The sequence below is a fragment of the Neovison vison genome, chromosome 10 (genome assembly GCF_020171115.1).
Source record: "Neovison vison isolate M4711 chromosome 10, ASM_NN_V1, whole genome shotgun sequence".
Lineage (NCBI taxonomy): Eukaryota > Metazoa > Chordata > Mammalia > Carnivora > Mustelidae > Neogale > Neogale vison.
The window spans coordinates 67514800-67803157 of NC_058100.1; the positions used below are offsets into that span (position 1 = coordinate 67514800).

The following is a 288358-nucleotide window of genomic DNA, read 5'->3' on the forward strand; positions in this document are numbered from 1 at the left end:
AAAAGAATTCTAAATACATAATAAAAAAAAATCATTACATTTTCCTTATTAGTAAAAGGCAGAATTTACAATGAGGAGTTGATATGGGCTAAATGTTTGTGTCTCCCCATTCATGTGTTAAAGCCCAATACCCAATGTAATAGGAGGGGTCTTTGAGGGGGATGTAAGAGGAGGGGTCTTTGAGGGGGATAATTAGATTTGGATGAGGTTGGGGGCGGTAGCCTTCATGGTGGGATTAGTACCCTTTGAAGGAGGTGAAGAGCCCAGAGTTCTCTCTTGCCAGCCATGTGAGGATATAATAGGATGTTGGCAGTCTGTCACGTGAAAAAGAGCTCTCACCAGAACCTGACCGTGCTGGCACCCTGATAGGACTTCCAGCCTCCAGAACTGGGAGAAATAAATTTCTGTTGCACCTAATCTATGGTTCTTTGTTACAGAAACTCCAACTGACTAAAACAGAAGTAAAAAGCATATATAACAATTATAATAAAAATAATGAAGTAATTTCAACATTCCTTTGGACAAAATATCTTGCTAATTTTTTATTTTTATTAAGATAAATTCTGAGCAAAGAATGAATAAATATACATGTGTCTACCTCCTAGCTTTATCAAATCCTAACATGACTCTTATTTTTAGGTTCCTGTTCTTTGATTTGCCTGATATGAGTCCCAAATACGGGTTTAGATGATTCATGAACTAAGGGGTTTGCAACTAAAATATTGACAGATAACTCTACACATTCTTAATGGTAAGGGTAATAATAGCCCACGTGATACTCTGAAAGGAATTTTATAAATTACAAGTAGAATAATGCTGCTGCATTTCGCTAGGCAAAATATAGTTCAGAAATGCATTTCTAAATATTTTTATGTAATAAGAAATATCAGTGAAACCCTAAAAACAGGTTTGTTTGTTTTTTTTTCTGGCAACTCAAAAATATGTATAGAATATATGACATATAGGGACACCTGGGTGGCTCAGTCGGTTAAGTGCCCGCCTTCAGCTCAGGTCATGATCCTGGAATGGAGTCCTGCATCGGGCTCCTTGCTCACTGGGGAGCCTGCTTCTCTCTCTGCCTGCTGCTCCCCTGCTTGTACTGTCTGTCTGACAAACAAATAAATAAAATCTTAAAAAACAAAAAAACAGGGGCGCTTGGTTGCCTCAGTGGGTTAAGCCTCTACCTTTGGCTCAGGTCATGATCCCAGGGTCCTGGGATCCAGGCCATATTGGGCTCTCTGCTCAGCAGGGAGCCTGCTTCCTCCTCTTTCTCTGCCTGCTTCTCTGCCTGCTTGTGATCTCCGTCTGTCAAATAAATAAATAAAATCTTAAAAAAAAAAACAAAAACCCCAAAAGAATATATGACATGGATGTAAATGGGAGAACAGGATCTGAAAATTACTTTATGAAGATGTTATAGACTCTTGTGCATAACTGAAACTCCATTGATGACTCTAGAAATCTGATTGCTGGGTGCCAGGTTCATCCTTTGAATAATAATAGAAGTTAATCCCAGTTGTTTCTATTGAAATTTGCAGCCCTATCTCTGATCTGTTATGTATAATGCTATCCTGATAAGAAATGTATGATAATGTTATCCCCAACACACCATATTGTTTTAAATTGCTCTTTTAATGACTCTTTAAAACATTTCTTTTACCTGGTTACAGGCTACCACTCAGTGAGGACAGTGGGCGTCAGCTGACTGACTTGGGACCGAGGAGGCCACATCACTCTTCAATCTGTCTTCTCACCAAATTAATGAGCTGTATTACCACCTGCCTCAGGGGAGAGTATGTGATCAGTTCCCCCAGTTCTGGTAAGGCTGTCATGATGACGAATGGCTGAGAGATAGATTTTGGAGAAATAAACCTAGTTTAGTTAAAAAGGAGAAAGAGCATAACCTATTTTAATAAGAGCAAAATTAGTATAAGCACCCTTAACCATTTCAACCAATGTAACCCTCAAAAATATGAAAAGAAAAATCTTACCAATGTAGCTCTTTCTACTTGTTTAGTGTCCTTCCTAATGAGCGATTCACAGACAGCCTAGGTTTTGAGCTAGCTGTCAGCTGTAGAATGTATAGGAACAGAGAAAGTAGTTACTATGCATAGTGGTCCTATGCACTGTCTAGTGAATTCTCAGCAGAAACATATTAACATAAAACCCTTGGGAATTACAATTTTTGACTCCAGATTGTACTAAACTCACATTAAGGACCAATATTTTGTTAGTGATATGAGAAAGCATTTATTTTCTTCTTGTGACACCCCCAGTTTTTCATAACCATGTTACTGTCACCTCAACATTTTTAAGAACTTGAATTACATTTTGGTTGCTTACAAAACACAAACTTTATGAATTTAATTATTTTTATTGAGACAAATGTAAGGACTTAACAGACAAAGAGCTCTAACAATGTTTTTTAAGTGTATCTCATTTTCATGGGAACACACCCCCAAAACCGATCAGATTTATATGAACTGGCACATGGTGTGCAAATAAGAATTCAGAGAAAGCTATGAAATTAAAAAGAGCTATCAGAACTTACTATAAAATTTAACTAAACATCAGTAAAATTCCAGCTAAGCTCAAATTTAGTAACTACCCTTCACTGTAAATTGGGCATACCTCAGAAAACACTATACTTGTTAAATGAGTTGAGAAAATCACATACTGGGGCGCCTGGGTGGCTCAGTGGGTTAAGCCGCTGCCTTCGGCTCGGGTCATGATCTCAGAGCCCTGGGATCGAGTCCCGCGTCGGGCTCTCTGCTCGGCAGGGAGCCTGCTTCCCTCCCTCTCTGCCTGCCTCTCTGTCTACTTGTGATTTCTCTCTGTCAAATAAATAAATAAAATCTTAAAAAAAAAAAATCACATACCACTCGAATTTGCAGAGCACTGTTTCTCTCATGGAGTTTTAAAACAAAAGCAAACCTAGAATCATTTTTATTTCTCTTCTAGAATTCTATTCAGCATTCCTATCAATGGAGAATATTGAAGAGTTTTATAATAATTATTTAAAAACCATGCTCCATTTTGGTTCCTTAAAAAAAGAAAACTGAATCTCCTCTGATTTTTGGAGCCTTCTATGACAGACTAAAACATGGTTGAGTAATAGCATAAGATTTCAAATATACTCTAGTTATTGTCTAAGATGCCGTATTTGTTTGCTAGGACTCTTACAACAAAATACCACAGACTAGATGGATTAAACAACAAATTTATTCTGATAGTTCTGGAGGCTGGAAGTTCAAGATCAAGATGTCGGCAGGGTTGTTTTCCTGTGAGGTCTCTCTCCTTGACTTGTTGATGATTGCCCTCTTGCTCCCTCTTCACATGGTCATTTCTCTGTGCACACATATCCCTCGTGTCTCCTTTGTGTCTACAAATAACCTGTTCCTTTAAGAACAGTAGTTAGAATGGATGAAGGCCCCCCACTCACATCTTCATTTTAACTTAATCACCTCTCTAGAGGCCCTAATTCCAAATACAGTTACATTCGAAGTCCTAGAGGTTAGAACTTCATCCCAAAATATGAATTTTGGGAGGGTCACAATTCAGTCCATCACAAATGCCAAGCCAGCTCAGTATTTCAGAATTTAAGTAATAGTTTTGCAAATAGCCTTCTCAGTGTCCCCCTCCCCCCCCACTGCTGAGTATGCCTACCTACTACCTACGGTTGTCACTCAAATTGAAAAGGGTACCAACTGGCCCTTAGGATGTTGTATAGGTAAAATGATTATAAACATTCTAAATGGTTAGCAGTTAGAATTGCCTATGTAAATGAATATGTTTAATTTATCCTCAGATTTACAAAATAGATAATCCACCAGCTCATGGTTAGTGAAGGAGGAATCACTTTTCCACCTAATGGATGAATATGGGAAAGAACAAAGAAACCTGGGAATGGTGAAATAACATATTTGGGACACATGTGGGGAGCAAAGGAAATGTTTGATAAAGACTGCTTATTAATTCCCCCCCTTAGGTATTAGCGATCTCAGTAGGTGGCAGCCTTCCATTCAATGTAGTGAGTGTATGTAAAATGAGATTGTTTTCTTTTTAGCCAAGAAGGATGGCACTTTTTATTGGTGGAAACCCTTTGGCATAAGAGCAAATTTTAAAATGCCAAGTTCAGCGTTCAGCTTGAATAACTATTGTAAATTTGGCTCATTTCAGTTCTTTTGTAATTATATTGATCTATTTCTCCTCCTCCTCCTTCTTCTCCTTTTTCTTTTCTTTCTTTTCTTTTTTTTTTTTTTTAAAGATTTCATTTATTTATTTGAGAAAGAGAGAGAGAACATGAGCAGGGGGGAGGGGCAGAGGGAAAAGCAGACTCGCTGCTGAGCAGGAAGGCAGACGCAGGGCTTTATCTGGGGACTCTGGGATCATGACCTGAGCTGAAGGCAGAAGCTTAACTGACTGAGCCACCCAGGTGCCCTTCTTTTGCCATTTTCTTGATAATTAAATAATTCAAAGTCTAGTTAGGGAATAGTGGAAGAAATAGGAGAGAATGTTTTAAAAATTTAAGTTTTTTTCACAATGCTTTACTCTAAATCTAAATCTGTCTCACTAAAAGAAATCATAATAAATTTGGGAACAATTCAGAACTTTAAAATATTTGAGGGCCTGAATTTTTTCTATGCCCCTTTGGCGTGCTTTGGCAATGGCTATGAAGTAAAATATAAAATAATTCTTTAACTGAACACTTAGGCATTTTCTAGTACTAAATTTTTATCACTTTACTTTGGTATTTGGAGTCTCTTTACTTAAAATATGAGTAGTATTATTTGGTTTAAATTAAGAAAAAGAAAAAAAAATAACTAGTAGAACTTTCCCAAGAGTGTTTATCCTGTGGGATCAGATTGTTCTAAAGTTAAAATTCTCCTTCCTTGTTGCCCAGCACATCTGGTGGAATCTCTCTTAAAGGTGAAGTGACTAATTTTTCACCCTTGAAGGGTAAGATCATGTTAGCGAATGTTGAGTCTGCCTTCCGGTTCCTTAGCCACAAATGTCATCTTGCTACTTTGTCTAAAGCTATTGTTCTGACAGTTTCAAATTGTCAAGTATATGGCACATGAAGTTTTCTTGAATTATTGATAAATCTGCATAATTTGGGGAAGGTAAAAATGATAATATGGTAGAATTAATAGTTGCTCTAATTCTATCTTCAGGGATATAGTATTCTTACATGTGTTGAACAGAAGGAAGATCTTATAACTAAACAGTTCATTTTGTAGAAAGAATATTTGTGGAGGAAGATATAAAGGATACGTAGAAAAGAAGTCTTGTATCATTCATTAGTACGTGCCCGTGGGTATTTCGTACCTTATAGTGAGTCTTCAATAAATACTGGTTGAATAAATAGGTAAGTTGAGATGGAAACAAAGCAAATGCGGGTATATTAAAATTCAGACCGTCAAGAGCACTAATTCTCAGCTCCAATGCTGCCATTCACTGGTATGCTGCAATCTGATATACTATAAGCAGAAATTCCAAACTTTCTCAGTTCATGTATCAGTAATTTTTTTTAAACTGAAGTCCTTGGCAAAACCAACCAACCAACTAACCTAGCAGTTTAGTTCACCAAGTAGTTAAATCTGAACAACTTGGAACTCATGCCCTAGCAACTTAGAACTTACATCCTAACAACTTAGTAGTCATTTGAAAAATAGTATGTATAATTTGAAAGAACAAATGCTATTTTTATTTCATTTTTGAATAATCATAATTGCTTACTAATAAAATATGCTTGTGTGTTGGACAGTGCCCAGCCTCTTAAATCTCAGTGCCAGATTGGACACCCCCTCATCATTTTGGTTCTGCAGTGATTTTCTCATGCTATTTGCTTTTTTAACCTCAGCAACCTTCCAAGACGTAGTTGCACAAAGATATGCTGTCCTGAAAAGGAGCGTAGCTCTATTTGATGTCCAAACAGTGAACTACCTAGAGTTAGTAGTTCATAAGATGTCTGGCAAATGTCTCCAGTATTGCTGTGATTCCCTTGAATATTTCAAATATCCCTAAAAATTCCTAGATGAGTTCACTGTGATGAACACAGTTTGAGCAAATAATGTGTTACCAACAATAGTTAGAATGCTGAGGATATCAAGCATTTTCTTAAAAATAAGAGTGTATCCAAAGTTATCTTTATAACAATAAAACTCACTCATGGACTTCTTTTCTGTAGTTAGAGGGAAGCAATAAAGATAATAGCTAGAATGTGGGGACTGTACATAGTTAACAACCCTGTTTATCTATGCCCCTGCACCTGACAATGACTGTTAAGGATGTGTCATTAAGGGTTACCTGGGTGGCTCCGTGGGTTAAGGCCTCTGCCTTCAGCTCAGGTCATGATTCCAGGGTCCTGGGATCGAGCCCCGCATCGGGCTCTCTGCTCAGCGGGGAGCCTGCTTCCTCCTCTCTCTCTGCCTGCCTCTCTGCCGACTTGTGATCTCTGTCTGTCAAATAAATAAATAAAATCTTTAAAAAAAAAAGGATGTGTCATTAATATATTTTGTAATTAAGGCTTAAGGCACTGGTTTTGATTACAGGCAAAATTTATTTCAATACCTAGATATAATGTCATTTCCTACCCCTAACCCCCAAGATCATATTCACACAGGTGAACGCTATCCCCAGAAGGAAAAAAAAAATGTGGCTTATGCTAGTGGTTTGGAACTTTTCTGTGAATTAAAATTACCAGGGAGCTTACTTTTTAGTAAGATTTCTAGAATCCTTAGGCCTAGGCTCTGGAATTCTATAGTCCTGGGGTAGGGCGATGATATTTTTAAAATCCACCTGATTTTAATGCAGACCATGTTTTGAGAAACACTGATAGAGGGGACTGTTTGTGTAGCACAATGAAACAAATAATGAGACTCTCAATTTTTAAAATATATGTCTTATTAATGTGCTGTTTGAGTATGTATGTGTGTGTGCACATGGAAGGTTCACATGCCTCCTACCAATACCTAAAGATGATAGTACTAATCTAAGTCTCAAAAGTACTTAGCATGATAGTGGTAGAGTTTATGGTGGTTCAGGATCATATTATTGTGAATTCTTTATATATCATATTCTTTATATTCCTTGGGACACTTAACTTTATGTTCCTTAACCCTTTATAACCTCCAAGGGTACTTAATATGGAGCTTTAGCCATAGTAGGAACTCAATAAATATCAATTACTTGTCATTCTTAACCAAGGCTGAACATTAAGATCACTTCAAGAGCTTCTTAAAATATGAATTATCAAAGACATCTCTCTTGAACTAACGGAAGCCGAATTTGTGCAGGTGAGGTCTGGCAGAGCCAAGGTTGAGACCACTGAGCTGTATCTTTCCTTGGGCCTCTATTTTTACTAAATGCATGCATCCATCTAATTGGGCTTATGGGTATCTGTGAGTATGTGTGTGTAAGTGTGTGTGCATATGTGTGTGCACACACATGTTTTTATGGAGCTCTTCCAAGATAATACTATAAAGGAGTACTTCTTTCTTTTTCTTTGCAAGTATTTGTTACTCCCACCTTTTTTGGGCACTTATTATTCTTTCTCTGTTCATTTATGGAAAATGTGGAGAATATCACCAGTCTACTTGCTAGCTCCTGAAAGAGGTTTTTTTTTTTTTAACATTTTAGAGTTTGCTTGGCAACTCTTTCTTTCATTCTTGCGTACTCTCGCCTGCAATTAAGCTACTCAGCCACTTGGTGGTGATAAGTGCTTTATTCATAATGGTCAATTAACGTGTTTTGAGATCCAGTCAAAGTTATTTTCCCATTATTTTCAGATTTCTAAAATTATTAAAACAATGAAAGTAGAAAATATTGAATTGTAAAGTAAATAATTCTAAGTATAACTTGCAAAGAAATACGAAAGATTTGATTCAATGACTTCCTCAATAATCCTTGCATATAATTTACTTATAATTTGTATTTCATACTCAGATTTCAATCAAAATATTTTGATTAAAAAAACAGATTCACTGTTTACATCATTGTATCCTAGGTCATTGATGATATCATTAGCTATGGGGTGCATTCCAACTCAAAGAGGTTAAATGTTGAAAAGAAAAAGTGGGAAACAATGAAAACGCTATATTTGTAGAATCCACTTAAGTCTTAATGCATGGAAGACATTTAATAGTTAAGTCTGGGGTAGGAAGAAAGGGAGGAAGGAAGCATGCAAGGAAGAAGATTATGGGGGAAGGGATGAGAAGGGAGAGAGGAAGAAAAGCAAGAAAACTGCCAGCAAAGAATAATTACATACCCTTCCCAAAGCATTAGCATAATTCTGAGATTTTCTTGGTAGAAGAATTTTCCAATTTTCCTTTTCACAGATGGAAACTTTATTTATTGTATCAATAGTGATCCGCAGTGAAGCCCCTGAGTTGATGATATCTTTGCAACTCAGGCCTGTAAGCTCCTGCATGCGTTTCTTCCATGTTGAAGGGAGGGAAAGCAGATGTGGCTGCTGCTGGACCTCAGCGCAGGTGCTCCGGCTTGCTGGCTCCTTTCTATCCTTCGGCTGCCATTTAAATGTCATTTCCTCAGAGAAAGTATTCCTGGGCTATCCAGTCTCGTTATTCCCTCATAGGGCATCTTATCTTTTGTTCTCTTCAGACTGTCTAATCATCCCCACATGGTGCCCATTAAGTAGGGCTTAAGGTGTAACTTCTTTCCAAAACATATATACTTTAGCAAAGATTATTGATGATCAAGACACATTTTAAGAACCCAGGGTATAGAAGCCTAGGACGTACTAATCACAAGATTCAGATTAAAAATAAACACAGAGGGGCGCCTGGGTGGCTTAAGCGACTGCTTTCGGCTCAGGTCACGGTCCGGAGTCCCGGAATGGAGTCCCGCATCGGGCTCCCAGCTCTGCGGGGAGTCTGCTTCTCCCTCGGACCTTCTTGCCTCTCATGCTCTCTCTCACTGTCTCTCCCATAAATAAAAAAATAAAATCTTAAAAAAAAAAAACAACACAGGGGCGCCTGGGTGGCTCAGTGGGTTAAAGCCTCTGCCTTCGGCTCAGGTCATGATCCCAGGTTCCTGGGATCGAGGCCCACATCAGGCTCTCTGCTCGGCAGGGAGCCTGCTTCTCCGTCTCTCTCTGCCTGCCTCTCTCCCTACTTGTGATCTCTGTCTGTCAAATAAATAAATAAAATCTTTAAAAAAAAAAAACACAGAGATACGCACTAATGCTTAGTACTCTTAAAACTGCAAAACTGAAAATGTATGATTAATCCATGATAGTAAATGGGAACAAAGCTCAGTACCAAGGAAAATAAGAGTGAAACAAGGACAAACTTGACTTCGTTTTCCTGGAGCTGGACTGCTAATTACCTACTATGTAAGCTTATTGTGACTTATGTCAACTAAAAGGTATGAGCATATGTGATTCTAGACCATCTTCTTGTGTCTGGGCAGTTTATATTTGAAACCAGGCCAGAGGGGTGCCTGGGTGGCTCAGTGGGTTAAAGCCTCTGCCTTCATTCGGCTCAGGTCATGATCTCAGGGTCCTGGGATAGAGCCCTACATCGGGCTCTCTGCTCAGCAGGGAGCCTGCTTCCTCCTCTCTCTCTCTCTCTCTGCCTGCCTCTCTGCCTACTTGTGATCTCTGTCTGTCAAATAAATAAATAAAAAATCTTAAAAAAGAAAAAACAAAACCAAACCAGAGAGATAAGCTAAATTCCATTTTAAAATTTTATTAGAGAAGGGTATTTGAGAACCTATTTCTGCAAGGTTAGGAATTGCTTCTTACACTTAATTCTAGGTTGTATTTTTTGTAAGTTTTTCCTATTTCGCTTTAGGACACTTTACTACTCTGGAGTTTCAATCTTCCTTTGCAATCTTGGGATGTGATAACAGGAAAACCTCCCTTTGCTTTTTATAGGGGGTACCTTTATTCCCTACCTCGGCCCTACCATCTTTTCCTTTGCATCACATCACACTCTGTCATCCCAGGTAGAACCCAGAGGTGGAATACTGATGAAATTCTATCCCAAAGCTGTGTTGGTCCCAGAGCCGGTTCATGAGCTGCTGCCTTATCATAGCATGAAAATCTCTTAATATAGCAGCTGATTATCTCTGTATGTGTTAAGAATGGAGGTATTGATTTTGATTTTTGTATAGTTTATGTACACATAACTTTAAGTAATGTGAAATAGGGAAATATATAGAATATCCATAAAATGAATTAAAATATTAGATTCTGAAAGTGATAAAAGTGGATTCTAGCTCTTAGGGCCTAAATAATAAGCAGCAAAGATTCAGATAACATTGATTGTTCTGACTTAATATAATTTCTTTACACATTTAGATTTAGGACAGTACAATAGCCTCAGATATCACTAGCTAGGTATTAGAAATAAAGGCTTGGTTATGTAGTGGCTACAGAAATGTATTTAAAACATTTACGTAGGAAATTAAAACTAATTCATGACATAAATCATTTTCATGTGTTTTTCTAATCATCTCTAATTTACATTATGCTATTTCTACAAATTTTCTGTTGTAAAGAGTAAAACATACCTGCCTACTTAGACCTGATAAGAGTTAATTACATTTAATTTAGAACATAAAGAACTAATACTTTTGTTATTCATTTGTCTTCAGAAAAAAGCTGATTATTTTTATCTTTCAATCTGAGCAAGGAAAGAGCAAAGAAAAACAACAAAATTTTAAATAGTTGCATACTTTGGCTGTGTGTGTGTGTGTGTTTATATAATTTAAAATTATTTTAAAAGTTATTTATATATATAAAAACTTTAAGTAAAATTTAAATGTATATACATCTTTAAAATAAGCTTTTAAAATAACCTTAAAAATAATTAACTTATATACAAAAATAATAATTGTATATTTATATATAAATAACTTAAAAATAATTTAAAAGTTCTGTGGATTGATGAACCTATCAGTGATATAACAATAAATAACACCGATGAGAGGCACCTGGGTGGCTCAATCGGTTAAGCCTCTGCCTCTTGATTTCAGCTCAGGTCAAGATCTTGGGGTTGTGAGACCGAGCCCCGAATAAGGGGTTCTGTGGACAGTGTGGAGTTCGCTTGGGATTCTCTTTTTCTCTTTCTCTGCCTCCCCCTGCCACCTGCTCTCTCCCTCTTTCTTGCAAATAAATAAATAGATAGGTAAATAAATAACCAACCAACCAACCAACCAACAAACCATGATGAAAAATGTAACAATATTGTTCACGTAGGATGTTTGCGGTTTCCATGGCTGACAGTCCACTGTTAGTCCTCTTACACTGTTTCAAAGAACGGGTTATCCCATAAACCCATATGTAAATATTGGCTTGCTTTCTTTAGTAGTTGAATGAATTTAAAGTTTTATGAATTTAAAGGTTCTTGCCCTGACTTTGAGAACAGGCACTTCCTCGTGTTTTTAAGCACATCTCTGCGGGGGGCTCTTTGCTCAGCGGGAGCCTGCTTTCTCCTTCTCCCTCTGCCTGCCACTCCCCCCTGCTTGTTCTCTCTCTGTCAAATAAATAAATAAAAGTTTTTAAGTACATCTCTTGATTTTTGCGCCCAAATTCTCAGCTTTGGAAATGATCCTGTTTTACTCTGCAGAGTGTTATTCTCGGGAGCCCTTCCTCTATAGAATGCTAACTTTGAGGTGGAAAAGCTGATATAACAGAGTGATTAAAGAAATAAAATGTCTCCTTAATTTGAATTTTACCCAATGGTGAATTCAGTGGCAGAATTATGGAGTGTACTGAGGCTGTTTATGATTAACTAGGTTTATTGTCATAAAGACAATAAGAGCTGGCTTTGAGTATATCTTTGAGTTTGATGTGGCCAGATTCCAAATCTGGTTTACTCACATCCTGTATTTCCAAATAGATTAAACATTAACAGTGCAGTTGAACTGCTAAAGAAATAATTACTTAAGTATTTTAAAGTACACTTAGGACATTAGATAGAAAAGTTGAAGAAAAGATGAAGACCTGTAGGTTTTGAGCATAAAAGTCTGAAGTATGAGCAAAGAGGGTTAAAAGGTGAACACAATAGTGAATGCAACTTTTCACCCTTGTGTTGACATTATTAGGATGTGCTTTTGGATCTGTAGCCCGAGAGTACTACTGTCTCAACGTAACCATGCGAACATACTAAAAGTGAGCAGGAATACTTATTATTTGCCATTTTTCCCCCTACTTAGTAAATAGAAATTGCTCCAGCTGTTCTTACCTGATGGATTTGGTGCATCCCAAGATTAAGTGAAGAGCACAAAAGAGGGCTTGATGAGTCAGAAGATGTAGAGGGAGGCAGAAATTAGGTAGACCTTTTCAAGACCTTTCCATTCAGCTTTGTGAAATCATAGGGTATTTGTAATATCCCTTTCTCAGGGTAGATGCATGCACACAAAATACTCCAGAGAAATGTGTACCTTTAAAAATTATCTTTAGAATTTGGTTACTGTATCACCACAACTCTCTTTGAACATAGAGAATTAAGAGGGGCTTGTGAATATGTGAAAATGCTATCATTGTTGAGGGGAGCGTGTCCTGTGAAATGGACTCACTGTTTGGCTCCACATCAAGGGTAGAGTGTACAAGTGTGAAAAGGGAAGCGATTTTTGAATATATTTCCTTCATTGCTTTGACTTTTGGCCCACTGCATATTGGCCTTTGGCTTTTAAAGAGACAAAAAGCATAAATTCCACTGGATTCTGTTAAACAAAGAAAATTATAATATAAACATGACCTACCAGTTGTACTCTTTCTTCTGTATTTTGCAAGCAATATAAACTGTTACATTTCCCTCCATTAAGAGTATGTATTTAAAAAATATATATATAGTGTATTGAAATGTTTCCCCAGTTTTGTAACTACTACAAAAATAGTCAGGAAAAAACCATCATCAGTATGCCCCAATTTTAAACTATGACCTGTATTTTCAAAATACCATAAGTAGATTCTAGGGACAGAGCAGAATTGCCTTCCTGTGATTTTAAATTCCAGGGATTTGGTGTGAGAATAAAATGAAGGCAGATTATTTTTTTTACATAGGAAGCTCATCTACATGATCCACTAAAAATTAATGCAAGGGGCCATTAAAGTGAAAAAGTAGCTTTCTAATATTTTTCACGAGTGTTTTCAAAGAAAGATAAAGATTTATTTTCTGACACTATATGGTGACCACAGCCAGGACTAGAGAAAAGTGATCTCCCTTGGGTTGTCTGCAGTCTGCACTTTGACTTCCTCCTCTTGGCCCAGTTCAGTCCAGACATTTCAACAGCTTGACTAAGCCTCATCACCATTTAGCTGCCAAGTTCAGTGGCTGCCAATATCACTAGTAGCTTTTTAAGTACACCTGTTGCCAGCACTATGTTTGTGAGTCAAGAAGACTAGACATTTCTGGTCTACCCCAGTGGCTAGGATCATTTTCAAAGGAAAATTATTTTTATTTTTTTTTAAAGATTTATTTTTTATTTTTTTATTTTTTTTTTATTTATCAGAGAGAGAGGGAGGGAGAGAGAGCGAGCACAGGCAGACAGAATGGCAGGCAGAGGCAGAAGCAGGCTCCCTGCTGAGCAAGGAGCCCGATGTGGGATTCGATCCCAGGACGCTGGGATCATGACCTGAGCCGAAGGCAGCTGCCCAACCAACTGAGCCACCCAGGCGTCCCTCAAAGGAAAATTATTTTTAATATTACTTCACCATCCTTCATCAGGAAAACACCGCCCTCCCCCCCCCCCGCCCCCAGCAAGCTTCTCTTCTTATAGAGAAGTTGCATTTACCATGAACATGGTATGTAACATCTGGTCTGGTTTAGCCTATGGATAAAAATGGTTTTAGTAATCAATTCTACATTTAATTTTTATTTTTAATTGTGTGGGGCCAATGAAGCTGTATGAATAATAAAATAGGAAGACTTGGTATAAGCTGATAGGCTCTCAGTGAGATAATCAAATATCATTTACAGCAAAGTTAACCTGATAGTTAATGGTATGTATTGTGTAGTAATTAGGTATAAACACAGCTCATATAAAGGACTGTGATTAATGCACTTCATGGAGTTAAACAACATTTTTGGAGCAAGTTTGTTGGGAGATGAATAGAAAAGCAGTTAAAGCCAGCCTCTGTTCTAATGATGGCTGGGGCCAGAGGAGCCTCTTTGGCCAGATCTCTCTGTTTTTCTATTAACATTTGCTCCAGGCCAAGAGCCAGTGGCTGGGGCAACCCTCCCTTATCTCCACACAGGGTGATAAAAAGTCACAATGAGAAAGTGCAGTGGATTCAGTTCTGACAGTTTTAACAATCTTGAAAACACTTTACTACGAGGATGTAGTTTTGTAGTCTTTTAAGGTGAAAGAAGAGGGCACATACAGATGATTTCAATACTTTGGGCACCATAGAGCCACTAAGAGGATATTAACTAGACAAAGTCTTTATGGCTATTGGGGCTTTGTGAGCTAATTTTGATTTACTTGCCTATTAGTTTTCATAAAGTATAAAAAAGTTTTCCTCATACCAATGATAATATCTGGTCTATAGATGAATCTGAAGTTTATTTAAACTGGGATATTTTACTATCTATCAATCTATCCACATTTTTTAAAAGGTGGTCCAAAAAGATAGTAAAATACAAACACCCCCAACAAACCTTTAATCATACTTCCTGTACCATATCGGGTTGAAATGTCTTCACCCTGGGAATATCTGGTTGTTTTTCCTGCAAGATGTGCTTTTGTATGACTCAAGTGACACTGTTCTTATTTGATGGACTGATGTTAATTTGTTGTAATGTGACAGAATGATTTAGTTCAAATACCAACTTTACTGGCTTCATCTTTGCCTCCTTTTTTACCCCACATCCAACCCATTGGCAAATTTTAGAAATATATCTGTAATCTGACCATTCTTATTACCTCCACTATATGCACGATGGGCTAAGTTATCAGTACGTTTCACCTGACCATTAGAATAGTTTCCTCTTATAGTTATTATTAACTTGCAATCTACTCTTCACAGTGCGGCTCTTGTATCCTAAATGGAGCCTGATTTGGTCACCCCTCCAATGACTCTACATTTCATTCAGAATAAATTCTAAAACTTAGCAAGTTTCTACATTTGTCCCCTTCCTGTACCCTACCCCCTTTTCTGATCCATCTGCTTATGCTCTCCCTTTGTTCCCTGGATTTTAGCTACACTTACCTCTTGGCTATTCCTCACAGATGCCAAGCCCACTCCCACGCAGGGTCTTTGCATTGCTGTTCCTTCTGTGTTGAACGCTTTACTCCTAGACCGACATATGGCTTATTTTCTCACTTCCTTCAGGTCTCTGCTCAAATGTCAGAGAGGCCTTCCCAGGTAAATGTATTTCAAACAGCATGCTCCTTGTCCCGTTTCCTTATCCTGCTTTGTTTTTGTATGAATCACCATTTGACATAGTATGCATTTACTGGCTTATGATGACGATTATTGCCTTTTCTAGTACAATGTAAGCTCCATCACAGCAAGGACTTTGTATCTTGGTAACCGTTGCACCTTCATTCCTTAGAACGGTGACTCGTACATTTATTATTACTTCTTGAACCAAAGGAATCAACATCTCCTCTTGAGATTTTGACTTTTTTTTCCTTCAAAAAATAAACTTTCCAAATCTTAATTCCATAGTTGTAACTTCTTAAGTCTTTGAGCTATAATCCACTCATTCTTGGGTTGAATCCCTTTGGGGTTGGTAAGTCAAACTAATGAGAGACCTAGGGGCAGTAACAACTACTTAATGAGTACTTGTAAGCTAGGTTCTTGTATTTAAGCACCTTGCTTATCTCATTTAAGTCTAACCTTAGTCCCAGAGATCAGTATTATTACCATTCTTGTTTTATACACAAAGAGACTGATAATTAGGAGAGGTGAAATAACTTGCTGCCAGGTCACAGAGTTAATCACTGCACAAAGATTCAGATGAAGGCGTGGTTGACTCCATACTGCCTCCTAGCTGTCATCTCCAGTAATACGTGCCCAATTATTCAAGTAATGAAGTCTTTTGCAGTTCGTGTACTAGGGATCTGGGATATCCACCCCGCCCCTCAATGATTCCCAATACCAAACAAAGTCGTTCACTTTTCAGAAATGTCCTAAAAGCCACTGTTCTTTATGCTAGGACTCATTTAATGTAAGGTGTGCTTAGCGCGGGGACGTTGGCCCAAAGAAGGGGAAATGGGGCTCAGGAGGCAGATCGACGCACCCCACCCCTCGCTGGGTCTGACAACAGCTATCCGCACGCCGGAGGGGCCCCTCAGAGCAGCTTCGGCTCCATCGGGGAGGTGACGGGGCTCCCTGCGTTCGCACAGCGCCGTGCGGTGCCCCGCGGGCAGCCCCGGCGCGCAGTCGGCGGGACCGGCTGCGCGGGGCTCCCGGCGCGGGGAGGGGCCGGCGCCCGCCCCGCCCCTCTCCTCGGGGATGCCGGGATGTTTACACTCCTGACAGCGGCGGCCGGGGGAGGAGGAGCGGGAGTCGCGGGAGGATGGGCCGCCGCTAGGCTCGCACTCGGGACGCGCCTCGCCGTGCGCAGGGTAGGGGCCCGCGCCTGCAGCGAGCGTCCGCGGGGGCGGCGCGGCGGGAGGTGGCGATCGGCTCCCGGCCTCGAAGCCACAGCCCCCGGCCCAGCGGGCCTTTCCGCAGCGCCGCCTGGCCGAGCCGCCCTCCCGCCCCGGGTCCCTCGCGGGCAGGAGATCGGAAAACTCCCAACTTCCTGGTGAGTGGCTAACGGGGTCTCTGGCGCCGGGGTTGGGCCGCCCCGGCCGGGTGGGGCAGCCTGCGGGAGCCGGGCGGGGAGAGGGAGGCCGGGAGGGCGCGGGGCGGCCTCCGGGATCCCCACGCCGGGGGAGGTGGGGCGGGGCGCGCCGCCCTCGAGCTGGGTGGGGGTTTCGGTCCGGTTCTTTGGCCGTGGCGGGAGCGGCGGCAGGAACTTGGTGCCTGGCGCTGGCTTTGGCGGCCCGAGGCCGCCGTGGGCGCCGCGGTAACTAAGAAACTCCGCGGCCACCGCGGCGGCGGCAACAGGTCTCTGGTTTCAGGACCCGAGGAACTTAGGCGAAGTCCCGCCTCCCAGCCCCCGGCTGCTGCTCATTGGCGCCGTCGGTTATTTATCCGTCGCGGATTGGTCAGGTCCAGCTGTCAGGATTCGGCTGCAGCCAGACTTAAAGGAGTGAAGTTCGCGGGGAGAGTGGGTGGTGGGAGCCGCGCAGCGAAGGGAGAAGCTGAAGTGGCTGGAGAAGTACAGGGAGGACGGCCTAACCTGTCGGAGGCTGGGCTTTCTCGGGGCCCTGTCGGGATCAGCAAATGTGAGAGAGATCGCAAGGCAATAGAGATGGTGATGGTGGCAATGGAAAGTAATTACTTTGAGAATTGAGGCCAAAGTCAGAGAGACGAAGGGGACCCCACAAAAGAAAAACGAGAAGACCACATTGTCTTAGGACAGTGTCAGGAAGCAACACAGCAACCTAGAGGATGGTACAGTAAGATCTGAAGAACTCTTGTTGCCTCTTTTCTGTGTACCGCGGGCCTTGGGAGATGAGGTGTCAAACACAGATCGTGCTCTCTCTTAGCTGTAGTCCTTATTAAGGGTAAATACTAAAAATTTACTTACTCTACAGTAGGTTCTCTCTCATCCTCGAGCAGTTCTGGTGACGGAACTGAAAGTCTGAAAACATCACAAAAACGAAGTGATTTTCCTCGACCACTGATCGTAAGGACGCTTTTGAGAAAAATCGAATGCGTGTAATTCGTAGAGCGTTGTGTGCCCATCATGACTAGAACCATTGTTTCTAATCCTTACTCCGAAGAGTTTGTAGTTTCCAGAAGTATGCACACGCCGCGTAGGCAAGAGCAGTTGTCTTGTAAGGTTGCTTTACAGGATAAAGTACAGCATGCACGTGTGATACGTCTGTCCTGGGGCTTGAGCTGCTGCGGGTGTGGTCGAAGAGTGGCATAGTATTAGGGACAACCGGACAAAACACTGAAAACGGTGGACAGTTCAACAAGGGATTCAGTTAACCCTGTCATACCTTGTGGCAAGTCTTACTGTGTGGACACCGAGTATTCTTTATAGTACTTAGCGAAGGCCAGTGCCCTTAAAACAGTGGACCGAAGACTTAAGCAATTATCTCGTTGCCAGAGGAAGGAATCCTCTGCTACCCTCGGCAGATCCAGTCCACAGCTTGCTTCACTCCTAAAACCTCAGCATCTTTCTGTTTGGTCCTAGACTGGGAGCTTGCTGGGGTGGGGAAGAGATGTTGGAGCTTTGAAAAATTGCCGCGTGGAGGAGTCAAACGGGAAGAGACAGGATGGGGACTTTAAGAAGAGGGCCCGCAAAATAAAAAGGAGAAGGAACCCCTTGTGGACGCTGGCCGCTTTTTCTGGGGGTGGGGAATCCCAGGACCCTCGGCGAGGAGCGGGCCTGAGACTCTGCTCTGAGCCGGGAGGCCCCGCCCTCTGCAGCACTGACGGCCTCCGCAGCCAATGAGCGGCGAGGACACTGCCGTTCCCTGCTCGGGAGGGCGGGTACTTCCTACCTCGGCCCTGGGCTCGGAGGAGGGAGAATAAAGTTCCTCTTCCAAGGATGTCTGCGGGTTGAGGGACTCTAGTGTGAGGGATGAGAAATAAATGCGTACAAGTAAAGGGGTGGAGGTTCCAGTTTCTTCTGACTCCTCGTGCACGTCTCGTTTCATAAATGAGCTACATCTTGAACACACTTCTGCATCTGAAGCTTTATGGTCGTTAAGAAGCGAAGGTGGCCCTCAAATTAAATGTCCAGATGGACTGATGGAGTCTTGCTCCGAAATTCCTGTAAATGAAAACCAAAGAATGTCAGAATCTAAATTGTGAAGCTTTTCCACAATACTTGGGAGTCTTGCCACGGTTAAAAATCTTGATCAATTTAAAAAGTAAAGAGCGTAACTTGAGTGCAGATTTATTCTATACTTGAAACTATTTCGGTTTATTTATGAAGATCACACCTGTAGCACCTTCCAGTCCCTTTCCCACTTACACATTTTCTTGGCCGGACAATTTCAAGAGCTCTTTTCCAGCCCAATAAAACAGCACTTACTCCAAGAATGAGGAAAGCACATCTGGTGTGATGGCAACATACTGGTGGAGGAGGGGAGATTTAAGGCCAGTATAATAACATAATCCAAATCATAAAAATCAGAATTGTCGTTTTAAATGAGCAAAAGTGCAGTTTTAGTTTGTGTAAGTATTTAACCTCATACTTCCCTCCCCTTTGTCTTCCTCGTGGTTACAATTGACAGTTATGGGCTCTGATTTATCACCAAAATTTAGGTATTCTTTTTTTCTCATCTATTGTGCCGTTACTGAAATGTAGGTTTCTTTTTTTCACTTAAAGATGTGGTCTGAGATATCATTAGAGAGTTTGCTGAGCTTCTGGAACCAAACTCTTTCATGTTTTAAAATGTATCTTTGTAGCCACATTGGGGTATCTGGACAGGAGAGAATAGTGATTACTTAATGCAATTTTGGAAAAGAAGTTGCTTAATTAGATAATAAGTTGAAAAATTCCTTTCAGGTTTTGTTTCCTTTGATCTTTTTTTTTTTTTAATGGGCTTTGGTATTTAAAAAATTTGCAATGTAGCTGCACTTTGTCCACATTCCTGGTTTCCTTCAATTAAAATATTTGTCCCTTTAGATATTTGCTCTAGTTAGTACAGTATGCATAAAACATGGCCGTATACTTAGTATAATACTTGAGGGTGTCTTGGAAGTGACACATATAGTTATTGTTTGCTCTGAATTGCTTTATCAACAATGTATTGACCGTTCCATAAATATATAGCTAGATGTTTTAAGAAGTGTTTCTTCATACTTTTGATTGTTTCAGTTTACTTCCTCCTCCCCTCATTTTTGAAGGGAATATTGGTGAGTAACATTTAGTTATATGACTGTAATGAAATATATTTATTTGCAGGATATAATGGCCACTTAGAATATTTAAATATATGTAAAATTAATGTAGAATGATTCACTCTTAGATTTATAAAACTTCTAAACTGCTGATTCCTCTTTTGGTGACTAATAGTTTGATTATCTCTGTATGATACATTATAGGTCTATATAAAATATTTTTTTCATTCTGATGAAAACACTGAACGAACCTATTTCATGGTTTTTAGTGAGCAGTGGGAATGAGAAGGACAGATGATCATGAAGTATTTCTTAATTTTCTTGTGCAGGAAGGCTTTTTTAAACTTTTGTCAAAATAACTGCTCTGCCATACTGTTTATATAATGTGCTTACAACGAGCTGTTTTGTATTAGCTATCCAAGGTGTTAATCAAAATAGTGTATAAATGAATGAAACTTACTTAATTGGTCTTTAAAAATTTAGAAATACAAGTTTTCTGTTAATTCATGGAAGTAGACTTCTTCCTGTAAACCTTGCCATTGGTCTTCTGTTGATAATCAGTGTAAGTAATTAAAGGTAACTTTTTCACTCCAGGCTGCTTTTGTACAGAACAGGAGTTTGTAAACTTTCTAAAGGGCCAGCTAGTAAATAATTCTGGCTTTGTGAGCCGTGTGGTCTCTGTCATTATAGTCATGGCCAGTACCTGAACCAGTTGGTCATGGCTGTTTTCCAATAAGGCTTTATTTGTACAAATAGGTTGGAGGCCCACCCCAGCTCTAGAATATAATACCAAAGATCTAAATATGATTTTGGGCCATTGATATTGACTTGATGTGGATTTTCCACAGCAGTATTTATAGCCTTTTTTATTTCTTGAACTTAAAACCCTGAGATCGAGACCTGAGCTGAGATCAAGAGTTGGAGGCTTGACCAGCCAAGGAACCTGGTACCTGTGGCCTTTTTTGGTTTTAGACATTTTTTACAATCTCTTGATCTTTCCCAATCCCCTCAGAATAATGCCCACTTATTCATACCCCAATTTTCATTTCAGAGGCTTTGTAAGTATATGAACCTCTTTTAGATTTATCTGCCTTTTTAGGGTTTTCTACCGTTCTTTGCTCCTTGGGGATCCCACACCCATCCTGAGACATTGAATGACGATGTAACTATCCAGCTTCTTCCTTACTAAACCAGGATGAAATCTGATGTCATATGTTTAATCTTTGCTTGATTGACAGATAACACTAATATAAATGTATTTTAGTGTGTTTCTTTAACTCATAGTTTTCATATTAAACCTATTGGAATGACCACCTTTGTTGCTTTTAGAAGGAGTTTCTGGCATGAGCGAGAGGGTAGGCAGATTTTTTTTTTTTAATGAAAAAAATTGACTTAGTCTTTTATAAAAGACTTTTCCCCCCAGTTTAAAAAAAGAAATACTGGAAAAGGCCTGTTTGTGGGAGGGCCAGCAGTCAGGGTGTGTGTAGCCTGGGGATGTGTGGGTACCTCCTCCCTTTGTTTGAAGAATTGGCTGTAGGCTGACCTGGGTGCAGCTACTGAGAAGCCTGAGAATGGAATGGAAAATGCAGCAGCTTTGACATCACTCGGTAGAGTTTCCTAGCCCTAGCCAGGAGTGGGTTCTGGGTGTGCCAGAATTTTCCTCTCTCAGCGGTCAGGTAGCGCCCAGGGCATTCAGAGCTACCAGGCTAGTTGCCATCAGCTACAGTGAGCCTCTTTATCAGAACCTGTGCACAAGTATCATTTTCTGTTTTTATTATGAAAAACACGAAGCCCAGGTTTGCCTCCTTAGTTGAGTTACTTGATTTGTTGGGACTATAGTTTTCTCAGCTCAGGTAAGATTGCTTTGAGGAATAAATGAAAACATCTTTGTAAAAATAGGATAGTAGGCTCTAAGTGTTAGTTTCATTTCACCTCTTTCTGTTTTTAGATGTTCCGCAGTAGGAAACGCATCTGCTGTTCTCAGTTTTTCTGATGGCAGGCTCCGTTGCCTAGCCTGGGCCCAGCTTCCCATTCTGCCTGGGCCCAGCTTTATCTTACCAGGCTTCCACCTAGCTTTCCTGCCATCTCTACCTTCTTTACTTGAATTCTTCTTCCTCTTTACCTTGTGATTTCCATATTCATAATTAAGTGGTTCCCATGTTTGAGTTCATGTTTTTATGTTTTTTGGAGTATGGTTCCTCATGCAGGAAAAAGCACAAGAGGCTTGGCAGGGCCTTATACTTTGGACAGTAAAAAATGGGAGTTGCAAAAAAGATCCTTAAGTACCGATTAAAAATGGCAAAACTAAGAATATTCTTTCTAGTAGTCTTATAATTTGGATTTTTAAAAAATCTTTAGAATGTTTTCCTCATATTCTCATATATACCTGGCAGATTAATGTAATTTTTGTTGTGGTTTTAATCATAATGAAGCCACATATCCTCTATTACATTATGATTGGGAAAATTGTGTAGATATGTTTAGAAAAGTTATTGTACTTCTAAAAGGTAAGGAATTGCAAATCTTTTTTAAAAGTTTTAAATTTTTTTAATTTTTTATTTTATTTTATTTTTTTTTAAAGATTTTATTTATTTATTTGACAGAGAGAGATCACAAGTAGGCAGAGAGGCAGGCAGAGAGAGGGGAAGGGAAGCAGGCCCCCTGCTGAGCAGAGAGCCTGATGTGGGATTTGATCCCAGGACCCTGAGATCATGACCTGAGCCAAAGGCAGCGGCTTAACCCACTGAGCCACCCAGGCACCCCAGGAATTGCACATCTTCCATTGCCTTTTATATCTAACAGGTGGACCATATAATAAAATAATTTGATATGCTTATATACTGTCAAAAAGACACCCAGAACTGGAAAGTAGATAATTTTTTTAGGCAAAGGGCATGACCTTATCCAAACAATTTATTTCCAGGCATGGTTTGTTATTTAACAAAGACAAGTAAATTGAAAGATAGACAGGAAGAATGCTTATTGATGGCTTAAATTTATGGGAAAAAACCTGATGTTTATTCTCAGTTTCTTATGGCGGCTTACAAGTTAACTTCTTTATAGTCTTTGGTGTTAGAACACACTAAGAATAGTGTAGTGGCAGGGAATGTATTGAATAAAAACTGGCATTTTTTAACATCTTCAACATATATCTAAAATAAAGTTTTAATATAGTTTATACATTTGATAAATATTTTCATTGTCGAATGGCATATTGTTTTCAGCTCTGCTTTATTACTTTATGACCTTGAGTGTTTAAAATATGAGCTGCTGGTAAAGAATTGTATTTTATTAAACAGTTCTTTTGTTCCATAATCATTCTCTTTGTTTTTGTAAAGGAACTTATTGCATTGTGCTTAATAGTATTTGATGGTTGTGGGGCACGGGGTACTTTGCTTCAGCAAAGTTTCCCAATACCAGGCCACCAAGGGAGTTGCTGCCTCATTCTTGATCTTAAATCTGCCAGTGTGAGAGTGCACAGTCTCTATCTTGATGAAGACACAGCCACAATAAGGAAGATGCTGCTGTTTTGGCATCTCTAAAACCATACTTTGCCTGCCGTAGTCCAGGAAATGGATGCTCTGGGCACTGGCTCTTAACACCTGTGTTAGTTCCCTAGGGCTGCCCCAACAAAGTACCACAAACTGAGTGGCGTAATGTAACATAATTTTGTTCTTTCGTAGTTCCAAAGGCCAGAAATTAGAAATCAAGGTGTCCATACAGCCATGCTGTCTTTGAAGGCTCCAGGGAGAATGTATTCCATGCTTTCTCTTAGCTTCTACTGTTGGCAGCATTCCCTGATGTTCCTTGGCTTTAGACATTTATCACTTCCGTCTCTGCTTCTGTCACATGGCATTCTTCCTATGTGTCTCTCCTCTTTTAAGATCAGCAGTCACTCTTGCACTTAAAGTTTAACAAGCTAAATCGATACTTTTTTTTTTCCAGATTCTTCAGCATACAGATTACAGATTTCTGATCTTTTTCTGATTTTTGTTCTGAACAGAGTATTTTAGGATTGTGCAGAAATTATACCCAAGAGATAAAGGTGCCCAGGTTATCCTACATATGTAATCTGCAGTTAGTACTCTTTTTTTAAAAGATTTTATTCATTTATTTTAGAGAGAGAGTGCGCATGTGCACGGGTGGGGGGAGGGGCAGAGGGCAAAGGAGAGACTCTCAAGTGGACTCCCCGCTGAATGCAGAGCCTGACGTGGGGCTGGATGCAGGGCTCCATCTCATAACCTTGAGATCATGACCTGAGTCGAAATCAAGAGTCGGAAGCTCAACCAACTGAACCCCGCAGACGCCTCTGCAGTTGGTAGCCTGTTGCTACCACAAAACAGCTGTTCCAAACTCAAGTTTTCCATTTGCCATTATCATCTTATAGTTTCCTTTAGGAGACCTAAGTGTATGATTCACTAAGTCAGTTATTTACAGAACTGAAAGGAAACTTATAAGTTATCTAAACTGACCTTCTTCATTTATTGTGGGAATAAACGAAGACCCAAGGAAGTAAACTTGCTAACCCACTCTCTGCTAGATTCCGTAACAGTCAGTATTGCCTGTGTTACCTTTGGAATGTTTCTGATAGTAGGCACAGTGATTTCTTTTTTCCCCACTTCTCCTGAATTAGCAGCATGTTGCTCTGTTCATGGTACTTGCTCGGTAGAGACTTGCTGGTAGAATGATGACAGTGTATCTCGGATTGCCTACATCAGGGCCTTGATTTAAGTTTCAAGTGTTTGAGTACCTGATCGCACAGGGATGAAGTATTTCTTTTCCCTCTAAAATGAGGAACAGTAGGGTGTGTTGCTGTAGCCTCACTATTTAATTGTATCCAAGTGGGACAAGAAATTTATCATTACAGAGGCCAGTCCCAGGAAGGAGCGTTTAGTCAGAGGCAGTTCATAGGATACTAACGGCTAGAAAGTTCTTGAGTGGTTGTGTGGTCAATATTTCATAAGTACATACTGCATTATATTAGACACCTTGACTCATAAGAGCCAGCCTTCATGTTGCTTGTCATTTTGGTATATTGAAAATAACTTATGTGCCCCCACTGCTTCTTGTATATATGCCTGAAATGTTCTGCAGTGCCACTGACCAGTTTCTCCTGTAATATCTTCTCTTCTTGCTGTGATTCAGAGATCATGATTGGCTCTATCTCCTTTACTTCTACAGCCATAACCTTCTCTTAGAAGTTGGTTGTCCATTTGTTTATATGTTCCCTGTTGCGGTGAAAATTCTGCTTTACAAAGCAGAATGATTAGAGATTAATCAAATGAATCCTAAAGGATTTATTCATGATTCCTTGGAAGAGTTGTATCTGTTTATACATTGAAGATGATTTACAAAATTTGTATAGTTGTTCAAGAATATATGGGTGACTTTTTTGCTACCACCAAGATAAGTTGTATTTTCAAAGGATTTGTCCTATTACTGCGTTGCTCAAAATACAAAATGTGATCCTCAAAATGTCTGTATCAGAGATTCTGATTTATTAAGTATGAGCATTGGCATTTAAAAACAAGTACCCTGGGGGTGCCTGGCTGGATAATCTGTAGAGCATGTGACCCTTGCTTTCAGGGTTGTCAGTTTGAGCCCCATGTTGGGTATAGAGATTGCTTAAAAAATAAAATCTTTAAAAAAATAAAATGTAAACAACTGAGATGATTTTTATAATAAATACAGATTTGGAAAGCCACTGGTCTGTGATGAGAACCCAATTGAAATAAAAACTGCAGGTGATTCTAATGTAGGTGTTCCTCAGGACACACTAAGAAATGCCACATGGTCTTTAAAAAAACTATTTTTTAATTAAAAAAAATTATTGAGGAGGGCACGTGTTGGGATGAGCACTGGGTGTTATATGCAACTAATGAATCATTGAATACTCCAGCAAAAACTTATGATGGACTATATGCTGGCTAACTGAACATAATAAAAAAATATTTATTTGTAATGAGAGCCCATTCCTACTGCTAACATTTCTGGCCTGGGGTGTGCAGCCCTTTGGAGCAGTTTATATCTAATAATTAGACTCTTCTAGCACGTGTAACCTGTGTCTCAGCCTAAACAAGGGATAGGTGTCATTGAAATGATGGTTATAAATTAATGAAAGTCACTTAAAGTATAAATATTTTATAAACAATCGAAGTAATAACAAACGAGAAAATTCTACTTCAAACAAGTAAAAGAAAATAATGCCATGTAAGTATTAGATTTTGTTCTGACCCAACAAATGGTCCCTTGTTAATGTACTGCTTATAGTGCATGCTGTTCTCACCATTTTTGGCATTTCTACAGTATTTCTCTCAGCTAGGTGTGAAAGCTTACCACTTCCTTACCTCTGAGATGGTTTGCTTTTTGCTTAAGGCTAACAGCCCTTTGCCTGCACCTAGAGAGTTTGCCTCTACTCACCATTACCTTGCTTCTACCTATTTGTTTCTGGGCTTGGCTGCACCAAGCTTTTATGTCTTGCGTATCTGGCCATGTTGGAAAGTATTCAAGAACATCATGATGAGTAACCTGTTCCTTTTTCCATGACTGCCTTATTTCCACTGATAACAAGTGTCTGGTACTTGAGTCGCCTCTAACTTCCCTCCTTGTCATTAGATACAGATCTCTGCATGCAAGTTGTGTTCTTTATTCAAGAAAACCTCCTTGGTCATTCATTCATTCATTTATTCAAGTTCATTCATTCATTCAAATGCTTGGTCATTTAAAAATTACTTTCTATTGGTGTTTTTTTTAACATGTTTTTCTTAATTTGGAGTTCATCAAATCAGTCCAAGCCCTTGTTGTTTTTGACCCCATTTCTACTCCTATCTTTTTTCACATAATAAGAAGAGGCAGCTTGATAAAGAAGGTATTGAAGTCCTGGAGTAAGTTCCGTTCATTTTTATATCTTTTCAAATGCCAAGCACAGAGTAATTTAGTGTGAACTAAATTAATATTTATAGAATTCAGTTTAGGAGTTGAGTGTCAAGCCTGGGGAGAGCATTGGTAATGCGATGAATAGTTCAGATAATAAAATGGAGCCTGGACTGTAATGCTGCCATGAGGATGTTGACGTAGTATATATTGGGACCCTTGTCCCAGTGTGGGGTCCCTGATAAGGTAGTGCTACTACCATTCCAAGGCCTTTTTGGTTCATGTGTTGTGTTGTCATCTCTTGAATGTCAGTATTTCCACAGTAAGACATGAATGCCCATTTTTCTTTCTTTCTTTCTTTCTTTTTTTTTTTTTGTGAACGTTGTGGGGTATTTGCATATGTTTTTCAGAAGATGATCCAGTGGGTTGGACAGGGTTGAATGTTAAGCTTAGTTTCACAATGAGGTGAGGTTTCTCTGAAGTTGGACGATTGACATGCCTGCAAGCCGAGGGACAGACCATTTGATCTCTGGGCATCTCCAGCATTTGGAAGATGAATGATTCTGTGATTCTCTTCACTTTATTTGTTCTTTAATATTCTCCCCATTTTCCTACTACTGGGTTGCACCAATTCTTGCGTTGAAGAAGGATAAATTTGGGGGTTGTTGGTAGGTAGCTGGGAGTGAGTAATGAAAAAAAAATCTAAAAAGATCTAGCTTTATGCTTTTAAAAATATTTCAGTTTTTATTAATCACAGAATATGGGAGACAGGAACACTGCATCCTGTTGCCTGGCTCCACGTTAGAACCTCTTTTTTCAGCCTGACCCTGACCTATCTTTCTTGATTCACTTCTTTATACTCTTCTATATTTTAGACATGTTTGACCATTTTTTTTAAGTTAAATTTTATACCCTTTATACCCATTCTGGCTTTACTACTTTATGCATTTCTCCCTCCTTTTAATGCCTATTTTCTGTGCTTTAGCTATTCAATCTTGCTATATTAATATAATCTTCATCCTTTAAGGCTTTTCCCTAGTATAGTGAATATAAAGACATCCTTCTGCTTCTTTGGGCCTTTAGTACCTATTGACTCTCCCTGTAGTTACTTGTCTTAGCTTCCTTCCTGGAAAATAAGCTTCTGGAAGGTATGAATCATGTCCTGTACATACTTGTGTTTCCTACAGGGCCTGGGACCATCTTTGTCAGAACTAGCCATTCAGGGGATGACAGGTGATTGCCTTCCAGTGATGATATGGGGCAGAAGGTCTGGGCAGATCCTAGAGTGAAAGAATGTCCAGAACAATTGAGCAGTTGGTTTCAGGGAAGTCTGTGATGATGGCCAACTGCATGTCTCTGCAGGGCCCATAGGGCAGAGTAGGAGGAACATCTTACCGTGTGATAGAGAAAGATTGATCAGTAAGTGTTGGGATATTCAGAGATCTAGTTTGAGAGTCTGGGTTTGGTATCTGAATTTTGAATTTAAGTTCTGGAAGATCTCAGAATAGGATGACATGGGAACCAGGACTAGGATAAATGGGTAGATGTGAAGTTGGTAGAAACGAGAAGAGTTATGGAGTCAAGACGGGTAAGTTTAGCATGTAGGTACAAGTTAGAGACCGGGGCAACAGGGAACAAATTGAAATTAGGACATGAGGTTAAAACAGGACCAACAGTCAGATTAATTTGATTTGAGCCTGATTTATTAAACCATATATTACATATCCTTACAGCTCTCTTCCTTAGAGGCAAGCCCATTCCTAGTTCAAGTTCAGTGGCCAGGCAACATCTCTCTGCCAAAAAAAAAAAAAAAAAAGGCTGACCATGTTGTGTTCACCAAATGAATCCCGTTTTGATGTTCTGACAGTCCCTGCATGAGGAAAACTTTGAACTGAGTAAAAGAAGTAACTAGGTTACTACTGGAAATTAGTCCCCTCTTAAGTATAACTACTAATTGGGAATTGATGAAGGTTATCCTTTGATTTGTGGCCATCAAATGCTGATCTAGAGAAAAAGGTGGATCCATTTCAAATAGATGTATTTTATTTAATATCTTTTCGTTGCTTTCATTGCTGGAAGTTTAAAAGAACAATCACAATGTCAATACTTATTTTTTTTTTTTTTAAGATTTTATTTATTTATTTATTTGACAGAGAGAGAGATCACAAGTAGGCAGAGAGGCAGGCAGAGAGAGGAGGAAGCAGGCTCCCTGCTGAGCAGAGAGCCCAATGCGGGACTCGATCCCAGGACCCTGAGATCATGACCTGAGCTGAAGGCAGTGGCTTAACCCACTGAGCCACCCAGGCGTCCTGTCAATAATTATTTTAAAAACATTTAAGGTACTTACAAAAGGCCTGTGTCAGGTGGACCAAAGATACAGTGTATTTTCATGAATTAATGGACAAGCACATAGTAAATGAGTCTAGAAAAGATACCCAGATATTACATTATGAAAGGCCCCACATACAATACTAAGAAGATTGGCCCCCTTCCTCTCCTTTAAAATGATTGTAAGGAGTTATTTGTACCTTTATGTTTTCAAATTTTGATTGTACTAGCAATGAAAGCTATAGTGCTTTGATATCTTTTTACTGGTTTTTAGGTGATCACGTATCCGGAACTAGTGTCAGAATTGAATCAAGATTATTATAAAGGCAGCCATGAGGTAGATTTGTTAAAAAATGTAGTAAGAAAATATGTTAAGGGATATATGAAAAAATTAAGTTTAGACTGGAAAGTCCAGGCTTTGGTGACAGTATAGTACGCTTTTAGTTTATCAAGGAAAAGTGTTATTTTGCTTTTTATAAACAGAGCCTACTGTAGTTTCTGCTTTCTTTTTTCCCCCTTTTGAAATTTAGTATTGGTCAGATTTATTTATGTATTTATGTCTTTATTCAATCTGTGTGTGCTTTTTTTTAAACATTTTTAAATTTTTTTGAAGAACCACCCTCCATACCTTCTACCCACTTAAGGTTTTTGTTGTTGTTGTTGTTTTGTTTTGTTTATTGTTTTTTGTTTTTTCTTTGCTTAACATCCTTCACTTACTGTCTTTGGAATAATTTCTAATCCCTTCATCTCTGAAAAATATGATTTGCACCCTTGGCTCTTGGCGTCTGTTGCGTCAGACTCTCCTGTCTTACTGCGTTACTTGTGGTTCCTTCCTTGTTCCCTGCTTTAGTCAGGAATGTCCTGCCTCTCTTCTGCCTGGTTAGCTCCCACGCATTCTTGAGAACTCAACTTCCTGTGTCTCCTTTGCAAAAGCCTTGTTGACCTAACAGCCTGCTTAGGCACCTCTCTTGCCAGTTTTTGTAGCAGTTCCCTGGGATGGTGTCTGTCAGAATACTTGCTTCCTTATGCTCTAAAAGTCCTTTCTTCTGTCTCTCCTGGGAATAACTTGAGGGATCCAAACTGCCTGAATCCTTTTTGTATTCCCAGCAGCTGTAATAGACGTGTCAGTTGTGCTCAAAAGTGGACCTACTGAATGGGTTGGAATAGGTAAGAGAGAGGAGGAGTCTAGGAAGGCCCACAGTTTGGGCAGGGGGCCTGAAGTTCTAAAGCACCTTTATCTCCCTACCCCACTCACCCCCACCTTTGAGTAACTGGCTTTAACTGAAAAAGGATGAAATAAAGCAATTAGCAATTTCACTGAGGACATTTTATTTATGCCGTGGTGTTTGTTGCCTCATTGAGGGTAGTGCTTTATATAGATGGCTCTCACTAACTGTGGAAAGGTATGGTCTTCCATTTTTATTGGCATATTTTCTAATTCTTTTGCAATTTTGACTTTCTTCATAATCTTATGTAAGCAGTAAGTAGTATGATCAAACTTTGTCCCGGTATGGTTTTAGAAGCCTTCTCATGTATTCTACCAAAGTGTGATTGCAGCTGGCCTTTGCATATCATTTTAGTGTTAAGATAACCATGTAGGTCCTCCCATGCAGAGTCCCTACAAATCAAATGGCTGTCAAATGGTATATACATTTCTTCTTGTTGGCTAGAGAAAGTGAGAGTTGAAGTACTCTAAGATACAAGGGAATACAGTTTGCTTTAGTCATAGATAAAGTGGTCATAGTGCCTAATGCTGATGAAGAACAAAAAAGAAATCTTAACTGGATCAGCTTAAAATTCAGTCCTGTTGTTTAAGCAGAGAGTAGAGAATAACGTGTTCAGTTCTCATTGACGCTACATTCATCAAAACTAGCCAAGTGTGGTGGGAGGAGGAGGCCTCTCATGTTGAGTTTGGGCTGTTTGTGGGATGTCCAAGTGACCCTATCTAGGCAATTGGTCATACGGAGCTCGAGCTCAACAGTGAAGTCTTGCCTGGTGTAGAGCTCTGGGGTCATCAGTATAGAGGGGCAGTGGGTTATTGGGGTAGCAGGGAAGTCTGTTTAGAGAAGGTGTGTCAGAAGTCCTGTTCATCCTTGCTCACTTAAAAGAAGATAAATAAGTACTCAACAAAATACTGAGAGAAACTAAAAGTTAACTCATGTGTTGCTGTCCGACTTTAAGTGTAGTACTTTAAGTACTAAAGTACTAAAGTACTTTAAGTAAAGTGTTTTGTTGTGAAAACCCAAATAATGCCATTTGCATCCTTAATAAAATAGTGCTTCTAAAGTTTCTTACTCTTTGCTCTCTTTCTAAGATTTTATGATTTTTTGGTTAGAGGATTGGATTTTCATAGATTCAGAAGGTTTCTGAAAATAAAATTTTAGATATCAATTATATATAACTATTTTAGTGTTTGTAAGTCTATAATCAATATTAACCTGATTTTTTTTTTTTTTAAGATTTTATTTATTTGACAGAGAGAAATCACAAGTAGGCAGAGAGGCAGGCAGAGAGAGAGGAGAAAGCAGGTTCCCTGCGGAGCAGAGAGCCCGACGCGGGGCTCGATCCCAGGACCCTGGGATCATGACCTGAGCCGAAGGCAGAGGCTTTAACCCACTGAGCCACCCAGGCGCCCCTATTAACCTGATTTTTAATTTTTTTGTGAGTTATTTATATTTCAAGTCTGTCATAAAATCCCAGATAGCTTCTGATGAACAAACATTATGTTTATTATTCCTGTTGCTAATTTAAAATAACAATCCTGGGGCATCTGGATGGCTCAGTAGGTTAAAGCCTCTGCCTTCGGCTCAGGTCATGGTCCCAGGGTCCTGGGATTGAGCCCCACATCAGGCTCTCTGCTCAGTGGGGATCCTGCTTCCACCTCTCTCTCTGCCTGCCTCTCTGCCTACTTGTGATCTCTGTCAAATAAATAAATGTAATATCTTAAAAAAAATAAAATAACAATCTTTATTCTTTGGATAGTATTTCCTTAAAATCATAGTTTCACATAGTAAGTGTGCCAGAGAAAGTGCATTTGTTTGTATATGTGTTTGTGTATGTTAACAGATACACGGACACAGTTTGGCCTGATTTCATGGTCTGTGAAAAAGAGCAGGAGGGGGATTGCAGGATCGTGCAGGTCAGGACTGAAATAACTTGGCAGAGTTTGGTGAGAAAGTTTGCTTAGCAGCTGTCTTGGTTAACTTTGTATAATCCACTCAAAGGCTTTTTCAGTTCTGTGTTATCAAGAATAAAATAGCAGCAGCTGCATTTAGTTTCTTAGAAGGCCGATTTTATTTTATTTATTTATTTTTAAAATATTTTATTTATTTATTTGACAGAGAGAGAGAGAGAGCGAGCACAAGCAGGGGTAGCGGCAGGCAAAGGGGAAGAAGGAGAAACAGGCTCCCCAAGGAGCATGGAGTCCAATGTCCTGTGACCCTGGGCTCATGACCTGAGCCAAAGGCTCGGTTTAACCAACTGAGCCACCCATGTGCCCCATAAGGCCAATTTTAAATTATAAAATATAATCATGATTTACCTTGTAAGTAAATACATTGAAAAATATTTTTATTAAAGTTAGGAAAGTTTTGTGTAACCTATGAGTAAATGGCTTTTACATACTTGCTTTTTCTCCTCCTTTCTTTATTTTCTCTTAACTTGCTTTGCATTGGAAGTCTCTGCACAGTAAAAAAGAGATGAAGAAAATTGAGAGATACAGTTGTTCTTCTGCTTTCTTTCTTTTTGAGTGGAGAAGTGAGCAGGCAGGAAGAGGGAAAAGGCAGTTTTCCCAGAAGTAAAGTAACACACTAGCTTTGTTTTTTAAACACTGATTATGTCCTACTAACCTAATTATCCATTAGACAGACTCTTTTTTTTTAATGACGAAGTCAGATCTCAAGAACGTTTTGAGGGTCTAGGTGAGGGTTGAGTGAAAACGTTCACTGGACCTGTTTTGGGGTCATTTTTTACTACTTAGTTCTAGGTGTCAGTTTACTTGTTTAATTTTTAGGACCATCAAAAGAAATAATTGATAAATCTTTTAAAAACTATTATGGTTACTGTAAACTGTAGTATGTAAAGAAAAGAGGATTTTGGAAATTCAGGAAAAAGTACATAGAACAGTGCCTAGTAGAGTGGGTATGTGAAAAAAGTATGAATAAACAGCAATTAATAGGCTTTTAAAAATAAGGATAAAATGTACAATCATGTGTTAATTTTGGAAAAAACTATTAAAATTTCCCTTTATTTAAATGAGAAGTGTTTTTAATTTTTTTCTGATGACTCTTTGGTTAGTGAGTACTTGTTACAGACCAAAGTCTGTTAAAACAAATGACCTTACAATAAATAATTCACAAAAATGGAAGCATTTCCAACTACTATTATGTATTCCACAGGGTCTTATCAGCTTTGTTATGATAGAATTCACTGCTATGAATTATTTAGTACAAGGAATTCAGTGGGATGTTTTTTATAATCAGGTTGGGAAATAGGTCCAACCTATTTATCATATTTGTCGGTCTTTTTAGCCTGGATGGTATCATTCAGTTGCCATGATTTTTCTAGTGTTAACAGCAGAATGGTTAGCTTAGTAATCATGTGCTTTTGCCAAGGGTTAGTTGTTGCTCTGTGAGTAACTGAATGACATGGCGGAAATATAAGGGAAAATTTATTGTATTTGTAACAGAATCTTTTGCCCACAGTAAACTAAACAAATGGAAAGTCTGTGTAAAGCTTTTGGGCCAAAGTTCTTTGAAATGGCTGGTAAGGGATCACTTGTCTTTTACATCCTCTCAGGGAGATTCTTCTGTAAAGATAAACAGAAAAGATTATACTATCATATTACATTTGTATACACATCACTTAACACTTTTGAGAAGCATTCATATTTTATTCTTCCAACTATTTGTTGGTCATAGGAAGCTCCTATATTTGTTACTCTAAGGTAAGGATTTAGACCTTGCTGTCACCACATGCTATGTGCTTATTATGAACCTTCTTCAGAGGGAACTAAACTGAGACTTAGGGAGGATAGCTGGTTTTTAATTATTCAGAAGTAGATGCTCATGTAAATTCGAATTAATTAGGACCTGAATTTTTGATAACTTCTCATTTTCTGAATTTGATTATTCAAGTACTTATTAGATCTTAATATGTACTGGATGTAAAAGGAAGAAGAAATGGATTCTGCCCTTAAGTAGTAGTTGCTATAGTGTTATTAATGATTAGGACCTTAGATGGACAGATGACTGATTCACTAGAATACGTTAAGACAAATATTTCAGAAGGTATTTACAAAGCGCCACTGATTATTATATTTTAAAAATATTTTTACAAATTATTAGAGAAGGAGTGCACACAAGGGAACGCAAGTACGTATGGGGGTGGGCGGGCAGAGGGAGAGGGAGAAGCAGATTGCCCGCTAAGCCGGGATCTGAAGCTGGGCTGTGTCCCAGGACCCCGAGATCATGACCTGGGCCAAAGGCAGGTGCCTTACCAACTGCACCACCCAGGCAGAGGGCCACTGATGATGAAGCGAGGTTGGCCGGGCAGACTGGCTTGGGAAGGGTGCTGTCAGTAAGCTAGTACAACCTCTGTCAGAGGCACATAGGTATGAAGTAGCCTAGAATTTGGAGGAAGTATCAGTGGTTATGAGGGCTGACTACAGGATTTATAAGAAGAAAAGCACTGGCAAACCAGAAGTAGGGCTAACCAAAGTGTGTTTCATTCGTTAAAGGAATATGCCATAACTAGATTTTCATTTTAGGTAGATCATTATGGTGAGTGCATAGAGTGGGAATTATATTGCCAACATCAGGCAAAACAGTTGATAAGTTAATAGTAGTAGCAAGAATTGGGAGGGTTCAGGATAAACAGAGAGATGTTTGGGAGGTAGAGTGAGTAGAGGACCTACATGGCGTTGAGGTAGTAAGAGCATCTGGTATAACCTAGGAACTATATGGGACGACTGGGTGGCAATGACATTCACTAAGAAAGGGAGTAACAGTGTACAATGGGTTGGAGATCTTCCAGATTTTAGACATTTCTGTTTTGGCAATCAGGCAGAAAGAACAAGTAGCGTTGGAAATGAGGTTCCGGAGCTCATGGTGCATAAATCACCAGTGTGCAGGAGGCAGGTTATGTGCCAGCTGCAAATGCATTATTATTGATTTAAATAATCAAAGTATGAATAATTAAAGGAAACCTGAGCAAGAGAATCAGCAGAATTGCTTATTGATCATAGAGCAAAAGATGTATTTTGTATAGAAATGAAAAAGGCAGATGAAAGAATATCCTATCATGCCCCTTAGAGTGGTGAATCACATTACTATCTTGATTTATTCTAAGCTGGTCCTAGATGCAGTAATAGCAAATACACTTTTTTTTTTTTTTTAAGATTTTATTTATTTATTTGACAGAGATCACAAGTAGGCAGAGAGGCAGGCAGAGAGAGGCTGGGAAGCAGGCTCCATGCTGAGCAGAGAGCCTGATGCAGGGCTAGATGCAGGGCTAGATGCAGGACTTGATCCCAGGCCCCTGAGACCATGTCCTGAGCTGAAGGCTTAACCAACTGAGGCTTAACCAACTGAGCCACCCAGGCAACCCCTACATACACACTTCTTAACTGTAGCTGACAAAAGTCACTGGAACTGGTATCTTTATCTGAGAAATTGGAAAGGATCAAAGTATTCTCATTGAACACTTTGAACACAGCAACACAAAATGTAAGAAGTGACAGAACAATTGCTTCAGAGGTGTGCAGAGAACAAAACAAAGGGTTGTGGCCAAAAAATTGTATGCGCAGCCAAATTATGGTTCATGTGTGAGGAAGATGGAAGGGTATTTTTAGATTTTCAAGAGTTCGAGAAAATGTATTGCATGTGTGCTCTTTAAATTTTTTTTTTTAAATGAGAAAAAATCAAATGAGAAAAGTCAAAATGGGGGAAAAGGACATTTTTGTCCAAAAGCACTAGGAAATAAGCATTGAAACAAATTAAATGTAGAAATAAGACTAAGCAGTTGTTATACAGGATTGGAAATAGTGCAGAGTACCAGACATAACTCAGAAAGATAGGCCATGGTTATATAAGATTTACAGTCTGATAACTCAGGGCTAGAGTGTGAGGGGCAAGTGTCCTGGTATGATCAGTCCTTGGCCAACCTGCATCAGATTGTGTATCATAAGATAAATTTCATTTTTTCCTTTGATAATCCACCAAAAAGTGGTGAGTGAAGAACTATAAAAAAAATCTGGGAAGTCACCGTTAGTAAAATTTAAAATAAGAGAAGACACATACTTGTTTTCTAAATAGCTAGACAAGATTAAAGATTATGGCAAGAGATGGAAAAAGAAAACCAGCAAGGAAACAACAAGGTTTAAGAAAGACAAGTATCAGCAAAACAGTTTACATATAGTTTATTATATTTTCCTTTTAAAAGACTGAATAAGGCTAAAAAAAGGATCCTCAACTATGTGCTGTTTTTGAAAGGTATACTTAGCACAAATAAACCTAGAAGAGTTAAAAGTAAAAAAAGGTAGGTCAAAGTTTATTGGGAAAACACCACAGAAAAGGTAGAAGAGTAACAGTACAAATTCCAGAGTAGAATTTAATGAAGAAAAGAACTAAATAAGGTAAAAGAACAGTTTTTTAAATCGACTGAAGATGTAATAACTTAATAGACCAGTAAGTATGGAAGAATTAAAGTTAGCATGTTACCTTCACAACAGACTTCTAGGCCTGGCTTTTAATTTATTTTTTTAAGATTTTTTTTTTTTTTATTTATTTGACAGAGATTACAAGTACGCAGAGAGGCAGGCAGAGAGAGAGGGGGAAGCAGGCTCCTTGCTGAGCAGAAAGCCCGATGTGGGGCTCCATCCCAGGACCCTGGGATCATGACCTGAACTGAAGGCAGAGGCTTAACCCACTGAGCCACCCAGGCGCCGAAGCTTTGAATTCTTAAAGTGGTTTTAAATTTGGTCTAATGGTGGGCGCCTGGGTGGCTCAGTGGGTTAAGCCGCTGCCTTCGGCTCAGGTCATGATCTCAGGGTCCTGGGATCGAGTCCCGTATCGGGCTCTCTGCTCAGCAGGGAGCCTGCTTCCCTCTCTCTCTCTCTGCCTGCCTCTCTGTCTACTTGTGATTTCTCTCTGTCAAATAAATAAATAAATAATCTTAAAAAAAAAAATAAAAAAAAATAAATTTGGTCTAATGGTTAAATGACAGGAAATTTATAAGGATTCTTAAACAGTAAAGGGATATTATGAATACTATTTTTAAAAGGATTATTCTGTTTTTTTATGGCTGAGTAATACTGTTATATATCATAATTACACAATTTATAAATTCAAATGTTGCTGTGTTCAAGGGGGTACAGATATCTTTTCAAGTTAGGGTTTTCATTTCCTTTGGATATTTTCCCAGAAGTGCAATTGCCGGATCATGTGGTAGTTCTGCTTTTAATTTTTTGAGGCTCCTCCATCCTCAATTTAATTTTTTGAGGATTTTTCCATAGTGGCTGTACCAGTTTACAATCCCACTCACAGTGCACGGGGATTCCTATTGTTACACGTCCCTGCCAGACTTTGTTATCTCATCTTTTTGATGATGGCCGTCCTAATTGACGATGGCTGTTCTAAGAGGCATGAGGTGGTATCTTACTGTGGTTTTAACTTCCATTTGCTACAATGTGGATGGACCTTGAAGTCATTACACCAAGTGAAGCAAGTCAGTGAAAGAAGTGCGGTATGACCTCACTTATATACGGAATCTAAAACCAAGACACCAAAACCAAAAATAACCAAATTCATAGAAAAAGAGATCATCAGATTTGTGGTGACCAGAGGCAGAGGAGCGTGAGGAGAGGGAGAGTTGGAGGAAGGTGGTTAAAGGTTACCAACTTCCGGTTATAAGGCAAATATTACGGATATAATGTATAACCCAACTATAGTTAGCTCTATATAGGAAAGTTATTAAAAGAGTAAATCCTAAGAGTTCTCATCACAAGGAGAACTTTTGTTTTCCTTTTTTCTTCTGTTTTTGCTCTCTATTGTGTTTATATGAGATCATGGATTCTTGCTGAACCAATGTAGTGATCATTTTAATCATTTCACAATGTATGTATATCCATCATACTGTATGCCTTACACTTCTGCTGTCAGTGACTCATTGCTCAGTAAAACTGGAAAGCCCCAAGCGTTCTCCTGGTCAGAAGTATTATCCCTGGTAAAGTAGGATGCATAAGGAGGACTCTTGTGATGGCAGAGCTGTTTGTTCATGTAGGAAACTCAAGGGATTTGGGACCTGAGCCTGGTTCAGGATGTGGTTGGATTTTGAGCTGAACAGTTTTCCTATGGCCTTAGGACTGCCTTACCGCCCATGAAACCCTAGCCTTGAAATGTGGCTTTGCAGGGCCTGGGAAAATTTCATTCATATGCAGATTTCTGCAATCTTTCAATTTCCGGGAAGAAGCTGCCATTACAGCCTGTGTCTATATATAAACACACAAAATAGCCTGGATGTGGTACTGCTTTAGAGGAGTCGGGAAATCTGAGTTCTAGTGTTTTCTTCTTATGTAATCTTGGATAAGTCCTGTAGCTTTTCTCTTTTGAGTTTCCTCATCTGTCATCTGGAAATTCTTCCCCATTCACTCCACTGTGAAGTTTTGAGAAGATATCCATGAAAATTTCTTTAAATGTACAAAACTGGTAAGTGTGTAACATGTCAGTAAAGCATATTGGTACTCATTTTGCTGGAAGAGTATGTGTAAACACAGAATTTGGAAACTAAAAATCATGGCAATAGGGAAACATGAAGATTTTTTTTCCTTTTTTTTCTTTTGGGTTTTCGGTCGCAAATTAAGAATGAACTTTTAAATAACATTTAAAAGCTTTTGCATTGTAGGGGCGCCTGGGTGTCTGAGTTCTGTTGAATATCCCACACTTGGTTTTGGCTCAGGTCATGGTCTCAGGGCTCAGATTGAGCCCAGGGGTGGGCGGGCTCAGTGCTCACCACCTTATCTCTCCTGGGGATTCTGTCTCCCTCTCCCTAGGCCCATGTGCCCCGCTTCCTCCTGCATACAGGCAGGCTTTCTCTTTCTCTCTCTCAATAAATAAAATATTTAGAAGCCTTTGCATTACAGAGAGAGAATTAATGTGCAGTGCCATTATGTAATAATTCAGAATCAGTATTTATATTGCTAACATTTTGTTACGTATTATAAAGTGTAATTTATTCAGGATATACACTGAAACCTGTTGTTTTAACTGTATTGCTAGATGATAATATGACAAAAGAGGTTTGAATGAGTTTTCTCTTTTGGTAAGAGTTTGCTTGAGGGATGGGCAGGCTTTTCCTCATGTGACAGATGGCATAGGAAGGGCACTGAGAAGGCAGATGGATTTCCTAAGCTTGCATTTGCTGGATGATGATAGAGGCAGGGCTAGAATTCATAACTTTTGTTGTTACCTAACATGTTTTTCCCTTTTGGGTACAGCATTTTCTTGTTGATAATTATGACTGTGTAGTAATTTTTGGTAATCATCATACTGCTTTAGGAAAATAGTCAAATGAAATGTAGCTTTGCTTATTGAATGAGAACCCACATGAGGTATTTTCAAGAGGACATATAATTTCCATTTTCAGAAAACAAATTCTCAGGCTTATTAAATAATTTTATATTCATATAGTCGCAGTCGTTTACTAAAAGTGTGAATAAGTAATGGCTTTGTAGCTCACATGTTTTTCAATGTTGATTTATGTTTATGTTTAAAATACTTTATGTAGTAATGCTTTAAACATACACTTATAACGTGATTGACTTTTTAAAAAATTACTATTTTTTAAAATTTTATTTATTCATTTGAGAAAGAGAGAGACAGCATACCAGCAGAGGGGAGATGGAGAGGAAGAGGGAAAGGGAGAGGGAGAGGGAAAAGCAGACTCTCCAGGGAGCAGGGAACCCAGTGTGGGGCTCAATCCTAGACCCTCCAAGATCATGACCTGAGCTGAAGGCAGACAACCATTGGAGCCACGGAGGTGCCCAAAGATTGACTTTTTTTTTTTTTTTCAGATTTTATTTATTTGACAGACAGAGATCACAAGGCAGAGAGGCAGCAGAGAGAGAGAGGGAAGCAGGCACCCTGCTGAGCAGAGAGCCAGATGTGGGGCTCGATCCCAAGACCCTGGGGTCATGATCTGAGCCGAAAGCAGAGGCCCAGCCCACTGAGCCACCCAGGTGCCCCCAAAGATTGATTTTTAATATGAGAGAAATAACTGTGTGGGAAAAGTTAAAAGTGGGTAAGTTATGAAACCGAGAATGTTTTCCATTAACTTTAAGCACATGGTAATTCCCAGGCTAATTCGAGGAGACTAATAATTAGAAATTGGAATCTTAGAGCATTGCATGCATCATCTTTAAATAATTCAGAAAACAACAAACCCAGAAGTATTAACTTAATTTTTTTGTGAGGTCAGCTATATACTTGATATGTCATTCAAAGCAATCAAACCTTTTTCCTTCTTGGTATTTTGTTTTTCAAATTAACTGACCATTTATTGACTGTTCCCCAGTAGTGCTGTCTTCCATGAAGACTTTAATAAGGGATCGCTTGGGAATTAGTTGTGCATTCCTAGGAGGCTCTGTTCTGTGATAATAACAATTTATAGCTGCTATTCCACTTGAATAAAAAAATCTCTGAATTTATCCAACATGACTTATTTGTTTATTATTTGTTTAAGAAATTAGTATTGAGTGGACTTTTGAGACTGGAAGGGATTTTGGAGGTCATGTAATCCAGTACCTTCACGTGATCTTTGAGGTAACTAAGGTTCTGAGGGATTGGTCAGATGTCACAAAGAAAGTGGCTTAAGAGTTTTCGCCTCTTTGTCATATTCTAGTGTTTTTCCCCTTGTATTATTTGTGTTTGTGAGATTCTCCTCTGTAATATTGGTAAGATTACCAAAGGAGTAAACAGTAACAAAAATAAAGTTCTAAATTAGCAGGTTGCATGATTCTTAGAGTTCATGCAGTGCCATAATGGAAGAAATGATTATTTGGAAAATTCTGCCTGGATGGTGGACTAATCCACATAATGAATTTAAACTGTATTTTAACATTTACCAGCATACGGCAAATCAGTTTCTTAAACGTAGCATGTGAAAGGGTAAGTGCTTGAATTGAAATAGAGACCTTGTTAAACTGTGTCAAATAAAATAATCGCATTTGTTAGGACACTAGTTTTTATTTTTAAATATAAAAAATGATAAAATGTACAATTTAAAAATGTCTTTGTGTTTGACATATTAGATAAGATATGGGTAGATTTTCTTTAGATTTATCTCTGTTTGATGGAAATAAAAAGTGAAATAATCAAAAGATAGGCATTAGAGAGAAGTCAGTAGAGGGTATCAGAATAATCAGCTTCTATATACTTGATTTTTGCCTACAAAACTATAAATCCCAGAAGAGTTAGATGTGTACATAATCTGTGATGGTTAGGTTTCAGTTAGGGAGGTGTTGTTGGACATGCATTAATGGTTTCACCATTCTAGATTTTTCTCTTTTGTTTAATTGTATATTAAATAGTAAGTAGATCAGTTTGACCTCTATTTCTAAGTGGGCAAGGCTGCTTTAATCTTAGGCTTTGAATTGGAAAGAAAGGAAATGGACGTGAGTAAATGTATGTGTGTGTGTGTGTATGTGTGTGTATGTATGTGTGTGTGTGTGTGTGTGTGTGTGTGAGAGAGAGAGAGAGAGAGAGAGAGAGAAAGATTTGTATATGCCTGCTCTCTTATTATGGTCCAAGATTATAATCATGAATTAAGACTTAAGGTTGGTTTTCTGGTTGGTATTCTTGCTGCTAGACCTTTTGGCTTTAATTGCTGTAAGTGTTATGAATAATTAAGCTATCTGGAAAAGAACGATGCAGGGCTTTTAGCGTTATTTTTTGGGAAATTGTGCTTCTGTTTTCGGACTTGAGGAACTGTTCTTTTTAAACTCTTTTTTCTTTGTTCTGTGCTAACCACCTACTTACGGACTTTCACACACTCTAATGTTTCAGTAGATACAATCCAACTGCTGATAATCAATAGTTATTCATTTTATCTTGTGAAGGCGTGTTGTGGAAAAAGAACTGTGGTAAATATGGTGGGAGATTCAGAGGAATCTACTACAGTCTTTGTTATCAAGGACTTTAAAATCTGGACTGATAGTGTCATTAACAATATAAGGAAGGTCCTTAGAGGCTTGGAAATGTGCCCTAGGAGAGGGCTGCTACTGGGACATCAAAGGAAGGGGAGTTGTCTTTTGATTTGAATGGACTCCATGAAGGTCCCATGGGAGCATAGGGATTTGTGCTGTGCTTTGAGGGGAAGCCATTGCGGTAGATGAAATTAGGATTTCTAAAGCTCAGAAATGGCCAGTTTGGCAAAAGTAGTGGGACATGAGGCTCTGATTCATTTCCCTTATAGATGCCAAAGTGGTATTTGTAAAATGAAAAACCAGCTCTATAACTCTCCATCTGAGAACCAATCTTGAGATTGTACCTAAGAGCCTGAAACTTGAGCATTTTTAAAAAATTTTTACTGGCTGTATCTCTGCCAGATGCTTCTGAACACTTCTTCACTAGGTTGTGAACTCTTTAATGGAAAGGTCCATTTGTTGTTTATCTTTTTATCCTTAGTACCTGCCAGCTTCAAAGAAGAAAGTCAGTACATTCCTGTTGAATAAATAGGGGCCTGCAATCCAGGCTAAGGAATTTGAACTTTATTCTAAAGATAGTGGAGAACAATTTGAGATTTTTAAACCAAGGGATGATACAGTGGAAGATATAGTGACAGGTATTCTAAGATAATTGCTTTAATTGCAGTGAATTGATTATTTTGCATGCTAGCCTTATAAACATTTTACTCTGAAGTACTTCTGACTTACAGCAAATAAACATTTACAGTTAATGATGTCCAAAACGTGTGTAATAATCAGTTTATGAAACAAATTCCAAATTCCTGATTTTTTTTTTTCTTTTTTCTCTGAATTAGCAATAAGAGTCAGTTTTTAGGGCACCTGGGTGGCTCAGTTGCTTAAGCGTTGACCTGCTTTTGGCTCAGGTCATTATCCCAGGGTCCTGGGATTGAGTCCCTCATCCGGCTCCCTGCTTAGCAGGAATCCTGCTTCTCTCTCAGCCCACCACCCCCTACACCCTCACACCCACCCCCTCGCAAAAATATATGAATAAAATCCTAAAAAAAAGTTTTTAACTACTAGCTTTTTAAGTTCACTAAGACAAAGTGGGATTAGGTAGACCTTATGTTTTTCATTCATTCAGCAAATACTTGGTGCCTACTGTGTGTCTAACATGTTCTAAGCATTGGGGACACAATGTTAACAAGATTAACATAGCAAATGACTTCAGAAGGCATTTTAAATGTCTTTTATCATCAGGAACCCTTAAGTAGTTCAAAAATCATGTGAAGAAAATAGAACAAATTTTTTTTTCCTCTCTTGTATTCTGGTTTCTTTTTTATATGTTTGTTTTTGTTTTTTTGTAAGAGGACATCACACATAGAAATCTGGGAGTTTAGAGGCCTCTCTTGGACTTATTTGGACATTGTGTGGATTGGTAGTACCTGTTCCATTTAACAGTTTGATGCTTAATTAGCAATCATTCTTTTTAAATTGATTTTTTTAATGAGATATGCATATGCCAGATTGTTGTTTTTAAAAAATGTGTTGATGTTGCTTAATATTCCTTGATTATCCATGATAGAGTAAGTTCTCTAGTAGTATGCAAGGCTTTGACATTATTCATTGGACTGTTTTCACAAATGGTAGCTACATTATAAATAAATGTGCATAATATTTTACTTAATTAGGCATCAGAATTCTTTATGATAATTAGTTTCTGACTTTATAACCAAGTGGTATTTTTTTGAATCAGTGGATAAAAGCACTGTGCAATTCTGAACTTTATTTCACCAATTGTTAGGCTTGGCTGACTTCCTGTCAGCCTGTTTGAGAGACCAATTTTACATGGTTATTTTTGGAAAATTCAGAATATATTTTCCATTTTAAATAGTTAAACTGCTTGGATATTTATAGAGCTCTTGCATTATTTTTCTAGATCGTTCAGAAATCTTGAAGATTTGGGACTAATGGTGGACTTAAGGATTCTTAATTTGGTTTGTGTTTAAAGTAGCTTTACCAACTTTAAATCATGTATGCACGTAATGCAACACAACAGTGATGGAAGCAGTGATTACAAGATTATCCTTATCTTCATTAATGCAGTGACAAAATATTCTGAGCCAAAATAGAATACTGCTGGTGGTTCTGGGAGAGTCTGGGGACAAGACACTTCAGAAAGGTACTAAGAACATTTGTATTAAAAAGAATGTCTTCACTCTTCTGTTTCCAGAATACAAACAAGCAAGACACTGGGTACATTAGTATAGATTTCCATCTTCCCCCTCTGAGGTGTTTCTTTTACCTAGCAGTTACTGTCCATGTTCTGTATTTTTCTTTTCTCAAAAGGGAAGCTTTTTTGCTTAGTCTGTGTTTCAACTTTGCTTGTTATGATTGGGAATTTGCATCCATCAGTTGAAATAAGCCAGGTTTTCTGGCAGATATTTTGTTTTAAAGAAGTGTTATCAATGATTGCCTCCTTTTGTGTGTGATTCAGATTTGTGAAACTACTTTGGACGTACATTTTTCACTTTATACCTCCCTGGGAGGGAGGGAGTGAATTTCTCTCCATTCAGAATGTGCCTCAGTAAAACTTTTTTGATAGATCTATTAAAGTCTTATTCAAGTCTTGTTCTGACTTGAACTAAGAATGTCATTTCTTGAATTATAGTGGTCTAATATAAAATGTAAGAAATTCAAGAAATATCAAGTTTTGACATATTGAAAGTTAACAGCCACCTCTGACCGTCCGTGAAATATAACCTTTCTGTATATAAATGAGTACTTGGAAGAGACAGAATACCTCCTATCCGAGACAGTGCTGCCCGCAGTGCCTTCCTGTGCCAGTCCTTCTCCTTCCCGTATCCCCTTACTGAATGCAATCCTACTTACCTACTTATACTCTGCAGTGGAAGCGTTCCTTGACAGTCCTCTACCCCACGCTCTATTATATGCTCCCTTATCACCTTGCATTTTTCACTTGTCAAACTTCTCACACTACCCCTCAAAGTCAGTCTTTTTAACTAGATCACAAGGTCCTTGGGGGCAGAGCCCATGTCAGTTTTGTGCAGGTGGTATGCCCAGAGTCTAGAATAGTCCCTGGCATATAATAGGCCCTTAAATAATGTGGTGAGGGTGTAAACATAAAAATATTCAAATGGATTAAGTTAAAGGTTTCTAACTAGATCTGTGTCATTGACGATGTCAGTGTACATGACATTGAGTAAAACACAAATTGAATGGGTCTGAAGAAAATAGAAGAAAAAGGCAGTGTGATTTGTGAATTGCCAAGAATTGGAAAAGACATACTGGATTAGGAGATTTGATCTATAATTATACTGACTTGCTTCCCATTGTGCATTTTGACCTAAAATAAATTTACCAGGGCCTTCCCCCAAATCAGCTATGATTGTTTTATTTTTGTCTCCCCTAATTTTGTGGCTATCTATGCATTAAATGTGTTAAGGTGACAGCTATATTGCCTTCCTAACGACTGAATCTGGGTTTTTAGCATGTATGATTTTCGCTTTGCCTAACTGACCAGGTTCTCCTCAGAACTTTAATATTGTGGCTCATGTTTATGTTTCCTTTCTTGGAAAACATTGATCTCCCTATTCCCCCAGGGTATGATGGATTTGGAAGCTATTTTTGTTATTGTTTATTGCCTTCTGTAGTGACCTTTTGATGTCTCCTGAGTGGTGGGAATAAGTTTGATACTACAGATATAAAAGGAGCATACATCAAAGAGTGTGCCTTTTCTTTTTCTTAATTCTTTTCTTTTTCTTAATTGTGCCCAAACCGATTTAAACATTAGATACTATTACTCTGAAATTTTTCTCGCACTAATGAGTGTTGTACTGAGTACAGAACATACCTGTGAACAACAATTATGAAGTGTAGGTTAATTTATGAGTGTGTTTTTTCTTGTATTCTTAAAAATTGAGAGCAGCGCATTCATGCTAACTCAAGTGTCACCCGGCGAAACAGCTTTAGAGAGCTGAAAATTGTTGATTTTGATAAGAAAACAGACACTTTCCTCAGATAGCCTGAACTGCAGTTTTTTTCTGCACATTGTATGGTCGGTGTTTAAGCCTCAACTACAAATTGGTGAGGGAATAACAATGGATGAAAAGGGCCAGAGAGAGGAGAAAGATAGTAACTGTTACTTGTTTCAACAGTTTGCATAAGAAAATTATATGTAGCTATATAAAGCTGGGTTTTGTTTAGAGAAGGACTTACTCAGTTCGGTGATTGGTTGCTGGTCGTCTTCCAGATGCCATTTCGATTTCAGTTTCCTGAGGATGTACCAGAGGGTGCATACTGAAATATTGAAAGTGAAAATAAAAATCTATAAAATCATTTTCTTTTTAAAAGCATATACACAGTATCTTGGCCCTGGAAGATGGCCTTGTCTCAAGGGAGCTGTGCAGTGCAGGAAAGAGATAATTTATGCCACCATTTTTTTAACTAGTTGCAAGATTTTATGGTGCTAGATCACCTTTCTAATAGTCATTTTATTTAGACTTGTGATAAACGTAAAATGATTAGTGGAGATTTTTTTGTTTGTTTGTTTGTGAAAGGATAGAATTGATATGATTTCTATAGCTGTTGACCCATTATCTTTCTGCTTACTTAATTTTCTGTTTGGAGATGCATTCAGGTGATATTAAGGCATTATCAGTTGTGATGTTTGGTGAAATCAAAAGTTAAATTCATCAAAGTAAATATCCTGATTTGTGGAACTTTCTCTTCTACAGTTTCTTTTAAAGGTTTACGTGCTGGCTTACTGTGTATGGAACAAGTTGTTACTGTGTTGTTGCTTAGTACTGTGACTTGCTGGCCATTGGTGCAGGTTGGCTAGGAGTACCAAGGCTCTAAAGTAAGTGATGAAGCAAGCAAGTAGGATGTCTTGCCACAGCTCTGTAGGTCTGAAAGTAGACAGTGAGACTCAGAGACGAGAGCAAGAACAGTTCATTGTAGCAGAGCAAGCAGCAGGAGCCTCGGCATCACCACATGAATTCTCTTGCTTGCAAGTCCCAAGGACCAGTGAGATGGGTCTGGATGGTCGCTGTGCTTTCGTTGAGCTGGGTCAGTGTCAGAGCCCAGGGCTACAGGCGTAACACTGATGGAAGCAAGCGGGCCTGCCCCCCTGGCTGGGGATCCAGCAGGGAGCAAGTAGACTCCCTCAGTCATTCTGTGGTTGCCTTGACCTACATCACTAGCTACAGCTGGTTGGCAGACAGGGGATCGGTTGGTGTACTTGCAGTTTGGTGCATTTGGTGAGGAGGATATATAGGGGCTCTTGGGACCCATGACGGGTAGCCTTTTCTAATAGTTACCTTTGGCCCTAATTGTTCCACCATCTAGTGGTATTAATTTGTACATATTCTGCTCCGCCAGGGTGTAGTTTAAGGCTAGAGCGTTATCCATTGTGGCTTGTGCAAGAGGGTTTAAACTGACCTACTGATCTTCTAGCGCTTGCATGGTCCCATGGCTAAAATAAATTAAGGATCAGGGGGCGCCTGGGTGGCTCAGTGGGTTAAGCCGCTGCCTTTGGCTCACGTCATGATCTCAGGGTCCTGGGATTGAGTCCCGCATCAGGCTCTCTGCTCAGCAGGGAGCCTGCTTCCCTCTGTCTCTCTGCCTGCCTCTCTGTCTGCTTGTGATCTCTTTCTGTCAAATAAATAAAATCTTTAAAAAAAATAAATAAAAAATAAAATAAAATTAAGGATCAGTTCCTGACCATTTGCTCTAGGGCATGAATTCTCCTGCCAGGGAATAGTACTTGAATTGCTTTATGGAACCAGGAGTCTGTGTAACCCTAGTAGGATCGCCTAGTTGGGGTGCATGTTGTCTCCAGTCCCCAAACAGTCCAACTTACTGCCCGGCCTCCTTTTTAGTAGCTGGAGGCCAGAGGATGAGTAATTTTTCCTTTACTGACTCAGGGTAGCTCACATTGCCCCAAGTATTTGCCTTGGAATTTGCAAGTCCCCGTGTCTTATCAGGATTAATGAACCACCCCTGGGCTTTCATGTGAGTCAGTTTCTGTTCCAAAGCCCTTGCTACCTGCTCTTTATTTGATTGAGCCTAACAGTCAGCAGGATATCATGAACGTATAGTGGAACCAAGTCCTTCCTGAAGGGAAAGGCCTTCTTCCACATTGCGTTTGTGGAAATGCCAGGAGAATTCTAGTGCCCCTGAGGCTATTTAGTAAAAACCTGTCTTAGAACCTGCAGGTGAAGGTAAACTGATACTGATCTTACGGTGCCAGAGGGATTAGGAAAGAGGCATTGGGGTGAGGGGGAGGAAGATGTTAGCAATGGCGGAGAAGGCGGCAAACCCAGTGTGGTCAGTTGGCGCCGTTGGTTCAGTCACTGTCACGGTACTGGGAGTAGCCAGAGCCAACAGGGGCAACAACTGAATTCAGGGGGTGGCAGTCCACTGTAGGCCTCCAGTTCCCAGTAGTCTTTTTCACAAGGCCACACAAGCTGATTTTATTGAAATATCGCATCTCTCAGTATTCTTGCTGCCTTGGGGTTTTTAACCAAAATCGTGATTTCTTTTTTTTTTCTTTTGGAATTCTGTATTGTTTTTGTTGTGTAACATAGGGAGAGAACTGCCAGACTAGGCAATCTGTTATGCACTTGTTCTGTGATCCCCTCCAACAAGCGTATCTTCCGCATTGAGAAAAGACCCCTTGGATTAAATGAGCATCTACAGTACAAGTACAGTACGTCCGACATCGATACCAAGTGTATCTTTTTTTTTTTTTTTAAAGATTTTATTTATTTATTTGACAGAGAGAGATCACAAGTAGGCAGAGAGGTAGGCAGAGAGAGAGAGGAGGAAGCAGGCTCCCCACTGAGCAGAGAGCCCGATGCGGGACCTGATCCCAGGACCCCGAGATCATGACCTGAGCCGAAGGCAGCGGCTCAACCCACTGAGCCACGATACCAAGTGTATCTTCAGCAGTGAGAGGAACTGCAGGTGGCAGCGCACAGCAGGGATCCAAATGTCCCCACCGGGAGATATGGGACTTCAGCCAGTTGAATGTGTGGCTTCCGCCTTCCCTTCAAGAGAAGCTGATGAGATAGCTACTTAGTATCAGTACTAAAAAAGCCAGAAAAGCTTCTGTCTCTCACCTGTCTTTTCTTCTCCTGCGGTCCTCCCTTGGGACTGGAGAGATCTTGGCTCCCTCTCTCCATCTTCTTTAAATGCTGGTAAGTCAGGGCGCAAGGGCACAAAATTAGGTAGTGGAGGTACTGAAGGAGTATTGTGTTTAATGCTTGCCACTCAGCTCTGTAGTTCTTCCAGTAGTTGGGGATTGATTTCCAGGGAGAAATCTGGATCTGTAGAGGCATTTTTGGTTTCAACCAGACTGCTTTGGTTTCAGCCTGTTGTATGCTTTGGGTCTCCCATAGTTCAGTACCAAATTTCTTGGACCAAATTTCTTTGGTGCTGATTCCATCCATCTCTTTTCAGGGGACTCGTATTTTAACAGGTGTCTCCACATTGTCTTCTAGCTGGGCCCTTTTGGAGGAGTTCCAAAAAAATCACTGTCTGTTTCGTATCTTAGCATACTACTTGGACCAAGATATTTCCAAACCTCATAGAAAATGCATGAAGTAACAAGATCCCAAAGGAAATCACTAAGAAAGCAAGCAGGTTGGTTTGCCACAGCTTCATAGGTGCGAAAGTAGGCAACGAGACTTAGCTATCAGAGCAAGACAGCGTTTAAAATACACCCACAGCAAGAGCATCAGTATGGGTAGCGCTGGCTCTACTGCTCACAAGTACTGTGGTGAGATGTGACATCTGGGTGGTGGCTCTGCTTGCAGGGAGATGGCTTACAGCTGAGAAACGTAGGACGAAGGGCTCAACACCTTTTGTGGCAAGTAACAAGCAAACCTGTCAACGTTCACCTAGGAAAGGAGCAATTGTGCTGAAGTTACACTGTGCTTACCTTGGTCACTAGATACAAGAAGGGCTCAAGGTCAGCGTACCTTGTAGTTCGGTGTACTCAGTGAGACCATTCGGGGCACATGGGACCCATGACAGACTGGCTTTCTTGACAGTACTTTCTAGGTAAGACGAAAAAGATGATAAGAATAGTTATTTTTCAAATAACATATGTGTCATAGTATAGTAACCTATTGCATTTGAGGTCTGCTTTCAGAGTTCATAAAACATATTCATAATTTATGTCATTAAGTCCTCTGTGAAGTGGGTCATGGAAGTGTCACCATCTCCATTTTGCACAAAGAAGAAAACTGATGCTCACTGAGATTCAGTGACATGTGGCAGGTTATATGTGTAAGAAGTGGAACCAGATCTTGGATCCATATTTGTTGACTCTCATGTTTTCTTTTTACTACCCTGAACGAACGTGAATGAGTAGAAAATAATCATTTGTAGCTTATAAATAAGATTTTTATGCCAGTGATATTTCAGTAAAATTACTACTCTCAAGTCTCTTTCAAAGTCCTCAGTTAATGATTTGCTTAGGAAATGTGTCAGGGTTAAAATTTAGTTTAAATATGGCTTATTATGTATTTTGAATTATGATTTAACTGGTTCTAGTATGGCATTGAAAAAGAAAATAAAAAATGTTACAGACACTTAAAAATTTTGTTATTTTTGTTTATTATGATGTAGTAAGTCCCTGATTATATGAACCAACTTCTTATAATTTGATTAGTTATACATAAAGCACAATTGAGAGAAAAAGTAGATTATTGGTATTTTCAAGTTGAGAGAACTAAGGATCATTCAAACTCTGAGTAGAATGAACATTCATAGGACACTGCTGAGTAGAATACCATCATAGCAGTCAGGCTGATGTTAGGTCAGACTTTCCATTATTAATTCTTCTTTTGGTTTTTATAACTTTTGGTTGAAAATTCTTTCCAGGGAACAACTTGTATACAGATTTTCAGCCTGCGAGCAAATATCTCATGACCCACTTACAGATCTCTTTAAACATTCAGATTGATGTTAAGAACTTTTAAGATGAAGGCTAATTGTATGTTTCAAAATATTTTAAAATATTTATTCTTTTAGAATCAACAACTTAAAATTATTTTATTCCTTCCTTGTGCAGCTGCATTGTATTTTTAGAACTATGCTCAAAATAGCTCCGATGATAGGCTTTTAAAAATAAATGTAACAACTCAATTGAATAGCATTTTTAAGAATTTAAGATTTTAAGATTTTAAGAAGTTGTCAGAATGAAGAAAGATTTGTATACTAATTGATTTAAAAGTTAAAACTTAACTTTAGGTTTCAGTAATTTAGAAAAAGGGGGATCATTCTTTTGTGTTTATGTAATTATTTGATTTGTATTGCTCTACAAACAAATGTTAATTTAAGAGTACAGGGGCTCCTGGGTGGCTCAGTGGATTAAGCTGCTGCCTTTGGCTCAGGTCATGATCTCAGTGTCCTGGGATCCAGCCCCGCATCGCATTGGGCTCTCTGCTCAGCAGGGAGCCTGCTTCCCCTTCTCTCTCTGCCTAACTCTCTGCCTACTTGTGATCTCTCTCTGTCAAATAAATAAATAAAATCTTAAAAAAAAAAAAAGAGTACAATATTGTTTTAGGGTTCTCCAGAGAAACAGAACCAATAGGATACACCTACCCAAACATATGTGCTGTATATGTGCTTACCTCAGCCTATGCCACATGCTATATTTCTAGCTCTGTACACACACACATGCACACACGCACACACACACACATACACACACAAAAGATTTATTGTAAGAAATTTGTTCACATGATTATGGAGACTGGGAAGTCCTGAAATCTGCCATCTGTAGGCTGGAGGCCCAGGAAAGCTGGTGGTGTAGGTCTGGTCAGAGTCCAAAGGCCCTGGAACCAGAACCTATTTTGTATGTTCTAGTATCAGTGTAAGGGTCTGAGAACCAGGAGTGCCAGTGGGATAACTTCTAGTGTAAGTCTGAAGGCTTGAGAACTAGTAGAGCCGGTGGTGTAATCCCCAGTCCAAGAGCAGGAGAAGACCAATGTTCCAGCTCAGTAGTCAGTTGGAAGGGTTGAATTCTTTCTTGCTCAGTCTTTTTGTTTTGTTCAGGTCCTCAAAGAATTGGATGAGGTCCACCCACGTTGGGGAGGACAGTCAACATAACTCAAGTCTACCAATTAAAATCTTAATCTCATCCAGAAACACCCTCACAGACACACTTTGGAAACAATGCTTAACCAATATCTGGTCACCCCATGGCCCAGTCAACTTGACACACGAAATTAACTGTTCCAAATACCATGAATAATTCTTTCCTATACTCTTAGTCATATTATTTCCAAAAGTGCTGGTATTATACTTGAAACAAATGAAACAGATGAAAATGTTCTGATGAAAATATTCCTTGAGCAGTTTTTTTTCTCTTGAAAATGTGTAAAAAATATCCAAAATCCCTAATATGATCAGAATTGCCATCAAAATCCACTGTGAAAAACTGTAATTTAGTTCATTTTAGGGCAGTCATATGGGAACATGTTAACTGTTTTCAGTTAGTTGTAACAAATGTGATGGACTTTTAGAGACTCCTCAAAATTTTAGCATGCCTCCACTTTCCTAAATCTATACCCTGATATTTTCTCATGAAACAGACAAACCAAATCAAACTGTCTGGTGGAGTTTTTATGCCATTAGTTTTCTTTAATGCTTTTAGATGGCTTAAGATTTAACAAAATTCATACTTAATTGAATATGCTGTTTTATGAAATGCTAGAATTAAAATATAGTTTTTCCAAATGAATAATCATTATCGTAATTATAAATTTAGAAATTTTTTAGTCCTTTTTTTTCCTGGACGTATTTTATTTTGTTCTTTAATTTCACCATGTATTAGGAGGTTGGCCCAAGAAGAGAAGGATGATAATTTTTATTTTATTGGCAACAGGTGGAACTTACTAGACTGATAACTTGACTAAGTCCACAGAAGGATTTTGCTACGTTTTCTATTAGATAAATAGAAAAGGGGTAGTCATAGATTTTATATAGTATTTTCTTTGGTGCATTAGCTGTTATTTTATTTGCTGTATTTCCGAATATCACTTTTACTTGTTTAAAGTGTCTTAAAACACTAACAGATCAGCATTCAAGTTTCCAAGTCACTTCTATTTTCACTTAGTGGATTAGGAGCTCTCAAACTGGAACCCTGAAGGGTGAAGCAGTCCCAGGCAGTTACTCTCCTTTGGGGTTGGGGGAGGGGGCAGGTGGGGATTGGCAAAAGCCAGTGCTCTTTCCAACAGTTGCTGTTATAAACATTGTTTCCCTAAACATTCTTGTGTATGTCTTTTGTGCACATGTGGGAATTTCTTTGGAATATATTACCCAGAAGGGGAATTGGGAGGTCATGGGGACACTGCCCTCCATTTAATAGTATATGAGAGTTCCAGTTGCTCCGTGGCTTGGTTTTATTTTGCCAGAATGTTAAGTTTTTAGCTTGATGATGGATAGAAATGGCATTCTATTGTTAATTTAATTTGCATATCCTTGATTTGTACTGAGATTGAATATTTTTTCAAATGCTCTTTTGAAAATTACCAGTCGGTGTCTTTGGCCAGTCTTGAAAAAATTGGATTATCTTTTGTTTATTGAGTTCTTTACAAATCCTAGATGCTAATATAAGTTGGTTTTATGTATTACGAATATTTTCAAGTTGGTTCTATATATTTCAAGTTTTTTTTTTTTTTTTTTTTTGGTCTGTAACTTCTTTTTGCACTTTTCAGTTGTCTTTCTTGATGAATAAACTAGATTTGTTAGTGTCTAATGGCCATACCTTTTAAAGAAACAAGTATATTTTTTTCTACTTTGATGCCATGAAGATACTTGTTTGTTTTCTTCCAAACACTTTAAAGTTTTACCTTTCACCTTTAGGTCTTTATACTTGTGTACAGTGCAAGGTGGTTATTCTTATGTATGTAGGCATGTAAGTGTATTTTTTTCTTATTTAAAATAATTGACAACCAGTTGCTTCCATACCACATACTGAATGGTCTGTACGTCTTTCTTTCTTTCTTTTTTTTTTTTAAAGATTTTACTTATTTGACAGATAGATCACAAGTAGGCAGAGAGGCAGGCAGAGAGAGGAAGGGAAGCAGGCTCCCCGCTGAGCAGAGAGCCTGATGCGGGGCTCGATCCCAGGATCTTGGGATCACGTCCTGAGCAGAAGGCAGAGGCTTTAACCCACTGAGTCACCCAGGTACCCCTGGTCTGTACTTCTTTTACTTAAAGTGTAATGACTGTTCGATCAGGCATAAAGTTTTCATACATGAGCAGTTCTGGTTCTGGGCTGTTTGGCTGTTCCGTTGGTCTTGTTTTTTCCTGCTTCAGTTGTACTTTCGATAGCTCTTGATATCTGTTTGGAAAAGGCCCTTTACCTTGGTAATGTTTTTCAAAAATCTCTTGGCTATTTTTTGATTTCTTTTAATTTCATATTTGAGAATTAGTTTTGTACACATACAACATGTTTTTTAGGAAACTGTCCATTTCATCTTAAGGTTTTTAGACGTACTGACATAAATAATTCTTACTATTACTTGTATTCTTCTCTCCTTCTCCCCACATTTCTTATTCTGCTGATTTATAGTTATGCCCCCTGAGATTCTTATTTACCCTTGCATTCTTTTCTCTTGATCAATCTTGCCATAAGTATGTTTGTCTTAACTTTTTTTTTTTTTTTAAGATTTTATTTGTTTATTTGACAGACAGATCACAAGTAGGCAGAGAGGCAGGCAGAGAGAGGGGGAAGCAGGCTCCCCACTGAGCAGAGAACCTGATGCGGGGCTCAATCCCAGGACCCTGGGATCATGACCTGCACTGAAGGCAGAGGCTTTAACCCACTGAGCCACCCAGGTGCCCCTATCTTAATTTTTTAATTATTTATTTATTTTTTTAAGAATCAGCTTTTGGTTTTGTGGCATTTTATGGTCTTTATTTTCTGTTTATTTTCACTCTTTTTTATTGTTGTAATTTGGTAATTAATAATAATAATTTGTGATTGGATGTGAGAGAGACAGGGTTGAGCGAAAGATATTCCAGTGTCTATCATAGTGACCAAGTGGATGGCAGTGTTTACCAGTTGAAATAGAAAGTGGCTGGAGGCAGTTTGTGGGGGAAAATGGTTAGTTCACTTTTGGATATTGAGTTTGTGGTATCTATAGGAAATCCAGGTGGAGCTGTATTTAGGAGAGGCTGGGCCTGAAATAGTGATTTGCTATTTGTTATTGGTAAAGATAGTGGAAAATAGTGGGAAGAAGGAAAGACACAGTGATTGGAGGTCAATGGGAAGCCTTCCTGGCTCTGGTCATAGAAATACTATTTCTATTCAACTTAAAGGCTTTTGTGCTTCCAGGAGCACTTGTGCCTACGTTTGCAATATTTGACATGTTTGGATTGTCACTAGACTGAAAAGACAGGGAACCTTGACCTCCTCATAGGACCTAGGGCAGCCAAAGCATTGGGTATGTATTTCTGGAATCAATCCTATCGACTCTCCTTGAGTTTGGTTGTGTATACATGATTTCACAGGAATGTGTTACGGATGCTCTAGAGGATTCAAGACAATTACCAACTTTAACCACTAAAAATATTGCCCCTGTTACTATAAACTGAAAGAGGGTAAGGATTGACTTTTTTAAAATCAAATTTTAATTTGATTTTTAAATTTAACCTGAATATGAGAATTTTTTGTTTGAAGAAAACATTAATCTCCCATATTTAAGGAGGAACGAGTGACTTCTTTTAATGAAAAGGTATCTGCAGATGTATCTTCTGTTACTGCTTCTGTTTCTAGAAGGCATTTATCTTCTTGGATTTAGGTCTTAATGTGAAGATTAAAAGTTGCCAACTAAAAATACTGCAGACTCTATGCACCCCTGTATTCTAGGAAAATTGGAAAAAGTTTAATGTTATTAATTCTGTAGGTTAATGCTTCTGAAACAGCAGAAGGGCATTATTGTTCACAAGGTAGCGTATAAAAAGCTATATACTTCAAGTTCAGGAAGGGGTCATACAAGTTTATTCAGTACAGCAATCAAGTTAAAAACAATGACAAGAGAACAGAATTCTTGAATGATTTATCTTCTTGATTTTTTTACAGATTACAGCTGTCTGGCTTTGAAACAAGCATTGCTATGTGGAAAATGCATGTATTTACAGTTTGGAATAAGCTTTCCTAGAAAAATTATCCTGTTTGAGGCTTTTGGAGTTTTGAGTCTCAGTTCTGTATTCACTAGCTATGTGACAGATCTGTTAGGAATGCATTTAGCTTCAAGTAACAACAATGGCATAAACAAAAAGGGGGTTTATTTTCCTTAGGTAATGAGAAATCTGGAAGTGTAGATAGTTGCTGGCTTTGGTGTAATGTTCAGTGAGGTCAGGACTGGTATCTCTGATTCTTTGTCCTTTTTCCTGGAACAACATGGCTGCTTCAGCATGAGGCATCACATCCACGTTGCAGGCAGGGAGAAAGGGAAGGACAGAAACAGCACTCCTGTCTGTCTCTATCTCTGTATCTATAGAGTAAGGCAGATACTGTATTAATTAAAACTATTCTTTTAGAAATGTCAAGAAGACAATCTTCAATTACCCATTAAGTGACAAAATATGACAAGTGTAATCAAATTATGAAAATTTCTGTTAATGTTGTTTAATACATTGATATGCTTAATCACCGCACATACTGAAAACAAAAATAGGTATCATTTATAGGTTAATAAATGTGAAGCACTGGGCTAAGTGCCTTAAATCCATGATTCATGTAATTCTCATAATCTTCATTTATGTAATTCTGAATAAATACACTTATAAGATATTGCTCTAAGATCTGAGCGATTTAATAGTACACGAAAAGTCCCAAGTCCCACCTAGTGGTGCTACTGCTATCCCCAAGAGGACATTGAGGCTTACTCAGGTCAGCACAGAGGCAGAGACTGTAGACTGACCAGCCTCACCTTTGTTGCCACCTTCTCCCTTGCATACATCTGCCACAGATGCTAAAAAGCAAATTAGTCATCTCCCCGCCTATATTTCAGTGAAGATTGATCATGTGACCTCGTTTTCCAAACATAAACAGAAAGTTTCTTCGTCCCGCCCACCCCAAATATCAGCATCGGTCTTTTGTCCCATTGAAAGCTTGGGAAGGACACAAGACTGAGCAGAAGGAGGTGAATTGCAGTGCAGTTTGCAACAAAGGCTTCAGCCAATCCCATGGGACCATTCAGGAGCTAGTATAGCCCTTCAGGATTGTCACAGATTGATGCAAGGGGTCTGGACCAGTCACTGGGTGCAGCTGCCTGGAGCGGGACTCAGCTGGGAGCCCTGAGCTGCTATTTTCCCCTGCACCATGGAGGACGAATGCCTCAGCCCTAAAAAGCTATCTGGGGGGCCCACCACAGCATCCCCTGCAGATGCTGCTGGCCTTTGATTTTCAGACTTTGTTCTTTTCCAGGGCTTGCACTTAATGCCATTCGTTAGTTATTGGGCAATTTAACTCTTTCCAGCATATACTATTTAGTTTTTTGGTCTGCTTGGTCTGTTTGTTGCTGAGAGAGGTATTTTTAAAACCTGCAACTCTCGGTTGTAGAATTGTCTTTTTTCCTTCGAGTTCTATCGGTTTCTGCTTAGGGTTTTTGGCGGTGTACTCAAATGTAGAATTGTTGTCTTATTGTCTTGTTGCGTCTTTTATTTTTATGAAATATTCTTCCTTATTTGTAATAATGCCTTTTGTCGTAACAACTACTTTGTCTAATATAAATTTAGTTATACTAGCTATTTTGGGCCAGTGTTCACATAGTATTTCTTTTACATTCTTTTAAAATATCTTCCTGCATTCCACTATGTAAGACCTATCTCACAGGCATTTAGAATTTTAAAAAATCTGATCATTTTTATCTTATAATTGGAATTCATAGTTCATTTATATTTAACGCCATTATTGATGGATTTGGACGTAAGCCTGTTATTTATTTTCTGCTGTTCCAGTTGTTCTTTGTTCCTATTTTGCCCTCCCTTTTGGCTTTCCTTTTTTAACTGTTCCGTTTATGTCGTTGTTATTCTACCCCCTGCCCTGTCACCTTGCTAGTTATACATTCTCTCACTATTCTATTAGTGCACACCCTGGGGATTGCCGCGCGTCTTTGATCTGTTTGAGCCAGCGTTCAGTTAGGACTTTTGTTTGTTTCTGTTGGGGATTAGTACATTTGTCTCTTTTTGTAAATTTCGGTTTTTGGATGAAATTCTCCTTATTTTCAACTGACTTATAGAACATATTAATCATAATTATTTTAAGGTTCATCTCTGATGGTTCTCAAATCTGGTTCACTTTGTAGACTGTTTCTGTTGTCTGCCTCCCATCCGACCCTTCTGTTAGGTTCTGTGTATGATTTCTTGGCTAGCCTGGTGATTTTTTTTTATTGCGTGGAGGTATGTCTGCAAAGTTGTAGAGACTCTGAATGGTGTCACCATCTCCAGAAAGGATTCAGTTTTTTTCCTGGTGGGCATATGACCTTTCATCTTGATTAAGGGGAGGCTGGTCTATCTTAAGGGTCTTGGCTGAATGTCTGGGGGGTTTACCCAGACCTCTGCTCCTTCGTGCTTTCTGTACCCACTTTTCTCTCCCCAGCACCAAGAGTCTGCCAGAATCTCTGCTTTGCTTTTTATCCTCTCAACTGCTTTCTCTTTGGTTTCTTGGATTATTTATAATAATAGACTTACTGGGTGCCTTCCCTTGATTTTGTACTTAATCATATTGAGTTGTTGGGATCCATAGGGTTTTTGATAGTGATACTTATGGTTGGAGGCAGTACAAACTGGTTAAAATGGAAAAATGGTTAGTTCACTTTTGGATATTGAGTTTGTGGTGTCTATAGGAAATCCTGGTGGAGCTGTATATGGGAGGGGCTGGGCCTGAGATAATGATTGGCTATTTGTTATTGGTAAAGATAGTGGAGAATAGTGGGGAAAAGAAAAGACACCATGATTGGAGGTTAGTAGGAAGCCTTCCTGGCTCCTTACTTACAGCCCACCTTGTGTTATATGATCAGGGGGTTTGTTCCATGTATAATTTTATTAGTTTGTGGACTTTTTAGTGGGAGAAGGTTATATTTGTGTGCATGGTGGTAAGGAGGGAAAAAAGAAGTGTAAATTGGGGCCTGGGTGGCTAAGTGGGTTAAAGCCTCTGCCTTCGGCTCAGGTCATGATCCCAGGGTCCTGGGATCGTGCCCCGCATCCGGCTCTCTGCTCAACGGGGAGCCTGCTTTCCCCTCTCTCTCTACCTGCCTCTCTGCCTACTTGTGATCTTTGTCTGTCAAATAAATAGATAAAATCTTTAAAAAAAAAAAAAAGTGTAAATTGATGAGCTCCACTAGGAATCTTTCCATAGGGCCTGTCTAAATTCATGAAGTATTTAGGATAACCACAAAATATTTTAGTCTTATTTCAGTATTAATTTAAGACGTCTGTTTTTTGTTTTATCTTATTGACTCATTTTATTAGTTCCATTTGAAAAACCAGGAGTTTGTGGGAGAAAAGGGCAAGGCCCAAGTTCACTACAGAGGGTGTCAGATAACAAGGGCTGACAGAGTACTTTTGAGGTTCCAGATTTTCACTGGGCCAAAGAGTAACAAATGTTACTTCAGATCAAAGGCTGGCAAACTGTGGCCCGTGGGCCAACTGTGGCCAGTACCTTTTTTTGTGAATAGAATTGTGCTGGAACACAGCCAGTCCTCGTCCTTTATATATGCTCTGTGGCTGCTTTGCTCTTCCAGAGTTGAGTGAGTTCAGTAGAGGTTGGCCTGTGGAGCCCAAGATGTTTACCATCTGGCCCTTTATAGAAAAAGTTTGTTGATCTCTGTTTTAGATGATCAAACTTAAGAGATTCAGTTCTTTTTATAGAATCCATCATTAATATTCTAAGGAATTGGCTGTAGCTTTAAAAGTGCATTTTTCTGTCTTCTCTCTTATGGTCCTCACTTGATTTTTAAAATTGCTTTTTCTGTTCCCATTTCCTCTCTCTCTGGAACCTCACTCCGTTGATAGTCTATCAGGAGAGTACAGGTTACACTGAGAGACACTTAGGAGCTGTGTGAAGTGTCCAGGAAGCAGTAAGGGTGGGAGGCGTGGCCTTTGCCACACAGTGGCCATTAACAAGAAGCACTTGAAAAGTCACATTGAAGCTTTATTTCAAAATAGGTGATATATTGCCACTGGCTTGAGACAAACTCTGGTTCAAAGCCATCAGAATTGGGAGGCCCTTTGTTCAGCGGAAGGCTTTTTATAAACTCTGCAGCAGTCACAAAGAACACTGTAGTTTGGACTTAGCACCAAGCTAAAATTTCATGTCTGAGGACAGTTTATTACAATCATTCATCTTGGGCATCCAGTCTGCTGACTCTTTTTGGCCGAACCTAAAAAGTCAGAGGTACTTCAGCCACGTCTGTTTCCAAACCAGAAATAACTCAGACGTGGCCCGAGCAGCACTGGAGTTCCACATTCGTTCCACCGGCGGAGGATTCCAGTGCTCGCAGGCATCAATCATGGTATTAGCGTTTTAGGGCCGTTGTCGCTGTTGTCAGGAATATGAAAAAAATGTGACCCAGTCTTTGTTCGCGAGGATGACTGGAGAGGGCTGGTCTGGCGCCCTCCTCTCTAGCGATCCCCTGTCAGTCATTGAGCCACTCGCCTCAGCCCTCAGTGTGGAAACTTACTACTCTGGAAGGTGTTATTTTTGGGTTGGAGGCAGATGCCCGTAGCACCTCAGTAGTGCTGTGCGCACAGCCCAGAGGCACAGCCCCAGAACCCAAAAAGTTCTTCCTTCCATTCGCACCCCACGGTCTCCCCAGGAGTCAGTGCAGGGGCAGACTTCCTGCTGTGCCCTCTGGTCTCCCCCTTCTCCAGACAGACTCTCGAGTCAGGGATGAGGAGGCTCAAGAAAAAAAAAAAAAAAGGAAACAAAACTTTGTTGGCAAAAAAGCTTTCCTGATACTTTTTTTTTTTAAAGCTAGACTTGACAATTGGAATTATAAGTGCTTTTATTTATTTTTTATTATTTTTTATTTTTTAAAGATTTTATTTATTTATTTGACAGAGAGAGATCACAAGTAGGCAGAGAGGCAGGCAGAAAGAGAGGGGGAAGCAGGCTCCCCACCAAGCAGAGAGCCTGATGCGGGGCTCGATCTGAGGACCCTGGGATCATGACCCCAGCCGAAGGCTGAGCCACCCACTGAGCCACCCAGATGCCCCTATAAGTGCTTTTAAAATAAAATACTTAATATGAAATTTTTATGAACTCTCACATGGCATTTGTAACCCTTTCCCCTTCCTGCCAGTCATTTCTGAAGTCTGTTAATTTTTGTGATTAGAATTATTATATAAAATTCAAGGGGGTTAAAGATACAGATGTAGTGAAAAGAAGGGCTATCTGTACCCCAGTGTTCATAGCAGCAATGGCCACGCTTGCCAAACTGTGGAAAGAACCAAGATGTCCTTCAATGGACAAATGGACAAGGAAGATGTGGTCCATATACACTATGGAGTATTACGCCTCCATCAGAAAGGATGAATGCCCAACTTTTGTAGCAACATGGACGGGACTGGAAGAGATTATGCTGAGTGAAATAAGTCAAGCAGAGAGAGAGTCAATTATCATATCGTTTCACTTATTTGTGGAGCATAAGAAATAACGTGGAGGACATGGGGAAAGGGAGAGGAGAAGTGAGTTGAGGGCAGTTGGAGGGGGAGTTGAACCATGAGAGACTGTGGACTCTGAAAAACAACCTGAGGGTTTTGAAGGGGCGGCGGGGGGGGGGTGTTGGGTGAACCTGGTAGTGGGTATTTGGGTATTACAGAGGGCATGTATTGCATAGAGCACAGGGTGTTGTGCATAAACAATGAATTCTGGTACACTGAAAAGAAATTTTAAAAATTAAAAATTAAAAAAAAAAAGCAAACCTGAATAATATTCCACACACACACACACACACACACACACACACAAATTCAAGGGGTTTGAAATAGATGATGTATCACATCCCTTTAGATTCCGCAACAGTGAGATTTGGGATAGAGTGTCCGATTATTACTGGTCATACTCACTTAGGGCTGCACCTTGTGAGCCTGGTGCCTGAAACCATCTTCCTGGGCCATGAGTTATACTTGCAGATTTTTGGGGGGAAAATGTTTTATATAATGAAGAGGAGAATGAAAACTTTTCCTCCTCTTTCCAAAAGAGAAAGGAGATTCTGAATGGATTTCTCCTTTACGTGGACTTCTAGCCACACTCCTTAGCTTCCATGAGTAGGCTTTCTCCTCTAGCTCATGGAAAAGTTTGAGAAGCAGTGTTTCAGACCAACACTTAAGAACTCTGTTTCTTTAACGGCCAAGAGAAGCAAGGATTTTTGTGGGGCATCCCTAACTCTACAAAAGAAGGGAGAACATGATACTATAGTGGACTCAGTTTTACTGGATTTTGCAGTGCAAAACCCATTTTGGGGGGGGGGAAGGATTGAGAGGAGTAGGTAAGTAAAATAACGTATATGAAAACTCTTCCTAGTCAGTAAAATACTACGGCAGGAATAGTGGCAGAAATAAGAAAAGAATCAACCCCACTCCCATGCCTAAAGTGGGGACTGCTAATAAAAGCCTAGAAAAATAAGTATTAGTTTAATCTGTGGGTTAGAAAGTGACAGAGGTTGAATTCCATGAGCTTACTTTGGTTTTCCTCCCTTCTTTCATTCCTTCCTGTTTTCTTTTATAATTTGTTTTTCGTAGATCCTTTTCAGAAGAGTAGTAGTCTTCGTATTTTGATGGTAAAATAGAGAACTCTAGAGATGAGAGCATGTCTCAACATTTATTTTTTGCTGTGCTGTAATGTACTTTGGCTCATGTCTTAAACTGGCAAGTATGAAGATGGTTAATTTTTTTTTAAGTTCAGTAGCTTAGGCCTGTATCTTTATTATTTTAAAAATAAACTCATTTATAGGTATTGTCTGAAATAACTATTCCAAATAGTATAATTTGGGGAGTAAATCAGTTTATCTATGAATTTGAAACTAGTAAAGGACTTCAGATGGTCTTTAAACAAGGAGATATTCACAAGAGACTTCTGTATGCGATGTTTGCATTCTGCCTCAGTTTTCCTTTTTTTAAAAAAAATACTTCATAACATAAAAGAATGACAGTATTGACAATGGCAGGAATCCATTGGGATCGTCCAGAGCTCCTGCTGCTACTACAGCCCCCCTTTCTCCTCCTTCCATGAAGTTACTAGTCAGTGTCCCTGAGTAAAAACACATTGCTTGTTTCTGTTGGGATCTAGTTTAGACTCAGAAGGAAGTGGAGCCTGAGCTGCTTCCTCCGTGTTCTTTGTCTGAGTCTAAAACAGCCTTATTAATGCGGCCAATGCACGTGGCAGTTGGGCAGTTCTTGGTCATCATTTTCAGCCATAGTGACGCTCCTGGACGCAAAGAGCTAAATTGCATATTGACTGAACTCACTACCTGTTAAATTCAAATACTGTGTAGTTCTCAAATCTAGTTGTGCATCATTATTACCTGTCTTTTTACTTATTTGTTTTTTAATGGAGAAATACAGGTTCTACTCACGGATCTGTCCAATCAGAATCAGAGGATGGGAATGGGTTGGGGTGGGGTGGTGGGGCGGTGGTGAAAGCAACCAAATAAAAACCCCGTAAACCTCCACACATAATCCTGCTGGCCAGCCAGGGTTGGCTGATTCATAGGATGTACTCAAGGTTAATTTTATTTAAAATCCTATATTAGAAAATAACTAATATTTAGATTAAAAAATTATTTACTATGAGAGAAATATATTAATGCATAATTAAGAAATGAAGGAAAAGTATTTACTCAGCTTACCCTGCACACTTTGTTTTTGGCTTGCTCCTATATTACATTACATTACATTAGGTACATTCTTGCATTGGAGTTAATCCTTTCCCCTATCTAATAGAAATATTAATTTTATAGAATTAATAGAAATTTAATGAAAGCAGTAATTTTAAATGAAATAACCATCTTAATTAGATTAATAAATATAAAATTTATATTAATAAAAATGTGGAGTCTGTTTCTTATTAGGTTTGCTGAACTAGAGAAACAGTAGTAAAAAGATAAGTAAAAAGGTGGCTTACTATTATATAGTAGTTCTTTTTCTTAAAGAGGCATTTAAATTTATTTATTTGTTTTTGTTAAGAATGTGAAACACTGAAGTTTCACAGAGGAAGAAAGTGCCACTTCTTTTCCATATTGTTTTATAATGAGTTTAGGGCAAAGGAGGGTGGTGAAGAGAGAGTAAAATTTTGAGGTCTTAGTAAGTCCCATGTATAACTGTTTTACAAGTACAGGATTTTGGATTTGCTAAAGCAAACCAAAAATTACTGGTATATTTTTAAAGACATCTACTTTTTGGCATTTTTGAGTTCTAATAATGTGATCCACTTAGCTTTTGCAGGTTAAGTAAAGAATGTAACTTTTATCTTAGAATTCTGAGACTGTAAGTCTCAGAATTAAAGAAGGCAAAATCAAACTATTAGGTAATAATTTAATTAATTAAATTAATTGGGAAGTGAGTTACAGTAAAGCCAAACACTGATTTCAATAAGTCAATGGATATGGGAGGCGATTAGTTGAATGATGTGTGCTCATTTAGCTTTTGAGTCAGTGGTCCATGGATTCATCTAAGGATTCTGTTTTTTGTGGTGCAAAGCTTCATCTCTGAGACTTTTAACATATCAATATATATTAAGGAGGAAGATAAAATTGAACCAGCAGGTGTCAGCAAGAACCATAATAAAAACATTAGTCTGGTTAACTCAACCTTTATTTTGTTCCTCAGGGATGCTTCAGTCAACCTTCAAATGATATTTCATTGGGTACTTATTTGCATTTTAATGTAGAATCCTTCTTTTAGCGAACATGCCTAAAGTTTAGCAATAGCTCCAAAAAGATTTAGTTCGAAGAAAAAGATGTTCGCCAAGTGCTATGAACTTTTCCTCATTTCAGTGTCTTGAAAAAACATTACCCACAAATTATCCCAAATCAAAAAAGCTTATATTTAACAGTTTACACATTTCTCTGGTTATCTGCATCCTATTTTTTTCAATATGCCATTCCTACAAACACGTTAACCATATACATTTTATAGGAATAGGAGTAGGAATACATAAACAATGGCCTTAATTTTGCAATGAAAATACAGCATTTTTGTTCTTTCAGCATACAATTAGCTATTTTGTTTTAGACCTATTCTAATTGAGTCAGGGGAAATAATGTCTGTTTTTTTACAAAATTGAAAGATTTATTACTCTTCTTGTTTTCCTATAATTTTTATTAGAAATCCTGTCCCTTTTTTCCTTCCTCTTCACTTGATGATTTGACAAAAATACAAATCCAGTAGGCAAACATTATATCCAGTATTTTGTGATAATCTTACTAGGGCCCTGTAGCTTTGGCGAGGAGCTGGGATTTTAGTCTAAGTGCAGTGAGAATGTTATGAGGTGATTTATGCTTTTAAAATATCACTGTGAAAATGCGGAAAAGAGAGCCTATTAGTAGGGTATTGTAGTATTTCCTGGTGGAGATATAATGATACCTTCAGGGTCTTATTGTGGTGTTAGAAGACCGTGGACAAATCTAAGATATATTTTGGAAATAGAACAAATGTCATTTACTGATGTGTTAGATACGGGGAACTGGGAAGTGAAGGGGGAAAAAAGAATAAAGAATGAATTTTGGGTTTTTGATTAGACCACCTTTTCCTGAAAGTGTGATCTGCAGACTTCTGGGGTTGATGGAGGTGGAAGGTTGGGTAGGAGCCTTGAGTCTGTTTCAAGTAGTCTGCAAGATCAGACAATTTTTGTAATACTAAGACATTATTTTTTTAAAAATTTGTTATTTATTTATTTGACAGAGAGAAGATCACAAGTACAGGGAGCAGCAGGCAGAGAGAGAGGGGGAAGCAGACTCCCCACTGAGCAGAGAGCCCGATGTAGGGCTCAATCCCAGGACCCTGGGATAATGACCTGAGCTGAAGGCAGAGGCTTAACCTGCTGAGCCACCCAGGCACCCCTAAGACATTATTTTTAAGCCATTGATGTCTTAGCTTGAGTCAGTGTACACTCTAGACTCTACTAGTCTTTGTGTTGTTTAAATGTTCTGAATTTTAATAAAAAAGTGACTTTCATTTTTAGATGTCTTTGTTGAAGCACAGAGTATTATTTTTTTTAAATGAGATCTTAACCTTTGAGTACATGTCTTTTAATATGTGTGATGAAGTGGGAAGTATACTTAATTTAGTACTACTGCACCAAGTCAAAGTTGTATCAAGGGGAAGCATTTGTGCAGTTGTTTGAAGAGCAAGCCAAGAGCTGCTATTTCCACAGAGCACTGTTTTTACTTGAAAGAATGACTGAAAGACAAAGTTTGGTTCTTCAGACTTGGGTGCTTTTTAGAGATTTTTTTTTTAAGATTTTATTTATTTATTTGACAGACAGAGATCACAAGTAGGCAGAGAGGCAGGCAGAGAGAGAGGGGGAAGCAAGCTACCTGCTGAGCAGAGAGCCTGATGCGGGCTTGATGCCAGGACTCTGAGATCGTGACCTGAGCTAAAGGCAGAGGCTATAACCCACTGAGCCACCCAGGTGCTCCCTGTAGACATTTTCTTGAAAATTAAGTGCCAGTCATTTAAAGAAAGATAACTGACACTATTCATCACTAATGACAAGATTCGAACTTTCAAAAGAAAAATTGGAATTTTGGAGAAGTTATATGCATCACTATGACCTTGACATTTTCCTGGTATATAAAGACTTTTCTGATGAGATTAATTGTAGTATTAAGGAAATTTTAAAAAATTTGTATAATGAAATGGTCAACATTTAGATGATCTGAGTAACCCAGTGAACTAAAATTTTCCAGATGACCAATGTGTGGTGTTACAAAATCACGCATGAGTAAAAGGTCTATTCAAAGGGCAAGAGAGACCATTGGATTTTAACATAACAGAGTATAAAAGTTCATTGATTTGAGCATCTACATGGCAGTTAACCTTTAAGAATTTGCCACCTGTCAAGTTTGGTGTATTATCAAAGGAGACTATCCACGGTGATATCCATATTGGTTATCAAAATACTCTTCTGTTTTCCAGCTATACATTTGTATAAGACCAGATTTTTAAAAATATATTTCTGCCAAAACAACATATTTGAACAGATTGATGTAGAAGCTACGTCTCTGAAGACAGACATTAAAGAAACTTGCAAAATATAAGATAGTGCCTCTTCTGATTTTTTTAAAATGTAGCTATTTTTCATAAAAATATGCATAAACATGTAATAGTGTTAATGCTGTTATTTGTAAATGAATTAGTATGTATTTTAATCATTTTTCAGTTTTAATTTCAATTATGCAAGATACTGATAGAGACATGACCCACATGAATAAAAGATCTTTGGGTCCTCAGATAAAGAGGTCCAGAGGCCCCCTGTAGAAGCTTGAGAATTTGGGGGCCAGACGAGCTGAGTAGATAATGATACATATAAAGAGAAAAAATATTAAAGGAAAAGCATTATTTTATTTTATTTTTTTGGAAGGATGGGAGATGGAATCCTCAATTCAAGGCGGTATCAGACAAACAGTTGGATATTGGTGTTGATAGTCCAGAGCTTAGACCATACACCTGTGGTAGAGATAGAGATTTCAGAGTAATTCTGTAGAGACCATATTCAAAGTCATGGGACTGGATGGTATGACTTCAGCAGAGATAATAGGTTTTTATAAAAAAGATTTTTTGTAGATTAATTATTTTAGGAGGGGTGGCAAGTACATGCACACGTGAGTTGGGGGAGCAGTAGAGGGAGAGAATCTTCAGGCAGACTCTGCACTGAGCACAGAGTGTGAGGCGGGGCTCACTCAGTACACTGTCCCATGAGAGCATGAGCTGAGCTGAAACCAAGAGTCAGATGCTCAACTGACTGAGCCACCCAGGTGCCCCTCAAAAAAGATTTAGGTCTTAGAGCACTCCAATATAAATGTTAGATAGAAAAAGGAACTTAGAATAGGTCTAGTGTGGGAGAAAGTGAGAACAATAAGAGATCACAGAACATTTTGGGAAAGTGAGATGGTTGTGTTGAAAGCAGGGTGAGGTCAAGAGGACCACAGGGCCAGCTGGGTGGCTCAGTCTCTCAAGCATCTGCCTTCAGATCAGGTCATGATCTCTGGGATCAAGTCCCATGTCAGGCTTCCTGCTCAGGAGGGAGTCTGCTTCTCTCTCTCTCCCCTCTGCCCCTCCCCACCGCTCATTCTCTCTTTTTCTCCCAAATAAATAAAATCTTAAAAAAAAAAAAAAAAAAAAGAAGATCTTGATATCTTGATGAGGGGCTTTTTCATCCCTTGACTGTTGTCATAGCTTCTTAACTGATCTTGTTTATGGTTGTGAATTCCTCTACTCTGTTCACATGGCAAGAAAGACTGCTTTCACAAATAGTGAAATCCTCTCTCTTAGCTGCTTGAAACTCAACATTAACTCTCTGGTACCAGCTGAATAAAGTAAATACCATAATTTTTTTCATGAACTGACACCTCTCTGTGTTGTTAAAGTAACCCACTACTAACTCCACCCCCTATCTCCTACTACCTGCCGACTTATACTTGAAGCTACTTATAAGGTGTTGTGCTCTGCTTTTGAGGATTTTGATGTGTTTTTTGTTCTTCCCAGAATTCCTCTCTTCCTTGGCTCATCTAAACTTTTTTTTAGTTAAACTTTGTTAACTTTTCCTCTTCATTATTTAAAACCCAATTTAGGCAACACCTTCTTTGGGCACCCTTTTTTGATTGAAGTTTGCCAGATTTGTTGAATGTGATCATGATTTTTCTCATCATTCACTTTAGACTTGGTAAACTGTAACAAGAATTATTTGATCTTTTTATGGCAGACATACATGCATCCGTTAATTAAATAAATGTTGATTCAGCATCTATTTTCTGCCAAACATTGACCTAAGCCCTGGGGACACAGCTATGGATGGCACATATAGGTCCCTGCAACATGGAATTTATAATCTAGAAGACTGAATACATAATTAACATATTTTATATCTTAAGATGTGTTTTTATTTTATTTAGGAGATTAGCAGAAAGATAAAATATGAATATTTTTAACCTTTGAAAATATGATAGTGGTATGAAATCAATATATAATCATTGACATATTCTTATTTTGTAATAGCATGAGAATCTAGTGACACATGGAATCATGTTAGATACTATGCAAAGAAAACGCTGTTGCTTTTTATTAATCGTACTTATTAAGCTTACATGAAATATGAGGACTTCGTACAGACGTTAATTTTCCAAGCAGAGGCCTTTTGACACTTGTCAGAAATACAGTAGAAGTGAGTTCCCTGTTATGCAGATGTTAAGTTAAATTACTCATATGGTTTCTTTGAGTTTATTGATTTGGTGTTTTTTGTTTTGTTTTGTTTTGTTTTTTACTTTGGCTTCCTTTATTATTTTATTGACTTACACATTGTCATTCAATAGTATGATAAAACCCACTTTATTATAAACTAGCACAAACTTCTTAGGTGTATTCTTGGTATTAGTCAAGCTGTGGGATATTAGAAAATATTACACAAAGAAAACATTTTATGATTAATAAGTTAAATATAAATGAGACTTTTAGTGAATTTGTTATTTATCAGTTTCAGGCCTGCTTGGATCCTTTAGTGTGCTGGCATTTTTTATGATGTTCTAAAAACAATATATATAGCAAATAGTATTTCACAGAGGTCTTTGACCTGGAAGCCCTTTTTTTCATGAATGTTTTTGAAAGTACCTATGGGACACTAGATGTGAAATGCTGATTTTAGTGGTTTATATTTCACAGTAAAAGATTCTTTAATTCATTATTAGAGTTCTCTTTCTCCTTCCCTTTCCTCCTCTCCTTGGATCGAACACTATATACAATCCAGTCCAGAAATAGAAAATATGGTTATATGTCATGACTAAATGATGTTCATCCCAGAAGTGAATACCAGCTTAACATCAAAAATGAATCACCATACTTGAACATTTTAACAAAAAAAAAACCCTGTATAATCATCTCAGATACATAAAAAGCATTTGAGAGCGGTTGCACCAGCTTGCATTCCCACCAACAGTGTAGGAGGGTTCCCCTTTCTCCGCATCCTCGCCAGCATCTGTCATTTCCTGACTTGTTGATTTTAGCCATTCTGACTGGTGTGAGGTGATATCTCATTGTGGTTTTGATTTGTATTTCCCTGATGCCGAGTGATATGGAGCACTTTTTCATGTGTCTGTTGGCCATCTGGATGTCTTCTTTGCAGAAACGTCTGTTCATGTCCTCTGCCCATTTCTTGATTGGATTATTTGTTCTTTGGGTGTTGAGTTTGTTAAGTTCTTTATAGATTTTGGTCACTAGTCCTTTATCTGATATGTCGTTTGCAAATATCTTCTCCCATTCTGTCAGTTGTCTTTTGGTTTTGTTAACTGTTTCCTTTGCTGTGCAAAAGCTTTTGATTTTGATGAAATCCCAAAAGTTCACTTTTGCCTTTGCTTCCTTTGCCTTTGGCGATGTTCCTAGGAAGATGTTGCTGCGGCTGAGGTCGAAGAGGTTGCTGCCTGTGTTCTCCTCAAGGATTTTGATGGATTCCTTTCTCACATTGAGGTCCTTAATCCATTTTGAATCTATTTTTGTGTGTGGTGTAAGGAAATGGTCCAATTTCATTTTTCTGCACGTGGCTGTCCAATTTTCCCAACACCATTTATTGAAGAGGCTGTCTTTTTTCCATTGGACATTCTTTCCTGCTTTGTCGAAGATTAGTTGACCATAGAATTGAGGGTCTATTTCTGGGCTCTCTATTCTGTTCCATTGGTCTATGTGTCTGTTTTTGTGCCAGTACCATGCTGTCTTGATGATGACAGCTTTGTAATAAAGCTTGAAGTCCGGAATTGTGATGCCACCAACTTTGGCTTTGTTTTTCAATATCCCTTTGGCTATTCGAGGTCTTTTCTGGTTCCATATAAATTTTAAAATTATTTGTTCCATTTCTTTGAAAAAGATGGATGGTACTTTGATAGGAATGAATGGATCAAGAAGATGTGGTATATATACACAATGGAATACTATGCAGCCATCAAAAGAAACAAAATCTTGCCATTTGCGACAACATGGATGGAACTAGAGCGTATCATGCTTAGCGAAATAAGTCAAGCGGAGAAAGACAAATATCATATGATCTCCCTGATATGAGGAAGTGGTGATGCAACATGGGGGCTTAAGTGGGTAGGAGAAGAATCCATGAAACAAGATGGGATAGGGAGGGAGACAAACCATAAGTGACTCTTAATCTCACGAAACAAACTGTGGGTTGCTGGGGGGAGGGGGGTTGGGAGAAGGGGGGTAGGGTTATGGACATTGGGGAGGGTATGTGCTTTTGGGTAAATTGGAAGGGGAGATGAACCATGAGAGACTATGGACTCTGAAAAACAATCTGAGGGGTTTGAAGTGGCGGGGGGGTGGGAGGTTGGGGTACCAGGTGGTGGGTATTATAGAGGGCACAGCTTGCATGGAGCACTGGGTGTGGTGAAAAAATAATGAATACTGTTTTTCTGAAAATAAATAAATTGGAAAAAAAAAAGCATTTGACAAAAATTTAACATTATTCTTTATAAAATCTCTTAGCAAAGTAAGAATAGAAAGGCGCTATCTCAGCCTGATAAATTAAGACATCTATGAAGAATGTATATCTTTCATTCATATGAAAAATGCTTTCGTAAGGGAGCATATTTTTCTAAAATACATCTTTTTGATAATTATCATTTTGATTATTTTAAGCTTGTTATTTATTTATTTTCTAAAATATTTTATTTATTTATTTGACAGAGATCACAAGTAGGCAGAGAGACAGGCAGAGAGAGGGGGAAGCAGGCTCCCCGCTGAGCAGAGAACCCAATGCAGGGGCTCGATCCCAGGACACTGGGATTATGATCTGAGCTGAAGGCAGGGACTTAACCCACTGAGCCACCCAGGTGCCCCAAGCTGGTTATTTTTAAGATGCTGCAAACATAGAAGTTCTGAAAACCGAGTATAAGTTACCTTTTTTTAATGAGACATTTATATTTATAAGAAAAATCTCCATTAGTAGGGTGTCTCCCTTGCTGTACCAGGAAGAGGGTTTGACGCAATTTCTAGAAACTATTACTGATAGAGATGGCAATGAGTTGATCTGCATAACAACCTTACTCTTGTTTATTGTACTTTTCCTGGTAACCTCCCATAACTGAGTCTCAACATCTTTCGTCTTTAGCTAAAGATGGTATTTAAGTTGATGGCTTTGACTGTTGGGGGGAGTTGCTCTATTTTCCTGAGTTGCTTCTATATATATAGAAGGTATATATTTTATCAGACTTTTCTCCTGTTACTTTGTCTCATGCCAATTGGATTCTTACAGCAGCTAGAAGAATCTTGAAAATTTTTCCTTCCCAACACTTTCTTCCTGCTAGGAGCAATGAAAGAATGTCTACTCTCTACTTAGGTTCATTGCACTGGAAGTTCTAGTCATTAACATAGGCAAGAATCCCCCCCAAATCTACTTGGACTAATAAGTGAGTTCAGCAAGTTTGCAGTATGTGTGGGGTTGCATGTGTGTTTATGTAAATCTGTGTTGTCATTTGATATATGGCAAGGATGACATAGTAGTAGTAGTGTTGTGGGGGCTGATCATTTCAATATATGATTTGAACTCAATTGGATATCCATATAGAAAAAAGCCTAATATTGACTTTACCTTGTATCATACAAAAGTTTAATTCCAGGTCAATTATAGATCTAAACTTGAAAGGTAAAACAATAAAGCTTATGTTAGAAGATAATGTATGAGAAATTGAAGTATAGGAATAATTCTTAAATAGTACACAAAGATATTATAAAGGAATGATTGATTAGACCATATTGAATTTATGAATTTCTGTTCATTAGTTAATTGAAAGATGCCATTAGGAACGTTTTAAAGAAGACAAGTTATAGAATGGAAGGAAATATTTACAAATAGTCATTTTTTTTAAAAGATTTTATTTGTTTATTTGACAGACAGAGATGACAAGTAGACAGAAAGGCAGGCAGAGAGAGAGAGAGAGAGGGAAGCAGGCTCCCTGCTGAGCAGAGAGCCCGATGCGCGACTTGATCCCAGGACCCCGAGACCACGACCAGAGCTGAAGGCAGAGGCCCAACCCACTGAGCCACCCAGGCACCCCAAATAGTCATTTTTAAAAAGAGTATAGTGAAGTGAGGATGTGTTTTAATATCTCTGTTAATCCCATTTAAATGGATCCTAGTTTTTCAATCCTTACATTATATTTTAGTTATAAAATAACACTTGTAAGGAACCTAGAAATAATTGATGTTGTGTAGAAAAAGTGTTGGGTGGAGCAGTAGCTGTGTCTTATTTGTAGTTCAGTTCTTGAACTACAGTAAGTGCAGTTGGTGACAGAATTAGTAGTAGAGGAGCACTGGGTGGTTCAGCGGATTAAGTGTCTGCTCAGGTCATGATCTCAGGGTCCTGGGATCGAGCCCCTCATCGGGCTCTCTGCTCTGGCGGGGAGTCTGCTTCCCCCTCTCTCTCTGCCTGCCTCTCTGCCTACTTGTGATCTCTCTCTCTGTCAAATAAATAAATAAAATGCTTTTTTAAACAAAGAATTAGTAGTAAACATAGAATAGTGACAAAAAATTAGTCTTCAGTTTATGTTAATTGAGTTATGGCTGAGTGTATGCATACTTTACAAAGTATGCATAAAAAAGGAAACCCCCTCATAGGAGGACTGGCCTTTTAAGTTTAAACCTAAAAATTACGGTAAGAAGTATGGTTGAAAATACATAACGAAAGTACTAACATTTTTAGAATATGAAGATGAGGTGCATTTTAGAATTGTAGAACATTTACCACATTTATGGGAAGCTTATGGTAATTATCTTTGCATATTGCATGGGGAAGGGAAGCCTGGTGTGTGAGGTTTAATGGAGAAGAGAGAATTTCATCTCATAAAATAGGATTTTTCTAAGCACATGATACTACTTTGGAGAAGTGGACTTAGCAGAGATGGTGAATACCTTTTGCTTTAGCTAAACAGAGTTTGGATTTAGCAAATGACAATTATAAGAGTATGGGATATCTTAATGGATGCTTTTTGAAACATTAGGTAAATCCAGTATTTGAATGCAAGCCTTAGGCATATGATGAGCAACATGACTTGGTAATGATTATGTCACTTAAATTACAACTTTATATTTCTGCAGAGTTCTAAAGTTCCTGTTGCTTCAGACAATGGATGAGCAATCACAAGGAATGCAAGGGCCACCTGTTCCCCAGTTCCAACCACAGGTAATTTCTTCTAATGAAGGCTGGTGTGTGTGTGTGTGTGTGTGTGTGTGTGTGTGTGTGTAAAAGTTCCTTTAAGAAATAGAATAGCCCCCAAAATGCTAATTATGAATTCCAAGTTTTAGTCAGAATTGTGTATATTTCTTTTGTTTTCTTTTTTTAAAAATTTTTTATTTATTTGACAGACAAATCACAAATAGGTAGAGAGGCAGGCAGATTGAGAGAGGAAAGGAAGCAGGCTTTCCGCCGAGCAGAGAGCCCAACACGGGGCTCGGTTCCAGGACCCTGGGATTATGACCTGAGGCGATGGCAGAGGCTTTAACCCACTGAGCCACCCAGGTGTTCCAGAATTGTGTATATTTTTAAATATTGTTTTAGAATACTTAATTCTTATGTACAAACATTAAAAAGCTGGCAGCTTTAGATTTTGACTTAATTGAATGACCTGTAGGCTTTGAGAGTTAATATTAGACTTACAGAAAAAAGAACACACATGAGGCTGTGCCCACCTTGTGGGGATGCCTGTGATTTGGTCCTGTCTTCGCTTTGGCTGGCTGATCTGCCTTATCCACAACTGCCTTCCATTATTGCTACTTTTCTCATGTTCTCTGACGTGGAGTTTGTTTCTCCTGTTAGGTGGTTGCTTGCTTTTTTGTAAAATGAAATGAAATAAAAGGAATACTTCCCATGACACAAAGCTTCCCATTAAGCTCAGGGCGTAATGATATGGTTGCAGTCACAACACCCCCATATGGGGCAAAACCTCATTTTAATTGTCGTATAAAAGCCATATTTCTCTGTTTTGTGTATGAGGCATTTGTAATATGTCTCAAGTTTACTCTGCTTATTTTATCTCAGTTTTGCTTAGATAGTAATTCTGAAATTGTTGGAAGAATTGATGGATGTTCTTTCAAATGAGTTCTGTAGTCATAGGTTGGGGGGACTTGGGCTGAGAGTCACTTTATGACTATCCTTGCTCAGAGCCTTTCTTATTCTAAGGTGCATTTTAAATTTCCAAGAGGACATAGACTGTAGTGTTTTTTACCTTTATTTGACTGTGGGACCGCAGTGAGACTTTTTTTAAAGTGTCTATTGACTTCTTCCAGGGTTGGTGTCTAAAACACAGTCCTGAAAATACTGCCTACATGTCCACCACCTTTTCTGCCTCTGTGATTTTGTTCACTTGGCACCTTCATTTGTCTCTCCAACTTCTGAACTCCTGCCCATCTTTCAGGCACTACATAAAACACCATTTCTATTGTGAAGTTTTTTCTGATTTTCTGAATGTAATATCTTTTCTTGGAAACCTGATGATGCACATTCTTTGTATGTCTTACGGTATTTCTGACACCTTTGTGTTATTTTATGTGGACATTTTCTTGTCTCTACCAGGTTAAACTCTCTTTGAGGAAGAGGACTTTCTCTTACTTTGGTACTGTACTTCCTTACATGGAGCAGGGTCTCCACAAGAATGTGTAATTGAAGCCAGCCAGGGACTCGCTCAAATGAAGATGTTTAAATTAGCCCTTTACCTAATTGAATTTTACATTGCTTTTCTTTGTGATACTCAGCTGCATTCTCTGTATTCAGAAAAGAGACTCTTCAGCTTAATGTAAGGGCAATATTTTAATTTCTTTATTTTTAAGTTTTGAATTAAATTCCAGATCGTTAATATATAGTGTCCGATTTTTTTTTTTAAGATTTTGTTTATTTATTTGACAGACAGAGATCACAAGTAGACAATGTGGCAGGCAGAGAGAGAGGAGGAAGCAGGCTCCCTGCTGAGCAGAGAGCCTGATGTGGAGCTCAATCCCAGGACCCTGGGATCATGACCTGAGCCGAAGGCAGAGGCTTAACCCACTGCGCCACCCAGGTGCCCCCTACAGTGTCCAGTATTTTAATTTCAAGATGGTTGTTTTGTGAGATCTACCCCCTGTATTTTGTGTTCTGGTCATAAATTACCGAGATTGTACTAAGCAACTTCTAACTATCAAAAAGATGTAAACACATCCTAGTGCGCATTTTACACATCTAGACAAACACTGTTGTTTCATAGTATGCTGTGTCTAGTGAAGACAGTAGAAGAAGCACTTCTGAAAATTCGATGGTTCGTGTTATGATTTTGAAATCCACAGTTTGGAACAGCCTTTAGTTTCAAAGGGGGGGAAAAAGCACTTTCATTTTTGCCTCCTACTGAGTCACCAACCAGGAAAGGTCGGAGTGGCAGTAGGAGGCAAACATGAAAGTAATTGTTTTCCTATGAGACACAAGGCTGCCACACAGCATACATTTCAAGATTATATATGCGGTTCTGCATCTCTTTTCACACTGTTCCCTTTAGTTTCTGCGTCCTGCTGTGCTCCTGTGTGGGTGGACCTCTCTCCCTGTTGGAAACAGGCAAGTGTCATCCCAGGTTCTAGCTGCCTGTGGCAAGTGGAGGAAGGGAGAAGGATTTTCCCCCCTTCTCTGCACTGATAGTGAGAGATAGTGAAAGAAAAATTACCTGACAAGAGCTTATAGGCGTTATTGCTTATTAGGTCTGTGAAAAATGTTACTGCTCTCAGTAGTGTTATTTTAAAGGGCTGGGAAAGGACAGCGTCTGCCCAGGGTTGACAACCTTCTTTTGTTTTGTTCCACACCATTGGTCTGAATAACAGGGGTGATATGGCAACATATGGTTAGCCAAGTGACTTCTTTCACTTTTGTCATGCTAATATCAGTGTGGACATAAACAGAAATCAGGGGAAGTCAGCTTTTTAAGTGTCAAATACCAATTATACCCTGTTATAATGATGAGTGATGTGTATTCTTGGCATATCTATCCTTTCCTTGTCCCAAGATGAATGCTCTAACCCCAAAATGCATAATATATGGTCTTATTTTTAGTATAGGAGTTTTTCTTTTTTTTTTTTTTTTCGTTTTTTTGAAGTTTTAGATTGTGAGATTTATGTATTTTTTCGAATGTGTTTTTCTATTATTGCCATTCTCTTGAACTTAGGGAAAATTTGTCCTCTCAGCTTCCATTTTTTTTCCCCTTCCCTTCCTTCTTTCCTTCTTTGATTCCCTCCATGAAAGCCTAGAAGGTACGGCAAGGATTTTGACTAAATTTTATTCTATATATTCTTACTGCTTTAGAACTCCTATTTGTGGAATAATGGATTTGGCTTAATTTTTTTTTTTTAAAAGACTGTGTACAATATAATGACAGATAAATAGTAAAATGTTTGCTTTCAACTATGAGATTAATTTTTAACAAGGAAGGTTTACAACTAACATTTTGTGAGAATTTTGATTTATGGGCATTGATTGAAGAGTGCTAAGGTACATTCACATTTTTATCATAAATGTAAATATGGAACAATTATTAATCAGTACAGTTCTAATGATTTCTGGAGGTGATTAGAAGGGGAATAGTTTTTTTTTTTTTTTTAAGATTTTATTCATTTATTTGACAGAGATCACAAGTAGTCAGAGAGGCAGGCAGAGAGAGAGGAGGAAGCAGGCTCCCCGAAGAGAAGAGAGCCCTATGCAGGGCTTGATCCCAGGACCCTGGGATCATAACCTGAGCCGAAGGCAGAGGCTTTAACCCACTGAGCCACCCAGGCACCCCGAAGGGGAATAAATTTTAATTGTAATAATCTTCAGGGCTTAAATTATAATTATTACTTGTAAATTTGTAGATAACTAGTATAACACTTTGGCTACATTTGAAGGAGGGAGAGTACCCCACATTTACAGGTAGAAAAATAGACAGTCTTTGTTTTACAGCTTGGAAGGTATGAAAATCTTGTCTTGCTGTTTTCCAGTCCAGGCAGTAGGGTAGACTGACCATTCCTTAAAGCTTCATGGCGGCCCAAACTACAGTCCACTTGTGCTTTTTGCATCTCTGTGAAAGGAATGTGAGGAGTTGAGACAAGGTTTACCTCATAGCATATCAAGCTAATAATCCGGGTGCACTGTGGGCCAGAGCGCCGCAGCCCCCAGTAGACTTTGTTGAGTGGATAGGATTTTTGGACATGAGAACTGTATTACCTTCCTCTGTCTTTAGCTCATCTTAGAGAATTACTTTCTTTGTGAAATAAGGTGATCATTTAGCTTCTTTTGATAAATTGATTTTGCCAAGACACCTTTCCTATAGCGTTGAGTAGAGCTTCTATTTTGGGGAGTCTTTATATGTAATGTTCTCTAACAGTTTAGTTCATTGAATAGCATTATTGATAAAGGTACAGGAGAATGAGCAGCAGCTGTTTTGAGGAAAGAAGACTCTTGCTATGGTTTAAAGTCATGACCGTGAACCTCAAGTAACCCTTAATTATATATGTCAGCAGCAATATCCTGAGTGCCTCGGCTCCCCCACTTCCTCAGTGACGACTTCATCTTTTTTCTCCTCAGCTCCCAATACTTTCTCCCCCACACCCACTCTCAGCTAATACCCTTGCTTCCTACTTCACTTAAAAAAATCTGAAAGAATCAGAAGAGATCGCCCACAGACTCCTGCCATGGATATCCTCCTCCCCGAACCTTGTATACTCCTGTGATCTGCTTTTTCTGTTATCAGGTGTACTGAGCCAACTGTTCTCAAAGGCCAGCGCTCCCATGAGCCCCAGATCCCATCTCCATCTCCTGCTTATTTCAGCTTTCTCTACTGAGTCTGTCCCTTCATATACTATCGTGCTGTTATTTCTTCCATCAAACAACAAACCGAACCAAACAAACTCAAAAAACAGCTTTTGAAGTCCTTCTTCTCTCCAGCTGTTGACCTATTTCTCTGCTGCCTTTTATTGCAAAATTCCTAGAAAGATTTATTTGTAGTTTTGTCTCATTTCTCCTTTCACTCCCTGAAATGTACTCCAATTCAGCTTTCTCCCTGACAATGCCGCTGAAACTGCTCTTGCCAGGATTGTACTTCCATGTTGTTCAGTTCAGCTGTCTGTTCTCAGGCCTCGTCTTCCTGACTTACCAGCTACATTTGATAGCGTCAATCATCCTTTCTTCTTGGAAGCCTGTTCATTGCTTAGTTTCCGAGAACTTTGTTTTTCTCTTGTCTTCGTGGTCCCTCATTTGCTGATTTCTCCTCACCTGAACCTCTAAACAATTTGGGATTCTGAATATGATCTGTATGCTGGTGACTATCAGATTTATATTTCAATGCAGACCTGTGTCCTGAATTTCAAACTCATGTGTCCACTTGGATACTTGACATCAGTTTTGCATGCCCCAAACCTAACATGCCTGAAACGGACCTCTAAATATTCCTCCTAAAACTGTTCTATCTACAGTCTTCTTTTTCTCTCTCTCAAGCTCTTTCCCTCTTTTTAAAAAAGATTTTATTTATTTGAGAGAGAGCATGAGCTGTGGGATAGGGAGAAACAGGCTCCCTGCTGATCAAGGAGCCGGACATGGGAACTCAATCCCAAGACCCTCGGAGCATGACCTGAGCTGAAGGCAGATGCTTAATCGACTGAGCCACCCAGGTACCCGGCTACAGTCTTTTCTATGACAATTAGTGAGAGGTCCATTTTCTCATTTGCTAGGCTAAAATTTTTAGAGACATTCCTGACTCCCTCACATAATCTAATCTGTTAATAGATTCCATAGGCTCTATCTTTAAGATATATTTAGAATCAGAATACTTCTTACTCTCTGCTACCACTCTGGTCAGAATTATTTTAACTTTTCACATACCTTATTGTGATAGCCTCCCACTTGGTCTCCACTTCCACCCTTGCCTCTCTTTACTCTCAACACAGAAGACATTATAAAATTATACAAAATTTAAATATAAAATATAACATTATAGTCAAGTGATGTCTGTTTAAAACCTTCTAGTAGTTTCTCATCAGCTTGCTCACTCATCTTCTTCAAGTATATATTTAAAGATCACATCCTTTGATCGTTCAGTGAAAATTGAAATTTCATTCCAACACAGTATGCCTTTGCTGCCATATTTTTTCTCCATGGAATTTATCACCGTAGCACTGTTTATTTTGTTCATTGTCATTGTTCTGCTAGAGTATAAGCTTTATCCCTAGTGCCTAGAATAGTACCTCGGCACTTAGTAGACATTCAGTAAACATTTTTGAATGAATATAAACTTGGTGTGAAATCGATCAATTCTCTAAGCACCACCTTTTTGAATATGAATATTAAAATATACAAGTATCTACAGATTTTCTCTTTCATTGTACAAGTAACTACCTACATCCCTCATTTCTTACTGAACTTTTTTTTTTTCCCACTTCTTTGTTTTTAACTGGAATGTACCTCTTTCCCCCAAGGACACTGGTTTTCCCCCTTAACTGTCTCAAGTAGATTCTTCTTGTTCTCTAATAGCCATAAACCGTAAGGATCAGGAGGAAGCAAGAGCTCTACTGAGGCTTCTGCTTCCCATCTAAAGGATTTTCACCTTTCTGACAGCTGTTATCTTCTACCCTCCTCATCACTCCTCACATTAGTTGAAAACTTGACCACACGGCTCACTATCTTACTACCTTCATCCTGCTTTTGTCTGGGGCAGTGGTATGGCCGCTACTATTGGCACCTACTGATTATTGAATTCTTAAAATACACCTACCTTGTGCTAAGCATTTTGAATACATTGCCTCATTTATTTCTAACAGATAACATACAAAGCATTATTTTTCACACTTTACAAATAAGAGACTGAGGCTCAGAGTAATTAACTAATTTGCCCATGGTAACATAGCTGGTTAGGGGTAGCGCTGGGATTTGACCCAGGGTTGTCTGACTCCAAGCCACTGTGATTCTTTAGCTTTTGCAGAGAAAGTTCCTCATATGTTTCCTGGCCAGTTTGATCTTTTTTTTTTTTTTTTAAAGATTTTATTTATTTATCAGAGAGAGAGAGGGAGAGCGAGCGAGCACAGGGAGACAGAATGGCAGGCAGAGGCAGAGGGAGAAGCAGGCTCCCCGCTGAGCAAGGAGCCCGATGCCGGACTCGATCCCAGGAAGCCGGGATCATGACCCGAGCCAAAGGCAGCTGCTCAACCAACTGAGCCACCCAGGCGTCCCCTGGCCAGTTTGATCTTAATCACCATGACCCTTAATATTTTTATAGGTACCTCAAGTTCTTAGTCTTCAAGATCAAATTCATTGTATTTTGCCCAAGATTGCATTTTTGCTTGTGATTATTACCACCATCCATCTGGTTGACCAAGCTACAAACAAGGGAATCTCATATCTTATGTTTAGGTGGTTTCCATGTTCTCTTCATTTTATTTCTTAAAAAGCTATCAATTCTGCTGATTCTCTACATCCTAACTTGACTATTCTAGTTAAGATTATTGTCACCTTTTGCCTGGGTTATTGCAGGAACTTTATGTAACTGAGCTCTTTACCTTTCATTTAACCATTTCTAGTTCATTCTTTACATTGTAGCATGTCTTATCCTTTTAAAGTGTACATTTCAGTATCATGATTCTTAAAGGGCTGCCTTTTTTTTTTTTTAAGATTTTATTTTCCAACAGAGAGACAGTGAGAGAGGGAACACAAGCAGGGGGAGTGGGAGAGGGAGAAGCAGACCTCCTGCAGAGCAGGGAGCCCGACGTGGGACTTGATCGCAGGACCCTGGGATCATGACTTGAGCTGAAAGCAGATGCTCAATAACTGAAACACCCAGGTGCCCCTAAAGGGCTGCTTTTTTATTGCTCATAGGGTGAATTCTGCATTTCCTTATATGACTTAGAAGGTCTTGCATCATTTTGTCTCCTTTTACTTCTCCAATTACATTTTGTGTCATTTCTTTTTTTTTTAAGATTTTATTTATTTATTTGACAGAGATCACAAGTAGGCAGAGAGGCAGAGAGAGAGAGAGGAGGAAGCAGGCTCCCTGCTGAGCAGAGAGCCCGATGCGGGACTCGATCCCAGGACCCCGAGATCATGACCTGAGCCGAAGACAGCGGCTTAACCCACTGAGCCACCCAGGAGCCCCTCATTTTTTATTTTGGACTCAGATTCAGTCATATCTTGCTTATACTATGCTATTTTTCATCTGCAAGTCTAAGGTAGCAATGTAGTGGTATTCAAAGATACTTAGTCACTAATGGAACATAGTGAGCATAAAAGCTCATTATAATGTTATATAAACTACATTTCATGATAGAGATACTAGGAAAAATGTTATAGTTGTGGAAGTATATAATTTAGAGACTACAAAAAGATAACTCTCAAAAAATAATGATTATTGGCTAATTCCTTATACTTATATGCTTACATTAAATAAGATTATACTTTGAAAAGATATATGCATCTGTATGTTTATTGCAGCATTATTTACAATAGCCAAGATATGAAAACAACCCAAGTGTTCATTGATAGGTGAATTGATGAAGAAGATATGGTATGATCTTACCATTGATGACAATGTGAATGTACTTATAGGATATTATATTAAATAAGTCCAATAGAGGAGGAAAAAACCCATATGATTTCACTTATATGAACAAACAACTTAAAAAAAAAAAAAAACCAGACTCTTAAAAACAAAGAACAAAATGGTGGTTGCCAGAGGGGAAGTAGGTGAGGGGATGGACAAAATAGGTGAAGGGACTAAGAGGTAGAAATTTCTAGTTATATAAAATAAGTAAGTCACAGAGATGAAGAGTACAGAATAGGGAATATAGCCAATAATATTGTAGTAATGTATGGTGACAGATGGTGACTATACTTAATTGTGATGAACATTGAATAACCTATAGAATTATTGAATTAATATGTTATAAACCTGAAACTAATATAACATTGTACATTAATTGTGCTTCAATTAAGAAAAATAATATACTGTGTCAGCAGTGCAGTATTCACTTTTGTGGATCATATTTTATGTCAGTTATAGTAGATAATGGCTATGCAGTAATGTTTGTTAAATAAATTAATCTCTAAAGTTCTGCCTCAAGAAGCAAGAAAAATCTCAAACAGACCTAACCTTATACCTAATGGAGGTAGGAAAAGAAGAACAAACAAAACCCAAATCCAACAGAAGGAGGGAAATAATAAAGAAATGATACAAAAACATAAAGAACAATAGAACACATCAGTGAAACCAGGAGCTGTTTCTTTGAAAAGATCGACAAAATTGATAAACCTCTAGCCAGACTCATTTAAAATAAATAAATAAATAAAAGAAAGCAAAAGATAGAGGACTCAAACAAAATCAGGAACAAAAGAAGATAAATAACAACAAACAGTGCAGAAATACAGAGGGTTGTTAGAGAATATTATGAAAAATATGCCAACAAACTGGACAATCTAGAAGAAATGGATAAATTCCTAGAATGTATAACTTACCAAAACTTAACAAGAAGAAATAGAAAATTTAAACAGATCGATTACCAGCAAAGAAATTGAATTAGTAATCAAAAACTCCTAACAAACAAAAGTCCAGGACCAAACAGCTTTACCAGTGAATTCTACCAAACATTTAAAGAAGAGTTAATACCTGTTCTCCTCCAATTATTCCAGAAAATTAGAGAGAAAGGAAGACTTCCAAATTCATTCTATGAGGCCAGCCTGACCCTGATTTCAAAACCACATAAAGATACAATAAAAAAGAGAGCTACAGGCCAATATTTCTGATGAACATAGATGCAGAATTCTTCAACAAAATATTAGCAAACCAAATTTAACAACACATTAATAAAATCATTCACCACGATCAAGTGGGATTTATTCCTGGGATGCATGTTCAATATTTGCAGATCAATCAATGTGATACATCACATCAATAAGAGAAAGGATAAAAACCATGTGATCATTTCAGTAGATACAGAGAAAGCATCATGCTCATTGGTGAAAAACAGCTTTCCCTTAAGGTCAGGAACAAGGCAAGTATGTCCACTCGCACTGTTTTTATTCAGAGTGGTACTGAAAGTCATAACCATAGCAATCAGACAAGAGAAAGAAAGTAAAGGCATCCAAATTGGTACGGAAGAAGTAAAACTTAGACTGTTTGCAGATGACATGATACCACATGTAGAAAACCCTTAAGACTCCACCAAAAAAACTATTAGAACTGATAAATGAATTCAGTGAGGTCACAGGATACAGAATCTATATACAGAAATCTTTTGCATTTCATACACTAATAACGAGGCAACAGAGAGAGAAATTAAGGAAACGCTATTTACAGTTGTACCAAAAATAGTAAGATACCTAGGAATAATCTTAACCAAAGAGGTGAAAGACCTGTACTCTGAAAACTATTAAACATTGTTGAAAGAAATTGAAGACAACACAAAGATATGGAAAGACATTCGATGCTCATAGATCGGAAGAACAAACATTGTTAAAATGTTTATACTACATCTGCAGATTTAATGCATCCCTATCAAAATACCAACAGCATTTTTCACAGAAGTAGAACAAATAATCCCAAAATTTGTATGAATCAAAAAAGACCTCGAATATCCAAAGGAATCTTGAAAAAGAACAAAACTGGAGGTATCACGATTCCAGACTTCAAATTACATTGCAAATCTATAATAATCAAAACAGTATGGTACTGGCACAAAAATAGACACATAGTTCAATGGAAAAGAATAGAAAACCCAGAGAAAGAACCCCCCAATTTATCGACTAATCTTTGACAAAGGAGGCAAGAATATGCAATGGGAAAAAGACTGTCTCTTCAACAGATGGTGTTGGGAAAACTGTACAGCAACATGGAAAAGAATGAAACTGGACCACTTTCCTATACCATACAAAAAAATAAACTAAAAATGGATTAAGGGCCTTAATATGAGGCCTGAAGCTTTTACAAATCCTAGAAGAGAGCACAGGCAGTAATTTCTGTGACATTAGATATAGCAACATTTTTCTAGATATGTCTTCTGAGGAAAGGGAAACAAAAGCAAAAATAAACTGTTGGGACTACATCAAAATAAAAAGCTGCACAGGGAAAGAAACGACCAACAAAACCGAAAGACAATCTACTTGAATAGAAACAGATATTTGCAAATGACATATCTGATAAAGAGTTAGTATTGAAAATAAAGAACTTACACAACTCACCCATACCTGAAAGATATGAAAAGACCCCAAAAAACTAATAATTCAATTAAAAAATGGGCAGAAGACATGAAGAGACATTTCTCCAAAGAAGATATACAGATGACTAATAGGCGCATGAAAAGATGCTCAACATCACTCATCATCAGGGAAATGTGAATCAAAACCACAATGAGATATCACCTCATACGTCTCAGAATGGTGAAAATCAACATCGTAAGAAACAACAAGAGTTGGCAAGAGTATGGAGAAATAGGAACCCTCTTGCGCTGTTGGTGGGAAAGCAAACTGGTGTCACTACTGTGGAAGTCAGTATGGAAGTTCCTCAAAAAATTAAAAATAGAATTACCCCATGGTCCAGTAATCATATGGTTTACCCAGAAGATACAAAAACACTAATTTAAAGGGTCATTCACCCCTATGTTTATTGTGGCATTATTTACAATAACCAGATAGTGGAAGCAACCTGAGTGCCCAATGATATATGAATGAATAAAGAAGAGGTAGTATATATGTACAATGGAATATTATTCAGCCAAAAAAAGGATGAAATCCTGCTGTTTGCAAGTACATGGATGGATTTAGAAAGTATAGTGCTAAGTGAAATAAGTCAGAGAAAGACACCATAGAATTTCAATCATATGTGGTTTTTAAGAAACAAAACAAAACAAAGGGGGAAAAAAGACAAACCAAGAAACAGACTATAACTATAGAGAACAAAAACAGATAGTTATCAGAGGGGAAGAGTGTGGGGGGATGGATGAAATAGATGAAGGGGGATTAAGAGTAATTTACCTTGATGAGCACTGACTAATATATGGAATTGTTGAATCACTGTTTTTTACATCTGAAATAAATACAACATTGTATGTTAAGTACACTGGAATCAGAATTTTAAAAAATTGTCAGTACATTTAGGATATCTTTATATTTTCCTTTATATCATTATGTGAATATTATGACTTTTTCATGGGACTGTGATTATGTTTCAGACAGCTTTCTCGTTAAGTATTCATAAAGCAAATATTTCTTATATTTAGAAATTTTGATAAGTACCTCTTTTATCAGCCACATTTATATAGAATAAATTTAATTATGCATCATTTCTTTTTCTTTCTTGACTGGATCTCATTAAGTATAGATCAAGGGGAGGTAGATCAAGGCAGAACAAAGAGATGGAGGAGGAGTTTTCTAGGAGAGTTGTGATAGGGTGTCCAATAGAGGGTGTGGGGGATACCTGGAATCAATTAACACTAACTTCCAGAACCAATGAATGGGTGAGATTGAACAGTGAATTAGATTGCCCAGAGTGAATGAGTAAAGTGAGAAGAGGCAGCCAAGGATAGTACCCTGTGGAACATAGAAGCATTTATCTGTAGAGTTGCTAGAAGGAAACAGGGACTGGCTATGTAGTGTGGTGGTTGAGAACATGAACTCTGAAAACAGATTGTCTAGGATGAATTCTGGGATCTCTCATTTTCTTGCTATGTGATGGAGAGCAAGTTTTTTTTAACATCTGTAAAACTTAGTTATCAATAAATGAAAAGAATAGTATTTTTCACTTCATAGAGTTGATAGGGAGCTTTTAGTGTGGTGCTTAGCACATCGCACTCATTAGTTGATGGTGATGATGACCACGTCAACTGTGACTATGATAGTGACAACTTTTTGCCATTAATTATTTGGCCCAAAGATTTCTCTACCCACTGATTGTTTGTCTATCACGTTATAATCTTACTAAATCTAAATGTAATCTAAAAATTACATTTTTATTGCCTGTGTTCTGCCCAAACTGCCTCTCCTTTTGCTGTGTTTATCCTAGTAAATGGCATCAAGATTTGTCTGCATGCTCAAGCCAAAAATCTATGACTTATTCTTGATTTCTCTCTGCCCCTCACTTCTTATATTCAATTCATCAGCTGTTCCTTTGACTCTATGTCAAGATTATATCCTGATTCCAGCTGTTGTCATATCTCACTATATTTCCCAGGTCAAGTCCGTTACCTATGTCTAGTTCCCCAGCTTCCACTCTAGCTTTACTCATCCTTCCTTTTCCACGCAGCACTGTGACTTACCTTTGTAAAAGATATAGTAGATCAGAGCACGTTGCTTCCTGTGTAAGCTTCAAACTCCTTACTCTAGCCATCAGAACGCTATGTAATTTTGTCAGTGCTTACTGACCTCTTGAGCCTCATTCCTTACCATTGTCCCCCTTTACAGCCACACTGTCCTTTTTACACCATCATTTTTGAGACATTTTCTCCAGCTGTTCTTTCTGCTGCTTCCTTTCCTTGGGGTCTTTTTTTTTTTTTTTTAATTTTTTCAATTTATTTATTTTCAGAAAAAGAGTATTCATGATTTTTTCACCACACCCAGTGCTCCATGCAATCTGTGCTCTCTATAATACCCACCACCTGGTACCCCAACCTCCCACCCTCCCGCCACTTCAAACCCCTCAGATTGTTTTTCAGAGTCCATAGTCTCTCATGGTTCACCTCCCCTTCCAATTTACCCCAACTCCCTTCTCCTCTCTAATACCTCTTGTCCTCCATGCTATTTGTTATGCTCCACAAATAAGTGAAACCCTATGATAATTGACTCTCTCTGCTTGACTTATTTCACTCAGCATAATCTCTTCCAGTCCCGTCCATGTTGCTACGAAAGTTGGGTATTCATCCTTTCTGATGGAGGCATAATACTCCATACTGTATATGGACCACATCTTCCTTATCCATTTGTCCGTTGAAGGGCATCTTGGTTCTTTCTATAGTTTGGTGACCGTGGCCATTGCTGCTATAAACATTGGGGTACAGATGGCCCTTCTTTTCACGACATCTGTATCTTTGGGGTAAATACCCAGGAGTGCAATGGCAGGGTCATAGGGAAGTTCTATTTTTAATTTCTTGAGGAATCTCCACACTGTTCTCCAAAGAGGCTGCACCAACTTGCATTCCCACCAACAGTGTAAGAGGGTTCCCCTTTCTCCACATCCTCTCCAACACATGTTGTTTCCTTGGGGTCTTTTAATTACAATGTAAATGTCACCTCCTCAGGTCATCCCTAAATTACCCAATCTAAAATAACCATCTTCTCATTTTCCGTATGTCATCCTATTATATTTCTCTGCGTAGTACTAAAGAATGTGAAATAAGTATTAGATACTATTATGTATATGTTTACTTTCTTTTTGTTGTTTTTGTATTATGTATGCATTTGTTCATATTTCCTCCCCTGTTAATACTTGTGGCATAAATGAATAAACTTCAGAAAACCCCTTCCCTCTACTTCTCCCTGTCTCTATCTCTGTTCTCTTAGAAGAGACTTTTCCTTGCCATATTTAATTTTTCCAGGTATAGCTGGTGGTGCTCATCGGCGGAGTGGGGGAAATGGGAGTAACTTTGTCATTAATTCTGCTCATGATAAGGTGGCATAGATAGTGTTTTTGGTTATATAACTTTGATACAGTAATTATTATGCTACGAACTATAACTATGATGATTAAATGATACAAATACTAGGGTCTTATACAAGTTTAGCTAGATAATTAGTTATATATGGTCACTCATTTTCTTTGGCTACAGTGAATTCCCTCCTTTGGTAAAAAGCCAGTAGTAATGATTAATGGCATACTGTTCAAACTGGTGCAAATCTCCAACACTTACTAATCTTTAGGAATTGGTTACCTTTGAAATAGTTTAAGAAATTCTAGGGAGGTAATTGTTCAAATGTGGAAAAAGCATGGATCATTAGACTTTGCTGGTGCATGTGCTGTTTTTTTGTGTTGTTGTTGTTGTTTTGGTTTCCAGTGAGCTTTATAGAAAGTTTTTAGAAAGTAATATTTGACAGACTTGTTTAAATATTGTTAAAAGGCTGTTCTAGTTTGAGTAGATTGGTGATAAGTAATACCATTTTCAAGATCAGAGCATGAATTTTATTGCTAAGTAAAATTGAAGAGCATTTTGAAGTTTGTTACTCTTAAATTTTGGAGAAATCCAGTAACATTAATACAAAATATAAAGCAGGTTATTAACTTGCATAATTGGTAATGTGAAAACCACCACTGAGGGATAAATTTGCAGTAAAAATGAAAACCTTATTAATGATGTTAAATATTATAATTAATACTGGCTTGTATATTAGATCATTGATAACAATACCACTAGGAATTATCAGGATATAATTTTCTCCCTGGGGAGTTTATTGAGTCCATGCTGTGACTCTGCTAATTTCCCGAGAGAGAATTGTCATCATAATGTTATCCTGAATTATCTTATTGCTCATTAAGTGTCCTTGTCTTCAAACTTAAAGCAAGTTAAAGAAATTAATTTAGTCCTAGGAAATCATTGTTTAAAGAGTCTGCACCTGTAAGACTAAGAACCACTGGCACAACAGAATCATTTTTATTTTAAAAAGAGAAGTTTTATATGAAGGAAGCAGGAGAAGTTAATCCCAATTAGTGAGATCTTACAGGATTAGAATGCATTCAGATCAACAAGAGGCGCATTCGTAAGAAACCGGAACGTTTAAGGTGTTAAATAAAGCTTCATTCACTCCAGGGTTTGTTTTCTTAGTTGTTACCTATAATTTTGAATATTTATTTTATGTTTCTGATATTTCAGAATACTTTTATAATCCAACCTGTTAGTGTATAGATTCAGGAATGTTGTGAGGCTAAACATAATAATTTACCATGAAAATGTAAGATAAATTCTTCCAAGAACAGTTTTAATTATGCTCTTTAAGTCAAGAGTTGTGGGTATCTTATGGTTAGTAATTATGAGATAAAGTAATACTGAGAAACAACTTATATGGGCTTATAGTTATGTTGCCCATGTTAATTAGTTGTGTTTTAAGACTTCTTCCAAAAATTAATCTGTTTGAAAATACTTCTTTGGGGTATGTAGTCTTTATCTCAGTAATTCTAGAAGATGCTGTGTACTGGATTAGCCATGTCCTTTCTCAGTTTTCTTTTGTCATGAAGCCAGACAGTTTCAGACTCGTAGGGTTTATGGGTTTTGAATGAGTTATTCTCCTCTTTCACGTGCCTGCCGTTCTAAACTTCATTTTAAGTATGTTCTAACCAGATAACCAGATTATATACATGGTGTTTTTCGGTACTAAATGCCCTTCTCTCAATAATTGTTAGAAGGACATTGGGCAGCATAACTGAGTCGGATCCACTGTACTGTCACTGAAGTAGCTTTGTACCCAAGGGGTTAGGCTAGCTTCCTTTGTGAATCAGGAAGATAATCCACATGATAAATGAGGTATCCCTGTTGGAAGGCAGAGCACAGGGTGGGGTGATACTAAGAACTCCTAGTAAGCGTGCTCTTGGCATTGGGAAATCTGGCAGCAAACGAGAAGACATTAAAGGAGGCTTTTCAACCACAAGAGCCCTGTTAGAGTGAGTTGGTCACTGCTGGTACTCTTGGGGAAAGGAAAGTCTTCTTTGATACTGAGTATATGCTCTGTGCTTGGCTCTGTCCTAGGTACTTTATAATCATAGTCTCACTTGGACACAATTCTTTGGGTAGGCTTACCCCTATTTTACAGACGTAGGAAACAAGGTTTGGGTAGCTTGCTGCACAAAAAGACACTGAGCATCAGAGCTGGGATTTGAGCCTAGGTCTTGCCGATGAACTGCAGAACCTCTGCCTTTTCTAAGGGGCTGTTTGGGAACTCCGTGGATTCTTTCGTAATGACATGTCTAGTCAGGCTTCGGAGCAAGATTGATTGGAAACACAGTGTTTAATGCTTCCCATAGTACTCTAACACGGATTGTGGATTATGACTAAGTGTCCTTTAATAGTGAGGAATAACGGAATTCTCTGTTTCACCTGTATGGAAGCTATAAGAGGCAGAGACAGTTGTCTTGCTTTGTGGGACTGAAGTTTTTTCCACTGCATCGTACTGCATTTCTACCTGCTTCTACTCAGAGCCTCTCAATAGTTACAATCATGCCGTATGTATTTAAAGCCTTTTCCATTAAGTTCTTTCAGTTGCATTCACTTATTTAGTAAATACTGATTATCTAGTTCATGTCAGACCACCTTCATGGCAGCTGGATACAAAGATAAAACGTGGTTTCTGGCTTTGAGAAAGTCAATTATGTGGAGGAAAAATACATATATGTAAACGAGTAATGAAATCCAGTGAGATCCAGAAACTTGCTCAGTGCCGGAGTTTGTACAGCTGTCGGTAGAGTTGAATGACTACTCTCAGTTGCTATGGAAGGAGCCAGTAAAGCTGCCCACAAGCCGAAGATGATTCCTTAGAAGGCTGGCAGTGGAATCTCAAAGATGAGTTGTGGTTTGCCAGGTGTGAAGAGCAAAGTAATTTAGAAGGCATGGGGATAAGCACATGCTTTGCATGGAGAGGCCAAAGCTCATGGCGCACTTCGGGAACACTTGGTATGGCTGGTAGGGGAGGCCCATGGCTCGGTATAAAAATGACTTGGCCCTGTGTCCTAGGAAAGGCCTTATTATCTTTATTTCAGCGGAAGAAACAGCAGAGGTGTTTTTGTTTTTATAAAAATTTAAGTTTCTTTAAGTGACTCATACCAAATCCAAAAACCATTTTGTACAGCTCAGAAAAATACCCTGATCATTAAGGGACTGTAGGAAACAGATGCAGTTTATACACCAATTTGAGACCAGGAAAAAAGCAATTTAAGTGATTTTATTTGGTCCATGTTTCATACTGATTTGAATCTCATTATTTTGCTGGGTTATTTATTCCCAGTATACCTCAAATGCTAAGCTATACACACACACACACACACGGAATTGGACATCATTCAAAAAGAGAATATAGCTCTTTCCTAAAAATAGTTCTTTACTTGTGTGGGCACTCGTTTGATGATATCATCTTTTTATTTAAAGCACCTAATACAGTGCTGCCTACAATAGGATGTAATTCATGAAAATGAAGTATGGCATTGAATACACTATAATAGAATCATTACTAAAGTGTATGTATTACGTGTCTGATGATCTCCTAAAGGAGAGCTCCTACTACACAGGCTTATTTTTATACAAATTGCAGTGTGGCAAAGGGACCCAGGGGTAGCTGGGGACGTGCAGCTATGCTCCTTCTCATGTCAGCTTTCCATGTCTACACTGGGTGACAGGACATGGGAGCAGATGAGACAAGCTGTCACTCACCCACACTGCCCTTTGAAGAAAGGCCATAGGGGGAGAAAGGTGCCGCAAATGGGCTGTGAAGTTTACATACACTGCCCACTGTTAAACAGATTACGTCTAATGAAGTGTCTAATGCTCAGGCCATATCAACCTAATCCTTGGTGGCAGTTCATCCCTCAACTGCCAAAAAACACGGCCCTCTGGCCCTCTCTCGCCACTCTGGCCGCCAAGCGCAGGGAGGTGCCCAGTCTTAATAAACCAAGACAGTGTGTGATCTGACATGCAAATGTAGGTCATTGCATATGTAAATGTGTGATTACAAACCTGCATGCCAAAACACATTAGTGAGACTTTGCTCTCAGCATGCGGTTGTCACACTGTCTTAGCAGTTCACGCTAATATTTGTCAGTTACTGTGCAGACAGAAGATGGAATTCCCAGTTAAATTTAATGTATATGGGTTGTATGATAGTGTTCCTAATGATGAAGTTGTATTTTCCTGTTGAGATTGACAGGTTTTCGTCAGGAGAAAAAAGGGTATGTACATATATAGCGGAAGAAGGGATTCTTTTTCTTTGAGTTTGCAGACTATCCTCGTGTGTCGATATTTAAAAAAAAATTTTCTTAGGAAAGTGTAGAAGTTAAAAAAATCTCTACTCTTTAAATGAAACTTTTATTAACAGTTAAGAAACTACAAAAAGTTGCTACTATCTATTGACTATATCTAAGAAGTGGTACTTTGTAAGTTTCCTTTCTTAAATAGGTATCTTGTTGTCACAGAGGCACTTAATCAATTAATCTCAGTGACTCCAAGAAGAAATCTTATAAATGAACAGCATGTGGTTTGATAATTTAATTTTTCTTATTATGGTGTGTATTTTTGTCTTCATTCTTAACATATGTTTTTATTTCTGCCTTTTTTTAATCAAAAGATTTGAAATTGAAAATATTTGTGAATCATCATGTAGGAGTCCCATAATATTGAGTCATATTGTAGATTTTGTTTAGTGACTGTGGTAGCATAGTAAAGGCTATACTTGGGTATCAACTAGACATAGGTTTGGTTTGATAACATGAGAACAAATTAGATGGCATATAAAGTCCTAATATATAGGAATTGTTAAGTTGTAGGTACAAAATGGAACCTTCCTTTATTATGGTAGTTGCTATTATTATTCTGTTATACCAGTTGTTCATGGCATTATATTTATGGAATGAATTTGTAAAATTTCTTGTACACTGGTTATCTTGCATGTCTTAAATGAAGAATGGTATTTTTCTTGACAATAGTTGGGACTTCCAGAAGAAAGAAAATCAGTTTCTCTTTTTGAGAGACATTGCATTTGAATTACAGTGAAACTTCAGCAGAATTTTTGAATTTTTGCTAGCATGATAGATGTAGTAAAATCAACAATGCTAAAAATATTGTAGTTAAGGTAAAGTACTACCTGTATATTAAAATAGCCTTCTGCATAAGTCTTGGGGTCATCAGGCTTAACAGAGATTTATTTGAAGGACTAAGAGTTCAAGTTCAATTAAGTGTGTTTACCAGCCAGTGCTATCTTTGATTGCATTAATAGGCATTTAATGTTCACTCTTACTAGTCAGTGCACTAGTCAGACCCCATAAGAAGGTCATGCGTACTCCATGTTGGCTCAGAGAATAGAGGAGGTCCAGAAGGATATGAAGAGAATGGTAAAGGCTTGGAAGAGTGTCCTTACAAATAATCCAGGGACCTCAGAACGCCTGTGCATATTTGGCCAAAAAAGAGAAGCTATAAGGGTATTTGACACCTAAACTAGGCTATTTTGTTATAGTTTGGTTTTTGGTAGAGAGGGGCTGAGATAGATCATGAGTGTTATGAGGAACCTAAAAGGCAGTGTGTGTTGGGTACGTGTGGTAACTTCAGCAACAGTGGCTGACTGTAGTTAAGAAGTAATGTAGTTATTCAAGTAATGTTTACTCTGTAACTGACTTAATGACTGAAAGAGTCTATGAATAAACAAATGAACAAAAGTACTAGGACAATGGATAAAATGTATAAGGAGTTGGGCATTGTCTCAAAATAGGAATGACAGTTGCGCTCCCTTCCTAATACCCTGTAACTGTTTCTCTCATAGCAGTTAGGAGCCTCTTCTGTATGTTGGGTAAGCTCTCTCAGAGCAGAAAGCGTTTCTGGTTCATCTCTATTTTCCTAGCAGCTAATACATAGGAAGTACTAAAAAGTGCTAGTTAGGAGAAGTGATTTTTTTTTTCATGAATAACAGCAAAATATTGTTTAACAGTAACGGCACCTGGGTGGCTCAGTCTGTTGTGTCTGCCTTCGGCTCTGGTCCTAATCCCAGGGTCCTGGGATCTGGCCCCTTACACATCAGGGAGCTTGCTTCTCCCTTTCCCTCTGCCTGCCACTCCCCCTACTCGTGATCTCTCTCTGTCAAAAATAAATAAAATCTTTTAAATTTTAAAAAAAAATGTACTAAGTGAAAGAAGCTTATCTGAAAAGGCCACAGACTGAGTGACTTCCACTATATGACATTCTGGGAAAAGCAAAGCTATGGAGACTGTAAAAAGGTGGGCGGGTGTGTTAATGGGGAGGATGGGGTAAATAGGAGGTGCAGAGAGGATTTTTAGGGCCCTGAAAATACACTGTGTGGTACTATAATGATGGATACTTTTATACATTTGTCCAAAGCCATGGAATGTGTGACACCAAGGGTGAACCCTAATGGGTGCTAAGAACTTTGGGTGTCAGTGTAGGTTCATGAATTATAACCAAAGTAGCCCTATGGTGGCATGAATGGGGAAAGCCATGCATGTATGGGGGCAAGGGCCTCCTCACAGTTTTGCTGTAGCCCAGCACTGCTCTAAATAAAGTCTTAAACAAACAAACAACCAGTGACGATGTGGTGGTAAATTCCCTGCCCCTGGAAACGTTCTTTGTCAAAGTTAAGTAACTCTCAAGAAGTTCAGATTTTCGGGCGCCTGGGTGGCTCAGTGGGTTAAGCCGCTGCCTTCGGCTCAGGTCATGATCTCAGGGTTCTGGGATCGAGTCCTGCATCGGGCTCTCTGCTCAGCAGGGAGCCTGCTTCCCTCTCTCTCTCTGCCTGCCTCTCCATCTACTTGTGATTTCTCTGTCAAATAAATACATAAAAAATCTTTAAAAAAAAAAGGTTCAGATTTTCACGCATTAGTTGGCAGGTTGCACTGTCTGTGTGTATGTGTGTGTGGGTGTGTGTGTACACATTCTATTTCAAGTCGAAGATTCTGTGAAAAAGAAAGCAAATATCAAAGGAGTACTAGATTGAGTGGGACAAGTTTATATACTAGGAACTGAAGATAATTTTATGGAGTTCCTATCTAAAATTTCAAAAGCCTCCTCCCCTGATATTTCATGTTCTTCTTCCTTGATTTATTTATTTTTTTAGCCCTTCCTATTTCACACACTGTATATATATTTTTCATGTTTACCCCCCCCCTTTTTTTCCCCTGCCAGAATTTTTCTTTTGAGGGTAGGGATTATCATCTGTTTACTTTGCTACTGTCTCCCCAGGATACAGAACAGTACCTAGCATGAATGGCTCAATATAATATTTGTTGAATAGAATAGATGTCAGTAGGCTTACCATAGGTATCACCTACTTGTGTCCAATAGTTAATGATTGTGTGAATATTGTATGATTGAAAACTTATTCTGACTTTTTTAATTACAGAAGGCTTTACGACCGGATATGGGCTATAATACATTGGCCAACTTTCGAATAGAAAAGAAAATTGGTCGCGGGCAATTTAGTGAAGTTTATAGAGCAGCCTGTCTCTTGGATGGAGTGCCAGTAGCTTTAAAAAAAGTGCAGGTAAGATTATTTTAATTATGTAAATCGATGTAAAATTATACTATATGAATAATAAATAGAGGAAAGTATGTCCTGAATGATTAGATAATGACAGTCTTAACTTGAGAATGCTAGAAAGGAATAAAAATTATACTTTAAAAGCTTGAATTGAGTGTAGTACACAGTGGAAATTAATTTTTAATTTTAGTATTACTATTACGCTTTAAAAATTTAGCTGGTTTTGTTCACCCAGATTTAGTACTGACTGCAATGATCCTAGAAAAGCTTTTACAATTCCAGATTTTAGGAGGCGCATTTGACTTCTCACCACTTGCTCCTAACTCAACGGGTAACTCACAAGAGGAAAATAGACTTTACAAAATGTATTGCCTAGGGTTTGTAAGTGGCAGTCCAGGGTATTATATTAATGTGGAGAACCACACTGGCAATAAATGAAAGAACAATGAAGTTAACTTTCTTTATTGGAAAATTTTAAAAAGAATGAAATGGATTGATTAAATCAGAGGATTGATGACGTGTTTGAAATTGCCCTCTTGTATCTGTATCCTTCTGGAATCAACTTCGCTCTCCAGTCCTGACTTTTCTTTTGTTTCCCTCAGATTCATTTATCTCGTTCTAGCTCCTCTTATCAAGTCCTGACCTAACCCTAGTGGGCTAGTCCCATTGAGCTACCTGCAGGTGTACTTGCCAAAGCCCTGGAATTTTCATTCACCTGAACAAGTCTAGAAAGTCTAATGTCCCTTGCCTTGTTTTTGTGTCGCTGGGTATGTTTGACATCACACGGTTTTGCTTCCCGTTTTTCAGATAAGGTAGTTATTGTTCATACCTGCCCATAGACTTCCTATTTTACTCTGCAACCCTGATACCTTTTTTCTCTAGTGACCTGTGAGACCAAAGTTTCCTGTTTGTGTGTGTGTGTGTGTGTGTGTGACTTCTTAAAGCATCAGTGTACTTGAAGTAGCCATTACAGAGATGAACAGTTTTCCCTTACCTTTTTAAGGAAATATTAAATGTTTATAAAAAACGTTATGTAGCATATATGATATGAAGAATAATAGAAATGCCCTCATATCCACCCAGTTTAAGAAATATAGCATTAAATTTTTTTTTTTTGATCTATAGCCGCCATTCCCTTCCCTTAGAGGTAACCACATCTGGAATTCCGTGTTTAACATTCCTTTGCTTTTCTTTACAGTTTTCCCACACCTGTATAAATTTCTAAATAGATCTGTTGTTTGCTTTGCATTTTTGGAGCATTACATCAGCGTCATCACATGTTGGTGCTTGTGGCTCTACATTAACCTTTTCACTGCTGTATCATATTCCGTGGTTCGTGTTACATGTTGCTTGCTGGTTGGATTGTTTCTAAGTTGTTTATTATGGTAAACATTACTGCTGTGCTAGACTTCGGTGTCTCGCAAGCATCTTGTGTGACATGCGAGCATTTCTCTATTGTCTGGGCCTAAGAATGGAAATGGTGAGCCACAGGCGATATGCATGGTAGGTTCTATAAGTTAATAGCAAGTTACTTTTCATAGTTGCACCGGTTGACTTTCTCACGAGCAGCATGTAAGAGTAGCTGTCTTCTCTTGCTTAATGTGCCACTTAGAACTTAAGAAAACATAATATAGAATGCAGATACTAATGTTTGTGAAGCAGATGACTTTTGGAAGGATGATTCCCTTATAAAAGAACTCTGATCCATTTTTTAAATGTATTTATGAAATTTCTACTGTGCATTATTAGGCACCAAGGGGAAATAAAAAGGAAGCTAGTCATATTATTCCTGCGTTCCAGAGAAAAAATAGTCTATGTGGAACAATTAAAGGTTAAGCCTTGTGGCATGGATTCCTGATTTAAACAGGAGTTCACAGAATGGAGATGTCCGTTTGAGCCATTGGTGGAATCGGAACATAGGCCAGGCTGCCAGTGCGAGACCAGCTTTTGGAGAGCACTGGAGCCGGGAGCAGGAATTTGTAGACTAGGAAAGTTAGGAATCAATATGGATCCTCATGTAGAGGAATAATCTTTAAAATTCATTCATTTAAAAGGAAAATTACAAACCAAACGCACAAAATGGACTGGAAAGAAGTCAGCTACTTATTTGCCGCAGGTAGTGAATGCCAGAGGGTAGATGGATTGAGAAATTACCTGGAAGTCTCGAGGCTTCTCAGCTTTCTTCTTCAGCTTCTAACTGACTCTGAGTGTAGAGCAAGAGACACGGCTCCATTCCACCTGTGTTGTCTTCCTTTTGATTGGAAATTTGAAAGGACATGAGTTAATTTGGGCAGTCATATTTCCATTCAGTATTAGATGCCCCTCTAACTGTTCCCATTCTGCACCGTGATAAACCTCAGATGGCGGTCTCCTGCTGGGTGAGATCCGTTTGTGCTCTTGCATTAGAACATTCTTTTCCGCTTTATACAGCGTTAATACTGGGGCATGTTCCAGTTTAAACGTAGCTTCTTCATAGAGGAGAGAGATGCTTTTGTAAAGATATTCGTAGCTTATTTAATTAGGAAATGGTGTCTTAAACCTTTGTGAGGAGAAATGTGTTTGCATTTCAGATATGGTATTGATTTTTGTGATGTATTACATCACTGAACAATGAGTCCTGTGTTTCTTCCTTTAAAAAAATCTCTGTAGCTTAAGGTGAAAATGTTTTAAAAAATAATTGTTAACTAGACTATCTTCCTTTCTGGAAAGGAAGCCCTTCTTCAAAAAATTTATGAAGAATCAAATACTGGATTTCTTCATGCATCTTGTCACTTGTCTGAAGATCTGTATTACTGTTCTCAGCTCTTCTAGAATCTTTCCTGAATACTGGGCTTGGGTTCATAGGCTGAAGTGCTGCTTTTACAGTTCATTTGTCTGCTTCCTTACCATTCAGGAGACACGTCGGAATTACCATCTAGATTCTTCAGCTTAGTTTTCAAGGCATTTCTTTACTTTGTCCCACACCATCAAGTTTTACTTTTTCAAGACTTAAAAAAAACAGTGTCCTAAGCCCTGGTGATGTTCCTGTAGGTTTGCCTGTTCCCTGTGTATGGAAGGAAGAGTGAGTGTCCTGAGTGCCTGAACTCATAATGAGATCTGAGAGCCTACAGTGCATGGCTGTGTTAACCAGTCTTTGCAAAAATGTACCCACATCTCTTCATGATTCATTTGCCAAAATTAAGATGGTGCCTTAGCTGAGGTGACATTTTTGAAATTCCATGAACCACCTTTGCTTCTGTCTCCCTGTTTCCCTTTGACATTTTCCTTCTTACCACTCATTCACTCATTCCATCTCGTGTTAGTATTTGGATCAGCTCATGTTCAGTGGTCAGCGTGGAAGGCTTTGGGAATACGAAGATAAATAATAGGGCTCATGGGATTCCAGTAGAAGTGCAACAGAGAAATGTCTGAAATCACAGGGTAGGCACTGTAGTTAAGAGTGGCCTCCAGGAATGTTGGTGAGAGGGAGATTGGGAAAGGTCTTCACAGAGGATGTGACCTGGGTCTCAGAAGCTCTGCTCTTTATGTTAGAAGATGTCAAAGAATTCTTTTGATCTGGTACATGTAATCTCTATTTTGTTATGCTTAGTTCATTGATTAGAGCTATGTAATTGGAATTGATTTTTATTTTAGCAATCTTACGACACGGTACTAATATGAATTTTGGGTCGCGCTGTGTCTCAGTCCTTTGATCTTTGTTACCCTAATTTTCGGATAGTAGGTGAAATATTTAGATCTTTAGTTCTGTTTTCCTAGTCTTAAGTTATATGTCCAGATAACACTGTTTTCCTATGGGACATTCATTGTCAGAGGTACTTTTTGGAATAGAAAGTACTGTTGTATAGTACTAACAAAGATAAGGTACTAATGTATTTTGTTCAAATTCACCCTTTTGATACACAGGTTAACTTTCTGAAGAAATGGTATTCTTTGATGTTTATTGCTTTACTTATATTTGATTATTATATTAAAACATTTATCAAGAAAATCACTCTTTAAAGTATATTGAGTTTACCTTGCTTCTTTTTACATATGTTGATTTAAGTTTCTAGCTTTTGCATGTATTCATGTGTTAGAAATTGGGATTGCATGCATGTAGGAATTTGTGAGCTATGATAGCTTCTTCCATAATGCATACAGATTAGAATACATTCCTAATCTCTACAACCGTATATCCAATCTGTATTTCAGTGATCACTGAATTCATCCTGCAGTTTTTATCAGCTTCATTATTTGATATCTGTAGATTTCCTTTGAGCCTTACAATAGTTATTTAGACAAATGAAAGGTAGGAAGCATTTGTAAGAATAATCTGTACATTATATATTTTTTTAAATTGGAGAATAATTTAATAATTGATGTTAGTTTAGTTGTTAAGGAGACACAGTCTTTTATCTTAAAAATGAAAGCTTCTTAAATTTATTTATTGTACTTGTAATTTTTTTAAGGCATTTCTTAGGCATATAAGAAATAGAGAAAATTTTTAGTTTTATTGAAGGTTTAGGGAATAGGGCGTTTTAGTTAACATTTTACGGTTATAATGAATTACACACATGGCATAAATAGATTATGAACATTAAAATATTGAAATGACTTAATGGATATCAATGAAATAATTTAGACCTATGTCCTTTTTAGATGTTCCACATTGTTTTTTTCTTTAGCATCTTATGGTGCCTTAGGGTTTTTATTATGCTAGTACAGGTTTTGATTGTACCAGTTGGTGAACTCTTCTAGTGGCCAAGCCCAGTGAATAAATATAGTTGAATAACTTTTTATTTATAACCTTTGAAGATTTTTGATATGCTCATTTAATATTTACTGAGGACCTACTATGTAGCAGACATCTACTCAACACTGAGATACAACAATTGAGTTCAACATTTTTGGTGGGAGGTATAGACAGTAAGTCAAATAATTATAGCTAAGAAGGAAGTGACTGTCACATGACAGGAGAGAAAAATTAGTTGGGGGGGGAGGAGTGCTTTTTGATAGAGTAGCTAGCAAAGCTTTCTCTGCGTATGTGAAATTTAAGCTGAAGTGGAGGATAAGGAGTCAACCATCTGAACAGCAGGAAGCAGAGGATTCCAGGTGTAGAGAACAGCCTTGAACAATAGGATTGACTTGAACAATAAGATTGACTTAGAATATATTAAAAACTCATTGTTGTGGGGTGCCTGGGTGGCTCAGTTGGTTAGGCAACTGCCTTCGGCTCAGGTCATGGTCCCAGGGTCCTGGGATCAAAACCCCATGTCGGGCTCCTTGCTTGGCAGGGTGCCTGCTTCTCCCTCTCCCTGCTGCTCTGCCTGCTTGTGCTCTCTCTCACTCTCTGTCAAATAAATAAATAAATAAATAAATAAATTCATTGTTGTGACCCCCGTAAATGGAGTGTGGAAGAGAAGTAACATGGGGTTACAGAGCATGATAGGAACTAGAATTTGAGAGTTTTGTTTGTGAGCCATGAAGAAAGGTCTTGTACATTTATGTGTTATATGTTGAATAGCTATTGGAAAAGCTTAAGTGAGTGATGATAAAATCTGGTATATTTTTTAGAGACTGCACAGACTGTTGTGTAGAACATGGATTCATCCTTTCAGTACACAGTGATAATAAGACCAAACATTATTAATTGAAAAATCTTTAGCTCTTAAATAAATAATATTATTGGCAATATAAACAGAAATAACAAAATAAGAGATTTCTAAAACTTTGTAAACATTAAAGCTAAAAGAATATATAAAAGCAAATAGAGTCATATGATAGTTTTCATGTAGGAGGCAGATTTTAAGAGGTAGTACGTTTGACCTTTTTTCCACAAATAGTTTTTTAGTTCTTGTTCTTTAAATGAGTCTTGCTTTGCCTCTGACGTTTACTCTTTCCTCACAACCGTCACCAACGTCATGTGCTTCTCTTTCTTGACTTGAGACACCGTGGAATCATCTTCATTAGGACTTGCTTTCTCTACCACTTCATACCACATTCTACACTCAACCATCTGTCATTCCTCCATCTTTGAAACTAGTGTCATCCAGTTCAATGTTTTTTTTCCCCCATCTTTGTCCCTTGTCTGCCAGTCTGAAATACTTTTTCTTTGTTTTTTTAAGAAAAAAATTTTTTTCTCCACCCATTGCTTGATACCATATTGACTCGGTTGAGCCCAGACATCATCATTTCTCAGCATGCCTCACTCCGTGACACTCCGTCAGCTTCTCAGTCCATTATCAGGGCATACCCTACACTTACTGATTCTAACTCAATCTCTCAAAATTCCTTCTCTAATTAAATTCCCAATTCTCTCCCATTCCCTCTTTCCAGTAAAACTTGTTCTTTAACCTCATCTTGATTACCATGGACACTATTCCATATTCTCCAGGTCTCTTATTTAAGGTCTGATTTCAGTTATTCGCATCTGTGGACCTTTGTCAGCGATTTGAGCAATGCCCCTCCTTTAGAATCTCTCTCTGTGTTGCTAACTCCCAGTCATGGTTAATCTCCACTGTGTGTGTCTTTATTTCTCTATTCACATGTAACATTGTTTTGTGTCCCACAGTGCAGGAGGGTTAAGGGTATGTTTTGGAGTTCTTGTTGTTTGCTTGGACATGTACTTTCTTACACCTCCCACTTGAGTATATTTTAATCACAGTATAATAAGAACCCCAAATCAGAAGACATATGATTATAATGTCCACAGTGGAAATTAAAAGCTACTACCCTGAAGCCTCAGCTTCTTCCTGGATGCATTCACGTTCAGTAGAGAACGCCCCCTTCTGTTTGACAGAAACAGTCTTTGCGTCGGTTGTGTTTTCACGATCACGTAGCTGTTTTGATTCTTCTTCTGCTAACTCTACCGGTGCTCTGGAAGGAATTTTTCTTTTCTGTTGTCCTTTGAGACATTTTCACCAGTTGCCCCATTTGTCGCACATCAGCCTCCCATCTCTGCCTGTAGCATCCTCGTCTGACTTTTCTCACTGACCCCACTCCACAACCTGTTGCTCAGCACCTGCCTGTAGCTTCTTTAAACTTGCCTCTTGTGTTTTCTGGGATTCCATACTCTTGATTCTCTTCCCTCTCTGGTATTCCTCTTCTGTCGCCTTCAATCCGTTGTTTTTTCCATCCCCTTTAATTGATTCTATTTTAGGGTCATGTCTTAGAGTTTTAATTTTGGATCTTTTGCGTCTCTTTGGGCCATACTCTCACTCACAGCTTCCAGTGTCCTCCAGAGGGTAGCTTCTTAATCTAAGAAGCTGACTAAGCTTTGGTGAACTTTAAACTATAAAATCTGAACAAAATCTTAAAATCGGAATGAATTTCTTATGATAATTTTTACAGGTTTTCTTCTCTTTTTTTTTTTTTTTTTAAATTTTAAGGAAGCCTACTGAACAGGGTGCCCTGCTGCACTTGAAGTCAGGTCACCTCTAGCCTATTGAGTTAAAAGGCATTCCCTTGGAAACAAAAGTTTTTTAAAAGTCAAAGAATAGTGAGTGCTGTACACTGATACCTAGCTCCATACCATCAGGACATTAAGGAATCCACAAGAAAGGAATCGAGGCCTGTCTTGCCATTTGCAGTTCAAACATGTTGATGTATTAAGAGAGGAAGGCAAACAGAAGCTAGATCACAGGCTCTGGTGTTATAAAGGGAGGAAGGTTTCTAGCATCTTCTGTACTCACCTTGGTTAAGTTTTACACCCCTAGCCCAATCTCTCACCCTGTAGAGTGTCTCTGGATTTAGTCAGACTAGTGCTGGTGGTAGACTTCAGTTATGTGTCCGCTAACTTGTTCGGTGATTGTGATTTGTATCTAGAAGACCTCACAGCCCTTCTGCTATAGATTTTCCACCTGCCCCTGCCCCCCATCCTCTGTCCCTTCAAATAAAAGAGAGAGGCTCTGTAAGGGAAAGTCTGCCTACCAGTCAGCACGTAGGAGAACCAGAAATTTGCAGGCTGATAGCAAAAAACATCCCTTAAAGCTCCTCTCCCCTCACTCAAGCAATGGTAGGGGATGGTCTGTACAGGCATCAGTCAGTTGGAATAAAGGGATGGAAGCATCACTTGGGCGCCAGGTCAAAAGGACCAAGAACACTGGGATGAAAAATAGCATAATCCAGGGGTGGCTGAGACTTGTCACATGGAATATAGGGACTCAATTTAGGCATAAGCTGCTCAGTTCATTCATTCAGGCTCTATAAAGCTGGGGAGGCCCAAAAGATAATTTGGTTAGGATTTTCATTTATATAAGACTTATTTAAAGTGAGATATATCAGGTTTTTCAAACTTTCTAGTATACATTTTTAAGTACTTTTCATTGCTACATTTTAAGTGTTTTTTCTTCTAACAGATTGACATGCGTCTTTGCAAGGACATTTCTATTAAACTACTTGAAGGCCTCTTTTTCCTCTTAAAGATTTCCTTTTCGGTTTCATTAGTCATGAGTAATTTTTGGGCAAAATTTAGAGATGACAAAAGAAAACTTTTAAAATGATTGAGAAAATACCAAGAACTCATTAGCAAATACTTGCCTAAACGCTGTTATTAACTTTGCTCTTACCAAGTATACAGTAAGTTTAAAAACCCACAGAAACTTCGGTAGAGCCCAGAAAGATGCCTTCTGAAGATAAGCTTGTAAATATTCTAAGAAAAGGTTTTTTGTTTTGTTCTGTTTTGTTTTACTAAATCCAGATTTTTTTCCCCCTTATGTGTTTTCTTTTCTTGCTCATGAAAGCAGACAGTCTTGAATCTGTCGGGAATGATTTAATCTAAAGATGCAGTTTTTATTTTTGTCTGGACTTACTGGCGAAGAGAAGAAAAATATACGATACTGCTGAATTCCCAATCAAGTGTATTTATAAATGTATTTGGTTCAGAATTTAGTTTTCCCTCAAATGGGCCAGCAATACTTATCTCTCAGTACTAAGGAGTCTTTGCTATTACTGAGAATTCAGTTAAAAATATAAGTTAATTTGTAATACTTAATTATTTAATTGTAAATTGAATTAAAACTTTTTTAAAGATTTTATTTATTCAACACAGAGAGAGCTTGAACAGGGAGTGCAGAGGGAGAAGCACAGGCAGACTCCCCACTTGCAGGGAGCCCAGTGCAGGGCTTGATCTCAGGACCCCTGGGATCATGACCTGAGCCAAAGGCAGACATTTAACCTACTGAGCCATCCAGGCACCCCAGAAATTCATGATTTCTATGGAATACCCTCTTTTTTGGTGTTTTGTGTCTAGCTAGGGTTTCCTAAAGCTCTCGTACATGTCTTTTTCTCATCTCATTCACTAGCTGTGCTTTTTAAATATTTTTCCCATCATAGAGATATTGATTATTGGGAGATTAAATTTATACATGTCAAGTTTGTGATTTTCTTCATTTTAGTCACTAATACCAGAATTATCCTTTCTCTTTCTCCTTAAAAAAGTTTTCAGGAATTCCTTCAAAGTCAAAGACATTTAAAATTTTATACTTCCCTGCATTTCTTTGAATTATCTGAAGTCCATTGTGACTCATAGTTCCTGAGAATGGCATCAGCATTCATGATTTGGAGGGAATCCGTTAATTCTTTTGCCACTTTGACTTTTAAACATTGTGCGTGTATGTGTGTGCATTTCATATCTCTGTAACTAATATCAACCTCAACATTTTATTTACGTTAATATTTGTTATTATTTAACAGGTTATGTTAGTCATGTCAGTTTTTTTCAGCATCACTTGGCAATTTGGGGAATGGGTGGCTTTTCTATATGAAGTTGCTAGGTATAAAGCTTATTCCTTTATAATAATGGTCTTTTGATTTTACTTAGTTCTATAAGAACTCTTTCTGGAGTGTATCATACTTTCCTGCATCTCTGAATCCTGCATGCCCCCTTGTTAAGGTTCTCCCATCACTTTGTACAAGCCGCGTTTATTAGGTTATGTGTTCGTGTTCTGTGTTCCAGTCTGCATCTGACAGCGGCAAGCTTGTTTTTTTATTTGTATCTACAACAAAATCTAGTAACAAGTTGACAGCATGGTTTTATGAGTGAAAGAAAGCAAGAACATGAACAAGTTATGTTATTTATGTTAATCATCTGCATGTAGAATAAAACTATGATGCTCTTGAAGAGGTTTGTGTTTGTATGAGGTTTTTCCTTCAATAGGTAGTGTTACACTGTTTGTGCTTTAATGCTGGTCGTTGCTTTTTTTTTTTTTTTAACCCCTGCAATTAGTATCCATTTATAGCTAATATATTCTCTTGTTTTACCAAAGTTTGATATATATGAGCGCTTGATGGTTGCAAAAAATTTCTCTTAGTAGATACTTTATGTGAACTTTGTGACAGTGATTTGCCACTTATAATCTTTTCTTTCTTTTATTCCTTCTGTTGTGTAATCATAGTAGTCAGTGCAAGTTGATGATGGTCAAATTAGTTAGAATTACTACTAATGGAGAAGAGTGAAACCATGCTCTCTAATACATGTGCTAGCACACACATTTCCTTTTCTGTTGTTTGTGTGAAGTGGGAGGAAATTTGATGCTACCTTCTGTATCTCACTCCCTTTATAAACCATTAAAGGGGACGGGCATCTGGGTGGCTTAGTCATTTTGGGTCTGACTCTTGATTCGGCTCAGGTGGTGATCTCTAGGTCTTAGGAACAAGTCCTGCATCAGGTTCCATGTTCAGCTGAGAGTTGGCTTGAGATTCTCTCTCTCTCCTTCTGCCCGTCCTCCCTCACACACACCCTTCTGCTCTCTCTCTCTCTCTCTCTCCTCTCAAATAAATTAATAAAAAAAATTTTTAAAGAAAAGCCCATTAGGGGCGCTTGGGTGGCTGAGTGGGTTAAAGCCTCTGCCTTCGGCTCAGATCATGATCCCAGGGTCTTGGGATCGAGCCCCGCATCAGGCTCTCTGCTTCCTCCTCTCTCTGCCTGCCTCTCTGCCTACTTGTGATCTCTGTCTGTCAAATGAATAAAGAAATCTTTAAGAAAAGCCCATTAAATAAGATAAAATTCTATATATTTTTTTTAGATCTTAAAATGTAGTTCTTAGCTGTTTCACTTTAAAACTTGAAAAATATGGTACTCAAAATTTTTGTTAGAAAATTAAATAAATAAATAAAATAAAGAGGGCATAGAAATAAGAGGAGTATTTTGCTATAGTGTCAGGTGAAAACACATATATACCATATTGCGCCCTGCTGCTGTTTTCACTTTCTGACACACATACGTTTGTACAAGAAATGGAAGGGAGTGAGCAAATTTGTGGATATTTTAAAAAAAATTTTATTTATAACTTTCTTAGTTTTTTTTTTAAAGATATTATTTATTTGACAGAGAGAGATCACAAGTAGGCAGAGAGGCAAGCAGAGAGAGAGAGGGGGAGGAGGAAGCAGGCTCCCTGCCTAGCAGAGATCCTGATTCAGGACTCGATCCCAGGATCCTGAGATCATGACCTGAGCTGAAGGCAGAGGCTTAACCCACTGAGCCCCCAGGCAGCCCCATTTCTTAATTTTTTTAGTAAGGGGAAGATTAGAACTACATCTATGTTTGGATATTAAGAATGTTATTGAGCAAAAATTGTGTATTACAATTTGTGATTATACCCCCATATTCTGTATTACCTTTTATGCCTTCAGTATCTGTTGTTTCTGGCTAGAAGAACTTATATTGTCCTCAGAGTTCAGCTTTAATGTTACCCACTCCTCACACGGGGATTCCTTCTTTAGATTTCCCATACTGCACTTTGCACACACATGTACTTACTAGCTAGTGGTGTATGCGTTAGACTTCACAACTACCTGGGACATTGAAGGAAATGCAGACTCTGGAGCTGGAATGATCTAGATTCAAGTCCTTGTTCTGTCACTTACTAATTTTATGACCATAAGGAGGTATTTAGCTTCTCTGAATCTGAGTGGTCATTCTAAACTGGAGCCAGTACTACTGACTTTATAAGAACACAGGCAGGATGATAGCACCATCTGGATGTAAAGAGGCTACACCCTCTGGTGGTGTTCAGTGATTTCTTCTCAAGTCAAGAAGACTTGGATCATGCCCTCCTTTGAAGTTACACACTTACTTTTCCTGGAACATTTTGACTGTCTGAATCAGGAAGACTTGGCCAAGTTGATGACTATAAATGTTATTAAAGTTGTTTTGTTATGTGGCTAGGGTTTTAATCGGCTCATAGTAGTGACTTATCCAGATATTTTCTACAATATTTAGCATACTGATTTTTTTATTATTGTTTATTTTCCATACGCTTAGAACATTGAGAGAGTTGTTTTCAGAGACATCATCAAATCCCTTTGATTGCATTATTTATTATTCTGTTTTTACATTAGACCAGTATTTCTCAACTTTTTCTTCATTATCAACCCAAGGAGTCTTTTTAGGGTTTTTTTTTTTTCTAATTACTCCCCTCCCTTATGAAATTTTAATTCCACAGATAACAGTATATCTGTTTATGTGTTATATGTATATCTGTGCTTTATCTTTAGTAAGGGTGAGACCCTCTCTCTGTTCTCTCTAAAGAACCGAATTTTTATCTCCTTCAAGTGCTATGATCCCAGTCAGGGTGTGCATTAGACCTTTTAGACATGATTTGATTGAATAGATAATGGTTCACAGCTTGGGATATACTTGGATAACTCAGAGTGAATTCTGGCTGCTCTATTGATTAGCTGTGTGAACTTTTGTCAGTTTCTTAAGTTTTCTAAAACCTGCTTTGTCTCATCTGTAAAATGGGAATACTGATGTTAATTGTCTTCACCTGATTAGGTGACAATTAAATGGTAGTTAATGCAACATGTTTAGTAAATATTAATTGTTAAATATATATTCTCCTTTTATTATGACCACAGTATCCATTCTATTTCATTTGAACCTGAGACTTGAAATATCTAGCAGTTCTCTTTTCTCATTTAAAAAAAAAGATTTTATTTATTTATTTGAGAGAGAAAAAGCAGGAGTAGAGGGAGAGGGTGAAGCAGGGAGCCTGACCCCAATGCTTATTCGCAGGACCCTGAGATCATGACCTGAGCTGAAGGCAGATGCTTAACTTACTGTATCACCCAGGGGTCCCTCATTTCTCATTTTTAATACTGACTGCCTTTGGAAGGAAAAATGTAAACTCTAGAGGTAACATGAGGTAAAATACAGTTCTTCATAGCTCTTATAAAGCTAATCAGGAAGAAAATTTCTTAGTGTGTGTATAACCATATGTGAACTATTACAGTGTATTTACATGGTTCTTGAACCATAGATTATTATTTTATTAAATAATTCTGGATTCTCTTTTTAGATATTTGATTTAATGGATGCCAAAGCACGTGCTGATTGTATCAAAGAAATAGATCTCCTTAAGGTAAATAAATGAACTATTGATTATTTTGAACTAGATGAGCATTTTGATAAAAGCGATTTATGAAAATATTACAGTTAACAAGCAAAAGGATTTTTTAAAAGATTTTATTTATTTGACAGACAGAGATCACAAGTAGGCAGAGATGCAGGCAGAGAGATGGGGGGAAGCCGGCTCCCTGCTGAGCAGAGAGCCCGATGTAGGGCTCGATCCCAGGACCTTGAGATCATGACCTGCGCTGAAGGCAGAGGCTTAATCCACTGAGCCACCCAGGCACCCCAGCAAAAGGATTTTTAGAACTAAACTTAACTTATGCCACACTGGTTTGAAACAACATTATACAAATATGTATCTCAGTATATGGAAGAATGTAGTTATTTTTTGAATTCATTGTAAATATTAATCAGATCATTTGGTAGGATTAGCTCCCCTCCCCTGCCTTTCAAACTAGGAAATAGATAAAATGGGCAAAAAATATTCAAGAAATTTTTTCTTGACTGTCCCAAGCAGATATATTCTAAAGCTTAAGTAACAAATGAGTATTAGTATTAACTCAAGATGTAATATATTGAGAATGTGGACTGATCCAAATGGGTACATGCTTTTTGTAATATTTCTGTTTTTTCCAGATTTGGAAAGGATGATATACTCTTTATATCTAATTCTTTAGAATTAGCTTTTCAGTTTTTCATCCACTCAGAGAATATGACTGAAATTTCAGTTATCTCTGCACTGGTTTTATTCTAGTAAAATTTCCTTTGAGGAATGCTGTACCTTATGTTATATTTTTAACTGTTAGATAAGACTTGGATGTTTTTTATGCTGTACATTTTTGTTTGTACCTAAAATGAATTCAGTTTACCAAGAAATATAAGAGTAAGTTCAAAGTGAACCATGCTTTCCAGCTGTTCTGTTAGTTGTAATTATTTCCTGGGCCATGAAGTAACTGCTCTAAAAAAAAAAATATATATATATATATATATAAATTGTTATTAGAGAAATAATATATTAGCATAGAAGATGTGGAGAAAAAACTTATAAGTAGAAAGAAAAGAAGAAAATCATGTATATGCCCTCTGGGAGAATTCTTGAATAATTTTTTTTTTATAAACTATTTGTCTTATGTTAACTTGTTTAAAGATTGAACAGAAAGCAAATTGTACAAAAGGATTGTCAGTACGTAGAGACTGATGCATATATTTCTATAAGGTGCAGTTTTTCTTAAGATCATGTAATGTATCAACCCTATAGGTAAACTCAGTATGTTTACACTATTTGATGTAAAAGCTGTGTTCAGATAGAATACACCAGATGTCCTTTTGTTTTGTTTTAAACCACTGGCTGCAGTTATATAGGATCAGGTCAACTTCAAAATAGGAGTAAAAGGAATACTTTATTTACCATTGAATGCCCTTAATGACAGTTCCCATTTCAAAGGGTATAGTTTTTAGGAACTGGTGCTATAATTCTGAAATTCATTTATATTTATATACTTATTGAACATAGCAATACATACTCTAAAAAATTTGATGTGTAATTTACTCTATTTCTAATAAAGAGTAATTTACTCTATTTCTAATAAAAAGAGTATTAAAATTAAATTATCTAGTATCTAGTGTCTAGTGTTATTTTCAATAATTATAATACCTGTTTCAAAATTCACTGAAGAAAAATATACTGTCATGTTAAGATTTCTGTAACTTAAAAATGAAATGCAGCAACCAAGTTTATTCTTTAGTTAAGAAACTGTAAGTGATTCCTGGGAATTTACAATAAGAAAACTTTCTGGTGTTTGTTTTTGTGTGTGTGTGTGTCTGTGTGTGTGTGTGTGTTTTTCCATCAGCAACTCAACCATCCAAATGTAATTAAATATTATGCATCATTCATTGAAGATAATGAACTTAACATAGTTTTGGAATTAGCTGATGCTGGTGATCTGTCCAGAATGATAAAGGTAAGGTTTTGTTTTGCTTTTTTAAAACTAAGTATTTTTTTTTCTGATAGAATTGCTCTATAAACATATAGGTATATCAGATATTTTAAAGACCTCGGTGAAATACTTTAAGATATGGTAGATACCTAATGAATGATAGTAGTGTTAATTATGATTATGAAACTGGTTTACCTGGTAAAACTCACTCTGCTCAGTTGAGATGTGTGGACACTCAGAAACCAACATGGAAATAGATCAACAGATTTGTCTTCTGTAAGCTGAAGGTCAAATTTTGCAACTTGATTTTCTGAGCAGACCACCCTTGATCCTTTATCTCTGGACATCAGGCAGAGGAGACAGAAAGAGATTCTAGAGAATCGTGATCAGCTGAAGGTCAAATTTTGCAACTTGATTTTCTGAGCAGACCACCCTTGATCCTTTATCTCTGGACATCAGGCAGAGGAGACAGAAAGAGATTCTAGAGAATCGTGATCTTTTCCTGGGAGGGATTCATCAAAGAATAAAGTGGGCTTTGCATTCAGGCCTTTTTGGCGTTTGCACATCAAACCCCAGCTCAACCACTTTAAAGTTTATTTAACTTTCTTCTCCAAGAGCATGTTAATTGGGTTTAAGTTCAGCTACAAGTTATAGAAACCCCCAAATTACAGTGTTCTAAAAATTACTTGTTCTTAGGCAGGTTACTTCTGTGTATGACAGTTTCTCAAAAAACAAAATAATAATAGAACCTACCTCATAGGATTGTTGGAACAAATGACTAAATATTTGACATTTATTAAGACCTAAGAACTTGGGGTGCCTGGGTGGCTCCGTGGGTTAAAGCCTCTGCCTTTGGCTCGGGTCATGATTCCAGGGTCCTGGGATCGAGCCCCACATCTGGCTCTCTGCTTGGCAGGGAGCCTCTTTCCTCCTCCTTCTCTCTCTCTCTCTGTCTCTCTGTCTCTCTGCCTGCCTCTCTGCCTACTTGTGATCTCTATCTGTCAAATAAATAAATAAATCTTTAAAAAAAAAAAAGACCTAAGAACTGTCTCACACATAGTAAGGTCTATGCAAATGGAAGCTACTGCTGTGTTATTACTGTTATTAGTCATATTTCCCTGTTACATAAAATTCTGGAGCTGATACGGCAGCTCTGATCTATCAGACTCTCAGAAACCAAGCCTATTTACAGCGGATCAAGTCAGCTCTCTGAGGCAGGAAGGGACACAGGGTACTTGCTGGCTGTATCTTGAGGCGCATTACTGGATATGGCCACATAACATTTTTAGCTTCATCCCTTTGGCCAGAATTTAGTCTTATGAACCTAAGTAGCTGCAAGGAAGGCTGGAATATAGTCTTCATTTGGCTGGTCATGTGCCAGCTAAACTTCTGTTACTCAGAAGACATTTTGAACAGGGTGGGAATCAGTGAAAACCAACCAAATGAGAAAAGCAAGGCTCTTTACTCTGAGCCTGCTAGAGCGATGGAGTCAAGCATTGTCAGTAACATCTTGGCAGAGATTCAGAGGTAGGCAGAGGAATAGGAAATCTTTATAATGGGAAAAATAAGCCTTTAGGGATGACCCAATTAGAGGTTGTTGGCACAAAGAAGCTGTACATGAGCTACTTAGAAGTGAGGCATCTCACCTGGCTTTCTCTGATTGGTCCCAAGTTGGAAGCAGGGACGAAAGTTAAGGAAGCTGTCAGTTAATTCAAGTCCTGGCCATTTGAGGCTGATTGTTCCAGAATTACTGCTCAGCTTCATGCATTGTCGCTAGAGATGGCTGTCTGGCTTCCTGCTCACCGGACATAGGGGGCTGGTGTCCTGGGATGTTTGTTATGGATAAAAGATTGGTTTTCCGGTCAGGTTGCTGAAAGTTGTGGTTAAGAGTTCCGTTTTTATATGATTTGGACATTGTCTGTATAGTCAGTCTCCGAACAGATACTGGAACACAGCCACTAATCCCTGCTACGTGGAGTTATTGTAAGGTGTTCTTAAAGACAATGTTAGAGGTTTTATATGCATTACCATGTTTATTGTTCAAAAGGATTCTGGGGCTAAATTTGACGTTTAAAGAAGATAACCATCATTACTAGTAAATAGAAGAACTGATGTTTGAAATTAGGGTTTATCTGATGCAAAATGACATGTGTTTTCCTTTAGAGGCCCTTAAAGATTTTTATATCGCAGAACTCCTTTGAAAAATCAGATGAAAACCCTTGACCTTCTCTCCAGAGAGATGTTGATGCATACACACTTTGCCTTCCATTACTAAGCCTTCAAAGATTTTCTGATCAAGGTGCTCACTGGTTCTCTGGCAGTAGCTAGGAACCCTGCTATCCAGTGGGAGCGCCCTGTCAGCTGGGTCAACTCTCCTGCCATTTAACTTCTCTTAGGCTTAGTTGCCTCATCTGTAAGATGGAGGCAGTTTTGAGATTGCTTGCTACATTCTAAAAATACTGCATGACTAGGAGTTAATATTTTTATTATCACAGAATGCTATCAAACTGACTCTGTTTAAAGTCTCATGGTGAGAGTGACTCACTTCTAATCAGTTATCTGATCTTCTGTTTTAGGGACTTCCCAACACTAGCGCTATCTTTCCACATTAATAAACACTAATTTAATTAATTAATCAAGTAATTAATTTGCGGTTTTAATTTTAAAAAGAAATGCAAACACACAAATGCCAAATTTATTAAATAATTATCGATCAAGATGAGGCATATAAAAGCAAATGTAAGTAGTCCTTATAAGAGAGACAACTAAGATGCAATTCTTGGCTTAAAGTGCAAGAGTTCTTTAAATGCTTGTAATCGGAAGCAAAGAGAGCAAATCTTCATTGGGCAAATACCGGCTGAAGGCAGATAAAAAACAAACAGTTTCAGTTATCAAGTCTTGCTCCCAATTGAGAGATTGATGTTTGGGGGTTTTCATTCTCTTCTAGAGTTTTTTGCTCTTTTCTAGTCTAGCGCTCTTTCTTTGCAATGGTTCCTCCACACCTAGAGGTTGCTGTCCTTGCCCATTGCCAAGGCACGCCTGAGCCCATAGCATTCACCTTGAAAGATTACTCCTGTTCTTTTACCACTTGGGAAAACTAGGGAAAGATCAGAGTGCTTTATAGAAGCCCTGTGATTGCATCTGTAGCAGATTTGGATTTCTTAAACCTGTGAGGGAAGAGAAATTTGTCATTGTGTTTTTATATTTATTGTGATGAACTCAGCTCACTTATTTAAATGGATTTTGCCATCAGTTGACATTTTCAAGGAATTTTTTTAATTAACTGAACCAGTGGACATAGTAAGAACCGTCCAGAACAACAGATTCTGTGTTTGGTAATGAATAGTAACATACAGTTGTAGATTGATAACTATACTCTTAAAGTATCCTTGGGGCTTTTGACTAAAATTTGAAGGTATCTATCATGTGAAAGATTACTTAGGAAACTTTTTTTTTTAAATAAAAGATATCAACTTATTGCTAGTAAGTTATATATTTATAGAGCAATTTATTGTACTTTGATAGAACTGAAGTAGTTCAGAGAATTGGTAATATCATTCTTCCTTCCTGTCTAGTAGACATTATTGTATAAGCCTCTAGTGATCCTGGTCTTTATTGTAGGTACCCTTAGTCTACCTCATCAAGATGTAAGAGATTCTGGGTTCGATGTCCCAGATCCTCTTGGAGCCCTCCTAAAGGTGGAAAGTTGTATTGCAAACTTACAGATCTTAGAATAGTCTCAGCATAACAGAAAGCTATTCCAGTGTCCATAAAAGAAAGGCTGACATCTGGTTACATTTATGTATGTCTTTTATGATAAATAAAGAAGGACAACGAGGAGACAGGGGTGTTGCTGTTCTAAGTAGGGTGATGAAAGAAGACCGTCCTGACTTCCGTCTTGCACTCCCACATCCACCGGCCTTTTCCTGCTTACTGTCCTGGTTCCATGTTTTTCTTTGCAGACACCCACTCCTGACCCTGTTCCCAACACCACAAGAAATGGTTCTTGAGGGGTGCCTGGGTGGCTGAGTTGGTTACTCCTCTGCCTTTGGCTCAGATCATGATCCTGGAGTCCCAGGATCAAGCCCCACGCCTGGCTCCCTGTTCAGTTGGGTTCCTCTCCCTTTACCCCTCCCCCTGCTACTTCTCTCTCTCTCACTCTCTCTCTCAAAAAATGAATTAAGTCTTGGAAGAAAGAAAGAGAGAAGGGAAGAAAGAAATAAAGAAAAAGAAAAAAGAAAAGAAAAGAAAAACCTCTTCTTAAATCCTTCTCGAGTTTCTAGTTGGTGGTAAAGATGTTTGTCAAGATTTACTCAGCCTGTGGGATCCAGCATGTAAGCTCTCAGAGGGAGGAATCTTTGAGGACCTCATGAATCCCCCGTGCTTAGGACAGTGCCCTGCACAGAGCAGATGCTCAACAAATATCTCCTGTGGAAGGTATAGATACCTTCAGTTTCTAGGGAGGTGCCTGGCTCATAGTAGTATCTCAGTAATCACATGGTCAGTGAGTATGTAAGAGGTGCTATTTCCTCCCTCCCTCTCTCTCCCTCCGTCCCTCCCTCCCATTCTTCTTTAATTCCAAATTGACTCTTTTGACCTCTGCTATGCTTCTCTGTTCTGGGGACCAGTAGGTGAATATGGGTGGTTGTTTCTTGCTGTTTCACTCTGGTCTCACCCGGAGTTGCTAAGATATTGAATGGTATGCCGGTGAGAGAGAAGACGGTATTTCAAGCTGATACAGGAAGGGTATTTTTCCCCCGCAAGAAGTTCAAAAGTATTTTTCTAAACATTCTTATTTGTGCTATAAGCTGATCTTTATAAAAGAGACTACATTAAGAAAAAAAAAAGTCATAGGAACTTCTTTTATGAAGGAGCATGATGGTGACTTAATGCTTTATAAAAGACAGCAGTAGATACTTGAATTGTAAGAAAATGATTCATTTCTTTTTAGGGGGTAATATTGTAAATCATAGTGCATCACAACAATATATTTCACTGTCTCAAGTCTTCAGCTTAATTGGGGTAGAAGAGAAAATATAGCTCCTGGTCTGTATTCCAGAAACGAACCTCTGGATAGCATTGCATCAAAGATTTTTACAAGTAAATAATTAATTGGTTTAGAGCAAGCTGACAAATATAATTAAGCAATTTATAGTTGAAATATTCAGTATTTCTCTAATTAGTGACAAAGGAATACCTGAGGCTGTGGTCAGATGAAATACTTCCCAGATGAGTTTTAGGATAAAAGGAAATCTAGAATTTTTCATCATATATTTCTTTATCATCAGTAATCAGAATTTTAAAGGAAAAATAGACTCTTAAAAAACAGATTTCAGTGTATCAAGTTGTGATTTATATACTATGTATTTACTTTATCATACCTTAAATTAGACCAATAGTTTCTCCATTTTGCCTTATTAATACTGTTTATTTCACTCTTTGTACAGCAAAGAAACAAATTTGGTGATAGAGACTTGGTATAGAGAAGACGAGAGACAAATATCAGAAGGGTGTAAACAAAAGCTTTTTTTTTAAGTGTCAATAGAAATATTGCTAAAATGTGTTTAAACTTTTCATAACCCATTTTTCCAACGTGAGGTTTATTCATTGAATTATTTATAATTTTTTATATTTATAATTACCTCTTAAAAAGTTAGTTTGAGACAAAAGAAGAAAGTGCATATCTTTAACATTATATTTATAAAAACCTTCATTTTGCTAAAATGTCAGTAAAATACAATATAACCCAATGTAATAAATCTCTTAGGGGGAAACTTTGAAGTTTATTATCTGTCAAAAGATTTTCATACCATAGCACACTGGCTAAGAAGTCAGTCAGCATTATACTTGCAGTTTTTTTTTAGTGAAATATTTTTAGTGAATATGGATTACTGATTTAAATGGATATCTACTTTGTGTCAAGAGTTTGGCACAATTCCAAATAACAAGTTAAGACTATCTCTTTTTTCCCTGTTTTATTGAGATGTAATTAACATACATCACTGTGTAAGTGTAAGGTGTACAGCATTATGGTTTGATTTATATATATTGTGAAATGATTGCCGCAATAAGTATAGTTAGCATCTGTCATTTCAAACAGATACAATAAAAAGTCTTCTGATGACAGATCTTTAGGATTTACTTTTATAACAACTTTCCTGTATATTATTCAGTACAAGTATTTGGAGTCATCGGGTTGTACATTCCATCCAAGTACTTATTTATGTTGTAAGTGGAAGTTTGTACCTCTGACCACCTTCCACCCATCCTTCTTCTGCACCCCCCCATCTCTGGAGACCACAAATCTGGTCTCTTTTTATGAGAGAGAGAGAGAGTGTGTGTGTGTGTGTGTGTGTGTGTGTGTTAAATTCCATATGTAAGTGAAATTATACAGCGTTTTCCTTTCTCTGTCTAACTTATTTCACTTATAATATCCTCAAGGTTCATCTTTTGCAAATGACAAGTTTTCCTTGTTATTTTTTTTTTTTAAGATTTTATTTATTTATTTCTTTGTCAGAGAGAGAGGGAGAGAGAGCGAGCACAGGCAGACAGAGAGGCAGGCAGAGTCAGAGGGAGAAGCAGGCTCCCTGCGGAGCAAGGAGCCCGATGTGGGACTCGATCCCAGGACGCTGGGATCATGACCTGAGCTGAAGGCAGCTGCTTAACCAACTGAGCCACCCGGGCGTCCCGCCTTGTTATTTTTTTAATGGCTGAATAATGTTCTTCTGTGTGTGAGTGTATGTGAGATATAAATATATATAAATATATATACATATATACATAAATATATATATATATACATATATACACACATATATATATGTGTGTATATATGTATATATATATCTCACAACTTTTTTCCATTCATCTGTAGTGGTCATTTTTGTGGTTTCCATGCCTTGGGTATTATAATTAATGATGCTGTGAACATAGGGATGCCAGATTTTTTTTGAGCTAGTATTCTCACTTCTTTTGGATATATTCCTAGAAGTAGAATTGTGGGATTATATGGTAGTTCCATTTTTAATTTTTTAGGGATCCTCCATACTGTTTTCCATAGTGGTTATACCAGTTTACAATCCCACCAACACTGTACAAGAGTTCCATGGCAGCATTTGTTATCTTTTGTTTTTGTTTTTGGTGATGGCCTTTCTGACAGGCATGAGGCAATATCTCATTGTGATTTTGATTTGCATTTCCCTGATGAGTAGTGTTGTTGAGCATTTTTTCATATATCTGTTGTCCATTCATATATCTTCTTCAGAAAAATGTCTATTTAGGTTTTTGCCCTAAATTTTTTAAATTCCATGATTATTATTATTATTATTGTTACTATTTGCAGTTGAGATGTATTAGTTCCTTATATATTTTGAGTATTAATCCATAATCAGATATATGGTTTGCAGTTTTTTTCCCCATTCCATAGGTTGCCTTTTTGCTTTGTTGATCATTTCTTCTGAAGTTTTTAAATTCAATATGATGACCCTTGTTTATCTCGTTTTTGCTGCTTATGCTTTAGGTATCCTTTCTGCATAATTGCTGTCAAGACCCAGGTCAAGGAGGTTTTTCCTTTTTCTTTTCTTTCTTTCCTTTTTTTTTAAGGAATTTCATGATTTTAATGGTTTCATTCTAATTTCGTTCCTTTACATGTGAATATCCACTTTTCTCAGCACCATTTATTGAGGAGACTATTTTTTTCCATTGGGTATTCTTAACTCCCTTGTCCAATATTTAATTGACTATACATGCTTGGGTTTATTTCCGGTCTCTCAGATCTGTTTCCTTTCTGTCTTTGTTTTTATAACAGTACCATACTGTTTTGATTACTGTAGCTTTATAGAATAGTTTGAAATCAAGAAGTTTGATATTTCAAGATGCCTGCCCCTTTGTTATTCTTTCTTAGGATTGCTTTGACTTTCACTATTTGGGGATCTTTTGGTTCTGTGTAAGTTTTGGAATTGTTTTTTCTACTTTCATAAAAAATGCCATCAGAATTCTGATAGGGATTGCCTTGAATCTGTAGATGGCCTTTGGTAGTATTAACATTTTAACAATCTAAAATTCTTCCAACTCTGAACACAGGATATTTTCCATTTATTTTAGTGTCTCCTTTGATTTCTTTCACCAATGTCTTGCCGTTTTTAGACTAGAAAACTCCTTGGTTAAGTTTATTCCTAAGTATTTTATAGGTATTGATGCTATGGGATCATTTTCTTTATTTCTTTTTCAGATAACATATTGTTAGTATACAGAAACACTACTGATTTTTGTACATTAATTTTGTTCTGTGTAGCTATATAAATTCATTGATTAGAGTTAACATTTTTTTGGTTCTGTCTTTAGGATTTTCTGTATATATAAAATCATGTCATCTACAAATAGGGACAATTTTACTTCTTCCTTCTTCCTTTCTAATTCTGATACCTTTTATTTCTTTCTCTTGTCTGATTGCTTTGGCAAGGACTTCTATGATGTTGAATAGGAGTGGTGAGAGTGGGCATCTTTGTTTTGTTCCTGATCTAGGCTATCTTTTCTTAATATATTTAGATATATTAATATGAATATGCAGCTTGTATTTTCTGCATTGTTACCACTTATATGGCATTCCCTTTAAATTTGGGAGAAGCCTTAAAACTCCTTTCCTTTATATACACATAAAGTTACTTTTATGTGTTGATTTTTACTGTGTTTAGAAATTCACTTGTAGAGATGGTAGAGATGCCTGGGTGGCTCAGTGGGTTAAGCCTCTGCCTTTGGCTCAGGTCATGATCTCGGGGTCCTGGGATTGAGCCCCGCTTTGGGCTCTCTGCTCAGCGGGGAGCCTGCTTCCCCTCTCTCTCTGCCTGCCTCTCTGCCTACTTGTGATGTCTCTGTCAAATAAATAAATACATAAATATCTTTAAGAAAAAAAGGAAATTCACTTGTATTTTTCTTTTATGGCTAATTATCACAAAGTTAGCAACTTAAAACAATACAAATTTATCTCACAGTTTCTGTAGATAAGTGAGTTCACATACTGGTTAGTGGGTTCTCTGCTCAAGGTCTTAGAAGACTGAAATCAAGGTGCCAGCTGGGGCTGTGATTTCATCTGAGGATTAGGGCTTTCTTCCTTGTTTGCCTGGGATCGAGGCCCGCATTGGGCTCTCTGCTCGGCAGGGAGCCTGCTTCCTCCTCTCTCTCTGCCTGCCTCTCAGCCTGCTTGTGATCTCTCTCTCTGTCAAATAAATAAATAAAAAAAAAAAAAAAAGAAGAATTAATTTCCTTGCAATTACATGACTATCTTTATGGTTATCAGCTGGGGACCATCCTTGGGTCCTAGAGATCTCGTACTGTTCCTGCCACATGGCCCTCTCCATAGCCTGGCAGTTTGTTCCCTTGAGGCCAGCAGTCAAGTCTCTCCGGCTTTGAATTTCTAACTTTTATGAAGGGCTTACTGGGTTAAGCCAGGCCTACCAAGGTTAATCTCCTTTTTGGTGATTTTGGTGATTTCTTTCTCAAAAGAAACTGATTTGGAGCCTTAGTTTCATCAGCAAAACCTTTCCTGCCATGTAAGACAACACGATAGAAGAATGATAATTCATCATATTCACCACTCAACTTACACTCAAGCGGAGGAATTATATACAAGAATTTCGGGATTGGGCGGGGGGCGTTGTCCTACAATTTTGTGTAACATAGGCTTTGATAAATTAGCTAAAATACTAACAGTGTTTTAAAGATAATTATTAGCTCCAAATATTAGAACTTAACAAATCTTGTTCACCTTTTTGGTGTGGTTGTTTTTTACATTTGCAGACACATTTTTACTTGCACTTATCCAAATTTAGAGGTTGGACTAGAAATAAAATCACTTTGAGATGTCTTTTACACTTTTGACCTTTGAATCCTTAAAGCAATAAAATCTTCCCAGTAGTATCATCTATCTTGGATGACTCTGATTTATAGTTTACAAGGACACCTACACTTTCCATTTCAGTGTCTGGGATAAAATGTAATGTATAGTCCAAGCCAGGCAACTATGAGAATAGCCAGTGATTTCAAATGTGATCTGTTTCCCTCTGAGTCTTTTGTATAAGATTGTTGTCTATGTTGCATATGACCTTAGAATTATTTGGAAGTTTAAGGTTACAGATCAGTGGCACTATTTGAAAAAAAATCCATACAGAATTGAATATTATATACATATGTATATGTACATAGTTACCCACTCATGCATGGGCAGCCATGTGTTTGTGTATCCATATAGATTTATGCCTACATTGATATGTACATGTAGCTGTGTTATACAGAATTATTTGTATAAAAGCAGTGTTACTGATAAAATATCACCTGGGTTTTCTTCAATACTTAAGTACTTTGATATAATAAAGTAGTATAGAACTTGGGGATTTTAGTAAATTAAATCCTAATGACCATTATGTAATTCTGTGAGTATAACTAAAAGGTGATATGTAACTTCAGAACTATATTTACTTGGGAAAATTAGAAAATAATTTTTATTTTTTATTTATTTTATTTTTAAAATTTATTTGACAGAGAGAGAGAGAGACAGTGCAAGAGGGAACACAAGCAAGGAGAGTGGAGAGGGAGAAGCAGGCTTCCTGCCCAGGAGGGGCCAGATGTGGGGCTTGATCCCAGGACTCTGGAATCATGACCTGAGCTCAAGGCAGATACTTAACCATTGAGCCAGCCAGGTGCCCCTAGAAAATAATTTTTTTAAAGGACGCCTTGCTCTTTACATTTTAAGGTAACACTGATCCTAAAGCTGCCTTTAAAAAATTCTGTAACATCACGAGCAGTCATACTGGTAGCTATAACAGTTAAGTAGAGAAGAGATATAGACTCCCCCCCCCGCCCCCAGTGAATTTCTGCCAAGAGACTTTTACTGTCTCATTGTTCTGTGGTGTTTCCCTTGTCCATTAAGAATATTGAAATATCTTTCCAAGCATCTTACTGATGTCTGGTAAAACAGAACCAGAAAGAATGTATTAGAGAGGCAAATGTTTCTGTTTATCTTTGTGACCTTGTGTCTTCCTGAAGATTAACTTTCTGCTTTTGTGCTCACTCTTTCTGTCTCTAGTCCTCTCGTGCAGCAGAGAAAATCTCTGAGATTTCCAAGTGTCTTCTCTATTAGTTTTAGTAACATAGAAGCTTCTCTTAAAAATTAACCACATGGCAGCAGTTCGGGGATTAATTCTTGTAATAATTCTGATGCATTCATCTATTCTTACTGATTTTTTAATGTCCTAAGTTTCCTCAGTATGAATGTGCTAATGTTCCGAAGGCAACTTCTTTGGAGGAAAAACATTATAGGAGCTTATTTTTCTTTTTTGCTTAATAACTTAAGGGTTTTTTTCCCCCCAACACTTAATTGCTCAGAGAAAAATCTTTACCCTTCCTACCCTAAGATGAAACATATTTCAGCTTCCTTAATTACCCACATAATTTTGATATGGGAGAATGAATAGATTATATTGGTATTCTATTAAATTATAATCTAAAAACAGCTGTCTACTCTTAGTGGGTTTTCTGACGTTACGTGAAAGGAAAAAAGACAAGTGGAGCTTGCATGGGAAATATCAAAGTAATAAACTCAGATGCCAATGGTAAGTATTTTCAGTGGTCTCATGGCTGCCAGTCCTATTCCACTTCACACCTTCTAGAGCTACTGCACGTTGCTGAATTTTATTCAAGAGTGCCAAGAGTGAAAATAGTCATATGCTGCAAATTAGTATTACAAACCAAAATTCTAATTGAGACATAACTATTTTACACATTTATATAATTCTCAAAATTGTGTATAGCAAGTATTGTGTGATTTAGTCTGTTCAGACCTCCTTAGACCCTTCAGAAGAAAAATGTTTTTACAGAAAGATTAATACGTAATACGAATCACACTTAGAACCATCAGTTACGCTTTCAGAAGCATTCTATACTTTCCATCACCCCGTCTCTGTGCGTTGAATTTCTTTGAAACAACCATTGCAAAATGTAGTCTTATGAAAATGCATTATAATTACAGAGATGTGTTTGTCTGGGAACATAACATCCCTTCTGATGGTAAATGTTTGACCTATTGCAAGTTTCTCTAACTACCTGTCATCTCATGTGAAGATCCTTTATAGTATTAACTGGACCTATGGGGATCTCGGAGGTATTACTATTATTATTATTTGCTTTGTTTTTATTAACTGGAGATTTAAGGGATAGGACATAGCATTATTTTTATATGTGAAAATGTGCCAAGCAGGCATTTCTTTATGTAAGTTTTATTTGTCCCTGAGACTGTAGAACCATAGATTCTATTTTAGAGACATTGGGGACCTTATAGCTCATCTCTAAACTCTGTTCAATATAGGGAGGAAATGGAGGCCTACCAAGGTTAAGTTAAGTGGCGTGCTCAGGGTAACACAACCAGTTATGTCAAGGCTGATAACCAGGTCTTTATAAAAGATGACAATAATAGATATATTAGTAGCACATTAAATATCTGATGACATTCCTAAGCAGGAAGTATGTCCTTATATTAACATGAATTATTTACTTCCTCTTGTTAGTTACTTGGAAGAGATAGGCTTGGGGCTTGTAATTCTAGTTTTCTTATTACCTCATAATTTCTCATTATTTAATTATCTTTTTCCTGATCTTCTGCAGGAATGCCTTGTGTACCCGGGATCCCACTTGCTTTTTGTTTTTGTTTTAACTACAGCAGTACATTTCTAAAAGATTCCATGTATATTATTCTGGGACCAGATACACAGTTGTGGGTCCTTCACTGTAAAATTGTTAAGAATTTCAGGATGGCAACAAGAGAGCATTAAACTAAATACAGTGCCCTGCATGACTACACAGATCGCTCATGAAGCCAGCCCTGGCTGTTCTAGATGTTTTGTCTGAAACTTTCTTCTTTAAAGAATAACATACCAAACTGTGGACTTAAATATTTTGATACACCATGGAGATTAATTTTTTTAATAAAACAGGAGTATAATTTTCTGCTTTTTCTCTGTGGATGAGTTTATTATAGGTAATATCATTGAAACTTTTCCCAAAATTTCTTGAAAGGAATGTTAGAATGGCAAAACTTAGAAATAAGTAATGTATACGTTCCATTTGGAGCGATGGTCTAGAGTGCAGAAATCAAGTCATCCAGTTCAGTCCAAAAAATGGTCCTTAAATATGCAATCATCCACTATATTACTGGATTTGGTGTTGGGTATTAATTTGGAGGAGGATGTTAGGTGATTTTTTTCTAAAGGTGTGACTATTTTCCAGCATCTTCAAATGGAAGCAGCTTGCCTTAGCATCCTCTTTTATATTAATAAATATGTATATACATTGCTAAAGTGGCAATATGAATATATTTTACCAGGTGTGCTGAATTTCACCTAAGAGAAGGCTGGTAATCTTTTCACACATAAGTGAGAATATAATATATTGTGATTTTTTTATATTTACATTGACTAGCTTTTTGATACGTCTGTTTCTTGAATTTGAATAATGTTCAGTGTTTACTTGAATGATGTTAATGGAGATAGTAAATAGGTTTATAAAGTAAACAATATTTAAAGCTTTGCATAGTGAAAAGACTACCCTGTTTTTTAAAAAAGACTAAATAAAAGTTAATTCCAAGTGATAAGGTATACCTGAGTGCCAATTTCTGCCTCTTTGTAAATTTTCAGATACTTTATTTTCAGATTAAAAAAACTTGAAGTTCAGTTTCATAATGTAAATATAGTAAAGTGCCATATTGGACAATCTTCCTTTTCACATAAATGCTTATTGATACGAACCTTTAAAAAATTTGGCTATGTTATTTCTTGCTTTATTAAAAACTTACCACATGACAAATACGTGTGCATTTGTAATTTCTGTTTCTTGGCATTAGATTTTTTTTTTCCTAATCTAGTGCTAAGTAGTTACATAGGGCTGTCTTAATTTTAGAAAAAAAAGTGGATTTTTGAACAGTAATGCTATTTGACTAAAGAATTAACAGATATGTCTATATTAGAATAAATTTCAAGAAAAGTTGTTTTTTTTTTTTTCATACTTTGGCATTGTGAAAGTTTCTACCCTGTAATGCTAATATAAATTTTACCAGTATAAAAAAAAAATCAAATTTTCATTGCCTTTTTTCCGGTCATCCTCTTTTTAAGAGATGGCCAACAGTGCCACCATCAGAACAGACAGGTTTTTCTCATAAGTATTGGTTTTATAAAACAAACAAAAAAACAAACCCCTGTACTTAAGAAGTGATGGGAAACTACATGTGGTGAAACAGATAAGACTTATTTGTGAGATACCAGTGACATAATGAAACTGCCTCTGTTTTCTTTTATGAGAAAATCAGGTTCGTAAAATTATTCTTCAGAAACCTGTTACTGATTTGGATACTTAGTTTTTGCCAGGTCATTCTGTCTAGGTAGCATTGTATTGATATCAATTTATTGTCTTCATCTTTAATTTGTTGTTCAAAGAGATAGTCTCAATGCATATAAAAACATGAAAATGGTCAGACCCTCTTGGTCTGGTCTGATAACATCTTCCCTAACGGTGCATTCTGAGGGCCATTTTTTTCATTCTGCTTTCTCCTATGTATATGATTTATTGTTTAAATAATGAGATGTTAAAAGTAATGTGCCAAATTCATTATGACTATGAGGATTTCAGAATCTGTATTAAAGCATAAAATTGTTCTTTCATGGTCTGAAGCTTACATGATGCATTATATTTATTTTTGAATGAAAAGAAACCTGGTCCCATCTTCCTGTTGACATCAAACAGTCTTCTGATATGCTAATCCAGCATCAGGGAGAGCACATAGACAGGCTTTATTTGGACTCATTCCAAATCTGAAAGAAAATTATGTGTATAGAACTGACTTTGCAGCATGGCCCTTTAGAATGAAGAGTGATGTTGACACAGTCTGCAATTAAAAATACTGAATATTGAAACATGCATGATATGGGAGGTTTTCAGCATTTTAGTAATACTCTGATTTGCTCTTTAATTACCTGGTCATCTAATTGTTACTTGTTTTTTCCTACTGATGTTAATAGCCCTTGAAATTACTAAATTCATTTCCATAGTTAACATTAATCTAAAGTTACTGGCTTTTCCTTGAAGATTTATCTTTTTGGTATATTGAGTACATATGAGACAGTAGATATAATCTTTTGCTAAGTATGAAGTAGGGATATCAACAGATTTCCCTATGTTCTTCTTTCAGCCTGCCCTCAACTGGTCATAGGGGTAAAAAATTGACAGAGGCTTTGCAATTACCCAAATTATAGTTTCTCCATTTTCAATAACAGATCAAATCAGTTGAACATCCAAAAACTTTTCCAGAAAAAATGCACTATAGTACGCACTTAAATGTTGATATCTGTTAATAACTATTTGTGTTTTTTAAAAGTTAAAATTATCAGAAGATGTCATAAAAACTTCCTTATATGTAGTATTTCATGTTGGTCATTTGTAAATATCGTTAAACAGGAAACCAGTTGCATTTTTGTGTTAGAAAAATAATTTTTATGTAATCTTTATGAATTTTAGGAAACTAAAAACTTTGTTCTTGAAGGAGATATATTCTTCTAACAAATGTAATATAGGAAAATGGGCATAAATATATACCTCTGGTTTTGTAGTTCTTTGGGTGATTGAGGGCCCACCCTTTCCCAGCTAGGTTGTTGGTGCTCAGCTTTTTGCCTGGACCTTCCTATAATGTTTTTCTTCTATGAAGTTTGGTTTCATCCATTCAAAGTACAGGTTTTGTGGTTTTTTTTGTTTGTTTGTTTTTAATTAATGTGCAGTAGAAATATTCATGAAAACTTTTTACATAAATCTGTTATTTAATTTTTAATAAATTAACTGATATTTCAAATCACCAAGGTGGTTCAATATTTAAAAGGAGTTCTATAGTGAAGCCTTCTGTCAGGAGAAGAATTGTCTTTTAATGAACATAATTACCTTCAGGTTTTCAGACTATTTTATTCTGTGTTTTCTTAAAATGAAATTTGACATCATCCTTTTAGAATAGGAAATTATTTTAATAGATGTTAATTTTTTGAAATCTTGGACATCACAAAGATGTAGCTTTATGTGGCCTATGCTAACTTCAGATATAATAGTAAGAAATTTAAGCTAATATGTCAGGTAAAAATTCTTGAAATCATCTCACTGTGGGAAATCATATGCTTTTTAGTTGGCAATAGATAGATAAAACTAAGTGTTTTTCTGACGTAAGGCATTTTGCATGTCAGAATGTAGTCTGAAGATATTTTAATTCCTAATAATTCTTATTTAAATTTTTTAAAAAGCATTTTAAGAAACAAAAGCGGCTAATTCCTGAAAGGACCGTTTGGAAATACTTTGTTCAACTCTGCAGTGCATTGGAACACATGCATTCCCGACGAGTCATGCATAGAGGTAGGATAAAAACCACAAATAATTTCTAAAGTTGTTTTAAGTGATGCAGGTTATTTGGCAATTTAAGAATAAATACCTTCCAGTCATGGCATAGTATCATGCTTTCTCAGTTAATTTATTTTCAAATTATCATTTACTAGGATGAAAAGCCTTTCAGTAGAGCCCTACTTGTTTTAAAGAAAAATGAGAATTAGTTACTGTTCTGCTTTGCCTCTTCTGAGCATCCTGCTAATAATGTTGGTAGCTTAAAAAAAAAAAGAAAAGGTGCAGGAGAGCAGTTGATTATGTGTAAGGAAGACTCAGTGGACAGTATCTATCAGGGCCACTTCATTTCTTAATTTTTAACATTAGCTCTTAATATATTCTTGATTGTCAATCAAGTAGTTGGGCAGAGCATGTAAAGGTGGCATCACTTAGGAACTGATCCTCTGATTTTGGGGTGTGAAAAATGTCAATACAGTTTATTTAAGCAATTATGATTTGTAAAGTCATCTAAATAAATAATTATGTTCATAATAGAGTTATGATTTTATATTTTATGTAAATGTATCAATAAATTAATGTTTAATAAGATATTTAATATTGATATAAAATGGGCATAAATTTATTTTGTGCTTTGCATTTCACAAAAGTTTCTTTGAAAATGAATTTTAAGTGAAGATTAGGAGCAATCTCTATCATGCTGCATTGATGATTATTTCTTTATCAGAGGACTAAGACCTCAGAAGTAATAAGGCTCTATCAAAATTACCCAGAATGAAGCAATTGGGTCAAAATTCAAACCGACTTTCTTTCATTTTTAAGATAGAGTTTAAATTCTGCCATGAAAAGTATTTTAATCCCTTGAAAATACCTAAGCTGACATCATCTTTCACCTGATTCCTTCATCTCTTCACAGATATAAAACCAGCTAATGTGTTCATTACAGCCACTGGAGTGGTAAAACTTGGAGATCTTGGGCTTGGTCGGTTTTTCAGCTCCAAAACCACAGCTGCACATTCTTTAGGTAAGAGACACAATATAATTTCATTCAGTTATCGTGTGTGTGCATGTGTGCTTGTGTGTGCATGTGTGTGGTGAAAAACAACATAAGGGATATACTAATTATATGCCAGCTCTTACAGTCTAAAGACAACTGTTTTTAAAATCATCAGATCCTGAGTAGATCCCTGTCATTCTCTGTTAAACAAAATGTGTCCATTTACATGACAGTTGGATACTTCTGTTAATTAGACCCCAGGTAGACATTTGGTAAAAAAAAAAAAAAATACTAATAAACAAACTTGGTTTCAACAGTTGCTGTGGAGCATTCCTTTCATTCTTCATTTAACAACATTGAGATCATACGGAGATATGATAATTAAACCATATCATGAAAGGGTACTTCACCTGACTATTTAAAAATAATGTAGTAAATTTGTAAATGTTTGTTTATTAAAATAACACATATCGATGTGATTACTACAGAGGGGAAAACCTTAAAGATGGTCTAAAACTAATGAGGAAAATAGTCTCCTAAGTTATATTGAAGATATCTGCAGTATATTCATTCTAAAACTAATAATATAGCAATATCCCTTATATCTAAAATAGAACAGAATATAGTAGCTGTTACATTATGTTAACGATGGGAAAAAGTTGTGCACTTCAGAAACAATAGAAATTACTAGGAAGAAATAATTTTTAAATCTAATAATCTAAAGAGAGAGACAGAGCTTCTCTTAAAACTCTTCATATCACATTTTGTTCTTGTAAATATAAAACTTAAATAAAATGGTAACAACCAGAATAAAATAAGAATTAAGATAAAAATAAGTTGACTTTAATTTAATGGTGCCCCATCTTTGGTATCATAATTTCACTGAAAACCATTAAATCTTTTTATAAAATTGTGTTTAAATGTGAAATAAAAAACTTCAAAATGGCCTGATGAGGAATAAGTGAATTACACTAGATAGTAGGGTAGTGAAATAAGCATCTAAAATGGTTGACTAGATTTTTTAAAGTTTTTCCTGCTTTGTTAGGAAGACTCTGTGTGGCCCTGAACCTGTCGTTTAATTTCTTTTATGTTTAGAACAGGATCTGGCACAGAAGTAGGCAACCAATCACTGCTGAATGACAAAATACTGGATCCTGAGTTAAAGAGTGATAGAAAGATAATACTTTACCCTTTTCACAGAGTTTTTATTTTGTCAAGTGTTCTAAGAAAATTAATTTTCAACTGATGTCGAGTAATACTGTCTTGTTCCCTTTCACTTTACATTTATTTTTAGAGAGCATTACAAATTTTTCTGGTTAAGAAGATTTGATAAGAAATGCATGCATTTTAGTGGCACTTTCACAAGTTTTATTTGGAAGTTACAACTCTTAACAATGCAAATATGAAGAAAACGTAGACTATTCCATGTCAGTGTCATTTCTCACAGTAAAAGTAACATGTTTTTCACTTAGTTACTCACCTGAATGTTTTAACAGAATTCTGTCACTTAGTTTACCTAGAAATTACACTTACAGACGTATGTACACACACACACAAACACACACGCTGCACACCTGCCTACCCGTGCTCAGGCGCACATGTGTATTTCTTAAATGCTGCTTTGCAGACTGTCACTGTGAGCACGCTGTCCCCTGACTCGAAGGCTCTGGGGAGTGAAACTAACAGCAGTTTTGGGCTTGCCGGCCCTTGCCTTGTACAAAAGTTCCAAACAGGGTTGATAAACGTGCATCTTCTCGTTTTGGTGATGTGTTAGTTCAAATTATGTGATATGGAGAGTAAATTCATTAAGAAATTCTATCATATCAGGGTTTATCTAAAGAACTTTACTTAGGGTCATATAGTTTTATGTAGCTATGTAAGTATGTATGTGTGTGCATGTGAAATAGACGGGGCCACCTGTAATGCAGCCAGTGAGGAAGAAGCAGCGAGACACTTTCTTTGATGAATGAATCGGTAGAAAAATAATTTCTTTCACAAGTACTTTTTCCCATATTATTTTGAGAAAAAAAATACTCTTAAAATCAGAAAATGTCTTTTGTTCCTGCTTGTCTTCTCTGCAAAGTATAGATTTTGATGGTCTGAAACTCAAGTTCAGTGAGCAGAGTGTAACATCCAGAATTAAAGATTGAATTCTGGCCTACCATGACTCTGTGGACCCAATAAAAAACCTATTTAGAAGGATCAGGAAAAATTGTCTGCTAACCAAGAATATGTATAAAATAACAAGGATATAAATCCTGACACAGACTTATGTTTGTTGACTTACTACATTACTTATATTTATTTATTGTTTTAAAAGATTTTGTATATTTATTTGATAGAGACACAGCAAGAGAGGGAACACGAGCAGGGGGAGTGCGAGAGTGAGAAGCAGGCTTCCTGTTGAGCAAAGAGCCTGGTGTGGGGCTCGATCCCATGACTCTGGGATCATGACCTGCACTGAGGGCAGATGCTTCACGACTGAGTTACCCAGGCACCTCAACTTATGTTATTTCTAAAAGAATTATTATCCTTATATATTATTATCATGAATTTTTATTTTTAAGAGCAAATCCTAACTTTACTTCTAAAGAGTTGATTATGAAAAGCAGTTGAAATTGTGGCATCTAAGTGAATTTATTTTGCTTATAGAAAATATGATAGAATTATATATTTTATTCTGTGTTGATTTGTTTTCTGATTTTACTAGGGTAATATCCGTAGGGCATGATTTATCACTAGGGCAGGTCTAAATTTGAATGTAACTACAAATAAGTGAGATCTGTGTGTAGTTTATACTGTTTTTATATCAAATGAAGTTGATCTTGGAGCCCTATTTCATTTAACTTTGTAAAGGAGATGTTTTTAGGAATTTAATTTAAAAAACAAAAACTAATAGGATTTTAAAAACACCTTGCTACAGTTACACACTTACATTTTCTGTTTTCCAAAATATATATTACTATTCAGAAATGAAGTTAAAGGATGCTATTTTTTCTTACTTTGATTCATTAATAGGAACTCACACTTCCAACATTTCTTATTTTTTAACAATCTTTAAAAGATTGTCAAGCATTTGAATTTTTCAATTTTCTGTTCATTTTGTATCACTTATTTGTATTATTTCATTTTTTGATAACAAATGAACATGCAGTAGAATCTGTAGTTCTGTCACATTTTCTGTAGCAAATAAAGTTGTACGGATGGTCACATTTATAGTGTTTTCAGAACCATTTTTCTTAATTAAAAATATGTCAACAAGGAATAGGCTTAAAAATTACAAATATAAAATCTGATGTTGCTGGATGTTCAGACTATGTTCAAATCCTCAGAATAGAAAAAAAAAAAAAATTCTCAGAGGCCTTCACTTTCCTTCTACTTCCTCCCTGCTCCCAGCATATATGTTGAGTCACAGTCTCTGTTTTCTTTTCCCGCTTCCTTAATCCATAGTGACTTTATGTTTAAACTTGGAAAATGTTCTCCCTTGTTTCTACTATTTTAAGAAAGTCAACTATATACATTTCCAGCAGACTTAACCTTCCTAAAAGAGATTATCTGATTATATCACTTCCCCCCCAAATCCTTGATTGTTCCCTGTTGCCTAAAGGATGTCATACAGAGTCCTTAAGTAGTCGGGGTCCTCTAGAGTTTGATGTCCTCTGTAACTTTTCATTCTTGCCGTTGACTACACAGCCCTCCCTCCTTATGTGCCAGCCGTGTTTCTCCTCTTGCTTTGTTCCGAATGTGAGAAATAGCATGATGTTTTGGAGAGAATGGAGGACATGTCCCTTGTACTGTAGGACTTTGATCAAACCATTTATTAACTTTTCCCACTTCTCAGTTTCCAATTGATGAAAATAGAAATGTGGATAACTATTCTATGTTTTGCCCTAATCTCTAATAATACATGAACATAAAGGTGTTTTCGTTCACCATAATGTGCTGTTAAGTTGCTTGGGTGAATACGAAAGTGGTGAAGATATAGCAAAGGGATGAAGGGAAAAGGGAGAAGGAATTCATGTACTGTTTATTGTTCTTGTAAAGTACCTGAATTGAATCATTTAAAAGACAGTTTTAGTACCTTTCTTATGCATGTGCTGTTCTAGGGACCAGGAACAAGCCTAAACAAGACCAGTGATCTTCATAGATCTCAGTGTGGGGTGAGGGAATAGATAATTATCTGATGCTTTCATTTTTTTTATTTGTTAGCCATGTGACAGAGCGTGACTAGGAGGAGGCTTATGTTAGAAGAGACCTGGTCAGATAAGGTCTCCTGGAGGAGGTGACTTTGAACCAAGATCAGGATGCAGAAGAACCAACTACACATGACCTAGGGAACAGTGTGTCAGACTGACGGAAGAGCATTTTACACAAAGGGGCAGACGCAGGATAAGCTCTGTCAGTGGAAAGTTTGCTGGAGCAGCGTGAGGGAAGGGTTGTAGCCAGATGTGGGAAGAGCTCCCACATCTCATTCTAAGTACGGTGGCGAGCTTCTGCGAGACGGTAATTGGAGAGCGTGACATGCTGTGAAGACTGAAGCCATGAGCCTCTTTTGCCTTCTTGGGATAATTATGCCCACTATTGTCTGCTGTTTTCAGGTTCTTCTGTGTCCAGTGGTGGCCCTCCTTTGTCTCTGAGAGCCTCTCAGGATGTGCTACCCAAAACTGAACAGAGATACCACATGAACTCATTAGCTCATAGTATAGAAAGTTTGTTGCTGCCTATAATCTATGATTTAGATAGTAACTTTGTTTTTGTCCCCCTCCTCCTTTTGTTTTGTACATGAAGTTATGTTAAATCAGATCTTCATTTAGTGCTTTTGTACTGATTTGGACAGAGGGTGTTGCTAGGGAGACTAATAGTAGGATTATATATAGCCCTGTGAATCTTGCCTTTTTTTTTTTTTTTTTTTTTTTTTGTATTGTCAACCTTATAAATGTTACAGGTGTTAAAAAATCTGTTATATATATACCTGGCAATTCACAGACCTGTACCCCTGGGGATAAAAATATATGTTTATAAAAAATAAAAAAATTATTTTAAAAAATCTGTTCTATATATAGATATAGATACATATATCTATATCTATATAAAATTTAAATGAGGACACATCTGTCTCCCTTGACTCAAACTTCTTAACAGTCTAGGTAAGTGGCATTTAAGTTTCTTGACAATGACCCCAGCAACAATGTGATTGCACAGGAATGTAACCGTATATAATTGAAGCAAAAGGTTCCTGAGACAGTGCTTTACATTACAACTGAATTGTCTGTTCTGTTTTATTTTACTGAAAATAATGCTAGTTGCAACCCACTAAGTTGATTTTACAACTCATTAATTGATAATGGCCTGTAATTTGGAAAACACTGGTCTTTGTTTACAATTCATCCATCCATCCATCCATCCATCCATCCATCCTTCCTTCCTTCCTTTCTTTCTTTTTCTTTTTCTTTTTTTAAGATTTTATTTATTTTGAGAGAGAGAGAGAGAGAATGAGAGAGAGAGAGAGAGAGAGAGAGAGAGAATGAGCTGGGGAGGGGGAAGGCAGAGGGAGAGGAAGAAACAGATTCCCAACTGAACAGGGAGCCCTACACTGCTTGATTCCAGAATCTTGCGATCATGACCTAAGCCCATGGCAGATGCTTAACTGACTGAACCACCCAGGCCCCCCAAGTCATGCTGTTCCATTTACTTAAAGACAGATTCCCGCTTTCCACATACTTTTAGACATTCTCCTGACTTGCTGCTTGGTTATTAGGTCATTTGATCAATCAAATTAACCATTTACAGTATTCTCTTTGTTTCTGGGGGTGGGTAATAACATGCGTGGGGGCTCTGTACAATTTACAAATCATTCCATTCCCTAAGACCCTTACTGAGATGTGTGAACTATGGGTATGAATTATTCCCCTTCTAGTCACAAGAACTGAGGCACAGAGAGGTAAATAGCTAGAGGATAGTGAGTGGGTCTGTGGCTTCCTACGCAGGACTTACTCTCCCAACAAAACTGACTTTTTTTCACCGTATCAGTACCTTGTGGCATGTTCTCCTACTCTAGTAATGTTTTTTCATTTGTTGTTTTTATTTCCGTCTGCAGTTATCTTGTTCTGTCCTGTACATTGCCTAGGAACCCACATATGAGACCAGAGTTTACCCCCCTCTCCTGGACTTGACTGCTCTTAATGCTCCCAGATTCAGAAATAAACAGGAAATAGACCTCAGGGATATTGAGGTCTTTCTTCACAGCCATTCTGCCTACGGGCAACTTCGGCAAATATTTCTAAGTGGCTCTTCTAACCTGAAAAGTACAGTTAGACCAAAACCTGTGAAATAGGAACATGGTAATCAGGGTATATTTTTCTCAAGTCATGAAACACAGAATATACTTTTGTTATACTTTTTCCTTAACTTACTCTATAGTCTCTTTTCAGCAGATGTCTGACCCAGAGGCAGATTGCTAAGGGATCAAGTATCTTTACCTTTGGATATTTAAAAACACAGCAGAATACACGGAATAATTTTTATGTATTCCAAATATATGATTTTTAGTAAAATCATATCACACTACCCTTATTTCCTATAATAATGACCCAGAGGAATCCTCTTCTGCTATGAACTAGCAACAGCAGTAAGAACGAATATGTATATAGCATTGTGTAATTTACAAGCAGTTTTAAAGGACATTTTCTCCTTGTTCCTCAGTGTTCTCTAACTAGGTAGATTGGCTGTTACAAAGTAGGAAACTGAGATTCCCTAATACTGAACCTGACCTCTGCTCCTTTACCCTCCCTAGAATTCCTAATCCTTACCTTGTATAACTTTTCTTTTCTCATTAGGACTTCTTACCTCCAATATGCTATATAATTTATTTGTTATGCTTTATGCTTTTTTCTCTCTCCTCCAGCTAAAATTTAACCTTCATGAAGAAAGGGGTCTTTGTGTTTTTGGTTTCATGATGTGTTCTAAATACCTAGAAGAAGGCATTGCACATAATAGATAATGAGTATTGATTTAAATGATGAATGGGTGTAGAGACAGGCTACATATCAAAGGATGGATTTAACGGAGTCTATCAGTAAGTGTGGGTTAGATTATGCTCAGTAAGCAGAGGTCAGGTTCAGTATTAGAGGATCTCAGTTGCTTGGCACTAAAGCATATTCTGGCTGGTCACCCGAAGTCCATTGTGGGCCTAGGGTAGCTGCCCTCTCTCCATGTGGCGACCTGGCGTATCAACGTAAGTTTTTGCTATCTCATGAGGGTGGGAGAACATGGTCAATCACTTACTGCCTCTGAATTAAACCCGTTCTACTTCTTTATAACACAGATAATGCCCATTCATATTTTATTGTACAAAACAAGTCTCACGACCTTACCTGTCTCAAGGGAATTGGGGTAGTGTAATTTCCGTGTGTTAAGGAAGAGGAGAACCAGAGATAATAAATGTGAACATTGTCCATGGGCATGAGATGAAGCAGAAATTACCCGACTTATTTTTCTAATTGTTTGTTTTGTATTCTTTCCCTAATTGTTCATTTTTGTGATACATTTGTTGCTGTTGCACCTAAAGCATAATTAACACTCTCAGAGGGAATGTGTGCTAGTGGTGAATATGCAGAAGTAGCCATAGAGAGCCTTAGGGAATTTTCATTATTCTAAAAGGAATTTCTGAGCAGAGATTATTATTAGAGTTGGGATTAGGATTATTTTTGCTTCAGAGAAATTATTTTTCAAATCAGAATAATTCATGAGACTGTTGATCCCTCATGACTTTTCTCTTGATCGGTAAAGCTGTAGTTAATCCCTGCTGGATGTATTTATGCTAGGGACCTTATTTTGGTCAATTTAAAAAATTTGTAGTAAAAACTACTACTTACCAAGCTTCAAATACCAGCTATGGAGTAAGTGCCATGTAGCACATGAACTGTTTTCTGTGTCGATCTCTTATTCAACATTAAGGTAGTTGTGATTACCTGGATTAGTGTCGTATCAATTAATGAACAGGCCAGAGTTCATTTAAACTACAAAAGACCATAATTTATTCTTTTAGTCTTCCTATGGTAAAGAAGACTTCTCTTACTACCACGCCCCCCCCCCCCCCGCCTCCTCTAAAAAACTCCCCAAAGCATAATTCATCCCATCCCAAAATAATCCAGTGAGCTTGTAGGGGTCAAACATTTTTCAAACCATATATGCTTCTCTTTTTAGCCCCCTATTGCCTAGTGTAGTTCTTGGTACATAATTGGTTCTCAGCTCATTGAATTGAATGTTCCTCTCTCCCATGCAATGCATTAATCATTAGCACATTTCTTTTTGTTTTCAATTATTGTCCTAATAAATTACCATAAATTTAGTGGCTTAAACCCTTTTTCACATCTCTACAACCAGCAGTGGCAGGTAAAATTCCTCTCACACTTTGGATCCCTCCTGCCCCTTCCCTTACATCTCTCACTGATAATCTAGGATAATCTATTGTAAAGTCCATAATCTTACATCTGTAAAGTCATTTTTTTAGAAGACTTTTATTTATTTACTTGACAGAGAGAGCACAAGTAGGCAGAGAGGCAGGCAGAGAGAGAGGGGAAGCAGGCTCCCTGCTGAGCAGAAAGCCCAATGTGGGGCTCGATCCCAGGACCCTGAGATCATGACCTTAGCCCAAGGCAGAGGCTTTAACCCACTGAGCCACCCAGGTGCTCATGTAAAGTCATTTTTGCCAGGTAACATGGCTTATACAGTATGACACTAGAGGGCAGAGATTATGGGGGCCAGAATTCTGCTTACCACACTGTTTTAGTAGACATTATGGAGAATTTGTTTGTATCTTCCTTTAATGACTTGATAAGGTGAAGTTGTTTAAAAGTTGGAGGTTTAATGAAAGTTTGCATTAAACTAAGCACTTTCTTTTTTGGGCAGATATTTTGACATTAAAATTTCACATTTTTATTATAAAGCTTTATAGGTGTTTTTTTTTTTTTAAAGATTTTATTTATTTGACAGAGAGAAATCACAAGTAGGCAGAGAGGCAGGCAGAGAGAGAGGGAGGGAAGCAGGCTCCCTGCTGAGCAGAGAGCCCGATGCGGGACTCGATCCCAGGACTCTGAGATCATGACCTGAGCCGAAGGCAGCGGCTTAACCCACTGAGCCACCCAGGCGCCCGGCTTTATAGGTGTTTTATTGCATTGTGATGTACATTTTCTTTTTAGGGGAGAATATACCATACTTGGCATAATATAAATTTTGCAGACAAGTTCTCTCTTATTGTTAGTTTATTGCACTTTTTTGTTTTCTTTTGTTTTGTGTGTATGTGTGTGTGTGTTTAACAAAAGTTTATTTAATTCTCAAGGGACTTTCTTTCCTCAGTTCCAGTTCTGCTTCTTGAATGGCTTACTCCCTCATGGATTAGAATATAGGCGGAGATAAAAAGTAATTTTAATAATATTAATTAGGAAAGCTAATCTGCTACAAAATCTCAACACATTATGTACTCCAAATGTGTATGTAAGTAATTGGGGGTAGTTAGCTGCTATTTAAGCAAATCTGTTTGCACCAGAGTTGCATTTATTATACACAATGAAGTGTTTCCTATCTGGTTTCTGGAAAGAAGAAAAACAAATGAGAATAGTTAGATTAATAATGTTTCAATATCCATTTTACTTACTTTCAATATCCGCCCTCCCCTGAAGAGGAAAGATGGAAAATTTTCTTTTTGCATATACATGTGTGACTTTAGCTATTATGTGTGTTTGTTGTACATCCTGAAAATGTAGATTAAAAAAAAACAAAAAACAAAAACCAAAGTAGGACTCTCTGATACTGATCCTTGTGCTAGAAAATATTTGAAACCCCTTGGGGGGAAATTGTTGTTTTTGTTGTTGTTAGAAGATTGTTTGAACTTCTCTTTACCTTCTGCAGTGAGACAAATGGTTCTCAGATTTTGTGATATTACCAGAAGAGTAAATGCATGACCATCACTCAAACCAGATACCAGCATTTTCACACTGGAGTCTCTTGAGTGTACAAATCATGTTCCCCACACTATTTCCAAGTGTGATATAGCTTCTGATTTCAACTTGGGAAATTAGTGTTCTTGAACCAGGCATTAAAACAGTTTCATTTTTGGTGCCAAGTGCCACCTGTGGTCACATACTGGTTTTTCCCACACCTTTCCCTAGCACCTCTCTGCGGAGTTTTCTTTGGCTTATTCCCCGTCAAAGTCCAAGGCGACTTGGGGCCGTAAAGGCAACATATGTTCAGTCAGTGCTATCGGCTACTTTCGCTGATTTATTTTTAACTTTCAGCCCTTTTTAGACTTCAATAATGGCTCCAGGAAGAAGCTATGATCTAATTTTAAACTGTGCACATTTAACCTCTCCGTCACTATAACGAGCACGTGTGTAAAACAGAGTAGCTACAAAGTAGTATAATTACCACGTGTAACCCATTGAACCCAGACCCTTATTCCTGGCTTTTTGTATGTACATCCTAACTTGTAGAAGGTTTCACTGTGTCTTAATGTGGAAGGAGAAGGATACAGGGTTTCGTTATTGTTGTTATCATTTAGTTATATTTCACAGTGGTCAGTTTTAATGGAATAACCGTCTGTTTAAATGCATGGGATAGAAACTACGTGGTTTGAATTCCAGGTCCACAACTTACCCATTTTGTGATCTTTTACAAATGAGCTGATCTCCCAAAGCCTCTTCTCTAAAACGAGGTAACAGTAGTAACATCTTCTGAAGCTACTTCATAATAGTCCTCTTCTCACTAGCGCATGAGCCCCATAAGGTCAGGACTTAATCCGTTCACTTCTGTCTCCCCAGCGCCTAGAACAGCGTGTGCCCTGTAGTAGGGACCTGCTAAACATTTATTCAAAGTTCAGCCAAATAATACGTGGAATGCATTTAACCCAGTGCCCAGAGCAGAGTAACAGTAACAATACAGTTTCCTGGGTTTTTCCTCCCTCTGCATTATTAAAGCTCTTCATGTCATCAGGGGCACTTAAAAGATGACAAATTTTATTTTAGATTTGTCTTGTGCAGAAAAAATACTACTTTACTGCCCAGCCATTCTGTATTAACCTTAGATGATACTCTTTACAATTAAATACACTGGGCTTCCCTCCTTCAAGTCTGCCAACATGACTTCTGGGCTGACTTAAGAGTATGAAGGAGAGAATGGAAATTAATTCTTATTCCCTGAAGTTATGTGTATCTATTTTTTAAAATCAAACCAAGGTATAAGATATCTCTTGTCCTTTTAATGTTCCCAACAAGACAGGTAGTTTCCTTTCTGTAGTTTGCTTTAATTCTAAGAGAAAAAAGCAACATTTCTAAACTGCATTTGCTTATTTGTACTGTCTGATTTAAAACACTTTGCACAGCTCTCCTTTTTAATAGTTAAAAAAAAGAGTATATTGCTTTTTTCCATTTCATTTTCCATATGGATTTTTTGTAGGGTTTTTGTGAGTCCTGCAGAATTTAGAGCAAAATTGTTTCAGAAACCATCTCCTCTTTCTCATCCCTGCATCTTAGAGGTGAAGAAAGTGAACAAAAAGAGAAGTTAAGTGGCCCTAGCTAGTTAGTGAGGTACGATGTGAAATGGAGTTCCTGACCTTTCGCTGGTTTTGCCCTGCCTTCCTTGTTTAAAACAAACAAAACAAAACAAAACAAAATAGCAGCCAACTCTAACCATATAAGCAGATGCCTCCGTAGTGCTATTGTTTTTCTCAATTCAAGTCTTTGCAGAAATTGTGCTACTAAATGTTGAAAAAATTCTGCATATGACTTGTTTTGATAAAAGGGAAGTTATTAATTAATTTAGTCATATATTCCATGACAGCATGTTAGCAAAATTTTTTTGACTCTCTTAAACATAATGTAGAACTTCTGAAAATCAGTCTTTTGCTCAGGATAAATTTTAGAATGTAGGTATTGTTAACAGAGTATACAAAATATGAAACTTTGCTCATTTAACTAAGAGTAAGTCAATTAATGGAATTAAAATCTATTTACTTTGGAATGATTTCATATATTTTAAAGAAAAGTCAGAGCATTTTCAGATGTTAGCAATTTTTCCCTAAAATCAACCTTTCTCTGTTTTTTTTTTTTTTTATGATGTTATCATCCATTTCTTACTTTCATGCATACCAGGAGGTTCAAATGGCATAAGTCCGTGCTCTAGTAAAATACATTCTCATTTTAGCTACAGCCATAAATTCTCAAAAGATCAGTGAAATTACGCAACCTGCCTCTCCATGCCCCCCAGTACATAGCAATTTGCATGATCGTTTACTGTGTAATCATATCACTCTACAACTTTCCCTTTCCTTGCACAGCTGTTAGAAGAAGTCACAACATTCTTGAGGCAATAGAAATAATAGACATGGCTGTCACGGATTTTTTAAAAAGGCTTTTAGGAAATAGTTGTGCATCCCTTAAGTTTGAAATGTGGAAGACCTATCCCTGCATTTAAATGTATTTCAGGTTTTCCTGAGCAATTTAAACTTTCGACCTCTCTGCTAGGTAGAGAGGAAGGATGGGTCTGTTGGTTTGACGGGGCTCAACCTCTCTGCCCCGTGTCCATCAGCAGGAAAGCCCTTGTCCACAACGGAGGCGCACTTTAGGGATCACGTAAGAGGGAGCAAGTGGAAACTCCCTCTTCGGCCGTGCTCAGCCACTAATTAGGAATCAACACGATGAATAATTGTAGGGCAGGATCCAAACTTTCTCTTCTTCCTACATAATGACTCTTTTGGAAATGTGTCAGTCATAAAGGTGAGTGGCATTCTTAGATTTACATTTTTATATCTCTTCGAGATCCATATAATTTAAATATTAAAATGAAATGTGCATATTCAGCATAAGGAAGTTTGCTGTTTACAAAATGAAGAACAATCAGTGTCTAAGTTTACAGTGTCAGTGTCAACCTGATATGTCATTTTTTAGAATGACCTCCAGCAGCTCCCCAGAAAAGGCTTTTTTTCACATGAAAATTTTTTACATGCTAAGTTTAGTTGAGTGGAATTCCTGATCATTCTTTTCCTCTGCTTCCATTCGCTCGCGGGTCGTCTGTGAGTTCAGTTGTGTTGCAGTTAAGGTGTTATGTGGGGGCTAATCTCTGTAAAATGCTAGCATTTGTTCCTCTTTTTCCCTATCATCAATCTTTCACACTCATATCAAACCCCTAATGTATCAGCAGGTTTCCCAGAGCTACTGGTTAAAATTACCTTTGCTTTTGGTAAACTCTGAACCTTCAAGCCTCAGTGTTTTCAGATGCCCCCTGTGGATTCCGTGAAGCCTCTCTCTGCACATTCCTCACTGCCAGTCACTTGCTTTATGTCCTGAAACCAGGAGCCTGTGCACAGCCCCTGATTATTCCAGCTGGACCCACCACCCTTCCTTAAATGGAGAAAGGGTGTAAATACCTCTGGTAATCGGTGTCGCAAATGCAAACGATAAGGGAAAGGGGTTGGAACTCCCAAAGCTAGAGAGCTTGTATTTATTTTACCTGGTAACAGTTCAGATGGTTTAAAACTCTAGCTATTTCTGAAAGTTTCTTGGCTTTTTTGACCCCGATAGAGATTGGCAGATTTACCTGTCTTCAGAGTAGATGCTACACTGAGATAATTTATTTCTTAAGGTTTGTTTTACTAATTGCCTGTGTGAATAGTTCATATTTTATTTAAATTTATTTTATCCTCCTGTGTACCTGTCTTCATTTCTTCACTTCCATAAATACTTCCCTTTTGTCTATTCTGACTAGGACTATCCCCCTTATTAGTAAAAATGGATTCCAGTATTAGGTAGGATTTCTTGCAAATACACGGTTGGTGATGATTTCAGCTTTAGTGCAGTGTAGTTTCCACACACAACTATTAGGTTACAACCTTATTCTTTTGGAAAACTGACTCCTGCCTTTGAGGAAAATGCTTTGATATTGGTGTGACTCTTCCTGTTCCCTGTTCAGTACTGGGAGTTATAGTCTCATTAAGATTTACCCTAAATATCTGGGGAGTTCTTGAAAATTAATAGAAAAAGGAGAATGCCCTTCTCTCCGTGAGTAGCAGCATATTTTGGGGAGGTTTTGCCTCAAGCAAGTAAAATTCCAAAATATTGTTCTCAAACCTGGACTCTGTGTTTGGCAAAAAGCCCTAGGCTAATGGTGTTGAAATAGCCATCTAAATTAGAAATTGAAAATACTCACTTTAAAAGTCACCTAAGTGTTTTTACCCTTCAAACTATGACATACATGCTTTGCCTATTTTAAATGCTTAATAAGTATTAGTTTATTACATTATCATTTATTATGTTATCCTTTTCTAAAATGGCCATAAAAAAAGGAAACAAGTATAAGCACCTCAAAAGAAACAAAAATAAAAATTATCTGGAGTATCTTGTCTTTAAGAAAAAGTCTCAGTAATGATAACCCAGACAATTTTCCAGAGGTGTCAGTGAACTTGCACATATGTTATTATATAATCCTTTGGTGTACAAAAGTCTGTTGTTCCTTTTTAAAATGGTAGTAAGTAGAGTACTGAAGGTGAGTGATTATATCACTTGTAATTTTAAAAGCAACAGCTATATTCTAAGGAATGTTTCTATTAAAAGTTAATGAGCAAGATTTATTTATACACACTACTGAATTGTTATAAATTAATGTTTGTATTTAAGTAAATGTTTATATGATTATGCTTAATTGTTTGGGATATGCAAGCCATATTTTTTTCAAAATAAAGAAATGAAGCCAATGTGAATTGCTTAAGAGTATTTTCTTGTTAGAATTCCTCATTTTTCCTTTAGTTAAGCTCCCTAGATTTTCCCTGAATCGATCAAAAGTTTAACTCACCACACCCTTTTTAATATAGGGTGGATGTCGATGTGCTGCTTAAGGGTCAGGGAGCAGAGGGAATTAAATAGTTTTAAGTATTCGCAGAAACAATTTCCTGATTCTGATGAGTGATTTTTGGTGACATATTTTAATCCAGAATAGTGCGTGTAGAATTTCTTACCACAGCTGCATCTTCATTTTTATATTCCTCTTGTTTGGTTTGGTTTGTTTTTTTGCAGTGGGCACTCCTTACTACATGTCTCCAGAGAGAATACATGAAAATGGATACAACTTCAAATCTGACATCTGGTCTCTTGGCTGTCTACTGTATGAGGTAGGTAATGTTGATAAAGTTCACATATTGATGTATTTTTAGTTACTGTTACAGATTTCCTCTGTCCTTATAGTATACACTTATTTTTTTCTGGATGGTGTTTAAGAATTAGCTTTTTAATTAGGAAGGGTTAATCCATTGACTTAGTAGCTGCTTTTATAATGGAAACTATACATTCCTGCACATTTGCCTCCTCTAAATATTTTTAAGTTTTAGGGAGAATTTTATTTTAAAAATGTTCCTAATGTTAATACAATGTTTCCCTGCATATCTTATTTATAAAAATGTACATTTGAACATCTGTAAAATAACTTGCTTATCCATGCATAGCAGGAGAGGTATGGAATGGATTTAAAACATGAAAGCGTGGTAAATGGTAAATATCTTTTCCAATATTTCTTTTGCTCTTACTTAGAATAATTTAGCTTTAAGGATAGTAGGCAAAAAGATAATTTTTCTATGTTGCCACTTTGTTTGATTTCCATGAGTAACAGTTGCATTGGTAAAGCTTAGTGAAATAGTCTCTCTCTCTCCTGTTCTACTGGTCATAATTTGTCAAAGGAAAATGGAACCATCTAGGTATATCCTCTAACACATATTTCAACCCAGTAATTTGGATGGGTAGAAAAAAAGCCTATTATGTAAAAGCACATTTTACATCCATGTTACAGAGTAATGGTATCAAAAAGCTCTCAAGACTCTACTGACTTATGTAAATCTATTTTTTAATCAAATGGTCATTTTCCTAGTAATTTCAGGCTTTAAGTCAGAGCTGCTAATAAAGGTTAGTCTACATCTGAGTAACTAATAAAATAAAATGAAGGAAAATAATACAGGGTATCATTTTCATGTTTTAATGTATACAATAGAAGTCCAAAGTGGATAGATGGAAACCATGTATTTCGTACTCTATATTTTGTATTTCCTGTCCTCCTGACTTAAATGAAATATATCATGAGATCATCTATTTTAATTGCCCAAACATTATTTGGAAGTAGAGCATTAGAAGGTTTATTTTTTAATGTGTATCATGATCTTTAATTATTATAGCTTACAGATTCAAATTCCTTTAAGGAACCTGAGATTATTTGTTTTGTTCTTCCTAGTTAAGTAACTAATTACCACTTTAAAAGAACAGATTTTTAAATGTTCTTTAGTAACATTCCTAGGACAATTTTGTAATGAAAAATTATGAATTAGTGATATGACAAAACATGTTTAGGTATGCACATGAGATGAAAAGAGACTATGCTCACTATATTATATAGTGATATATATATTGATATAATATATAGATATAGATATAATGCTGAAAAGAATTGGTTTGATTATATTAAATTACTGTAATGTTTAAAGTCACTTCGTACATTTTAAAATATTTTATATTTATTATTGTAACATTAGGTTCCTCAGGCCATAGTCTAATATTATCAAAGTGGCATTTCCTTTTTAAACACCTGAAAGTAAACAACAAATTGGTTTGCGCTAACAAGATGAAATTTAGCAATGAAAAAGAAAAAGTTCAATTAAGGTAATGCTTTTTGAGAAGTTTGCAAATTCTTTTAGGGCCACTGGATTCTTATGTCAAAACTGAAATAATTCTTCACATTCTGAATATGCCTTTGAGAGGCAGTGTCCCACTTTTATGTGTATTTAAAATGGTCACCAAAATAGAAATTATTTCTTTGGATACTCCTATAGCTGTGAGTTTTATGTGTTGTGGATGATTTTGAGTTAAAAGTATTTATCATGATAAACGTTGGTTTTCATCTCAGTGAATTTTCTCAGTTCCTCTATGCAGGTCATGTGGAAGAACTAAAATTTTTCTAAAGATTTCATTTACCTTTATATTCTGTCTCCTTCCAGTTATGTTTCAATATAATGTTAATAGAAATACCCAGGAACTTAGCCTTAAAAAATTGGCCACAACCTCTCATGGACATTTTATATTATATCCCTCTAAGAATTTACTATTCACAATGAAGGAGTAGGAAGCTTTTTTGAAAATGTATTTTAAACTCAGAAAATTAGACTTTCAAATATTCCTGAAACCTCAAAAAAAAAAAAAAACTAGCAGTACAGTTTTAATTGATATGCAACAAAGTAGACTTTACTAATTAAAATCAAGATGCTGTGCTTTTGCTACACGGACCTTTACATGGAAAAGTAGGTTTTACACATTTCCTTTATTGTTCAGCGCAGCAATTGCATCCTTACAGGGTTGTAGGTTGGTGGCTTACAGTTCAAAAAAAAAGAGAGCTGCCACCAGCCCCGAAGACAGACAGTGGGCTTTCGTCCCTCCGACACCCCCAGAATACTAATCAGGAAAGTCAGACCCTGGAGGTCAGGGAGCAAGTCAATCATTCTAGCGATCGTCTCAGTGTGGAGGATCAAATTAGCCTGAAAAATTCAGCTGCTGGGAGGAGAGGGCGAGCAGCTGTCAGGGGCAGCATCGAGATGCACTAATGAACCAGATGAATAGTGCAAAAGCTTGAAAATAAAAACAGGACAGTTGACATTTTTCATCTGTCAAAGCAGGAGATGCATGAAAATATACTATTCCTGTTTTAACTCCTTAGGGGACATTCAGTTTTTTTTTTTTTTTTTTAACACTCTGCAGTATTGAGACAAAAGTACTGTAATGAACTCCTAGCATATGATAATGAATATATGTACATTTACATAGGGTTTTTGCAAACATGGAAAGACTGTAGTTTATTTATACAGTGTATTTTTTAAGGTGCCCTTATAATACTCTGTCATCAAGTGTCCTTGCATTTTAAAACAGAACAAAACAAACACATGTTATTACTGATAGCTCCTCTTCTAGAAATTTCCTCTCAGATGGAGGGTTTTACATGTTTAGGGCCATTTATATTCTTTTTACTTTTCTCCCCTCGTGTGGAACAGCCTTTCCTGAGGTGGTTTCATACAGGTTTATGTAGGTTTCATATAAAATGCAGGCTAAGTAAAACTACATCAGGCTCCTTTGCAGGTTTGATTTCCAGTGTCCTCCCCTCCTCGTTTAAGGCTCTGAAGGAGTTAAAGCTCTGCCTGGAGCACCAGGAGACAGATGAGAGCCATTTTCAGCTTGTCCTGTCCCCACTGACGCTCACTGAGTAGCGCAGCATGGACTAGCGTGTTTCACACACACTCTGCCTGTCTGGGGAATGTACACATTGTCCTTCCAAAATCAAACTTATTAGCACATGTAGAAAAGGGTGACTGACTTTGGGGCAGCCTCGCACTCCGTGTTGTATTCTCGCTGCTGCGGTTCAAAGATTTAGAAGGTTTTGAACAGGATGCGAACATTTTAAATTGAATTTTTTAGTTTGTAACCCTGCTTACCACAGTACTTGCTTGCACTTTAAATGTCAAGTTAGAACCTTGTCTTAAAATAAATTTAAATTCAATAATGTCTTTTTTAAAGTTGATCATTTTTGAGTCTTTTTTTTTTTTCCCTGCATAGAAATCTCATTCAGATGCCTCAAAGCAGCGGCTGTGACTCAGAGAGCTTTTGAACATATTTAGTGTTTTTGAGACATTATCAAAAGAAAAGAAGTTCTAGTTCATTGTAAACCACTTGAGAGTCAGTTATAACATTCAGATTGAGAAGACTTTTTTTTCCCTCTCAAAATAACCCTTTCCTACAGAAACTGTCATGTATAAAATGCTATACATTCTACTCTCTAAACTGTTGCTTAGATTATAATTCATTTTAATTTCTGTTTCATTTTAGTGATATTTTAACTATTGAATGGTTGATACGTACCACCGATGTCTGTTTAGTCATGAGATACATTACTTGTTTTTATGACGGTGTATTTACAAACAGTTTTAAGTTACTGTATGCTCTTTTTCTTAGTATTAGTTTATGTCATATATGTATGTAGATGCATATGTAAGTATGTGCTCACCATTTCTCCCTTTTACGGTATTTTAAATATTGACCCAAAAAGCCCCCAAATTAAAGTAAGATTTTTAGAACTTACTAAATACTTCTCAGAATATTCCTAAAAATCAAAATGCCAAGATAACTTTACTTAAAGTCTTTGTAATTATTTTCTACCTGAGTCTAATATACTTGATAAAATCACCTTTAAAAGTTAGCATGTAACTATATCAGTTTCATTGGGAGCATTTTACAGATGGCTGCGTTGCAGAGTCCTTTCTATGGTGACAAAATGAATTTGTACTCGCTGTGTAAGAAGATAGAACAGTGTGACTACCCACCCCTTCCTTCAGATCACTATTCAGAAGAAGTAAGTCATTTTTCAGTCCATGTGTTTGTCTGTTGTTCATTTTGCTAATGTTAGCATTTTATGAAGAGTTTTTTGTTGTTGTTGTTTTGGTTTTTTTTGTTTTTGTTTTTGTTATTTCCTGTCCAGCAACACAAATGACGAATATGGTAGCAGAAATAGCACTTTCCATTCTGTTTTCCTTCTCTTGGAGACTTACTGTTTAAAGAGTTGGCTCTGCAGCTCCTGCGTGGGGTGCAGCACAGCACAGCGTGCGGTGGGAAACTGGTCACTTCCTAGGTGTGAGGAGGAGAGCTGGTCTGCAGCCTTCCGAACGTGGCGAAGGGCAGAGTGCATGCTCAGACCCCAGCTCAGGTTGACCAGCGTGTCTGGTGCCCTTCTTCATAAGACCACTCCTCATTCTCACAGCCTCAGAGCAACCATTGTAACTTTCTGCTTATTATATTATACCTTCCCTCTCATCTGTGTTTTCCCAAATGTGAAACATCCATCTCTTAACGGTGTGTCTGTCCGCCTTGTTCTTTCAGCTTTGCCCTGCCCCCCTTGACCGTGCCCGTCCTGTCACCACCTCCCTGCTGCAGTCAGATTCCTGTAGGAAATGTGCTGAGGTTATCATTAGCAGACACGTGAACAGGTGTACTGGATGGGACTGAAAATTTTAGAAGACTCTGCCATATGAGACTCTGAGTCTGAATCCCTACTTGCTTTGGTAACCCTTTGAAATGAGTTGTTTTGGCTCAAGCCAACATACAGTTTTTCACTGAACAAAACATCTCCCATTTTAGCCTAGTACCTAGTGATTTTGCCAGTATTTAAGGAGGAGATGGGCAGAGCAGCAGTATCTTGGGTTAACTAAATGTGTTCACATAACTCTTTCTGGAAAGCTTACAGGGGAATCTACCCAGAGAAAACACTGTCTTGAGTTAGGACATCTCACCCTCTCATGAGCAACAGATTTTTTGCCCAAGGGAGGTGGCAAGGAGCAAAGGAAAAATATAAAACAATTATAACATTCACTTATTAGGTAGTCTTGTCATTCTTTCTATCTTGCAATGAATAGCAATCAGTTTGAGTTTTATATAAGAAAAATTGAGTCCGTGTAACTTGAATAATAAATATCTCTAAAGAATTTTTACCATACGTCAAGCACTTGAGGCCCTCGAATGCTCTAAGTACCTTTTTTCCCCCATGGTTTTGATACTAATAATCAATGATGCCTGGGTTTTTGTTGTTGTTGTTTGTTTCATAGCCTTTGTATCCAGGTAATTAAAATAAACTTATATAAGGCAGTGACGATAATTTAGAAGTATTATCTCTATTTGATGTTAATGCTGTTATGTTAGCCATTTTTAATTACTATTTTGGGTATAGAATATAAATACGGCATTTCACAAAACCAACTTCAGAACTCCAGGCCTGGAAATACAGTAGGGTGTGAACAATAATGCAAAATGATGGCAAGAATGTCAGGGGCCGCTCTTTGTTGTGTCATTCATGCTGTCTTCTTTTTTCCATGAAGCGCATGAATATTTCACATATCTGCATCCTCATCCGCTATTCTTCTTGACTAATTTTCAGACTGTCTGAATTTGCATTTCACATGGTAGCTGATTAGGAGATGCCGAGTGCAGCAGTGAAGCCTCAGCAGGCGGTTACCATGGTGACCTTCAGCAGGATTTTAATGATGATACCACTAGTGGTCCGTTGAAGTCGGCCTGCCTGCAGGGCTACTTTACTGCCGCTAAGTGTGAAGCTGGATATGCAGCTTCTCAGCCAAGGGGCAAATATCAAAGTCTGGCCCAGATAGAAGAAGGTCTTAGAGTTGGGAGAGGAAAATAAGATTCCACTTTTTACTCCACTCTGTAGAGTTACCAGTTTCGAAAAGAGATACAAAGCAAAACACGTTCTATGGCGTACTCTCCAGAAAAGACAGGACATGCAGCGCCTCATGTGGGTAAAAATCTGTCCTTGTGCTGTGGGCAACTAGGAAGCTATAAAACTAGGTAAACATGGAAGCTAATTCTTACGACAGAAATGAGGTATGAAACATACAGACTAATTACGTTACTTTAGTCTGTTCGGTTATGTAGAGAAGTTCTCAGAACAAGAGCTTTGAAATGCAGATGTGCTAATAAATATTTTCTCTCCTTAAGCAGGAACTCTGTTTATAAGATAATTATTCAGAATTTATGGCAGCAAAAAACCTGGACAGATTTGATGCTGCCATACATTAAGGATATCTTAAATATTCCCTTATATAGTAAGCTTTTACCATCTTTCCCATGTTCAAATGGCCATTTAATTTTTTAGCATGCCAGAAGATAGGAAACAATGAAAAGTGGAGTATAAAGTTTTTAAACAGTGAACTTTCACTAAGTGTCCATTTTACAGCTGAAATGGTAGCAGCCTCTGTAACTGTTTGAAGAAAGAAAAAAATTAAGCAAATTAATATACCACTAAATATCTATTTGAAAGCTTATCAGATTGAGTTAGCTACTGTTACATTTTTAAGGCTGTTTCCCAAAGAGGTTTTGAAGGGAACATTTCATGCAAATATTGGCTGTGCCCCCAACCAGCCTTGATCAGTAGGAATAAGGAACTCTGTAAGATTTATTTCTAGGTGTAGTCATTCCAATTAGAAGAACTCAGAGTTTAAAAGCTGGGAGTTTTGTTTTTTTTTTTAATTTCTTTTATCCTAAAAAAAAAATAGATACACTTAAGCATTACACACCAAAAATAAGAAATAGTGTCCTTTGGAAAAATAAGCCTATATGTCAGGTCTTTTTTGAATTATGCTGTTATTATTATTATCTAAAAGTGGTTAAGATTCTAGATTGAAATATGTCAGCTATACGTGAATGATATTCGGATATGTATGTTTTGTAGCTTAGTAAAATAGTTTTGTTTATGACTATCTTTTGGTGTTCAGTATTCTTTTTTTTTCCAGTAATGATCTCATCCATATATCAGTGGGAAACTACTATACTTAACCCTAAAAATCTTGAATTGAAAAGATAGGTTTTTTTTTTCTCTTAGATATCTCTTAAGTTTAATTGAAGTTGGTATCATTAGTGATTGTGAAATTAACATCTGTGAAGCCAACATTTATTGAATATTTACTGGGTACAAGGAATTATGACTCAAAAGGCCCCTTGTCATCTGACCCAAGCTTATCTCTCCAGACTTCCGGATCACAGGAGACCCTCTTCTTTCCCCCACTCTACCAGTGTAGGTTCTACTGAAAGTTCCATGAATTTCCATGATTTTGTGGATGCTGTTTACTCTTTCTGAAACATCCCTTCCCCTGTTCTTTACCAGGCAAACTTCTCTCTTCGAAGAAAAATTTGGGCATCATTTTCTGCATGAAGTTATCTTGCTTCCTTTTCTTCTCTCCCCATATCCGCACTCCCACCCCCGCTTGGGCAGTAGGCTGCCTGACACTTGTTTCTTTGCGCGTGAGCACACACACACACGCACGCGCACACACACCCCCTCACCCCTGTCTAGCTCCTGCTGAGGAACAGTAACTGCTTTGTAATGTGTGTCTCTCTAGGGCCTGGCAGATTAAAAAGTTTCAGTGATTGAGGGAACGAGGAAGGGAAAGAGTGAAATTAAAGCAATAAATGAAAAAATATATAAGTGCACCAATTGTTTGACAAATGAATGAATGAGGGAGACTTCTCCAAAGATCTCTCCATTCAATAATGGTAGAAAATGACTCAAAAGACAGGCCAGAAGCTATGATAATTTTATTTTAATGATATTACCCATTATATGACTTTCCGTTCTTATCAGCAAGCAGTGTCATTTCTGGAATGCCCACTGTCCATTAACTGGAAAATAAGAGAAACGGATTTTTTTTTTTTCCTTCAGTTTCAGTATTTAATTTCTTTGAGAGTCACAGGAGTGGTCATCCAAAGTATGGATTTTCAGGACGCCAGGGTGGCTCAGTCAGTTAAGCATCTGCATTTGGCACAGGTCATGATCCCGGAGTTCTGGGATCAAACCCTGCATCGGGCTCCTTCCTCAGTCAGGAGCCTGCTTCTCCTTCTGCCTGTCATTCCCCTGCTTGTGTGCTCTCTCTCTGCCAAATAAATAAATAAAATCTTGAAAAAAAAAGTATTCATTTTTACTGTTCACTAAATTATCTCATGACTCTTAAATTGAAGAAAAAAAACAATATATAGTTATATTGATTACTATTTAGAAAGTACAGAATGCAACTGAGTTCTTTTCAGCCAACATCTTTCTTGAAAATCTGAGCATTAACGTCATGCAGAATATAGATTCTGTCTCTTTCAATGTTTTTTTATTTATTGTAAAAAAAATTCCTAACTTAAATAGTGAAGGCATGAGAAAGATTGAACAGAACTGTACCTTGGTGATGCTTTTAGCAGATGTGTCTTCATTTTAGGTTTGAACAGAGAAGCTTGGATGGAAGCTCTAAAAGTTGAGTCAAGGGTTTGTAGACGGAAGTGAAAAATGGGAATAAGTAGGGGAGAATAGGGTGATCTTGGTTTGAGAAAATAGAAATTAAACGGAGGATTTGAAAAAACAATGGTTTGTGTGATAAAGAAATTCAGCACCTACCGGGCACTGGTGAGGGGGTTAAAAGCTCTTCAGTGAAGTCAGCGGTATCATGGCGGCGCCTGTAGGTCTGACTGGATGGCCGTGGCAGATACTTAGCTGTTTAGGGGTCGTTTTAAGTTCATCGTAACTAAGAAAAACTTGTGTAGGACACAGTATCTGTGGTTGTCTTCTAATTATATTTTTGAGAACTCGCTAATTCAGTAGGCCATCTTCATTTTATTCCTGGGGAAACCAAAATGTAATTTGGGAAATAGAATTATTGAGCCAGTAATCAATTTTCAGATCATTTAATCCTTCTCTTGTTGTGCATTAAGTGTGTTCGTTTTGCCACTTTTTATCTCCAGCTCACAGGTAGAAAGGTATCTGTTTTTATTAAAAATCAGTGAATGGGACTGCTTCTCAAGTACACAATTATCTTCTTAAATATCAGCCTGAAAGGTCACATCTAGTCAAAGCAGTAATGGGAATGAATGAACTCTCATAAGCTTTTACCTCATAAATAACGAACTTATTTTTGCCTTAGCCTCCCACTCCCCCTTTTTTAAAGAGAAATGGAAGTCAGGAACGGAGGGTTTTGTTCTATCTTTCTACCTTCCCAGAACTAGTTTAGTGGTGAAGCCCTCTGCTTTACTTACATGCATTAATTGAGAATATCTAGCACTAGAGGCACAGGGGTTGCTCAGTCATTAAGTTCAGGTCCTAATCTCGGGGTCCTGGGATGGACCCCCACATTGGGTTCCCTCTGCTGCAGCCCCTCCCCCTGCGTAATGCTCTTTATCACTGGCCCTCTCTCTCTCTTTCAAAAATAAAATCTTTTAAAAACAAATAAATTCAGAATATATTTAAAGAAACTTACTAAGAAATTGGAGTCGGTAACAAAAACCTGACCTTTGTTTTAGGCATAAAAGAACTACTTTATGTATATAAGGGAAGAACTGAAAGTGTCACGTACGGATTATTTTTGCATATTTTGAAGTTAAACTAAGTTTATTAAGCTTTTTTATTCATTTGAGCAGTCTGAATAGTTCCATTTTATAGGTACTAGATTCACAAATTTTAATAGAACTTTATAAATTTCCTGGAGTTGTTAGTCGAAATTAACCAATGTTAATTTAATTTGGTGCTGGAAGATTCTTCTATTACACTATCCCAAGAATATTTAAATGAGAGGTGTTACATTAAATGGCACAATTAATGTTTGGAGCTAAATCTGTTTTCACGATATTTCTGTATCCTTATAATCATGTAATCCAATGCTAAGTGAGATGAGACTGTTTATAATAATAAATATGTAACTGTGCCATTATTTATTAAGATTAACATTGGAGGTTTATCTCAAATACTGGTAATAATATTTGATTTTCCTTCTTAAAAATGGGTTTATTAAGTTAGATAGTCTCATCACTTAAAATATCAATTGACTGCCTTATTTAGAGTTGCCATATAAGATTAGATCTTTAAGCTTCGAAGGTTCCATTTTTGTTTAAAAAAACATATTTAAGCAGGCCCTTTGTTCACTAGTGCTTCTGAAGTGGCACAGGGGACTTGCTCCTTGAAGACACGAATCCAAAACGGTGCCCTATATTTCACATATCCTGTGGGATCCTATAAAACCATGTAACTTTCTGTAAGACTTTCGCAGTTTTCAAAAGACACACGGAATGATCTTCAGTTGTGAAATATAGACATTACATTACCTTATATCTGTGTAAGATTGCTTTCTTTTCCCTTTTCCCTCTACCCCCAAGTCAATCACTAGTGATGCTTTGGTGTACAAGTTGGATACGCCTAATCATTTTGTATAAATATCTAAAGCTCCGAAATATAGTGTACTTTATGTATTAGACCCACTTTGGGGTGCTAAAATGTGTCCTTGGGTAGATGGAAATTGGGTATATCTGGGAGGCTGATATAATATAATTGGTCTCAGAGGGATTAAGATGGGGATGAAAAAGAAACAGTAGCAATAGCACCCGTCTTTATTATTCTATTGAGAATTGTGTTAGTGACCTAAAGCTATAATGCACAAAGAGCCCTATTGTTATTACCTGTACGTGACTGAACTTGATACGTAATTGGGTTATCACCCTGACAACAATGGCTGTTAACACTCTCTTCTTGTTAATATTTCTGGTACTAACCCATATGCTTTGATATTTCTTTGGAAATATAGATACCAATATATATTAGTATATTAGTATTTTCTGCACTTTATTGAAAACAAATATATTCATTAATTTCCATATGACCTTCTGATTTCATAATCCTGTAGAAATGTTATAAAGAACTCATTTTATTTTCCTAGATGCTTTTTCTCAATTAAATGTTTCTGTATTGCTTTTTAAATTTCCCATAAGCATCTGAATTAAGCCGTTTTTTTCCTTCTCTGATTTTGTAAAGGCTTTTGCGTTTGTATTCTGACCTCTATTTATAAAACAATTAAAAAAAAAAAAACCAAAGTACATGTTTTTACAAACGTGTGTTAAGTAATGCAAGCTAAATAAATTTTTTGACATAACATAAACTATGAAATGTTTCTTTACTTCTATTTATTTTTTATTAAAGTTGTAAAATCTACTGGTTTGACTTTATTTTGAAGGGATAAATGAAAGCTAATTCCCTCAATTCGAACACAAAATTTTTTTTTTGAGTAAGTTACCTAATGAGGCTATTAGAAATTGAAGCCTGGCATGCAGGAATATATAGCCTGGCAAAGTTATTGTATGATCATGTTTTCCTCAAGCATGGTTAGTAATATAGTACTTACAATTTTTGCAGAATATTAGATAAATGTTAAAGGTTTTTAATTTCTTTTCTCCCAGAGGCTTGTAGGAACTTTTAAAAAAAAATGTAAAGGCTAACATTGAGGGAAATCTCTAAGGTAATTATCACATTCTGATTATTTAATGTCTGACTTACTGATAGAAAGATTAGAGACTTTTTTTTTTATAATTCATCAAGACACTATGTAAGTTTATAGTCGGGCATAAAGAAATCATTCCATGTTAAAATTCAGCTACATTTTATTTGTTTGGAAGGAGTTACTGTCACTTTAATAAATGAGTCAGATTAGAAATAACATTAAAATTGTCACTCAGACCATATAATACTAATCTTAATATTTTTGTGCCATCATTTAAATGTATTTCTTATGGATAAAGTAGGCCTGCATCTCATTGTGAGTTTTATAGAGCCCTAGAGAAAATTTCTGGGTTTTCTTTTTGACCAGAGTTGGTCCATGAAATATGAGGACAGACAGATTAATTTAGAAACTAGATGAGCCAGTGTTAGAGATAACATTCTTTTGAGAGTCAGATAGTCTAGAACTGTCTTTGTCCATCTGGAAGGTCTCCCACTTTTGTGCAGAGGTGGCCTTGAGGTTACCTACAGACCACGTTAGGATTTTTCTCAGGCAGTGTAACACAGTAACTGTAAAAGCCCAGATTCTGAAGCTGGACTACTTGAGTTCAAATCCAGGCTGTCGTCTTTATGGCCTTTATGACCTTGGGAATGTTCCTGCTCTGTGAAACGTTACAGTAGTGCCTATCCCAAAGAGTTGTTGGGAAGACTGAATCATTAAGGCGTGTAAAAATGTATAGAACCATGTCTGACTCATGATTAGAACTCAGTAAATATCAACTTTTAGGAAATGGTTTTCCCTCAGCTCTGGTACTAGAAATACATACAGTCAAAGCCGCAGAGTTACCTTATAGAACATGAAGATCTTACCATATAGAACATGAAAATGTTCAAGGGACCGTATTCCCGTTTTTCACTGGAAACCTGGGAAAACTAATGACTGGTTGTATGGAGTCTCTCCATCCAAGTAACGTGGCTTCTAGACGTGTCCACAGGCTGCAAAAAGTGAAACTATGAGTAACCAAATGAACCTGTTATGGGTAGTTATTTAACAACTTAAAAATTTGGAAACTGGCAAAGGTAAAGAGTTTTTCCTCTTGCTCTACTTAATAACTTTTAAACTCTTTATTCTGTCTCTTGATGTTTCTGGTTTCTGATATGTAGGTGACAGTTTTATACTTCTATTCATTATATCAGGAGCACAAATAACTCTACCATGGAAAAGTGGAACTGTACTTTTGTATACATTCAAAGAAGACAGGATGAGATGGGACCTTATTTATAGAACTTGAATTGTTATCTGATATGACAAGAGACCATTCATAGATCCATATAAAATTTGTCATTTTAAACCAAATTATTAAAGTTAAAAGCATAAAACTTAGTCTGTGGCTATTTGTAACATGAAAGTAAGTCTTATGTTATGATTTTCCCCCCTTTACATTGCCAAAGACTATTGTAGCTGATTTTTCCTCCACCACATTAATGAGTCTATTTAAATGTATCTTTAGAACAGCCAGTAGTTCTCTCATATGTATCAAGGAAAACTGCATCCAGTTAAGAATGTAGGTCTACGTAAATCTCCCATTTTCTCTTACAATCAAAAAGGATTTGAGGTACCTCACAGTAAAAGACATGACTTGGGGCACCTGGGTGGCTCAGTCTGTTAAATGTCTGTCTTTGGCTTAGGTCATGATCCCAGACCAGGGTCCCGGGATCGAGCCCCATGTCAGGCTCTCTGTTCAGCAGGGAGTCTGCTTCTCCCTCTCCCTCTCCCTCTGCTCCTCCGTCCATTGTGCTCTCTCTCTCTTGCTCTCTCTCTCTCAAATAAGATCTTTAAAATAAATGAAAAAAAAAAGACATGACTTAACAAGTTATTAAAATAGAAATGGAAGTACAAATTCAGAACCAAGGATAAAAGAGAATGTAGGCCCACCTAGCTTCCTGGCCCCAGAGTTGCCATGGTTGAGCTGTTCATCTAGTTACTGCTTCCTATCTGTCAGTGCTCAAAGGGTTGTTTCTGATTTTAAGGAGGAAATATACTGGTACCTCAGAGAAGACAGAGTTTTCTCCTACTAAATTATAATAGAATTATCTCCTATAAGGCCCACCTGGGTAGCTCAGTTGATTAGGTGTCTGCCTTCGGCCCTGGTCATGGGATCAAGCCCTGCATCAGGCTCTCTGCTTGGCAGGTAGCCTGCTTTTCCCTCTCCTGCTTGTGATCTCTCTCTCTCTCTCACATAAATAAATAAAATCATTAAAAAAAAAAAAAAAGGAAAGGAAGAAGGAAAGAAATATCTCCTAGAAGAATCTGTGAGTAATGTACCAGGCAGTGTCTTTAGTAGCAACTATACAGAAAATACCTATGTGGTATTTGATAAAAGCCAAAAGCAAGCATTAAAGCATGGCTTTGGAAAGGTGATTTGGCAGCTTTGATAAATCACTGTGCTCCTGTGATGCAGCTTCTGGTGTTCCAATTTGATTAAAGGGTAGAGCTAAGATTATCCAAAGTCATAAAGATGAACAGAGTCTTGTATATATAAAGATACAGGATCTTCCCTAAATTCTCATTCTCTTAGAGGAGTTTGATAGGGGCTATGTAGCACACTTTTCAGTACTCTTTGAACATTCAGATCTTTCAATATTCAATACACCGTTAAATATTCTTTGATAAGGGCTGAAAGTGGTGGATTCCATGCTGCTGATTTGCCTAAGGGGAAACAAACGGCAAGTCAGTTTTGACACCATTGATTAAAGCTGAGGCATCTCACCACTGTGTTCATTGGACGAAGTCAGACCAGCCTCTGAGAATTTGAATAAAGTACCGGAGATGTTCCGTTCTCTACTCTGTGATGGTCACCACATAACTGGTATCTCCTGTCAATACCTAGTATCGCATTCTCTTGATCGGAACTTAGATAATACCTCAGACTAAGTGATACCCCTCTTTAGTGGTAATGCTTTGAAACTCAACCAGTTAGTGTTACTGAGAAATCGTTATATATGCAGAGCTGTATTAGGCATTATGAGGAACTCAAACCAAAAGGCCAAATTAGATAAAAGTAAGCAAGCTCTCAACAATGGTAAGTGGAAAAGGTCTGCATTAAAAAATCAAATGACTTGGTTCCAGTTTGGGTTTCAGCATTAATTTTTTAATTGGCTCTTGGGTTGTTTCCCTCTGTAAATTGCGATTGTTATGAGAGATTACAACACTTTAAAAATAAAAAGATATGGGGGGCACCTGGGCGGCTCAGTCAGTTGGGTGTCTGCCTTCAACTCATCCCAGGATCAAGCCCCACACTGGGCTCCCTGTTCAGTGGGGAACCTGCTTCTCCCTCTGCTCCTTACCCACTTAGGCTCGCTCTCAAATAAATAAAATCTTAAAATAAATAAATAAAAGGATATGGAAGATTTTATGAAATATGAAATGCTATATAAATTTAGGATTTTTAAAGATCCAAGGGAGCCTGGGTGGCTCATTGGGTTAAAGCTTCTGCCTTCGGCTCAGGTCATGATCCCAGGGTCATGGGATTGAGCCCTACATCGGGCTCTCTGCTCAGCAGGGAGCCTGCTTCCTCCTCTCTCTCTTTCTGCCTGCCTATCCACCTACTTGGGATCGCTGTCTGTCAAATAAATAAATAAAATCTTAAAAAAAAAAATCCAGAATGATACCTACCATTAAGTAAGACTAATTAACACATGAATATTTAAGAGAACCATACAATGCAAAACTATGTTCAGGATAGGTTAATAAATTTTCACTAACGCTGTCTCCTCTGTCTTCATGATCTTAATATGGGTAGAGTCAAAAATTATGTAATATATAGAATTCAGTTACCTAGAGATAGATACAGAATTAAACACCAAATTCAGGAATTCACAGTTCTACCCAGGTTGCAATCTGTGAGTACCTCACAGGTGATACCTTCAAAACTTAGTGTCCCTGTTGCCCCTGCAAAGCCAGTCTTCCTTCTTTGTCACATACTTCTGTTAGAGGACACAATGTCCTTTCACATACCCTGATGGAAACTTCCTGTGAACAGTATTTCTTGCCTGAAATCTTAGAGCAACTTTGAGCATTCTGCTGGCATTGCTCTGTGTTTGCTCTATCTTTGACTATTCCAAGAAAATATTGTCCTGAAGTGCACCTTTAGTGACCTCTGCCTCCTGGCTTAAGTACTGACTTCCTTTGCTCGTAGCAATAGATTGTAAACTCCTTAAACCTTTACTTTATTTGGCCTCAGTTTATCATTTCAGCCCTGTTGCTTGCTCCCCAGGCATGCCGAAGTACTAGCCACTGCTTTCGCACACCTCACACTTGCTTCGGCTCAGCACCTTTGTTCAGTCCGTGACCTCTGCTTGGAATTTTCTCTACCATTTTATATGTCAAAATTGTGTTTGTGCTTTGGACTTTCACTCAGTTACCACAACCACAAAACCATTCCATTTTCCCTCACTCAGAAGTTACCCATTCATTCTTTCACTTAACCTGTTGGTGAGCACTTACTGTTCATACAAGATCCATCTTCCAGGTCTTTCAGTTTAATAGGAGAACACATATTAAATGAAGGATAGATTAAATGAGCATATTAATGGACATATAAAATATGTCATTATAAAATATGACAAATATATAAATATAAATATGTCATTATAAAATGTGTCAATATAAAATATATAAATATAAAATATGTCATTATAAAATATGACAAATATATAAAATGGACATATTAAATGAAGTGGTAGAAAGGCTTTAATTAAAGTGTGCAAACACCTGAAAATAATATAATGCTAATGTCATACCTCAAAAAAAAAAAAAAGTATGTGAAGGGTATGATGGAAAACAAATAGAATATACTAAGATATGGATGGCGCCTATATGGCTCAGTCAGTGAAGCGTCTATCTCATGATCTTAGCTCAGGTGTTTGTTTTTTTTTTAATTTTTTCAATTTATTTATTTTCAGAAAAACAGTATTCATTATTTTTTCACCACACCCAGTGCTCCATGCAAGCTGTGCCCTCTATAATACCCACCACCTGGTACCCTGACCTCCCACACCCCTGCCACTTCAAACCCCTCAGATTGTTTTTCAGAGTCCATAGTCCAATTTACCCCAACTCCCTTCTCCTCTCTAACACCCCTTGTCCTCCATGGTATTTGTTATGCTCCACAAATTAAGTGAAACCATATGATAATTGACTCTCTCTGCTTGACTTATTTCACTCAGCATAATCTCTTCCAGTCCCATCCATGTTGCTACAAAAGTTGGGTATTCATCCTTTCTGATGGAGGCATAATACTCCATAGTGTATATGGACCACATCTTCCTTATCCATTCGTCTGTTGAAGGGCATCTTGGTTCTTTCCATAGTTTGGCGACCGTGGCCATTGCTGCTATAAACATTGGGGTACAGATGGCCCTTCTTTTCACGACATCTTTATCTTTGGGGTAAATACCCAGGAGTTTAGCTCAAGTTTTGATCTCAGGATTGTGAGTTCAAGCCTCAGCCCGTGTGTGTGTGTGTGTGTGTATAGAGTTGTTATGAAAGGCTCTGAGAATGAGTAGATGACAGGCAAGGGCGGGGGGGATTTCGAGGCAGGGGCTAAATGTGAGGCTGGAATGGTAAGCAAGAGCCAGATGTTAGAACCCCATAATATACCATGCCAATGGTTAGACTTTCTAGAGGGCAGTGAGGAGCCATTGAAGTGCCTAACATTGAGCTGTGGTCAGCTTGGTGTTTACCAGCAGTGCTAGGGAGATTGGAAGAAACTAGAGGTAAAGCTGTCAGTTGGAAGATTATCCCTTGAGTGTAACCAGTGGAGCCTAAGGCAAGAAGAAATACAGTCAGGGAGCAGTAAGACTTGGTAGATGATCATTGTGCCAGGGGGAAGAAGTATGAGGAGGTGTCTTGTATGAATTTCAGATTTCTGGCTTGAGAAATGGGAGGCACTGCCAAGATAGAACTGGTTTGGGGAGAAAAAAAATAAGATCTCAGTTCCAGACATGTTTAATATGAGGTATTTGTAGGTAGATATGCTCAGAAGCCGGGTGGAGATATGTGAATGGAGCCCATGAAGAGGTCTGGCCTGAAGATACATATGTGTGTGTGTGTTCCTCAGCGTGTTGTGTTGGTGATTATTAAAGCCAGGGGAGTAAATAAAGTTGGGTAGGATAAGAAGGTAGAGGGAGAAAATAAAAGAGATGAGGAAAGAAATGAACCTCGGAACACACTGACAGTAGAGGGGTTGCCAGAGGAAGGTAAACCTAGAAAGGAAGGAGAAGTCAGAGAAGTGAGAGGAGAACCAGTACGGTGTGTTGGACCCAGAGGAGGAGCAACACCCAACAAGGCTGGGATCAGAAGCATCGGCTCTGCAGAAAGGTCGAGTACCAGTACGAAGAGGTAAACAGGAAAGAGTTCTTCAGATTTAGCAAATGGGAAATACTGCTAACCTTTGCCAAAGCGATTTCAGTGAAATGTTCTTGGGGGGTGGAGGAGATGAAAAAGTGATTATAGTTGGCTTAAATAAGTAGATTAAGGAAGTTGATGTAGGGGTTTTTCCCCCTACCCCAAAGAAATTTGGCTATAGAGCAAATACATTAGATGGGGCACTGGTTAGGAAGTCAAACTTGACTATACTTACAGACTGTGATGAAACAGTCAACAAATGAGGAGAGGCTGGAAATACGGAAAAGTAATAAGAGACTGAATATTCACTCATTAGACATTCACAGCCAACTGTATTTCAGGTGCTGCTGTATGATGGTGTATAATGTATAGTCTCTTGAAAGAGAGTCCAGTGATAGAATTGAGAGTAGTAAGAAAAAATATATTCTTCTGGTGCTAGAACAGAAATGATAGGGACCAGATATTGACAAGGTAGGTGGAGATACGGAGGAAAGTTTAAGCCTAACAGTGTTGATTTTTCTCTGTGAAGTAGGAAGAAAGACCTGGGGGAGAAAGAATTGAGGCCAGTGCCTACGGATTAGAGAAGGTTGAGATTAGCCTTTGTGGGTAATGGAGTTTATCGTGCAAAACATTTGGATTAAAGAACAGCTTTTAAGGTCCAACTGCAGTTGGAACCGTGAATGTGGTGACTCCGGATTATATGGAGTCTGTGATCTTCTCCAGCAGTCCTTCACATCCTGGTAGAAAAGCAAAGAAAACAATTGTCAGGGTTGATACTGTGAAAAGATAAAGGATTATTAATGGTGCTGCCAAAGAAGTTGTTCAAGGATTGTACTATGAGGTCTAGCCTGGAAATGGATGACGTAAGTCCGGAAGCCGATGATTGATGAAGAGGAAAGGTATTGGAAAGGGTCTCAAATCAAAGCACAACCATATTGGGGGACAGCCCTGGAAGGACAGGGGCTTGTGTCCACATTTATTATGCGACACAGGACATTGTAAAGCTTAGGTTGTGCACTTAGGAGGCAGAGACTAAAATGGAGTAAAAGTGAAGATTAAGGCCAGGTAGTCAAGAATTTTGTTTTAGATAGAGGATTCAGATAGGCATCAGAGTGACCAAAGATGTGGTTGTTGTACTTGGGATGAAGAATACGGTCAGCTCGATATCCTCAGTGAATGAGATGAAGCAACTCGGAGCTAGGCAGATGGAAGGAAAAAGAGATTAATAATTGTCTCTTCCGGGCGGCCATCTACAGTCTTTTTGCCTCAAACTATCTCACAAATACCTCTTGAGATACGGATCACTTTGTAGTTATGAGAGAATTAGTTAATATGGTTTCCTCAGTCTCACGTTTGTCAGTCCTTCTTCCCCCACTAGACTGTAAGTGGCACAAAGGCAGGTATCATGTGTATTTCATTTATTGCTTTATCCTTACTACTTAATAAAGTATCTGGTGCATAGTAAATGCTCAATAAGATTTTACTGAATGAATGAATAAATGGAGAAGGGAGAGGTAGAAAGGAAAGAAGGGTCAGATTGTCAAGAAGGAAAATGAGTCAATCTCTCACTTCTTTCCTAGACAATAGGCCTTCCTTTCTGGGCTGGTTTTTCACCCTGATGTACCCTCAGTGTCCCCAGATGCCAACATAGTGCTCTACTCTAGATGAGTGAGGATCACTACTCAAGCATATTTTAATTTTATAGGATCTTGTTTTCATATTTTATCCACTTGTTTATTAGGTAACAATTTAGGGAAAAAATTGATCAGATTATTTGATTCATAAATATACTGAGGTTTGCCTACTTTATATCGTCTATGATTTTGTACTACGTGACTTGTTAGAAACTTCTTTGGACGAGATAAATCTTGATGACACAATGAACTACACTTCGGATGGAGATCAAACCACGTGAGAAAGAGGAAGAACAAATGCAGTCTTACCCTGGCTCTGTCTGCCGCTGTGTTTCTGAGTCTCCTGTCAGTCCTTAGGAAGGCTGTCCCGAAGGAGGGGGTTCAACATGGTGGTTCAGCTGCTGGCCTCACTCCCTCTCCATTTACTGTGGTGTTGATTTCTCTTCCTCTTGATTACATCTGGTTCTCATCTTCTGCTTTGGAGAGCCAGAGAGTCTTTGTCCTCTTCGAGTACATTTATATCCATCTATCTTTAATCTTGGGGACTTTCTCCTCTGGGCAGGAGAAACTTGAGGACCATTTACTACAGTAGGTTGGAAGCGTCACCCCATTCTGACCTATCAGGCTGGGAAGAGAAGCTTCTGGACTGGTTTGAGGGATGTGGAGTCAAAAATTGCCATTACATCTACGTGTATTCTGGTTAAATGGAATACATTTTTGTACCACAGTTCTCTTTTTCTGTCATCTTTCCTGCTGCTTTTGTCATTTTTATCTCTAAACAAAATATCTAACAACTAGGCGACCTGTTAGAACACATTATCTTTTAAATACAAGTATCATTACAAATGTTTTTCCTGCTGCTTTCTGTATTGTGTATAATTGGATGTATTTGTTTTTATTTTAATGGGTAAAATGCCAGCCTCTTTCTGATTTAAATTTCTCTCAGATCGCCATGATAAAATGCCTTGTGGATTTGCTGTACCCCTTGAGGATTTTCAATGCTATTGTCTGCTGCATTACAAGGAATATAAATTGAAATTCTCAGACCCTCTCAGTGGATGTAATATTATCATTAATATTTACTACATGCTAATAACTGGCCAGAAAGAATTAGTGCACATTTTCAAAATATCTAAGTTATTCCTCAAGACATACTTCAAAAGCCAAAGAATCTGGCTCTTCCTCTTCATTTGGCTTATCGTCTGTGAGAGGTCACACACATGATGCCGTTGGAATTGAGAATGAAATCCCACGTACTTCTATTCCCTGGCTCTAGGACCAGATGGAAGGATGTTTTTTTCCCCATGTATTGAGGTGTGCTTATTTTCTGTAATGGAAATACGTCAGTAAACTTCAGCTCTCTCTGTAAAGTGAAGATTCTAATACTGCTTCCTGCAGTTGAGGGTTGGGATTGGGGTACAAATAAATTCATAATTTACCTCGCTTATACTTGATTATTCGTAGTTTAGAAGAGTACTTTTTCTTTAATATGAGACTAATAAAAACATTTTATATTTATATAAAATGACTTATGATAAGTGCATATGATAGCCATCTACCCTATGCCTCATATAAATTTAGATCTGTAGATACATGCTATATAATTATGAAAATTTAAACTTAATATCAAGGCTAATGTAATACATTCTAGATCAAATAAATGTATATATATCTACAGTTAATTTGGTGCCTTAGAGATAAAAACCTGTTGTCCTTTATGACTATTGTCTTCTGATAAGCTTTTTTTTTTTTAAGATTTTATTTATTTATTTGACAGAGAGAGAGATCACAAGTAGGCAGAGAGGCAGGCAGAGAAAGAGGGGGAAGCAGGCTCCCTAGTGAGCAGAGAGGCTGATGCGGGGCTCGATCCCAGGACCCTGAGACCATGACCTGAGCTGAAGGCAGAGGCTTAACCCACTGTGCCGCCTAGGATAAACTTCTTTGAAAAATAGTAACATCATTGTAAAGCCTCTGAATGTAGACAGTACTTTTTCTTGACCTTAACACTTACCAATGATTATACATACTTCTTTAGACTTCAACTAACTGTAAAGTCATTGACAGCAGTTATATATATTCTTTTTTTTTAAGGTTTTTTCGTTCTCATTCCATTGTAGTTAATGTACAGTGTTACATTAGTTTCAGGTGTACAGTACAGTGATTCAGCAATTCCCTGTGTTACTCAGTGCTCAGCATAAGTGAGCTTTAATCTCCTTCACTGATTTTGCCCACCCCGCCACCGATCTCCCCATCAGTATTTTCTGTAGTTTAACAGTTTGTTTCTTGGTTTGTCTTTTTTTTTTTTTCCTTTGCTCATTTGTTTTGATTCCCAAATTCCACATGTGACTATTTAGTCAGAAAATATACTTTCCTTGTAAATCTATATCTAGCCAGAATATTTTCAATAATTAACTGAAATGGTTATTTATTTATTTACTTAAAGATTTTATTCATTTGCCCGAGAGACAGCACAAGTAGGGGGAGTGGCAGGCAGAGGGAGAGGGAGAAGCAGGCCCCTACTTGGGGCTCGATCCCAGGACCCTGGGATCATGACCTGAGCCAAAGGCTGACGCTCAACCAACTGAGCCCCTCCAGGCGCCCCTGAAATGGTATTTTAAAGTGTCTTGTATTTTCTTCCTCTGCAGCTACGACAGTTAGTGAATATGTGCATCAGTCCAGATCCAGAGAAGCGACCAGACATCACCTACGTTTATGATGTAGCCAAGAGGATGCACGCGTGCACCGCTAGCAGCTAAATACGTGGAAGATCATGGAGAAGACAACCAAACTAATTTAAAGTATTTTTGTGCAAATCATACCTCCCTGTTTTCGTCTGGGTGTTAAGATGAATCTTTCAGAGCTAATGTGCTTTGAATCCTTAACCAGTTTTCACATAAGCTTCATTTTGTACCAGCTTAAGTCACCTTCTTGCAAACAAACCCCAAATGACTTTGGATCATCAGGTTGCATGTTAGGAGAGTAAATGAAACTTAATGGTTTTTAATGGCTAAAGCTTTTAAGAATTATTTAGGTTTTTTTTTTTTTCCTTTTTGCTGATGAATTGTGTTCAGATAGACTCTCAGTGCCAAATGTTGAAGGCGCAGCTTGGCACTCATCAAGATAGACTTGTAACCTGAGGAAGAGTATCTGAGCACATGACTTGTTTGCTTTTTTGTCATTTATGGACATTGGAGATTAACACAGTTGTGAACTTTTTTGATTATTTTATTCTTAAAAGTTTGAAGTATGTGTTTTAGTTCTTAGCATTGTAGCTTTCAAATATAATTCTTAAGATAAATGTAGACATAAACTATTTGAGAAACACTTAAAATTCTTAGCTCATACATTCAAAGGGCAACTCTTAAATGTGAAAAAATTGGGGGATAAAATGTGAGTCAGACACTGAAGAGTTCTTTGCTTTATTTTGTTTTGTTTTAATCTCTCTGATAGTCTTTTTGCATTAAAATGGTATAAATGAATCCATTTAAAAAGTGGTTAAGGATTTGTTTGGCTGGTGTGATAGTAATTTTGAAAGTTGCACATTGCCTGAGGCTTTTTTTGTGTTTTTATTATTGTTTGTACATTTGAAAAATCTTTGAATAATCTTGCAGTACTATATTTCAACTTCTTTATAAATTTAAATTCTCTCTTCATAATTGTACACTATAGTGTAAGCATATGTTTTTATGCATAGATTTTATTGAAGTTCTGATTGGTCCCCTTCAGAAATTTTTTTGTATTCTTCAAGTTACTTTTTTATTTATATTGTATGTGCATCTTATCCATTATGTTTCAGATTTTCTGAGAACATAATACCCTTTAAAAAATATTTGGTATACCAATACTTTTCCTGGATTAAAAACATTTTTTTAACTTTTATAAAATTTGGGCCACCCTGTATGAGTGTATTTTGTCAGAGAGGAAGAAAGAATGTGTGTTGCATTGTACCTGTGAATGTTGACACAGTTTCAGTTCATTTGACAAGGTTGTAATTTTAGAATATGTTTAAAGCAATGAAAACTGGTCATTACCACAGCCAGAATTTTTATGAGATTAACACTTCTGTTGAGAAGCTTTTAAGCCAAGTATTGTATTCATGCATGAAGATGACAGAGATGGTAACGCTTCGTTTAGTTTAAGGACATGGGCAGAGTTTAGTAAATGCTGTTGTGGAGATGGGTTTTCCCTGAGTGCCTTCATGTTAGTGGTGACCCGTTTGTCACAGAATCGTGAAAGCCAAAAGGCCAAGTGGCAGTCACCATTCAAGGACACCAGGCCACCCTGGAACCCTGGGATGGATAATCCTCCCAACATGGAAACCTCGTGTTTAGAGAGTACCTACCTTTAGCTGATGTAACCTCTGGTTTTGTCTTCTCATGTAAGTATTTTTCTTACAGTTGTTTGAATACTTTCAAGACATTTGTAAACTTCAAAAATGGTTTATAAAGGGCAAAAGCATAAACTCCCCTCCCTCCCCAAATGTAATCAGTTGTGGTATCTGAAGGGTAATTTTGTCTTGGGATAGACCAAGAACGCCCGGGTGGTCCTTTAAATGAGGGCCAGATATATCGTTTTTACCAGATTCCAGTTACCTACAGCTTTTACACTGAGCATCGTAGATTTTCTCCAGAAGGATGAGTAAGTCGGTTATTTCTGTTGACCATTAGTGTCATGTTCATTTTATTATAATATAATTGAAAGAAAATTGTTCTGAGGTTGGAACAGATAATCTCCTTTTTCTTACAATCTTTAGAAAAATAAGTGAACCTAAAATTCATGTGTGTAACCCCTCCCAGTGACTTTTAAGCAAAAATTTAAGCTTTTCTTTGTTAGAAGGAAATAGCTAGGAAGAATTTAATGATCAGGGAAATCCATTATTATTTTCTACAAGTGGAAACTTTTTGTTTTCGATATTGTATCTTTTTCCTAATTGTTCATATTTTTTCCTGAAGAAACAACTGTGTAAACAACAGATTTTAATTTTGAATGAGATTGTTTCAGAGAATTATGAAGATGATTAGAAGCTTTAATTTTTATAATCACCTATGAAATATTCTCTTTATATTTCTGTTTATAAGTAAATTTTGTACTAAGTAAAACATATGAATTGAATTGGGAAACAGTAAAATGAAAGGTACATCTGATTCTAAACCTTATTTAGACTTTGGTACCGGTTCCCCAGAGGAAAATGTGGGGTAACTGTTTTTGTATGCTGAGGTTTAGGAATGGTGGGTGAAGTGTATCCCTGTATAAATAAAAGTGCTCAACAATGTGCAATGCTTGTAAATTTAGTAAGATGTTACAGCCATTTCATGAATGCTTTACCATTTTACATAGTACCCTATTACAAAACACCTTTCTTGTATCAATATACTTCAGGTGTTGCTGTTAACATTTACATGATATTTATTTTAACCAAAATGTTATTCATATTAAATGTTTCTTCTTTAAAATGAATGTATTATGTTTATAACCCACAAATGCGTAATTATCCTATGCCTCATATTTCAATAGTACTGTAATATGGACTTTTTTTGTGAAATACTTTTATTTTGTTATGCTTCAAATACACCTACTAAAAAGATTCTGTTGTTAGCTTTGGAAATTGTATAATATCCTAATATAAATAAAAACAAAATTAAACAATGGATACAATAAAATTTTTATGTATCTATGATTTTTTTTCCCCACTAAAGTCTGCCATTGTTTATTTCATTTAACCTACAGAAGAAACAGCTCATGTTCATTTCAGTGACGTTACCATTTTGGGAGAAGCCTAAGAATTGAAACACTTGAGGGTGATAATGGAGCTCTGACAGACACTAAGAAGTAGTTTAATAAATATGCACTAAACTAAGTACATCTCCACATGTGCCTACTCTCTTCAGTACATGATTTTCTGTCTTTTTTTTTTTTTAAGATTTTTATTTATTTATTTGTCAGAGGAAGAGAGAGACAAGCAAGGGGAGGGGAAGAGGGAGAGGGAGAAGCGGACAGAGCAGACTCCCTGCTGGATCCCAGGACCCTGGGATCATGACCTGAGCTGAAGGTCACCCAGGCATCCTATTTTCTGTCTTTGAGTAAGAAAAGGAACTTTTTCTAGGGTCCTGGGATCCAGTCCCGCATTGAAATCCTTGCTCACAGGGAGTCTGCTTTCACAGACCTGTATCCCTGAAGCAAATAATACATTATATATTAAATAAATAAATAAATAATAAATTTTTAAAAGTAAGTAAGTAAATAAAAGGAGTTAGAAGGTGAAAAAAAAGTTTTCTCAGATTATAAAGTTATGAGTCTAAAATTCAGGTAAGCTGTTCCATTCCAGTCACCGTTAATACACTATTAGCAATCTTAGAAATAGTTTGAATGTTCTTTTCACATAAAAAAGTGAAGATTACTTTCTGCATCTAGAAATGCTGAGGCTAAAAGATCTTGATGGGGTAAAATCCTTCAAAAAATCCACCAAAAACCCTACCAAACTTTCATGGCTGACATTAAATGTAGTTTTTCAGGCGCCACCCAGACCACATCGTGTACGCCTCCTTTTGGCACTTACCCAACTGTTTGTAGCCAAATGATTCCTTGTGTGATTGTTTACGTTCCGTCTCCCTGCTAGAGCCTCAACTCTAGGTGGACAGGTACTTCCTGTGTTGTTCTGTGTGATACGCAACACCTAACACAATCCTCTTGATAGTCACTCATCTTATTTTTGTTGAATTAATAAATGAACATTTTGATGCGGTGGGTGGAACTGAGCACTTCGGGGGATACTATGCAGAGATGCAAAACCAGCAGAAATCGGGAGAGGCGAGGGCGAGTAAGGGGATGAGAGAAGCAAACACAAACTACACTAGAAGAAAAATTTTAAGTTACAAGTTGCCATCAATGACAAAGAAGTTGGAGATAATAGGGATTGACAGCCAGGTCCTGGACTTCCTGAGAAGGCCACGGTCATACAGGTTCAGTAGAAGACTGGAGTGGAAAACAAACCCAGGTAAAAATAGGAAAGATGATGGCAGGTGAAGGAAAAATAGAAGGTAACCAGAAGGAGTCATAGCTCACGTTTTAAGGTAAAGTGAACTTAAAATGGTTTGAAGATTAGGAGAGGTCGCAGGTGGAGGAGAAATTGAAGATACCGGACAGGGAGTACAGAGGTGATAAGAAAGAAAGAGGTCCACAGAAAGGATTTATCCATCGAGCCTGCAAGTGTTTATCATGTATCCTCATAGATCCTGTATTAGTCTTGAGAAAAATATTTCTTTTTTTTCATGGAGTTAAAGTCAAGTTGGGTAGAAATGCATTTACAGAAATAGAAATACATAAATGCAAATTGTTACGGGTGCTATGGAGGAAAGGAGACACTAAGGAGGGAACATTGAAGTAAAATGACCTAAAGGATGAAAAAGGAGTCAGCCAAAGAACAAACAAGGGAAAGAGCCTGCAGGCCTGGGGGAAGTTAGCTGGGCTCTCTGAGAAGCAACAGATGAGAGTGGGTGGGTTGGGATGGAGTAATGCCAGGTAGATTTAGAGACGTGTATTTTCTCTATATTTGCAATAATCAGTAATATAAGGGTAATAAGTAATAGTAATGTAATAGTAATATAAAAATTCATAATAGGGATTATAAAATACTTAGAAATAAATGAGCAAGAAACATGTAGAACCGATATGAAGGAAATGATAAAGTCTTGTTGAAGAACACAAAGCAAATACAGAACAAATAGAAAAAGAGTTTGTGTTCCAGATGGGAAACTTCATATGAAAATCAAGTTCTCTATAATATTGGTAAGGTAGTGTCTATCTGAATCGCACCTTTTTTTGGAACCTGGTAAAATGACGTCAAAGTTCATATGGAAAAATAAATCTATAAAAATAGCTAAGAACATTTTTTTTTAAAGTCATCTGCTCTTGACTTATCATGTGCTTAAAACTTACCATAAAGGTACTTAAATAAAGCAGTTGTGGTATTGGCAGAGGAACAAGGGCATGGAATGGTGGAACAAAATAAGAAGGTCAAATACACAAAGAAGTATTATGAGAACTTGATATATGAAAGAGGAAAGTTCGGTTAAGCGACCCACTCTGAATTTCGGCTCGGGTCATGATCTCAGGGTCCTGGGATGGAGCCCTGTGTCGGGCTCCGTGCTCAGCGTGCAGTCTGCTTGAGATTCTCTCTCATTCACTAAAATAAATATATCTTTAAAAACAAACTATAGGGTGTATGTGTTTGTATGTGATAATTTGAATATGGAAAAAGGTGAAGGACACAAACTAAGCTAACTTCAGTTACCATATGAGTGTGGGTGACAAATATAGTTAAGTTCTTATACCTCTATATTTTTATTTTGTTCAGTATAAAAGCATGGACCTTTTTCCTACTTAAAATAACTTTTACTTTTGAGTCTATGCCTCTTTTTTTAACTTTCAATTTGCAAATAATTTCAAACTTACAAAAAAAAATACTGCAAGGTTAGCACAAAGAATTCCTTTAGAATTCTTCACCCAGATTTCTCAGATGTTAATATTTTGCCACATTTGCTTTATTTTTCTTTTTAAATCCCCATAACTATATAGATTTTTTTCTGAACCAACTGAAAGTAAGTTGCAAACATGATGCCTATTACCCCTAAATATTTGTCGCTTTCCTTAAAAAGACCGTCTCCTACATAATCACAGTACAATCATAATAATCTGGAAAGCAGTAGTATTATTATCTAACCTATGAATCACATTCATACTTCAAACAGTTGCACTTTATAGCAAAAACCATTTTTTTTTAAGATTTTATTTATTTATTTGACAGAGAGAGATCACAAGTAGGCAGAGAGGCAGGCAGAGACAGAGGGGGAAGCAGGCTCCCTGCTGAGCAGAGAGCTCGATGTGGGACTCGATCCCAGAACACTGAGATCATGACCCGAGCCGAAGGCAGCGGCTTAATCCACTGAGCCACCCGCAAAAACCATTTTTTAAAATTTTCTTCCAGGATCTAAGCAGTGGGTGTTGCATTTAGTCGTAGACCTCTCTAGTCACCTTCAGCGGAGAACAGTTCCTCAGTCTGTTCTTTATCTTTCGTGAACTTGACATTTGTTTTTTTTGTTTGTTTGTTTCTGTTTTAGATTTTATTTATTTACTTGACAGAGAGAGATAGAGCAAGAGAGGGAATACAAGCAGGGGGGAGTGGGAGAGGGAGAAGCAGACTTCAGCCAAGCAGGAAGCCTGATGCGGGGCTCGATCCCAGGACCCAGGACCAAGTCCTGAGCCAAAGGTAGACGCTTAACGAGTGAGCCACCCGGGTGCCTGAACTTGACATTTGTTAAAGGTACAAACCATTTATTTTGTTGAATGACCTTTAATTCAGGTTTGCCTGATGTTTGCTCATGAAATGGATTATTACTGAAACAAAGCCAAGTTTATCTGCATACAACATACCAGGAAGCAATAATGTCAATTTGCCCATTACTCTTGGTGCAAACTTTGATCACTTAAGTTGGTGACCTTAATTATGAAGTTATTGTTTTTTGCTTTGTGTTTAATAGCATGTAGGAGACAGATACTTTGAGAATATGTAAATACCACATTTTTCAACAAACTTTTGCCCATTAATTTTAGCATCCACTGATTATTCTTGCCTGTGTTATTGCTTTGATGATTGCCAGATGATGATTTTCCCAGTCTGTCATTCCTTCTACATTTATTAGTTGACATGCTACCATAAGGAGTAACTTTTATTTTTGTGTTCCATTATCAAATTTTAACTCTTATCTGACAGAAAAGAAACCTGGCTCACACTACCAATGTTTGCTCATTGCCACTCTCTGAAACCAGTTTCTGATCTCACCAACTACCTCCTTGGCTCAGACTGCCTCCAAGGTCCCGGGCTCCATGACTGCCACCACCTCCTCTGTTCCTACTGAAAATGTCACCTGTGTGAAACTGGATATCTCAGTAATGGCGGCAGTAGAAGACAGTGAGAGTTTATGAGGCTGGAACTAAAAGTGTCCAGCACAGAAGTCTAATCAGAGTCCTTTTCTCCTTGCTGTCGGCCACCATTCAGCGGGAATCCAGAGAGCTGGCTACACTAAGGGGCGGGTCGTTTTGATTTGCAAGGGATTTGGCTGAAAGGAATTCTTCATTGAAAGACTGGAGTTTGAGGGCTCAGGAAGGACTGTGACTGGTCCAAGGGAAGCATGAGGGAACAGGAGGACAGGGAAAGGGCTGGGAAGGATACAGAATAAATGTCTCTGCAGTTTTGCCTAAAGCTGGGATGAAGTACCTGGCAGAGAGGCACTTACTACTTTTTCAATAAATAAATGGATTAATGCATGACATATTGAAAGCTTCTGCCAATCAAATTTGCCTGGTTAACAATGCATAAGGAGTATATTTTATTGACTAATGTTTGTATTTTTCTTTATCATTTACTTCTGTATCCTCAACAGCCTGAAAGCCATGTTCGAATACCTCAAGCATCATGTATGTGTTTGAAGCTATGGGCTATTTAAATAATGTATTTTTAATTTTAAAAATTTTATTTCTTACTTGTTAAAAGATTTATTTATTTATTTATTTATTTGAGAGAGAGAGAGAGAGAGCTCGCATGTCTGTGAGCAGGGGGTGGGGCAGAGGGAAAGATGGGGAGAAGTAGACTCCCGGCCGGGTGTGGAGCCTGACTTGGGACTTGGTTTCACGACCCTGAGATCATGTTAGGAGATGCAGTCAGAGTCGGAAGCTTAACTGACTGAGCCACGCAGGTACGCCATAATGCATTTTTTAACAAAAACGAAGTAAATTGAGTAATCAGGAGATATTTCTCCATTTTAATGGTTGCATGAGTCCTGGATCCAGAAAAATAAAATCCATTTCTTATATACCTTGCACTTACCAAGTATTAAAAATGAAGCTGAAATCAAATCTTTGTTTTATTCAGCCTTTCCTGACATTGCTGACCATGAGCATATACTCTGTTAACACAACGTGTTTCTCTCTTATAGCACATGCCACTCTTATAATGAAATACTCTGCCATTATTTTGTGTCTGCTTTTCATGCAAAGTTAGAAGCTCCCTAATTAGGTGAGGCAATGTCTGTCATAATTATTGCTACATCCTCAGTGCTTAGCAAAGCACCTAGAACATAGTACGTACCCAACAAATACTCGTGGAATAGATATTTACATACATGGATTCATTTGTACGTATATTTTTTAATACTCCCGCAAGTTTGGTGTCATTGCCCCCATTTAGCAGTTGAGAAAACTAAGGCCCAGACAAGATAAAGCATTTTCCCAAAGTCACTGAGTCAGATCTTATTTTCGTTCTTCTGCTCAAAGTCTCATGCTGTCATGTTGACTACAGAGGAATCTTCTGAGAAAATCCAGAGTTGCATGAAAGAGCTAAAATATAGATGAGTTAAGACATTTGCTTTATTCTTTATTGTTCTTTTCTTTTTGTGTCCGGCTGGGAGGGAGGAAAGCCTGCTCACATAGGTGTTTTGGAGGCCACACTTGATTAAAGAATGACCTGGGGATGGAAAAGTGGTGGCTTTAACACTGAGCTAGTGGAGAGGGAATTGAGAAGAAAGCTCAGTAAGGCACTTCTTTATCGTTCCATGAAGATCTCTGTTAGTGGTCATCAAAGAGATAGAAAAATGGAGTGTATTTACATTTAATTTGTATTTGATAGGGATATTCTAAGTGCCAGGTGTAATACTTAGACACATCCCTCATATTAATTTTTAAAATATTATCTCACTTAAGTAGTTGTCAATATTATCTTCAATTTTAAAAAATTATCAAATTAAGTTCAAAATGTTGACTTGTGCAAGGTCACAGAGCCTGAAGTGGTAGGAGAAAGTCATCACTTGTCCATGATACACTCAAAGCAAATCTTTGTGGGGAAAATCAATGCAGGAAAAATTTCAGGGGGACAAGAAAAGGGGAAATTTGGGAAAAAATACTGGGATGTTGATAAAAGTTTTGGGGAATTGGTTCATTTAAAAAGATAATGGCTCCAAAGTGTTGATTGTGCCTTCATGAGTTCACATTCTGTTCCACTAAGATTGTAAAAACAGGTGTGCTTCTCTACTATTTTATTTATTACAATAGGGTTGCTTTGAAGACAGGTCTGTTTTAGCAATTTGTCAGTTATCTCGTGAAGAATGGATTTATCCTACTGCCCCAAAACAAACATAATGCATTTTTTATCAGTTATACGGTAGATTATGATGCAGAAACCTGAAACATGCACAAATGCTGTAGATATCATCTGAATTCCTTAATTTAGGCTGCATTGTGCTAACGTTTTCAGGGAAGTTATGCCTTAATTTTAATCTCACCAACACCTAGAAACAAGTCTTTAAAAGGACACAACAACCTCATACTTTTACTTGCTAGCACAAAGGCAGTTTAAGGAAATTCAAGAATATTTAAACGTGACACAGTTCTTCTGAATTAGGACCGTCACTTCTATTTTCCTTTTTACTCTCAAGAGGATGCCAGATACAGCATTTGGGAGAGGTGTCCTGCTGAGGCTCCCCCACAATAATGAGGCAATAATGAGATAAATTAGGTGTAAACCACATCAGTGGAGTTTTTACCTGCTTCTCCCGATTTGTCAAAACACTTTACCATGGAAAAGCACAAATGAAAACAATGATTTTCTCTCTGTACTGAGACAGCATGCTTTGGGGTGGGTGTTTGACTACAGACTCTGAGACCTCCTTGACTATAAAGCTCTCTGAGCAATTCTCCCAGAGTCCTGTGAACCAGCCAGCCTTGCACAATCTCTTTCTATCATGTTTTCCTCTGTGTTCTGTGCAAGGCTCTCTTCCAGTTAAGGATTTAAAGCTAGCTCTTATGTACACAAAAATCAGATTTATATCTTTGTACCACAAAATGAAGCAATTATTTTGTCTTCCAATGGATTCCGCTTCCTCTGCGTTGGCACCGGAGCGACCCACTGTTGTCAGCAAGGCGGTGACACTGGTGTAAGCTTCATTAAATAGAGCCCCGCTGATACTGACCATTGATCCAGCAGCTAGCTCAGGTGCATTGGCCACAATATTTTCTCCCTCTGCTCTTTACTTCTCTCCAGGGATAACCAATCAGAAGAAACGACCCTCATGCCTAGCGTTTTGAGAAGCAGAGAGCAGTTTGATTTCAATTGCCAACCTGTCCACTAGCTTGGTAAATCAAATTTCAATCTCCTAAGGGCAAAAAGAACATGGAGCTTGCTTGTGTGTGTGTGTGTGTGTGTCTGTGTGTGTGTTTGTGTGCACGCGCATGCATTGTACTCTAAGATCTGGTCTTTCCATAGGTTAAACCACGGGAATTCACCTGGTAACTGAAAAATGAGGAATTCAAAAAGTATGTGCTCTTTAGAAGTGAGTTTAGTGTTCTTTAAACACCCACTATTCCTTGAAATGTGGGATTACGTGTCTAACGCTGGCTATGTAAAATGAGCAAACATAAATTTGATTCACACTGTTAAAGAAACCATGTTCTCCTTTTTGTGTATATTTGGTGGCAAAGTGTGAAGAAGGATATATATATCTATAAAATATATTTATATCTATATTTTATCTCTTGTATCTCTGTTAAGTCATCAATCTAGGAATCTAATTTCTTTCAATAAAATTTCAAATAAAAGTCATTCCCCCTCAAATTTGTCCTGTGAGACTCTAGGACTGAAAACCAATCTAGATACTAATCTTACTGCAATGCATATAGGACAGCTAGATATGAAAACGGTGGTACTATGCCAGCTTACCTTGAGCTTTATATACTTTTTTTCTCTTAAATATATCATCTGCTCAAATAAGCCAAAGATCTTTTCTCCTTAGTGTTTCATAGGCATAACTAGTTGAATGACCCAGATCAGTCAGTTCTTGCTTTTTGTGCAGGTTGATTCACTGGTTTGTGTCTTTAGAGAATCAAACTAGTTCCAAATTTTGTATGATGATACTTCTCCTTTTCAGGATATGTTATTCCAGTTTTGGAGAACCTAGAGATTCTTTAATAATATTTCTTTTAAGACACTAAGCATCAGCCATTGTTCAAAACCCTTATCGTCATGTGTGGTAAATAAAACCCAAAGTTGCTCTGGTTATAGAAGGAATAGAAATGGTGTATAATTCAGCAGTTCCTTTAGCAATCCTTTTATCCTCACCTCCCGCCCCACTGCCCCACAATGCTGTTCCCTCCCTGGATACTAAGCATTTTGTAAGTGTATTTATAAAAATAAAAACTGAATTTCACGTATCCCTGACATTTTTGGTGATAGCCCACATCTGGCATCCCACATAATTGACTTGGTCATTCTTTCTAAGTTTCTCTGTACCCACTGTTTGGTGATGTTTTGAATCCTCGCCCTTGATGATGTATATAATATTCATCCAATTAAAATTTTTATATTTTTAAGTCATATATTTTTATATTTTTAAGTTCTTTGACTAAAATGGAATCTACAAAATTATTTGGGAGAGTGGCTAACAGAATATTATGGTGTTTTCCCCCTAAAAATTACTAGTGTTTTGAAAGTTTTATTTTAATTCTGGTTCTGAAGATAAAAGACCTTGATCCCTGCAATGAAATATCCGTCCGTGGGACGCCTGGGTGGCTCAGTTGGTTAAGCAGCTGCCTTCGGCTCAGGTCATGATCCCGGCGTCCTAGGATCGAGTCCCACATCGGGCTCCTTGCTCGGCAGGGAGCCTGCTTCTCCCTCTGCATCTGCCTGCCTCTCTGTCTGCCTGTGCTCGCTCTCTCTTCCTCTCTCTCTGACAAATAAATAAATAAATAAATAAAAGAAATATCCGTCCGTGCTACATTCATGGTCAATACGTTAGAAAGTTAACCCCGAGAAAATTCCCCCATGCTCTGCTCATGGAAGCTGTTTCTTCCCTAAGTCAGTAACAGGAAGTACAACTGTGAATTACAAAGTGACTTCATACCTTCAGAGATATTTTTCTGTTATTTTAGTTTATGTTAATCACTAGTCATCACTTAGGCTGGTAATTCTCACCTGAAAAGATTTTGCACCCCAGAGGGCACTGGCAATGTCTTAAAGACTTTCTTGATTGTCAAAGGTAAGGGGTGCGAGTGGGGAAAAGATACTACAGGCATTGAATGGGTAAATGCCAGAGATGCTGCTAAATACTGGTTTTTTGTTTGTTTGTTTGTTTGTTTTAAGATTTTATTTTTTGACACAAAGAGAGAGACCGTGAGAGAGGGAATGCAAGCTGGGGGAGTGGGAGAGGGAGAAGCAGGCTTCCCGCCCAACAGAAAGCCCAATGCAGGGCTCCATCCCAGCACCCTGGGATTATGACCTGAACCAAAGGCAGTTGCTTAAGCAAATGCACTACCCAGGCATCCTGATGCTGCACAAGACAGCCCTTAACCATAAAGAATTGTCCTACCCCAAATGTCAATAATGCTGTGGCTAAGACACCCTTGTGGACACCAGAGAAGCATCATGGAATGGTGGAAATTGAAAACTAAGTTGGATTCCTACATGAAGATAGTGTCTGTAAACATTATCAGAGTGAGAGCTGCTAATTATGTGATATAGAATGGTTCCTATACTTGTCCTTGAGACAAAATTATCTTTTATCAAAGTCAGACAGAAAGCTCATTGTCTTAAGTTTACCATCTGTAAGGACTTTGGTCTCCTTTCTAATTTAGCTATAGATAAATTAGGATGCATTTCTATAAAAAGACACGGTATGGTTGAGAATACTAATCTTCAGCAAAAAGTTGAATTAAAAATAACCAGGTATTTAATTTTTTTTTTTTTTTGGTCTCTCCAGCTAACAGATAAATAAGCAGTCGTATCGTTGTCCATTTGTAAACTACCTTTCATTCCTGTGAGTTTCTGTGACAACCAAAAAAGAAGGTATGTTATTTTTCAGGAAATAGCATCCACTCTAGTATTTTGCATTAAGTCCAAAGGAAAACGTAAAGTTGAGGTCCAATCATGAAAAGATGCGTTTCATTTCTTAAGTTGTTTGTGACCTAAAATCAATTAATGTATTGTACATGTATATGCAATTATAGTTCTGTGTAATGGTTTACAAATAACCAATTTACTAAACTAGGCAAATGTTGGCAGTCCTCTGTGTTTAATGCCATATGTCACTTGTTTTTATTACCACTTCCAAGTTAATTGTTGGCTATTCATCCTTCTCATCACCTCTGGCAGTTTTTACTGAACAATATTATAGAATTGTTTACCATTTTTAAAATTAGTTTTTGAGGGACGTCTGGGTGGCTCAGTCGGTTAAGTGGCTGCCTTTGGCTCAGGTCATGGTCCCAGGGTGCTGGGATCAAGCCCTGCATTCGGCTTCCTGCTCAGGGAAGAGTCTGCTTCTCCCTCCCCTCTATTGCTCCCACTGCTTGTGCTTTCTTTCCCAAATAAATAAAGAAAATCTCTAAAAAAAGAAAATTAAATTAATTTTTCAGTGCTACTTTATCTCATAGTAAAACATTCTGAAGTTATTTACACAAATACTGTATGTTTTTGTCAAGAGCACAATGTGTAGGTAGGAAATGATGATTCAGAAACTTTCTATTCTTATGATTCAGAATATGGTTTGCATACTTAATATAGATAGTAATACAGTAGAAGTACCTTAACAAGATGCTCCCTCTCTACCTTACATTTATTTGTACTTATCAGTGGGTTTAGAGCCTTGTAAATACTAGACTGTAGCCTCATTAGGACAGAAATTGAGTATACATTGTAAATTGTTGTAGCTCTAGTGTTTAGTTTGGTGAGGTCCGAGATGGACCTCCATAATCACTGTATTCATTTATTGTTTGCTACAAATGACTCAAACATAATGGTTTAAATAATATCAATGTATTCCCTTCCAGTCCTATAGATCAGCAGTCTCACTTGAATATCATGGGTCTAAAATTGAGGTCTCAGTGGGTTGTGTTGTTCTGGGGGTTCTAGTGGGAGAATAAGATCTGTTCTTTTTTCTTCTTTAGTAGCTGCCGGCTTTCTTTGGTGGGTGGCCCCTTCTTCCATCTTTAAAGGCCCAAAATGGTGCATAGAGTCCTTCTCAGGCTGCCATCTCTCTGCAGCGGATAAAGTCTCTCTCTTTTTAAGGACTCACGTGGTTAGATTGGGCCCACCTGGATAATCAAGAAACTCTCCCAGTCTCAAGCTCCTTAATCTTAATCACAACTGCATAGTCTCTTTTGCCATATAACATAAGATATTCACAAGTTCCAAGGACTAGGGCATGGACGTCCTTGGCAACCTACCATAGTGTTTGTCAGATGAAGAACATTCCTGTGACCAACTTATTAATTTTCATCACCAAATCCAGCGAGCTACTTCTAACCATCTGTTAAGCACCACTTACCACCTCAGCTGAACACCACTACTTCCAATGGACATCTCTGCCAATCTTCCTAAGAATCCCTTGCTTCAACAAGTCTTGTTCCCTCTTTTTCTGTGCACCTCTGCCTCTGTTCATCATGATTCCACCAGATCATTGGTCTACCATGAAGGGTCACTGTCACCAATAAATGAGGATGGGGGGAATCTGCCAAGTGCCAGAGCTTCAAAAGGATGTGTGACAAAATGGGAGAGAAGTGGGGGAAAGAGAGAATGCCCCTCTCTCCCCATTTTGAGCTATATGTGGTGAAAGCATAACAGAGCAGTGTTGTTGGCATCCATTGTACAGGCTTTTGAGTAAATTGTATTGTTGGTATTTATTTATAGTTCCGTAGAACCCTGACTTGAGTCTATGACACTGGATCATGGTCAGAATCAAGTTACAAATGCAAAGAAGTGCTGTCGAGCTTAATAAATAGATCATTTTTTTGTGTTTGATTCATCCTTTTCTGAAAATGAGATTTTTTTTTTCTTTTACTGGAAAAATAGGTTTTTGGTTGTATTTGGACATGTCTGTATACAAGCTGAGGCTCATGTGCGGACCTTCCTACTTTGGATCATTTCGGTTTTCCTGCCCTTAGCAGATTACAAGCAACACATGTTATTGATACTAGACAGAAGTATAATGGCAAAAACAAGGAATGACGGTTTATTTTCAAAAAATACTTCTTGGGACGAAGGATATAAAAGTGAGAAGAAACAAAAATGGATTTTGACAAACAGCTAAATTGATTAAAAAGACATGAAGTCTACAGAAAGCCACAAGTAGAATTCCAAGAACAGAGCTATCAGACAAGGACAGTCGGCTATAGCTGGAGACATCTTCTGAGTCTCTTTTATCATTGCGTATTGTCGTGAAGAAAAGTTAGATCATGATTCTATTCTATTGCCGCTGAGTATCGATTACGTGCCAGAGACTGTCTTCAGCACACTTATTCCACACAACAATCCTACAAGGCTGCTAGTATTATTATCCCCATTTTATGTATGAGGAAATTGATAAAGGTGAACAGAAAGGTTAAGCGTCGTGCCTGATAGTAATAGATGGGAAGTGGCAGAGCCAGGATTTGAAGCTGGACACTCTAGGACTAGACTTTACACCCCTGAGCACCACGCGGCACTCTAAGAAAATGTGGGATGTGTTTCAAAAAGGGTCTCATGAAATGGTTACAGTAAAAAGAAATGTCATTGCTTCGTGGTGATTCACAGAGCTGAATACGTGTAGGATGAGTGCCCTTTTCTATATACAGTATTCTTCAGTTTTTGAAAAAAGAGGAATATCATGGTACTTAAAAGGCTAAATCTAAGTTATCTGAAAGATTTTTGGAAAAACACATAATTTCCGGATGGTGCTATTGAACTGTATTTATTCACAAGCAGATGGATGGGGTGGGAAACAGAGAGAGGCAGTCGGTGTCTGTGGGGAAGAAGTAGCTTCCAGTGGGCAGGAAGACCTTGAGCGAGTCTTGCCTTTTCCATCTCTGTATTTCTAACACTTGGACATTTGGGGGTCTTGTTGACTCTGGATAGACTGCTCCTTTTATTGCTAGCCAGTCTTTAGAGACAGCAAATGACTCAACAGCTAGGGTGACTTTTGTATGCACACCAGCCAATCCAGAGCCCATCCCCCCCAAACATCTTATCAGGTTCTTACACTCTGGGGTCACCATTCCCTGCTTGAACGGTCTCCTGGCTGGATATCAGACAACTAGGGACATCGCCTACAGCTACTGAAATGACTCAAAACTAGTCAATCTTAAACCTCCTTATCTGTTTACCCTGCCTCTTTCAATCTTTCCTGAAAAAGCCACCAGCAAGGTTCTTGCTCAGGATTCCATCTTCAGCCCTCCCCACTCGCAGTGCTTCCCTGTGTGGCCCTTGCATTGCCCTTGCATGGGGGAGGGGGGTGGCCTGCAAAAGAGTGCCACCTTCTCCTGGCAACTTTGAATAACAAATTATCTTTCCAGCGGCAGGAATCGATGTATCCGTTGACCTCACCATGACTGAATTATGGTAAACTACATGTAAGTTTTAAAACAAAGTCTCCCTCTATTCAGTATTTCCACCACATTTTTTTTTTTTAATCCATGACATACTTGGGTAAGTAAGTGTCTTATAAAGCTAAATTCAACATTTTTTGAGGATGCATTATGAACAGGTTAGTTCTAGATATTACAGACATTTCAAAAATGGGGAAGGCATGGCGTCATTGGTAAGGGATCTCTGTTCTATCACAAGAAATATCATACATTGTTCATATACATTAAAAGAAAGAATGTGTGTGCTATTAAAGTGTGTCAAATGAAAAGCTATAGAAGTGTAGGAGGAAATAATCATTGAAACTTGTTAAGAAGGTCAGGGAATGCTTCATGAAAAAGAGCATCTGAATTGAGCCTCCAGGGTTATGGGGCATCCTGAGAAATGATTATGATTTTGGGTAGAAGAAACACCATTAATCTTAATTGAACTACACAAAGGCCCAGAGACAGGAGGACAGAAATCTCGACTATTTTCATCGAATAGAATCCTGGGGTCCCTGCCTGGGAGAAGGGCTAATCACAGAGATAGGGGATAAAGCTTTGGAAGACCTTCACTAAGGAATTAAGATGAAGTTCAGGAAAACGTTTAGGTACTGGTTGAAGCATAAACAGGTTCTATAATTATGAATTATACATGACTAGGGCAAAATATTGGTAAGAGGGAAAACCTTTTCTGTCTTCCTTTTGTAGCCAGAGACAGGTGCATAGTAAGTCAGCCTCCGTCCCCACAACTATACGGAGCCTTGGGTTTCTCGCTGCCAACACTGAATACTGGAGCAGATTTTTTGGCAGAAAGTACCATGTCTCTCCTTGGGAGAACATCTCCCTCCTCATTTTTTATTTACTGGTGCAAGGCCATAGTTTCTCCCTCCTGCCCCCATTCTTCATGAAAAATTAACTTTAGGTTAAACTCAAGTGTATTTATTTATTTCCAAAGCAAGAATTCTTCAGAGGGTGAGATTTTACGTTTTTAAAATTAAAATGGCAAGTGGGACTTAAGCATAAAGCCTAACCCTACAGAAAAAAAATAAATAAATAACGTTAATTTTATAAGCCGCAGCCTTGTGCTCTGGTGGTTCCTTTATTCTAAAGCGTCGGATAGCCACAGGCCGGCAGGGTACTCAGCAACAATCAAAAATGATTGTTTATTTGGTTGAATAACCTGACAACATATAAAAATCAAAAGTTACTGCGAGAAATGCTATCTTCCCAAATCCAAAAGAGAGCCAAAGATTTGCTGGCAAACACGTCCAGTTGTCGAGGTGCTGGCACACCCTCTCTCCCGTGTGATCAGCGATCACCGCGAAGCTGACCCTCGCCTCCATGCCAGGCAGGCAATGTCAGAGCCCATCACGACAGCCCCCTCCCTGCGCTGTGTTGCTAAATCATCCTGTACTCAGCCACAGGGAATAGGGAAAGAAAGAACGAAGTTCCTGAAGAAAGAAAGGCTTTCCTACCCGTCTTCCCGCCCTCAGCTGTTAGAACCAGCATGGAAAGGAGGTTTTGAAGTGCCTCTCTACCAAATTGCAATAAACAAACAGGAGAAACTTTATTGATTTCCTTATTCTTTGAAGAGCGAGGAAGCAGTATAGGAAATTGTGAAACAGCAATATCACGGAGCTCAATAAGTCTGTTCTCAGAGCAGAACCAAACAGACGAGGGAATTTACAGATCACCTGCTGTCCAGAGACGACTGGGCTTTGTGTATGTATTTCTGAGTACAGAGAAGTTGAGCAAACAGGCATTCATCTTTTGCCTTGCTGGGTAGGAGTCTGGAATGGACCTTGTTTCTTCTTTGATACTTTCACCTATTTAGAGCTGAAGTGTCATGCTGGTGACTGGCATTCTGAAGACCGGCCCATGAGCCAAAGTCTACCTCCCCTTACTACAGACGCATTTTTTTTTTAAGCATCAACGTCTCCAAAAAATCCTTTTGTTTTTAAATGAGATCAAGTGGCTCACCACATACGCCACTACAGACTGTACTCTTTTCTAAAGCATGGAGACTTTTGGGATGGTGCAGCTCATTGGCGTCAACCCCTGAAATTTACAAACGTAATCTCATTGCTTGGGGTATCATTGGACGACGGGGTCTGAAGCAGAGTCAACGCTCTGGGTCAGATCACACGTTTTGTTAAATGGTTACTAAAAATGACTTGTTTCCAGAATCCCAGTATCATAAATCGCACTTTACAGGACTCTCGATTATTGTCTTCCTATCTACTCCAAAAGGCCTCTCAAGTTGAAATGCAATATTTCATCTCTGACATTTAATCTATGAGGATGTCCTTGGAGATCTATTATGTCTTTAAAATAATTTACGTATATTCCTTAATGATTGTGCTATGCTGAATGTGTTATCAAAATGCTTTGGGTTTTATAAGTAGGTGCAATGGGAAAGTCAGAGTCAAACGTTTCTAGTTAGGAGTTACTACTGAACTAGGGTCAATCAGAAAAAATAAGCTCTTGATTCCGATGGTTACCCGCATTCTCAAAGTGGTACTAATGTATGGATGTCATCCTTTTTTATCATCAGCTAAACATTTCTAATAAACTATCATGGAAAGAGCACAGTTTTGGAATCGGACAAGCTTGGCTTTTTCTTCTTTGTTTGCCACCTTGAACTACTTAGCTTGGGTCATTTCTCCGAACCTCATTTTCTTCATTCCTAAAATAGGGAATTAAATATCCCTAATTCACAGTTTGGTTGGGAGGGTCACGCAAGCCCTCTGCCCAGGAGCTGTTATATTACTGGTAAGGCCAGACACTCGTTTGCTTTCAAGATCGGTCAAGCAGATCACAGTCAACCTGCTCCCCCATTCTCAGAATCTTTACTATGTATTATTCTGAAGATGAAGTCCAGAGGAAGCTCCTACGTGGTCTCCAAGCTCACTCTCAGAGACAACCCGTGAGCAGCGATCGCATCTGCAGAGGGTGACCGTGTTCCGTAGTATTTCAGTAGAAGAAGACCACAGAAGTGACACAGGTCTTTATCGGCAGCTGAAATGGCTGTATCCTTCCTGTCCAAGTGGCATGGCACCTAGAGGTGTTATGAGGTGACAATTACCGGCATCCTCCAACCCAAAACCAACCCCTCCGATGAGATTTCTAAATACTCAGGTGGAACTTTAACATCTCTAGTGCACTGAGCCAGTGTTTACAGGTCATGCGGTGCCCCACCCCCCTCCTTGGCCACACTCTGCTTAGGTTTTTTTTTTTTTTTTTAAGGATTTTTTTTATTTTTTGACAGAGAGAGACACAGCAAGAGAGGGAATACAAGCAGGGGGAGTGGGAGAGGGAGAAGCTCCTGCCAAGCAGGGAGCCCCATATAGGGCTCGATCCCATGACGCTGGGTTGAAGGCAGAGGCCCAACCCACTGAGCCACCCAAGCGCCCCTCTGCTTAGGTTTTGAGCACGAGTCACTGTGGGTGTGTTTAATAAGTAAAGACTACCAATGGGGGTGATGTAGGACCAGGGACAGAGGAAACTAATAAATGAAAATGAGTTGACATGAAAGAAACTTGTCAACATATCCAGGTGTGAACTCGTTAATCATGCTCCCAAAGCCAGCATTCTACCTTTTATCTCTGTAGCCTTTAATAATGCCAACATCCCTTGCAGTCTTCTTAGCTAGAAATGTCATCATCCTCAACAGCTCTCTTCTCCTAATCCACACATTTATTTACCTCATGAACCTTATATTTTCTTGCAGAAACATCCTACTTTTGTAAGTTTGGCAAAAACAAAAAACACATCACAACACAACACAACACAAGAGCCCTACATGATTCTGTTAATATGTTATTCTGCCCTTTCACAGAATTTGGAAGCTTAAGCTTTATTAACTTCATGAAAAATGTGCTGCTGATGACAAGCATCCTAATACTGACTTTCTCAGGGGCCTGTCGGAGCAAACCAAACTGCTGAATTTTACAGCCTTGGAGATTTGATGCTACCCCGCCACGTTCCCAGCTAGAATCTGCCTCTGGTGGTCTACCTGAGTCCCCTGCTGTGGTGAGTTCTTCACTGACCTGATGGTCCTCCTGGATAGGGCAGCGATCCTATAGGACATGATGCTATCCTTACTGCCAGCTTGACCCATGGAAAAATCATCTCATGGAACAGTCTAGAATATGCCGGCTGTTATTCAGCTGTATTGGCCCAGCCTCCTTCTCCACTCTATCTCTCTCTAATTTTCTTTTCTTGTTTTGTTTTTGTTTTTTTTTTGCTCAAGCAAGTACAGGGCACAGATGAACAAAACCCATTATGAGTTCAACCAGCAAAGAATGCCAATCTCCTTTTCTTGTGGACATCCTAATTTTCATGGATTGCCCTCTTGTTCTTTGGGGGAAGAGGGAAAGAGAAGCCTCTGTCAGAACACTGTACCAGACTGAAAACCCGTAACTCAGATGGTTCTTTCCTTCTTTCCTCAACCATTCATTTAGGAATTTCAGAGATGAGGGTGGGAACCGGGAACAGGATTGACTATGGTAAGGCTCATTCTGAGGCTCTTAGTGCATCTTTGAAGTGCTATCTGTCTCCAGTTGTTGGTTTTTATCTCAGGGGTCTGTCTTTCATCTGCGGATCTTAGTTGTGATGGCAAGATAACAGAAAAAGATAATTTATAAACCAGAATCTCGTTTTTAGGCCAATTTAGCACATTAATCAAGAATTTATGGGCCCACCACTGTCCATAATTTGTTTTATTTTCTGTCCAGGCTACCGATCTCTTTTCTCCCCCTATCCTCTGCTCTTCCTCTCTCTCCACTTTCCTCAACTTCTCTCTCTGGATGTCTTCTTCCTTTAGGACAGGCCATTTTGGATTCCAAGGAGCTCTTTAATTAAGAAAAAAAAAACTTGAATATCATATGGTCTGGTTATTTTCATACAAACGGTCATTGAGAGCTCTCCTATCCTGATAAATATCTTTAAGAGAATCCTTTCTAGACCTTCTCCATTCTGAACAACCCTTGATCCAGCCCCCCCTCAGCTGCCTTTAATAAATAGCCTCTCCTTAAATCATTCTTCATTTCAAAGCTTTTGCAAATATCTTTATGTTCCCATTTTATCCTTGATCCTTCCCTGTTCAGTGGTACACAGTTTGCCACTTGCATTCATATTTCTGACTTCACTGCCCTTCGGTTGCTGAGCACTCATGAAGTAAGCAAATCTACTTTTACACTGGGTAACTTCTTATTCGTTGGGAGAGATGGGGGTCACACTTTAATAGGTGGTAGTCTTTGGAAGACGATGTTTATTCACGACCACAAAGTCAGGCTGATTTAGTAAAATCGCACATGTGGTTAAACCCCTTGCTTCAAGTAAAAAACCCAAAGAAAAGAAAATAGCCCTCTTCAAGCCCCCAACATACAACCCCCCCATCCTAAAAAGACAATAACAAAAATTCACACTGTGTATGCATAATGAGACTATAGTAATGGGATGGGTGGATTATTCTGGAAAAAAAATATTTTTGATGTTTAAAAATACTGTGTGGTGTAGAATCATAAAAGAGCAGGGAGAGAACAGAGAATTCCCCGAAGTCTGTCTATCTTATTGACTGACAGACTGAATCAATGGGAAATAGATTCTTTAAACTTTTAAAGTTTCCCAGTCAAAGATGAAAATTAAGAACAAACAGTCTAATTTGTACCATTCTTAAATTTTAAGACACAAGAAAAATGACTTTACAGAAAGGTGCTCCCCTGTCAAGTATCTTCAGTGTGGATTATAACGTTTCTTGGTTTGAAATGAGACTTTTTAGTCTAATCTGTCAAGTCTTGCAGGCCCGCAAAGGCTGTATCAAATATGTTGGTATCTTCTGCAGCTTTAATAATTGAGTGACTTGAACTAATCTTCAGTTAAAAGAATAACCGAACCCCCCTATCCATTCATGGTCTTTTAGTTAAGGTTGATGTGTAACCCTTACGCTATTCAAAATCATTTTGTTCCTGTTTCCACTTGATGTTATTCTCAAAGTTCTCAGCTGCACGGTGCCTCTTAAGTCTCAACCTGTGAGCCATTCCTGCTGCTTGTCAGCTTTGGTTTTTAACTCTTCTGTTCTCCCAGTGTTTACTCCATTGCTTACAAATAATACTATACAAACACTGATTTTTAGAGGACCGTGCATTCATGATTAAGATATGAAAATTCTGGGTTTCTAAGCCATGTATCTCCTGTCCATATTGTTCTATGTGTATATAAATCAGATATATGTGAAAAGGAAGACGAGAGCTTTAAGTAAAACCATAGCAGGTCCAAACTGATATCAAAGATCACATAGTCTTGAATATTTTTAATCTTATTCAGTCAATGCGTTGGTTGAGAGCTACTAACCAACAGAATTTAACAGATTAGTCTTTTCCAAGAGTGATTAACTTGATCCGGAAAAAGGAACACTACCCCTCCCCCATCCTGGGAAGCTACAAGATTCTTTCTGCAGAAACAATACGTTATTGGCAATTTGTGCTCCCTCTCCTCCTCCCAGGATTCCCAAGGTAGATTAATCCCCAACTTTGAGCAGCTTTCCAAGTTCCCAGGTCACAGAGTTAAGTTTGCATCTGATTTTTAGGTTACGATCTTCACATGACTGAAACAATTCGGCATGACCTCAAGCCCCTATAAGCACCTTTGTCTATATAAAAAAAGGAATCTCTGTCCTCAAGACATTTTCTTTTTATCTGTTAGAAATTGTTATAATATACTAATTGATTCAGAACGAGACTCTTTACTGCCACCTACTGGGAAAAAATGTAATAAATACGCAAGTCTATAAATGGCACAGAACCGCTTATGGGGGCCCTGAGGTGAGGCTGGAAAACCCAATAGCTTTTAATGAAGTTTAAATTCTCTTGTTAATAACCACAAAACTGTAACAAGATCTAAGATCTTTGTTTTTCTGGCTTGGTCTCAGTGCAGAGTATAGTTTTGTTGATGGAGCGTTGTATTTCCATAACAGAAGTTTTACATTTGTTTCTTTTGCTTTAGGTTAAGTTTTGTTTTATGGCTTTAGGATTTTTCTTTGAATAGCATTTGTATGTCAATACCTATCTAGATAATGCTTGATTTCAGATGTATGGGAGTACTAAAATATCATATTTAGTTTGGCAAGTTACAAGACCAGTCTGTGTCTCATCAGGGGTTGATCCAAGTTTGGGTGGGCCTGAAGCTTATTTATTTTGGGGAAACTTAAATAGAAATGTATAAAATTATCAATATAGAGTTAAACACAAAAGTGAATATGTATCCAGAATTGAGCAAAGAACATGCAAGAATACACAATTTTATTTTATTTTATTTTTTTGAAATTTTAATAGTTTTATTTGGCAAAAAGAAGCCTAAGAATTCCTTAAAAAATATTTCCAGAGGAAACATCTTTTTACCATAAAATAAGTTTGTGTGATTTGGGAGGACACATTTCAAATGGATACTTTTTAATATATGTGCCAATTTTACAATTAATACAAAAAAGATAAAGTTGAAATATTTTAAAATTGTAAAAACCAGTCCAGGCAACATAACTACACAATCTTGCTATAAAAGTACTTATATCAAATTCTGCCCCAAATCTGTATGCGATATGGTAAATTTTCGTTCCTCAAGTCATTCTTCACTGCTGGCCGGCTATGCCATTTGCAGCCGTCTCCATTCCGTTTTCCTCTTTAAGATGTTGATACACTTCAGCTCTGTTATTAACAAGTTCAAACATCCAGCAAATTCCTGAGTTTTCTGGAACTGGCAGTATTGATTCTCTTACTCCACAGGGATAATAAGGACCCTGGCTCTTTTGCAAATACAAAATTTTAAAATGTTGACAGATACCACCAACATCAACAAATCCAGAAAAGACACACTATTTTTTATTAATTAACTGCTTGGATACTCTTGATTTTCCTCTTCAAATGACAAACATTTGTCACAATTCTAGTTGAGAAAATAGAAAGATAATTTGTTTTTTTTTTTTTCCTTACATCATTGGTAAAACTTCTTTATCATTGTTAGATGAGATGTATAGAACATGGGATTTCACAGATAAATGTTTTCGTTGTATGTATACTGCTACAGGCTTGTGCCCTAAGAACAAAAGAACTCTTACGGATTCTATTTCATTTTAATCCCATCAAAAACGAAAAAAAAATATGTACGGTGCTTTATAATTATATATACTTCATTATCAAATAATAAAGAGAACTTCCATTTTGACTAAGTAATTTAGGAGAGCTGAAGCCTCTGCTTACCATGTTTGTGTCTAAGGACTGGAAGAAATCGCCATAGATCAGCTTGCCTTTGTGTATTTTACACCTTGTTTCTTCTTCACCTCTCATCGCTCACATACTTCCAGTACTGGTTGCCCAAAGTCCCATTTTGTGTGGTATTGGCCACACACCTTTGTGTTATAATGTTCAGTGAAGAGGCACAGTGAATCCTGAAAGTCGTTTTTATAAGAATGATTGGAAGTAGATCAACTAAACAGGGAAGTGACAAAAAACCACATAAGAATATCTAGTCCCGGGGCCCCTGGGTGGCTCAGTGGGTTAAAGCCTCTGCCTTCCGCTCAGGTTGTGATCTCAGGGCCCTGGGATCGAGCCCCACATGGGGCTCTCTGCTCTGCAGGAAGCCTGCTTCTCTGACTCTTTTCACCTGTCTCTCTGCCTACTTGTGATCTCTCTCTGTCAAATAAATAAATAAAATCTTAAAATATAGTCCCTCCACAGATTACTACCACTCTATTGACACCATTTTATTGATTGAACTTGTTGAGCAGGAACTTGAAATGCCTTACTAAAACAGATGTGAATGAGAGGGTGGAACCCCACCGAAGTTCGGGCTCTTACCACCTCAGTTAAAGTTTCCAAGAGTGTGAAAGTCTGGAGCATGCCAAGACATCCTCTCCAAAGTGAAAAACAAGTCGCTGGACCCTGCACCATCTATGACAAACTTTTTGAATTTTGGATGCAATGGATAGATACCATGTTTGAGTGTGCTACTTCAACTCATCCAAAGAGTCATTTGTAACTCTGCCAGTTTGAAGCCGACAGTGAGGAAAGGAACTTAAGCTTGGCTGCTTTAGAGCTTAGTCCACGAAAGGGAAAGGCTTCCATAGAGGGAACACAGCAGTTCTGCCACTGAGCTGGAAAGGGAAAGGGACACGTGGCCATCTGGGACCCCTGATGCACTGAACTAACAGGCAAACAAAAATGGGTTCATTTTCTAGCTGACGTGATTATACCTGTTTAGCTCAGACGACTTGGGTCTCTGCTACAGAATGAGGCAATGTGGGCGGTCTGGAATCCATAGGGGTCTCTGGGATGCTTTTATTTTTTTTTTATTTTATTTTTATTTTTTTTTAAAGATTTTATTTATTTAACAGAGAGAAATCACAAGTAGACGGAGAGGCAGGCAGAAAGAGAGAGAGGGAAGCAGGCTCTCCGCTGAGCAGAGAGCCCGATGCGGGACTCGATCCCAGGACCCTGAGATCATGACCTGAGCCGAAGGCAGCGGCTCAACCCACTGAACCACCCAGGCGCCCACTGGGATGCTTTTAGAACTTGCCTACCCAAGAGTCGCGGTCATGGACGACTAGAGCAACTGAAAAAGGGAGGGGCAGCTGAGTGCTCAGACCTTTATGGAATGAAGGTTTGCATCACTCCCCCAGGTAACAAACACAGAACAGCTGAGCTCCTGAAGGCAATGGAAACAGAACAGAGTTGGAAGAAAGAAGCCAGAGATAGCAACTATGACCTCACAGACAATTACAGAACAAGTACTGTCTCGGCTTTCCGGATTTTCTCTTCTTCACATGCGCGTGTTTATGTATGGGTACCTATCATTTTTTTTTTCTTTTTTCTCCTTTCCAGTTTGACTTTATATACAGGTTGTTGAATGTTAATTCCATAGTTTAGTCTTTAGGTAATGGAATTTGCACTGGCACTGGCACTGAATATGAGCGATGATTAATATAGGTGGCAATGGATACTATGACAGTTGGGATCACGGTTCTTATTTTGAGGAGTGAGAACATATTCATGTATAAGGCATCTTGTTTTAGGTGTAATTATAGAGTTGTTCTGTTGATGTATAGGAATTCAAATATGTGGGCAAGTAAGAATGCATGCAGAAGCTGAATAGCGAAAGGGGTTGACTGTGCTGCTTACCGATTTATTACTCACCTCCAAATTAATTGCCTGCTTTATGAAAAGGGATCTGGGCCCTTTATTTCTATTTTTTCCAATGTCAGTGGGCACAACATTAAACTTTGTCAGTAGAGGGTGGTGGAGAGACATTATAGGAAGTAAGGGTTTCGCTTCCTGTTTCTGGTATGCTCTCTGGACAGTTTCCTTAATGCTCAGCTCTTGCAGTTTGAAGGTCTCTGCCCATCAGGCTCCTGGAGCTCTCCTGCAGGGCAGTGACCAACCACACTCAGCACTTCGTGGCTTCCCCAGTATTCTTCCCCAGCAGTGAATGGCTTCTCTCCCCTAGGGTGGTTTCATAGTGGAGTGTTTTAGCAATATTCTTTCCCATGAACAGCCTTCCCTGGCACACTTGAGGTTGATTTCTTGTAAGTTCTGCCAACGTGGCACCATGATGACTTCTCTGCCATTTAGGGCACCACAACCAGGCCCTTTCCAGCAATGTCTGGATCTCAGTTATGGAGGCTCTTCCTTGGGCACTCTGTCTCAGCCCTAGGGGTGGCGGTTGTTCCTTGTATCTACCTTTCCTATATTGGTCAGAGCTTTCTTTGTAACTGGCCTAACTCTTTTCACTCCAATCCACTTTTACAATTAATAGTTCTTTATATTAAGTCTTACCACTTTAAATTACTGTAATTTTTATCTCCTGATTTGACCCAGACTGATACTCCAAATTAAATATAATGAACCTTTAACTTTTAAATGTAATTAACACCTTAACTTCCCCTCTGCTGTCTGCTAAAAATGCCTGCAGCCACTCCATGCCAGCTCTCTCAAAAGTGGAAGGAAGAAGGAAAAATTGGAGTAGACATCCTGGCAATCCATGTAGCATTTTACTAAATCCTATAAAAAAGCAAAAGTTACCTTTCTGATTGCTCACCCATCACCTCTGCTACCCTTTATCCATTTCCTTTCTTTCTTTTCTTTCTTTCTCTCTCTCTCTCTTTCTTTCTGGATCTCTTCCAATGAGGAAAACAGGAATATCTCATATTTTCGTTTGAAAATTCTCAAACTTCAGAATTTTTTTTTCCCTACGAAAAGTATTTTACTCTTGAGGGTTGTGTGCCCTGGGGAGTGTTGGTAATAGGACAGTATTCTGTCCACCTCTGCAGATCTGTTGTCATAATGTCAACAAATCTTTCCTGGGTTTGAAAGCATATCAGTTATGTATTGAAAGTTAGATTACCATGCATGGCCTACATGTCTTCTTGGGTAAATAAAAAATAATTACCAGTAGTTAATAAACATATATATCTGGACACAAATTTATTTAAAATAATTTTTGTCTAAAGATTTATAAATCCTAAGAGTAGAGGAATTTATTCACTAAATACGGAGCTTTAGTGGAAATTGTCAACATCCCTTGTTGAAATTCATGGCTTCTTTCTGTACTTCTCATTTCTACCTTCTGCCATTTACCCTTAGTATTTTTATTCATTCTTTTAACTGAACAATTCAGAATCCATACTCGAACCTTTCATCAAACTCTGGCTGAATCCAGCCATTTCCCTCTCTACCCACTTAAACAAGTTCAAACGCTATTCTGATTGACATCTTTTATTCCCCAAACTGACATCAGCAAATGAAAAAAGAATATCTTTGGGCAATGTTTATTAGTTACCAAAATGTATGGGTGTTGACAATAGTGTTTATGAAAAGTACTCCTTTAATTATAGTCACACAGTGATTGAATACTGTCCAGACATCCAAATATACTACTGTTTTTTTTTGTTGGACAAATTAAAAAAATTTTTTAAAGATTTTATTTATTCATTTGACGGAGAGAGACACAGTGAGAGAGACAAGCAGGGGAAGCAGGAGAGGGAGAAGCAGGGTTCCTGCCAAGCAGGGAGCCCGATGCAGGGCTCCATCCCAGGACCCTGGGATCTGACCCGAGCCGAAGGCAGACGCTCAATGACTGAGCCACCCAGGTGCCCCCAATTTTAAAGTGTTTATTTTTATGGGAGCACAGACTCTGTTTCCTAATTCTTTTGTATATTATAAGCCATAGATACTTAGATGGCAGCCTAACAGTGAGCAGTTTGAGAAATGGATCCGTGCTTGTTTTGGTTACTTAAATGTTTTCCCAGCCTTTACTCCCAGTCTAATTTCAAGAGGCTTTGCTCTCAAAAATTTCAGAAGCTGAGGACAGATCGGTGGTGGAAAACAAGAAGTGCCACCTCCTTAAATGGCGAAGCCATGTCAGACACATGGGACAAGAACTAAACAGAAGGGAAAATGATTTATTTTATTACAAAATGTTTAGGGTCTGGTTTTTGTTACCTTGCAGTTTAGAAAGGATGGCATTGATTTGACTGAAGTAAATACATCAATGAAAACTTAAGAGGGAGCTGAAGGGGATGGATGCTTTTTAATTAGGACTGTGTGGATGGTTCAAACTCTGAATTATTCCATGCCCTTATACCAGTTACCTAGAAATGAACACTGCTACCTGTATACATGGAAATGACCATAAGGCTTGCTTCATTAATGAAAATAATCTGTGTTGATCATTTTTATAAATTGCTTAAGTGTTTTAAGTTTTTTTTCTGTAATAAACAATCACAAAAGTGTAGAATTTGTATATTAGAGATGAGTGTTAAATAGTAAAAAAATTTTCACAAGTAAGTTAAATCTTAATTTATTCAGAGAGTTAAGAAATTTTCTTTTATATATCTTGCAGAGTTGTGAGGTTTAGAAAAAATAAAGTACACGATGCAAGTTCGACAAATTGATTGCTAATATAGTATTAAATGAGTGGATGAAACTCGTAGGGAGAAGAAAAATTTGGACGATATTAGAGTGAAGGAAATGATTATGTGATTCTCTTTTTTTACTAAGATTTTATTTATTTATTTGAGAGAAAGGGGGAGAGAGACAATAAGCAGAGGGGAGAGGCGGACGGAGCCAGACCCCTCCGCTGAGCAGGGAGCCGGGTGTGGGGTTTGATCCCAAGACCCCGGGATCATGACCTGAGCGAAAGGTGGAGGTTATGCTTAACCAACGGAGCCACCCAGGAGCCCAGATTATGTGATTCTTGTATAAGTGATAAGCAGTCCATTTACGAGCATATTAGAAAAAGTCTTTGTAAAACTTGAATAAATTTAACACGTAGCGTTGTGCAAGTTTAAGGTGTGGCATGTTATTTTGATACATTTATACATTGTAATCTCATTGTTGATGTTAAAATATTTACCATGTTACTTCATTATAGTCTAATACTGCTGTCTATATTTCTCTTATACCACCCATTAGATCTCTGTGGTTTATGTACTACTCATTACAAGTTTGTCCCCTTAAACTCCATCACTCTTATTCCTGCCCTTCATCCTTCAGTAACCATTTTGTTCCCTGTTTTGACAGGCTTAACTTTTTTAGATTCTGCACGTAAGTGAGTTCATAGAATATTTGTCTTTCTCTATCTGACTTGCTCACTTAGCTCAAGGTCCATCCACATGGTTGCAGATGGGAGGAGATCCTCCTTTCTCATGGGTGAATAATATTCCATTATGTGTATGTGCTACATCTTTTTTTTTTTTTTAAGATTTTATTTATTTATTTGACAGAGATCACAAGTAGGCAGAGAGAGAGGCAGAGAGAGAGGGGGAAGCAGGCTGCCCACTGAGCAGAGAGCCCGATGTGGGGCTCGATCCCAGGACCCTGAGATCATGACCTGAGCTGAAAGCAGAGGCTTAACCCACTGAGCCACCCAGGCGCCCTGCCACATCTTTTTTTATCCATTCATCCATTTTTGGGTATTTGGGTTGTCTCCATCTCTTGGCTACTGTGCACAATGCTGTGATAAACATAGGAGTGCATGCATCTCTCATTGAAATCCAATTTTCATTTCTTTTGGGTATATACCCCAAAATGGAGTTGCTAGATTGTATGATAGACCTATTTTTAATGTTTTGAGGAACTCCCCATTGTTTTCCACAGTAGTTGGACTAATTTACATTCCCACCAACAGGGAACATGAGTTCCCTTTCCTTTCATTCTTCCTGGCATCCGCCATCTTTTTTTCTTTGTGATGATAGTCATTCTCAAAAGTGTGAGGTGATATCTCATTGGGGTTTTTATTTGCATTTCTTGATGATCAGTTATGTTGAGCATCTTTTCATGTGTCCGTTGCTCATTTGGATGTCTTCTCTGGAAAAATCTGTATTTTGTCCTTCTGCCCACTTTTTAATTGTATTTTTTGGTATTAAACTGATTTCTTTATATATTTTGGTTATCACCCCCTTATCCAATATATGGCTTGCAAAAGTTTTATCACATTTTGCGGGTTGTCTTCTCATTTTATTAATTGTTTCTTTTGCTGTGCAGGGACTTTCGACTTTGATGTAGTCCCATTTTATGATTTTTGCTTTTGCTGTTTGTGCTTTTAGTGTCACGTCCAAAAACCGATGCCAAGACCAGTATTTTCTTCTTCTAGGAGGTTTATGTCATCAGTGCTTATGTTTAAGTGTTATCCATTTTGAGTTATTTTTGAGTGGTGTGAACTAGGGTTCCAATTTCATTAGAAAAAGTCTTGATGAGGAAAAAGAAGGGTTACTTTTATTTATCCAAAGGAGGGAAATGCTATATCCGCAGAGATAAATAGGATTCTTGCAACTATGAAATGTGAATGTGTAATTTATGAGCTCCTAAATGACATTAGATTGTATTCTGCCTCTTTTCAACCTCCCCACTAACAGCAAGGTTTGATTGTTACAGTTCAACCAGGCAACAAAAGGCCTGAATTTCTCTAGAGGGGAGGCTTGTGGGCTCCTTATGGTCTTTGAAAGGGATGTTTGTACTCATGTTCTGGCAGATCAAAATTTCGATGTCTTCCAAAATCCTCCATCTTAGAGTAGGATGTCACATCCACGAGGGCGTTTTTTCCCCTAAAGGTGAGGAAGAGGAGGAGGAAAGAATCAAAGATATAAGTTTTCTTTCTTTTCATGCAAATGTCAGGCTCCTGCTGGAGGTAACTGGGAGTTCTGGGAGGCAGAAAGATGGGAAGCGTGCAAGAAGCTGGCCTTCTGGAGTACTTTGCTCCATTTCTTTATGGGGGAAGCAGCATGGGGTTGTGGAACGAGCCAAACCATTTGTACGAGACCTGAGTTTGAATCCTGTCATAGCCACATAATAAATACAACCTCAGCCAAGTCACTTGACAACCCTAGATTTAGTTTCAATTGCATAATGGTGATAATACTACCTGTCTTTGAAAATTATAATGTGTAAAACAGAGATAATATTAAAGTGACATTATACTAAAGTGTGTTCTGGAGATCCCTTACTTCCAGGAGATATAAATCTGAGCTCCAACAACTAAAGTCTCTGTGGTCATATAAATGTAGGAAAAACTATTTTACTAAATCCCCTTCTTGGAGGTTCACAATACACAGGCTGGCCAATATATTAACAGTTCTGAGAAAATCTGCATTAAAAAAAGGAAACTTGGTTAACAGGTAAACATATCAAATTATTTGTTTGGGACTTTTTAAATTTTTTTTCTTTCCATGGATCACCTAATTACATCCCATGAAATATTCTTACCTTAACATTGTTTGGGGAGCCTCGGGCTAGTGCAAATCATGGAGCATGATAGATTTCAGTAAATGATAGCTGTTATCTGTGGATTTCCAAGAGCATAGCTTGAGGATAACAAAGGATAGAAGGGTTTGTCTTTAGTCCAATATAGAGCTAATAATTAAGATGGAAAGTTCCTGTAGAGAACAAGGCTAACATAATTAGGTCACAGTTAATCTATGTGGCTACTTTCTTTCTGTCTATTTATAGTGAACTAAATCAATACTAGAAGTGCAAGGGTTCAGATATATATTTTGGACTTACATAAATGATCTTTGACAAATTAAGCACACACACATTCCTCTTAAGTCAAAGACAATGTAAGATGTTGTCTCAGTTTATTTTAATTTAAAAATAAGCCAGTTTAAGAACACGTTTGGTACTTATCACTAACCAATCCCCTCTGCCTTTAATGATGAGATTTCCTTCCTGTATTTGGGAGAATAATTATGTTTTCTAATTAAAAATGGAGACTGTGGAGCCAGATGGCCTGGGTTGACTCTGAGTTCTACAGTTTATCAACCGTGAGACCCTGTTATCTCATTTATCTGAGCAGTATCCACAGCAAAAATGTATTGCAAGAATTAAATAAATTAACCTGTATGAGGGACTTACTTTAGCACTTGGAATATGACAAACAGTCAATACATTTTATTTTATTATTATTTGTAAAGATTTTATGTATTTATTTGACAGAGAGAGAAAGACAGTGAGAGAGGGAACACAAGCAGGGGAAGCCGGCGAGGGAGAAGCAGGCTTCCCACTGAGCAGGGAGCCTGATGCGGGGCTCGATCTCACGATGCTGAGCTGAGATCATGACCTGAGTCGAAGGGCGTCCCCAGCAGTTAATACGTTTTAGTTATTATTAGCAAGAGTTCAAATATTTCTTATTTAGAAAGGCAACTCAAAATATGTTTTTAACAGAAAACTAATCTACCTTGTGCTGAGTATTGTTCTAAGTGTTTTACGAATCATTTAATCCTTAGTAAAACCCCATGAGGTAGACACTATTATTTTCTCCATTTTATATTATGAGACTGACACACAAGGAGGGTAAGTAACTTGCCAAAAGTGACACACGTACTGAGCTGATCTGGGAGTCCCTCCCAAGAGGCTTATCAGGACGCTCCGCTGCCCTCGTGTAGGACGAGGTTATTCATGAAGAACAGCAGAGGTTCAGGGACTCCTCAATTTTCTAGCATAAAATGCTATTTTTGCATTCCCTTCCCTTTGTTCAGGTTTGACATACAAGTAGTTTTCAGTTTTCTGTTGTGAAAGCAGTGAGCGAAGTTTCATTCTTTTTTTTTTTTCTCCCTTTAATATTTTCTTTATTTATTTGACAGAGAGAAAGCAGGAGAGCACAAGCAGGGGAGCAGCAGAGGGAGAGGGAGAAGCGGACTGCGGGCTGAGTGCAGAGCCTGGTGCGGGGCTGGATTCCGGGGACCCCGGGATCATGACCTGAGCTGAAGGCAGACGCTTAACCAACTGAGCCACCCAGGCGCCCTGTGAAGTTTTATTTTTATTGATGTAACACAAAAAGGGGATTTATCCTTATAGATCTATGGTTTTGATAAAGCTTTCCATGCGAGCCACCTTGTTTTTGTTACGACATTCTGAAGAGAAGTTTAACTTTATCTCATCCTATTCTCCAACTTACTGACATGAATTCTTGGCCCGCTTCATTCCTGTAATTGTTGTCCATTGTAAATACAAACCTAACTGCATGTTTTCAATTTTCATATATTCATATATTTAGCATGCATCTTGGTAGTAAGTTAGTCGTCAGGATGTACACATACTGTCTTCTCTTTCATGGGAAAATGCCAGACAATTTTTTGGAAGGCAATTTTTTGCTTTTGTTTTTGGAGATATCTGAGTTGTTCTAATCTCACATAAATTTAAAAAATACTGTGATTTCAGAGGCACCTCTCCGGCTGAGGTGTTTTGTAATCAGACCTAGAGTAAGGGCCAGGGTCTTGAGTTTTGGATAAATTATTAACTTTTTAAGCTTTCCTTTTTCCTTTCACAGTTGTAAAGATTCAATGAGATAACTCATGAAAAGTACCTAGCATGGGCCAGACACATAATAAATGTTCCAACAATATTAGCGATTATGTTATTTTAATAACAATAAAACAAATGATATTTTTCTTTGCAGGTAAGACCAGTTCGGATGAACTTCTTGCTTCCTTTTCATATGAATACTGCATAGAACATTTGGGTTACAAGTAATATTTTATCTGTAACCAAGATATTTTAATGATTTTTGTTTTGTTTTGCTTTTGAAAAGGTGTTAATTCTCTTCCTGCCCTCTAAGTTTCTATAATACCACAGACAAATCAGACCTAGCCAGAACCTTTTAATCAGAACATTTATTGGGTATAAACCTCCTTGTCCTCAGAGAAATAATTTGTGCTTCCACGTCCTTGCTGAATAATTTATTTGTATACAGAGACTTTGGAAAATTGAATAAACAAATGTTTCACTTTTATGTTATATGATTATGGACAAATATAAACTCATCTGTGTGTGTGTGTGTGTGTGTATGTGTGTGTGTGTGTATAAACATGCACACAAACCCACACTCCCCCATGCATTTCTAGCTTCTTTCTGCTAAAATTATAAAGAGGCTGATATTTAAAAAATAATAATTTTTTATTAACATGTATTGTTTTATTATTGTAAAACATTATTTTATAATTTATTATTAACATATTATTAACATATAATGTATTATTAACATTATATCGTTAACATATAATGTTGTTATTATTATAACATATTATGTATTATTTGTTTCAGGGGTACAGATCTGTATTTTAAAATAGTTCCTGTCAATTTACGCTTCAAACAGTGCCCCCTACAGGACTAACACATATAACGTCTGTCGGTGAGCCTTGTGCCTGCCAGGCACATTGCTAGTTGCTTTTCACAAATTATGTTAATGCCTACATCTCATTTCCCCAGTTTCCAGATGAGAAAATTGAGGTTCAGAGTAGCTTAAAGGACGGAAGCAAGTCTCTGGAAGTGCCAGAACTGGAATCTACACCCCGATGCTTCTATCCATAGCACGTGCTGCCTTCCCCGAACCATTTTGCCACCAGCTCGGGGGGCTGACCCCCACTTCTGCTCAGTCACGGTGTGCACAGGGCTGCACATTCTCAGATGGCTCTCTGCTCAGGAGTCCTCCCGTGTGCTCACTTTTCCATATTAGAAGTTTGCTGGTCATGTGAAATATGTTTGCCTTCGGATATCACAAAACCAAATCACTGAATGATAAATGTGGTCCAATAAAAGAGACGTGACTGATCAAATAAGAGGGAGAAGGGATTACCCCGAAGTGGCAGTTCTCGTAAAGTCTTCCAAGCCCTGAAAGATTCAAACAACTGCAGACTTCCCTCTATGCATTAACGCAGTCTAAGGGAATAGTGGTATCCCATTCTTTGCCATTAAGTTCTCCCTAAATTAATTCTTAGAGAAATTATGGGCAAATAGCACCTTCCCCGCAGAGCTTTTTTTATGTTGTAAGATAAGGATTAAGAAACCCTGTGGCCCAGTAAGAAACCTATTTTGTAGTCTCTTTGTACTGATAAAATTTCTTCTGGCACTGAACTCTCACTGTCAAAAATACTATAACATTTTACTAGTTTGCAAAAGATGAAAATGTTACCAGATGTTAAATTCAAGGAGCAAGTTAACAACTTCTGTTTTCAAATGGGTAGGTTTCCATCTTAAAAAATAAAAAATAAAAAAAAAGACTCTGTTCACTAGCCACAGTTAAAAAAAAAAAAAGTCTAGTCATTTCTGAATTGAATTTTATAATTATTTATACTCACAGGATTGAGCTTTTGAATAATGGGATATGTGCTAATTATCTTAATTCCAAGAAGGCTTTATAAATGCCTTCTTTTGAACCAAAAAGGCTGGGGTTTCCAGAACAAAGTAATTAAATAACTTTCACCTAATGACATTATGGCCACAGATAGGACATGCCTCAATGAAGGAAATCGTAACTATTGTTCGTGTGTTACATATCTTTTGCTCTACCATGACGATGTCTTTCCTACCCTGGCCTGGCTCCTTAGCATAAAAGGTTTATTGAAATGAAAGCATTTCAGAGGTCATTTCCTCACCTGACTCGTTAATCAGGTCTGGCATTTTTACCCAGTGCTGCTCTACTCCACATGAGTAAGATGAGTAGATCTGCAGCCACACAGAAAATGCGAGAGAATAGGAGAAATGAATACATGTATCAAGTGAGTGTGGGCCTCTGTTTTTATTAGTCTTTTGATGGATTGCACCAGCTACTTGGAGGAAACACACATGTGGCATTTTTCAGATGTATCCCGAAAGGATTTTTCAATGTTTCACCTTAGGTTCTTCAAAAAATCATTCTTTGGTTCAGTAATAGCTATAGAAACCTTCTCCTTTGATATCCAAGGGTGGTAAGGAACTCTTCTTTTGATTAAGGAATGCTCGGGCGATTGAAGAACATGACAATAGATGAAATAAGGAGAGTACGTCAGTCATATCATATTAAGTCAGCCCTATATTAAAGACAAAATTGAGTTAAGTGTAAAAGAATATTTGATTCTACATATTAAAACATTCAGAGTGTTTCTTACCCTGTGTAATTTTTCCTTCTTTGTTTCTTCTTATGATATGCTAATCATCTCTTTCCTTATTCTGAAACATTCTTGGTAAAGACAGTATCAAAATGATGAGAGATGAGCTCGATATTGAAGCAGCGAATTGACTCGGTAATGGTTGTTGCTTAAATACAGTATGGGTGTGTTTGTTGTAGATCCTGAAAACTTTGGTTTTAGGGTTTCATTTCTCAGATTGTGTCTGTTAGAATATCTGCAGTTTGCTGAGTACTTCTATATTATCATTTGAAATGGGATCCTGAAAATGTGTTATTGAGGACATTGTGGTACTCCGTATGGGAACACAAGGAAACCTTAATTGGTCACTACGTCTTCAAGATGCTTTAAAATTGAGATAGAATACTATTTCAGTTACAGATACTACTTTAAAAATCCATTGTGTAGGGCACCTGGGTGGTTCAGTCCATTAGACATCCATCCCTTGGTTTCAGTTCAGGTCATGATCTCAGGGTCATGGGACGGAGCCCCTAATAGGTCTCCACGCTCGACGCTTGCGATTCTCTCTCTCCCCCTCTCTCTGCTCTCGCTCTCATAAATAAATGAATCTCAAAAAAATTAATTGTATAGATGCAACTTTACTGGAAATAAATATATACATGTAAATATGCCCTTCAGCCAGGAAAAAATTTGCTGATTTCAAAATCCATATTGGAATGGGGGTGTTAAAGCTGCCTTTATACAACAGCACTGATTCAATAGCTTTCAAATCAAGTCTGAGTTTTATGAGAATGATCCTATTTGCTGACCTGTGCTCTTCTCTCCTGAACTCCCACTTCAACCACTGTCCCTCGACTTTCTCCTTCTTTCCCCCTTGCCTTGATCCCATCTTTCTTTCTTATACAAATAAAACTGAGTTCCTAGTCTGTACCAAGCAATGTGTCATGGGCATCTGTGGAATTTAAACGTAACAGGGGGGCACATTAAGGATATTTCACAAATACATATAGCATTACAAATGGGATAGTGACAAACTTTCTCATAGAAATTTGATCCTTCTGTTATCTTTTCTTCTCTCCATTATAAGTGACGCCACCCACAAACATGAAATCCGGAGTTCTCTTTCCTCTGTCCTCAACGTCCAACCTCTAAACTAGTTGGGTCAGTTATACTTTTTAACATGTGCTGGGTCAGGCCCTCTGGCTAATTTGATGCTCTTATTTCTCCTACCTGTAGTTGAATAATTGTAAAACTAGTCTCTCTTCAGGGCATTTCCCCTCCCATACAGGCTTCATATTCCTTTTCCATCATCAGATACATATGGAGAGCCAGTTAGGGCCAAACATGGTACTAAGATCGCTCTTCAGCAAACATCTGATAATGTCTCCCCTTTCTCCAAGCTTGTAAACTTCTGCTGCATTGTCATAAGCTCTGGGATAAATGTCTGACTCAATTCCTCAATGGTATGTATATATGGTCTTTCAGACTAAGGCTCAACACTTTTCCTCCCTCCTTACTTCCTTCTTTCTGCCTCTCTCTCCCCACCCCTTCCTGTACCTTCTCTCCTGCCAGCCAGTCCTTTCCACTATTTCATGGTTTCTTACCTTACCAAATGTTTTCATTACTCTAAGTCTTTTCAAATAATAGTCTCTGTGCTTCCTATCTCCTCTTCAATTGACAAATTTCTGCTTATTCTTTAAGATCAGTTTTAATCTTTTCTATACTCACTTTCACACCTTGTTTATGCCCCTATTTTGTGCTATCGTACTATATTTATATGTGTACCACTTGCATTAGACATGGAGCCCTTTGAGGCTTGGAGCTGTGTCTCATCTCTCATGTGCATGTGTCCCAATGCCTATCTCATTACCAGCAACACTAGATGGCCAGTAAAAACCCAACACATGGCATTGTAGCTTAATGAACTGGCAGTAACAAGCCTGAATGGACATGTTTTTCACTTTATCAATTTGTTGCCAAATATTCTTTCACATAAGCACATTGAACTGGTCAAGGAGATTATTTTATGATTAATTTTTACTTAACTATCATGTGAAAACTGGAAATGTCTAACCAGTGTCACACTTAGATGCTGAGATTATGGAGATTTATTTGGGGAGGGATTCCTTGTTTTTGTTTTTGTTTCTTTTTCCCCCATTCTGATTGGAAGGGAGGGAGCCGTCGGTGAGCATTGGATGTACCTGAGAGATCCAGAATGAAGGCAGACTGAAGACAGGTAGTTTTACAAGCAGGGCTGTGGGAAGAGATGATCTTTGCGGACACACATCTTAGAACCCATATTTTCTTTCCATCATGAATGTTTTCCACAGCTTGCCTGTTTTCTTCTCCAAAATTTGGCACAGTAAACGTAATTTTTCTATTACTGTTTGTAGAGTAAGTCACATTGTCATGCAGTTTTCTGTCGTGACTGTCTCTTAGAACACGTAATTTGTGCTGTATTATTCACCACGTGCAGGTACATCACCTTGATGTTGTATCCTGAGTGAGTGCCTGTGTGCATGCTTGTGCTTGTGAACGGGGGGAAGAGAGATGCGTGGTGCCTTCTTCTTAGGGCTACATACGAGAGATTTAATGCCTGTAGAAGAGGAAATTTCATCCTCCTGCTTCCCAAAGATGTGCATGCATTTTCATTGGTCTATCTAAACAGTTTCTACAGTCTTTTCAGTTGAATATTAAAATTATTTATTGACTTTTGGAATGAAAGGCATAGTCAAATTTCATTAAATAATAAATGTAGGAAATATATGATTACATTGTTGCTGTTCAGACCCCCCACTGCGTAGTCTGGTTGGTACATTGCACGTATCTGGTTTCCCTAGTGCAAGGTGATTGGCAAGGATTAGGATAAGTCTGTGGCTGAAGCACAAATACCAGGAACAATTTCTCTGTCCTACAGGATAGCTCTCTAAGGTCAATATTGCATTTGAAGGCGGCTTTGCTTTGAATATGACAGATAGGTTACATAGAAGACCACGGGGAATCAGTTGGTTCCTGGAATAGGTAATAAGAACTGAAACAGTAATCTTTTCCTTGAGTGCAAATTTGACAACTGAGCTATGTCTGACTAATATTGAACATCCATATCGACCTGTTGAGGTCAATAGTTGGGCTTAGTTATGCTCTGTATTGACTGCTTACATTTTCTAAATGAGAAAGAAATGGCCCAATGGGAAAATTCAATTGCACCTGGAGAACAGTTGGTTTCTTTCCTTCTTTTATTTTTTTTTTAAGAATAATTTAATTTTACGTAGCAAATGAAGTCTATCCTTTGAAAAATTGGTCTTAGGTTTTATTTTGTTCACATGAATTAATCCTGTAGAGATTAATGTGTTTTTAGAGGAATTAAGGTGAAATAGTTATGTTCATGCAACTGTAAGTCTTGGCCAAAGTTGTTTTTATAAACCAAGAGAAAGTGGAGCATATTAGAAAGAGCCTTTGACTTTGGATCCACAGAGATTTGAAGCTGAGCTTTGGCCCCATTTATGTTAGGTGGCATCCTTGGACAAGTGCCTTACGCCATTTGGTTCTCATTTTCTTAATTAATAATTATATAGCAGAAGTCCTCTGATCTAATCCAATTAACACTGATTGTTGATTAATGAAAAAATAATTTAAATGAGGAAAAATTCTAAAAAATCTGTACAACACAAAACTTTAATTTTACTTAAAATTTCTAAAAGTATTCAGCAATCTTTTGATGGCAGACCAATGTCAATTCTCTAAATTTTGCTGATTAGAAAAAAAAAGAATTTTTTCTTTTTAAATCTAAGTTATACCTATACCTGATGAATCAATTTAAGACTGGTTTTGAGAAAATGGTGGGCAGAGGTGGGAATGGGTAAATACTTTGTAAATGAGAAGTTCAAAATACCACTATCACTGTATGAATATACAGTAGGATATATATTATGTTATTATATAAATACATAGTGGAAAAGACTAATAGAGGAAGTCCAGTGAAACCTATCTCAGTTCCAATGGGCTGAGGACAGCATACGTGCATATACAATTAAAAAATGCATACATATGTGTGTGTGTGTATATACGTATATATAAACTTAAAATATGTAAACTTAAAATGTATTAATGAAGGAACGTAGCTGAGACAGAAGTATGAAGGAGAAGTAGAAATCTGCCTGGCAAAACCTATGAGAGGGGAAGAGATGACAGAACAGGGATCCAGGCAGAGCTGATGCAGGTATAGGCAGTGCAAGAGAAGAGAGAACCCGCCAGGGTTAAGGGAACAGAATGAAACTATGGGTGCTAGAGACGAGATTAGAAAGCTGAAAGAAGGATGGAGCTCTCTACGTTTAAAGCTTTTAGCAGACAGCTTTGCATGAAACTAACATAAACATAATCATTTAATTGATGAATGAGCCAATGAGTAAATCTGTACACAAACAATACATGGTATGTTTTCTTTGTTGTTGTTTTTTGTTTTGTTTTGTTTTCATTTTTTGGATTTTTACAAAAGTTTCTGAATATGTGGACAACAAAATTATATACATTTCTCACCTACAGGATCTAGGGAAAACTAATTTTCAAGGAATTAAGAACATCTTTGTGAAACTGTGCTGCATGTAATGATCTTTGACTACTCAGACAGCCATCTGCGAACTGGCGGTAGCTCAGACCATCATTATGGTAATGGATTATCAGCGTACTGAGAAATGTGCATATCCTTGTTAATAGAGATTCCTGGCAGATAGAATCCTGGGTGACAGTTTACTTTTTTTTTTTTTTCCCTTTTCTTCATTTAGTAACATTTCCTTTCAATATCCATGCCCAGGACTATCCTACAATCCAGAAAAATTCTTGGATTCAACTTCTAAATGCAAAGCAAAACACATAAATAAATAAATATAAAAAATAAATAAGATATGCTTGGGGGCCTATTTTGATTTGTTTTTAACCACAGCGGTAGCTGATTTTGTTGGGTTCTTCAAGGTCAGTGGATGGGGAGCACATGAAAGCCGGCTTTTAAAGTTTTCCTTAAAGAAGCCTCAGTATTGTGAGGAAATTGCTTCAGAAGAGGATGGCTCTCTTCAGAAAGCATGAAAGAAGGTAAAAGGGGGATGAAATCAAAGTAAGAGAGAAGAAAAAAATTATAATAAAAGGCTCATCTGTTAAGGAATGTCATTTGGGCTTAGGGGATGGGATGTGAACAAAATGGAGATGAAATGGAGAAATATCGAAGACCCCATAAAACGAAAGGCCTTTGAAGAAGAAACTGGCGTCCTGAAGAGAAGGGAGCTGTTTGCTTAACAAGGAGGATTCGCATTTGATCTAAATACTCATTTAGATGAGATGAAATGGTATAATAAAGAATTAATTTCCACTGTATTTTGTCCATATGGACTTTAGCATTAGTTTGAAATCTCCATTTACTTGACATGCAGGAAAGGCTCAACCTTGCACTGTAGTGAAAAGATGTGATACAAACATAGTATTGAATTCAAATTCTAGAACCGATTTTCAGAGAGAATTAAGGTGAATCACGTTTTCTATCTCCCATTTCATATTTATTCCTTCCTTTGGAAATTGAGGTTTGTATGGATGTGTGCATTTAAGCTGAGTTTGAGAAAAGTGGGAGACATTTGTAAATGCTTTGTAGATGGAAACTGGAAAATGCCTCTGGCTTCAGTTCTAGGAAGCTCATCTAGCAATTCGGAAATGTTCAAGGTAGTGAAATGAGGAACTCAAATTGTATATATCCTATGACTCCCACTCAGAAAAAAAAAAAAAAAGGAGAAGAAATAATTAAGATGGTAGAGACAATGACTATCTTTTTCTTCATATTGTTTTATCATGATTTATACAATATTTATGAGGTGATAAAGAATTGACACCCAGGGCGCCTGGGTGGCTCAGTGGATTAAGCCGCTGCCTTCGGCTCAGGTCATGATCTCAGGGTCCTGGGATCGAGTCCCACATCGGGCTCTCTGCTCAGCGGGGAGCCTGCTTCCCTCTCTCTCTCTCTACCTGCCTCTCTGCCTACTTGTGATCTCTATCTGTCAAATAAATAAATAAATTCTTTAAAAAAAAAAAAAAAAAAGAATTGACACCCAGATGCTAGGATGCTGTCTTCCTCCTTCAGTGTGTCAAGTCCTCACTCCACATGCAATTTGAAAATAATTAAGATGGGGGCACCTGGGTGGTTCAGTGGGTTGGGCGGCTGGCTTCAGCTTGGGTCATGATCCCAGGTTCCAGGATCTAGCCCCTTGTCGGGCTCCCTGCTCAGCAGAGAGCCTGCTTCTCCCTCTCCCTCTGCTTGCGCTCTCTATCTCTCTGTCAAATAAATAAAAAAATAAAATCTTTAAAGAAAAAAAGAAAATATCGAGATGACAGATTACTTACACTCACAATATGTCAGAGGGGACTTCTGTCCCAACATAGGAGAGAGGGGATTCTTTATAGAGAAAAAACTGGGGCTGGTGGGGGGTGGAGGGATGGGTGGGGATAGTGGGGAAAGCCATGGACCACCTGGTTTCATCCTACTTGTAAATACCTATTTCTAGTACCAACCACTCCACCCCCAACTGTGCATAGTGAAAGCCAGAATCACGTCCCAGGGACTCCCCTAAGGAAGTAATTTCTGTAGCTCCAGGAGGATATGCTCCCAAGTTATCTCCTTACTGAAGAGCTATTCCTTTGTCTTACTCTCTCTCTCAAAGGCCTGCTTGGAAAGGAAAATAATCCCAGGAGTAGCCATGTAACAAATCACCAACCTTAGTATGAATTAATTCTTCAAATCTGACATTAGGAAATACTCTGCTTTTTTGCTGTTTTAACTCTAGATCCTTTGCCCAGACCACTTTACCCACTGTCCTTCCCAGACTCTCTGATTTCATTTCCTCCATTTTCCAAACCATCTTTTTTCTGTCATTATTTTTCTTTCTAAAACTTGGATCCAATGTATTATTCACATTTTAAAACCAATGGCCTATAGCAAATTTTCTTTCAGATTGAGGTCATGGTCAATCTGGAGGGTTATAATGGACCTTCACAAAATGAAATAGAATAAAATTAAATAGAAATATTAGTTTTGAACAAATTGGAAGGGTAAGTTCTGTTTTGTGAAACTTTTCCTTTATTTAGTGCATATATACTGGGATGCATATATTAAGTATTTCTTTTTTGCCTGGTGGTCAGAATTTTGAAAGCCACAGGATAAGCTGACTTTCAGCCTGGCTTATAGGGTTTTTCCCAAATGGCCTTCACAGCCTTGTTACTCTTGCTCCTCATTCTTTCAAACATGTTCTCTAACTGCCTTCTTTCCCACACACCTCCTTTTATGTCTTGATGCCTTTGTTGGTGCCTCTACTCCATTTTTCTGCTTGATGAACCATCAAGGCCTAGTTCAGTATCATCATCTCTGTGTTCCTCCCTGGCAGAATTAAGCAATTACCGTTGCATTTTGGATCTCTCTTTCCCTCTCTCAGTGCACATAGCACATCCTGTTATATTTACTGTGTCATCTCTATGTGATGGGAAACTCCTCAGAAAATTGCCGGACATAATGCCAGGCTCTCAATACCCACTGAATAATTGAACAGAAACAAAAATAAAATAATAAATTATGTAAAGTATCAAAGAGTTATTTTGACTGCGTAATTGTGGAATTTTGAGGAAATCTTGGAGGAAGCAACATGTTGAAGGCCGTAGATTGGGAAGGAGCTTTTATCTAGCCAATGATGGTTGAGACTTCCAGAGTGAAGTAAGATGTGAAGTAGATATATAATAGGTAGTTAGCTTGATGATGAAAATTTTTAAATAAACTGCTCATCTTTTAAAATCTAAATTTAGAATACTAGCTACTTTTTAATATGTTCACTGATCATTTTCAGTGATAAAAAGATGTCATGAAGCAGTTGTTAAGAGGGTCAGTCAGTTAAGCATCTGCCTTCGGGTTGGGTCATGATCCCAGATTCCTGGGATCAAGTCCTGCATCAGGCTTCTCTCTCAGTGGGGAGCCTGCTTCTCCCTCTCCCTCTGCTCTTCGCCCTGCTTTTACTCTCTCTCTCTCTGTCAAATACATAAAATCTAAAAACCAATAGTTGGTAATAGTTACTGATGGACTAGAGATTGCCCAGTGAGATATTCTGTCAGTTTCATCCCTAGTAATTTTAGTATTTCTTAGACATTTTTTCTTTTAAGTTAAAGATGTTATTTTGTTCACATTTCTTTTCAATTTAATTATTTTTTGTATCACATTTTTTTTTCAAAAATGTGAAGAATTTCTAAATGGCACAGTTAATTCTTATGAGAACAGAAACTGTTAACATAGGACTAACCAATAATTATTTCTACACCTGACAAACTTAATCCAAATCAGAGCTTTAGTTCACTAATATCTGCACTTACACTCATTAGCACAGTTCACTAGAGATTAGTGTATTTAGGTCTTCTCACTTCTGTCATTGAAATGTGTTCCTCTTTCCATTCCTCGCATGTTGATGATCATCAGACCTGTGGTTTATCTAATTTGAGTTGAATGAAGCAGAACTAGATTCATTCCAGGGGGAATTAGAATTAATAAGGACAAAAACCTTGTGTTCAAATTTTATTTTAAGAAAAGCCTGACACAAATGAGAATATAGATACGGCGGGGTGTTGCTCAGTTCAAATCATTTTTGGGGGAAAATACCCAACTTCAGATCTTTGGAAGAAAAACAGATCTCTTTTTCTTCCTCAACATTATAAAACGTTTATAAAATACGACCGTAGTTTCACCTTTAATTTGCTTTTGCATTTTTCATCACGGTGGATTCCTTTTTCCCCTCATTTGTTGTTGTGGCTCTTTAATTTCCCCCTCATTTCTTCCCCCTCCTTGTTGTTTATCCCCAGTTTTCTCTCTTCCTCCTCTTTCCATTTTCTCTACTCTCCTTCTTTTTTCTTTTCTCTCTTTAAGCATGCTGTAAACTTATTCATTCCCCAAAGGCAAAAACAGCTATCTGAGCAACACTTTGTCAGCATAATACATTTACAGAATGCATATTTATGAACCTTTGAGCTTTTATTGTTCCACAGGGCAAATAAAAAACATGAAAAGTAGCAATATAGTGTTTCAAAGGTCCCTCAAGGAAAACAAAAGTAGCTGGAAATAAATTTGGAAAAAGGTTCTTCTGTAAAAACAGAACCTTGAATTTGTACATGCAAAAGGTTGAATAGTAGAAACCATTTTTGTTCTTCCTCCTAAACTAAGACTTAGGAAATTTTAAACTTTTTAATAGGTCTAGCCTCTTAAAGTTTGGAAAAGAAAATAATTTAAAAAGAGGATTGGACATAAATGTTTATAATCCAGAGAATCTTAAAACAGCATGTTGCATTTGGCTGTAATAAAAAAGGGTGAGGGGGGGATTTTAAATTGAAAAGCCCATCTTACTTCCAAATTACAAGTTTGGCTTCCAGCATGGAGTCCTATACTAAATTAGCTAGATTAAAGAGCTTGGAAGTACAAATGAAAATCTTATAAAATGTCTTATGATAGTCTTATTTTAATTGATCTTAGCAGAGTCATTAAATTCTCATTGTGTTCCCAAACTTTCCAAAATGAATAGATTATTCATATTTAATGCCTGGTGGGGAAGCAGCCACAGGTCCTTTTGACTACATCCAAGCAAAGTGGGATAAATTGAAGGAGGTGAGAAGCCTACAGGTGAGAATTCTGAAGAATTCTGAGGGACCTCTAAGTCCCATGTGTTGGTTTAGATATCAAGGTCCAGGAGGGTGGTGTTTTCAAGATCTTCTCCGTCCTTCAATACATTTCACTGATTGATGCCCTAAACTTCAAGCTTTCAACCATCTAGTATCCCGAAGTTCTATGTCTAAAAAGTATCAAAATTGAGCTTCCCATTTTGTGGGTCCTGCAGTTTGGTTAGAATGGAAGATGCTTTCTAGAACCATCGCCTTAAAGTTAACCTTTCATCACTGGGCAAACAGGACTTTGCAATGAGCTGTACCTAAGCCAGGGACTGAGTTCCAAACAAAGAATAAACTAAAACTGGATTCTAAATTCCATTTGAAGTGGGGAGAATTGTATACTTCTTGGGTTGAGACATTTAATATTATGTAATTTCCATTGGTTAATGTGTGCTAGAGAACAGTGCGTTCCTAATGATTGCATTCATCTTGCCATTGTATACTATAGGTGTAAGTCTGCAATAACATAACACTTGGAGGAAGTCTTCTTTCCTACAGGGGACAGAAGAGAAGCCCTAGTCCTCAGCCTTGTTCCATACCAGCCTTCAACGATAATTTTCTTGACCTTCCCCTCTTCTAGTCAAGTCATTGCCTTCTATTCCAGACAGAGGAACAACCCCATGTAGTGGCAATGTGTAAGTCCTAACAGCATCTCAGCCAACCCAAGATTAGGAGAAGCTTTTGTTAATTCTTATGGTCCTTAGGAAAAGTGCCATTCCTTACCTATCACTTTGTTAGTAAGAAAACCAGGTCTTGACAGTGAATTCCAAAATTTCCATCAAACGCCAATTGGGAGAAAAACAGTAAGCACCAAGAGAGCAGAAACAGGTTTATTTCATTTGTCACGATACACACAGCTCGTGTCTGTTAATGTGTCGGGGATATAGTTGGTAGGCAACAGATATGGCTCATGTTAATGAATGTAAATTACAGTTTAGTCTTTATGAATTGCCCTCCTTGATTAATCCTTTACTAACTCTTACTGCACACATTGTGTTTGTTCTGCTGGGGTGTTAAACAACCATCTCTGTATTTCACTGAGAAGAACAAAGGAATTGATTTTTATGCCTTTGACATTAAGGCATGTCACATTTCCCTCTCTTTCTCTCTATTTTATCTGCTTCTTTCCCTTTTCCTGCCTCCATTGTACTAATTCCAGTTCTATGTGGGACATTAATAATTCTAACAACTGCCTCCAGGAAAACCTACACACTGGATCTCTGTGCATAAATACCCAGAGTGTCCCCATCATCTAAGGCTGACAATTAGGAAAAGATTTTAAAGAGCAGTAGTTAAATGACATCTGATAGCACTGAGAACCATGTAATATACTATCTGTCCATAGCGTTATTCACTGAGGGGAGCATACTAGGACCGGTGGTGCTCAAGAAGAAGAAAGAAAGAAAATGACCTCAAAAACTAGATGGCTTGGAGGGGTCTCTCCTGTTCAGTGGCTCCTTACCTACACGGGTTAAAATTTAGTCTCCTAGAATGACATATGAAATCCCACTTATATCTCCAGCCTTATCATCAATTTATTTCCTATACATGCTATGTCCTCCCTTCACACTGAACTAGTCTCTGTTTTCTGAGCACTAAAATTTTTTCTTGCCTTCCTGACTTTGTATGTGTTTTATGTGCCCAGCAGACTCCTACACGTCTCTCAAAAGACTGGATTATGGACTCTAGGAATCTAATCTAACACCATGGTCCTCCAGAGCCCTCTTTATCTCTGCTAGATCACTCCTAAACTTTTGCTGTAATTCCAGAATTGTGGGTTTCTTGAAGGGATTGGCTGTGTGTGGTTTATTTTTATATCTCTGAGGTCTAGCACAGTGAACAGATGAATAGGAGGATGGGTTAATGAGAGATTAAGGACTTAGTGGGGTATTTTAGGGTGACAGAGCTTGCGATATTTGAGATGATGATAATGTGTAAGAAAAGTAGAGATGGAGATGGCTAGAAATGCAGTCTGGCTCCTTCAGTATTAGTTATCCCTTGTGTATGTATTTTATTTTTTTCCCTAGGTCTCACACATACTATCACCATCTGTTTGTATGAAATCTCCCTCCTTTTTTCAGATAAATGTTGCTGAAATTGATTTCTGAGATCATCAGTTGGCCAGCATTTTAGAGACAGTATTCATCAGCACTGATCCTAGTATTTTCCACAGACAACAAAGTTCACTGTTTTCTTGAAACACTCAAGTTGTGAATAAAGATGTCTATAAATCCTTTGCCGTTCTTCCCATCTAGAAGGAAAGTCCATTTCCCAACTTCCGGCATCTGAGCTGGCATTATGGCTTGTATTCACTAATGGTATGTGGTAAAATTGAGGACATGCCAGTCTTGTGAGGAGGCCTTCAGAGAACTGGTGTGGCTTTCAGCTATATTCTTTTGGAATCCTAGGCTCCCACACAAGGAATTCTGACCACTCTGCTTCAGAGATCATGTGAACAGAGAGAGACAGCCAGCATATTTCCAGCTGTTCCAGCCATCTTAGCCATGGGGACAGACATGGCAATGAGGCCATCTTGTATTTCCAGTTATAACCACTGGATGACTACAGCCACATGAGTGATCATGACTTAGACTTCTTCTGAAGAACCACCTTCCTGAGACCAGTCTCGATTATAGAATTTTGATTCAATGAAGGCTTATGTCCTAAACCACTGAGTTTTGAGGTGGTTTATTAATAGGATAATGGGAACTCTCAAGAACCTGTTTATGATTACTTAAATCAGCTTTAAAATGGTGTCCTGAATGATGTATTGTTTTAGCAATAAGTCTGCCAACATATGATCCCTGTAAAACATTCATTATAATTTGAGGAAAAATGCATTGTTAGATACATTTCATAGTTTGCTCTTGCATGGCGGTGGATATGTTCCTTATTTTTCCCACTGCCCTCCTCAGCGGCTCCCTTTTAAGCCGTGTCAATGCTACAAGAGTAATGTTTTCCTGCAATTTATAACTTAGCCATAAGATTTTGACCGAGGCTGAACCTTGGTATCTAAAGTGTCAGAAGGGGACATTTTTATGTTTATCCTGTAATCGGCTCAAAGAAGTATGTACTAACCTTATGTCTTTTTCAATGTGTATGTTCTCAGTAGAGCAACTTTCAATGTCCAAGGACACATGAGAGCATCTGAGTTTTATAGAATCATGGATCTACTTACCACTCGAATTTTCCATTAGACTTTAGCTAATTCTATTAGGAATGTTAAGTTGGAAATTTTGATGAAGAAGCAAGTTACAATTGATATGATTTTTCCAGCTTCTTCTAGGAACTGAGTTAAAAAGACAGCCTCACAACTCTTGGTCCACATCCATTCCAGGGGAATAAAAAGGTTTTGGTTGACGAAGATTTTATAACGAGAACTTGCTCAGAGGGAACTGAGCTCTGGGATCTTCTGACAAAGGGGAAGGTAGAAGACATATCCCTCTGATTACCAAGCTTAGTGAGGGCACTTCAATGGACCTCTTGGAGAGTGTGGAACATGTCTTTTGCAGTCATGTGCCACAATGGTGCCTGACTCCTATTAAGGACTTGGGACCACAGATTTGTAGGCTGCCCCTGGGAGTGCAAAACATGATCTTCTAATAGTAGGGTTACATTTGAGAGAATGTCAGGGAGTCGATGGGAAACTCTTAACCTAACTCTTAGGTCCTTTTCGAAAGGGATCTTACCTAAAAGGGATTTTCAGGTGTGGGACTCCAGAAGGGGTGAAACAGAGTAAATGTCAGGAGCAGCCAGACAAAAGGATCAGTCTGTGTTCTTCTGGCACCAGGGCCTTGTGCCTCAGGAAAGCAAGGCGGGCTCAGAAAACCTGTGAGAGAAAGTCGGTTTTAACAACAGTAGCCCTGGGAGCACCAAGGTAGCTTCTAATAGTCCTGGCCAGGAACATCCTGCTTCTCCTCCCCCCTTTTGCCCCTGGAATGGGTCAGAAACAACTAGGAGGAATGAGGTAGAAAGAAAGAGGAGGAACGATATACCTTCCTCTACAGTAATGGTGGGCCCACAGTAGAACCCAAACCTACATCTAGGATCCTGGGAAGAGGAAAGTTTTCCTCTAAATCAAGTATGAAGTTATGACCATTATCAGAGTCTGGACACTTTTGCCTTAATCAAAACTTGGCTTTTGATGTGTAATTGTAGGATGTTCTCTTTCTCAAGTTAGACCAGAAAATTCATGAGTAAGAAGAAAGAAAAAACTATTTCTACTAAATACATTTTCCATGGGCAGAAGAGAAAATTAAATTGCATTGTGATGATATTTCATATAATCAGATATATTGTACATCAATACACTGGTTATATGAACTGAGGTGATGTTTTTCAAGAACTGCTTTTTTGAAGTATTTAAAAGGAAATTAAAATCCATACTTATCTCCCTTTACAACAATAAACTTCATTTATTCTCTGGTTCTTTACTTTTCAAAAAAATATGATAAATGAAGGGACTGGGTCACTTTGGAATGATCTGAACAATAAGTATTCTAAAAACCAACTATTATTTATTAATATTAATATTAATGTTAATATTAAAATAATTTATGACAGGCCAACCTTGGTCAAAAATGTATCATGATCACAATTCTTAACTTCTTAATTGATATAATATATTGATACATTATCACCACAGATAAAATCTGCTTTTATACATCTTGGGTTAAAGTGTGGTAAATAGTATACAGAACACATAGGGAAAAGAATTGATGTAGCAATTGAATATGACAATAACCATAGTAATACAATGTCATGAATTTCTATTATAATATAATATAATATAATATAATATAATAAGCAGGATAAATGAACAGATTTTTTTCCAGCAATAATTTTTCTCCAAAGATTTCTAAATTCTCTCTCAAGGTGTATTATTTTTACTTGTGAGAAGGAAAAAAAGAATTACAGGAAAGCTAATGGACTTGCCCAAGGTTAGATACGAAATCAATGAGAGGAAACCCAGAATTCCTACCTGGAAGCCTCAAACTACCAGACTAAATGTAAGGTCTGGTGAAAACATAGGGAAGAGCACAGCTTCAATGGGAAATGAGGAAGGAGGTATATATCCTATGAGGGAACTGTTAGATCTTTTCTATATCTTGTTTTTCAGCTTGTTTGAGTCTTTATGGAGTTCTAAACTAGATGTATCTGACATGTATCTAATAAAATGGTCTCTGGATATACATTTTGGCACACTGTACCTCGCTTCCATTGTCTATAATTGAGAATACAGGACCGGTCCTAAACTTTGCCAACAGAAGTAAAAGAGATAATAAAAAAAAAATTCTTGGTAGTAAAATACACAGTTTGACTTCATAAAGAGGAAGTTTTAAAATAAATGGAAAATATGCAGAAAAATAGAAGTAACTGGGAAAATAATGCTCAGAGATAGTTTTTAAAGCATCATCAACAAATTTGTCTATGTTGAAGCAGAAAAACACTCAGGTCCAATCCTCTTACTGATGTTTCAGTCATCTATGGTGGTATAATAAATTACTCCAAAAATTACTGACTTTAAGGAGTAAAAACTTAGGATCTCATGGTTTTTGCCAGACAGGAGTCCACAAATATCTTTCCCGGGTTCTTGTTTTCATCGTCTTTCCCATAGCTGGAATCACAGTGTTGACCTGGGCTGTGGTCTCATCTGAACTCCTGACTTAGGGAATATCTACTTCTAAGGTCACTCGTGTGTTGTTAACAAGATTCTATTCCTTGTGATTGTTGATTTGAGGAGGGTGTCAGTTTCTCACTGGCTGTTCTCTCTGGCTGTTTCCACATAGGTCTCCCCATAGGGAACTCACAACATGCCAGTTGGCTTCTTGAGCAGAGTCAAGTGAGAGAACAAGAGAAGGAGAGCAAGGTGAGTAAAACAGAAGCCAGAGTCTTTTTGCAAACCAATCTCAGTTGTGACATGCCATCGCTTTTGCAGTATTTATGAGTTAGAACAAGTTACTGGGTCCAGCCCATACTAATAGGGAAGATACCGCACAGAGGCATAAATACTGGGAGGGAACGACCATAAGGAACTACCTACCATATCAGATTCTGCAAACCAATAAGTTATGCATGTGGAGCAAGTGCTATCTATTGTCTACTACCCAAAATAAAAGTCTGAGAGCTTCTGTCCCCTGCATCTTGGAATCACAGTTACCAAGGAAAATACAGTGCAGTCAAGCACCAGAAAGAACAGCACTTCACTCACCTAGAGGAGACACAGAGCACAATCAGTAGTGGGCATCGAGTTTCCATGACCAGTGGGTTCCTCCCAGCAGCCAGTGTAGGGCTGTTGTCCTGCTCACATCCCTCTTGCGCTGTAGCAAGAAGACCTCATCCTGCCCCCACAAAAGGCAGATAGAGTAGTGGGGTTGGCCAGATGCCATAGGTGGCATATGCTTAAGTAGAACAAAGGAGCACATGTTGAGTTTGAACATGGAAAGACTTTCTTACACAGGATTATAAGCCCCAGCATAGATTAGGAGGATTCTTATCTCTTGATAAGAAAGTGTTCCAGGTGTAAAGTCCACTTTTAGACTGCCTTTCCTAAAAATGTGAATTCAGGCAAGTCACCTCAAAAAATTTTAGCTTCCTTATGTATAAAATGAAGAGTTTGGACTTGTGTCCTCAATGAATTTCCATTTTCCTAGGTCCATTGTTCACTCATTACCAGCTTAGTTAAATAGTAGATATAAGGGAGGGACTAACTACATGGCAAACAGTATTTTGGATCCTGTGAAGATAGTCACTGCTCTTGTGCTCAAGTACTTGCTTGGTACTTGCCCTACTATCCTGGGGACTTTGAGTTCATGTTTTAAACCTGAGGATGAATCTGATTTCTCCATCTGGCTGGAGTTGGTGGTATAGTGGTGAGCATAGGTGCCTTCTAGTCTCTCCAGCCAGAATATGCCCCAGGACATTGTTTCATTCAGAAATACTTTGTTGCAGCCATATGATACAGTTTATAACTGATAATAGGTGAATACAACAGGGATCAAATAGTTTATTGTATCTTGCTTTGTGGAATAAATATATTTCTGAAAATATTAAACAGACTCAAAATTGATTATTCAAGCCAGAATTTTGTTAGTACTGCAAATGCTTTGCTCTAACATATATGCTTTATTTTTTTTTTGAAAAAAGAGAGGAATAAGTCCATGGCATTCATTTTGTATAAAAATATCACTTATGTGTGGGTTGCATGGTTTTTAGGAAAAACAGGTTTTTTTTTTTAAGTCTTTGTGTGTTCTTCAAGAAGAGAGGCAGAGAATAAAGTACAAAGTGAGTCTGTGGAAGGCTCAGATGTGTAAATTCACTGGGGAGATTCACTAGCGCTCTCCTTTTTCCAACTCTTATATCCTTTGTTTGCTCTTACCCTGTCTCTATGAGTAGAAGCCCAGACATTTTCATCTTTTCTTCCTTCCTCATCCCCCTCCTAAACAGATAAGCTCCCACCTCTAAGAGGTATGGGTTGGATCTCTGGACTATCTCTGTTCTCACGGTGGTATGGCTATTGTACACTTAGAGACCACAGAAGTAGTGGCAGTTGTTCCCTCAGGAACAGTGTGCCAAACACTGTAAGTGCACTATCTCGTGTATTTCTCAGATAATAACTCAAATAAGTAGGTATCTATATAATTCACGTCTTACGGATGACAAAATGCAGACTTAGACAATTCAGATCTTAGGTAATTATTGACTGAGCCAGGTTTGGAAATCAAGGTCTGAATTCAAAGCTCTATACAATACTGGCATGATAAACTTTAAGGCAAAACATGGTGAAATCAGAAAGATGTGTGATGGCCTTTCCTTCTCCTAGACTTTGGAAAACTCGCTGGAAAATTGCTTGAGTTTCCTTTGCCAAAAACCTGAGGAAAAGAAACATTTATTGAATACCTACTATATGTCATACATTTTCACATTATTTCATTCTAATATTTGTAATTAGCGCAGAAGATATTTATTCATTTATTTGACAGATACTTAAGGCATGTCTACAATGTGACATAGCCCTGGAGGGGATACAGAAGTGAATAAAAACATAGACAGTTCCATGGGGTGCCTGGGTGGCTCAGTCATTAAGCCTTTGCCTTTGGCTCGGGTCATGATCCCAGGGTCTTGGGATTGAGATCAGCATCGGGCTTCCTGCTCCACAGGAAGCCTGCTTCTCCTCCCACTCCCCCTGCTTGTGTTCCCTCTCTCGCTGTGTCTATGTCAAATAAATAAATAAAAATCTAAAACAAAAACAAAAACAAAAACCATCCCAACATACATAGTTCCTACCTAGGACACAGACAGAAAAATGAACAGGCGTTTATCATACTGTATAATAAATGGTGTAGTAAGCAAGTCTTAAATGCCTAAGGGACATGGGAGGAAAAATTCCCATGTGCTGAGAGGTCAGAAAAGACCATTGAAAATACCATATTTTTTTTTCTCATATCTGCAGATTTAAGTTATCTGACATGGTTTCCTTTGTATGGTGGGTGCCTGCAATCAGTTGTAATTTATCAGCAAGAGATTCCATCATTCCAATCTTTTAGAATTGATCCAGTAAGTCCAGATAGTACATGTGGAAACTGAATGGCCATTTCTTCCACATATCTAGGTCAGAAGCCTACATTTTTAAAAAGAAGATGCTGAATACCTTGCTCACTTTTTGCATGATTGTCAAAGCCCATGGATTTCCTATTAATTGCAAAGGAATGCCTGCACTCAGGTTTCAGCTTGGAAAAAAAACAAAACAAAACCCAACTAAACAAATAAAAACTTGAGCCGACTCTTTTCATTCTTAAGAAGTTTGGTTGCAATATTATGTGGCTTGCCTAAAGGCTATGCAGTCTATTGATTCATGGCAGTTAATAATTCATCCTTGAATCCATCTAGTTTATTAGAAAGTACAAGTGGGATGACATGGACTTGCCCTTGTGTAGAGTTCTTTTATGAATGGAAATTTGGCACTGTACCAAACATGGTGGAAGGTGTTACCATGTATCTAGTGTTCTTTTCTATGAAGATTCAGGGGAGGGATTTTTCTTAGTTCTTGGAAAATCAGTCCTGACTCATGACTGGGTAGATTTGAGCTGTTGCAGGTTTGCTTTGGATGTTAGGAAGCTCAGATTCAAATTCGCAATGTAATTCCGGAAACTGTATACAAACATGCATGATTCACAGCACGTGTTAGTTATGATACCATCTTATTTCTCTACTCTCATTTTCTCTTCATCCAGCTTTTTTCAGCTTTCTTTTAAAGCCTGATTATATTTCTTAATTAACTCTCTCAGATTCTATTTGGGAAAAGGTGAGCCAACTCATGAGAATAACTGAGCATTTAAAATTTTAGGACATTTCCTACTTTAACAATATGTGCAAGCCATGCATCTCTAATTAATTTTATTTTGATTACCCCAAACTCATGTGATTTTCCATAGGAAAGGAGAGGAAGAATGTACAAAGTTTTCCTAAATTATGAGAAACTCCCAAATAATTTATTTGTATTTGGCTTGAAATAAACTTTGTCATTTACTTATGACAATGAGTTCATCTGAATTCTCATTCAAAATTTTTCGGGAAATAAACTTTAAGTCATTATATCATCTTAACTTAGGAGGACCTGCGAAATTATCCCCCAAATTTCTGTTGTCCTCTGCTTACATATCATCTTTCTCTTTTCTACAAAGGAGGGGGCCCATTATTTTAATCTGATGTCCAAGAACAGCCTGAACTGAACTGAGATCCTTTTCTCTCTCTCTCTTTGCTTTTCATTGGGGTGGTTTAAACTTCCTAGTTTAGCAGAGAGAATATTTTGGCTTCGAGTTTTTGATAAACTGCAAATTGCTTGCAGGAATCAAAGTAAAAATGAAAATTATAACAAGGGACAAGTTACCCAACTACACCCATAAGAACTTGAAAGAATCAAGTTCATATTTAAAAAGTACATTAGCAGAAAAATTATTTCTCCAGTGTGATTTTATTATGTTTGATGCGTGTGTGTGTGTGTGTGTGTGTGTGTGTGTGTGTTATATTTAGGACAGTTTCTGTTCACGTTATTCAAGTATTTTTAGAAATTAAAATTGGGTTAGAATATAATACTCATGGTTGTGTGACCAATAAATTGTATACACAGCATGTTTTCCCTCTGTTTTCAAATTGCCTTAATTTATTTACCTCTTTCACACAGAGTTCATATATTATAAATCACAAGGATGTTTCAGGGCATGACAGACCCTCGTTCCTGAACAGAATGGTCTCTCATGCATAACTTTCTTTGATCAACAACTCAAGCCAAATGAGTTTAGGGTGAAAAGAACATGGAACATATTTAAACCAGGGAAGACAACAGCATATGGATTGTCTGTGGTTTGGTGCAATAGATGTCTATTGTTAGCCTGGTGCTCTGTTTTCACTCTTTATGAAAACAAATGGATTTCTCAATAGGCCATATATGATAGATTTTTTTAAAAAGAGATTTTAATTCTTAAGATTCAGTCATTCTTTTTGCAGCTCATAAAAATAAACATTTCATCTGATTTTTAAAAAGATAAATCTAAAAACCCTGAATTTCTTTCTGATTTAGTTCTTGGAAAATTAATGAAACTAGTATCCATCCCTAATTCTAAGTCAAAAGGTAAAAGGTTTTTTGAAAAGAGGACCAACGGTAATATGAGTAAATATTTACCCACAAAGAAATCTTTGGCTGTGATATTATAAAATCTACTTTTACAAAAATATTATGAATAGTCCAATTTTTACTGCTTAAGATAAATTGCATAACTTTAGATTGAGATCAAGATAATTGACTACTCTAATGTTGATTAGAATATAATTTCAAAAGTTAGACCTAAATCTATAATAAATTAAAATGTTTTGGGTTGATTTTTTTTTTATGTTTTTGAGGCTTATTTTTATTTCATCACCAACTATATAATCCTTATGATTTATGCAATATTAGGTGAGTCTTTTGCTAGTAAAGTTAGTTGATGTAATGTTTACCAAATTCTCATTAGCCTAAAACCTAAATGGCATCTTCTGTGTATTTTCAGCATATTTAATTTGAGTTTTGGCCCGAACTTTTTTATTGGAATGTCTACAGTTTGATTATATATTGGCGTGATAAAACAGACCTTTTCTTGTTTGAGCATATGATCCTCATTTAAAGAAAACACCTAATTATGTAATTACATGGAGAGTTTTAAGTCATTCCAACTTTTCAGGTGAAAAATATAGTATATTAACAAGGGTGGAAGGGCTAATTACATATTTATCAGAGAGGAATGTTTTATTTACAATTAATATATTCGAGTACCTTAGATAAAATGTCTTTTGTTAAATAAGCTTCAAGAGTTGATAGTGAAGATAAAATTTAACTTGAATAGCACATATCAAATAAATACTATCATTCCAGAAATGTTAAAGTTAATTCTCTTGTAATTGGAAAGCTGTGAACTAAATTGTTTAAAATAGTTCATTTGCTCTAATACATAAACAATACAAAAATCCTTTCAATCTTTCATTGTCATCAAACAAATATTTTAGTAAATGTGTTTATATTCTTTAAAAACAGATTTTTATTTATTTATTTGAGAGAGAGCACAAGCAGAGGCTGGGGGTGGGCATAGGGAGAGGGAGAAGCAGACTCCCAGTTGAGCAGGGAACCCAAAGTGGGACTTGATCCCAGGACCCTGGGATCATGACCTGAGGCAAAGGCAGATTCTTAACTAACTGAGCTACCCCAGCATCCCTAAATGTATTTACATTTAAGTGCCTTTAATCTCTTTCAGTCAATGCCTCAGAAAAATGATATATTTATTTAAGAAATATTTTAAGTGGTTATACAAACTGTTTTCTTACTACCAGTGAGATTCACTAATTTTCATGGTGATTTCTAAATGTTTTCATGTTTAAATTTTTGTCAAACTAATTCAACTCCATAGCTAACTCCTAACATTCAGAAATTGATTTTTCAGATTCAAGATTATTCAAATTCTCTGATACAACACCCTATCTCTTTTGATCACTGTGGTTTTTAGCTGTCTGTCCATCCGTTCATTTGATCATCATTCTACAGTATTTACACAGTTCCTACGTGTGCTAGGTTCTATGTCGTGGTATAGACACATTTGTGCTCAAGACAGATTTATTTCTTCTCTTGTGGCTCTTTCATCTAGACATAAGCAATTTCACAAGCGATTATTAATCTCATTGAGATAGAAGGGGCACAGTGCTCTGAAAATATTTAATGGAAAGAAATGACTAGCCTTGGGGAAAATGTGTGGGTGGGGTCAGGGTAGCAACCCTGAAGACATGGCATTTAAGTTTAAACATGAAGAATGATAGTTTTTGGCCCAGAGAAGGGATATAATGGATTAGTCGAAGGGCATTCCTGGCACAGGGAACAGTATATGCAAAGGTACAGAAATGGAAAGGAGATTAGCAGTCACTGTCTAGAAATGCCAGAGCGGGGAGGGTGGCTATAGGTGAGGCCAACAAACTTGATAGTGGTCTATTGCTTACACCACCTGTCAGAGGGACAACACATGGAGTGACTTGAGTGTCAGTTCATGATTTCTCACCGTGGCTCTCAGAAAGCTTGGAGGAGGGGGAGGGAAGGAAGGAACTAACACTGGGACCAGGTACTTTTTGTCTCTTCTTCTATAAGGCAGAGACAACTATTCTGGAACTTTCACTTTCTCCTCCCGTGGCAATGTTTCAAACTCCTCCAGTCTAATTCTCTTTCTCCTTATTCCACTGTCTTGTGAGAAGTCTCTGTTATGGAGAAAATGCCAAGAAGATGGCTTTGAACACTTCCAGATAATCTTGTGAATGGATTGGACTTTTCTCTTTTCCTTTCATGTTTTCCTCTCGTTGCATCCCTCTACTTTCTCAGGGCCCACCTCTGCTCTTGAGTGCCTGGACCTCTGATGCCATCATCTCTATACTATGTATCTGGGCCTCGCATTCCCTCCCAGGTACACTTTCTGTGACCCATTGTCTTGAAGTCCTACTCTTAAATAGTTGAGAATGGTTTAAAGCAACAGCAATCAACTTTTGTTTGCTTCCAGGACACATAAAATGGGTGTGATTTGAATGCACGACACATGCCTATGAATATGTACCCAAGTGGTTTTCTTTCTGGGATGCAGCACAAGTGAGGAAGGCTTCACGGTACAGTTAATTTCCAGTGTACTCACTACAACTTAGTCCCCTGGTTTCTAGAATTTCTACGAGTATCTGTGAACATTTAAAATGCACCTTCTCCCAGTAATTCCATTTTTAAGACGTTATCTTTAGAAATGCTCCCACATGTGCCCAAGGATATACATGTTGGGATATTAATTGCAACCTTTTTAATAATCATAAACATCACAAACAAATGTCTATTGACAGGAGATTGAGTACATTTTTGCAATTATCTAACTACTTATCTACGTTCATGATTTTTTTTTTTTTTTTGGAAATGCCTGTGGGTTTGAGCTGAAGGGGCAGCAAAAGGGGACCTTTGTGTTTTATTCCATAGTTATAGTTTGATTTTCTTTTTCCCAGTGAGCGTGCATTAGTTTTACATAAAAGTCAATAAAAAGATCTTGTTCCTCCAAAATTGTGACATGTTAGGCATTGAGATAAGCCAGGGAGACAGGTACGTTTGGAATAAGGGCCCTTCCAGGCACCCCGTGTCTTACCCGGTGGGGAGTCACATACTTTGCTCATGTATAAGGCTGTCCTTTGCCAGTGACATTATGTGGGGAAAAAGAGAAATGGGAGTGAAATACTCAGTCAGACTCTCACTTGTGGTGTTGAAATCATGGGTGCCTAGACAAAGACTCCATCTAATGGCCTTGCCTAGGTCTCCATATGTGAGAAATAAGACCAGTCTCTATGGATTATTATTGCTGAAATGCAGACTAATGATTTTGGGTTCCTTAGTCTAATGAACTACATGAAACTTGGCCCCGGGACCCTGGGAAAAGGGTCTGCAGAATGAACTTTGTTATTTGGGATAGGGTTAGAACTGGGTAGAATGGTTCAGCCTTAATATTTCCTTGAAAAAGAATTTTTATTTTTATTAAATTTTTATTTTATTAACTATTTAACTTATTAAAATAAGGAAAACCATGATCCTATTGGTTTTAAGTGGGTCAGTGTGAATTAGTTTCAGGAAGACTGGGAAGCCCTTCCTAGAGCCCCAATGGGCCAGGATCCTTAGTTTTGCTTATGAATCTGCCTCCTTCACTTCATGGTAAGCTTCTTAAAGGGAGAAAATTCTGCATTCTCATTTTGTTCTCTATTCTTGCGCCTGACACATCATACCATGAAATAAAATATCCTGAACTTATTAAAATCCTCTACTCTAATTTAGCCTAGAGAAGATTGGTAATAGGGGTAAAGTAACTTAAAATTTTTTAAAATTTATTTTTATTTATTTATTTGAGAGGCAGAGATCACAGGTAGGCAGAGAGGCAGGCAGAGAGAGAGAGGAAGGGAAGCAAGCTCCCTGCTGAGCAGAGAGCCCAATGCAGGGCTTGATCCCAGGACCCTGGGATCATAACCTGAGCTGAAGGCAGAGGCTTTAACCCACTGAGCCACCCAGGCGCCCCGGGTAAAGTAACTTTTACCAATCTGGCCAATGTGGTAAAGTCAAAAGTGTGACTGTGCTGCCGTCCTTTACAGCTAGGTCAAGGATGTTCACTAGTTGTATGTTCTTGGACATATCAAGCCCTGTGAGACACTGTTTCCTCAGATGTAAGGTGAGGATCTTAATAACTTATAGAGTTGGGCTATCAGCGATAATATACATAAAGGACCTAGGACCTACTAGAGGCTTAATAAATGGAAATTGTCACAGGCTCCTGAGCTGTAAGACACAGAGACATCTTAAGTTATTGTTGAAATTATAATAGACCTCAAGTTCCTAACACAGGCCCTACACTTCTTCCTGCATCCTTCATTAACCATGGCTGGTAGAGGGTTGCTTTATCTAGAGCAGTCATTGTGGCTTACTACTGAATTTGTGGCTTGTAGCAGCACATAGAGAGTCAGACAGATGGAAAAGTTAAGTCTGATGTGACAGCACAATTATTAAGCCTTAGGAGATGACAAACCCTTGAGGGGATTCTTTACGTCCAAGGTATGATCTCCATCACGGGCATCCCCTGTCTGCCACGGCTCTAGATCTCCAAGGGACATCAAACTCATGTCAATTTTATGAACATCTGAGTTGAGAGTGACCTTTTGGTGCAACAGAAACATTAAAGGAGATTATAGGGCCAAATCCTCAGAGCAGCTACACTCTGAAGTCCCTAGTCTGCAAAATGGCAAAGCTGCTGGAAATTTGCCAGGAGAACCCCACTGAAGCAAGGGACATGAATAAATAATAGCTATGGGCATCTCTTCTTCCTTTGCTTGAGCTCCTAGGGACAAAGGCAGCAGCATTGATTACAGTGGATTTTATACTTCTTTTACTTTTTAAAATAATTTTGTTCTACTTCTTTTTAACTTCTTTCATATATTACCTATCTTTTATCTTTCCACGGCTCCATTGTTTTTAATTTCCCCATTTTTATCTTTGCTGATCATTTTCTCCTGTTCAAACATTTTCCTTTGTTCTTGAGTAAAGTTTCACTCTGTTTATCAAGGTATTCACTGGTTTACCTCTGTCATCATCTTCCTTCATGTTTATTGTGACCCCAAATGTTTCTTGTGTTTGACGCTTTTGTGACCCCAAACTGTACTTTCCTCCCCACACCAACCTCTTCCCTTTTATTTTCCATTTTAACAGTCGTATTGAAGTAAAATTCGTGTAGTGAATTGAAAATATCTTAGGTCTACAACACTCATTCTTTATTTCCCGACCCCTGTTTGTGAACTGTCTCTCTAACGTAGCATGAAGATGTCAATTCTGCACCCAGAAGTAACGTAAGCTTGCATATTAAGGGTGTAACAAGCCCCAGGAGTAAAGAGACCCTATAAATGTCAGAATGTAAAACCATTTCAGGGTGGTCTGAAATGCCTGTGTGTGGCTTCATGACTAGACGTTTCCTTCATGTTTGTGAATTCTAGGTGATTTGTCATCTCACTCCCTAAGTTCTTTTCAACATCTTAAAAATAAAAGACGATGCAATTTTCTTAAAACCTTGATAAACTTGCCACTGCTCGTCTTTACCTTTGAGAGTTCAAATACCAGCTCTGTTCATTAAAGTTGAAGTAGACTATGTCCTTGGATAGCTTCTCAGTATGAAGCTCGCCCTGGGAGAGGCTAGTGTTTACTGCCTTGTTCCCAATTAACCTTGGGGTTTTGCGGCATCCCTCATGCCTGCCAAGCAGATTATGGCTTAGTGGTGGTATGAAACTCTGCCAATGCCAATGTTTTGCATAACAAACTTGTGTTGGCTTGGTGGGAGGACGCCCGCTCCCCTGCCCATGCAGACAACATGTTTCAGCAGAACATATGTGCCTGAGTGCATGGGTCTGCATGGGTTTGCACACATGCACACACATGCACACAGAGAGGGTCTATGGTGCGCAAGTTCCTCCCAATTATCAGAAAATTCTGCTCACATAGGCATGATTCATTTTGACAAAGAGGCTTGAGTGAGTGAGTAAGAGGATCTTTTTTACTTAGTGGAGCATTTAAAAATTCCCACCTAGACCCACGGATCTTCATAAAGACCTAAAGCACGAAGAACAGAAACTTGTCAGCCAGAACTGCAGGGAGCATTTAAGCCCAGAATCTCAGAATTGGAAAGAAGCTTAAAGATTGCCCTGGGTAGCCCCTGTCTGGTGCTGGAGCCCCTCCTCTCAGCAAGGTCTCCCTGAAGCCTTCCTGGATGCTGTGAACACTGCCAGTGAGTGGGAACTCACTGAATTACAATTCGGACACAGTTTCAATCCACTAGCTGGTTCCCCAAATTTTCTTTAGTAGCAGTTCACTTTCTATCCTTCAGCTTTTTCTGGGGAGGAAAAGTTGAGGTTTGAAGGTCTTCAGGCACGCTTTTTTTTTTTTCCTCCTCCTCTGTAGTCATCTAGACACTAAGTATGTGTTGATAAGGCGAAGGGATTAGAAGTGGCTATGTCGTGCAGTCACTTTGGAAAACAGTACGAAAGTTCCTCAAAAAATTAAAAATAGAACTACCATATAATCCAGCAATTCCACTTCTGAAATAAATCCAAAGGAAATGAACACACCAGCTCGAAAAGATATGTGCACCCCATAACTCACAGCAGCATTATTTACAATAGTCAAGATATGGAAGCACCTGTGTCCACTGAGCGATGAATGGATGAAGAAGTGATAGATATATATTTATATGCAATAGATATGATTTAGCCATAAAAACAGGAAATCCTACCATTTGCAACAACACGGATGTACGCGAAGGCATCATGCTTGTGAAATAAACCAGACGGAGAGAGGCAAATACGGTACCACTCCACTTGTGTGTGGAATCTGAAAACAAGAAAAAAAAAAACTTACTATACTCATAGAAAAAGAGATTTGATTTGTGGAGACCAGAGGCCCCGGGTATGGGAGGAGAAGGAATTGGAACAGGGTGGTCAAAGTAAGAATAAAAGTAAGGTAAGCAAGTACTAGGATGGAAGATACGATATGAGGCCATAGCTAATACTGCTGTGTGCTGTACAGGAAAGATGTTCAGAGAACAAACCCTAAAAGCTCTCATCAAGGAGAAATTTTTTCCTTTCCTTTGTATTGTATCTATACAAGAGGATGAATGTTAACTAAGCTCATGTGATGATCATTTTACAATAGAGGTCAGTAAAACTATCATGCTGTACACTTTATATCATGTTATATGTTGATTATTTCTCCATAGAACTGGAAGAAAAGAAAAAAAGAACTGCCTGCCTCGTGCCTCTGTCAGTTTAGTGTGTCGTTGGAGGAACGATTCCTTTTGTGTAGAGATCACAGAGTCTTCTTGGAGGAGGGTCTGTTTTCCCCTTGGCTGTGTGGCCACTGCTTGCCCTTCCTTGTTCTCTGCTTCTCTGTGGAGAATTACAGGAGACTTCCCTTTGGGCACTAGCTCAGCTCTTATCTTAGGCATCACCTTCAGAATATATTTAGTTAATGGCCCTTCTCATGCCATCTTCCAAAAGCGGTGTATGGAAGTGAAATTTTCACATATGTGGTGTCATGTATTATGAACAACACAAACAGCTTCTTCATATGTAACTGATACACAAAACCCGTACTCTAAAACCGAATATCCACAGCACTCCTGAAACAGAGTTAGAGTGGCTTGACTGTGTAATATGTAGTTAGAAGGCTGGGTATTGGAGGCGCTGGTGAACTGGAGGTTCCCTCAATTCTCTCTTCCACATTTACCACCTCTCAGGTCTACCTATGTAGAGAGCTGGTTGAAAATTCATTCTTACATTGAGCTGAAATTTATCTTTGTGGGTTTTCCAACATCTGTTTAGGTATAGAGAGTCACTTCAATCCATCTAGCAAAGCCTTACAAATAAGTGAAGATGATGGCCGTGTTCCCTACTTTTATTCTTTTTCAGGTAAAACAACCTTAGTCTCTTCCTTCTTCTTATGACCTAATTTTGAGTCACATTGACTATTGGGTTCCCCTTCTCTCTGGGTAGTCTTGTTTAACTATGTTTCTCCTTATCAGTTGTGGCACCTACACCTCAGTTAAAATTATAGGTGCTTCCTGTTGTAGGGTGTTGCCTTTTCTAGATCTGGGGTTGAGTATTGTATACTGCTTCCTACTGAACATGCTACCCCTGAGGACACACATAACATATTGCCCTATTCTACCTTCATAAAAGTGGTCTGGGTTGTTCAAACCCAGGATCCAATGTCATGCTGGGAAATTTCGCTTTCCTAGATGCAGGCCATCATTTCAACTCAAGAAGTTCCTTTTGAATCATGACTTAATTATTGAAGGAACTGACTTTTCCTCTTAGCCACAGATTTGACAGGTATGCCCTCTAGATCTTCATCCAGATCATCAAAGGTGATGACGAGTTAAGCAGGGACAAGGACACTATGATGAAGGGAACCTAGTTTAAGACTGACATTGGCACAGTAACTATTCAGTGCCCTTTGTACATGATAGTTTAACCTGTTACCTTCCTAACTAAGGTTTCTTGGATCCAGTCATATCGCTTCATCTTTCCCTCAAGGACATCATTTAAGCCATGACAAATTCGGTGCTTCAATACTAAATATCTACCAGATTGTGGAGTCTGTGAGGACAAGAAATATGTGCGAGTCATCTTTGCATCCTAAAGGACCAGTGCATCTCCTGACACACAGTAAATACTTAATAAATTATCATCCAATAAATGAGGAAGATACTGCTAGAGTCTTTGAAGAATTCAAATTTAGGACACAATCTCTGTCTTGAGGAATCTCAGGAAGGTCAGTCTTATGCGTGAATATTACATTCTTCAAGCTGTGGTTTAAATACCTAACACATGAAACAGGTAATACAATCAATGGAGAGAGAGAGAGTGGACTTGATGGAGATTAGAGTGTCAGACGTGCTTTCAGAGGAGGAGAATTTGAGGAACTTAAACTTGGTCAACTAGAAATTCCACTCCAGTCCTAAAAATTCTATAATTCCTGACTATAAAAAATGTCTAGGAATAAAAGGAGGGGAAAACCCATCACTTAAATGAGAAAATAATGGGTAAAAACACATTGAAAGGCAAACACAATTTGTCAAGTTGATGTTAAGTGATTATACTTGATAACATCTATTTACCTGAATGACCAGGGAATAGATTTCTCTCTTTGTACCAAGAGTAAAGGAAGATTCCCGCCAGATCTACTTTTTAATGTTTTTTTAGGCTCTGGTTTCTTCCATGTCGTACTTACAACAGCTGTGGAGTGTGTGTATTCTGAGCCTCTTTCAGTCAATAATGGGTCCAGGAATTCTAACCTGGCCAAAGCTTAAGAAGTAAAATCTACCTCCCTCATTTTACAGATGGGGCAGCTGAGGACAAGAAAAGTTAAGGGGATCTTCTAGCTCAGCCTGTTTCTACACAGCCCGAGATACACTCACATCTTTGAAACTCCTATTCTTATCATTTGGAAGAGGAACTTCATCAGAGAATTTCTTGGATAACTGAAGTATAATGTCCAAGTGACCACTGGGACATTAAGAAAGGAATATTATTCTCGAGTATCAGTCCAATCACATAGAAGAAATATCTTTTAAACAACAATTTCCCACAGTTCTGAAAAATTTAGAGGCTCAGAAAGTGTATGAAGAACGGAAATTAATCCAGTGGGAGCTGGTCAGTGAGTCTCTTGAAGAAGACCGACCAACAAACCCGTTGTCCAGTCCTTAGCCCTTGAAACCCGGGAAGAGATACAAAAGGAAAATCAAAACAGCCTAAGTTGTTCTTCACCTCATTCGATCAAACAGTGTTTTCTGAGAAAGAAAATCATATGGCCTTATTTTTTAGTAGAAGTTGGGAAGGCTGGATGGAAGTCACTGGAATGTCCAGCAATGGTGGCCATGATGGCAGCCTAGAGAAGGTATCAGCTCTGAGGCAGCTCGGCTGGACCAGTGCATAACCCTCATAGGGTTTTAGAAAATGATTTCTATTCAGATGTATTGGAGACACATTGTTTTCCCTCACATCAGTGGCACACTTTGCCCCTCGGTTTCCTAAGTGTTCCTTCATTTTAGCTCACGTGTTTCGGAGACTCACCCTGGGGGTGACATTCCCCTCTCCACACCCCAGATAATTTAGTCATGGAAGCCACTTGCATCTATATATTAAAAATTTCCTACAAGCCTTCTGTTTCAACAGTAGAATCTTGCTTTAAGGTGATAGCAAAACATACGCTTGACATCAAACATTCAAATTGTTTTCATAAAGGCGTCTAAAATTTGTTTGGCCTACTTTTACTAGTAGACACCCAACTTCATTCCCGGTTCTTTATTACCAGCCACAGGCTAAATCTCGGACCATGACGCTCGGCTCTGTAATTAAAGGAGGACCTCACTTGGGTCGCAGATTCAGCAGAGGCCCAGTCGGGCAGGCCCACCAGCTGCGGATTTGCTAACCCGGAGAGCGACCGTGATTGTGGTGCACGGAATTCCTCCCAGTCATTCCCATCTTATTAATGCTTCAGTGTAGCATAAAGCTTCATTCATTATTCATAATAATCCAGTCAGAGGGCACTCGGAGACCTGATAAATTCTCACCTAAGTGACAACGGCTGACAGGGCCTAGGGTTTTATAGCCCTTCTCCTGCCATAGCAAGGTGCTGTGGGCAAAGGTCCAGAATGATCCTCCACTAATGACCAGTGTGATATACGAGCAGCTGCTGATTTCTTGACACCAAGGCTCCTCGGCTGAGGCTCCCACCTGCAAGCTGTGAGCCGGAGATGAATATCTGTCAGACTGTAAAACACAGGAACAGACCCCAGTGTAGTATATTCTTGGACATTAACAGGTTAATTCTGAGAGTGGGAACATAAGCATTAAGCCTGAGAAGAAAAGAAGAAAAACCAGCGGCTCAAATCCCACAATGGAATTGGTGTAAATTTGGGATTGTGTCACTGGGCTCCTCCGACGGAGGTTCTCAGTCCTGTAAACTCTACTTCGTGGCATACAGAGGGCTGAATTATCACGATTTTTAAGATCTGATAAACTGGTTTATAAAAATCAATGATGAGATTTTGAAGAACGTTAACTGCAATCTCCATGAAGGGTAAAAACTTTGGACTATTTTAGTTTTAAATGAATTTTGGAACACTGAGAAGAAATAAAATAAAATAAAATAGGGGGAAAAAACCATCTTGCTATCACAGGATTTGAGAGAAAAGTTTTTTTTTTTTTTTTTTTAAACCAGTCCTACTCTCTTAAAAGCACATATATTATCTTCCTCTAAATGTTGCAGATTCCAAACAGGCCTGAGTGTGGTTGTCAGCATTTTCCCTCAGCTTTTTGTATTGAGTGATGACCCCTGTGAAGTTCCTGTTAATTCACCTTTTTTTTTTCCTTTTAATTTTTACATTATGTGTGTGTGTGCTTTACATTATCTCTAAATTTTAAAACTTCTGGAGATTTTTCTTGACTGAAAAAGGAATGGAAGAATGTGAACTGTGGAAAGTCGGGGTCTCGGTAAGCTTCTCTTGGATTCTGGCTGGTGAAGATGTGTGTATTTTATATTTCTACTATACTAATCAGTATATGTATACTTAAAAGGAACTGTTCGTGGGAACAATTCAGCTCTATTGATCACACTACTGTAAGAAGGGCATTTTTCTAAATAACCTGTGCTGCCTTCTCACCTACTTCACCCTGGAGAAGAGGGTGAACTGGTCAATTTGGGAGGTGAAGGCAGCCAAGCGTCTTTCAGCCCAGCCTTCTCCTCTCCTTCCAGAAGACCTCCTTTCTCAGCAATCTGCTGTCTGGTCTGGTCTTCTCTGCAGAACGTCTTGCAGAGGGCAGGCCCTGCTCCTGAGGGAGGCCCAAGCCTGGGCAGGCAAGCTCTGGGCCGGCGAGCCTAGGCCTGCTGGGGAGTGGAGCCGCATCTTCTGCCTCCATTTCCAGCTGCAACAAAGACTCTAGTGTTATTTCGTTGTGCATTACTGTTTGTCTACTGTTGCTCTGACTTAGAATTCAAGTGGGGAAACCAGTAATATTATTTATTGTTTCTCCTTAAAATCCTAACAGCATCTATGTTAATAATAAGCATTTACAGAGAACTGGAGAGGTACAGGTCAGAATATATGAGACATAATTCTGTCCATTGAGCTGATAATCTAGATTTATCACCATAGCAGAGTCTTCTTGATAATTGGTAGGCATGTGCACTTGGATGTAAATGTTACTTAAATTAGGGTAAATGGAAATTGTCAGGAAAGCAACTGAGCTTTAAAGGGAAGCTCTTACCTGAAGAATAAAATATTTCTCTAGACCTCAGCATAGCATTCTGAATGTCATTGTTTTTTCTACTTGTCTATAATCTTCATGTGTCAGTTTCCATTGTATTCTTGATTCTACTTGAGTAGTGAAGCCTTTTTTTTGGGTTATTTTTATATTGTACCTTATTTGGAAATAAAACCGGTGTGAAAAATACCCCCAAACCACAAAAACAACAAAATGGTGGAAAGCTCTTTGAATTCTAGTGCCAAGGAATAGATTTCTTTTTTCTCTATGGTTAACATGTAGCACTGCCAGACACTAGAAAACCTCTTTTTTTTTTTTTTTTTTTTTTTTTAGTTTTAGAGGTCACTCTCTAAGGGAGGATCTCTATTCTATTTTCCCTTTTCTCTTTGCTTATAATAGTCTCCCTAAAGCTACTTGGAGTCATCAGTGCCTTTCCCCTTGTTCTGTTCCAACAATCAAGAAGTAGAATCTATTTCCTTTCCCTTTGGGTTTAGGATGGTCTTGTGGCTTTCTTTGACCAGGATGTGGCAAAAGTAAAGCTGTGTGTGTTCTGGGACTTGACCTTAAAGCAGACTGGCCACTTTCACCTCCTCACTCTTAGAAACCATAGGTGTGAGTACTGTAAAGAGCCGGAGACCACCATATTGGGAGGAAGTCCAAGCTAGCCCTGTGGAGAGGTCACCTGAGGAAGCGTTGAAATATTTGCCATGTGAAGGAAGCCTTCTTGGGTTTTTCAACCTGGCCTGTTGAACTACTGAATGCTACTGAGTAACTCACTCCAGCTGACATTAAATGGAGCAGAATGTTCTATGTGAGCTCAGTCAACCTCAGAGTTATGGGCTATTTTTAGTAATCATTGTTATTTTCATCTATGAGGTTATGGGATTTCTTTCTTTTCTTTTCTTCAACACAGAAGGAGAGAGCTAAAGCACCCCTTAGCTTATGCCTACTCTGCCTTTAAAACCAAACTTCAGTTCCAACTGCTACACAAAACATTTTCTTGATCAGTTGATCAGTCCACATGAAGGAGTGCTTCTTGACATGTCATTCCACTTATGGTTAATATGGCTTAGTTGACATTATTTGCTACAAAGGTTAAGTGACTTTTCTGTGTTGAAGTTTTAAGCCACTAATTAGTTTATATACTTGTTGAAGGCAAGAACTGTTTTTGTCCCTCTTTATACACTCTTTATAGCCTAAGAGTTTAAGTAATATAGGTATTCAGTAAACTTTACTTCTTAATCATTGGTTACTGAAAGAATTTTATAATTTTTTTGTTTTTATAAAAATACATATAAAATATAAAAAATAAAATAATTATATATTTTTTCATCTAAAAAAGCTCTCATTGGGGCTGTTGGGTGACTCAGTCAGCTGAGCATCCAACTCTTGATTTTTTTTTTATCTCAAGCTTATGAGATTGAGCCCCACATGGGACTACATGCCCAGTTGGGAATCTGCTTGAGACTCTCTCCTTCTGCCCCTCTCTCCTGTTCTCTCTCTCTCTCAAATAAATAAATTAATTAAATCTTTTCAAAGAATAAAATAAAAAAGGATCTCATTGATTGTTTGTCACAAATATTCTTAAGACATGTGAGGATAAGTATTCTGACCACCTCTTTTTTTTCCCCTAATAACCCAAACTTCCAAGATAGTAGCACATTCAATTAAAAATATTTTTAAGCTTACTCAGATCTTAGTCTCAATACACCCTTGTCCTTAACCATTTTCAAAGATTTTTGTCTGAGACTTTTGTGTCTACTTGTTGTTGTTTTTAATACCAAAAAAAAAAAAAAAAAAAAAAAAGGACTAAACAATTCTCTAGAGAGAAAAGAGACTTGAAAGTCTAAAGGAATATTCTTGAATTCTTGACAAGGATATTTCACTGCTTTTTTAGAAAGATAAACAATGAAACACTACAATAGAGAAAGCATTGATTTCTTCCAAGAGATTCTTTGTAGATTAATGTTTTGTCTGAAATTCTGAAGACTTCTGATCCTTTGGCAGAGGAAGGAAACAACACGTTGTCGGAGCACATGTGTTTTAATTCCCTTAAGAATTTTTATGGACTTTATGTCCCGCAGGGTCCAAATAGACACATTAAACAGGGAAAATTCTCTTTCTCATTCTGTCCTCTTCCCTCATTTATTAGTCTAATTAATTTATTTTAATAAAGAAAACTGCATTCTTGTGCAGTCAGAGCCCCAGGCCATCAAGGCTGGGAATTCTTGTTTTCAGCTGTTTCCTTTAGCATTTCCTGGCATGGCAGCAATAACCCCTTTGGTTTTGTTTTGTTTTTCCTGCGCAGGAGGGAAAAGTGTCTTCTGTGCAGAAATTCCATCCCTTCACAAAATAAGTAGAAAAAAAGCATGCTCCTTCTCTGGAAGTAATGGCTAAGAACGTTTTAGTAAGGAATTTTACTGGGAATTTCTTGAGAGAAGATGCTGCCCTTTCTGTCTTGGAGCTAGCCCCCTGTGTAGCAGTTGCTATAACTGGGAGAGAAAAACCTTTGGGCTGAAGCTACAGCTCAGTAGTAGGGTCATTCTGTCTTTCTCAAGCCTGAAGGATAACAGTTACGAATGAGGGCTCTCACCAAGCAAACAGACCCTTGATTGGCAAATGGGTTGCTTTCTGGACATTTGTCGCTGACAGAACATGGCTTTGGTGGGTTCTTGTGCTTGATTAGGGGTTGAGAATGGCATGGGCATACTGTGTGATACACAGCCCAGCCTCATCAAGGACAACTTCAGTTTGCTGGGTTTTCTCATGTCTTGCTTATGATGAACCAACTTTCCCAGCTCATCATTGATAGTATTTTGTGGCAACTGAGTGGACACAGACTTTCATTTCAAATCCTGTAACACAAGAAGATAAAAATAATAGAAATATTTCTTTTGGAAAGTCCCTAGGCCTGCCTGCAGGTGCAGAAGGGGCTGGTTTCATTTTACTTTATCAAATCAAGTGCGATATCTGCCCATAAATCCAAGCTTGAGTTCCTTTCATGGCAGGTCATAAGTACAGTGGTTCACACTTCATGTTTGTGGATGGGGGTCACTTTCTCAGCAAATTCTCATTTTCCCAGTCCTTGCCTTGGGCTAATAGTTAGTTACAAAGCTCAATCTCAAAAATGTCAAACCTAATGAAAAGAAAGTGGAATCATAAAAGAGAAAGATGGCTGCAGTTACCACCCTGGGTCCCTCTCACTCAGGCTTTGTAGATCCATCAACCAGTTAGAAGGGCAGGCTACTGCCTCTACAGCTCTGGCTACCATTGCCTCCCTAGTATCACTGGGGTACTATTCGTCAAAGAACACTTCTGGAAGAACAATATAGCAAGACCTGGCTGCTGAGTAGCAAAAGAAATCAAACCATGTTTCCACATTCCTCAGTCTATTCACCGCAGCATTTAAATCAATCACAAGTGTTAAAAGCTATGAACTTTTAATTTATAGAGCAGATGGCCTTTTTCTCCTTCTTCACCTTGTAGGCTGGGATGCCCGGATTACAGGAAGGCCAACGCAAAAGTGTAGGAGGAAGGATTATGAGGGCCTCTTAGAGTTTTAAGTAGCTATCTAACTTTTCTAACCCCGATCTTGCCATGGCAAGGAAGCTAGAACCCACAGAAAGCATGCAGTGATGTAGATCTCTGGGACTTAAAAGAAATTAGCTATAGCTGTCTCGACAGGAAGACAACAGAAGCATAAAAGCATCTTCTCCCTCTCTGCTTTCCTGTTTCCCTCCCTCTCTCTCTCTTTCTTCCTCCCTCCTTTCCTTCCTTCTTTCCTTTCTCTCTTCTTTCCTGTCTCCCTCCCTTCCTTCTTTCTTCCCATCTTTCCTTCTTTCTGTCTGATATGTATTTTCTGAATGTCTGTTATGCACCAGGCATAGTACTATGTATGTGGTCTATAATAGAAAATAGAGACTGTCCTTACCCTCATGGAGCTTAGGTTTTCGGTGGGAAGACATATTATGTTTTAGTTGGGAAGACATAGTTAAGAAAATATTCACAAATACATATAGAACTATTACTGTGGTATGTGCTGTGGAAAGAGGAACAGAACATGGGGATATGCACTTATATAATAAATTAATGGAGTGACTTATCTGTAGCTCCTGAGAACTGTTGTGAGATCCGCCTCTAGGTGTCCAGTCTTAGAATCTCAAAGTCATGCTTAGAAAGGAAGATTGTATATTCACTGTTAAAATTCAGAGTTGAATTAGACCCCTGGAAGGGTTTCTGTTGCTCTCATGGAAACGTGATTCATGTTCTACCTGATATTTGATCCCTAATCTCAATATCTTCAAAACAAATATCATAAAAAAAAAATTCATCCCTGGAAACCATGCCTTTTCAAAACAATATCATTGGGAGATAACAATTATTTGGAAAATGTAACCGGTGGTAAAGAACAGACATACTTTATAGGAATTAATAATAATGCTAAATTATGACAAAATAGGGGCTTGGGAAACCTCATTTATTCAGCTGGTTACATAATGCTTCCTTACGTGAATACGCCTGGTGGTGGTCATGTTGTTGTCTCCTAGAGGCTCAGTGTAGGCAGGGGAGGGTCCCAGGGGATCTGCTGACTTACGACTTAGATTCAGAGTCCTCTCTTGGGCATTTACAAGGCTGTTTTCATTCACTGAACGTTCCTGAGCACGCTGTATGTTGCAAGTGCAGTCCTAGATTCTGGAAATACAAAAGTGAACAGAAAGGCATGACCCCTGCCCTCATGTAGTTATATTCTAGTTAGACCATAAAAAAGACCAATAATAAACTATATAATGTGTTAAATGTAGACTGTCAGGAAATTATGCTCCATGAGCATTAATTAAATGTGAAATTAATTAAATGTGAAAAGAGCATTTCACATTTCTGTACTCTTAGGGCATTCCTAGCAGAAATTACTGGTAACCTGGCTTAAAAGCATGGTGGAATAGCAACTATGGAGACGGAGACTTCTGGAGAGATAGAGAACCCCTTATCTTCTCACCTTGACGCCACTGACTTATATTCTTTGGACAATGAAACCAACCTGGACCCATCTGCTTATACTTTAAGGTGGTATAAACCTAAGAATCTTCCCTTTTGCTCTTCAGAAAGGACTTGTTTGCATTCCAGGGTAGAGATTGCTGTCTCGCCATTTCTGAAGGCGAAGAGGGGTCCGTTAGAGCCTGCTGCGCTATAAGCTCTAATTTTTCCAATTCCTGAGTTCCTCCATGGAACAAACCCTAATATACATGAGATGGCAAGAAGACCCGATCATGTCTCCCTATGGGGAACAGACATAACATCTTCTGTGAGTGTAGTGGGTAGAATGCTATATCCTAAAATGCTGGGTCCACATACTAACCCTAGGATCTGTGAATATTATCTTGTCTGGAAAGAGATGTAATTAAATTAAGGATCTTGACAGGAAGAGTTTGTTCGGGGTTATCTGGATGGGCCCAAAAGCAGTCACACATATCCTTACAAGAAAGAGGCAGAGGGAGTTTAGAGACAGACCCACAGAGAAGGGGAGGAGGCAACGTGACCTGGAAGCAGAGATTAGAGTGATCTGGTTGCAACATGAGGATGCCTGGAGCCATCAGAAGCTGAAAGAAGCAGATAACCTGTTCTCCCCTAGAGCTTTCAGAGGGATTGCGGCCCTGCCAACACCTCAAGTTTGGATTCATGTCCTCTAACCTCTGAGAGAATAAAATTTCATTGTCTTAAATTAACAAATTTGTCATAATTTGTTACGGGAACTGCAAGGCAGCACATATAGTGAGTAAGTAAGTTTGTCTTGAATTCAGAATCTTATTAGTCGGTTAGCGTATGTTTATAAATCTGTACACACACACACATGCACACACACACACATATGCACATGCGCACACGTTTACAAACTATATGTATGTGTATGTGCATATACATACATATGTATGTGCATATATATATATGCATATATATATATATGCACACTCTGAAAGTAGGTTAACATCTCAGATCATTCTTACTTTTGGAATTAACATTGGCAAACTATGAAAACTAATAAAGCAAGGAAAGAGACTAGGATTGGTAGGGGTTATTTTTAAGCAGGGTGTTCACACAAGACCTTCTTGAGGAGATGACAGAGTCCTGAGGAGTTTGTGTAAACTTCCAGTAGGTGGCATCATGCCATGGTTCTCTGATGTCTGAGCGTATTAGTTCCAACTCTGGTCCTGTGCCAGCAGATTATTGGTCTCTAGTCTCTTGCACCATTTGTCCTCAAACTCTTGGTCCTCAAGGAAATCCTATTTCCTAAATCTTTCAGAAATGGAGAAAATACATTCAAATCTTTTAATGTTCAGCACAAGTTCCTCCCAAAGGTTGATAATAATGAGGACATCATTGGGGATGCCTGGGTGGCTCAGTAGGTTAGGCTGCTGCCTTCGGCTCAGATCATGATCTTAGGGTCCTGGGATCGAGTCCTGCATTGGGCTCCTTGCTTGGCGGGGAGCCTGCTTCTCTCTCCGCCTCTGCCTGCCTCTCTGCCTGCTTGTGTGCTTTCTCTCTCTCTCTTTCTGACAAATAAATAAATAAATAAATAAAGTCTTTAAAAAGAATAATGAGGACATTGTATTTTCTGGCATCTAGAGCTACCTGTATAAGCACAACTCTTCTTAAGAGGTGGCCAATTCCATATTATCAGCCATAGAATGATATAATGGATGAAATTTCTCTCTACATGTCAGCAAATTCATTTCAGGATTGTGAAAGAATATAAATTATGGTTCACAAGTTTTAACTGTGGGAGAAATAGGCAGGATATGGCTGGAGCCTATAGTGAGGCATGGAGAGAGTCCTAGAGACTCAGTATATGGGTGTTTAGCATAAAGGCATTCAAGTGAGTGGGTCATGATTCTACCGTAAGAAGAATAAAATCATTGGACGAGAATGACTTCAAAACAGAAAACTGCCTATTTTATACAGCTTTGATCTGAATAAATTCTCTGTTGTCGTAACTAACACCAAGGTTTGTGAAAATAGCCCTTGTCTTTCTGGAGGCCTGTTGAATAAATAGCTTCTTTGCTTGCTTGGATTTTCAGCCCCCCTAGTAACAATTGCTAGTATTACTAGACTGTCAACCATAAGTGCTAAGACCCGCAGACTGGAGAGTTGGGAGAACAACAGCATGATTCTGGAGTAGTCCAGCAGAGATCATTCCTATAAATTCAGTGTATACAAATGTTCATTATTTGGTGAGACGGAAGCCTGTACAGAGTTCTAGGACCTGATCCTTGCATCTATAATCTGGTCAGAGAATCAGATGACATTACTTAATTTGTGTACAAATTATCCCACGTGGTTCTTGATCTAGCTAAGCCTGCCTGCAAATACACACACACACATACACACACACCACTGCTCACCTCAACTAAAGCCTTTTGTTGAGACCTTTATAATTTGGAGTGAACAAGGCCTTACAATGATTTGACAAAACGGCACCCTTCCTCTGTGAATCTGGTAGTTACTCTGGTAAGGGCACCTCAGCTGGAAGTTGCTTTTGGCAAAGCTCTTCCTTTGTGTCACCTGTCACACAACTGTGAAATGCGGACTGGTCTATCCACCACCCAACGAAGATGAAGCTCTCAGAACTGCTGCCCACATTCAGGATCATCACTTCTGTGCCAATGATTCTGATGAGCTTTAGCTTTGAAGTTTCTCCAGGCCAATGTAGAGGTGCTCCAGAGAGCTTAGCAGAATGTTTTTGCAGGGAAGAAAAAGGGGAGAAACCTGGAATTAATCTAAAATTAATTATTTATATTTCTGAAGCACAGTGATAAAATTTTTGTGGTAAAAATGGTATGAACTTCCACACTGGGGTCAATGAAGAAGTTGGAAAGACACAGCCAAGGCACACGGGCTGAAAGTTGACCTTCTTGTTGTCATTTACCATGTTCCATCACTTTTATGAAAAAAAACAAAACAAAACAAAACAAAATGCTGTGTTTTTGCTTTAAATGCACACTGCAGTGGCAACATCTCTTGATCATAGCTCTGTGTCTGTCTTCATGATTGTAGAGTTTTCATGAAGAGTCTGTGTTCATAATTGTAGAGTTTTCCATTTGTTATGGAATTATTTAAAGCACCCCACTTACTTTTTTAACTCCTCACAAAAGCCTTACAAAGTAGGTGTCTTTGATGTTAACTATTCCTCATTTCAAAGATGAGGAAACAGAGGCAAGGAGATGTTGAGTGACTTGCCCAAGGTGATACAGCTGGTTAGTGGTGGAGCTAACATTTGACATGAACCCATCCTTCCAACCACAGAACTATACTACCACTCATACTGGTGAACAATAGAAATGAGTTCAATGCATGAATGAATTCTTACACTGAGTGTCTTGGTTACGTTTAGATCTGGCCCTGTCCAACACTTTTATAGAAACTGATTTTATAGGAATGGACATTGGGTACTGTGATTAAAAAAAACAAGCTACTAGGAACTTCACATTTGGGAAATAAAATAATAATGCTGTACTTACGTATAATGAGGATGGTATCACATACTACACTGGGTTGTTGTGAGGATACATAAGATTACCATGTTTAACCAGGTGTCTGGTCATATAACAGATGTTCAGTAAGTATTTCTTCTTTCTCTTTTTCCACAAAAAAGACCCGAGAGATCATAAACTATACAAATAGCAATATATGATCAACTTGGGAAATTAGTGCGTTTTATTAATATTTTCTTATAAGTAGGTATTTATCTTAAACTTAACTCAGCTGAATTCTAAAGAATACTGTTTTGTGCTTCATCATCAATAGACCTATGCTCTCAATTGACCAAGAATGTTCCACCACACAGTGTTGCCAAAAGCTCAAAAGCTTTTCGGGGGATTACCTATAAGAAAAATTCCATAGTTATCCTGATAAGTTTATCTCATACCTAGATAATCAGAGATCCTCACTCTTCAACCGTCTTGGATGTGTCCTTATGGAATTAAGGTTGTTATTTTTTTTTCTTTAGCTTCTATTTCAGGATGATACAAATAGCATCACAGTAAAAATCATTTTTTAAAAAATTAACTTTTTGAGGTATGATTCACAGAAGGTGTACAGCTTCTAATTGTACGATATGATGAATTTGACATATGTATAAACTTGTATAACTAACACAAGTTTAGTCAAGAGGACATTTGCGTTGCCCTTAAATGCTCTCCATGCCTCTTTGCAGTCATTTTCCTCTGCCCCCAGCCCTGAACTGCTGCCTGATATTACAGGTGACTTGTCTTTTCTGTAATTTTATATAAATGGGATAATATGTTGCATTTTTTTTGAGAGTCCCTGATGTTTTTGTATTTCACTTAGCAAAATATTTTGGAGATCCATCCATATTATTGGATGTATCAGTGGTTGTTACTTCATTTTTTTCTTTCTTTTTAAAGATTTTATTTATTTATTTGACAGAGAGATCACAAGTAGGCAGAGAGGCAGGCAGAGAGAGAGAGGGAAGCAGGCTCCCCAATGAGCAGAGAGCTCAATGCGGGGCTCCATTCCAGGACCCTGAGATCATGACCTGAGCCAAAGAGAGAGACCTAACCCACTGAGCCACCCAGGTGACCCAGTGGTTGTTTCTTTTACTGCTAGGTAGACCCCCATCGCATGCATATGCCACAGTTAGTTGGTCCATTCACTAGCTGACGGACATTTGGGTTGGTTATAGTTTCTGATTATTATCAATGACACCGTCTAGGACATTTGTGCAGAAACCTTTCTGGGAGCATATGTTTATAATTCCTTGAATAAATACCTAGGAATGAAACTGCTGACTTTGGATTCTAACTCAAGCAAAGCAACTATAAAAAGACGTTTATTAGAAGCAGAAGAGAGTATATGGAATACAATGGTTTGTGTAAAAAGAGCGGGCAAATATGAACATGTATATCTCTTTGTCTGCATTTCAAAAGGAAGAATGAGATGATAAATCAAATATTAATAAAACTGATTATGAATGTAGAAGCAGAAAGTAGCAAGCTAAAGTTCCTGTGTTTCATTTTGTATCTTTGGGTATGGAACCACTTAACGTTTTATGGAGTTAAAAATCAAATCAATCAAATCAAAACCAAAAATTTTCTCCCAAATCAAAAATTCATCAAAGCAACTGAACCTAACTGTATAGCAAGTTGCTACAATAATGACACATGGAATAATTATTTCAAGTTGTTTTAAAACAGTATTTTTTCCTAAAGATTTTACTTATTTTATTTGGGAGAGAGCAAGAGAGAGCATGAGGGGGTGAGGGACACAGGGAGAAGCAGACTCCCTGCTGAGCAGGGAGCCCCACATGGGACTTCATCCCAGCACCTCAGGATCATGACCTGAGGCGAAGGCAGATGCTTAACTGACTGAGCTAACCAGGGACCCCTTTAAAACAGTATTTTAACTGTACAGACCTAAGACAAAAGAAAAAAACAAACAAGAAGCTCCAGTTAGAGGGCTTACTGTTAGTGTTAGTGTTCATCTTGTTATTTGGAAAAATACATATCACGATAAAACAAATAATTGTTGTAATATTTTCAGAAATCCTAGTTTTCAGAATAAGAGAAACAAAATCAATTATAAAATACAGTCTTTAAGTAAAATATAATTCTTGATATAAATTGAAAATATTAGGATGAACTCAGGATTTATTTTTATCTTTATCAAAAGTATTAATCTTATTTCTATACATCGAAAGACCTATGATTAATAGGATAATCATAGCAACAAATATCTCTAATGCAGAGATTATGATCCCTTAATATGATTTTATGTGAAAAGAAATCAAGGATTCCTGGAAAAATGGCTAATTCCAAATCAGGAACAGGAAGTACACAAAATAAACCTACTTGATAGCAAGGAAGCTATCAAAAACTATTGGAATAATGCAAAACAAAACAACACAAAACAATACAAAAGGATGCATAGCCAACTCAAGGGACTTTTACTGGCCTAAGATGGGTAATTTCATCATCAAGAAGAAAAATACCTGTAAAGGATTGATCCGACCAAATATATAAAAGTTTATGAATTCATAATAATCCTCAAAAACAAAACAAAATCTAATTGGTTGAGTTTAGTATTTGCTGAGATAAGGAGTTATAGAGTAAACATGATAAACAAAGTGGAAGTTTCAGGCATTTGCCTTACCTTTTCCTTGGGCTGTTTTTCAGTGCAAACAATAGTTAAGAAGAGAATGTTCTTATTTATAAAAGAATTGCAGCTAGGGGTGCCTGGGTGGCTCAGTTTTAAGCATCTGCCTTCTGCTCAGGTCATGATCCCAGGGTTCTGGGATGGAGCCCCACATCAGGCTCCCTGCTCAGCGGGAAACCTGCTTCCCCCTCTCTCACTTCCCCTGCTTGTGTTCCCTCTCTCCCTGTGTTTCTCTCTGTCAAATAAATAAATAAAATCTTAAAAAAAAAAAAAAAGAAGAACTGCAGCTCAAGTAAAAAAATAAGGGACTCCAAATGAGCAGTGACACAACAGAAACATCTGATGTGATACAATATATACGCAACACAGCACCATCTTTGAAGTAATTTTCTGCCAAAATGTTCAACCTGAATCTAATCAAAGTTTTAAATATAATGAGTAGCTTACAAGCAACATAGAGACTAATGAAACATGTTAAACAATACCATGAGGACATAATTGGCCAAATTTAGAATGTGGGAATTGCTATGGGAAAATGGACCAGTTTTTTCAACGAATAAACATTAATTCAAATGGTCTGTTGTTATAAGCTTAAGAGGCATATCAACAGACTGTGTGGATTTTGGATTCTGATCCGAACAAACCAAGTATGAAGAGACATTTCTGTGGGGTGCCTCCGTGGTGCAGTCGGTTAAGTGTTTGCCTTTGGCTGGGGTCATGATCCCAGGGCCCTGAGATCAGGCCCCACCTCAGGCTCTCTGTTCAATGGGGAGTCTGCTTCTTCTCCTCCCTCTGCTTGCTGCTCCCCCTGCTTGTGTTCTTTCTCTCTCTCTGTCAAGTAAATAAATAAAATCTTAAAAAAAAAAGAGAGACACACATTTTTGAGAATTTGGAGAAAAGGGAGTATGTGCATTAGATTACATTAAGGAATTGCTATAATTTGGAAGAGGAGTTTGAAAATGGCTTTGATGAAAAAAGATTTTATCTGTTAGAGATAAAACAAATAAATGAAGAAAATAAGGCTAAATGTTAACAATTATTAAATTTAGGTGATGAGTATTTGGAATATGCTGTGTTCAATACACTGTACTTCCTACTTTTCTATATTTTTTAAATTTGCCATTATAAAAGTCTAAAAATAAATACAAAATAGTTTTATATATCTAAATTTGTATTTATTGGACAATTATAGATTAAAGCTACAGCATCATTGAAAGGATTTAAGCTAGTTAAATCGTTTAATCCATTAATAAAACTATAATGTTCAGTGTTGGTAAGTATGTTGCAAGATGGACATTCTCTTATGCTGTTGGTAAAATCTAAATTTAATTGTAGACAAGCAAAATTTCTGGAAAACAATTGGGAAACACAAGTCTTTTTTTTTTTTTTTTTAAGATTTTATTTATTTATTTGTCAGAGAAAGAGAGAGAGAGAGCACGTCAGCAGGAAGAGCAGCAGGCAGAGGGGGAAGCAGACTCCCCGCTGAACAAGGAGCCCTATGCAAGGCCAGATCCCAGGACCTGGAGACCATGACCTGAGCTGAAGGTAGAGACACTTAACTGACTGAGCCACCCAGGCATATCAGGAAATACAAGTCTTAAAAAAAATTCATACTTTCTCCCTGTGTGAATGTGCTTATATGTGCTTTTATTAGTTATTCATTTTGTTAGTTCCATACATTCACATGTAGGATTAGAGTATCACTTTATGGAATCAAATTCCATCAATGTAAAATCTGCAGTGTTTTAAATATGCCAGACTAAGGTGCACTATTCCTTTGCCTATATAGATATAATCAATTAAACTCTGGTCAAATAAAAAGACAAGACATACTTAATTTTAAAGACAAATAAGCTGAAACAAGCTGTTTTTTTTTGTTTTTTTTTAGAGTTAAAATGTTAACATCAAATGTTTCTCTCCGCTTAATTGGAGAGAAAACCTAGCATTTAATACTATAATAACATAATCTGATCTTCTTTTTTGTTGGAATAAATGTATTTGAAACTAGGGAATTTTATTTTTCATTTTAAAGATTTTATTTATTTATTTGACAGAGAGATCACAAGTAGGCAGATAGGCAGGCAGAAAGAGAGTGAGAGAGGGAAGCAGGCTGCCTGCTGAGCAGAGAGCCTGATGTGGGGTTCAATCCCAAGATCCTGAAATCATGACCTAGAGGGAAGGCAGACGCTTAATCCACTGAGCCACCCAGGTGCCCCTGTTTTTCATTTTATTTGTATCTTTTCAAACACTCACAATGCAGTTAGAAAAAATTCAATTTTTTGAGGAAAATGTGCTTGTCTTAAGGAATGTGGGGGTAGGAGGGTATTGTTCGTTACATATATCTCTGATAGTCTATATTTTTTACCTGGCCTTCTAATACTCAGTTCTTCTTGTATTAGGATTTTATTTAAAAACGAGGCAGAAGAGAAAGGTATATTGCATTTATTTCTCAAACGGCAATTGTAAATGATGGCTTTGCACAGTGGCATTGTTAAGAGAATTCTACCCATCCTCAACCGACAATAACATAAACAGGTTATGACCTGTTTATCACAAGTTTCACAAATCACAAGTTTCACCTTGTGATGTGAATTCTTTATCATTGTTGTATTTCTGTTACACTTGGATTTGGGGTTTGTCTTCTCTCTCTTCCATTTTCTCTTCTTGTTCTTCCTTGTTTTGCTTACATTTTCCTCAGTGGTAGCATAACACGGCTCACAAGGGAGAGGAGTTATTTTGTTCCTTAGGGAACCTCAAAAACAGAGAGAGAAAAAGTTTTCTTTATGTTCCAGACAGGAAAATTTCATTCTGCCTCCGGTAAATAAAAATCGAACCCCATAACCTCCCATGTGTTTTCAATTTAAAGCTTTGAATAATTTTCTAACTAAAAGACTCATTTCCCTAATTTTTAAGGGCCATGGAATTACATGAAAATAAGTGTTTGTAATAAAAAAAAGAAGTGTTTGTAGGACCCATAATAACCTTAACAAACACTTCCACACTCAAGAGTTGAAAGGTTCTCATGGATTGAGTGTGTTACGCTCATACTTAAAGTATTTTTGAAAAGCATTATGAAAAGACAACACAATATTCATATTGCCACTCTAGGGACAGCTTTTGTGTAAAAAGAAAATAGTTTCTTTTTCTTAAAACCTAGAAATAACATTAAACATGAGCCATAAACATTATGCTCCAGCTGAGGCCTCAATAATGAAATGGAAATAAGCGGGTCATCATTGTAGCGACACCCCACTAGCAATGCCACCATATTTTGTTGAGATACACAACAAAGACTGCGGGTTAGCATGTGTAATTCACTTGCCTCCTGCAGGCACTGTGAACGTCCTGGGACTTTCTGCCTGTATTTTTTCCCTACATTTTCCCCTTCAATATTCTTTTTGGAAACTAAGCCTGAAGGAAATAAATTTCAGAGACTGTGTGAAAGACGCTAGAGCCAGGAGGAAATGAAGCCCATTCTGAAGTCCCAGCCACAAGATGGTGAAGTGAGTCTCATAAAACCATAGGTCAGGCTGGTGATCTCTTGCCTTTGGGCTTTTAGACAGATTTAGAAACATGAGAACCCTGAGGAATGCTGATCTAGTGTCTCTCTCCCAACTCCAAATTTTATAAAAGAAAAAAGTGACAAACTAATACTATCTCCAGTGTTTGCCAAGAAGCTGTTACCCAATTTACCAAAAAGTTTGACTTTGTAACTCTTCTGTTCTGCAAGAAGACCCCCTCACACTCTCTGAAGGAGACCCTTCTCCATCATCATACCCCAAAGCCCCTGACTTCTTGTTCTGCCAATGCCCTCATCCACTGCCTGAAATTTCCTTTTGCTAACAGCACATTCCAGTCTTCCAAAAATTTTCCAAGGTGATAGCGGACATAAAAGTATTCAATTAAACACAAATCATGTTTCCTTTTTTTCCATTTTTGATAGGGTTATTATACTTAAGAACAGGAAAATACTTAAGATATTATGGTTATATGCTTAGATAATATGTTTAGATATTTTGGTAAATAAGTTAGAGAAATATAAACTAAGTGATAGTTAAACTTGCAATTTGTTGAACACTGTACCCAAATCTGTTGGTTAACAGATTTATATAAAACTAGGGAGGTCTTCCCTAACATCTCTAAGGTCATGTATTCATTTAGTCCTGCCAATATTTTTATTAGTGATTTGAATAAAGATAGAATACTTCTTGCATAATATATTAAGCACCTGCTATGTGTTGTCCTTGTTCTAAGCACTTGTCATTTATTAACTAATCCTCATTCAACACTGAGAGGTAGATATTATCAGAAGACATTATTATTTCATCCATTTATAGATAAATTCTGCCACTTGTAAATGTTTTTAACCACAATTAGAGCATCCTTTAGAAATCATGATTGTCAGGTGCCTGGGTAACTCAGTCAATTAAGCCTCCGACTCTTGATTTTCGGCTCATCTCATGATCTCAGGATTGTGAGATAAAGCCCCACACAGGGCTCCGTGCTGGGCATGGAGTCAGCTTAAGATTCTCTCTCCCTCTCTCTGTCCCCCTCCTCCCCTCCTTGTGTACGTTATCTTACCAAAAAAAAAAAAAAAAAAAAGAGAGAGAGAGAGAGAGAAAAGAGAAAAGAAATCATGACTGTCAACTATAAAGAAAATGAACAACTGGGAGTAAGTGCTGCTGGTTTGTGGTTGTGAAGGTGATTTGGCAGAGGACTTTCCTCCCGTAAGAAATAATTCAGCTCACCTGGCTATCTATGATTCTGAACATGTATGTCCCTAGAAGCTGTATGCATAATTAAAGTGTCAAATACTTGTTCTATAAAATATCACTAAAACAATCTGTGATGAGACAAAGCTGAATTTATTTTTGCTCAGTAAGAAAGAATACTAACTGGACAGAGAGAGCATCAGTGCTCTCTCAGAGAGGGGAGGGGTCTTTAAGGAGATGCTGAAGTCTCGTCTGAGGCAGGTCTTTTTTAGTGTAGAGGGTTCGTTAGAGCTATGCAGAGAAATAACATAATAGTTTATGATTAGTGGACCTAGCCAGAGAGGATTTTGAGGCAAAGAGCTTTGGGGTATAAACTGTCATTGATGCTTTCTATTCAAAAATGGATGAATTTTTAGGAAGTTTGTAGAATCAGCAAAGGAGTTATCTGCAACTTTTCTTTGTCAGCAAGAGAACCCTGGAGTCTTAAAGTTATCCTGGTGTAGAAAGCGGGATAGTCAAGTCATGTTGTTATAGACAGTAAGCTGTATTGATGGCCTTTATTCTGAAGCTCAACTTCCTATGATACATTAAACGATAGAATGAAGATACTTTTTAAAAACTCTTAGGCTTGATTGAAAGTTATAAAGTGAAATTTAACTAGTCAAATGCAAATTTCAGTGAACCATACAAGTACAGAGTGAAGATGAGCTGACTTAATATAATACTAATTCATTTGTTGAGGTTGGAAATGGGAGAACTCATGTCAGAATCTTGATGCTTCATTTGACTGTAACTCATAAAATTAGAAATATGTGATTGTTCCATAGAAACTAATGTATTTTGAGTTGGGCTAATGAAATATATTATAAAGTATGCAAAGTAATAGCCTGGCACTCAGTTGGCTTATATTAATGTATTCATCCATCCATCCATCGAATAATTAATTGATTAATTATTTGAGCAAACTGTGTTTCCTCGGGATCTATAGTTCTCTGGAACTGGATGTGAGGAAAGGGAGAGCCAAGATAGTTCAGGTTCCTCAAATCTTCAAACAAGCAGTCCCATTTCTTTTTTTCTCAAAAAGCATGGGCAGCTAAACCCAATTTGGAAGCATTTGCCTTAGGGTTTCTATGCTCTACTTCAGGCACAGGATGTCTTTTCTCTCTTGGGAGAACGATTAAAAATGGCTACTTAATGTAGTCTAGAAAGGTACTGTAGTGATAATGGGAAATTAAAAGAAAGAAAAAGATAAGGCAGGATACTTTTAATATTTGATAACTATTGATAATCATTTAAATACAAACATGAGATTTGGGTCCTGTCTCCAATTACACTCTGAGCTCCTTGGGGACAAGGGCTATTTCTCACTTATTATATTGTGACCATATCTTGTATAGGCTTAACATATCTCAGATGGTCAATAAATAGTCTTTGGTTGACTCAAACTGTGGTAACTGAGGTAACTGAGGTACTGAGGTTATTAAACTGAGCATAATCTGACTGTGTATAAATATTTTATTGAGAACGAGAAATTTGTAAACAGCAATGCCATACAGTGTGATAAAAGAAGAAGTGTATGGTGCCTGAAAGAGGAAGCAGTTAATCTCTGCTTGGAGATGGGAAATGTTTGACCGAGCAGTAGGCATTGTTGAGGTTCAGCACATGCTCGAAAATACGGCATTTTGGCATATTGAATATCTTAAGCTGAAAGAATTTAAGAGAGGCAGGAAGGTCAATCTGACCTCCTCCTCCTCACCCTTCTTTCCTGAAACAGGTCATAAAGCTCTCATGTGAAAGGACCATTCCTGTATCAACAGGAAGGAAGACATTTTTATTACCATAGACAGGGACTTTGGGGTTAGGAAATCTGTATAAACAGACCTTGTTTAAACAAACCCTTATCTTCCTAGTTACCTCTTCACCATTAATGAACCCTATTCCAAACCCTTTTGTATTGTCAATTCTTCACGAGTGTATTACTTGTCTAAAAGTTATAAAAAAATTTCACTAAAATTTGTATGTTTTTCTCTTGTTAATCAGTTTAATTTTTCAGATCCAGCCTAAGATCATGAGAGGTTGGAAGAAAATGTTTTCTCCCCTATAGGATTTTCCAGACCAAGAAGCAGAGGAGCACTGTGGGAAAAGTCATACCTGTAAAACAGGATATAACGTTCAAGACTTAGCAAGTAGTTTTGCGGGAGCATAGGCTGTGCATAGAAGTGGCAGCAGAGAAGACGTGGGATTTAAATAGGAAGCAGCTTGTCAGTGGCCATGGATGTTACAGTTAGAGTTCTAACTAACATCTAACATAGATGTTAGAGTTTGGACTCGATCCCAAATGCACTTTTAACACTGTAAGCAGAAGTGTTAAAAGATAATTTTCCAAAAAAGAGTAAAATCATGACTCTTGTACAGGTATAAAAATGAGCACATGTTAAGAATTTATTTAACTCATGAGGGAACCAGGAAGATGTTAAAGCTGATTTGTAAATGAAGTCAAGAAGCACAGATTTATATGGCGTAAAGGAACGTTGAAATCAATGTGTAACAGATAAAACTGGCTTTTCCACACTGAAGAAGGGAAATCAGTTGAATCACCACCAGACAGATCGGAATTTGTATATCTATCCATTATCTAAAATGTACAAGGCTTAAAAGTAATTTAAAGATAAAGGAAAATTAGAATCCGTTCATCTTGACTAGTGTCCTCTAGGGGATTCTTAGCATTTCATTGATACACAAATTATTTTTTTCTATGGTGACTTCTCTAGTTTGTGTTTTGAAAGACCATTCAATGCTTTAGGGTGAAGAAAAGAACAAGGGAAATAAGAGAGAGGTAATGTCTGAACCAATATAGTAAGGATGAGAATGGAGAGCTAAAATTGTGAAATGATGAAGCTAGAAATTGTGTGACTTAGAAAGTGATTGAAAGTGGATGCTGAGGAAGAGGAATGTTTTTACTTGGGCCACTGCATAGACTATCTTCTAAGATCTGATGTAAGAAAAAATAAATAGAAAAGTATGAAGAGAATAATAGATTAATTTTAGGGTCCTTGGAGTTCGATATGCCTTTGAGGCATCCAAGAGGAGATGCTTAGTTGGCAGTTGTTAGGAAACAGATCAGCAGCAGAAATACAAATTTGGGAACCATCAGTGAATCAGTGACCCTAAGTCTTGGCTATTAATAGGGACTTTCAGAAATAGTAAGAAAAGGAGAAGCGTGGGACAATATTTCTGCTGAATATCAACATTTAAATAATACCCAAAGGAAGAGGACACTTTTAGAAGGTTGAGACGGAATTTAGAAAGGTTGGTGGAGAATAAGAAGAAAACATGGCATAGTAGCTGCATTGTTATCTATGCCTTCTCTAATACTGTATAAAAATTATAGGCAAAATTTAGCAACTTAACACAGTAAACATTCAACACAGTTTCTGAGAATCAGGAATCTGGGTGCTGTTTATCTGGATGGTTTTGGTTTGTGTCTCTCACAAGGTGGTAGTCAGATGACGGCCTGGGTTGTGATCACCTCAGGGGGAGGCCCCAGTTCCTCCGTGGTTGTTCCCTGGGGGCCTTTGTTCCTCCTGGTGTGAACCTCTCCAGGGTGGTCTGAACAACCTCCCAATGTAGCAGCTGGATTCCCCCAGGGTATGTGATAGGAGAGATCTAGAGATAGGAAAAGGGAGGCTGAGAATGTGAGAGAGAAAATGCCCAAGGGAGACAACCCTAGACTGAAAGTGGAGTATTCTAAAGCCTGAACTTTCTAGTGATTTATCATTGCTTTTTCCCTATGCGATTCATCACACAAACTAGCCCTGGTCCAATGTGGAATGGGTCTCAATAAGGGTGTGAGTACCAGGAGGCTCTCATCATTGGGGCCATCTGGGAGGCTGGCTACCACATAGTTAGAAAATAGTTTTCTATAGGGAAAAATAGAATAAAGATGCACTCATAAATATTTATATATATATGTGTGTGTGTGTGTGTGTGTATATATAACCATCATATTTTATCTTTCAAAAATGACCCACATTAGAGTATAACTAGATACTGAAGATTCTATAAATATTCTACAAAGAGGACATTGGGGGTATATGATGTTTAAAGTGGAAAAGATAATTAATTAGAAAGAACATGCCAGCTGTGTTAAAATATCCGTAAGGCTCTCATTTTTGCCTTTAAAGGTCATTTTTTTGAAGTTCTTCAAGTTTCAAGGAACAGAGATATACTTGGGCAATGAAAATGGTTGATGATTCATGAGAAAGATTCACAAGACTAAGAAACAGTCTTTTTTTTTTTTTTTTTTTTTTTTAAGATTTTATTTATTTGAGAGAAAGAGAGAGAGCCCAAGCAGAGGGGAGAAGGGGAAGCAGGCTTCCTGCTAAGCACGAGCCCTGCACAGAGTTCAGGCTCAGGGTCCCTGGATTATGAGCTGAAATGGAGGGAGAGGCTAAATTGACTGAGCCACACAGGTGCCCCAGGAAACAGTCTTAATAAGCATAGATTTTTTGCCTCCCAAGTAATGGAACATTCTGGTTACAATCATACAAACATTGTTATAATCACAATGTTGCATAGTCAGGTTCGGAGAATTGAAACTGTTCTGGCTATACCATTATGTTATGACTTAATCTTACCATCTGTTAGCATCAAGGGTGTAATTGATCCTAATCATTATAGTGACTGAGAACATCTCTTTTACTGTTAACCATCAGCTGAATCCTCTTTTCTACTTTTGTTCATTGTTTCCACTGTCTTGTAACTTTTGCTTATTCTTGTACTCTGTTATGTTTTTCCTACTGCCTTCTGACAGTGTGTCTATAGGCTTGTGTCACCATACTACTGGAATGGAATCTCTCTCTCTTTCTTTCTATCACCTGTTCCCCTCACTCCTCATGGCTCTCTGTTTCCTTACCTTACTTCAGTCTTCTTTCTAGCAGTTATCTCTATTTGACATGGCATACATGCATTCATTCATTTTTGCTCTCCGTTGGGATGTAGCCCCATAAGATCAAGTTTTTAATTTTGTTTACAGATGGGCCCTGGCATATCAGGGACTCAATACTCATTTTTTAAAATTAACTAATGTGGCATATTTTAGTAATACCATGAACCCACCTCTCACCTGATTGTCTGAAGGTGATTTCTGTGGGCAAGGCAGGTTCCTCTACCTACGGTAGTGCCATAGGTTGTCTGAACTGCATCATGGGAAGTATAACTATGGAATGTGAACTCTTTTTAATGAAAAATACAAGCCAACCAGTATTTACTATCAGAAGTGTTTACTACTTAAAGAAACATTAGAATTTAAAGTTAGAAATGTAGAATGGTAGCCTGTCTTTAATCATGAAACTTCAAAAATTCTAACTTTATTAAGGAGAATAAAATATCTTTGATTTTGTGTCCACTCAGTGAAACAAATTCTTGTTTACCTTAGTATTAAAAGAACTTCAGTTTGAATAACTTGTCTTCTTGAAAATTTAAAATAAAGGAAAACAAGCAAATAATGAATGAGTCGATAAATCTTCTCTAAATGAGAGTGATTCATTCTCTGAATGAATGAGTGATATTCTCTATCACATTCATATTAAGTTCCATTTCTCTTAAGAAGTTACTGTAACTACTCTAGCACAGTGTAGGCATTACTCTTATAAATTTATATTTATTTTTTCCCAGTTTTATTAAGACATAATTGACATGCATCATTGTATAAGATTAAGTGTATAGCATGATGGTTTATCTCCATATATTGTTAAATTATGTTCGTAACAAGTTCCACTAACATCCACCTCCTCATATAGATACAGTATGAAGAAGACAAAGAAGAGAAGAAAGGAAAAAATTTTCTTGTGATGAGAATTGTTAGGATTCACTTTTTTAACTTTCTTATACTTCATAGAGCTATATTAGTTATAGTTACCACTTGTACACTACATTCTTAATACTTCTTAATCTTATAACTGGAAGTTTATGCCTTTTGACCACATTTTTCCAATTCCCCTTCCCCCACCCTACACCTCTGGTAAACATAGATCTGATCTCTTTTTTCTTTGGTATTTTTATTGTGGTGGTGGTGGTAGTGGTTGTTTTTTTAGATTCCACATGTAAGTAAGAGTAAACAGTATTTGTCTTTTTCTGTCTGATTTATTTCATTGAGTATAATGGCTTCAAAGCCCATTCATGTTGCAAATGGTAGGATTTCCTCTTTTTTTTTTTTGAAAGATTTTATTTATTTATTTGACAGACAGAGATCACAAGTTGGCAGAGAGGCAGGCAGAGAGAGAGAGAGGAGGAAGCAGGCTCCCCGCGGAGCAGAGAGGGGATGTGGGACTCGATCCCAGGACCCTGAGGTCATGACCTGAGCTGAAGGCAGAGGCTTAACCCATTGAGCCACCCAGACACCTGGATTTCCTCTTTTTTAAGGCTGAATAATATTCCACTGTATCTGTATGCCACGATTTCTTTATCCATTCGTCCACTGATGGACACTGAGGTTGTTTCCATGTCTTGACTATTGTAAATAATGCTGGTATGAACATGGGGCTGCAGATACCTTCCCACGTTAGTGTTTTCATTACTGTTGAATATATTTCCAGAAGTGGAATTGCTGGATCAGTCCAGTAGTACTAGTTTTAGTTTTTAATTTAATTTTTAATTTTTTCAAGGATCCTCCACATTGGTTTCCGTAGTGGCTATGCCAGTTTATAATCCCATCAACAGTGTATAAGGGCTCCCTTTTCTTCACATCCATGCACGTTTTTTATCTTTGGTCTTTTTATAAAAAAAGTTCTGTCTGCCCTCTTCTCCAGTTCAGGCCTGTTGGGCCCCGTAGCTTCCAGGATTTGCTGTCAGCTCTTCTGCTCAGATTGGGCTGGAAGATACGCTCTGTAGTGGGTGGAGCCATGTCTCAGTCCCCTTGCCTGGCGGGAAAGGGGGAGGAAATGCTCTCAGCTGCTCCTAATTTCCCAAAGAGGCTCTCCATTTGGCTGAGCCACTGACTGACCTCCTACCCTCAGTTTTTCCTATGAGTGAATCTCCTGTCTGCGCATAGCATGGACACCTGCATGCCTGGTACCGGTTTTGCTCTGGGGATAATCAGCTTTGCTTATCCCCCTCTCTCCCAGGCTGCACTGCTTCCAGGAGTTGTCACCAGCCCTTCTGGACAGATGGGACTGGAAGACATCCTCCACAGTGGCTGGGGCTGTGATCTAGCACCTTGTCTGATATGAGCAAACAAGACTATAGGGCTGATAGACCTCCTCATTTAAGGATCTGAATCAGGGAGATCTGCATTCTTCCAAGTTCCTAGCTATGAGCATATCCCTCTCTTAGGATCAAAGCAGGGCTCCTACAAAATGACCCACAATGCTAGGGAAGGCTCGTTGCCCACCTCTCCCATGTTGTTCTCTTTTACCACTGGAATAACTGGCAGCTCAGGGAAGACCTCTCCAAGTAGTACTCTTCTGTACTGGGGGATGGGCCGTGTGGTCAAGGGGTAGCTGCTGCGCTTAAACCCCCCCTTTTTTTTTTAAAAGATTTATTTATTTTAGAAAGAGAGAGCGTGAGCGTAAGTGGGGACCAGGGAGGGGGGAAGGGCAGAGGAAGAGAGAGGATCCCATGAGACTCCACCACTGAGCATAAGCCCAACTTGGGGCTCACAACCCTGAAATCATGACCCGAGCCCGAACTAAGAGTCCAACATTTAACATACAGAACCACCCAGTCTCCCCTGCACTTACCTTTCTAATGCAACCTATTTTGGTCCCTGTGGTACAGGAGGAGTGCTCCAGCCTCACCACATTCTAGGATTCTCTCAGTAATGTCTTGTTCTTGGAGAGTGCTTAGTTATTATTCTTATGAGGGGGAGTGAAGTCGGGAACAACCTGTGTTGCCATCTTGGTGATGTCACTCTCCAACTCTAAAGCTCAATTTCTTTGAGATAAAATCACATTGAATTAAATTTATTGATTTTTTAAAAATACCAAATTCTCATCTTCTTAGATAAACTTAATGGTTTTTTGGGAGGTGTTATCTTTCAAGTCATGGACTTACATTATTTCTGGTTAGTAAACCTCAGTGCCTCACATATAATTGGTGCTTAATACAGAATAATAATAATAAACCATTTTTTACTGTATAAAAGCATATGAAATTTCATGAAAACCCTATCGATTAAGTTCTACTTAACTCTCATTTTAAAGATAATAAAACTGGGCCAGAGAAGTTGGGTACCAGAGGCAAAGTTGGACATTGAACTCTCTTCTAAGTTGTCAGTTGATATCCAGGATGTTTGACGTCTGTTGATGATGCTGATTTGTCAGAAAGGAATATTCCTGCGTCCTGTGTCCTCACAACTTTACAACATTTACAACAACTTTGAAACCAAATTCTTTTCAGATATCACATTAAGAATAGATTGGCTGTTCTCTGGTTGATGTTCTTAATTTGGAATAATTCTTAATTATTTTGGAGAGAAAATATTTTTTGAGAGTATGGCCCCATGAGATGAGCACATGGCGATAATTCACTTTTGAATAAAATTTTTGTTCTACAAGTAATTACTATTTTAAGTGCCTTACTTTCTTTTTGAAATAGATTGAAGTGGTTTATGGATTAAGACACAATTTAGGATGAATGTTTTCATTAAAAAATAGGACAGAGTTCACCAGGAAAGCACCATGACCAGAGTATTTTAAGAACCATGTGTGGACAATGTGGCTCTAAAATTTACCAACTAAAGCAAAAGGGAAAATCTATTGAGTTATTTTATTTTTATTTTTTTTAACAACAGAAAGAAAGTACGTCGAAAAGTTTTAAAAAATGGTTATTTTCCTCCCTTGGCTTAAATGTCTCCCCTGCAAAATAAAGACATTACACAAGGTAGTCTCTTAGTTTCCTTTCTGCTCTATGATTTTATAAGCTTCAATATAATATTACAAAAATAACATAAAAGGCTCTTCTTACAGTAACCTTCTATAAAGGCATAGGACATAGTGGAGTGAAAGTCTTTCTCTGAAGGAATATAATTCAGAGCCCAGATGCTCTGAATTCTGATAGTCTCTAAATTAATACAGGTTAAACAATCACAAATAAAGAGTGGTTTTAATAAATTCCATGAAGGCTTTCTTTACAACCCATGGTTGTTTAAAAATAACCAGTAGGTTAACCAAATTTTTTGTTAAATTAAAGACTGGTTGCATATTCTCTCTCTCTCTATATATATATATGTGTGTGTGTGTGTGTGTGTGTGTGTATACACACACACACACAGCTTGAATCAATGACTATGGAAGCAAAGTTTCACCTCTACTGTATATTAAATTTTCTCTGTATTCTTATTAATCTGGAATTTTGTTTTTTCTTTTTTTACAGTAATAAAAGGAAATGAGACAGTGAGGAATAAAACATTTTCCTTCACTTGCTCTCTTGATCCCTTTCTCTCAAGAATTTCTGCCGTCAGCAACTTTTCAACAAACACTTATTTAATGTCTGCTCTGAGTCAAGTCCTGAACCCAACAGAGATGACTCCCAGATCTGTATCTGAGACTCCCAAACCTGACCTTTTTTTTGGTTCCCAATCAAATCTTACAGCAGCTTGCAGGGTATATCTTCACCTTTTTGTGCTGTTTTCGTATCAAATCCTATATACCTCTAACTGAATCCTTTCTAATTTTTCTGAAAGATATTCCTATATTCCTGCTTTATAGGATAATCAACCCATTAATTCACTTAACACGTTGACTTAGCTCCCTCTACATGACAGGCATTTGGCTGGGTGTTAGAACAAGAGTGACAAAGTTCCTGCTGGTATGCAGCTTTCGAACAAGGAATAAACAAGTAAAATGTGAAAAATACATAAAGTAATTACATGGTAGTGTGCAACCAGAGATCACATCAGTACTGTCAGAGAAGTCCTCTCTGAGATCTGAAAAAGGGGTAAACCACCATAGTAACTGTAGAGTCATCCCTACTTCTCATTTTTTTATCCACTAATTCACTCATTAATATTCATTTTGTGGGGACGCCTGGGTGGCGCAGTTGGTTAAACGACTGCCTCAGGCTCAGGGTGTGATCCTGGAGTCCGGGGATCGAGTCCCACATCAGGCTCCCAGCTCCATGGGGAGTCTGCTTCGCTCTCTGACCTTCTCCTCGCTCATTCTCTCTCTCACTGTCTCTCTCTCTCAAATAAATAAAATAAAATCTTTAAAAAAAAATATTCATTTTGTATACATTCACTGAATGCCCATTAATAGGAGTCAGTGTGAAAATGCTTAGGATGCAAAGGTGAATAAAATGTATCTTCTGTTATCCCTGAATGTTACAGTCTAGTGAGGAGGTAGAACAAAAGCAAATAAGGTATTGTTATTTATTATTTTAGAATGTACCTGTGCAAGGAAGGGGAGCAGAGGGAGAGAGAGAATCTTGAGCAGGTTCCACACTCAGTGTGAGGCCCAAGGCAAGGCTCCATCTCATGACCCTGAGATCATGATCTGAGTCCAAATCAAGAGTTGGAGACTTGAATGACTGAGCCATCTAGGTGCTCCTAGTGTTGTAATTTATTTTGATGCCTACCGATATGGGTTTCAGTAGGGGTAAACAGCGTGAAGGGGCTTACTCAAGGATAAGCTTAAGAACATAATATGTATTTTATTCCTCTTAATATCCCCAGTACAGGACCTGCAAACAGGCTCTCAAAGGAATGTGTTGAATGAATATATGAATAACATCACACTGCTATTTATGCCAGAGATGAGAGTAAAATCCTAATGATTTGCTTTATATAGCCATTATTCTATTTTCCAGAAATGGTGTATTTCTCTTCATATCAATCATTATTTTATTATTTATAATCCCATACCTGGCATTTTAAAACACTTTTCTTTCTCTGTAGATTCCTTCCAGTAATACAAAAGATAAAATATGGTGCCATGTCTCAAAATACCAATAAAGATCACAAAAACAAAACCAAAAAAATCTAATAAAATTCTAACTGTTATTTCCTTGGTATGTCATAGATTCTGATACATATATTATCTACTTTACCCCTCACCTCAAAAAAAAAAATTGAGTGATTTTCCCCAAATCACAGGATTTACAAATGACATAGTGAGGTGATGTAAACTCTGGTCCTTGATACAGATGAACAGAGAAGAGTCTTTCTTGTTCTCTCCACATTTGACATTTTGCAAAAAATTAAAAGCCTGGGTCTTATCTCCATTTCCAGTCATGTGAATTCTAATACCATTTATCTCTCATTATTGGTAAGTTCATAATTATTTTTAATTTTGTTCCTTGTTGCTATGTATAACTAGAAATAGTTTTATCTTTCCCCAGGTTTGGTGTACTGGAAAAACATCAGGTAATCTTTCATTCTTAAGAGATTTTCACAGGTAGAAAGATGAACTTGTCCTTCAAATGTCTCCTCATCCAGTTAAGTAATCCTTTTTGATGTTTTTAGCTCATTTTTTTAAAAAGCTATTTCTTTAGTTTTGAAGAAGGTTAATTATTTCTTGCTGAAACAAAGGGTCTTTACCTAAATCTTGTGCTAGAAATATGGTTTTAAACAGAAGCCATACCTATTGTGAGTTTTCCTCAAATGTGTTCATATTTGGAGGAAATCAGTTACACAGTTCACTAGAAAATCATTACTGATGATATTCCCATTTTTATTTTCTTATTAATTGACTTTATAATAACCCAAAATTCCGTAGAATTATATTATGCAAAAATGGGAACATTTAAGGTAGCGTTTTTTTTTAAAATCCATGTTACTTCCTGTAACCATCCATACAAATAATTTCAGAATGCCCTTTGTTTCTCTGATATGTTTTATCTTCTAGAACAGCAACCTAATAAGCTGATAGTCTTTTTCTTTTAATGTACTTGAAAAAATTCGAACATCTGTCTGGTTTATTATATTCACTGCAGACCATATAAATTTGATGGTGGGAAGAAACAAAATCTTTTCCAGAGATGTTAACACTTCCATACGTAAGAGTATTTTTTAATGGGGTTTATGAACAAGAAAAATTCTTTTGATAGCTTGCAAGTTTACAGGCAGTTGATAACTGTGACTGGAAATCTTGATACTTTAAAAAATATAGTGAATTGAGCAAGGCTCTATAAAAGGTAACAGTTCCTCAACCTCTCTCACTCTTGGGACATAAGAACAAAGTTGCCTGATAAACATGACCCTTTGGGGGCAAAAAGACACTTTTACAGAATTGAGCCTGAAAACAATGCAGAAATCAATCTTTTTGTTTCTTCCTTAAACTTTGAGGTAACGAGGTCAGAACGTAAGTCAGAATCATGGTGCTATCCCAACAAATGTTAGGAGGGAGCGTTGCTAAGAGAAGGATGGTATTGAATGGAAATGATGACAGAAGAAAAGTCATAGTTAGAGAATCCCCAGCATGGAAAGCAGAAACCTAATTGTAAGGGCTACAGCCGCGAGCGTGCACAGAAAGTACCTTAGGTCTGAGGTCCTCTTGAATAAATCTTTGGTGATAACAACACAGTCCACAACAGGGATACTTTTATATTTATAGTTTATTCTACATTATTGCCAGAGGTCTCAAATCCCACATAGTCAAAATCTCCATTCACTGCTGCCTGCTGGGCATTTAACAAGGGCTCTTGTAACAGGACCCAGAACAAGTATGAACATGAATAAAAAGTGCAGGGGCCAGCCAGGCACCACAGGCTGTGAGGTAGCCAAGTGGAGGCATTGGAGAGAAACAGAGAAAGCATACAATGACCCTTAGAGCCTCAAGGCATGGCTTCAAAAGGTGTCAACACCAATTAAATTGTAAAAGCTCTGTCAGCTTCTGAGAAGTCATCCAGACAGGGACAGGACAGTACATAATCAAAGGGCTGGGATATGATTTTGTATGGTCTACACTAGACCTGGTGTACACACATGCACGCCTGGCAATTTGTGACCCATATGTGAGCCTCAAGTTAAGGCTGTCCTTAAAAGTATAAATATCCTTCCTTTTGGAGCTGTCCAGGTTTAAGCTGGGAGATTTGGAAAACCTTTGTCAGCAGGTAGGGACTGGTGGCTCCTATAAGTAAATTGCCTGAAAATATAGCTATAACTAAGACAAGTACCACAGATTATGCCATAGATCAGCTAAAGGATAATTGCCTAGTCTCTTGGCTTGAGCTAAACCGAGGCAGAAAATCATATATGACAAACAACATCACAGAACATTTTCTTTGTCAGCAAAAGGCTTCATGGAATCTACTCTTTTGAGCAATGAGATATTTTGATGGCAATGGATTTGCAGGGGGTTTGCGTCAGATAGCTACACCAATAAGAAGTTAATTTTGCGTTTTTTTTATTTGTCTTTGGAAAGTATTAATATGGCTTTAAGGAATTCATTGGGTTTGGTCAGAGGTACCCTAATCTCAATTCATGAAACGGTGTCTCTCTCTCTCGTTTGCCTACGGGTAACTATGATAGGGATGACCAATTTATTGGATGGCTTTCAAAGTGACAGCAGAGTTGGGGAGGAGAAGAAATGCGTTTTATAGCTAAGGGAAAAAAGATAGGAAGAACTGTCAAACTGTTTCTTACATATTTTATTGCTAAGTAATTTTCTTGGTCTATGGAACTTTTCCACTCCCCAAATCAAGTAAAATGCCTGGGGTTTGAGGTAGATTGATTCATCCTGAAAAGTAGATTCTAATGACATTAAAGTTCCAAGCATGGTCAGTCTAAAAAACAAAAACACAAAATTTGAAAAGATTATTCTTATCTGGGTTTTTTGATAGGGAATGCCACTTAATATAAAGATTTAGAATACATTCTCTTTAAAAAAATAAGCTATTTGAATGCTCTTACCATAGGTAAAATTTTTTATTTTGTGGAAAAGATAAACCAGGCATAAAGTAATGTAATATATGTTGGGGCATCAGCATAAAGCTATGATTTTTAGATTTTTCTAAAATATAATAGCTGTTTTAAAAATAAGTTCAATAACAAGTGGAAAATGGAAGAACACAATTTATTCAAATTTTAGTATTGATCCTGGGCTAGTCAAGATGGGCTAAGTAATGCTACAGTGACAAAGAAAAAAAACCTCAGTGGCTTAAAGCAGAAACACTTTCTCACATGGATTTTCTATGGGTCTGGGATAGCAGGGTTCCTCCACTTGTTTTTTAATACGGTAACTCTTTATCAACATGTGCTTGCAGAATTGTCACGACAGGAATTAAGAGTTAGGGAGTCAAGAACCTACAACTACATGTTCCTACTCAGATGTGACAAATACCATGTCTGTTCACATTTAATTAGCCAAAGCAAGTCACAGGGCTATTCTGAACTTTCAGGGGCAAATACAGTTATCTGGTAAACCTGAAAGGAGAAGGACTTAGTATTAGCAAATAGTTGTAAAGTCAGCCATAGACCAACCACTCTTGATAATCAAATGTTCTTTCCTCTCTTCTGCCCCAATCTGACATTCAAGCCCTCTGTAAGAGAGATGATCCAAAAGCTCTTCATCCATCATGGAGTCCATGAGATCCCAGATAAGAATGTAGCTCTTGTTGATAGGGAGACATATAAACTTAAAGGAAAAGTTGTTTTCTCACTTCATAATCTACAGACTATGAAGGAAAAAGGATGATGCCAAAACTCAGTGTGAGGATTTAGAGAAGCTGATGGGCAGTCATTGGGAGGACCCCTTAGACTGGGGTGTGGTAGGGAACGTTCCTCAGTTAAGCCAGGCTTCTGTTCGCTGAGGGGGATCCTAGCCTATTGTTTTTGGTGACCTGTGACTTGACAACTTCACACTTGAAAGCTCAGTTCTTTCTTTATTCTACTTAGTCACATCTATAATGGACATTGGGGAAAATAAGAGATAAAGAATTGAAAAATAAGCAATTCTCTTAGGCCATTACCTGCCTGAGAAGGGTTATATACCAAGGTTGAATTTAAGTTATAAATAGACACAGTCTCTTTGAGTCCGGTCATGGGATTCCTTTGGCAGTGAAATTCTCTCAGAAATTTCATAAGCTTCTTATCTATTTGGTTCTACACATTCCATGTACCAATTCCATGCCCACAAGTTTTTGTTTTGTTTTGTTTTGTTTTAAAGATTTTATTTATTTATTTGACAGACAGAGATCACAATTAGGCAGTAAGGCACGTGCAGAGAGCCCAATGCAGGGCTTGAACCCAAGACCCTGAGATCATGATCTGAGCTGAAGGCAGAGGCTTAATGCACTGAGCCACCCAGGCACCCCATTTTGTTTTGAGATTTAGTTCCTGGAATATTTGCTTTCGTATTTTCTACCTTTCCCCTCTTCTCTTTCTTTCAGCTCTATCCCAGCTTCCCATCCCTTCATATTTGCAGGTGATTTTCCATTAATTCTATCATGGTTCAGGGGAGAGTCACACTGTCAGTCTCCTTTCCTTAGAGATTTTTGGCCAACTGAAAGGATAGATGGGGTGCCCCACTTTTTTAAAAATTTATTTTTAATTTTTTTTATAAACATATATTTTTATCCCCAGGGATATCGCCAGGTTTATATGTGACTCACCAGGTTTATACACTTCACAGCACTCACCATAGCACATACCCTCCCCAGTGTCCATAACCCAACCACCATCTCCCAAACCCCCTGCCCCCAGCAACCCTCAGTTTGTTTTGTGAGATTAAGAGTCACTTATGGTTTTTCTCCCTCCCACTCCCATCTTGTTTCATTTATTCTTTTCCTACACCTCAAAACCCCCATGTTGCATCTCTACTTCCTCATATCAGGGAGATCATATGATAGTTATCTTTCTCCGATTGACTTATTTCACTAAGCATGATACCCTCTAGTTCCATCCAAGTCGTCGCAAATGGCAAGATTTCATTTCTTTTGATGGCTGCATAGTATTCCATTGTGTATACCTATACCACATCTTCTTTATCCATTCATCTGTTGATGGACATCTAGGTTCTTTCCATAGTTTGGCTATTATAGACATTGCTGCTATAAACATTTGGGTTCACGTGCCCCTTCAGATCACTATGTTTGTATCTTTAGGGTAAATACCCAGTAGTGCAATAGGGTAGTTCTATTTTCAACTTATTCAACTTATTTTTCAACTTTTTGAGGAACCTCCGTGCTGTTTTCCAGAGTGGTTGCACCAGCTTGCATTCCCACCAACAGTGCAGGAGGGTTCCCCTTTCTCTGCATCCTCGTCAGTGTCTGTCATTTCCTGACTTGTTAATTTTAGCCTTTCTGACTGGTGTGAGGTGGTATCTCATCGTGGTTTTGATTTGTATTTCCCTGATGCCGAGTGATGTGGAGCACTTTTTCATGTGTCTGTTGGCCATCTGGATGTCTTCTTTGCAGAAATGACTGTTCATGTCCTCTATTTCTTGATTGGATTATTTATTTGTTCTTTGGGTGTTGAGTTTGCTAAGCTCTTTATAGATTTTGGACACTAGCCCTTTATCTGATATGTTGTTTGCAAATATCTTCTCCCATTCTGTCAGTTGTCTTTTGGTTTTGTTAACTGTTTCCTTTGCTGTGCAAAAGCTTTTGATCTTTTTGAGATCCCAGTAGTTAATTTTTGCCCTTGCTTCCCTTGCCTTTGGTGATGTTCCTAGGAAGAAGTTGCTGTGGCTGAGGTCGAAGAGGATGCTGCCTGTGTTCTCCTCAAGGATTTTGGTGGATTCCTTTCTCACACTGAGGTCCTTCATCTATTTTGAGTCTATTTTCATGTGTGGTGTAAGGAAATGGCTCAGTTTCATTTTTCTGCATGTGGGGGTTCCCCACTTTAAATCATATCTTTATTCTGAGATACCTTAATCTATTTCCAGATTTAAAAATGTTGTGATAGTCATCCTTTAATTTGATCCTTGCCTTAATATTTAGATTTAATTTTTCTGTTTTGCACAAAGTAGACTCTAAGAAGCAATAACTTTTCTAACTCTACTAATCCCCATACTTCTTTATTCTTCTAGTTATTTATTTTTATTTAAATTCAATTAGCCAACATACAGTACAACATTAGTTTCAGATGTAGTGTTCAGTAATTTATCAGTTTTGTGTAACACCCAGTGCTTAGCACATCACATACCCTCCTTAATGTCCATCACCCAATTACCCCAGCCCCCCACCCACCTTCTCTCCATCAACCCTCAGTTTGTTTCCCAGAGTTAAGAGCCTCTCATGGTTTATCTCCCTCTCTGATTTCTTCTCATTCAATTTTCTTTCCCTTCCCCTATGAATCCTCTGCACTCTTTCTATATTCCACATATGAGTAAAACCATATGATCATTGTCTTTTTCCTATTGACTTATTTTGCTCAACATAATACCCTCCATTTCTATCCATGTTGATGTAAATGGTAAATATTCATCCTTCCTGATGGCTGAGTAATAGTCCATATAGATGCCACGTCTTCTTTATCCATTCATCTGTCAATGGACATCTCAGCCCCTTCCACAGTTTGGTTATCGTGGACATTGCTGTTATGGACCCTGGGGTGCAGGTGCTCCTTCAGATAATTACATTTTTATCTTGGGGGAAAAAAACTAGTAGTACAATTGCTAGGTCATAGGGTAGCTCTATTTTTAAGTTCTTATGGAACCTCCTAATTGCAAACCAATCTTTTCTTTTCTGAGATCATCTTTTTTTTTTCTTTTAGTGATACCTTGTCAATTACAACTGACATCAATCTGCAGACACTCCAATTTTCTATGTAATCTTTCATTTAGAGCAACTAGTTTTTTTTGCAGAAGATCTGTCTTATAAATTATCATAGGTGATGCTATTCCCAAATGATTTGCCACTGCAGATGGTTGATTTCCATCTTCTAGCCTCTGCAGGGGGTGGCCATTCACAACTGGCACCCACTGTAGGATCAACATTAACCTATTCCACATATTTTAGAGTTTTTGTCACCTATTCCTAATATAAATAACTGATTAAGTCAGCATGGATTACGTTAGGCTACACTAAAAAACAACCCAAAATTTCAGGGGCTTAAAACAAAGATTTATTTCTTGTTCATGCAAAGTGCACTATGAACCCAGAGAACTCTGAGGGCCGCTAAACTAACCTCCATGGGATGGCTCTATGTTGTACAGCTTTCACAATGTGGTTTTCCAAAAGCTATGGAAGAGATAAAGTGAAGCACAGAATTGGGTGCCAGTAATTAAAATCTTTTTTCCTGGAAGACACAATTGTAATTTCTGCCACTCCTAACTTCTAAGAGACAGGGATATATATTTATCTTCTGTGTCCAGAAGGCAAGGAGAATTGGGTATCAGGGATTAGAGATCCTGTCTCCCAAATACCCTGACTTTGTGGACTTGATGAATGGGAACACCATTTATCAGTTAAATAGTTTTGGAACCCCTACTACTGTAAGCATTTTGTTTCAACTTAATTAGAATCATGATTATAATCCTAGCTAACAAATTTTATATATTTATTAAATTTTTAAAGTACTTAAAAGTTTTAATATAACTTTTGTGAATGGCTTCTTTCTACTAGTTTTTCAGACTCCAACTTACTTTCTAAATGGACACTATAAAATATTACTCATGTTTTCCAATTATAATTAGCAGGTGTTTTATAAGAACAGTCTATGTCCCATATTAATTTTCATGATATTTAGGGATAAGCACCTGTAGTGAGTTGAATGGTGGTGCCCCAAAAGATATGTCTATGTCTTAGAACTTGTGAATGTGATCTTATTTGGAAAAATGGCCTTTGTATATGTAAATAAGTTAAAGATCTGGAGATGAGGAGATCATCTGGGTTAGGATAGGTCCTAAATCCAATGGCAAGTGTCCTTATAAGAAAAGACATGAAGAGAAGGTCTTCTCAGAGCAGAAGGCCATGTGAAGACAGAAACAGAGACTGAGGTAGAGCTGTGAGGAAGGCTGACAGCCACAGAAACTGAGAGAGGGAAGGGAGAGTTTTCTTTTAGTGCTTTCAGAAGGAGTGCAGCCCTGGTAACACTTTGATTTTGGACTTCTGGCCTACAGAACGGTGAATTGATGTCCTTTAAAGCCATCAAGTTTGTGGTAATTTATTACCGCAGCCCTGGAAAATGAATAGTGTCCGTGTGACACTATTAGGCTTTTAAGAATAACAGATACAATGAATTAGGCACTATCATGACAAAGTCACAAGATTTAGTATTAAAAATCTTGGGTTTGAATTCCAGGTTTAACTTTCTGAAGTAGTTATATCCTGAAAAAAATAATTGGTTTCCTCATTTATTAAAGAAGTTATAATAAGACCTTGCCTACCAATCCAGAGTAATGCTTTATAAATCAAATGAGGTTATTCATGTGGGGTGCCTAGAAATTAATAATACAGCAGATAAGTAAAATTTTAATTATGATAGTTAGTAATATGAAGATGACAATAAATAAAAACAGACGTAGGCCTGACATGGTAATTTCTAAATAGTTTCTGTTTAAAATGGACTTCACTTAGTGAGCTTCTTAAGATTTGCAACAAAAGAAAAAAATGATCTATCTCTCAAAAAAAAAATCCACTGACTTCAAATCTTTTATTTCTATTTATTGCTGTTAACTATACCTGAAATATGGAAAGAAACTAGAAAAAGCCCACTTCTTCGTTCAGGTACTCAAGAAAAACATAACAATATTTATATGAAAACAGCCCTAAAGGGTGACTGAAAATTTATTATGTTTTAACACATACAAATCTTTCCTAGAAAATTACCATAATATAATAAGTATGTTCCAGGAATAATACTATCTTATTTCTGAGACTTCCGTTCTCTAACTAATTTTATCTATCATCTATCTATCTATGTATCTATCTAGCATCTATCTATCTATCTATCTATCTATCATCTATTTATTTTAAAAGAGGGAGAGAGAGAGAGGCAGAGAAGGGCAGAGGGAGAGGAAGAGAGAATCTCAAGCAGACTCCATGCCAGTGCAGAGCTGTACACTGCGCTCCATCTCATACTGAGATCATGACCTGAGCTGAAATCAAGATTTGGATGCTTTGTCAAATGAGCCACCCAGGAGCCCCTGTAACTAATTTTAAATATACTGATAAAGATTAACTCATAAGTTCACATCGTCACTTATAGGTGTTGTTTGCATCTTATAGACAACCCAGAGAGGACACCACGAATCACAGCTCCAACTGAGAATAAAACGTTGTGACGTAACTTTGAGGTAATGGTAAAATCTGGTGAGCTCACCAGATTTTGGATTCTCCTAGAATGTTTGCTTTTTTCCTTTTGCAAATAGAAGCTTAGAAGTCAGTAAGTGTGGAACGTGGATCTTAAAGATTTTTTTTCCAATTTATTTATTTTCAGAAAAACAGTATTCATTATTTTTTCACCACACCCAGTGCTCCATGCAAGCTGTGCCCTCTATAATACCCACCACCTGGTACCCCAACCTCCCACCCCCCCGCCACTTCAAACCCCTCAGATTGTTTTTCAGAGTCCATAGTCTCTCATGGTTCATCTCCCCTTCCAATTTACCCAAAAGCACATACCCTCCCCAATGTCCATAACCCTACTCCCCTTCTCCCAAACCCCCTCCCCCCAGCAACCCACAGTTTGTTTCGTGAGATTAAGAGTCACTTATGGTTTGTCTCCCTCCCTATCCCATCTTGTTTCATGGATTCTTCTCCTACCCACTTAAGCCCCCATGTTGCATCACCACTTCCTCATATCAGGGAGATCATATGATATTTGTCTTTCTCCGCTTGACTTATTTCGCTAAGCATGATACGCTCTAGTTCCATCCATGTTGTCGCAAATGGCAAGATTTCGTTTCTTTTGATGGCTGCATAGTATTCCATTGTGTATATATACCACATCTTCTTGATCCATTCATCTCTTGATGGACATCTAGGTTCTTTCCATAGTTTGGCTATTGTGGACATTGCTGCTATAAACATTCGGGTGCACGTGCCCCTTTGGATCACTATGTTTGTATCTTTAGGGTAAATTCCCAGTAGTGCAATTGCTGGGTCATAGGGCAGTTCTATTTTCAATATTTTGAGGAACCTCCATGCTGTTTTCCAGAGTGGTTGCACCAGCTTGCATTCCCACCAACAGTGTAGGAGGGTTCCCCTTTCTCCGCATCCTCGCCAGCATCTGTCATTTCCTGACATGTTGATTTTAGCCATTCTGACTGGTGTGAGGTTATATCTCATTGTGGTTTTGATTTGTATTTCCCTGATGCCGAGTGATATGGAGCACTTTTTCATGTCTGTTGGCCATCTGGATGTCTTCTTTGCAGAAACGTCTGTTCATGTCCTCTGCCCATTTCTTGAAAAACTGAAAGCTTTTCCACTAAGATCAGGAACAAGGCAGGGATGTCCATTATCACCACTGCTATTCAACATAGTACTAGAAGTCCTAGCCTCAGCAATCAGACAACAAAAGGAAATTAAAGGCATCCAAATCGGCAAAGAAGAAGTCAAATTATCACTCTTCGCAGATGATATGATACTCTATGTGGAAAACCCAAAAGACTCCACTCCAAAACTGCTAGAACTTGTACAGGAATTCAGTAAAGTGTCAGGATATAAGATCAATGCACAGAAATCAGTTGCATTTCTCTACACCAACAACAAGACAGAAGAAAGAGAAATTAAGGAGTCAATCCCATTTACAATTGCACCCCAAACCATAAGATACCTAGGAATAAACCTAACCAAAGAGGCTAAGAATCTATACTCAGAAAACTATAAAGTACTCATGAAAGAAATTGAGGAAGACACAAAGAAATGGAAAAATGTCCCATGCTCCTGGATTGGAAGAATAAATATTGTGAAAATGTCTATGCTACCTAAAGCAATCTACACATTTAATGCAATTCCTATCAAAGTACCATCCATCTTTTTCAAAGAAATGGAACAAATAATCCTAAAATTTATATGGAACCAGAAAAGACCTCGAATAGCCAAAGGGATATTGAAAAAGAAAGCCAAAGTTGGTGGCATCACAATTCCGGACTTCAAGCTTTATTACAAAGCTGTCATCATCAAGACAGCATGGTACTGGCACAAAAACAGACACATAGACCAATGGAACAGAATAGAGAGCCCAGAAATAGACCCTCAACTCTATGGTCAACTAATCTTTGACAAAGCAGGAAAGAATATCCAATGGAAAAAAGACAGCCTCTTCAATAAATGGTGTTGGGAAAATTGGACAGCCACGTGCAGAAAAATGAAATTGGACCATTTCCTTACACCACACACAAAAATAGATTCAAAATGGATTAAGGACCTCAATGTGAGAAAGGAATCCATCAAAATCCTTGAGGAGAACACAGGCAGCAACCTCTTCTACCTCAGCCACAGCAACATCTTCCTAGGAACATCGCCAAAGGCAAGGGAAGCAAAGGCAAAAATGAACTTTTGGGATTTCATCAAAATCAAAAGCTTTTGTACAGCAAAGGAAACAGTTAACAAAACCAAAAGACAACTGACAGAATGGGAGAAGATATTTGCAAACGACATATCAGATAAAGGACTAGTGTCCAAAATCTATAAAGAATTTAAAGATTTTTTATTTATTTATTTGACAGACAGAGATCACGAGTAGGCAGAGAGAGAGAGAGAGAGAGAGGAAAGCAGGCTCTCCGCTCAGCAGAGAGCCCGATGTGGGACTCGATCCCAGGACCCTGGGATCATGACCTGAGCCGAAGGCAGCAGCTTAACCCACTGAGCCACCCAGGCGCCCCGGAACGTGGATCTTGAAGACAATTTTCTTCTTGTTCCTCCTTGGTTACCAGTAACTTAAGGTTGTTGCTATTGAGGGTACTTGATGTTTGGTCTACACTCTTGATTACTTTAGGTGGCTGAATTAAACACATGTGCCCTTTGAGCAAAGATTTTTGCCTGTCTTATTACTAGGAGCCTGTGCCAACACTATTAGTCTCATTTCACACTACCCATTTGGTCCTGTTATAAAATAGCCTTCCACACCCTTGGTGGAAACTTTATCTCTATGGATTTACTATTAAAGCCCAGGCATTAGCCATGTCATCATCTTCTTCTCCCACAAAGATGCTAAGAATAAGGAAGATTTTCATGCTGGTGCTGATACCTAAGCTTTACCAGATCTCTAGATGACTTCAAGGAGACAGAGGTAATTGTATTGCTAGAAATTCTTCTATATTGCATGTTAAAAACCTTGGTAGGATTAAAAGTCAATGTTATAAACTTTAGTTGGAATAAACCAAAGCTGCAGGCATATTGTGAATTCAGGAAATTTGAGGAGAATGAAAGAGCTCATGTCAATTGCAACTAAATTATAATGACCTCTTGGATATTGATTCAGTTAGACTTCTTATTGGCCAGAACTCATCTCTAACCACCTCTACAGCTTCCTGCTGCTTGGTGAATTATCATGTCTCACATCCCAGAGCAGAAGACCAACAGTCCATTATCATTGTGTTGTTCACATTCACTGCAGCTCTGAATGCTCCATCCACTAATCTATCCAATCCCCCATTTGCCTTCCCTCCTCCCTAAACCTTCAGGGACTCCAGTTCTGTGATTAACAAAGCCATCAGCCTCTTCTCTGAATCTTCCCTTCCCTCACTAACTGAAACCTGGTAACCTCCTGAACATCCTTTTCCTGGAAAATCTACCAAAGAGGAGCCAATTTGCCTATAATGTGTCTTTATTTCAAGGTCAAATGGTAGGACAGGCATGGCCTTTGGTTCTCCATTGTTTTATAGCTATTTCCTTCCTCTTTCAAAACGCCAGCACTTCACAAGCTACAACATTCTTCTCCACCATCTCTTCTTAAGAGATTGTTTTCATCTTAATTGTCTTTTTCTTAATTGTTTTCATCTACTGACTATGAGCCACTCATCCTCCCTCTGAATGGCTTTTACCTCACAGTCACTGTCTTATTTTTCTGCTCAGTTGCTATCATCATTCTCAGAAGTTTCTACTTCTGCATAGGAAATAAAGTTAATTGATTTTCCAATTCCTTAATCTCACCTTCAAATTTCTTTTTTTTCTCCTAATCACTTCAGTTTCCAGTGTCTGTGATCAAATCTTAGGAACTGTTATCAGTAGTAATTGTTCCCCCTACAAAACTGATTTCAAGCATTCGGTTTTTTGGTTACCATCTTTTATTCTAGTTCATTTACAAAATCTTTAATAAATAGGTGGGTAAAATTTGTGGTATTTTTGGGATGGAGTCTCCGGACACCATGCCAGGACCAAACCCAGAAATGATCTTTGATATTGAAACACAAGGAAGGCGTTGCTTACATTACTCACTGGCTTTCCCAAATCCCCTGCTTAAATAGATTTGAAATGAATTCTTGTCATGGAAGAAAGTTTCTCATTTTCTGTTGTTTGTTATTTTTTTCTTCTTACTTCCCAGACCTTCTCATTAGATAGATGGGTAACCAAAAATGCCCGAGGAAAAATATGACAACATTTTCTTCATGAACCTATCCTTATGTTCTGCATATGTTTTACTCTTCTCAATTCAAAAACTCAGAGATTATAATAAAAGTATAATAGCAAATATATATAAATATAGTCATGTATATAGTCATCTATATATGTATATAGATGTATTTTTGTTGTTGTTGTGGGTCCTGTTTAAAAGGAAGCTGGTGTCATAAAAATGCCATTTCTCAACTTGAAAATAGTATTTCCAGTACTAAGAACTGCCAGAGAACAACATACCATATAATGAATGGAATCTCACTATTTTCATAGTCACAGATTTCAATATGCTAAAGCACAGATTTCAATATGCTAAAAGTTAGCACTTTAAAATTTACTTTAAATTTTGCAAAATAAAATTTCTTATCAATACCTGTCAAAATATAAGTTAATAAATAGAAACACAAGATAAAAAATAGTGTTCTCAGTAGAAGACAAGTGAGAGTCAAAACAGATTCATTGCCTATCATTCTGCCTCCATTTGTAGACTTTCTGTTCCTTCTTCCTCCCCACTGAAGATACCCTTTCTTATTCTTATTTTATCTATGTTGCATTTTAATATGCATAGCAGCATCACAGCCAGACAAGGACCAAATTAACATAATACAAATGTAGAGAAAATGCCATAACTGGGTTTCTTACAAACAAAATATGAATGTGATATGCTGTCACCTGGACTGCCAGATATTTGCATCAAGGCTTGTGTGTTTTTCATTGACTGAGTTTATATTTTTATTTTCTAGCTCAAAACTGACATAAATAAATGTAAATGCAGACCAGTTTTGCAAGTTATTAAGTACATTCAAATAATCCACAAAAATTTTATGTGGCTTATAAAATCTTATTGGATAATGTCCTCATAAATCTACCAAGTTAGACTCATTTCTTTATGACCATCTATGCAATTAGGTCTGGAAGAGATAAACATCTGTCAGAATAAGCCTACATTGTTCATTGGCTTAATTATCAGGCTTATTTGGTCTTCTGTTTGTATTTCTAGTGCTTGTATTCAAAGGAATTTTTTAGTTCCAAATGATAGTAAACCAATTCAGGTACTTGTTAGAAGAAAAGGTACCTTATCAAGACCTGTAATTAAAAAATACAAGAATAGATTCAGATAAGGCTTGATCCAGGTACTAAAAGGACAGGACCATCTCTTTCTTCTTCCATCTCCTTCTAGGCAGCTGCCTGCCCCCTTCTTTATCTTCTCTTCACTTCTCATTAGCTTCCTTCATGGTTCCTCTGTGTGGTGGCTTGAGGTTTAAAAGTTCTGGGCATATAGCATGCTAAGATTGGAAATCTGACTAGAAAGCTCTATTAATATTCCAAATAGTTAACAGAAGTCTGAGGAATGATCTTGATTCTAGGGCCCAGGTCACACACTAATCCATGTACCAGCCACTATAGCCAGGAGATAGAATACTCTCATTAGCTATGCCTGGGTTTTAAGCCAATCTCTGAAGCCAGGTGACTGGGTTCAAATCCTCCCTGAGTTTACATGGACCAAGAATGGAAGATAAGAATTTCCTGATGACAAATCTGGATGCAATTATTTAAAAGTAGAGGTTAGGTCAGGGAGAGAACAACATTGTATATGAGAGAATTTACTTGTAAGTAACAGTAGTTCTTAGAGTTTTATAGTTATGCATTCTCTTTTACATTAAGATGTTTGGTATTGGTCCTGCTTTCCCAAGTTGTAGAAACTGCACAACTGTACAACTGTACAAGTGCTCCATTCAAATGGCCATCAGTTTTGCTTATAGAAGTTCAGTTGCCAACTAGGAAGGATAATCAGAAGAAAAAAAAAGAGGAAAGATTCTTCACATTGGTTGGGGTTTTATTGATAAGAGAAACAGTAGTGTTAGTAGGTTTGGTCAAGGTTGAAACGGACTGTTTTTTAAGAAAGTCTGAGGGCCTAATCATTGACTTCTATTTTCTCCCACTTCCCGATCCTTGAGAATTTTGTGTAGACAGTATTTCTCCACAAACACCTAATAAAAAGGGAAATAGGAAGGAGAAGTAGGGAATTTTAAATAGATTTTTGAGCTGCCACCTGGTTTTTATCAAACTCACACTCTGATATTCATTAGCCTGCCTTGATGTTTGTTAGTCCTCGTGAACATAAGATAGTGCTTATTTTAATGACTGCTGAAGACAGGCTTGTTTTTGAAGCCGGTAATAGTTTTGAGTCATTTAAGCTGAATCTGGGGTCTTCTCTGAAATAATTGAAAGATAAGCTAGGTTCAGTTTGCCATTGGCTGGAGTATGAACTGGAGGATTATGAAGAGACTTAGAAATAACAAAGTGAAGAGTTTTTAGATGTATCAGCTCCCTCCTTTCATGCAAAAAGAACCATTTTAATTATTCAGCCTAAATTGTTCATTTTCAATTTCAATTTCACAAATTTTCTATTGAATAAGAATTTATGCCATAAACATCCGGGTATAGCTGATATTTTATTAAGATAAATAATTATTATTTCTAAAAGTACACTTAAATGTGTTACAAAGAGATTTAGTTTTATCTGTTTCCAAGGCATATTAGTTTATTTAAATAAACACTAAAACACAAGATTTTAGAAAGAACTGTAACACCTGCCACTGAATTGGGACATTGGATATAATCAGAATGTATTTGTTGGACTAATATATTCTTAGTAGAGTTGGGGCAAGTGCAGCAATGGCGTTATAGTCAAGGTATAATTAAAGTAGTAGAATAAGAGAGCAAGAGCATTTCATCAAGGAGGAGCTGTAGGAATAAATTGGAGAAAGCCAGTTGGACAACAAGATGGGGGAGAAGAGAAGAGAGAAGGTGTTTGAGAAAGAAAGGATATCAGACATAAAAGAAGTTAAATACTCAAACAGCCTCAGATGCCTTGAGAACCTCTAGAATCCAGAGGTTGTAGAGCTGGGAAGTAGAATAGACAGCCCAGGAAGATCATTTGAAGATGGTGCTGCTGATAGCCGAGGCGGGCAGGGCCAGGGCTCACTGAAAGCCTTGGAGGCCATGTTTTAACCCATTTCCTTTATCATACAGAGATTAATAATAAAAGGGGTGTGTTGACTATAAATCTCTGAATTATATGATCAGATCATCTCTCATTACTTCTTTTTAAAGCCTGCATTGGTGCTTATTCTTTGGACAAAATAAAGTCTAACCCTTTAGCTCAAAGCGAATAGCTTCTATCCCCCTTTATGTTCCCTTGAGTGCATTGTGTTCCTGAAGTCACTGTTTCCCAGACAACACGATATTGGTTTTTTTTTTTTTTTTTTGTGCTGTGTCCTCTGCCTAGGATTTCCTCCTCTCCATTTCAAATACCAGCTCTCCATAAAGGTTTTGCTAATTCTAGCTACTTCTCTGTTTTGCTCCCAGGGAAAACATATTCTTTCTCAGTTGTGATTATAAAACACTTTTTTCCCCTATCTTTCTTATACTATTTCTCACTTCTCTCTTGAATTATGATTATGTATGTGTGTGTATATATATTTAAATACATGTTTGTGTATGTGTATATATATATAATGTGTGTGTGTGTGTGTGTGTAGGCACATATGTATATATGTATTTAAATCTCGACGAAATGTTTAGATCTTAGACAACAGGAATTGTCTAAATATATTTTATTAATTTCTTCTTCTAGTAGCATCTAGTATAGTGCTCTGGACTTAGTCTGTTGCTCTAGTTGAGAGAAACAAAGAGATAAGGAGAAAGGAAAGGGACAGAGACAGTACTACATCATTGCAAACAGATTTTTTTTAGGGAGCTCATCAACTTGAACCATTTTAGGCTTTTCAGAGAGACATTTCACATGTGAAACAGATACATTAGTATCAATTACTTTTCAATTACTATTGAGTAGTGGTCAGAACAAACCAGTGGACATTTATAAACCACTTTTAAAACTGTAGACCCTTAAGTTTTTGCTTTAAAGAAAGGTCCTACTTGGGTAAGAATTTGGGCAAATGTGGTAGAAAAAAGCCTACAGTAGATCTAAAATTTTTCAGGAACTATTACCTCACCTTTGAGAAGCCTGATAAATTGAATGTAATTGTTTCTGGATAAATTAATAGAATTTGATCTCCTCAAACGTCTATATATCTCAAATTGTTTTTTATACCCTGCCTACATATTCTTAGATTACTGAAGTTCATCATATATTTTATTTTTTAAACTCCGAGGTATATTTCAATCTTTTTACTGGTGCCAGAAGAAAAAGTGCTCTGGCAGTAATGTTCAGTGGAAAATCCATTCTCGGATACGCTGGGACGCAGCTGACACGCAGGGCACGTGTGAATTTTACAGACAGATTTAGTGGGCTGTTTGGCAGCAGGGAGATTAAGAAGCTGAACTCAGTAGTTTCATAGACGCTGACGTTATTCAACTTCTGGTAAAAAGCATTGCATATGTTAAAAGTCTGCTCCACTTTTAACCATGTACAGTAATTTAAGTATCTTAAGTGACAGCACTTCTGTATAATCATAATCATATTCTTTGACTACTTGGAAAAATTTATCAGAAGAAAAACATGATTCAATATGTTTAGCTATTTTCACCCTACAGAACAATATTATACATTTAATAAATTACAATCTGAAAGAGAACAGCAGATTTACTATTTTACTTTTGAAAATATTTGCTTTAACTTGAGCTGAGTTTTGAAAAGAAATATTTTTGGACAACTCTTAAAGACAAATTAAAGACAAATCAAAGTCCTGTTGTATCTTTAAAGAAGATTACTGGTCCTGCTGACTGATGCTGACATCAGTGGCCATGGCAGTTTTCCAGAACACACCACTTTTCTTTCTCTCTTTTGTCTTCCTTCCCCTTATGCTTTCTGGTTATCCCTTTATCTTCTTACTCTATTCTTTTTTTTCTCATTAAACTCATTTTCCTCTTCAGTTTTCCTACTGTTGTCCAAACCAACGACACTTAATGTTACTTAATATTAATCTGTCAGAAATATTGAAAAGCAAAGCAGTTGTTTCGACATTTCAACATTTTTTCCCCCTTTCTCTTAAAAAAAAATTTAAACTTATTTATTTGACAGACAGAGATCACAAGTAGGCAGAGAGGCAGGTAGAGAGAGAGGAGGAAGCAGGCTCCCCGCTGAGCAGAGAGCCCGATGTAGGGCTTGATTCCAGGACCCAGGGATCATGACCTGAGTCAAAGGCAGATGCTTAAACCCACTGAGCCACCCAGGTGCCCTTTTCCCCTTTCTCTTACCCTCCTCCTCCCTTTCTCCTTTCCTGTTTCCTTCTCTTTCTTCTTTCTTTTCCTCTTTATTTTTAAGGAAATCTGGAAATATTCTTTATAACTTTGTTTTCTTTAGGCTTTCAGGTAATATACTATATTAAAACATTTGTTTTTAAGACAGAAGAAACTTCTGATGGGATTAACCATTAAAATGATATAAATCAATGTTTGCTTCTAAAACATTATTTACAGTGTGTGTGTATGTGTGTATTTTTAGTTTCCATAGGACATTGAGGTTAAAAAAGACATAAAAACTTTCATACAATGTTTGAGTCCTTTTGTACAAAAATGTCTTCTTTCCTACCATGGGTTGATAACCCAGCCAACTCCTCAGTATTTCCAGTATGATGGGAATTTCGCCCCAGCTTTCTCCACAAAGACCTTCTCTTCTTGTATTAAGGCTCATTTACATTTGCATTTACATTTGTCTTCTGCCTCCCCTTTCTCTTTTTCCTCCTTTTCCCACTTTTCCCCTTTGCAGCTATTTAGAAAAGGCAACCTTTTTTTTTTTTTTTTCAGTAGGAAAACACTTCAAGGTTTAAATATGTTATCATAAAATATCCTAGAAGGGTAATGAAAACCATTAAAAGTGACTACTTTTGTGAAATAGAACAAAGAAGGAGGGGATGAAAGAGAAAATTCTAGAAATTAAGACTCCCTGAATTCAAAGCACACATAATTATATATTAATTTAATTCAATAATTGTGATAATTATTATTATTTTCAAAAAAACTTAAGTTCTTTCCAGGTCACTTTTTAAAAAATGTAGATAGTTATAGTTTTTTCAAAACTTTACTCACATAATAATTATTTTTAGGCCCTGCTTCTTTCTTCTTATTTTCTCTGCTCATGCTTATACTTTCTTTTGAAAGGTATTTGAGTGTGGCAGCTAGAATGGAAACAAAAAGATGAATTTATTTGATGGTGATTCAGTTGTCAGTATGTGTATTGACTTCTATGCACTTATTTCATATGTTAGTTAGTGTTTAGCATACAATCTTTAGCACGGTGCAATGTGGCAATCCAATCTCAATAGAAGAAATTGTATTCTTCATAATAGAAGAAATGATGATAGTTACTAAAGATTGAACAAAAAAAGATTTTAGTAGAAAAAGTTGGCTCAAGTAATAATATACTAGTTTTCTATTCAGAATGGGAATAGGATTTCAATTTTTGTTTTGTGAGTTTTCTGACCAAATTGTGTTAACTGAATGGAAAATGAATGGAAAAGGGAAATCTAGCATATTATTCTAAATGTAACAACATACTCATAAAACATACACATAAAAATATATTTTTAAGGAAATTTATTATTTTTCAAGCACACATTTTTGGTATTGATTTATAATAAAAACCTACTTTTCTTAAGAAATATCTGGCTTATTTTAATTTTTTGACTTAATTAATTAAAAAATTTTCTTTTCAGTGATGGAGAGACATCTAAATTAGTAACATCTTAGATGGCCAAGAAAATTCTTTCTTTTTTTTTTCCCTTCCTACCCAAAATACCAGTGTTTTATGGTGAGGTATCAGTGAATGCAGAGTATATATAAAAGTAATATGAGAATGTCATGGTTTTTACAAAGGCAAAGAACATCACCCTGCCAGCTGAAGTTACCAATCCAACGTCTCTGTGGGTTAATGACATTGAAGTAAGCGAGGTCTTGGACCTTGGGAAAGGGTGTAATATGGTAAGATGTTGCAAGCCATGGCTTTTGTGGTATTTGTTGATTCTGTGAGTCAATTTCATGAGTCAATTCATGACAAGTCTATGTGGAATCTAATGAGAAGGTTTAGGGGAATGGAATTAGCCTTGGAGAAGTCTGTTGATGAGGGAAATCTGAACCTTGAATTTCAGGGCCAGTTCTTGCACTGAAACCAATTAGCTGGGTGCCAGTTAATCTCTCTCTGTCCATTTCTTTGTCTATTAAATGAGAAGATTATACCACATCAATAGGCGCCTTTATGTTTCTGACCTATTGCGATTTTAGGGAACCACTGTGGAGAACCTGAAAGATGATAATTAGGAAGGAAAACCAAACAAAAATATTCCACAGTGGAACAACAGCAAGCGTCTTGTTTACCACCATTTTCTTAAAAATGTTAATAACCTTTGTTAGTAGCTGATTTCTTCCCTCTTCTGTAGTAAGGAAGAGACAGTCATGAAGCAAGATGCAAAGCGATTAGGTAAGAGATCAGCTATGCCAACGGTTCGGACCATGAGACCATTCCTGGCTCCCTTTCACTATTATAAATCTGTTATATAAAGGGGTCCATACTTGTAAAATTTCCCTTTCATTCAGTACCTACAGAAAAATGTAGACAGAGAGCTAAAAATGATCAGCCTGTGAAAATCCATGACTGACTATAAATGAAAACAATTCTAAATATCTAATAACTAAATCTGTTTGTTTTAAAAATAGTTGGAAATTGTCATGAAACTTAGTCAACATTTTAAGAGACTGATTTAAAATGTGTAATATTTTCTATTCAACTCAGTGTTTCTACTGATTTGATTTCATTGTAGTAGGAAAATTGATATACATTATGCATGGAAGGAGTACATATCAAAAGAGGTGATTATGTAACCAACAGCTACTTCCCTCCATTATAGTTCACATATAGTATACTAAAAATGAAATGCTTAAAGGTTTCTACTTTTGTAGCATAATTCTATTGGGTATAAAAGAATTTCAGAAAAAAATAAAACAAGTTTTGAGACTCTCGAGACCTAATCTTTTTTTGTATTTTCAAATTAAAGAGTAAATTAACAAGTTGAATTTATTGAGGCCAGATTTATGAAACTTGAAATAAGAATCTGTTTTTTAAAAAATCCTTATGGAAAATTTGAAGGTTGAGGAATTATGCTTATTAAGAAACAGCATTCAAATAAATAGAGAATTATGAGTGATTTGATGGACAATGAACAATAACCATTGCTTACATATTGTGGGATGCCATTGGTAATAAATTTGCTTTTGAATTCAACCCACACTTTAGAAGAAAATTCCCAATTTTTGGAATGTGACTCAAAGAAAAGGATGGCTACAGAATAACATAACTGATTTAACTATTCTGTCTTTTTAGTGAATTCTTCTCCTACTGGAAATTATTATAAAGAATAGTGGAAGAATTCACTGTGGCTTTGTATCCTTCCCTACTTCCATAGTTGAAATAAAACTGGTAAACTCATGAGATTAGGCATTCCCATAAGACTGTAAGAGCTTCCTGGCTTTATGCTGGCCAGAAATAACAGCACTGAGTGTTTTTACAATAATCCTGCTTTTGGGGAAAAACAGGAAAGGGAGAGGCATGTTAAAATTAAATATTTTATAAGATGTACAGAACCAAAAGAAAAATAGAGAAGTTTCCTTTTAGTTCAGAGAAAATTAGAATGGACTCTGATTATCTAAATTATTTACTCACCCATATTTGAATAAGCAATTTATACTAATATTCCCTTAGCATATTATAAAATTTCTGTTCTTTTTTTCCTTTGAATCTGGACTGCTAAGCTAAGGTAACAATATTTAATTCACTACCCTGCCCTACTTGGAACATTCACTTTGTTGGAAAGATCCACCATTGGAATTGACATCAATTCTCAAGATCAGATATTTGTGTATTCAGGGAATTTTTCCAATATTTCTCAGGATTGAAATAGCCTACAATACCTTTTTATTTTGTTATTATATTTCTCATAAGAAGCAATCAACATTGACCAAATATAAATTATTTAGCATTAACTGCATATCTTACTCTGAAGTCCCAAATCTGATACTTTCTAAATGACCAAAAAATCTCATATTGTCACTAAATACAATATTATTTTTCCAATTTTGAAGGGGAGAGCATTATTATCTAAACGGGCTGTCAGGAAGAGATGATCCTTTGACTTTTTGTGTTTTCTTTTTGGATATCTGTTCTCAGGGAAGACAATACACATATTTCCTGTATCTATCTATCATGGTTATTTTCCTCTATTCCTTTTGAAATGGCATCGGTTTTTCTTCTGACACTCCTGTTATTCTTTTTCTAGCATGGCAACCTTGGGCTAACGGCATACATCAGTAAATGCTATGCTTTTTCTTTAAGGCTTTTCTAATTTTTAATTAAAAAGAAGAGCTAGACTCTTGCGGATCACCTACAGGAGTGTGACTCTCCATGGTTACCTGTCACTCAAAGGGCTCCAGCTCTGAGGAATGCTAATTAGCCCTGCAAAAGCCCCGTAATTGAACTGGAGAGAGACTGCCGGAGGTGCAGGTCTGCCTTCATTCACAACAGTCTTGCTATCTGAATGGAAGGAGCCGTCCTGACAATGTGAGGGAATAAAGGGAGATGGGGAGGAAAAAGAAAAACAAAATTCCATCTGCCATTTTTTACTCTCAGTTCTAACGTGATTATCAAGATGTAACCTGGATACCACGTTGTTACTTAAAAAAAAAAAACTTTTCTTTAACCATAAAATAATAAGCCACAGCATCTGCTTTTCAATGATTATTATGATGGCTAATACGTTTGAACCGTATAAAAATAAATCTGGGATATCAATGCAGATAATCATCATGGTGATAATAAGTGTATGTTTGGGGGAAAATAGTCTTTTATTTAAGTGAAGGTAGTATTGAACTCAGACAACTGGCCTTACACAAATGTTTCTTGGTTATTTTTTTGGAGAGAAGAGAGAAAGTTTTTGATACTGCAAAATCCCCTAAGCTGAGACAAACATGTACATTGCCACTTAGACAATTGAAAGGAAAAATGTAAGAATTAGTGGATAAAATCTTGGACCATCATTTAGAGTAAAAAAAAGATTAAGGCAATTGTGTTCCAAATAAGTTTCATCTCTTCTTCAACTCAGTTCTAAATATTAATGTGGGAACCATCTAGTTGCAAAAAGATTATCGTAAACTCATACACATTAAAGAATGAAATAGTTCTTGACTGCAAGCTTTCTAAATTCAGATTTTCAGATGATTGTGGAGACCTAGTGTTTTGGAGCTATCGGCACTTTAGATAGAGCCGGGTACATCTTGGAAACAGGCTCAAAGAAACTGTCACTAGCCCCAAGTCACATGATGGATGACGGGTAGAGCTAGAAATAGAATTCAAGTCCCTTGGTCCCAAGTTTGTCACTTGGAACCAAGAGTGCAAGGCAACAGATGAAATTTTGTTTGATTCTAAGAAGGGGTGGTTTACAGTGCAAGATGCACAGGTCCGAGGGCTTTGTACCCTCCTTTGTCATAATGCAGCATCTACAGCACTTGGATTCATGCTTGGGACTTTACATATATTTATTGAAAGGATAAATGAGTGGCTACTTTCTCATATGACTTGAATATTTCAAATTGCGTTCCAATGTTTAAAATGCTGGTCTATACAACAAGATAATTTTGCACTTTTTTTTTTTTCATGTTGAGTGTGACTCAGTCTAGAAGTTAAATTAGGTGTGGTGATTTTGACAAACATTTCTTACTGGAATAACTGGGAACCACTGCTATCCTAACTTATTTAGCCATGTGTTATAGACTAGTTACTTTTTCCTTTAGAGAAGGAATTACAACCTATCTAAGCAGCATACACAGTAAGCCTAACATATGAAAATAAGAGAAACAAATGAAAACAAAATACTGGCCCCGTTAAATAGAGTAGCAACTATAGTCTTTGTACACCATTATATAATTCTTTCTTTTTTTTAAGATTTTATTTATTTGACAGACAGAGATCACAAGTAAGCAGAGAGGCAGGCAGAGATGGGGGGGGGTAGCAGGCTCCCCGCTGAGCAGAAAGCCCAATGCGGGGCTTGATCCCAGGACCCTGAGATCATGACCTGAGCCGAAGGCAGAGGCTTAACCCACTGAGCCACCCAGGTGCCCCACCACCATTATATAATTCTTAAAACACATCTATATGTTTGATATTTTGTGCACATTTTACAGATGAGGAAACTAAGTTTTAGAATGTGTTAAGTAATTAGGTGATGCAGTTAGTAAGTGAAAGAACCAAGATTTAAACCCAAATGATTCTATTCTAAACCTATGCTCTTTTCACAGTACTCTGCTTTATTATGATTCCCAGCT

At 37.7% G+C, this 288358-nt stretch overlaps 1 protein-coding gene across 1 annotated transcript; it reads left to right on the forward strand.

Moving 5' to 3' along the window:
* Positions 1-16534: 16534 nt before the first annotated feature.
* NEK7 (NIMA related kinase 7) lies at positions 16535-169956 on the forward strand. Its single transcript, XM_044267546.1, has 10 exons — positions 16535-16727; positions 74622-74706; positions 96577-96717; positions 109992-110054; positions 111895-112005; positions 128301-128409; positions 129308-129415; positions 144451-144545; positions 148694-148807; positions 166942-169956. The coding sequence occupies exons 2-10, from the start codon at positions 74650-74652 to the stop codon at positions 167050-167052; spliced, it is 909 nt and encodes a 302-aa protein (XP_044123481.1). The 5' UTR covers positions 16535-16727; positions 74622-74649; the 3' UTR covers positions 167053-169956.
* Positions 169957-288358: the final 118402 nt, after the last annotated feature.

Bases quoted from the DNA above. Each gene is read 5' to 3' on its own strand.
- NEK7 (XM_044267546.1), top strand. From the start codon at position 74,650: ATGGATGAGCAATCACAAGGAATGCAAGGGCCACCTGTTCCCCAGTTC. The intron at 96,718-109,991 runs GTAAGATTATTT...TTCTCTTTTTAG, and splicing joins TAGCTTTAAAAAAAGTGCAG to ATATTTGATTTAATGGATGC. The intron at 144,546-148,693 runs GTAGGTAATGTT...AGCATTTTACAG, and splicing joins TTGGCTGTCTACTGTATGAG to ATGGCTGCGTTGCAGAGTCC.